This window comes from Cervus elaphus, chromosome 28 (genome assembly GCF_910594005.1).
Source record: "Cervus elaphus chromosome 28, mCerEla1.1, whole genome shotgun sequence".
In the NCBI taxonomy this organism is placed as follows: domain Eukaryota; kingdom Metazoa; phylum Chordata; class Mammalia; order Artiodactyla; family Cervidae; genus Cervus; species Cervus elaphus.
Genome location: NC_057842.1, coordinates 43,773,718 through 44,049,233, shown reverse-complemented (window position 1 = coordinate 44,049,233; position 275,516 = coordinate 43,773,718). Strand labels below are relative to the sequence as shown.

General features: G+C 40.6%; 3 protein-coding genes, 2 long non-coding RNA genes, 2 other non-coding genes and 4 pseudogenes across 8 annotated transcripts; 6 read left to right on the top strand and 5 right to left on the bottom strand.

Annotated features, from left to right (window-relative positions):
- Positions 1-49,269: 49,269 nt before the first annotated feature.
- On the top strand, positions 49,270-55,276 carry LOC122685459 (annotated as a pseudogene).
- On the bottom strand, positions 50,824-93,219 carry OSTM1 (osteoclastogenesis associated transmembrane protein 1). The gene is made up of 6 exons (XM_043890259.1): positions 92,719-93,219; positions 85,662-85,776; positions 68,973-69,070; positions 62,609-62,773; positions 60,101-60,266; positions 50,824-52,894 (listed from the first exon to the last, which is right to left on the bottom strand). Exons 1-6 carry the CDS (start codon positions 93,121-93,123, stop codon positions 52,839-52,841), a joined length of 1,005 nt encoding a protein of 334 aa, XP_043746194.1. The 5' UTR covers positions 93,124-93,219; the 3' UTR covers positions 50,824-52,838.
- A 104-nt stretch (positions 93,220-93,323) lies between these two features.
- NR2E1 (nuclear receptor subfamily 2 group E member 1) lies at positions 93,324-211,454 on the top strand. Of its 2 annotated transcripts, XM_043890455.1 has the most exons (11): positions 93,324-93,595; positions 144,102-144,386; positions 145,631-145,876; positions 195,161-195,306; positions 198,546-198,633; positions 200,347-200,582; positions 201,834-201,980; positions 204,054-204,150; positions 204,538-204,687; positions 205,776-205,881; positions 209,929-211,454. In XM_043890455.1, exons 3-11 carry the CDS (start codon positions 145,702-145,704, stop codon positions 210,089-210,091), a joined length of 1,308 nt encoding a protein of 435 aa, XP_043746390.1. In that variant the 5' UTR covers positions 93,324-93,595; positions 144,102-144,386; positions 145,631-145,701; the 3' UTR covers positions 210,092-211,454. The 2 variants fall into 2 exon arrangements, with proteins under 2 accessions (XP_043746390.1, XP_043746391.1); XM_043890456.1 differs by lacking the exons at positions 93,324-93,595; positions 144,102-144,386; positions 145,631-145,876 and adding an exon at positions 189,709-190,455.
- Positions 98,151-98,805, top strand: LOC122685564 (annotated as a pseudogene).
- On the bottom strand, positions 103,178-138,280 carry LOC122685568. Its single transcript, XR_006338448.1, has 3 exons — positions 137,901-138,280; positions 125,642-125,761; positions 103,178-103,467 (listed from the first exon to the last, which is right to left on the bottom strand). It is a non-coding gene; the product is annotated as an uncharacterized LOC122685568 (long non-coding RNA).
- Positions 105,902-105,983, bottom strand: TRNAL-CAA. The gene has a single exon. It is a non-coding gene; the product is annotated as a tRNA-Leu (tRNA).
- On the top strand, positions 131,624-132,753 carry LOC122685563 (annotated as a pseudogene).
- On the top strand, positions 152,940-153,689 carry LOC122685565 (annotated as a pseudogene).
- A 3,429-nt stretch (positions 211,455-214,883) lies between the features above and the next one.
- TRNAE-UUC lies at positions 214,884-214,955 on the top strand. Its single transcript has one exon. It is a non-coding gene; the product is annotated as a tRNA-Glu (tRNA).
- A 15,053-nt stretch (positions 214,956-230,008) lies between these two features.
- Positions 230,009-275,120, bottom strand: SNX3 (sorting nexin 3). The gene is made up of 4 exons (XM_043890458.1): positions 274,728-275,120; positions 242,902-242,997; positions 232,209-232,333; positions 230,009-230,764 (listed from the first exon to the last, which is right to left on the bottom strand). The coding sequence occupies exons 1-4, from the start codon at positions 274,887-274,889 to the stop codon at positions 230,659-230,661; spliced, it is 489 nt and encodes a 162-aa protein (XP_043746393.1). The 5' UTR covers positions 274,890-275,120; the 3' UTR covers positions 230,009-230,658.
- Positions 261,225-268,824, bottom strand: LOC122685567. Its single transcript, XR_006338447.1, has 3 exons — positions 267,207-268,824; positions 263,836-265,729; positions 261,225-262,041 (listed from the first exon to the last, which is right to left on the bottom strand). It is a non-coding gene; the product is annotated as an uncharacterized LOC122685567 (long non-coding RNA).
- Positions 275,121-275,516: the final 396 nt, after the last annotated feature.

Here is a 275,516-nt window from a genome sequence, read left to right as displayed (position 1 = left end):
CAGTTATAGTAAAAATCGGAAAACAATGTGATAAATATGACACTATTTTCAAAACTCACTTTAAGGTTATATAGTCTATTCACTAGGTTCCTTTCAATATACCTTACATTGGTAGAAGAGAAATCTGGTCACGTACCATCTTCTATTTCATGTCCTCAAAGATAGTATTTATCATAATCCGGGATGACTTCCTTCATAACAGACTAAATGCACATGCATTCTCTCTTCCCTTTCAAATGTCCTACCTACCCATTTTGAAATGAAAAATTTCAAAAAATCAATACTCTGTATTCCCATCCTCCCTTTTTTCTGTGTAAAGTTTTCAAAGACTGTATTTGAGGGGAAGAAGTAGAACAGAAGTGAGGGGAAGAGAACTGGACTATGAAGTCAGCACAGTACTGTGACTACCAAACGCTGATAAGCCCAAAGCAATTTGCCTTGCTTCAGAAACAAATTTGTCATAAAATTGGCTCAACTGCAGTGGGTAGGATCCTAAAGTTCCTCTTGTTTGTCTTGAATTTGTAATTAAGTTTTCCCAGGTTTTAATACTGCTGAACTGGTTTGTTTTTTATTACTCTGATTATAGGTTTTACTCAGCATTTGTATAAAGATAATATGTCAGTTTTATCACCTTGTGTCAATATAAATTATTCATGATAGATATTCCTCTTCTGATGTTTTTTTCTGCAGGAGTAATCTTTTCACTGCAGCTTTGGGTCATGCATATGAGTGGTTTGAACAGAACTGAACCATGAAACAAAATTTTGAACAAATCACATTTATTTGCTAAACTCTAGACCAATCTAAAATATGAATTTTTTTACTCAGTTAAAAGATTAAAGATTTGAAAATGTATCTTCTATTTTCAAAGGTATAAATTCACTTTGTCTTAGAACTTAATGTTATTCATCATAGATGAACTCAGGTCACCCAAATATTCTCCAAGGCAAATCTGAATCATACCTTTAATTAATCACAATTTTCTGACTCTAATTTTTTTTTTTTTGACTCTAATTTTTTAAATTGTTTTTAAACAATTATTTCTTTCAAGGTATCTTTTAAATGAAATATATAATAGTGAATATGGTTGAACTAGAGTTACAAATACATTTTCTTTAGTCTATAGGACATGTTAAAAGACATTTTTAAAGTTTTCTCTATATGTAAATTTATTCTGTAAATGAGAATTTTCACCAATTCATTTTAATTGCTAGGTAGATATTTCCTCTCAAATGTAAAAAGCCTGGCTGTTCTTTGGTTCCTCCTAATAATTTGCTTTTTCTTTAGAGTGAATCTTTCACTCATTCATGCTTGTAACTACTGGTGTTGACTCACATTTATACATACCAAAATACATTTGTGTAGCTGTAGTCAACATGATTTCATTTTCTGCTTAATGTAATTAGCCTCAAAGAGACTAGAAAGAACCAAATTAATAAGAAGATACATGCAATTATTTCCAGTCTTTTCCCCCTTCTCCACTCTAGGATAATCTTCATTATCAAAGCTTAGCAAATCTTCTTTAACATTATACCTCATTACTTGGTTTCAGTCAGAATTTTCCCCATTAACAGCTGAATCTCTTCTAATATGAATTGAAAGATGTTATTTGGTCTCACAGAGGTGAAAAGTTATCCCCATCATGATGACAACAGTAACATCAACAAAGTAACATTTGTACAACACTTAAAAAAATATATTTATGTGTTTGGCTGTGCTGGTCTTAGTCGCAGAAGTGGGATCTTTGATCTTCATTGCAGCATGCTGCTGCTGCTGCTGCTGCTAAGTTACTTCAGTCATGTCTGACTCTATGCGACCCCATAGACGGCAGCCCACCAGGCTCCTCCGTCCCTGGGATTCTCCAGGCAAGAACCCTGAAGTGGGTTGCCATTTCCTTCTCCAATGCATGAAAGTGAAAAGTGAAAGTGAAGTCGCTCAGTCGTATCCAACTCTTAGCGACCCCATGGACTGCAGCCTACCAGGCTCCTCCGTTCATGGGATTTTCCAGGCAAGAGTACTGGAGTGGGGTGCCATTGCCTTCTCCGCGTTGCCGCATGAGGGATCGTTAGTTGCCACCTGTCGGATTGAGTTCCCTAACCAGGGATGGAACCTGAGCCCCTGCATTGGGAGCACAGAATCTTAGCCACAGGACCACCGGCGAAGTCCCTGTACACCACATTATTTACAAAAAGCTTCCTCAGCATTATTCCAGTTGAAATTTTAAAGCATGACCCATATACTGGAACTTTGACGAGTTAAAACACACTAACCCACTGCAATCCTTTCATTTCATAGTTCCCCAAGGCCCTTATGGTGCAATGAAACCTCAGTCTTACACTTGGAGAGAATGTGAAGGGAAGTATGAGTTGAAGAGACATTAGAACTGGGTTATGCTCCACTCTTTATTGACTTTATTGACTGCACCACAGCCTTTGACTGTGTGGATCGCAACAAACTGTGGAAAATTCCACAGATGGGAATATCAGACCACCCAACCTGCCTCCTGAGAAATCTGTGTGCAGGTCAGGAAGCAATGATTAGAACTGGACATGGAACAATGGACTGGTTCCAAATTGGGAAAGGAGTACGTCAAGGCTGTATATTGTCACCCTGCTTATTTAACTTATAAGCAGAGTACATCATGGGAAATGCTGGACTGGATGAAGCACAAGCTGGAATCAAGACTGCTGGGAGAAATATCAATAACATCAGATATGCAGATAACACCACCCTTATGGCAGAAAGTGAAGAAGAACTAAAAAGCCTCTTGATGAAAGTGAAAGAGGAGAGTGAAAAAGGTGGCTTAAAACTCAACATTCAGAAAACTAAGATCATGGCATCTGATCCCATCACTTCATGGGAAATAGATGGGGAAACAGTGAGAGACTTTATTTTGGGGGACTCCAAAATCACTGCAGATGGTGACTGCAGCCATGAAATTAAGACGCTTACTCCTTGGAAGAAAAGTTATGACCAACCTAGACAGAATATTAAAAAGCAGAAACATTACTTTGACAACAAAGGTCCATCTAGTCAAGGCTGTGGTTTTTCTAGTAGTCAGGTATGGTGTGAGAGTTGGACTATAAAGAAAGCTGAGCACCAAAGAATTGATGCTTTTGAACTGTGGTGTTGGAGAAGACCCTTGGTAGTCCCTTGAACTGCAAGGAGATCAAACCAGTCCATCCTAAAGGAGATCAGTCCTGAATATTCATTGGAAGGACTGATGCTGAAGCTGAAGCTCCAATATTTTGGCCACCTGATGTGAAGAACTGACTCATTGGAAAGACCCTGATGCTGGGAAAGATTGAAGACAAGAGGAGAAGGGGACAACAGAGGATGAGATGGTTGGATGGCATCACCAACTCAATGGACATGAGCCTGAGTAAACTCCAGGAGTGGGTGATGGACAGGGAGGCCCAGCGTGCTGCAGTCCATGGGGTCACAAAGAGTCAGACACGACTGAGCAACTGAACAGAACTGAACTGATGCTCCACTCTGAAAGCATGAAAACAACGTTAAGAAAGGAATTGAAGGCTGTGGCGTTCTTTAGTGTTGGGAGCAGGTTTGCATTTTGGCTCCTCTCTTTTCATGAGTTTGTTGGACTTGTCAATATTGTTCTTATTCTATCCCTACTACTTTTATGATTACAAAGCTGATAATTTATTGCACTAAAGCCAGTTGTCAATGATGTATCAATAAATTTAGGGTATTCCTTTATGAATTAATTGTATGCATTACCAACATATCTAGATTACTTAATGAAAAAAAAAGGATTGACATCTCACAGTAAGCCTTAAAATAGCACTTAATGAAATTTCCCACCCAGATTGAAATATAATTTGGAAGAGTGGCCAGAAATAAACAGGAGAGATCCCTTCAGGCAATTTCAAGGTTGTATATTTGCATAAGAAGAAAAATTCTCAATAGAGACAGGAACCTAAAAGGAAACATTAATCACCTTGTTGAAAAGCAAATATTTGTGGGTCCTGAAGTTTATAAAATTGGAAAGCCTTAATTAAGAAAATATGTAAAATTATTATTATAAATATGCTAAGTCTCTTCAGTCATGTCTGATTCTTTGCTACCCTATGCTCTGTAGCCTTCCAGGCTTCTCTGTCCTTGGGATTCTCCAGGCAAGAATACTGGAGTGGGTTGCCATTTCCTCCTCCAGGGGATCTTCCTTACACAGGGATCAAACCTGCATCTCTTTCGTCTCCTACATTGGCAGGCGGGTTCTTTACCACTAGCTCAGAAAGTTCGTATTTACTATGGACTTTGATGATGATGATGTGTCAAGGTAGGTTCATTAGGTGTAACAAATGTACTGCTCTAGTGAGGGATGTTGAGGAGGCTTTGCATGAGAGCATGGGGGTGGAGTGGGGAGGAAAGTAGGAAATACATGAGAAATCTCTGTACCTTCCACTTTATTTTGCTGTGAACCTAAATCTGCTCTAAAAAAATAAAGCCTACTAAAAATAGCTATGATTTGTAATAATTATAATTGCTATAGGTTTGTGTTCTACAAATGAATACTGATAAATTCTACTTTTGCATGATTTTCACCAGGATTTTTTTAAATATGACTCATTTTCAATAGTATAAGCTACATATTGTATATATTTCTACTAAGAGAGAAACTGTGGAAAATTCTTAAAGAGTTGGGAATACCAGACCACCTTACCTGCCTCCTGAGAAATCTGTATGCAGGTGAAGAAGCAACCGTTAGAACTGGACATGGAACAATGGACTGGTTCAAAATTGGGAAAGAAGTACATCAAGGCTGTATATTTTCACCTTGTTTATTTAACTTATATGCAGAGTACATCATGAGAAATGCTGGGCTGGATGAAGCACAAGCTGAAATCAAGATGCAGGGAGAAATATCAATAACCTCAGATATGTGGATGACACCAACCTAATGGCAGAAAGCAAAGAGGAGCTAAAGAGCTTCTTGATAAAAGTGAAAGAGAAGAGTGAAAAAACTGGCTTAAAACTCAACATTCAAAAAAGGAAGATCATGGCATCTGGTCCCATCATTTCATGGCAAATAGATGGGGAAACAATGGAAACAGTGACAGACTTTATTTTCTTGGGCTCCAGAATCACTGCAGATGGTGACTGCAGCCATGAAATTAAAAGACGCTTGCTCCTTGGAAGAAAAGCTATGACCAACCTAGAGAGCATATTAAAAAGCAGAGACATCACATTGCCAATAAAGGTCCATCTAGTCAAAGCTATGGTTTTTCTAGTAGTCATGTATGGATGTGAGAGTTGGACCATAAAGAAAGTTGAGCACCAAAGAATTGATGCTTTTGAACCGTGGTGTTGGAGAAGACTCTTGAGAGTCCCTTGGACTGCAAGGAGATCCAAACAGTCCATCCTAAAGGAAATCAGCCCTGACTATTCATTAGAAGGACTGATGCTGAAGTTGAAGCTCCAATATTTGGCCACCTGATGCGAAGGACTGACTCCTTGGAAAAGACTGTGATGGTGGGAAAGATTGAGGGCAGGAGGAGAAGGGGGTGACAGAGGATAAGATGGTTGGATGGCATCACCAACTTGATGGATATGAGCTTGAACAAGCTCCAGGAGTTGGTGATGGACAGGGAAGCCTATTGTGCTGCAGTTCATGGGGTCTCAAAGAATTGGACATAACTGAGGGACTGAACTAAACTGAACTGAAGAGAGATTTTTCCTTTTTGACAGGGCTCCAATGACAGCCAAATCCTCTGTTTACAATTTGAAAATCTCATGAGTGGAAGAATTTTCCACAGAGTGGTCTCTGACTCTGAACATGTCAAACAATATTTCCCCTCCATTACCTACATACTTCAGGTACCAGGCCAAATGGAATATATTCATATCATGAATCAAGATGTATCACTCTTTCATGTTGCAATGCTAAGTAAGTTTGCCCCAGGGGTGGAGGTGGAAGAAGTATTCCTGGAAGTGCTAATAGTTATACACAGAAGTGACTGTAAACTACATGAATACATCACCCAGTGATATCATTCAGTCATTCAACATTTAACATTCATTGAGTGGCTGATTTGGGTTGCTGTATGGCAGAAACTACCACAACATTGTAAAGTAATTTTTCCCCAATTAAAAAAAGTTCATTGAGCTCACATATACCATTAGCCAATGTGGAGAGCACAGGAATGTTGTGTGTTTTTTAACATTTGGTAGGGGCTTCACTGGGCCTTCATTGCTGTGTGTGTGGGCTTCTCTAGTTGGAGCCAACAAGGACTACTCTCTAGCAGCTAGGTGAGACAGGGTCTCTCACCTCTGGAAACTTGTCTACAGTCTAATGAAAAGGACATAGTTTTCCAATAAGTAACAAAAACCAGAGAAAGGAATTGATAAATGCTTTAAGAAATATACAAATAAAATTATTTCCAAGTTCATAGTAAAGAGTTCTTTCTTTTGGCAGAGAGAATCAGAAGGCTTCAAAGAAGAGATGGCAATTGAACTAGGCCTTGAAACTGAAATAGGAATTGGAGGAGAAAATCCAGGTGGAATCAGTTCAGACTACATTTGGAGAATCCCATGAAGTCCAGTCTGGCTGTGAATGGGAATCGCAGAGATGGGAAAATACTTCTAAGTCCAGCTTCCAGGTTACGGGCAACACGTTAGCAATATTACCATTTAATGAGCTTTGTTAAAGGACTTCATAAGTGGGAGACAGTGCAATCTCCATTGGACACCTTAAAAAAAAGAGAGAAATAAATGATTCTAACTAGCATAGTTTAAGTATGGGCCTACAGAATACAAGAGGGTGAACTATGTCACCATTTCTACTATTTTTTCTTTCTTCCTTTACCCACCATATAGTTTTCACTTTTCAATATCAATAGTTATGTCCCCTAAAAGCCTTTAACATACCTCTCTCTGCTGGCTCCTATATTTCACATCCTGTTCACTCCCTACTTCCAGTCCTACTTCCCCACGTCTGTCCTGCCTCACATCTGTTCTCTACACAGCAGCCGGGGATCCTTTTCTTCTTTTAACTTTCTACTTTGAAATGATTACAGATTCACAAGAAGCTACAAAAATAGTAGAGACAAGATACTCAGTCTTCTCCAGTGGTAACATCTTATATAACTATGGTACAATATCAAAATTAAAAAATTGTCTTTGGCATAATCTACAGGTCTTATTCAGATTTCACATTTTACACACAAACACACTCGTGTGTGTGTGTGTGCGTGTGTGTGATTCTTCTAAAGCCTATAAGCTGATATAACTTTGCTCAAAATCCTCCAAAGTCTTCCTACCTCAGAGTAAAAGCCAAGATTTGGGTCCACAGAGGTCATAAGTCCCAACCCCCACCTCTCTGACTCCATTGCTGTCACTGCCCCTTCCTTATTTCACTCCAGTCACACTGGCCTTGTTGCATTCCAGACCTTTACACATTTTCTTCACCCAGTTCTCCCAGTGGAGCCCTTCCCCTCTTCCTTCAGCTCTCTGGTCAAATATTGCTTCTTCAGATAGGCCTTTTCCTGATCTCCTTCATTTTCTATCTCCTCATTTACTTTTACTTTTCTTCAGAGATTTTGTCACCAGATGATATATTCTATATTAATTTGTCTATTTATAAAGTTTATTCCTTCACTAGAATGTAAACTCTACAAAATTAAAATCTGGTTTTGTTTACTTTTGTACTCTAGGTGCCTGGAAAATAATGTCTGGCATATAGAAGGTGCACATTAAATTATTTGTTTGTTGAATGAATGAATACATAGTTTATACTGTCATATTGAAATTTTTGATGCACCATTTTTAATTGTTTTTAAACCTATCACATCCTATGTTCTAGTCTTTTGGTGCTAGGTAAATTCATGTTAATTGTTATAATCTCAGAAACTGGATTTTCTACTTAAACTTGAAAAATCTGGTCAAAAAATCTCCCATTTAAAACAGATCTCACTGACTCTTTCTTCCCTCTTCTTCCTTCCCTTGTTTCTCCTTCATTTTCCTGATGCACACTATTAAATATCAGAAGGCATAATAATGAGAAATAGGGATTTCTTATGGGATTTTTGCATCTGCATAGAGAAGTTTAGGGTTTATATAAGTTTGTCCAGTTGGTGGAGCCCAGGCCACAGCCAGTCCCCTGGTTTTAAGAGAGGCTGGAAAGGGAGTATTTAGTGTTTTTTATCTTCTATGGTGAGATAAAATTTCTGCCTCATAAGCTGGAAGATCCCAAAGTTTGGAAAGGGTGCACATGTCACTAAGAATGTCATTAGTCCATTGTGCAGTTATATGGTGAGATCCTCTAGCCGTTACCTCATGTGCTGCAGTTGGTATCTTGCTGAGATCTTTTTTTTTCCCCCTTGCTGAGATCTTTAGCTGAAAAAGGAGAATATTAGATGTTTGACTTTTTTTGAGTTGCTGTGGTTGTTACAATCCCACCCACAATGGAGATGGGCTGAGTAACTTCAGAAGCAAGTGAAAGTGAAATGGCAGCGCAAATCAGTCAGGGCAGGCAGCTGGACTGGGGACCTGTTTTGTTGCTGGGCTGCAGAGGGGTGAGTGGTTATGGCCGCTGTGGGGTCCCCTAGCTCTTATGGCTCACTTAGGTTAGCACAGACTCAGAGTAGCCATCCTAGAGCTGACTGATAGCCAGTGAGGATGTTTCAGCATCAGTAAGCATTTCCAGCTCACCAAGAAGCTTGGTGTGTGCCGTCCCTGCCAATGTTGACTAATCAGATCAAGGGAGGGAAACTGACCTATAGGCTGACTAGATGCAACCGTCATTTAATCTTTGATTCACTGGGCAGGCTTGCAAGAGACTGTAAGTATTGAATAAATGAATGAACTTGCCCTGCTGGTTCAATAGTTGCCTTGTTTTTTGGATAGTGAGGCAACAGCCAAATGTATCCGACAATAGAACTCTAACCCCTTACAACAAGCAATCCACAAAGCCAAAACACAATGTCTTCAGCAGCTGGCCCAGAACATCAGGAATAGCTTCCCAATGTTTTGCCCCCCATTTGCAAATCAGAATCAACAAGTCAAATGTGCTGCCTTACTAGGAGGCTACCCTACTTCTAGCCAGCCTCCCTTCAGCTTCTCCATCAGAGCACACTGAAGCCTTTCTGTTTTTTAACTCTAAAGCTTCCCCACTCCCCTGCCTGGCTTTGAGCCTCTCCCAGACTCAAGTGATGGTGGCAGAATCTCTTGCTGTATATCAAGGTCTGAATAAATAACCACTGTTCGTTCTCATTTGGATTATCTTCACTTTTTTTCCACATTATGTAAATACTAAATGAATTGCTTTTAATAGTTGTTAGGTATCCATAGTATGACATACATAGTATTAATAGTAGTCTAGCACAGGCATTTTAATAATTTGCTGGGTGCCTTCATCTCATCTCACTAAAACCCAGACACTCAGGAAAAAATAACCAACCAACCAACCTAAGAAATCAAACTCGCTGCTTGAATCTGAGACAGGAGCACAGAAATAAAAAGCATTTTAAAAGTATTTTAAGGAATGTTCTCCCTTAGCAAGGATTACTGATTTGATCCTTAAAATTAACTCTTTCGTGTGTCTGTTTACAGGTCTTTTCCTGTTGCTATGGATGAGATGAACTACCAAACCTTGTGCCATATACAGCCATGCTTTTCACATTGTTTTTGACCATTATTTATAGCAAGAGGTATATTTTACGTTATGGCTCAGTAGAAGTGTCATAAAAGAATACTTAACCCTCATCATGTGCAGTGTGGTGTGATATTTTTCTATTGTACCTTATACATCTATTCATAGTAAATGTATAAGTAGTAATTTATGTGTCAAATGCTTTATTAAAGAAACACAACTACAATCTGGCCATTTGTTAGTCGCTGTGTCATGTCCAACTCTGTGCAACCCCGTGGACTGTAGCCCACCAGGCTCCTCTGTCCATGGAATTCTCCAGGCAGGAATACTGGAGTGGGTTGCCATGCCCTCCTCCAGGGGATCTTCCCAACCCAGGGATCAAATCTGGGTCTCCTGCATTACAGGCAGATTTTTTACCATTTGAGCCACCTGGGAAGCCCCATAGAAAAACTCAATCATAGAATACAAATAAGGTCTCCTTCAACAGTAAGTTTGTTCTTTAACATTCTTTTATCAGGTGGGGAACGTCTCATTTAATCCTCTGGCACAGTAGTTCTCAAATTTCAATCACAGGAGAATCACTTAGAAAGCTTATTAAAATGCAGATTGCTGGGCCCCACCCCCAGAGTTTCTGAATCCGGCAGTAAAGGGCAGCCTGAAAATTTGCATTTCTCACAAATTCCCAGGTGAGGCTGATGCTGCTAGTCTGGAAGCCACACTGTTTTAGAGAATCCTCTTTTTGTACAATGAATAACCACTTCCTAATTTGTCTGTTTGTCATATGTCAAATTTATTGAAACAAAATATGTTGTACTAGTTGGATGTCTGACTCTAATTTGTGTCTGAGCAGGAGGTCAAAAGCCAGGAATAAGGGAAACAGTCTGCTTGCTGGCTCCTTCCTCCAGCCCTCTAGTGCTCCTTTTCAGAATCATTTAACCACTCATTCATTTACTTAAATATGGCTCAGATGATAAAGAATCTGCCTACAATGAGAGAAACCCAGATTCAATGGCTGGGTTGGGAAGATCCCCTGGAGAAGGGAATGGCTCCCCACTCCAGTATTCTTGCCTGGAGAATTCCATGAACAGAGAAGCCTGGCAGGCTACCGTCCATGGAGTCACAAAGAGTTGGTCAGACATTCCCTTGGAGAATCTTAAATTAGTTGAAAGTCCTAATTCAGTAAGTCCAGGGTGTGACCTTTGAGTTCACATTATTAACAAGTCCCAGGTGATGCTTATGCTGCTGCTGCTTATGCTACCGGACCTCAAACTACACTTTGAGTAGCAAAGCAATAGATCGTCCCCCAAATCTAGTGTCAATAAATAAAAGCAGCAGAAACATATACAGCTATACCAAATAAACTAAGACAGATGGGATAGGTGACTGTGGCTCTCATGCAGGCAGGACACAGTAAAGTTTACTAAGCATCATAAAAAATAGTATTTGAGGAAACACAGGTGGAAAAAATTGCAAACCAAATCTGATGAGACAGAATTGAGATAGTCAAAGTTCAACTGAAAAAGATAGCTAGAGTGTAGACGGAGAAAAGCAGGGGAGAACAGAAGGAAAGAGCTTGGGCTTCCAAATCAGCTTAAAATTTAAATCCTGGCTCTACCACTTGCTACCTATGTGACCTTAGGGAAATGGCTTGATTTCATCTGTGAAATGGAAAGAACTTTGTGTGTGTGTGTGTGCTTAGTAAATGAAAGGTGCCCAGCACAACGCCTGGCGACAGTAGGGCTTCAGTAAATGGTTGTTGTGTGCGCATGCGCTCAGTCGTGTTGCACGCTGTGTGACCCTACAGACCATAGTCCGCCAGGCTCCTCTGTCCATGGGATTCTCCAGGCAAGAATACTGGAGTGGGTTGCCATGCCCTTCTCCAGGGGATCTTCTCAACTGAGGGATCAAACCTGTGTCTCCTGCTTTGCAGGCGGATTCTTTACTGCTGAGCCACTGGGGAAGGCAAATCGTTGTTACAACTCTATAAATGTAGCCCAAGTGTGTAGGATTTCACCAGATTTAGGTTCACTCATCTGACCTTTTTTTTTTTTGGAGTTTAGCCAATTCCTTCTGATCCCTAGCATCTAAAATCAAGTACATTTAATCACTTTGAAGAGTGATTTTCAAATGCTATGTGGTCAGCTGAAGACATCCATCTTTCTCCTAGTGACTGCACTCTGACTCTGTCTCAAGAGCTAATGATCTGGTCTCATTCTGTTAAGAGCACGAATGTGTCTTCCCTGTGTTGAGGAATCTGAAGGCTGGATGGCTCTTCCCTAATTCCTGGAGTGGGTAAGTGAAAGTCTATCAGTGTCCAGGAATTAGAGAATAGGGGAAAAATGGGGAGGAGCAGGAAGATACCTATGGAGTGACTGGAATTGAAAATACAGAAGGGATAATTCAAAGATTTATTTATGAACACTAAAATGCTTTTAATTTTAATAATTAATGTAGTTATGAATATACTTGGCAAGAAAAATACTTACAGTATTTATCATCCTAAGAGATAAAATACAAAACTTTAAAAATGTGGGTACTAGTTCTGAATATACTAACTTTGTGAACTTGGCCAAGTCACTTTACTTTGCACTTCACAATTCTGTGTGTTTGTTTTTGTCTACAGAATGATCTAGTATTACACACCTTATCTCTCTTGCTGGAATACCATGGAGGTCAAATCAGATTACATTAAAATAGTTTAATTAGTTTCATTTGCATAGTACTTTATCATCCAGAAAGCACTTCTGCATATATTATTCCATTTGCATGAAAGAGCTTTGAAAAGTTATAAACTGTGATAAAAGGACAATACTTGGGTTTAAATACCAGCTCCATCTCTTGCTCTACTTTAATTTTCTTATCAGTAAAAAAATGGGGATAATAGCAGTTTCTACTTCACAGGTGGTGTGTTAGTCACTCAGTTGTATCCGACTCTTTGCAACCCCGTGGGGTGCAGCCCACCAGGCTCCTCTGGCCATGGGATTTTCCAGGCAAGAATACTGGGGTAGGTTGCCACTTCCTTTCCCTTCATAGGTGGTGGACAGGATTAAAATTGCACCACCTTGAAAAGAAGCCCTGTACCAGTAGCAGTCACTCCTCATTCTCCCTCATTTCCCTCCAGCCTGGGGCAACCACTAATCTACTTTCTCTCTGTGTGAATTTGCCTATTCTGAATATTTCATATAAATAAAATCATGTGGTCTTTTGTGACTGGCTTCTTTCAGTTTGCATAGAATGTTTCCAAATTTCACCCATGCTTAGCCTATACCAGCACTTCATTCCTTTTTGTGGCTGAATAATATTCTAGTATATGGACAGTCCACATTTTATTTATCAGATCAGTTGATGGACAGTTGGGTTGTTTCTACCATTTAGCTGAATAATACTGCTATTAGCAGTCATGTATAGGTTTTTGTGTGGTTGCGTATTTTCAATTCTCCTGGGTGCATACCTAGGAGTGGAATTGTTAGATCACACAGTAATTCTATATTTAACATTTTGAAGAACTGCCAAACTGTTTTCCAAAGTGTCTGCCCATTTATAGTTCTGTAATGGAGAAAAGCAAACCTGCCTCCATATTGGATCTAGTCCTTTAGCTCTAGCCCTTGTGCTCTGTTGCCCATGCTTGGTCATACTGGCCCTGCACTTTCTATAAAGGAATGCTGACTATAGCCTGAAATACACATCATAACCCATTCTCAAGGCGCTGCCTCCCAGGCTTTTAAAGGTATAACACTTTTCATTCATAGAGATAAAAAGTTGTGCAACAGGTTGGATGTATGAGACAAGTGCTCAGGGCTGGTGCACTGGGAAGACCCAGAGGGATGGGATGGGGAGGGAGGGGGGAGGGGGGATCAGGATGGGGAACACATGTAAATCCATGGCTGATTCATGTCAATGTATGGCAAAAACCACTACAATACTGTAAAGTAATTAGCCTCCAACTAATAAAAATAAATGAAAAAAAAATTTTTAAAAACTTGTGGAACAGAGAACATTTATCTTGTTGGAGGTTTTCAGGAACTTTGTTAGCAGACCTACATGGACATAATATGCAAGAACAAAGGATCATCACATTCCCCTCTGGGGTCTGGCCAGCACTAAGACGTTTGCAACAACCAGCCACACGCCTCCTCCCCCTTTAGTATAAAAGAAGTCTGAATTCTAACTCCAGTGAGATGGGTTTTGAGGATACCAATCCACAATCTTCTCAGCCTCCTGGCTTTCCAGATAAGATGAGTATTCCTTGCCCAAACACCTTATCTCTCAGTTTATTGGCCTGTTGTGGGGCAAGCAGTATGAGTTTCGTCTGGAAACAATCCCACAGCAATGTGTAATGGTTACAATTTCTTCACATTGATTGTCATCTTTTTATGCTTTAGTCATCCTAGTGGGCATAAAATGATTATGGTTTTGATTTGCATGTCCCCAGTGGGAGTACATCATGAGAAATGGGCTGGATGAAGCACAAGCTGGAATCAAGATTGCCAGGAGAAATATCAATAACCTCAAATATGCAGATGACATCACCCTTATGGAAGAAAGCGAAGAAGAACTAAAAAGCCTCTTGATGAAAGTGAAAGAGGAGAGTAAAAAGTTGGCTTAAAGCTCAACATTCAGAAAACTAAGATCGTGGCATTCAGCCCCATCCCTTCATGGCAAATAGATGGGGAAACAATGGAAACAGTGACAGACTTTGTTTCCTTGGGCTCCAAAATCACTGCAGATGGTGATTACAGCCATGAAATTAAAAGACACTTACTCCTTGGAAGGAAAGTTATGATCAACCTAGACAACATATTGAAAAGCAGAAACATTACTTTGACAACAAAGGTCCATCTAGGTGAGGCTATGGTTTTTCCAGTAGTCATGTACGGATATGAGAGTTGGACTATAAGGAAAGCTGAGTGCTAAAGAATTGGTGCTTTTGAACTGTGGTGTTGGAGAAGACTCTTGAGAGTCCCTTGGACTGCAAGGAGATCCAACCAGTCCATCCTAAAGGAGATCAGTCTTTGGTGTTCATTGGAAGGACTGATGCTGAAGCTGAAACTCCAATACTTTGGCCACCTGATGGGAAGAAGTAACTCATTGGAAAAGACCTGATGCTGGGAAAGACTGAAGGCAGGAGGAGAAGGGGATGATAGGGGATGAGATGGTTGGATGGCATCACTGACTCAATGGACATGAGTTTGAGTAAACTCCAATAGTTGGTGATGGACAGGGAAGCCTGGCGTTGCTGCCATCCATGGGGTCGCAAAGAGTCAGACACGACTGAGCGACTGAACTGAAATGAACTAATGACTAATGATGTTGATCATCTTGTCATTCGCTTATATGCCATCTGTATGTCGTCTTTAGAGACAAATGTATCCAAATCTTTTGCCCTTTTTAAAATGGAGTTGTCTTATTGTTAAGTTATAAAAGTTCTTTATCTACTCTGGTACAAGTCCCATTTTACATATAGGACTAACAAATATTTTCTCCCATTCTGCGTGTTGTCTTTTCACTTTTTTGATGGTGTCCTTTGAAACACAAAGGTTTATAACTTTAGTGAAGTCTGGTTTATCTATTTCGACCCACTTTTGAAATTTCTTCTCTTTAAGGCCAGAGATGATTGATCTTTGTCCTATTGCCCCAAGAGCTGGCAAGTTATTTTTGCCAGGCGTTGCTGGGATATAGTCAGTATGGCTTAAATTCAGTCTCTTTCTCGTGTTCTGTGTCATGGCAAGCGCTGCTTTCTTACATGGAATTCCATCACTGCTTCCTTCTTCTTAGCCTAGCCAGGTCTTTCTTGCCCTTAAGGCCTTAGTTCAGATGTTTTCTCCTCTTTGGGGATCCCTAGGTCTCCTTCCAGCAGAGGGAGCCAGTTCAGTCTTCCCTCATGGAAGTCATCAAAGGCAGGAATTTTGATTTACTGTCTTCATTATATGGGAATGGAATCTGAATAGTCCTGTATTTGAATTTCAGCCTCATAATTAGCGGTACAAACTTGAGCAATGTCATATTTCTGATCCTTCATGATTTTTATAAACTGAAAATAATTTCTAAACATAGGGTCATTGTAAGACTTGACATGTAGTATAAGTTAAACTTTATTACTTTATTTAAGTAAAGTTTAACTTCTTAATTAGATTCTTAGTAAGTCCAAGATATTGTTTTTAGAATTACTATTATTATTTTCTTTTTAATGTGGAAGCTAACAGTATCAGGAATTTGGCAAACTATCAGTAATGGATGTCTGCTGGCAAAGAGAACCACTATAAGCCTGTCATACCACCTGTGTGGGCCCCTCAACTGTACTCCTTTCAAAGTTTCCAGAGAGCTGTTTCCTGATGCATCTTTGAGCGTCTGAGGAAAACAATGAAACATACCCCCAGAAAATTCACATTACCCTTTAGTTTATGTATTATTTTGGTGGGATTTCTGAATACCTGAAACCCATCATGGGTCTAGGGACTAAAGGTTAAGTAGATTTTAACAAATATTTATGACCAGTACTACCTACATAATCCTTTTAAAAATGAGCAGCCAGAAACCATACCATCCATCAATGGCACTCCTTGGTATTTACCCAAATAAGTTGAACATTTCAGTTCAGTTCAGTTCAGTCACTCAGTTGTATCCAACTCTTTGCAACCCCATGAATCGCAGCATGCCAGGCCTCCCTGTCCATCACCAACTCCTGGAGTTTACTCAAACCCATGTCCATCGAGTCGGTGATGCCATCTAGCCATCTCATCCTCTGTTGCCCCCTTCTCCTCCTGCCCCCAGTCCCTCTCAGCATCAGGGTCTTTTCCAGTGAGTTACTTCTTCCCATCAGGTGGCCAAAGTATTGGAGTTTCAGCTTCAGCATCAGTCCTTCCAATGAACACCAAAGACTGATCTCCTTTAGGATGGACTGGTTGGATCTCCTTGCAGTCCAAGGGACTCTCCAGAGTCTTCTCCAACACCACAGTTCAAAAGCATCAAATCTTCAATGCTCAGCTTTCTTCACAGTCCAACTCTCACATCCATACATGACCACTGGAAAAACCATAGCCTTGACCAGACGGACCTTTGTTGGCAAAGTAATGTCTCTGCTTTTTAATATGCTATCTAGGTTGGTCATAACTTTCCTTCCAAGGAGTAAGCGTCTTTTAATTTCATGGCTGCAATCACCATCTGCAGTAATTTTGGAGCCCCAAAAAATAAAGTCTGTCACTGTTTCCACTGTTTCCCCATCTATTTCCCATGAAGTGATGGGACCAGATGCCATGATCTTAGTCTTCTGAATGTTGAGCTTGAAGCCAACTTTTTCACTCTCCTCTTTCACTTTCATCAAGAGGCTTTTTAGTTCCTCTTCACTTTCTGCCATAAGGGTGGTGTCATCTGCATATCTGAGGTTATTGATATTTCTCCCGGCAATCTTGATTCCAAATGTTTGGAGTAGCTTTATTCATAATTTGTCAAAACTTGGAAGCAACCAAGATTCAATAGCTGCTGCTGCTGCTGCTGCTAAGCCGCTTCAGTCGTGTCCGACTCTGTGCGACCCCATAGACAGCAGCCCACCAGGCTACCCTGTCCCTGGGATTCTCCAGGCAAGAACACTGGAGTGGGTTGCTATTTCCTTCTCCAATGCATGAAAGTGAAAAGTGAAAGTGAAGCCACTCAGTCATGTCCACTCGCAGCAACCCCAGGGACTACAGCCCACCAGGCTCCTCCGTCCATGGGATTTTCCAGGCAAGAGTACTGGAGGGGGGTGCCATTGCCTTCTACAAGATTCAATAGATGAATGGATAAATAAACTGTGCTACATCAACACAATGGATTATTATCTAATGCTCAAAAAGAACTATCAAGCCGTGAAAACACAAGGAGGAAATTCAGTTGCATTACTAAGTGAAAGACGCCAAGCTGGAAAGGCTACCTGCTGTATGATTCCAACTAAGTGACATTCTGGAAAAGGCAAAACTATTGCGTAAAAAGATCCAGCATTTGCCAGGGGTTAGGGAGGGATGAACAGATGGAACACGGGATTTTTAAGGCAGTGAAATGATTCTGTATGATTCTACAATGGTGGATAAGGGTACATGTTATCATACATTTGTCAAAATCCATAGACTGTACAATATGAAGAGTGAGCCCTAATGTGAACTATTTATCACTTCAGAAGATAAAGATGTGTCAGTGTAAGTCCACTAATTGTAATAAATGTGCCACTCTGGTGCCAGATGCTGATAGTGGGGGAAGCTGTGCATGTGTGGGGGCAGGGAGTATGTGGGAATTCTGCATTCTCCACTCAATTTTGCTGAGAACCTAAAACTGCTCTAAACAATAAAGTCTTTTTTTCTTTCTTCTTTCTTTCTTTTAAAGCCACTGGCCCTGCAGAGTGAGTAGCTGAGCAACATCTTCCCAGGAAACAACTACAGACACGATTCCTGAGAGGCACGTTCTCTGGAACCTTCACACCACTCTCTGGTATCACTGTGGGCATTAAAAATACTCTTCTCATTGGGGTTTTGAGAACTACTCAAATCAAGTAATAACCAGGTTGTTGCAATTTCCCAGGAAATTTTTATTTTCTAGTATAGAGGACCACCAGCAGATGGCAATCAAAGAATACAAAACCTGAGTCTATTCAAGATTTTTGATAAATAGGTTGAAGAATGATAAATAAGATGATACATTTAAAGATAAAAGTAATTAGCCTCCAACTAATAAAAATAAATGGAAAAAAATGAAAATAATAATAATCAACATTAATTAGTTATTGAATAAATGACTCATTGGGAGAAAAATAAAATAAAATAAAGATAAACAGACCACTGCTTTCTACCTCTTGAATACCGATTCTCTATGGGGCCACAGTTTCTTCCACTCCAAACAAACAAGTTTTTTTCCACCAGGAACTGAAATAAATGTCTAGCCTCAAAAGAAGCACCAGGGACAAATTCCTAGAGTTTTTAATCAAATGGGAACTCTATGAGAAAGTGAATTAGAAGAGTTTATTGTTTTTATTAGGCATTGTATTTACTGTAGACTTTCTGCTTATATCGTAAGCCAGGGTAAATGTTCTCTGGTATGTAAAAATGAACGTTTGTGTAAATGATTTCACAGTGATGAAAAATATACAACTGTAGTAGATCAGAACTGGAAAATCACCAGAAGGAAGGAATCTGCTCAAAACAATCCAGTGTATGCATGGGAATGGGAGTGAGGAAGGTTGGTGAGGATGTTCTTTCCAAACTTAGGATTTTACAACTGGTTTTACAAAAATAGGAATTTCTTCTTTTGCTTCTGGAGATGTTCTACTAAGTAGATTCTCCATTAAATCTTGCATTCTCAATTATGTGTCTATTAAGCATAAAAGACTGTCCTTGTTGGTAAATTCTGGTATATATGCTTTCCTTTTGCTAAAATCACTATGAGTCCACAAAGAGAGTTGCAGTGTAGTAGAACCTACAGAATATGAATATTGCTAATTTGTCTATTGAGACAAAATTTCAGTTTCTAGTTTACAGTTCAGGCTTATTTGATGGCATAACAAAATCTCTTTATACATGGCATGTGGATCATTATAGAAAATGATGAATCTTTTTGTTTATTGACAATATCTTTATGAAAAAGAGCCTCATAAAGCACTTGAAAAAAATTAGACCTGGAGAGTTTGGGAAATATTCAGTGTTTAAGAGAAGCAATGAACAACAAATAATATTCTTGGGACTCCTACTACATGTTAGGCAATATTATCTCAAGACAGATAAATTATTTAGCCACATATTTACGGATGAGGGAACTAGTGTTCAGAGAGACTCATAACTGCCAAAGTTATGTAGCTAGTAAGTAGCTGAGCTGGCATTTGAACCCAGGCCTGTTTAGGTAAATGTAAGCACATCCCTACATTGTAATTGTTCATTTTATTCTAACAGATGATCCCAGGTGGCCCTAGTGGTAAAGAACCCGCCTGCCAATGCAGGAGACACAGGAGATGTGGTTTGATCCCTGGATCAGGAAGACCCCATGGAGGAGGGCATGGCAATCCACTCCAGTATTCTTGCCTGGAGAATCCCCATGGACAGAGGAGCTTGGTGGGCTACAGTCCATGGGGTCTCAAAGAATAGGACACAACTGAAGTAACTGTTGTTGTTGATGTTAAACATTTAAAACCTAGCTATTTCAGAAGTTTAACCAAAACACCTGGGTAAGTTGTTAAAAAATCAAAGTTCCAGATCATTCCCATAGAGATTCTAATTCAGAAAATGGCAGGTGGGGCCAGAAATCTGAGTTTTTAACGCTCGGTAGCTTCCCCCAGTGATTCTGCTGCAGGTAATCTTCTGACCCCAAACACTTTATGAAAACACAGACCCAATTCAGTGGACCGACTTTTCATGAGCAAAGAACCCTCTGAGGACCTTGTGAAAGCTCTGGGCCGTTTTTTAAGAAAAGGTCCAGTTTATATCCAAAAGTGTACATACAACTTTAGGGGGTTCATAGACACTATGAAGAAATGGACACTTGGTCTACATGTATCAGTTAAAAGTGGCCTAATAAGAAGGCCCTTCCATCTTTCCACCAAAAGATGTCACTCTTCAGCCTCAAAAAGCCATTCCAAAAGATGCCAGTGTTTTAATATTTTTTTCCTTTCTCCTCAACTTAGTTGAGGAAAATGAGTTTGCCCGTTGTAAACAGAGCAGACTCTGGTGCAGTGCTTCAAAAAAGTAGGTTGAAACAAATGATAATGTTATCTCCCATCACAATGAATCTGATATGGAAATTAAGGTGTTGGGATTAAAAAAAAAAGTGGAGACCACAGATGAGTATGGGTACAACCAGAATGAAGGATCCTATTTACTTTCCCCAAAGCTCCTTCTCTAACTTCTTTTCAATCTCTAGGTTTTCTCTTAGGTCTCCACTTTAAAATCAACCTTTACATCACTAAGTAAAAACTTATGCAGCTTATCTTTTGAAATTTTTTTGAGGGAGGGCACACCACGTGACATGCAAGGTCTTCCCCAGACCAGTGATCAAACCTGAGCCCCCTGCAGCAGAAGCATGGTGTCTTAACCACTGGAGCACCAGGGAAGTCCTCCAGGATATATTGAAACATGTATGCAAATGATATTAACACAGAGTCCTCAAACATTTACCATTAATAGATTCTGGATTATGCAAATTAGGAAAGGCATAAGGAAAAAATGTAATTTTCTGTGTGGACCTGGGGTCTTGATAAACATAGGCCAGAAGTAAGAAGTGTCTGCAAACACCCTGATTTGCATATAAATGTCATATGTTTATTATCTTTTGGAGGGAAAGAGTCCATGGCTTTCATCAAATTCTTAAAGAAATCTTTGACTAAAATTTAAAAAGTAATCATTTATAGGAGGAATCTTTTCTCACTAGACCCAGACAAGCAAACAGGGTCACAGAGCCATACAGTGCGGGCTTGGTGAGCGTCTTCTTCATAGGTAAAGCGATAGTGCACGTTGTATAATATATGTTGTATGGACACAGCATTGTCAGAGCACATGTCCTGATTTTGATGCTCTTCTGGGGCATTCTACCAGAAGGTCTACTCTTGCAGAAACATGTCTTCCTTGGTATGAGAACACAAGCATGAATTTTGGATCAGAAAGACTTTTATCAGAGACAACACAGATTTTACACAGCTCTCTGACTCTGAATGTGCTTGTAAGTCAAGAAAAGTCATCCTAACTCAGCCAGTTATTAGGAGGCAAACATAAGACTGCATGTGTAAGGCTCCTAGCACTGTGTCTGGCACAGAATGGGCACTCAGAAATGTTGGTTTTTGTCCCTCATACAACACTAAGATTTCCCCATGACAGGGACCCTGAGCACAGACCACCCGCTGCTCAGCTAGGACTGCATCATCAGCCTGAAGGAAATCAGGTTTCCTTTAGGAGTTCCTACCTTCCACTCTCCCCTTCATCATTACTGCAAAGATAAACAAGGACCTCAGGCACAGAACATGCGTGAGTAAGTCATGAAGGGCGAAAAGACATTGCTGAACCCTAATAGGGCAGACAATATCAAAAATAAGTTAGGGGAAGCCACAGGGCATGGGATGCTAATGACATACATATAAGCACAAATATCCTACATACGTGAAGACAAGTTATAATAGACAGGACAAAGTCACGTGGAGCTGATTTAGGAAACTATCATGAAGAAAATGTTTACTGAGCAATATTTTTAAAGTGGGGAAAGATAATAGGGAAAAAGAAAGAAGGGGGGGGAAAGCTAAGAAAGAAGGAGAGGGTGCCATAGGGGTGGGCTTAGGAGGTAGGTGGATGTGGAGCAGATTTGTGGCCACAGGAGAAGCCATGCTTAAGGGCCTGTGAAAAGATGACAGCAGTTATGTGTGGGGGAAGGGAGGCAGCTAATTGGTAGAGACCCTTGAAACCCATGATTAGGAGTTTTAATTTAATTCAAGAGGCAATTGGAGCTATTGTACATTTCTAAGAAGGGGAGTGATATGATCAAATGATGCTTGAGGACAATGGTTCTTGCCGCTGTGAGCGTGGTGGATTAGATAAAGGAGACCCTCAAAGTGGGAGGCTGATCTGAGGCTATTTTGGGAATGCAGGGTTACAGGGGCATGGCCTAGAGCAGGGCTCTGGAAGGAGCAGAACGGAAATATATTATGGAAGGTAAACTTTCTTTCGTTCTTTTTAGAACCCGATACTGGGTTAGGTGCTGCGCTACTATGGGGAAACAGGCACAGAGGTTGGGATGGAGAGAGACAATTAGGCGATTATAATATGGTGAGATAAGTGCCGTGACTATCGAATCAGAGACATGTAAGAATACATGGCAGCAGCAGCACTTAACAGGGTCATGGGGAGGGATGTAGGTGGTCAGGAAAGCCTTTCCTGAGGAAGTGGTGTTTAACCTGACAATTTAATCAAGGGTCAGAAATTGCTGGAAAAAATGACTGGGGTAAATGTTCTAGGCAGGAAGTCTCAAGATGAAAGGGTAGGAGCAGAGCCATGAGGGAAAGGAAAGAATGTTTTCTAGAAAGGCTCAAAGAAGCAAGAAGGGTGGGACCAGACCAGGAAGGGCCTGGAGTCTGAAGTGTGAACTGTGCACTTCATCATTAGGGCAATGAAAGGCCGGGAGAGAAGTATGGTTCATTTCTTATTTTAGAAAAATCTCTCTGGTTATTATGGGAGAAAAAGATTGGTGATGATTAGGATAGGAGACTTGCCATAATCTAGGCAGAAATGACTGGGAAATAGAGCTGGAAACATGTAGATATTTCAACTACAGAATTTATGGGATGAAAAAGCGATTTGGAGGAAAAGAGTATTAGCAAGGATGTCATTAGCCCAGGGAGGGGAGGTCATTCTCTTGGGTCAAACAACAAACATGTGGAAGCAACAATATTATAATCCAAGTCTCTGGTTCTTTTTATTTTTTTATTTTTTTTATTTTTTTTGTTTTTTTTTTTGTTTTTTTTATTTTTTTTTTCTGGTTCTTTTTAAAATGAGGTCTTTCATATCTCTCCTCATCATGCTTATGTTTTCCTTTATATTGTCAAATATGAGGGACATCCCTGGTGGTCCAGTGGTTAGGATTCTGTGGTTCCATTGCAAGGGACCCAGGTTTGATCTCTGGTCAGGGAACTAAGATCCCACAAGCCACAACAAGGTCAAAAAAACAAACAAAAGCACCTATATGGTTTACAATAGATGTTTTAAGTTCTTTGTCTGCTAATTCCATTACCTCTGTCATTTCTGAATGTCTCTACTGTTGATTTTTCTCTTGGGTGTCAGTCGTATTTTCTTGCTTCTTTGTATGGCTGATAATTTTTAGCAAATGACAGACGTTGTGCATTTTATTTTGTTGGACACTACATTTTGTTGTATTGTTAAAGGGTTTTGGACTTTGTTCTGACATGTAGCTAAGTTATTTGAGTTTGATCCTTTCAATGTTTTCTCTTAAACTTTTTAGGGTAGATCTAGAGTAGCCTTTAGGACTTCTGCTTTCAGCCGTGATGGAGTAATAGGAACTGGATTTACTCTCCCACCTGAAACAATAATGAACCAGATTAAATGTATGAAATATTGGTCATCAGGCAACGAAGGACAGTGATCCCTGAGAGGTAGGAAACAAGTGAGGTGACTCCTGTGATTGCCCCAACTTTCTGCCTTGAAAGGTTCCCAGGGCACAGAACTCTCTAGAGCTCTCTTTCTGTTTACCTCCCTCCATTCTGATCCTGTTCAACACGAATTCCCCAAATTCTGATCTCTTTTAACTTGGCAAGGTTATCAGGTTGCTTAGATTCCTTCTTCTTCTTCATTCTTTGTTTCTTTCCCTTCTCTCAGGGATTACAATTCATGACCCATTTGTCCCATGTCTGGAAACAGTTTCAAATAGTTTGCCTGAAAAAAAAAAAAGAAAACCTCGGTATTCTAGTTGTTTATGGTTGAAGGGAAATTCCTGCAGTATTTAATCCTTCATAGTCTGAAGCAAAAATATTTTGGGTTAATTTTAACTCTTGCAATTGTCACTGTGCTCACTCACTGTGTTTGGAATTCACTCTTGGCCAAGTAAAACTCAACTGCAGTCCGGATTATAGGGGAAACTGGTAGCGGGGGCAGGGTGGGGGGGGTTGTTTACCTAAAGCGGAGCCTGAATGAATGAGGGGCAGAAGGAAAGCAGAGAAAGAAGTCAGGATGATGTCCAGGTTTCTGATTTGGATATTGAGAAGATAGTGGTGCTATTAAAATAACATGAATAGAATTTGTGCATGTTGACATTGAAATATTGATAGAAGATACTTAAATCTTGGGAGGAGAGATCTGGTCTGGGCTGGAAAATTAGATTTTAGTGTTCTCATTGTATAGGTGTACAAGCTTGGTAATAAATATTATTAGAAAGAGAAATATAAGGGAATATAAAGAAAAAAAAAGTAGGTCAAGAGCAGGATCTTGAGTAATGATGACATTTTTGAGGATAACAGATAAAGAAAGAGCTGTACAAAAAAAAGACACTAAGAAAGCTTTGGGAGAATTGGAAGAAAACCTGGAGGAAGAAAGAATGATCTGCTCTGTGAATGAAGCAAAGATGCTGCTGAAAATGAGCTGTTTGCCTTAGCAGTTATAAGTTCAGTGGTCTTTGCAAGAACAATGTCAGTTAGGTGGTCTGGAATGAAGCCAGGCTGGGGCAGGTTTAGAAGTGAAAAGACAGAGCAAGTGAAGACATTGAATAGAGGTGACTCAGAAAACTGGATGGGAAGGGAAGGAGGGAGAGACAGTCACAGCTGCAGGAGATCAAGGACCTTGAAAGGATACTTTTTTTTTTTCTTTTTAGTTAAAGAAAACTAGAGTTGTTCATGGCATCACGGGAAGGACCCAGTAGAAAGGAGAAGTCTGGAACTGAAGAGAAAGAAGATGCATGGAGGAAGTCCTGCCAGAGTTCAAAGGAGAAGGAATCAAGCTTTCAAGGAACCCTGTGATGACTGCTTTCTGTACAGTGAAACAATAAGTTGTAAGGAAAGTTATTATGGACATTCTCTCTTCTCTCCTCTTCCTTCCCCTTTATGAAAGCTCTTTCCTGCTCTCCAAAAAAAAAAAAAAATGCATAATTTATATACTCTGTAAGTTTGATTGTCACACATCAGGTTTCCCTAAGGCAGTATGGCTTCTTTTTTAGGCCGCAGGACCCAACATACCCATTGTTTCCCTCTGAGATGGTTGGCTAGAGCATGGCATAGACATCCAATTATCTGTTGTGAGCTAATGAGTGTTTTGGGTCCTATTCAAATAAAATATACTTTGCCAAGAAAAGTCTCATGGGCACAGTCATTCAGTGATTATCCACTGGGCACTGCACACCGCTGGGGTCATGGAGGGTCATCCTTGCCTTTGAGCCGTCTACTATCCAGTTGTGGAGGAGACAGGTGCAGACAAGAGACACTAAACTGATGATGCTAGCCGTGTGTGCTGAGTGTGCATGCTGTGGATGTGCCGGAGAGAAGGCAATCTCTGTTGGAGATTTCCAACAGTTTGGGTGGCTTGGGAAAGGCTCCTCAAAGAGGCAGGGTCTGAACTGGTCCCTGGAGAAGGGCTCTCACGGCTGGAACATCACATGGGCAAGTGCACAAAGGTTGTATTGTGTTGCATGTTGAATGTGGTACATTTAAAGGGCAGTCGTGCATCCTGTCTGACTGTGGCTGAGGGTCCAGAAGTGGGAAGAAGTAACTCTGGAAATGTGGTCAGACCATTTCTCAAGATAGAGGCAGAAGGCAAGGCTGACTCCAATTATTAAAACATCTATACTCCTAATTCTCCTCAAAATTGCTCCAGCACCACACAGCCGCCACTCCCAGACATCCTGGAATGCGAAGTCAAGTGGACCTTAGGAAGCATCACTATGAACAAAGCTAGTGGATGTGATGGAATTCCAGTTGAGCTATTTCAAAACCTAAAAGATGATGCTGTGAAAGTCCTGCACTCAATATACCAGCAAATTTGGAAAAGTCAGCAGTGGCCACAGGACTGGAAAAGGTCAGTTTTCATTCCAATCCCAAAGAAAGGCAATACCACAGAATGCTCAAACTGCAGCACAATTGCACTCATCTCACATGCTAGTAAAGTAATGCTCAAAATTCTCCAAGCCAGGCTTCAACAGCATGTGAACCTTGAACTTCCAGATGTTCAAGCTGGATTTAGAAAAGGCAGAGGAACCAGAGATCAAATGGCCAACATCCGTAGGATCATTGAAAAAGCAAGAGAGTTCCAGGAAAACATCTACTTTTGCTTTATTGACTATGCCAAAGCCTTTGACTGTGTGTATCACAACAAACTGTGGAAAATTCTGAAAGGGATGGGAATACCAGACCACCCGACCTGCCTCTTGAGGAATCTGTATGCAGGTCAGGATGCAATGGTTAGCACAGGATATAGAACAACACACTGGTTCCAAATCAGGAAAGGAATACATCAAGGCTGTATATTGTCACCCTGCTTATTTAACTTATATGCAGAGTACATCATGAGAAATGCTGGGCTGGATGAAGCACAAGCTGGAATCAAGATTGCTGGGAGAAATATCAGTAACCTCAGATATGCAGATGACACCACCCTTATGGCAGAAAGTGAGGAAGAACTAAAGAGTCTCTGGATGAAAGTGAAAGAGGAGAGTGAAAAAGTTGGCTTAAAGCTCAACATTCAAAAAACTAAGATCATGGCATCTGGTCCCATCACTTCATGGGAAATAGATGGGGAAACAGTGGAAATAGTGAGAGACTTTATTTTGGGGGACTCCAAAATCACTGCAGATGGTGACTGCAGTCGTGAAATTAAAAGACGCTTTCTCCTTGGAAGAAAAGTTATGACCAACCTAGACATTGTATTAAAAGGCAGAGACATTACTTTGCCAACAAATGTCTGTCTAGTCAAGACTATGGCTTTTCCAGTAGTCATGTATGGATGTGAGAGTTGGACTATAAAGAAAGCTGAGCACCAAAGAAATGATGCTTTTTTTTTTTAATTGATGCTTTTGAACTGTGGTGTTGGAGAAGACTCTTGAGCGTCCCTTGGACTGCAAGGAGATCCAACCAGTCAATCCTAAAGGAAATCAGTCCTGAGCATTCATTGGAAGGACTGATACTGAAGCTGAAACTCCAATACTTTAGCCACCTGATGTGAAGAACTGACTCATTGGAAAAGACCCTGATGCTGGGAAAGATTGAAGACTGGAGGAGAAGGGGATGACAGAGGATGAGATGGTTGAATGGCATCACCAACTCAATGGACATGAGTCTGAGTAAACTCCGGGAGTTGGTGATGAACAGGGAGGCCTGGCGTGCTGCAGTCCATGGGGTTAGAAAGAGTCAGACATGACTGAGCGACTGAACTGAACTGAACTGATACTCCTAGTTGACACCAATAACTAAAAATGTTATGTTAGATAAGCACTGTCTAGCACCTACTGGAAAGAAATTTCTAAGTGATGTTTTACAAAATTATCTGTTTGCCCACAAAGGGAAGAATTAGACTTTTAAAGTGAAATCTCTTAAAAATGGGTAGTTTGGGAACTTCCTTTTTGTGTCAAACTGCTGCTGGGGAAATGAAGAAATTGGGGAGAATGATGGAAATACTCTGTCTTGATTGTGGTGGTGTTTATATAAGTGTAAATATTTGTCAAATGGCACACTTAAAATGGGTGTGTTTTATTGGATGCAAACCATACTTCTCAAAAAAGTTTACTTTTAAAAAGCAATTTGCATAAAAGTTAGTGATTCCAAAATAAGTAAACAAACAAGTAAGGCCCCTGAAATTCCTTTCTTTCAGCTGATCAATACCATTTTGGAAACAGTTTAGAACTTCTTGAGAGTAAGCAGGAAAAGAAAAAAGATTCTGAGTTACTAAGATGACTGGAAACAAAAATTTCCAATGAACTATTATGATTATTAACCAGCCAGCATGGGTTTACATAATTAATGATCCCAGAGGTTTTTATGACTTTCATTTTTCTTTTGCCTTTAAACATGCTCTTCAATAAGCCAATCATGGGAATGCACTGCAGGTGGTGAGAGGCATAAATTGCTGGGTGTAATTACCTCCCTTAGACATCGCATTAGGGCACAGATACACTTAAACTGGTGTTTTAGAATCTCTCTTTTCCAGCCTATAGTGTATGTGCTTGCTGTGTTAATTAAGAATATCCAATTGTACTATAGAAGAAAGAAAAACCCATAGGTGGATAAAACCCATAATAAGGATTCAGCATAGCTAGAAAGTAAATGAGTAAGTTTATGAAAAAGAAAACTCAGGATCTGATAAGTATGCATGAGTGAGCAAATAGCCTATGAAACATAGAATTCATAAGATGTGCTAAGTATTAGGGAGTAATTGGTAACTTGTAAAATACGTTATATATTTTAAAAAGGCAGAACAGAAGGACATGCATTCTGGCTTATACCATCTCTAGGCTGGTAGATATGTCATCCCTAAAGTGCTGATTTTCAGTGACCTCAGTATCATCCTTTATGGCCCCATGTGTGCTCTGCCCCAGAAATGCAGATGAAATTCATAGCTTCAGTAAACTGACTGGCATGCTTTGACTCTGTGCATGTGTACTTGCCCTGTGTCTTTCCAATAAAGCAAGCATGGGGTAGCTCTAGGGTAGCTCTTCGTACTACTAACCCCCACTACCTTGTCCAGACTCAACTCTGGTGCTCCTAAATACAGCACAAGCAGAGAAGAGTGATATTCCTTCCATGCTGCTCGCCCCAATCCTAAGGACTGGGGCCAACACACCCCATCTATGTCCCCCCACTTCCCATTCTGTGTTTTAAGTAGATTCAGTAAACAATATTATTCTGGAAATTTAATTTGGTCCATGAATCTTTCTATTCCATGACCTGTAAGAAAGCTTCCCTGAGTCTGAACTTGGAGGCTGTCATTCCTTACCATACAACCTGACTTGGTGGATAGTTAAAGCAGTCTTAAATTCGTTTGATATTTTATTTTATTTTGGCCATGCCATACAGCTTGCAGGATCTTAGTCCCTCTACGAGGGATTGAACCTGGGTTTTGGCAATGAAAGAGCTGAGTTCTAACCACTGCACATCCATTAAATTCCCTCATTTGAAATTTTAAAACATATATAAGAATGCAAATAAAATTTTATTCCTGAGTTTCCAAGCCAAGTCAGTGTTTATCCAATCAAATTCTTTTGTCACATGCCCTGTGAGGTAGCATAAGTGCTTATGTGGTTACAAAGAGAGGGGATCAAAAAAACCCCAAAACATTTCTGTGGAGGGAAAGGAGAGAAAGAAGGAAGAGGGATTTAGAGGAAGAGGCACACCCCTCCTGGCATGCTCCTTTCAGCCCCAGGCCTTTCCTGACACTGTGTTCCCTCTGCCTCTGGGGAGTGGGGGGCTTTCCCGGCCCCGGTTTCCACTTAGATCACTGCCTCACGTCCCCCAGTGCCTACTCAGTAGCCTTCATACAGAAGCCTTTCCTGACCAAGCCAGGATAGTGCTGGCCTTCCCTCCCCTTGCTGCAGATGCCCCACCCACTTGTTTTCTTTTCCCCGTAGCACTTATCACCATCTGACATACGATATATTAACACTCACTTGTTATATATTGTTTGTGTCCTCCACTAGAATGTCAGCTCTACAAGTGCAGGATTTTGGAGTGTTTTTCTTCACGGCTGAATTCCCGGTCCCAGCACAGTGCATAGCACACAGTTCGAGCTCCTCTGTAAACATTTGGGGGATGAATGAATGAATGAATGAAGAACTGCGGAAGGATTTTAAGCAAAGGAATCTCATGTCCATATTTATATCTTAGAAGATCCCTCTAAAGGTGGCTGAGACTGAAGCAGGAAGATGGACAAGAGGTATTAAAGGTCCTGCCACAGAGGACTAGAATCTATACATAGTTTAAAAAAACCAGAGACCAGAAGAGTGTTTATCGACTGACTTAGATTAGAGCTACAAGAGGAATTTCTATCTGATCTAGCACATATCTAGCCAGTATTGGTTATAGACAAGGGATCTTGGGAGGGAGAATGAGGGTGTAGATGGGACAGATTCTGCCCTGAGGGGTTAGAATCAGATGAGTCATGGGCACAGGAGAGGTTTGGTGCAAATGCTAGGAGAGTGGAAGAGGGAAATATTTGATTTTCATCAGTGAGGGGAGTTAGAGAAGATGTCGTGGAGGAGGAAGTCTTTAAGCTGGTTCTTGAAAATTGGGTAGAATTTTGAAGGCAAATACTGGAAAGGGAAGTAAGATGATAGATTTTCCCTTTCACCATCTCTATCACCACTTACAACTTTTTAAAGAAAAACTTAATTTTATATTGGAGTATAGCCGATTAAGAATGTTATGATAGATCCAGGTGGACAGCAAAGGGACTCAGCCATACATATACATGTATCCATCCTCCCCTAGACTCCCCTCCTATCCAGGCTGCCCACATAACATTGAGCAGAGTTCCCTGTGCTATACAGTCGGACCTTGTGGGTTATTCACTTTCACTTATACAACCTTTGATGGAGTTGCTAATGACTTAAGAAACAGTTCTGTCTATATGAGTAAATGTTTTCAAAAGAGGGTGTGGGGGACTTTCCTGGTGGTCCAGTGGCTAAGACTCTGTGCTTCCAATGCAGGGGGCCCGGGTTCAGTCTCTGGTCAGGGAACTAGATCCCACATGCTGCAACTTAGATCCAAGTCAGCCAAATAAATAAATAAATAAATTTTGGGGGAAAAAAGAGGGTGTGGAACACAGAAAAGCAGAAAGAAAGAGTCAGGATAATTTACCATCTGGATAATCTGGAGAACAAGTGAATCATGCCAATAAGATTTTAAGAAAACAGGGACAAAACCACTCCCTTGTTCACATGTATCACAAAGGGAACGAGAACAAAAACCATCCAAGCGAGTGACTCTGCTGACTCCTGGACTTGGACCTGGGAATTTTCTGTCTCTGTGGTATTGTTTTACAGGCAAGTGAAGATCCTGGGTAAGCAGGATTCCTACGTAAAAGGCTAGCAGTCATGCTGGCTTGCAGAGCTTGCCTACATTTTTAATAAAACTGTCAGATTAAGCAATGCCTGGCTGCAGTATATTATTAATACAAATTCTTAACTGTCAATTAGTTAACTGGCTAGTAAAAAGAACCTGGTTTATAAGATTGCTGCTAATGAATATAATGCTTTGTTCTCAGGCAAAACATCTGCTTTGGATATGTAATTAGAAGAAGGGTGCCCTCCCTCCCTCCCCATAGGGAGAACATGTGCAGCTTTATTCAAAGGAGCTTATTATACCTGTGAGGGGTCAAAGTCTGTGGATCTGTGGCTTATGGTATTATGACAGATTACAAAATCACTCCATTATGCTATTCGATCTGTTTCCAAGCACCTAGCAGGGAGCGAGCTCGGCCCTGGACGCTCAGAAACAAGATTCCCATTGGTTTTCCTCCCAAGGCCTTATGATAAGTCAGCTGTTGTTGACATCACCTGACAGCTCACATGTCAGAGCCTTTCTGTCTGACTTCTTTCTCTGTTACTGCCAAGTTCTCCTCTGAGAGTCAGCCTGTGCCTCAGGCCACCACCAGCTCCCAAGAAGAGCTTAAGTGGATTTGAAATCCACGGGTAGCCCCATCATTTGTGCTAATGAAAGGGAAAAGGAAGCAGAACACTTAAACCCCATGTGTCCTTTGTTTCTGACTCTCCCTCTCTCCTGCCCTTCCCCCATTCCCCCACCACCACCGCCTCTGTTTCTTTTCCATCATTTCTCTAGTTCCTCATCCCACTCCTCCCCCCGCATGAGCATATGCCTTCTTAAAAAACATATTTAGAGAAGAGAGCGACTAGTTCGAAAAGCCTTTGTTTTAAAGTCAGTTGTCAAGTGTACCTATAAACCCATTTCAAACTCAAGAGGTTGAAAGACGTTTGGTATTTGCCTGATACTCCAAAGAAGTAGTTTTAAGGAAAATCAATCTTATTTCCTTAGCACAGTAATAATGACTCTTAAAAGTTTTTCTCCCTCATGGTCTACTTTTCCAGCAGAGCTGTGCCATGGGCTGGACAGCACGTGCAGGAAGGGAGGGGGGCATGTCTTCATTCCTGCCAACTACGCCCTCCCCGCCTAGTCTCTGTGACTGTCCAAACGGCCCAGAGTTTATGAAGGGGAAATTGATTGTGGGATGTGACCTGTCAAATCATAATATTTATAAGGCTTAATGAGCTGGAAAACACCCACAATTTTCAAGTAGTAACATCTGAAAGAAAAAAAAAATTGAAAACCATATCCACAGGGGCTGAGAGGAATGGAATCACTCTCTTGAGATGGAGAAAAAGTTTGGCTCCAGTGGAAAACCAGCACTTACTCTTGCCTTTCCTTGGGGAAGTCACACCCCCTTGGAAGACTCAGCCTCTTGCCATCAATGAATACTTTTTTGGTGACTGTTAGGAACTGAAAATGCCTTGGCTAAGGTGACTGAGGGAAACCTGAACAGACCTAGGGGATAAATGGTGTCACCCAGAAGGGCTCTGGCAGTCACAAAAGTAGTAGCAGAAGCTGAGGCAATTAAGGGTCTTACGTCAGTCAAATCTGTAATTGAGAGTTTAGTGTTGTTTTTGCGCTGGGTCCTCCAGGTATCCTTAGAGCTCTTGCATTATTTAACAGTTCTATTAGTACAGTGTGCCTTTGGACTGCACCCTCTTTGTAAAGGAGACTGCCTGGGTCTACAGGGCCTTTACCTGGTGTCTATAAGATGTTCTCTAACATGTATAGAGAAAGGACGTTAGGAAGAGAGCCATTGTTGGTGAAAAATGGAGAAATTGGGTCCTGGAATATTTGAAACAAGAGCCTGTGGTGTAGTGCAAGGAACATGGGCTCTGGCACTAGAAACACCTGTATTTGATTCATGGCTGCCACTTACTAGACGTATAACCTTGAACTAGTTACTGAATTTTCCCAAGTCTCATCATATGTAAACATGAGTTTAATATAATTGAAACTACCTTGAGGGAAAAACAATGTAAAAAAGGCCCAGGATAGGATCTAGCACATAACAAGAGCTCAGTAATGGGCAGTTGTTTGTTTTTTTTTTTTAATTCAAAATTGATTTTGAAACACTGGGCAATTTCGTGGAGTCCAAAGGATCTTAGGCTTCAAAGGTGAAGGATTCAGGAAATATTTCAAAATCTCATATTGTAGAACAACACTCCTGAGACTACTTCATGTACTAATGAAAATTCTGTGGTCTGGGCAACTTACAAAAGATAAAACTCCTTATGTCTTCAACCCATTAGAGTACAAGATACTGCAGGAAAGGGAGGGAGACTTCCTTACCTATGTGGAACCTCACAATACTGTTTGGACATTCTCTTATTGAGAAATTTAAACTGATATGTGATGGGAAACAGTACAAGAGACAGTCAGAGTGCAGCCCAAGTTTAGGAAAATTCCAATTAGAAGAAATTGCCTTGGGCCAATAAGTCTATGTGTTTTCCTGCCCACATCGATGTTTTTGGAAACTTCATTCCTGGCAGGCAATTCTGAATCCAGTTAACATCATAGTTGCACAGCTCACCACTACTTGAACAATAATACGCAATCCTCCATCTTGTTTTATTTGTTAGTTCATGTATTCAACAAATGTTTGTCAAGCATCTACACTGTGCCAGGTGATATCTGAAATGCTGGGAATATGGAGGTGGACAAGACAACTAAATTCTTACATAACTTACCTTCTAGGGGGAGAAGAGAGGCACAAACAGTTAAAAAAAACTTAATGATTTCCCACAGGTTTATGAGGGAAAGGGCTTCCCTTATGGCTTAGATGGTAAAGAATCCACCTGCAATGCAGGAGACCCAGATTTGATCCCTGGGTTGGAAAGATCCCCTGGAGAAGGAAATGGCTACCCACCCCAGTATTCTTGCCTGGAGAATTCCATGGACAGAGGAGCCTGGAGGGTTACAGACCATGGGGTCACAAGGACTCAGACACACTGAGTGACTAACACTTTCTTTTTCTATGAGGGAAATGAATAAGATGATAGGCTGGAGACTGAGTGAATACAGGTGGTGCCTGCTTCAGGTAAAGTGCCTCAGAAAGGCTTCCCTGGGGATGAGGAGCGACCCTAGAAAGCGAGCGCATTCTCAGTCAAGGTAACACGTGAGGACAGGGGCTGGGCCTGGAAGCGGGGAACAGCGCATGTAATTTGAGGAATAGAATGAAAAACAGCTGGGCTGGAGCAGGGTGAACGAAACAGGAGGGGTCAGTTCATGATGATAATGCAGGCTAAACAAAGTGAGGGGTCTGGCCTGACTGCAAGATTCTCTCATAGATCATTTGGTGAAAGCTTTCCATTTGTGTACACTGGCTCTTCCGCAGGGTACAAAGAGGGAAGTCTGGATCTCTACAAACCCCATTATACTATGAGCCTTTTAAGTCATTCTTTGTCTACCCCTATGAGCCATAGATTCTAATGAATTGGGAGCAACCCTCCCTTGGAACATTTTTATTAAGGGTAATCTATCTGATATTTCATTTTTGTTTCAACTTTAATTTTTTATGGTACATCTGAATAAAGAGACACTTGAATGAGTACCTTTCAAACAGCTGAGAATCTACAAGTAGGGAAGTAGTCAACAAAATTTGTGAAAGGAAAGTAAAGAAACAAGTAAGGCATATGAGAGAGTTCTAAGCCTCTTGCATTAGTCTAAGGCTAAAGGTCCCCATGGCTCCTTAGAGTGTGATTAGAAGGACATTATCAGAGTTTTGAACTTAAGTACCACTGGCAACTAACTAGTGAACTGGAGAAACAAATCGGAGCTCTCATGATAAACTTCTACTTAAAGAAAATATTTTTATTTTCTAATTTAATTGGAATTCTCTTTTATTTTATTACAGAAGTTCAGCTCTTAACTCAGGAAATTTTGAAAGCACAAATGCATGTTGTATCATTTTTTAAAAAATAAAAGAAAAATAAACTTTTTCCTGCCAACACGGGAGCCTTCTTACTATTAGAGAAAGAAGCAAGGCAGCAGTACACAGTAGAAAGACTTAGGGGTTATCAATCAAAACCTGGTCTCCAGCTGCCGTGGGCAAATCATTTCAACTTGCTGAGCCTCAGTTTACCCCTCAGGGGTTATTAAACCAGACACTAGAGAATCTCTTGAGTTCCCCCCAGTTCTAAGAGCTGTGATCCTAGAAGACAAGGAGATGTTTCTGAGGAAGGATGAAGAAAATATAATGAAAGATGAGGGAAGCAAGAAGAAGCAGAATGTAAGAAAAACAAAGGTAGTTTTCCTTCCTCACTTGACAAATTGATCCTGAAGTCCAAAAGGTTAAAAGAGATCTCTAGTTTGCCTGGGCTTTTCCAATAACTTTAATTCAAAAGTTTCCCCCTTTCTTAATTTATCCAGAATGGTTCTTCATCCCTTTGCAATGCACTGCATCGAGGATTTCAACAACATGAGGAAAAAGCCCTGACAATACTTCGATAGGTGAGCCTTAGAAAAGTTTCTCGGTTCTAGCTCATCATATTTTACTGTCTAAACTCATCATGACTCGGTTCAGATCAAGTTCTCCTTTGAAATATATCTGTTGGCCTTTTCTTTAGTGTCAAGAGGTCAAACCTAGAGAAAAAATTTTCTCATTGAGTATGCCAGATAGAATTCCCAACCTCCTGTCTTCAGCAGTGACTTAGAAAATACTGTCACTCAGATTCACTCATTTATTCCATATACCAGGCCCTGAGCTCATTTGAGAGTTGGCAGGTGAGTAAACAGGAATTACAGCTCAAGGCCAGGGGGTGGTACGGGGTGCTGAGAGGCTCAAAGGAGGATATTGCCAACCAGCTGTGAGGGAGGCATGGGCTAGGATGGTGCAGGAGAAAGGGAGTGAAGTAGATAGACTTAATATACATTGGAGGAAAAACAGACAAGAAATGGCAATGGACTGCATAAGGAAAATAAGGAAAGGGTATGGTTTTAATTTAAGCAACTGTGTGGGCATTGGTACTCGTTTACCGAGATGGGAAACCATCTCAGTTTTGGACATGTTATCTGATAAACCATAACTTCTAAATTAAGCTATAACTCCTCCAAGAGGTATATGATTTTAAAAAAGAAAGCTTTCAAGAATCAAAAAGAGTGAAGTTAGTGAGGTAAATGGGGGTGGGGGTGGGGGCAGCTGCATTGTTTGTTGTTTGGTTTGGTTTTATTTGGGGGATTTTTTTAAAATTCAGATATTATTGACATATAACATTATATTATCTTTTAGGTGTATGATAGAATTATTTGAAATTTATATCTATTGCAAAATGATCACCACACATCTATTTAACATCAGTCACCATACATAGTTATGCTTTTTTCTTGTGATAAGCACTTTTGAGATCTATTTTCCTAGCCAGTTTCAAATATGCAATATAGTATTATTAACTATAGTCACAATGCTGTACATTACACCCCCAGGACTTATTTATGGGCTGTCATTTTTGAATCAACGATTACCTATTCTGCCTTTGGGTAAAGCTAGTTGGGTCATAATGACCATATTTTTTGGAAGTGAGCACTTCCTCCTCTATCTCCTCTAGTATAGACATACATCCTCCTTTAAAAAAAAAAAAAAAAAAAGATTCTGCTTTGTTCTGGTGCTAGGAAGCGGAGTTTGGTGGTGAATTTCCCCTGAGTTGCTCCTGACTATGTCTTGACCTAGAAAGCTGGATAAAATCTCTCACCTGAAGTGGTCTGTGAAAGTGACCACTATTCCCCTCCAAGAGCAGCACTCATCTCGCGTCCCTAAGGCCAACACCCATGGAGGGCAGGGCGGTGGCGCGGGAAATAGCTGAAGCTTCCAAAAAGCTGTCAGTCCCTGTGTCTGGAAAAGGAGAAGTGGGGATAGGTAGAATTTCATAATCACAGAGAGCAAGGAAGAGAAAGAGACCATTGCCTGCCTGAAGCCAGGTTTCCTGATCTGATTCCCAGAAACCTCACTCTTCTCCAAATATCCAAGCCAGGGGTTTGCTCCAAACCCATCCTGAGGAGCACCTTTAAAAAAAAAATCACAGTCATCAGTTCAAAAGAATTTGTACCTAAAAATGTTCTTCATAAAAAAAAATTTGTCTGTACATAGGTGAGTACCTACCATTCGCTTCGCATTTAAAAGTTTTAAGTTACAGCACCAGTCCTGAAGAAGCTTTTAACTGGTGTCTACTTGTTTTACTGAAATTAGAATATGCAGCCACAAAGTAAACTTGGTTATGGTTATATTACCTATAAGATAGCTTAATTTAGAGGGAAATCACCATGCTTTTTTAGCCAACTTTGTTTATCATGTAAAATTAAAACAGCCAAAGAAATAAAAACCATTTTATTTTAAAAAGATTTACAATTTTAAGTAAAATATAATTGCTAAGACTAAGTTCCAGTCCCCCTGCTCTTTAATAGTTCATAACACCTGGTTTTCTCACCCAGGACCTGCCTGGTTCCTGACCTGGGCACCTGCCCACCTCATTAGCTTTGTCATTAGATCAAGAAGAGCTCTGTGAGCTCAGGCCCCTGTCTGTCTGGGTCCCTGCAGGAGCCCCAGGGCCTGGCACACTGCCTGCCTCGCCTTACTTCGGGGGCCAGAAATATGTCTTCGATGACTTAGTGAGGAGGCACAATCCAGTGCCAGGGCTTGAGGATAAACTGACTCTGGCTGGATTATTTCTGGAGTGGCTGGAAGGAGATAGGATGTAAGGGGTAGATGTGAATGAGAGCAGGGGACGGGAGCCGACACAGAGGCATATCAAGTGTTCTTTGTTTCATGTCATCCCACCACCCCCACCCCTTCCTGGGGGGTTTTTAATAGGCCAAAAATAAGAGATAAGAGGAAAGTTTGGGCAGAGGACATCAGGAACTTCTCAGGAACTCAGGTGTGAAGAGGGTGAAGAACAGAGCAAGGGTCTCAGATGTTGTTGTTCTTGGTGGTGCTGGACATATGCCACACAGGCCAGTTCTCCCGCTTAGAGTTGAGATTTGGTCCCCATAGAACCTTTCTTGAATCCAGACTCTTGCTGCCATAGCTTAAAAATTCCAAAACAATTTGATAAAAATATCTTTACAGTGTAGTTAGTCTTCATACTGTAGTTAGGGGTTTCCCTGGTGGCTCAGACAGTGAAGAGTCTGCCTACAATACAGGGCTTCGATCCCAGGGTTGGGAAGATCCCCTGGAGAAGGGAATGGCAACCCACTCCAGTATCCTTGCCCGGAGAATTCCATGGACAGAGGCGTCTGGTGAGTTACCCTCCATGGGGCTGCAAAGAGTCAGACATGATTAAGTGATTAACACTCATACACACACACACTGTAGTTAGGGGAACCTCAGCTCAAGATAGCATTCCCCAAAGTATCCTTTTTGGTTTTTCTTAATAAATTCAATGGTTATAGAAATCATAGAACTTTGTAGAAGGAAAAATAATGAGGAGTAAAACAAATGTTAAGCAGTAACTTTCTTGCAGGAATTCTCAGAGCCTTTAATATGTTAATGTACATTATGAATCCCAGAGAGAAAGGGAGTAGCATCTCCGAAGACTATAATTCTGCAGACCCTTTTTCAGGGGGATGACTAATTCTACTTTCCTCTTAAGCACTCTTTACTAAAAGAAATTCCCCATCTACATCACCATTTTTCAGAGAGCTTCATTTTCTTTTTTTGGTGGCATGGCAAAAGCCCAAGTGAAAATATAAGGACCAGAAATATATGTTTTTTCAGCAAGAAAGACATAGTCTTCTCTCTTTAATTTTGGGGTTTTTGCCTACTGAAGCCAGAACTGGAATTATTACTTTATTTATTTATTTATTTTTTTAATGTGGAACATTTTTAAAGTCTTTATCACATTTGTTACAGTGTTGCTTGTTTCATGTTTCAGATTTTTGGCCCCAAGGCATGTGGGATCTTAGCTCCCCAGGCAGGGATCAAACCTGCATCCTCTGCATTGGGAGGCAGTCTTAACCACCAGACCAGAGAAGTCCCTGGAATTATTACTTTATATAAATATAAAAGTCCTTAAATGATCATCACAAACAGAAAAATAGGACAAAATTGCTTTGTGAAAGGACACAAAGTTAGGAAAACAATTTACCAAAATATAATTTTAAAAATACTTTAAAAATTAAACTTAACCACAAAAACAGATATATAATGTGGATTTATCACCATGTATTTGAAAAGTAGAATGACATAATTTTCATAATTCCTAAGGGTACCATTTTATAATTCGCCTAAAGGTTTTTTTCCCTAGTGGCCCCAAAGTGACAATGAAAGTGAAAGTGAAGTCGCTCAGTCGTGTTTGACTTTTGTGACCCCATGGACTGTAGCCTACCAGGCTCCTCTGTCCATGGAATTCGCCAGGAAACAATACTAGAGTGCGTTGCCATTCCCTTCTCCAGGGAAAAGTGGCAATATCTGCTTATAAAAGCCCTGATTTGGACTGTGTGGGCTGCTGGAGTTTTTTCAGACCGTTTCTCATTAAAACAAGATGGTATGGTAGGCTGGCAGTGTCACTCACTCACTCATGCTTCCCAGAGACTTAAGTGACCAGAATTTGCCTTTTCCTTTTTCTTCCTGGCTAATGCCTGCAAAATATCCTCTAAAAAGCTACAAAGTTTAGAATTTTTCCTTCTTCAGAAGTCAAAAGATAATCGATTCTTGAATCCTTCATTTCACACAAAATATTTTCTCACAGGTTCCCTGCACCCCTCTTACTTTCTTTTAACAAAAAAATTGTGAATAATATGAGATACACACAACGGATAGTGGTATGGGCCGTAGCCCATCATTGCTTATCATTTAAGAGGTGTCTACTGCAATTTAAAACAAGTTTTTGGTTCCCATGGATTTTCAGAAAATAAGTAACTAGATTGGGCCCAACTAAGAAACGTCTTAATCATTGAAGCAGCTTTTTGTCTGACCATCATCTACTCACCTCTTTACTCTGCCAGCTGCTTCTCCTCCCGAGGCATGAAGGAATACAGCAGCCCAGGCTGACACTGTTCTAAAGAATCACTAGAGAGGCCATGGGGAGGAAAAGAACCCAGGGACTGCAGGGCTGAACTGCCTACACTGCCCTGTAGACTTCTGAAGCAGGGTCATTTTTGGAAGCAGAGTAAGGAAGTGAGTGGATCCTGAGCGCTGAGAGCTGCTGTCAGTTTTAAGGAATTTTTCCCTCAATGAACTGCCCAAAGAATCCGTTTTCTAGAAAAATCTGAATGATGGCTGGATTACAGAGCTCTTGTAGCTCATAGATGGACTGTGCTGGCTTTAATTCCTCTGCTTGCCTTCTAGACCTATTCAACGTCCTTCCCAGCCCTGCTCTGCGCTCAAGGAGAGGACCTCTTCCAATGAGAAGGCGGGAGGAGGGAGGTGTCAGGCTTTATTCTCCACCCTCCCTCCTGAGGAGCTGTGTCTCTCTTGGTCGCTGTGATGTCCCACCCTTATGGCTCCCCTCAGGGAGCTCCAAATCTGGCCAGACTCCAAGGCCACTTTTTCTTCCCCTTTAGCCGTAAGAGAAATAATAGCTTCCTGCTGGTGCTGGATTCTGAGTGCCTCAATATCCTTCATTCATTTCCTTAACCCCGCCCACTCCCCTGGAGGTAGTGCTTTATTACAATCTCTCCATTGAACTATCTGTGGGCAACCTGACTGACACACCTACTAAAACTCATTTTTCAACATGAAGCTATTAAAAGAGATCTCGATTTGGTAGACTATATTTCTTCACAACTTCAGTCAGAGTATTGCTTAGGAGTATGGGTGTTGGAATCTGCTCTTATTGATTGTATGATTCTGGGTATGCTTTACCTTTCTCTCCAAGTATCAGTTAAGTACCTCTAAGTATCTCATCCAGAAAATGGAGCTAAAGAGTATTTAATTCATTTAACAAATAAAATTATTGTTAGGATTAAGCGAGATAATGTTTGTAAAATACTTAGCATAGCACAGTGCTCAAAAGAGCAGACTGTCAAAAAGTTGGAGCACTTCTTTTTTATTATATCATCTATCTTAAAATATATTTCAGTTTTCAAACTATGTGATAATGCTTTTCTCTCTATTAATTGTTCAGTGTTTCATATTTGTGAAACTAAAAGTCAAACACATTATAGAACACTATTATTATTTTAATATGGATATTGAATGCTCACGGGATTTGCACTGGCTTAAGATTAAGGAGTAATAGAGAAAAAAAGAGAGTTCAAAATCCTTGGCTTCTGTTTCTTTTAGGAAGTAGCATTGCTCCTACAAATCCCATCAAAATGATTATCTCATTTTTCACCCTTTTCACCCCAGCTATCACACGCTCACCCCTTCCTGAGTGACATGACACATGTCTTTGTCCTTTAGTACAAAATAGAATTCTTCTGCTCATCTGCTCCACCTGAAATATACTAAATCAGTTGGTATTGGCTTAATTGTGAATGGTCAAAACCTCAAGACAACAGTAGCTTAAGCAGCATGGAAGTTTGTTCCTCCTTCACATAAAATCTGAATGGTCAGGCCTGAGTTGGTAGGGGTTCCATGGTGTCAAGGACTCGGGCTTGTGGCTATGCTGTGTATGGCCCTTGCCTTTTCTTTCAAGATGGAATCCTACCCATCACAGACATATTCCAAGCAGCAGGATGGAAGAAGGGGAGAAAGATAAATGGCTTTGTAAGATAATAGAAAATATATTTGGGTCTCTGCCTCCCAGTTTCTGGCACAGAGCTCCTAAAACCCTTGGAATTTCCTAAGTGATAAGAGCACTAGGAGCATCTTTTGTTCTAATATTTGGTCTGTGACCGCAGTTCCTGACACAGAGCTCCTAAAGCCCTTGGAATTTTGAGTGATAGGAATTTTGTTGTTCTAATGAGGAAACTCTTGGTAGGCCCTTGAATAGCTTCAGAATTGGCCTGGTAACATGAAGACCAATCTATAATTAGAAGATTGGAGCTTCAAGCCCAATTGCATCCTCTGGGAAAGTCTGGAAAGGGGCTGGAGATCGAGTGAATAATTGATGTTACCAAGCCTTCCTTTTTTTTTTTTTTTTTCCCAAGCCTTCCTTAAAATCCCCAGAATGTGGTGGGGGGCGGGGGGGAGTGTTGAAGAATTTCCAAGTTCAGAGGTGACATTCCCCAACTCCACAGGGATAGAAGCGCCTGCACTCAGGCCCTTCTGGACCTCTCCTAGGTATTTTTCTTCATCTGGCTATTCATTCACATCCTCCACCATATCCTTAATTTTATAATAAACTGGTCGATGTGTTTCCCTGAGTTCTTTGAGCCATTTATGAGAGAGTCATGGGGACTCAATTATAGCCAGTCAATCAGAAGTATAAACAACAACTTGGAACTTGTGATTGACTTCAAAAGTGAGGTTGGGATCTGAGGCTGTCTCCAGGTAGTGTCAGAACAGGGTGCCAGAGAGTCAGTCACTCAACATATGCAAAACCCACACACCTGACATCAGAAGTGAAGTGAAGTATGCTATTAGTATGAGAGTAAAGGAGGAATATGGGAACTTGCCTCCACTAGTTCTCTCTTAAAACAAGGATCCTAGTTGCCATTCGACCCTTCTGTTGAGAGCCCATGGGCCACAACTCAGTCGGGTGGCCCCCCCTTCTATCAGGGAAGACAGGAAATGTTCTCTTATCCTGAGAAGTCATGTGTCACGTGCAAGTTTCAAAAACTAGGAAAGAAATGAAGAGCTACCACAGGGGGCAATGAGCAGCTTCTGTTAAAGACATCTTCCTCTCCATCATTCTCCTTCCTCTCTACAGTTAATAGCAAAAGAGAGGCAAAGAGATTTTTTTTTTTAAACCAATGCCATCCCAACAGTAGAAGACAGCATTTTAAAGTGTTTTCAGCTTCTCAGACATGGTATGGTATAAAAAGAAAACCAGAAAACTGTACTGTCTCATTTTGCCCCACCTTAAACTCTGCTCAAGAGTGTGGTTTCCAAACACAAGCAATCAGTAGACCTTGTCTGAGACTGTTGCACCTGCCCAAACATGCCCAATACTCAGAGCACAAATCCAGATTAAAATAACATTGACTGTAACTGGAATTACAGAATACATGTCATATCTGGGAGATGGAGACAGCTTGGTATAATGGTCTGAGGTTTATCTTTGACTACTGAGTATGGATTCAGCTAATAGCCACGAAAATTGCCTGACAAGTTCATTCTGTTGCCCTGTGGCCATCCATAATTCATAGGACTGGAGTGTCAAAGATTTTTGAGTAGATGAGGAGGTAAGATCAGAATTGCAATAGAAAGATATCAACCCTGGTGAGGTGTTAAGTGGTCAGGAAAGAGAGAAAGTGGAATTCAACCCAGTATGCAGATACTGCAATGGACTTTGTCAGTGGCACTGAAAAGTGAGGTATCCAGTGGGACCGGAAAGGTTACAGATAGAGATCTGCTCTGAAGGACTCAAAAGTAGATTGTTTTCAGGGAGAAGGTGTTTAAAAAAGGAAGCTACCAGTTTTGTCTTCTCAAAAGAGTTTCTTTTTGTAGGGAGTTGCTCCCTTATCGTTCCATGTGATACTGGCTAAGCTGCCAAATTGTAGGACTCTGCTCTTTGAATACACTGATGGGGAGGCAGATGGGGGAGGGCAGGGAAGTAGCGGTAGAAGCAGCCAGTCATAGACCCTTAGGCCCAGCCAGTCACACTACCTCATTCTCTTGGGCACAATGATTGGTCCAGGGAAAGGAATATGCCCCAGCCTGGGTCAATTACAGCCCTTTTCTGAGATTAATTTGGAGCTGGAGGAGAAGGGGTCTTTCTTTTTGGAAGTACTATGTGAATGGGGACTGCCTGCAGCCATATTTTTTCATGAAGGTGTACATGAAGAACACCTCAGTCCAATCAAACCTGAAGCTAGATCAATTCCTGGACTTCCCAGTTATGTAATCCAATAAATCTCCTTTAATGCTTAAACTAGTCTGAGTTGGATTTCTGTCACTTTTACAAGTCTGAACTGAAAAAAAAGAAGGAAGAAAGTTAACAACATGCTCTTTCTATTAGAAATAAACTTAACTTCTAAGAGTCCATTGTAAATTCAAAGAAATGAGTGCTTAAGCAGGTTGGTATCTAAGAAATATTTGTTAGCAAACTATGGACGAATCAAAAGTGTTTAGGAGGATGTTGAGGAAGCCAGTTTTGTTTATTTTTATTGTTTTTCTTTTATACTGGTAGTTTTTGCTTTTGAAATTGTAAGAAGAAAAACAGTGAGTCAGTCAAGAGGGAAGGAATAGATGAGAGGCACTTAAAGGAGATGTGGGAACAGAGTGATGGAGAAGGGAATTGTGAGAGAAGGCACGGCACATCAGAGCTCCCGCCCAGGAGTCAGGGGACCTGGGTCACAGCTCTGGTCCTGCCACTATGGCTCTACCTGCGTGTGTGAACCACTTTGACTAGTTGTAATTTCTACACCTGAGAAATAAGGAGGCCTGGAATAGAGGTGATTAAGATCCCTCTTGATTCTAAATCGATCCTTCTAGTATAACCACATTTCTAGTAGGAAAATGAAGGAAGCAAGGGAGTAGGGTGGATCACTATTGGTCTCAAAGCTGTCAAGGGCATGACCTCAGGTTTCCCAAGAAGTCCAGCTCAGATGGCGGCTGTTCTGATACTCCCCAACCAGCTTCAGATGATTCCCAGGCAATCGAGGCTCTGGTTTTTCCCTGGAAGAGTCAAAACCTGGTCAACAATTATTAGGCTGGGGGTGGAGGTATATCCAAGACAGATTAAGACTTCATCAGAAGCCATGGGCAGAGGGGGCAGAACCCACCTAATCTCCCCCTTCCCTCCCCACCTTCTTCCTGCCCACCGAGGAATCCAGATTCATGTTAAATCCTAGCCAGAGGAGCATGCTGGAACCCATCCAACATAGCAAGTGCAGTCTGCACAACAGAGACCTGAGCAAACCAGTTTCACACAAGAAAATTCAATAGCCGGCTATTGTCACAGCCAGGGAGGCAGTGTAGGAACCCTCCCAACCATCACAACAATTTAAGTAGGAGGAGAGACGAGAACGGGAAGAAGTGGTGAATAAACACGGAAAAGGAAACTCTACTGAAGTGAGCTCCTGCTCAAAAGTTGGGGTTGAAGGGAAGTGTCTAAGAATAGAGAAGTTTTCTTCTAGTTCTTTTAAACTGTTTTCCCCCATTTCATTCAAAATAGTCAGCAAGAAGTTTCTCAGTTCTTAGAGTGCTGGGAAGTAAGACTTAGTACACAGTGGTGATAGTGGTTTTGTCTCAAAGTCGTGTCCGACTCTTGTGACTCCATGGACTGTAGCCTGCCAGAGTTCTCTGTCCATGGGATTTCCCAGGCAAGAATACTAGAGTGGGTTTTTATTTCCTTCTCCAGGGGATCTTCTCTACCAGGGATCAAACCTGCATCTCCTGCCTTGCAGGTAGATTCTTTACCAACTACAGTTTATGCTTTATACCAGGGAAACCCACTAGCACACAATAGGTGCTTAATAAACCTTTACTGAAGGAATAAATCAATGAATGGATGGGAAAATCTGTTGGTCACCATGTTGACTCCCTTTGTTTTTGATGAACCATGAAAACAGAACATACTCCCTAGAGGAGAAGCCATGATGAGAATGGGGTGCCCTGCAGTCTCAGCTGAGGCTGATGGTCCCCACCCTGAACTATCCACGTAGAGTCATAAAGGGTCACATCACACAGGTTATTTCCTTCTGTCAAGGAGCAATTACTGAGCCCTTCTTTGGGGGTCTGGACCATACAAATGTTAGTCCCTGACTTCTGAGAGCCTGCAGTCTAACTGAAGTGATAATCTTAGCCCCTATAGAACAATGATAGGAATTATATAAATCAGTAAATAATCAGCCTTAAGTTATGTAGGGAGAACTATGATTACAATTAGAGCTCAAAGAAATGAGAGATAAGTGGGGCTGGAATCATCTAGAAAAATCTGTTGAAATGGGATTTGACCTTGATACAGAGAACAGCCAAGTGTACAGTCACTTGTGGGACGCTCGGGTTAATTTTCTCAATTCTGATCACACCTGAGTCATCACAGTGCTATTTTCCAGAAGCATGGTCAAGCCCCCTTCCAATTTTCCTTCCACAGTCTGCATGGCAGGCAAGATTTTCATCACTGTGAGAGCAGAGGGGGGCTTCACAAAGAGTGATGCAATTTGAGTGCTGATGAGGCCAACAGGTTTGATTCTGAAGGTTGCTATTGCTGCCAGGCTGTAACCTAGACAGAGAAATGTGCTGCTTCAAATGTTCCATCAGGAGAATTGGCTGGGGAGCACTAACCCTAAGTGAAACCATCTTGATTACAAAAGAAGAAACGACAACACCATATCGTTTAACTGCTGAATCTTACAATGAAACACAAAGCGGCATTAATGTTCTCTGCCTGTAATGCTGTGGTTTAAGCAGTTAATCTTATTTTAGCTGAATGGCATGTTCATTACAGCAAATAAGTAGGTAATGTGTGGGATTACTGAAAGGAAAGATAAATTAAACCAGTTATGGGCATGATGTTGGTTTTATTTTAACTGTCTGATTTAACTTGGTATTTTTCAAGAGTCAGATCTAATATACACTCATTTAGTAGAGATTAAGCAGATGGAACTCTTGCCCAGAAAAGGTATTGTATGCAATTTAAGATGCTAGATTTAATGGCAGCAATCTGTGATCCTTGGCACTGGTTCCAGCCTGGAATCTTCAGTGCTTAAACTGGAGGGTTCCTGAATGGTAAGATAGCACTTTTCTCTTTCCATTAAATAGTTGTGTTTTCACCATTTATATTTTTCAAGGGCAGTTGAAGGACTTTTCTTCAAGGTCTCAAACATCCTTCTGAGTGTATCTGCTACAAAACAGTGTGTAGTTCAGGGAAACAGTGTTTTTCCACTTACTTTCTTCAAAAAAGTGTTACCCTGACTCCAAAAATCATTCATTGACCGGGTACAAGAGGAAATGGAGATATAGTCCTTGAACTGGAAAAGATTAGTCTAGTCAGGAGAGGAGGGATAATAATCCCAAACATAAGAAACCTAGGAAACAATGTGAGAAGGTGTCTAATCAAGTGCCAAATTGTGTACTGCAATTTGTGAGTACTACTGTCAAAAAGAAAAAGACTACTACTTACTAAGCAGTATGAAGTACTACTTAGTACTTAATACCACAGTGGGGTATTGCACACTGCTCTTCATATACCTAATCTCATGTAATTTGCTCAATAATCTCGTGGGGCCAGTATTAGTACCTCCCATTTGTTCAAGAAAGGCGAAAAGCAGGAGTTTAATCCCAGGTCTGATTCTAAAGTCCTTATTTTTTCATTTATGACAAACTGCTTTCTTTAATATGAAGAGTCAAGAGCAGAAGAAAATCATAAAAGATGTCATGAAAGGAATGAAATTGGATCTGAGTCAGAATGCACCTTAAGTCTAATTTAAAGAAAACAAAATTATTTACCAGTACCTACTTGAAATTTTCCAGATAATGCAAATACCTTAAAACATTTTAACTCCAAGAATCTGACCTTGACTTTTATGCCATTGTTGTTTTCATTATGTATATTTTAATCCCACAGGGCATTATTGTTGTATACAGTCAATAATTATTTAGACTTACCTATTTTATCTTTTTAATTAATCTTTTCTTCTTACATCACTGGGTTTCTAAGTTCATTTTGCTTCTGCCTGAAGACCTATCTTTAGCATTTCCTTTAATGCAGGCCTGTTTGTAATAATTCTCTCAGCCTTTATGCCCAGATATGCCTTATTCCCCTTTTAATTTTGAAGAACACTTTTTGCTGGGCATAGAATTCTAGATTGTCAGTTACTTTCTTTTAGCACTTTGAAAATATTCAGTTTGCCTTCTGGCTTTCATTATTTCTCATGAGAAACCAACAATAAGTTTAATTACTGCTCTCTTGAAGGTAAGCCTTTTTTTCACTAGCTGTTTGTATGATTTTCTCCTTAGTTTTAATTTACTATGAATGTGACTAGGTTTGGGGGTTTGTTTTAAATTCTATTTGGACTTCTTAATGTGTGACCATGTTTTTCACCAGTTTTCAGAATATTCTCAGCTATTATCTTTTCAAAAATTGTTTCTGTTCCATTTTTATCTCTTCTTTGCTTCAGGAACTTTAAATTAAATCTTCTCACTGTTTCATCTGTATCTCCTATCCTCCCATTTGTAGTTTCAAAATTTTTTATCTCCATGTTTTCTTCTGGAAACATTATAATTTATTCTTTATCATTATTTACTTCTTTGGCTGTACTGGGTCTTTAGTTATGGCACATGGGATCTTTAGCTGTAGCATGTAGGATCTTTAGTAATACAAATAACATCTATAGTGTCTTGTACCATATGAGACAATATTGATGTAATTACTGACAGACAATTCATCTTGTAAACAGATGACATAAACATATCGACAAATATAGTACAGTACTATATTTGTATTTTCCTTCCTTATGATTTTAATAACATTTTCTTTTCTGCAGCTTACTTTATTGTAGGAATACAGTATATAATGCATATAACATACAAAATATGTGTTAATTGACTATGTTATTAGTAAGGTTTCTGGTCAACAGTGAGCTATTAGAAGTTGAGTTTGGAGAATTATATGTGGATTTTCAACTGCATGAGGAGAGTCAGCTCCCCTAACCCCTACGTTCTGGGAAAACATTTCACTTTATAGGGAGTACACTGCACTAGAAAACAGATCCCATCTGTGAAACATTAGAAAATAGTGTCCCACAGAAGTAACATTTACCAACTAAACTCTGTTATTCATTGATTTAGAGTTGCACTGTGGGAGAGCTGATGTTATTTCTACCTATCAAATCTAAATCATCATCATCTTCATCCAAAAGTACATATTTATTTGCAGCAAAGTTATAAGATAGATGGTACTTTTAAAATTAATTAATTTGGCCACAGAGTATGTTCAGTCTTAGTTCTCTGACCAGGGACTGAACTGTGTCCCCTGCACTGGAAGCACGGAGTCTTAACCACTGCATCACCAGGGAAGTCCCAGTTTGTCCTTTCAAAAGTACATATTGAAACTCAATACCTGGCCCTTTTTTCTTCCTCCCGCCTATAGATGTAGTTCCTCCCGGCAAGTGCGCACCGTCTCTCCTCCCGCTCCCCCCAGGGTCAGCGGCCACCTCGGCGCTTTAGAGGCAGCAGTGCCTTGGCAGCACCGGCCTTTGCAGCGGCGGCAGCAGCACCAGGCTCTGCAGCGGCAACCCCCCAGCGGCTTAAGCCGTGGCGCTTTTCAGGGCATTCAGCAGCAGCCTTGCTGTAATCGACAAAGACACCTTCGAATTAAGCACATTCCTCGAATTAAGCACCAAAAGCTCGCAACATGGCCGAGATGAGCTTCCTGAGCAGCGAGGTGTTCGTGAGGGACTTCGTGTCCCCCCTTCGACCTGTCGGGTTTGGGGGCTGAAGAGAGCTTAGGTCCCCTGGATGACTACCTGGAGGTGGCCAAGCACTTCAAACCTCATGGGTTCTCCTGCGACAAGGCTAAGGCAGGCTCCTCCGAGGGGCTGGCTGTGGGTGGGTTGGTCAGTTTCTCAGACAACAGCAAGGAGGATGGATGCTTTCTCCGGGACAGATTGGATGGTGGAGAAAATGGATTTGAAGGAGTTTGATTTTAATGATACCCTGTTGAGTATGGATGACTTGGAAACCATGCCAGATGAGCTCTTGGCCACGTTGGATGACACCGTGTGATCTCTTTGATCCCCTACTCCAGGCGACTAACAAGGAGCCACCCCCCCGCCCCCCCCCCCCCCCCCCCCCGCCATAGTGAACCCAATTGGCCATCTTCCAGAAAGTTTACCAACAATTGACCAGGGTGCCCCCTTCACTTTCTTGCAACCTCTTCCCCCTTCCCCAGGGCCCTGTCTTCCACTCCAGATCATTCCTTTAGTTTAGAGCTATGCAGTGAAGTGGTTATCTCTGAAGGAGATAGCAAGCCAGACTCCACCACTGGCATTACTGTGATCCCTCAGTGCATAAAGGAGGAGGATGCCCCCTCAGATAATGATCGTGGCCTCTGTATGAGCCCTGACTCCTCTCTGGGCTCTCCCCAGCATAGCCCCTCCACCTCCAGGGGCTCTCCAAATAAGAGCCTGCGATCTCCAGGTGCCCTCGGTGGCTCTTCCCGCCCCAAACCCTACGACCCTCCTGGAGAGAAGATGGTAGCAGCAAAAGTAAAGGGTGAGAAGCTAGACAAGAAGCTGCAGAAAATGGAGCAGAACAAGACAGCAGCCACTAGGCACTGCCAGAGAAGAGGGCAGAACAGGAGGCTCTCACTGGTGAATGTAAAGAGCTAGAAAAGAAGAATGAGGCTCTGAAAGAGAAGGCAGATTCCTTGGCCAAGGAGATCCAGTATCTTAAAGATCTGACAGAAGAGGTTCGCAAGGCAAGGGAGAAGAAAAGGGTCCCCTAGTTAGGGTAGTCAGGAGTATGTGTGCTTGTATAAAGGAGGCTGAAGCTGTGTTTAATAAATAAAATTTATTAATAAATAAAATTTACTAATAAATAAAATTTATTTATTTATAAAATGTATTTATTTATTTATAAAATTAATAAATAAAAATTATTTTGTAGTGAAAAAAAAGAAAAAAGAAAATACTTGAAAATTGAAATGTGATGTTCAGTTATGTGTGAAGTTAAAAAAAATGTATTTAAAAATCAAATACAGCACTTCAATTTCTTTAAGCTATTTCCTTTATTTCAAAGTGTCAAAAAACTAAAGATATTCTGGTACACACACATATACTATGAATCTAAGAATTCAGAACTATGCAAAGAATTTTTCAATATGACTTTACAAATGAAATATTTACACACTTTAGCATAGTGCTTAATACTTATTTTTGAAATCTATTGCTGATGCTACTTCTAAAGAGCAATGACTCAACCAGAAAAATATTAAAGGGATGCCTTTTCTTTTGTAAAGTGCTTATTAGCAGCCATATCCAAAAGCCAGGGTTTTCAGAAATACATAATATTAAAAGATGCTCAAAGAGTCACTTCTTACAGAATCGAAAATGCCATTTTGTTACTTTGCACATGTAAACTGATTTTATCTGCATTAATGAAGGATTGCTTTCAATGGCCCTCAACTATATGCTTCAAATCAAGATAGTGCTATTAGCATTAGCAGCGTGAACAGTAACAGCAGAACAAACAGCAGCACATTTTAAATAGATCACAGCAGACTAGAAAAACTGTAACAGCTTTTGGATATGTTACATATCCAAGAGTGAGCCTTCTCTTTCACTCTGTATATATGGTAAACATTTAAAAAAATAATAAAAAACATTTTCTTGTCTCTCTATAAGAACATTTTACAGTGTATGAAGGGATTCAGATTCTTGTACCAATTAAGCAAATTCTCGTTTCTATATAGAGCAGCCTTTATATTTTCAACATTTAAAACAAAGCCTAAAAAAAAAAAAAAAAGGAAAGAAAGAAAACCTATATCCACCAAGATGGCGAGAAGGAATTAACAAATGAAACACCTAAAATACCTGAGGGAAGAAACCGTGAACAATTTTGAATTTTTTTTTTAAAGGTTTATATAAACATTTCAAAAAGGAATTCATTTTCAACTGTGAGATATCTGACTTCATTTTAATCATGTATCACCTTCATTTGATATTAATAATTTAGAAAAAAATAAGCATCATCTTAGCTGAACTGCTTTCTGTATCAGACTCTACTGACTCATGCCTGCAGTATAAACCATTCAATAGTCTTAGAGTGAGCATCCCCTCAGGTTCCTATTTTCTGAATCTTAAGGGTTTTTTTACTCCTCCTTTTCCTCTCTTCCAAAACTCCTCATATCTTCCAAGAGAAAATCCCTATTTAAAAAAAAAATCACAATTTAAATACAGTGTGACAATGCTACATTTGATTTAAAATAGTAATAAATTATAAATTGCCAAATAACTTAATATTTCACAATGCAAATCCCTGGTATAAAAAGGAATCCATCTTGCCCTGAATATAATAAAGCAGTCCAGTGATTTCAAATTACTTATGAAATAAAGGCAAAAATAAGGTGTAAAATACTATTTATAAAAGTCAAGTAAGAAACCAGTTATCATAAATCTTTTTACAAAGATAAATGTAATGTGCCTTCCCAGTTCTAAAAATTGTTTGGGAGGTTTGTAATCAGTGGTTTCAAAAATGACTTTAAGGAAACTAGAGATGGAATTACATATTAATTGTAATATATGACATATTAAATATATGTGATAATAACACTGCAGTGATGAGAAATTTAATCTTTGGACTTGCTACTTTTTGGCAAGTACATTTTTTTCAAAGTCTTTGCTATAACTGATTAATTTTTAAATGTTAGTTTTCAAAAACTTTGCTATTTGAGATACTATGTTAACCAAGGAGATACGGGAAGTCTCAGTAACAATATGTCTACAAAATAAAACAAAGATTGTTCTTGCATCTTTTGTTATTTTAACAAATACACTTTAAAATAGACAACATTGCTATGCCTGGAAATTAAAAATACCCAAACCCTTAAAAATGGGGTGGAAAAGGAAAGAAAAATGGAAAATTCTTATTTAAAAATAAATCTGAAGTCCTTGCATTTCTTAAGAACTTGACTTGTCAAATCACAGTTTATCTTCTTTTTGACCAAGCTGTGTCTTCCACCATTCACCCATGGAATAAGATGCTGATTCTCCATTCTGTAGGTTTCAATTGGAATTTTCTTGAATGTTTGCAAAGCTTGTACTGGACTTGAGACGTTTCGCTACATAAATCAAAAGTATTATATTTTAACTTAAATTTCATTCTCCAAACATGATAATTCATTATTTTATGTAAACTACAGTGTTCATCTATTAATTCTATGTTTGAACCTGAATCTATTCAATCTTATAAGAATTAAATCTACATCTGTTTTTTTCTACTAAACTCAAAAACATAACTTTGCTAGAAGCACATGACTTTGTTAGAAGCAGTACCAAATAAAACAGACAAGTTATGTCATTCTGAATCTTACAATCTTAAATATGTTATATAAGTGAAAGTACTCTAGTTAAAAAATGGAAGTGCTATAAAGTATAATAAAATTATATATTTAGAAGTCTAATCTAGAAATCCAAATCTAAGTTTCTCTTGAAAGAATTCAGTGAAATAACTCTGCAATGTTTAAAAAAGTTTTAAATGGTTTACAAAGAAAAGTGAGTTGGATATTACACACACTGCACATAAATGGCTGCTAATAAAATATATACAGTCAATTTTGATTATGGTGTTGATAGGACTGAGTCATTAGAGTTAATAAAGAAAATCATGGTTATTGGCTAGGTAATATGTTTTGTTCTTATAGTTAAACACGTTTCTCATGTTCCAGAAATTAAAAACAACCATGCCAAAAAAAAAAAAAAACAACCATGCCATAGCGAAGGTAACTTATACTGGAAAACTAAGGAATCTCTCTACTTCAGAGGTTCTCAACACTAGAACAGAGGTTATGATTTAGTATTCAGGCATCTGATTGTGCTTTTTCTTTTTGTTTTTTGAAAGCTTTGCAGACAACTTTGATGTATGGCCAAGGATGAGAATGACTATTCTAGTTTCTATCAGGGTCTGCCCTGACCACTCTAAAGTGCAAGATGACTACATGACTTCCTCTGACCAGTGTATGGCTTCAGCCTAAACTTAAAAGGAACTTAAACTAAAAAACAACCTAAGATAAAGTCTTCTTAAGCCTTCAGTGGATTTGGGAAGCAAACTTAATCAAAATGTTTTTTTTAAATTATGTTGTTTGATAATTTAAAAATTATTTTAATTTGAAATTAAAATTTTAAATTTTAAATTATTAAATATAATCTAGTTTTTAATTACCAAATTCATTAAACCAATCAGGTAGCAACACCAGTGAGTACATATAACCATTACCCTGTGGCTCAGTGGTAAAGAATCTGCCTACAATGCAGGAGCCACAGGAGATGCACATTTGATCCCTGGGTCGGGAAGATCCCCTGGAGGAGGGCAAGGCAACCCACTCCAGTATTCTTGCCCAGAGAATCCCATGGACAGGAGCATGGCAGGCTACAGTCCATAGCGGTACAGAGTCGGACAGGACTGAATCGATATAGCAGGCACACACCCACATATAACTGTAACTTCTTTGCTTCCTTATTCTCTATCTGATAAATCTTCACAATATCCAAAAACTACCCCAGGGATCATCTAATGGTAAATTCCAACATCCCTAATGCCGAGTGCATCTTCTCTTTCTCTGCAGTCCAACCACACTTTATGTACTTCTACTACATTTGTTGTAATGATTGGATTACGGTCAGTATATTTTTTGAGGGCATCTGTTGTGCCATGCTCCTTTTTAAATCCCTAGTTCCCATAGGACTTGATGAATGGGAATGTATAAAATGGTAGCATAAAGAAAAGCAAATTAAAATTTCCATGAAGTAACAGCACAAGAATTATTTGCTTATGCTAGCATTTCCTTAAATTCATCATTTAATTCATAAACAATGCTTCTGCAAAACATTAATAGGTATTATGCAAAGGTCCTATTGTCAAGTTTGGGGGATATAATTAACGTTCAGGTACACTATGAAGCTCATGTAAAGGAATTTTACAGGACTAGTATTTTGAGGAACACACTCTAGGAACTGCTAACTTTAAGTATAATGTTTTTTTATTCCACAAATATTTTTGAGCATTTATTATGGGCCATGTACTTTCTAGATGCTGGTGATACAGGTGAGCAAGATAAATGAAATCCATTTTCTGATGGAACTTACAGTTGAGTCACGGTAGACAAACAAATAAGGTAGAAAATAAGTGGAAAAGTTAATTTACACAGCAATTATATGCTATTAAAGAAAGATGATATATAAGAACTAAAAGAAGGGTGTATTCTTAGGTTGGGGGGATGGTCATAAAAGGTCTCTTAAGTCTTTGACTTAAGACCTGGACGACAAGAAGCCAGTCAAGGAAAGTAGGGAGGGCAAATATAAGAGCCTTGGAAGGAAAAAAAAAAAGAGCCTTGGAAGGAAGGCAATGTGAATGAACTTGGTGTCTGAGAGGAGAAGAAACCTACATACAGCATCATGAGTATGGAGAGAGGTGCATGCAAGTAGTTTAGGAAGGCAGATAGGAATCAGATCACATGCAGCTTGCAGAATAGACCCTAGAATAAGTTTGTATTTTATTCTAGGTGCAACAGGTACACAGGTACACAGAGGATCATGGTCAAATTTGTGTTTAAAAATTCACTCTAGCTGGTATATGGAAAATGGATTGTATTGGGTCAAGAAATTAATGTACAGGTATCAGTCAAGGGACCCCTGAATTAGTGCTGATAAGGGACAATATATTTAAGATATATTTTTGGAAATAGGGCTGGCAGTATTTGCTGATGAGTTGAAAGGAGTGGGGAAGGGAATATGGGAATGGGCAAATAAAAGAAAAGAAAAAGAATTAAGAAAATAGAAAGACATTAAAAGAAATTCAGAGACAAGATTTGTGACTTGTGTAACCAGATGAACTCTTACTGTTCAGATCAGTTCAGTCACTCAGTCGTGTCCGAATCTTTGTGACACCATGGACTGTAGCACTCCAGGCCTCCCTGTCCATCACCAACTCCTGGAGCCTACTCAAACTCATGTCCATCGAGTTGGTGATGCCATCCAACCGTCTCAGACACTGTCATCCCCTTCTCTTCCCGCCTTCATATTTCCAAGCATCAGGGTCTTTTCCAGTGAGTTAGTCCTTCACATCAGGTGGCCAAAATTGGAGTTTCAGTTTCAGCATCAGTCTTTCCAATGAATATTCAGGACTGATTCCTTTAGGATTGACTAGTTTGATCTCCTTGCAGTCTAAGGGACTCTCAAGAGTCTTCTCCAACACCACAGTTCAAAAGTATTAATTCTTCGGTGTTCAGCTTTCTTTATAGTCTAACTCTCACATCCATACATGACTACAGGAAAAACCATAGCTTTGACTAGATGGACTTTTGTTGGCAAAGTAACGTCTCTGCTTTTTAATATGCTGTCTAGGCTGGTCATAGCTTTTCTTCCAAGGAGCAAGCGTCTTTTAATTTCATGGCTGCAGTCACCAAGTGCAGTGATTTAGTAGCCCCCCAAAATAAAGTCTGTCACTGTTTCCATTGTATCGCCATCTATTTGCCATAAAGTGATGGGACCAGATGCCATGATCTTTGTTTTCTGAATGTTGAGTTTTAAGTCAACTTTTTCACTCTCCTCTTTCACTTTCATTAAGAAGCTCTTTAGTTCCTCTTTGCTTTCTGCCATAAGGGTGGTGTCATCTGTGTATCTTTGGTTACTGATACTTCTCCCAGCAATCTTGATTCCAGTGCTTCATTTAGCCTGGCATTTCACATGATGTACTCTGCATATAAGTTAAATAAGCAGAGTGATAATATACAGCCTTGATGTATTCCTTTCCTGATTTGGAATCAGACTGTTGTTCCATGTTCAGTTCTAACTGTTGTTTTTTGACCTGCCTACAGATTTCTCAGGAGCCAGGTCAGGTGGTCAGTTATTCCCATCTCTTTCAGAATTTTCCAAAGTTTGTTGTGATCCACACAGTCAAAGGCTTTGGCATGGTCAATAAAGCAGAAATAGATGTTTTTCTGGAACTCTCTTGCTTTTTCAATGATCCAACGGATGTTGGCAATTTGATTGATCTCTGGTTCCTCTGCCTTTTCTAAATCCAGCTTGAACATCTGGAAGTTCAAGGTTCACGTACTGTTGAAGCCTGGCTTGAAGAATTTTGAGCATTACTTTGGTAGTGTGTGAGATGAGCACAATTGTGCAGCAGTTTGAACAATTTTTGGCATTACCTTTCTTTGGGATTGGAATGAAAACTGACCTTTTCCAGTCTTGTGGCCACTGCTGAGTTTTCCAAATTTGCTGGCATATTGAGTGTAGCACTTTAACGGCATCATCTTTTAGGATTTGAAATAGCTCAACTGGAATTGCATCACCTCCACTAGCTTTGTTCATAGTGATGTTTCCTAAGGCCCACTTGACTTCACATTCCAGGATGTTTGGCTCTAGGTGAGTGATCACATCATCATGATTATCTGGGTCGTGAAGATCTTTTTTGTATAGTTCTGTATCTTCTTGCCACCTCTTCTTAATATCTTCTGCTTCTGTTAGGTCCATACCATTTCTGTCCTTTATTGAGCCCATCTTTGCATGAAATGTTCCCTTGGTATCTCTAATTTTCTTGAAGAGATCTCTAGTCTTTCCCATTCTGTTGTTTTCCTCTATTTCTTTGCACTGATCACAGAGCAAGGCTTTCTTATCTCTCCTTACTATTCTCTGGAACTCTGCATTCAAATGGGTATATCTTTCCTTTTCTCTTTTGCCTTTAGCTTCTCTCCTTTTCTCAGTTATTTGTAAGGCCTCCTCAATTAGCCATTTTGCCTTTTTGCATTTCTTTTTCTTAGGGATGGTCTTAATCACTGCCTCCTGTACAATGTCACGAACCTCTGATCATAGTTCTTTAGGCACTCTGTCTATCGGATCTAACAGCTTCAGTCTATTTATCACTTCCACTGTATAATTGTAAGGGATTGATTTAGGTCATACCTGAATGGTCTAGTGGTTTTCCCTACTTTCTTCAATTTAAGTCTGAATTTGTCAATAAGGAGTTCATGATCTGAGCCACAGTCAGCTCCCTGTCTTGTTTTTGCTGACTGTATAGAGCTTCTCCATCTTTGGCTGCAAAGAATATAATCAATATGATTTCAGTATTGACCACCTGGTGATGTCCATGTGTAGAGTCTTCTCTTGTGTTGTTGGAAGAGGGTGTTTGCCATGACCAGTGCATGCTCTTGGCAAAACTCTGTTAGCCTTTGCCCTGCTTCATTTTGTACTCCAAGGCCAAATTTGCCTATTACTCCAGGTATCTCTTGACTTCCTACTTTTGCATTCTAGTCCCCTATAATGAAAAGGACATCTTCTTTGGGTGTTAATTCTAGAAGGTCTTGAAGGTCTTCATAGAATCGTTCAAGTTAAGCTTCTTCAGCATTACTGGTTGGGGCAGAGGTTTGGATTTCTGTGATATTGAATGGTTTCCCTTGGAAACGAACAGAGATCATTCTGTTGTTTTTGAGAGTGGATCCAAGTACTGTATTTCAGACTCTTTCGTTGACAATGAGAGCTACTCCATTTCTTCTAAGGGATTCCTGCCCACAGTAGTAGATGTAATGGTCATCTGAGTTAAATTCACCTATTCCAATCCATTTTAGTTCACTGATTCCTAAAATGTAGATGTTCACTCTTGCCATCTCCTGTTTGACCACTTCCAATTTGCCTTGATTCATGGGCCTAACATTCCAGGTTCCTATGCAATATTTTTCTTTACAGCATCGGACTTTACTTCTATCGCCAGTCACATCCACAACTGGGTGTTGTTTTTGCTTTGGTTCTGTCTCTTCATTCTTTCTGGAGTTATTTTTCCACTGTTCTCCAGTAGCATACTGGGCATCTACTGACCTGGGGAGTTCATCCTTCAATATACTGTCTTTTTGCCTTTTCATACTGTTCATGGGGTTCTCAAGGCAAGAATACTGAAGTGGTTTGCCATTCCCTTCTCCAGTGGACAACGTTTTGTCAGAACTCTCCACCGTAACCCGTCTGTCTTGGGTGGCCCTACATAACATGGTTCTTAGTTTCATTGAGTTAGACAAGGCTGTAGTCCATGTGATCAGTTTGATTAGTTTTCTGTGATTGTGGTTTTCATTCTGTCTACCCTCTGATGGATAAGGATAAGAGGCTTATGGAAGCTTCCTGATGGGAGAGTCTGACTGAGAGGGAAACTGGGTCTTGTTCTGGTAGAGGCCATGCTCAGTAAATCTTTAATCCAATCAAACAAAGACACTGATCAGAAGTAGTATGTGTCTCCTGCAGCGTTAAATAGATTTGCAAAACAAATACAATGCTAAACTTTAAAGGTACATGAAGCCCTGAAAAATAGTTTCTCAACAGTGAGGTCCCTGCAGTGTTTTGTTATTATTCTAAATAAGTGCTTTTAAGACTGAGTTATGACTTATTTACAGAATTCTGACAATCTTCAAAATACTTTACTAAATACACCCATGATAAACTCTTTGAATTGTGCAAACTGATCTACAAGTAATCTTTTTTTTTAAAGTCAAATTAGAAGTGAAGTTAGATAAATCATGAAGAAATGCCAGAAAAAGATTTACAGGGAAAGAAATTTTATATCACAGGTTCCTAGACTAGGAATAATATTTGAGAGAAAAAAAGCCTGATGTTTTTCTCCAGAAAATATCCTCTTTTAAAAATACTAAAACTACTCAGGGATAAACCCATATTTTCATTCTGATAATACAGAAGAAACATATGAGACTTGGAAGTCACTTTTCTTTGGCTACTTGAAACCTTCTAGTTAGTGCTTTTTCTGCTCTGCCCTGTTTGATAGGGAGAAAGGAAAGGAATTAATACATACTGAGTATATGCCATATGTCAAATAACTTTCTTGCAACTACAATTCCAATTTGTTCATAAACAAACTGTCTCTGTGCAAACTACAGTTTATCCCTACCTGCTGCTTGTCCGGTGGTTCTGTCATGGGTAGTTCTGCAAATGGGCCTAAAAGTGGTCTCCTATTTATTTACCTATTATGGCAATTTCAGGTTTGCAAAGCCTTTGTTGCTATTGCTGTTGTTGTCAACTTTATTCCAGGGAATCTAGCTTTCTCAATAAGCTTCTGAAAGATATTGTATATTAAAGTTTGATTATAAATTCACTTATAAGCCTACACATCTCTTCCATTAGCGAACAGAGTTGTAAAGTTTGAAGAAGACAGCTGTTTCAAGCTAATATACCTTGAGCTCTCAGAGTATATATCATTTCTAAAGCAGGCTTAGATTTTTTTTTAAATACAGATTTTTATCTAAGTAAAAGAATAATCATAAAAAGAAACTTACGTAGGATGAGTTTGCGCTTCTTTTGCTCTGAGTGAAGAAAACTACTAAGGTAGAAGACAACAGGTAGGAAGAGAATGAACACAGAAACAGCGATTACAGGCACTGTATCACTGCAAGGGACTGAACAGTTGAAAGTTCGACTCCAAAGTTTGCGAGTAATATTCATCTGAAACAATAACAAATACTGTTACTCTGTTTTTCATTTAATTTGTCTTCAAATTCATATAATTATTTTGTTAATAACAAGAACCCAGAATTTAGACTAAAAAATTATTAACAGTTGAGGACAATTTCTTTTTGTGGGGAAATAAGCTGGTTCACAATTAGTCACTGTATAAATTTATACCCATACAAAAATCTCATATTCAGAATTCATAATACTGTCCAAAGAATTTCAACCTTTCACAGACTTCAAACAGAATTTGCATCAATAGAAATATAGTTAGCCTGTGCTTCGTTCATTAAAAAATACTTAATAAGGGTAGCTATGTGAGGTGATAAATGTTAACCTGACTCTGGGAATTCCCTCACAGGGTACATCAAATCATCATGTTGTACACTTTAAATATATAACAATTTTACTTGTCAAATATACCTCAATAAAACTGGGCGGGAAGTGTCACAAAAACAAAATATTTTTTTTCATATGTTATCTATGTAATCTCACTGAGCTTGTTGCAATATTTTTAGAATGGAAATAAAAATATCAACTTTATAAGGCATCTCTTTTTTTTTATAAGGCTTCTCTTCAAGAGATGGTATCTATGAAATGCTTAATCTCTTATCTAATATATTATGAAAGATTCATACTCACGGCAAGTAATTTTTTAAGTATGTAGCATCTAATGAGTCACAGAAACTTTATTAGGACAATGTGTGCATGTGTGCTAAGTCCCTTCAGTCATGTCAGACTCTCTGTGACGCTATAGACTGTGGCCCGCCAGCCTCCTCTGTCCGTGGGGACTCTCCAGGAAAGAATACTGGAGTGGGCTGCCATGCCCTGCTCCAGGGATCTTCCCAACCCAGGAACTGAACCAGTATCTATCCCATTCACTGGCAGCCGGGTTCTCTGCCACTAGTGCCACCTGCGAAGTTCCTATTAGACAATATTAACATCTTATTTAGCAGCATGCTTTAAATATACTTAGGGGCTACTGTACCTCGCATTCATTAAGCTCATGATTTCTGTCAAACAGGCTAAATGATATAAAGGAACTGTCCAATTTAATGTAGAAAACTGTTCCTGCCTCAATTTTGTTTAATTGAGTTTACAAATGGTACCTTATAAGTTTGTTGTAATTTTTGCTTATTGCAAGATGAATGTTCTAAAATAGGTTGGTCATGTTGATTTCTTCTGTAATCCAACTTATGTCATAGAACCAATATTCATTTTTCTTCTTTATTAAAATAATTAAAGACTATTATTCTTTTTTATTGGAAGATAAGTTTTCTTTTAAATTCTTTTAAAGAGAACATAAAAATTCTTTTAAAAATATAAAAATTCTTTTATATTCTTTTAAAAAGATATTTATTATTTACTTGGAACCTACTAGAAAGCCAAGTATTGACTATTCTAAACATCAGGAACAGCAGTAATGAACAAAAATCCCCATGGTACATCCATCTTAAGTGCTTTTTACCATTCTAAATATTACTGATCCACTATGTTCATCTCAAGCTGCTATAATTCACACTCATCATTCTCAAACATTACGTTTACCAATTTTGACCACAAATTATCTGCTTTTTGCCAATAATTTTTCAATTTCTTCTAACACTTCAATAATCAGGCATCACATTCCCATAAAAAGGCATGATCGCCATCTAGTGGTACCCCATGTAAAGGCAGGCTATTCAATGGAGAAGAGTTTTTGTTGACCATTCTTTCAACCCATACATGTTACTAAGGACCTGCTATTTGCCAGGCGCTATTCTAGAAAACTGAACAGTGAACAAAAAAGGACATGAAGTCCTTGTCCTCCTGAGGCTTATATTTTTTAGTCAGGAGAGAAAGACTACAAATAAGGAAACAAAACTTTTCAGATGGTAGTAGATACAAAGAAATAAAGCAAGAGGATAGGAAGTAATTGAGGAATGGCTTCAGAAACATAGTAACAACAAACCTACAGACTTCCTGAATTAGTAACAAGTGCACAAACAAACTAAAATGCAAACATTTAACAATACCCATACCTCTGAAAATGACACTCATCATCAAATTTAAAAAACAAAAAGTATAAATGAAGTATAATTGATTAAAATATTAAATCACTATGTTGTATACTTGAAACTAATATAATATTGTAAATCAACTATAATAAAAAGAACCAAATATACTACATTATCAACTTGCTGATGAAGTATCTGATTAATTTCCATTTTAGCTTTACATATCAGGATATTCTAAAACTTTACTTAGCGACTAGTTATTTCTGGTTGAAGACAGCATATGCAGATTCTAATAATAACACTGAAAAACATACATTGTTTCACAAGCAAAGTACTTACTGCATCCTCCACGTCAATGCATAAATGTGTTCCAAATTCAGCCTTACTTTCACGTTCATTTATTTTTTGCATTTCACTGTACAGACTACTCAGAGTTTTATATGCTTCACGACAGTTTTTGCATACTTCTGAATAATTTCTTAACTGAAGACTGTGTGTGCTCCCCTAAAATGTCAAAGGCACATGTGATACACGTTATGCATGTAATACACACACTAAACATTGAGTTTGAATTAAATTTCCTAGAAGAAAATAGAGTACATTAAAGTGCTGAGCTGTGATGTGGGGAAGGTTGCTAAACCACCGTGAGCCTTGGTTTTATCACCTATAAAGTAGGGATACCCTTACCTGTATTATAGTTCCCAAGGAATAAAGACTGATGTATAACACATAGCAAAATATTTGGCACTTTCTAGTTGCCCCTGAATTTTGAAAATGACAGCACTAGTCACTGTTAACTGAGAACAACACTACCTCATACACCAAATTAATGATACCTATATACCAAAAATTTCCTAAGTTATCTTGTCATTTATACATCTGCCCTTATCTATCCTACTTTCACCAAATAAAGTATGTTCCTGCCTGTACTGAACTTGAACACTGAAGTCTACCTTATTGAGACAAAGAGGACTTTATTAAAATCCCCAGCCCTCTTTACCCCAAGGCTTATAATCCAGGCCTTTCTGGCCAACAAAAAGGGACTAATACCAATGGGTTGTATAACCTGAAATGAAGATAATGAGTATAAGACATAAAGTTAGTGGATCTTAATCTTTTCCACTTCTAGTACTAACACTTATTATTTCAAGAACAAGTTTGCTAAACAGTTCACACTTTTGTTTTCTATTCCATTTATTCTTTACCTTGGAGCCTGAAGAAATAACATTAACTGACTGCTGGAATGAAAGAGAAAAGAAAAAAATTAAAGAAATCAAGCTGATGGAGCCTCTACAACATTACCCTCACCATCTGACAGAGAAACTCAGTCTCTGTTCAGTTCTGCCACAAGAAATAGCCCATCACCTGTTTTTTATAGAACAAACATACATTTAGCTAAATATGTTCAATCAAAAATTGAGCTCAATGCCTTGACAGAGGAGTATAATTTTGTCATTTATATTAAAACTTAAAATGTACATATCCTTTGACATTGCAGTTTCACTTCTAGGAATTTACCAGACAGATAAACATGGACAATACCACCAGCCCTGCCAAGGGCAAGTAGAACCACAACTGACCCCAAAGCCAGCGTGCCCTCCCCTCTGAGGACCTTGTGGCTGTCATGTCCATCTGTCCATGGGTCTTTCTTTGCTCTGAGTAACTCCAAAAGGGGGAACTGCAGCTTATCTGAGCTTGAGTGCTGGGCAGAGGCAGCTGACCACAAGCCAGTCAGGCAGTCCTCCAAAGAAACAGGGGAAGAGGACAGTTTGGACCTCGGAAAGACACATGGGGCCAGGACAGCAGACAGCTGGAGACCTCTGGCTCCAGCCAGTCTGGGGGTCAAGGGCAAAATCTGCATGCAGGTCAAGGAACAACAGTTAGAACTGGACATGGAAATTGGCTCCAAATTGGGAAAGGAGTACGTCAAGGCTGTATATTGTCATCCTGCTTACTTAACCTACATGCAGAGTACATCATGTGAAATGCCGGGCTGGATGAAGCACAAAGCTGCAATTAAGATTGCCAGGAGAAATATCAAGAACCTCAGATACGTAGATGACACCACCCTTATGGCAGAAAGCAAAGAGGAACTAAAGAGCCTCTTGATGAAAGTGAAAAAGCTGACTTAAAACTCAACATTCAAAAAATGAAGACCATGGCATCTGGTCCCATTATTTCATGGCAAATAGATGGGAAACAAAGGCAACAGTATGAGACTTTATTTTTGGGGGCTCCAAAATCACTGCAGATGGTGACTGCAGCCATGAAATTAAAGGACGCTTCCTCCTTGGAAGAAAAGCTATGACCAACCTAGACAGCATATTAAAAAGCAGAGACATTACTCTGCCAACAAAGGTCCATCTAGTTAAGGCTATGGTTTTTCCAGTTGTCATGTATGGATATGAGAGTTGGACTATAAAGAAAGCTGAGCACCAAAGAATTAATGTTTTTGAACTATGGTATTGGAGAAGACTCTTGAGAGTCCCTTGGACTGCAAGGAGATCCAACCAGTTCATCCTAAAGGAAATCAGTCCTGAATATTCATTGGAAGGACTGATGCTGAAGCTGAAAGTCCAAAACTCTGGCCACCTGATGGGAAGAAGTAACTCATTGGAAAAGACGTGATGCTGGGAAAGATTGAAGGCAGGAGAAGGGGACAACAGAGAATGAGATGGTTGGATGGCATCACTGACTCGATGGACATGAGTCTGAGCAAGCTCCAGGAGTTGGTGATGGACACGGAGGCCTGGCATGCTGCTGTCCATGGGGTTGCAAAGAGTCAGACATGCCTGAGTGACTGAACTAAACTGAACTGACACCCCAAAAGGACTGTCCTTGTTTGTAACAGTAAAATACTGAACCAAACAAGAATCTCCATCAATATAAAGACTGACTGACTAAATGGTGGCATGTGTGTGCTGCTGTATTTAGTCACTCAGTCATGTCTAATTCTTTGCGACCCCATGGACTGTTGTCTGCCAGGCTCCTCTGTCCATGAGATTCTCCAGGCAAGAATACTGGAGTGGGTTGCATGCCCTCTTTCAGGGGATCTTCCCAATCCAAATGGTGGCACAGCCAAACAATAAAAAAGCCCTGTGATGTTTGAAACAAATGAGGAAGCAGGATTCTGGGAAGATGATGACATCAGCATGTGCCTGTCTCCTGATTTGTTTTCTGAAGAGACTCAAGAACAGACAGTAAACCCAGGCCCCTGAAGAGCACTGTAAATTATACAGGCATGCCACGCCCATCTCCTCATGGGAAGGCTGTGCAACAGCTATCACACCATTCCCAGGGAAACTAGCTGGCACCACAGTCTTGCATCTAGAGATGCAAGGGGCCGGCAAAACAGCCCCACCATGCCTGCAAGGCCATCCACAACAAGCAGTCTCCACACCCATCAAGACAGTCCAGCCTCCCAGAAAAGCTACCTGTAAACACATACTGACATAAGATGTATCTGGTCTGGAACTTAAACCCACATCCCTGCCTCATCGTTGAGCCAGAAGCCTCCGCCACAGCCAATACCATCAATTTCACTGCTACTACCTATCTCTTTAGCTACTTCCCCTCCCCTCTGTAACACACACAAACACACATGCACACGCACAGACACAGCCCATATAAACTGGCGTTGCCCATACACACACACACCCTATAAAACACTGGCGTTGCCCAGAACTCAGGCCACTTTATCACCTCTACCTACACTCACATCCAAGTCTCCAGGCTTGATGCTATCTGTAACCTGATGACTCAAATCTATAGCTCCAGCTCATACCTCTCCCTGAGAATAAATAAACCAATCAACCATTCAATTTAAGGAATGAGAAAAATGACAAAACCAAAGGAATATAGGAGGAATTAATCAGTGCAAAAGCATAAATTAACACATTATGAAAAATAAAGCAGAAACTGATAAAGACAATTGTGGGTTTTCAGAAAGATCAATACAAACGTACCTTCAACAAGCCTAAATAAAATTCAAGGGAAAAAAGGTCTCATAAGTACAGCATTTAAAGTATGAAAGGAAATGTAGCTACATATATGATAGAAATTTTAAGGAGTAACCATTTACTAAATGGAATGCATTATCCTGGAATGAATCCTGAAACAGAAAAAGGATATTAGTAGGAAAACTGGTGAAATCAGAATGAAGTCTGGTAGTTAAGAGTTATGTACCAATGTTCATTTCTTATTTATGACTAATGCACCATGGTAATATAAGATGAACATTAGAAGAAACTGGGTCAAGGGTATACAGGAATTCTCTGTATTACCTTTGTAACTTTTCTGTAAATCTAAAATCATCCCAAAATAAAATATTTAAAAATAGCCAGTCAAAATCTGTAGTGGGGGAAGAAAAGATACAATTCCCAAGGGCACCAAACACTACATAGTAATACCTTGAAATAGGGACTTTTCCAGTGGTCCAGTGGTTGGGAGTCTGCCTTGCAATGTTGGGGATGCAGGTTTGACCCCTGACCAGGGAGCCAGGATGCCACAGCACAGAACTACTAAGCCTGTGCTCCACAACCACTGAGTCTTCGTGCTCTGGAGCCAGCACCCACAACTAGAGGGCCCGTGTGCCACAGCGAAAGAGCCGGCATGACACAACGAAGACACGCCACAGCCAAGTAAGTATTTCTTAAAAACCACCTTGAAGTAAAGTTAAGAAGCATTATAAGGCCTATATGAAATTTAAATAAATAAATAAAACTGTGCTAGAGAACATTAAAAAATAAAGAATAGTGGTGGCTGCCAGGGGCTGGAGAAGGAGGAAATGGGGAGTTATTGCTTAATATGTAGAGTTTCAGTTTGAGAAGATGAAAACACTCTGGAAATGGATGGTGGTGGAGTTGTACAACAATGTGAGTGTACTTTAATGCCAACTAATTTTACACTTAAAAACTGTAATGTGGTAAATTTTGTATTGTTTATTTTATTTCGATTAAAAATGAGTGAATATACTGTACTCCTAGATAGGAAAGATCAATATCATAACATGTCAATGTTTTCCAAATGATAACTCTAAAATGTAATACAACTCTAATAAAATATCAAAATGATTGATTTTTTTTTAAACTTGGTTCTAAAATTGGTTTCATGGATTTATTTAGTAAGTCCTGTTTTGACAGTCAAGAAGCCATCAGAATAAAAAGTTGGAGCTGAGGCTCACGTGTGTGTGCTCAATCACTAAGTCGTGTCCAGCTCTTTATGACCTCATGGATGTAGCCCACTAGGCTCCTCTGTCCATGGAATTTCCTAGGTAAGAATACTGAAGTGGGTTGCCATTTCCTTCTCCATCCAGGGCATCTTCCCGACCCAGGGATCGAACCCTCATCTCCTGCACTGGCAGGCGGATTCTCTACCATTGAGCCACCAGGGAAGCCCCTAAGCCTCACATCTTACACCAAAATAAATTTCAAATACATAAATGATGCTTAAATATATAAAACAAAAGCCTGAAGATCCTAGAAGAAATCATAGGAGAAAATTTTTAAATAATCTGAAAGTGGGAAAAGGCCTTCTAGTGTGACATAAAATCCTTAACTCATTAATTTTGATAAATCTAATGACATGAAAATTTAAATTTTCTTCACAACAAAAAGAGAAGCATGATAAAAAGACAAACAACAAACCAGGATAAAAATATTTACAACCAAAATCCCAAGAAAAATGCCAGCTTCCCTAAAGTACATGTATCAGAACTAGTGTTGTTTGGTTTCTAAAACCAAAGAGCTCCCAAATAGGTTTGGTAAATGCTGTGTACAATAATTACCATTTGAAGTTTTACATAAGGTACATTTGTCCACTGAAGCTCTGTAGTCCTGTAGTAAAGCATTTCTCACCTTTATTAACACTAAACCTTTTTTTATGGACTATCTATTAAATGCTTGCAGAACGTATTTTGGGAAACATTTATCTACTATATGTTCATCTAATAAATGTTTTTTACTATACTCAGGGAAATTCATAATTCTGTTATCACATTTATTAAAGAGAAAATCATACATACCTATATCTTAAACATGTTTATACCTATTTGTGTGGATTACTTATTTGATTAAAAGCAAGTTTCAAAACTAGGACTTCACCAGAATTCCAGTTTCTCCCTTCACCACCACCAGGAAAGCTCTAATACTAACATTCAAAGGTCAGAGGTGGAGAAAACAAAACCCAATAACTTGGTTTCTTAAAGGCTATCATTTTATATTATAATTCAAAACTCAAAGTTACGTTGCTAAACAGAGTCTTTTAAAGTAGGTAAAATATATTTAAGCAAACATTGAGGCAGAGAATAAGCTTCTTATAGACAATCATACTGAACTGCAAAATACATTATTGCATAAACAAAGTCAAAGTAAATTATTGTCAGACAGAACAACATTGTGTTTCAATTAAACAATCACATGCTTCAGTTAATATGTTCATACTCATTAACTCATTGGATCCTGACTACAAAATACTGGAAGGTAGTCAGCATAGATCTTACTATTCCCACCTTACAAATTAAAAGATTGAAGTTTTGTTGATTTGCCCAAGAGCTAGTAATAGAAGGATTTAGCAGAAATCCAGGGTCTACCTCTACATTGTATGTGTGATAAGTATCAACAAGTAATGCTGTAAAAACTGGAATTATTTATTATTCATTTGGACAAAACAGCATTTTAATTTCAAGTATTATATATAGAAATACCTGAAGGTTATTCTCAAAGCAGGTCAAGGTGTGATTAAATTGGTTGAGGAAGTATACTGTGCTATTTGATAATTCTTCACTTTTGTTCGTTAAACAATCTGTCAAGAAACCAAAAAAGCATATTGATATAACTCAAGCAGTAATTATATATAGTCATTTATCTCTTAAGCTGTTACCTTCCATTTCGCACTGTTGTAAACCTCTGTTCAAACAAGCATGAGGATGTCACATGTTAAGAGAATTTTCCAAATACATGAAACTTACCCCTTTTAGTTTCCGAAATATTTTTGTTAACATCATAACCATTTTCATGAAAATCTTAATCACATACTTTCCTCTCTTTGCAAAAACAATATATCAAATAAAATTGAAATTGATGTTTGACAGTACAAAGTCTTAATCATGAATATCAGTTATCAAATGCTGCCTTAATAGGAGTACTTCATGCATAAGACCATTTATCTGCATTAATTTCAGCTACATGTATTTGCTTTTTGATCCTTTTCTGTGTTAAATTTAGTAGTTCTGGGTCTCTTCCATCTCCACTAGTAGGTCAGTTATTGCATCAAAGAGGGTAATTTTTAAAAATCTGCTCTTTCTAATCTATTGTGAGTTGGGAGACCAGAGAAACAAGCTGGTGATAATTTTGCATAAAATACTGATATAGGGACTTACAAGTAACATCTGGAAATAAATACAATTGTTTCATATCTTTCTAAAAATCTCACATAAATGATATTCCTCTGCAACTTGCTACTCTTAGTATTAGCTCAAATTAAGTCCTTTGAATTATTTTATATGCATGAACACAGCACAATGTATTTATCTATTTCCCCTCCTTGGATGAGCCTATCCCTTATCCTCAGTTTGTGCTCTTATTCCTTATCCTCTTGCTGTGCTCTCAGATTACTCTCTGGGATCTAGGTTCAAGAGCCTGGCATCACATCCCAGAACTCATGGTCAGCCATTTCAATCTCTCTCCTAGAATCCTTGTCCTCTTTACGTTCCACATAACCACAAGTATTAATATTTTAAGCCTTCATTATCTTCCCAGGTGGCACAATGTTAAAGAATCTGCCTACCAATACAGAAGCCTGAGTTGGGAAGATCCCCTGGAGTAGGAAATGACAACCCACTGCAGTATTCTTGCCTGGAAAATTCCATGGACAGAGGAGCCGGTGGGCTACAGTCCACAGGGTCACAAAGAGTCAGACACAACTGAGTGACTGAGCACACACACACAACTTTTCTCTATTCCCAACTGTAGTTGTAGAACACTGCTATAGAAAATTTTGAAGTTATAATGAGGGGACTCAATTCAAACTAATGTCAGAGTCACAAAACAATCCTTGTAGATGCCCTGCCAATTATTCCACAAGAGATATTAAAATATTTTCTATTCTCTAGTACTCAACCATACTCTTGTTCCTCTTAAATTCAACTGACAGCTGTACATTATACCCACTCAGGACCATCTATTATTATCTTTCAACTGGGAGGAGAGAGACAGGATAGAAGGCTGTTGCAACTATCCAGGAGAAAGGTGGCAATGCAAACAAAAAGAAATCAATGGATGAGAGACAGACTGAATAAGTAGTGAAGAGTACCAGAATATGCCAACTCAAAATATGCCTTTTTGGCATATGGATTATCCTGAGCTAAAGGACTTTAAGAACCGATAGATTCAGGAAAAACTATAAACAGGGTTCAAGTTTTTATTTTGTAAATAAATTTACACTTGTAAAGATGTGTAAAAATTGTAAAAATTGGTAAAATTTTGTAAAAAAAAAAAATTTTGTAAAAACTTGTAAAAATTCCATTTGTAAAGATGTCTTCCTCTCCAGAGAAAGGAGAACTCATAACTAACTCTTCCCAATGGAGAAGGCTCTAACTTAAATCTACATAACACATCTTACTAAGCAATCCTGTTTACCATACTTTACTGGTCACTTCCCCATAACTTGCCTCCTACATCCAGAAGGCCAAAATTCCTTTCCTCTGATCAGGTTAAGACGGTATATAAACCCACATTCTAACCATCCCTTTGAGTTCCTCATCATTGGGTGCTCCCACGTGTATACGTGCAATGCACATGTTAATAAACTTCTGTTTGTTTTTTGTTGTTACTCCATCTTTGGCCAGTCTAATTAGAGAGTTCCAATTACAGAACCTAAAATGGGTAAAGGAAAAAAAATTTTTTTCCTCCACTAGAGCAGACATTAGGATAAGACTCACCATGCAATGTATTCACTATTATAAACAACAATCACTACAATGAAAGCTAATGTTAACTGAATAGTTGCTATGTTCCAAGTGCCATGCCTGTACTTTAAACACATTCACTTAATTCTTACAACAATCTTACAAGGAAAGGTGGTGATGGTGGTTTAGTTGCCAAGTCACGTCCAACTCTTGCAACTCCACAGACTATAGCCCGCCAGGCTCCTCTGTCCTTGGGATTTCTCAGGCAAGAGCACTGTAGTGGGTTGCCATTTCCTTTTCCAGAGAACGTTCCCGAGCCAGGGATGGAACTCACATCATTGCAGGCAGTCTCCTGCCTTCCAGGTGGATTCTTTATCACTGAGTCACCACAGAAGCCTCCCACTAGGGAGGCAAGAACTATTATTATTTCCACTTTCTAAATAAGGAACAGAGGCTGAGAGGAATTAAGGAAGTTGCCAAGGTCACAAGACTGATAAGTAAAAACCAGGAATTGCTACTCAGTATGATTCCTAAGCCTGCACTTTCAAACACAGCAAACACAAAATATTCACATCTACACTCTAAACAATTAAAGTTTAATACAGGTAATTAATAAATACACGCCTCCACTCCTCCATCCACGATCCATAGATTTCCCCATAGATTTTACACCATGAAGAGATTCAGGCAGTTGCTACCAACTGCTCAGTGCTGGCAACTGAGATGAAGTCTAAAACTGCTGAACAGGGCAGCAACTAGTACATTAAGACTCCTTTATGCAAACTGGAAAAAGGCATTGCCTTTGGGTAGTTTACAAAAAAGTGCTTCTGCCTCCAGAAGCTGAGTTGGAATCCAGCTCCATACACCGCTCACATGGGCCAATAGTGTAGGACCTGGTCTGTACCCGGGGCCCTGCTGATGAACCTATTCCAAGAGTCTTTCCCTCTGTGAACTCACATACCCTACATTCTCTGCAGCTTTATCTTCTCAAGCATATAAGTCCTGTTCTGATCGTTCACCTTATCATTTAAAAATCTGAGAGATCACTTCACAAATTAGGAAACAGCCAGAGAAATAGATGAGGTACTGAGGATCATACATCAAGTTAGTAAGTCATTAAAATACAAAATATACTTGTCAGGCTCTTAATTAAGTTTATCTCAATTATACCATTTTTTTTTTACTAATTAAAAATGTTACTCTTTCTATTGGCTTTCAAAAAGTTTATATGATAAATTCTTTAAAAAAAAAAAACATAAGCCTCTCTTAATCTTGGTTTAACATGATCACAAAGTAGCCTTTAATCTTTTTACACATGAGGTAGAGTACATATAAATAAAAACAAACCGTTACAAACGTGTATAATATTAGTACATAGGCTAATGAGATTGAAGTGGTTTACAATTTTTGTAGTTGACATTTTGTAGGGAGATAGAGGGAATAAAATTTTACCTACGACAATTGTACATCTGTATATAATGAGCCATGTCATCGCAATGGACATGTATGATATAGGGGGTGGGTATATGCCCCTGTATTGTCATACAAAAGTAGTTTAAAGCATGAATGTGAGAGAGCAACCGCAATTTCTTCTATACAAAATATGTAACTTAAGGAATTTCTTTATAAGAAGGTAATTTATAGAATAATGAAAAATAAAAACAAAAGAAAAAATTAATTAAAAAAAAGAAGCTTCTCTGAACAACAAAGAACTTAATTCCTCTTATTTTACTAACAGCCATTCCTTTTCATTTGAAATAATTTGAAAATTAAACTAAAAGCTAATATAGATTGGTCATCTTATTAAGTACTGCATTAATGCAGCACTATCAAAAATCTTTCAGTGATCATTAGTGATATTATAAAGCACAAAGGAGTTCAGTTACATAATGAGATTAAAAATGTCTTCATTATTAAAGAGCTCTGACTTTCTGATCTAAAACAAAGAAACTCCAGTGAAATTCCTCTTTTATCCTTTTGTAAGAATTGGGAACATAAGGTTACAAGCAGTGAGAAGCTATACAGTTTAGAAATTAGTAAGTTAAGAGATATTAGTAATAATAAAGCTTCCTAAAAGTACTATAAGTGAAGTGGTCATTATGAATTTTCCTCATCTCAGATAATCAATGCAGCCTCATCAAGGACAGATTAGCACAGTTTCTAGCTCAGTGAGGGCTCAGGCATCAGCTCAAGAGGCATTCTTAAAGGTGTTAAGGGTTCAGGTTAAGACCTTACATAGAAACCTACTAAATATCATAACAGGAATTATGTATGCATCTTTAGATAAAAGTATCTGACATCTATTAGGAGTTTGTATAAGGATCTCTGCTGTTTTTCAAAACTAGTTTTATAGAGAAAAACGGAGACAATCACCAATTTCTGAAAAATAGGGTAAGCTTGCAGCGGCTGTGCTTTGCTGGAGCAGCCGTGAAGAGATATTCCACGTCCAAGGTAAGAGAAACCTAAGTAAGATGGTAGGTGTTGTGAGAGGGCATCAGAGGGCAGACACACTGAAACCACAATCACAGAAAACTAGCCAATCTGATCACAGGACCACAGCCTTGTCTAACTCAGTGAAACTAAGCCATGCCATGTGGGGCCACCCAAGATGGTTGGGTCATGGTGGACAGGTCTGACAGAATGTGGTCCACTGGAGAAGGGAATGGCAAACCACTTCAGTATTCCTGCCTTGAGAACCCCATGAATAGTATGAGAAGGCAAAATGATAGGATACTGAAAGAGAAACTCCCCAGGTCGGTAGGTGCCCAGTATGCTACTGGAGATCAATGGAGAAATGACTCCAGAAAGAATGAAGGGATGGAGCCAAAGCAAAAACAATGCCCAGTTGTAGATGTGACTGGTGATAGAAGCAAGGTCTGATGCTGTAAAGAGCAGTATTGCATAGGAACCTGTAACGTTAGGTCCATGAATCAAGGCAAATTGGAAGTGGTCAATCAGGAGATGGCAAGAGTGAATGTCGACATTCTAGGAATCAGCGAACTAAAATGGACTGGAATGGGTGAATTTAACTCAGATGACCATTATATCTACTACTGTGGGCAGGAATCCCTTAGAAGAAATGGAGTAGCCATCATAGTCAACAAGAGTCAGAAATGCAGTACTTGGATGCAATCTCAAAAATGACAGAATGAACTCTGTTCATTTCCAAGGCAAACCATTCAATATCACGGTAATCCAAGCCTATGCCCCAACCAGTAACACTGAAGAAGCCGAAGTTGAATGGTTCTATGAAGACCTACAAGACCTTTTAGAACTAACACCCAAAAAAGATGTCCTTTTCATTATAGGGGACTGGAATGCAAAAGTAGGAAGTCAAGAAACACCTGGAGTAACAGGCAAATTTGGCCTTGGAGTACGGAATGAAGCAGGGCAAAGGCTAATAGAGTTCTGCCAAGAGAACACACTGGTCATAGCAAACACCCTCTTCCAACAACACAAGAGAAGACTCTACACATGGACATCACCAGATGGCCAACACCGAAATTAGACCGATTATATTCTTTGCAGCCAAAGATGGAGAAGCTCTATACAGTCAGCAAAAACAAGACCTGGAGCTGACTGTGGCTCAGATCATGAACTCCTTATTGCCAAATTCAGACTTAAATTGAAGAGAGTAGGGATAACCACTAGACCATTCAGGTATGACCTAAATCAAATCCCTTATGATTATACAGTGGAGTGAGAAATAGATTTAAGGGACTAGATCTGATAGACAGAGAGCCTGATGAACTATGGACGGAGGTTCGTGACATTGTACAGGAGACAGGGATCAAGACCATCCCCATGGAAAAGAAATGCAAAAAAGCAAAATGGTTGTCTGAGGAGGCCTTACAAATAGCTGTGAAAAGAAGAGAAGCAAAAACCAAAGGAGAAAAGGAAAGATATTCCCAACTGAATGCAGAGTTCCAAAGAATAACCAGGAGAGATAAGAAAGCCTTCCTCAGCGATCAATGCAAAGAAATAGAGGAAAACAACAGAATGGGAAAGACTAGAGATCTCTTCAAGAAAATTAGAGATACCAAGGGAACATTTCATGCAAAAATGGGCTCAATAAAGGACAGAAATGGTATGGACCTAACAGAAGTAGAAGATATTAAGAAGAGGTGGCAAGAATACACAGAAGAACTGTATAAAAAAGATCTTCATGAATAAGTGTAAATCTATGGCTGATTCATATCAATGTATGACAAAACCCACTGAAATGTTGTGAAGTAATTAGCCTCCAACTAATAAAAAAATTAAAAAAAAAAAAAAAAGATCTTCATGACCCAGATAATCACAATGGTGTGATCACTCACCTAGAGCCAGACATCCTGGAATGTTAAGTCAACTGGGCCTTAGAAAGCATCACTATGAACAAAGCTAGTGGATGTGATGGAATTCCAGTTGAGCTATTTGAAATCCTGAAAGATGATGCTGTGAAAGTGCTGCACGCAATATGCCAGCAAATTTGGAAAACTCAGCAGTGGCCACAGGACTGGAAAAGGTCTGTTTTCATTCCAATCCCTAAGAAAGGCAATCCCAAAGAATGCTCAAACTACCGCACAATAGCACTCATCTCACACGCTAGTAAAGTAATGCTCAAAATTCTCCAAGCCAGGCTTTAGCAATACGTGAACTGAGAACTTCCACATGTTCAAGCTGGTTTTAGAAAAGGCAGAGGAACCAGAAATCAAATTGCTAATATCCGCTGGATCATCGAAAAAGCAAGAGAGTTCCAGAAAAACATCTACTTCTGCTTTATTGACTACGCCAAAGCCTTTGACTGTGTGAATCACAATAAACAGTGGAAAATTCTGAAGGAGATGGGAATACCAGACCAACTGACCTGCCTCTTGAGAAACCTGTATGCAGGTCAGGAAGCGACAGTTAGAACTGGACATGGAACAAGAGACTGGTTCCAAATAGGAAAAGGAGTACATCAAGGCTGTATATTGTCACCCTGCTTATTTAACTTATATGCAGAGTACTTCATGAGAAATGCTGAGCTGGAAGAAGCACAAGCTGGAATCAAGATTGCTGGGAGAAATATCAATAACCTCAGATATGCAGATGACACCACCCTTATGGCAGAAAGTGAAGAGGAACTAAAAAGCCTCTTGATGAAAGTGAAAGAGGAGAGTGAAAAAGTTGGCTTAAAGCTCAACATTCAGAAAACTAAGATCATGGCATCTGGTCCCATCACCTCATGGGAAATAGATGGGGAGACAGTGGAAACAGTGTCAGACTTTATTTTTGGGGGCTCCAAGATCACTGCAGATGGTGACTGCAGCCATGAAATTAAAAGACGCTTACTCCTTGGAAGGAAAGTTACGACCAACCTAGATAGCATATTAAAAAGCAGAGACATTACTTTGCCAACAGAGGTCCGTCTGGTCAAGGTTATGGTTTTTCCAGTGGTCATGTATGGATGTGAGAGTTGGACTGTGAAGAAAGCTGAGGGCCGAAAAATTGATGCTTTTGAACTGTGGTGTTGGAGAAGACTCTTGAGAGTCCCTTGGACTGCAAGGAGATCCAACCAGTCCATCCTGAAGGAGATCAGCCCTGGGTGTTCATTGGAAGGACTGATGCTGAAGCTGAAACTCCAATACTTTGGCCACCTCATGCGAAGAGTTGACTCTTTGGAAAAGACCCTGATGCTGGGAGGGATCGGGGGCAGGAGGAGAAGGGGACGACAGAGGATGAGATGGCTGGGTGGCATCACCACTCGATGGGCATGAGTATGAGTAAACTCTGGGAGTGTGTGATGGACAGGGAGGCCTGGCGTGCTGCGATTCATGGGGTCGCAAAGAGTCGGACACAATTGAGCGACTGAACTAACTGACTGACTAATGTTGTTTAGGTAAAAAGTTGCCATTCTTTAATGCTATATTTTCTGAGTTCAGTTCAGTTCAGTCGCTCAGTCGTGTCCTACTCTTTGCGACCCCATGAATCGCAGCACGCCAGGCCTCCCTGTCCATCACACACTCCCAGAGTTTACTCATACTCATGCCCATCGAGTGGTGATGCCACCCAGCCATCTCATCCTCTGTCGTCCCCTTCTCCTCCTGCCCCCGATCCCTCCCAGCATCAGGGTCTTTTCCAAAGAGTCAACTCTTCGCATGAGGTGGCCAAAGTATTGGAGTTTCAGCTTCAGCATCAGTCCTTCCAATGAACACCCAGGGCTGATCTCCTTCAGGATGGACTGGTTGGATCTCCTTGCAGTCCAAGGGACTCTCAAGAGTCTTCTCCAACACCACAGTTCAAAAGCATCAATTTTTCGGCCCTCAGCTTTCTTCACAGTCCAACTCTCACATCCATACATGACCACTGGAAAAACCATAACCTTGACCAGACGGACCTCTGTTGGCAAAGTAATGTCTCTGCTTTTTAATATGCTATCTAGGTTGGTCGTAACTTTCCTTCCAAGGAGTAAGCGTCTTTTAATTTCATGGCTGCAGTCACCATCTGCAGTGATCTTGGAGCCCCCAAAAATAAAGTCTGACACTGTTTCCACTGTCTCCCCATCTATTTCCCATGAGGTGATGGGACCAGATGCCATGGCCTAAGCAACATAATTAAGCTTAATAAGTATGAAAATAGGATATCTAAAGTTATATAAATGTGAGTCTAATGCTTAGTATGCTACCATTTGGATAAAATACAGGAAAGATGGGTTCCAATTAATTGACCTTCTTATTCACTTTTTTTTTTTAAGATTCATTCATTTATTTATTTTTGGCTCTGCTCAGTCTTCATTTTGGAGCATGGCCTCTAGGGCACGCAGGCTTCAGGAATTGCGGTGCTCAGGCTTAGTTGCTCCTAAGAATGTGGCATCTTCCTGGACCAGGGATAGAACCCTGGTTAGCTATTAAGTTTTATTATTGATTTTTAAAGAATCAAGACAAGAAGTGAAGAGTGGCAGAATACGCCTTGCTAAAATAGGCTCATCTGCCGTAAGGATTATTTTCAGCTGAAGGCACTTGGAAAATAGCCAATGCAGTGAAAGCTTTCTATGAATTCCCCCTTATTGGCCTGAAGACAGAGCTTCCAAAAGAAACTCGATTGTCATAAATCTCTTCTCCAGGAGTTTCATCAACTAGGGAAGATTTTCTCCTATCAGGGGAAAGGAGACCAATTGAACAGAATGGCGAGTCCAGAAATAAACTCCTGCATATATAGTCAACTATGGGCTTCCCTGGTAGCTCAGAGCTGAAAGGGGCTTCCCTGGTGCCTCAGCAGTCAAGAATCTGTCTGCAATGTTGGAGACCCCTGCAGTGCAGAGACCGGGATTTGATCCCTGGGTTTAGAAGATCCCCTGGAGAAGGAATGGCATCCCACTCCAGTATTCTTGCATGAGCTGAAAGCGTAGAAACAGAGTGGAATGGTGATTATCAAAGGGTGGTGGTTGGGGGCAAAGGGGGTGGTTGGTCAAAGGACGCAACCTCCAGTTGTACGATGAGACAAGTTCTGGGGATCTAATGTACAGAATGGTGATTTTAGTTAGAAATACTGTATTGTATACTTGAAAGTTGCTAAGAGAATAAATTTTAAGTGTTCTCATCACATACACACATACACACACACAATGGTAATCATGTGACATGATGGAGGTGTTTGTTATACAACACTATGGTGGTAATCATTCTGTAGTATGTAATTGTATCAAATCAACACATTGTACAACTTAAATGTAAACAATGTTACATGTCAATTACATCTCAAAAAAGTTGAAGAAGAAAAAAGTGAAAAACAAAGTACCAAAACACTACCATAAAGCAAGTCATGGTCTCATCAAATCTGGCCACTCTACTAATTATCCAACTGTCATATGCATAAGATAACTAAGAAGGAACTCAATAACCAGGCTATCCTTATGTCAACAATACACAGCTTTAAAATTGTGAAGAGAAATCCTTGATATATTTTCTTTACCTCTTAGCAGTCACTCTCCACAAAAATTAATTTTCATGTTATTTGTAATGTGAATTGGAAGAGTTGTATTAACATTTCTTTTGAATTTTAATTTCCCAAAACTCATTCCTAACAAAGACCAATATCATTCAAAGATACAGAAATTCTAAGTATAAAATAGATGGTAGTTGTAATGGATGGCACTCTTTTTAAAATTTTTTTATTTTATATTGGAGTATAGAGATGGTTAGATAGTGTCACTGACTCAATGGACATGAGTTTGAGCAAACTCTGGGAGACAGTGAAGGGCAGGGAAGCGAAGCGTGCTGCAGTTGATGGGGTCGCAAAGAGACGGATGTGACTTAATAATTGAACAACAACAACAATGGTAGATTAACAATGTTGTTTTAGAATGGCACTCTCTTTTACTGAGTTTCTAGCCTTCCCTTCATCAAGTAATAATGGCAAAGACTAGGTACCAACCCAGAGCTAGGTCAAATAGAAGGAAAGGTGATTTTTGGCAATGTATTAATTTTAAAAATATTCTTTTAAACAATATTTTAGCTTTTACACTTTTACATGTTTATATTTTTAATAGTTATTTTTAAAAACCCTAACACCCCCTCAAATTAACTTTAAAAGGTTTTTAAACTATATAATTATAGTTTTACATTTTCTTAGCATAGAAGATGAAAAAGGAATAGTCATTTTATATCAGAAGATACATTCCTACAAAATGGATCACAGATTGGTTTAAGTTTCAGTTAAAAGCAAGCTTTAAAAATATATCAATAATTTTTGTTCTTCCTTTGTAATTTTTTTCCTTCCCATTTTATCTTTTAGGTGCCAGATGGAATAGACTCCATATTAGTTACCACTAAAGGTCTCTATTGCTGGCATCACTTATCAGCTCTATATTTGTAAATTTAATAACTAGATCACCACACCAAGTTAGGGATCATGGTTTGTACTCAACAATTTAATTCAATGTTAATTCAACAGTTAATTCAAATTCAACAATTTAATACAAACTCTGGGAAAATTGACCAGTCTTTTGTGTTTAAATAAAAGGCAAATATCTAGATTTTTGAATATTTATATTGTGCTTTTTATGTATACTGTAGGGGAAGAAAAGTAATTTTCCCCCTACCCTTCTAAGTTCTCAACTGGGACCCCTGTAACAACAGACAGATCAGTAGGAGAAAAACAAACAGAAGTTTGTTAACTTGTATGTCTCATATACACATGGAAGATACAAAAGGAAATTGAGTAACTCAAAGAGGTAGTTTAGAATTTAGGCTTGAATATAATCTTCAGGTAAAAACAAAGAAAGATGGGTGTAGAGGAGATCAGTGGTGAAGTGACTAGGAAAAGTAGGGTAAACAAGTACAAGGTCATGCAGGTTTATGTCCCTGCTTTCTCCATTTACAAGATTTTCTTGTAATTTAAAGTCATCGTTTTCTTCCTGGTGCGGAGATGGAGACATTCTTATTAACAGAGATTTCCTTTATAAATATAAATTTCTAAACAAAATGGTTATTTCTACTCTGTTTTCAGAGCTTCTCCCGTGTCTACTGTTTCTCAAAATAATAAGTTTAAAATAACCCTCACACCAAAGAGGCATATTTTGGGACAGCACATTTTGGTCTCCTACAGTACAAAATGACAACATCCTAGGCAAACTTCTGATCAGACACAAATTTATTTAAAATTATAGTGTGACATGATTGCTTTCTTCCATTTTATTAAAAGAGTAAATATTCTTTGTATTCATTCTTTTACCTATTTCTAAAGGCCAAAGATTTAAAACAAACAATGACCGAATAGGTAACAAATGGATTGTAAGTACAAGGTAAACAGAAGCCTGGGGCTTCCCAGGTGGCACTAGTGGTCAAGAATCTGCCTGCCAATCCCTAAGTCCACAAGATCCCCTGGAGAAGGGAATGGCACCCCGATCTGGTATTCTTGCCTGGAGAATCCCATGGACAGAGCAAGGAGCCTGGTGGGCTATAGTCCATGGGGTCACAAAGAGTCAGATTTGACTGAGTGATTTAGCATGCGCGCGCGCGCGCACACACACACACACAGACGCCTATAGCATCATTTATCAAGTAAATAAAAGAGTGAGGATCTCATGAAATCAGTGGTTTAACAGATCTGGTTGCTAAAGATGTGATTGTCTCAGAACCTGATGCCTGATTCCTGATCATCGCTGAGGATTAACATTAGAAAATGTGCAGCTTTATTAAAGACTTTTTTTTCACATTATCTACTTTTAATTTTACGCAGCACTGATAGAAAAAAAGAATATTTTACATTTATATTTTTAGCAAAAGACTAGGTTTTCTATAATATCAAACATGTATATAGCATAAACATTAAACTTTGTAGGGCTAAAATGTATCTATATTTCTTAAAATGAAGACTGTGCAATGAATTTAGCAAATAGCACTTTAAAAACAAAATTAGGCCTTAACTCATGAATACAGTCTTTTCTTAAAGGCTTTTGATTTTAGTTCCACACTCTTGATCTGTAATTCCTTTACACTTTATGAGCCTTCATTCTACCTCACAAGGCTTATTGTGAAGTTCAAATGAGCTGAGTGTTATGAAATTGAGAAATATTATTTAACTGCTGACTTATTACTCACCTTCTTTACCTCATTTTTCCCTTTCTTCAAATTTCTTTTCTCACTGCTTTGTAAGAAAACACTATGTTGCTCAAGTAACAATGCTTTGTTAAATTTTGGTGAAAATTACAAAGTTTTTTTAACAATTCTTTAAAATTTTCAGAAAATGTTCATAATATCTTTATTAAGCAGATTTCAGAGAACATAATTAGAAGTGTTTCCAGGTAATTTGGTAGAGATTATTCATTTCTAGGTAAGATAATTATTTTAGAATTAATGCCCAAGGGAAAACTGCTGAGGAGTACAAATTTATAAAACTATTTCCATATAAAATACAGAATATAAATTATGATAAATTTTAAAGTGTGAAACAATGAATGGAAGACAATTTTTCTGGATGCATAATCTGGGAAAAGAAAATAGCCAATCTTTCTAATTACATCTAACATACAAATAATCACAGCAGATTTGGATAATCTGTCAAGTTTTTTTTAATTTTATGTATTTTTGACTAGGTATTAAATGCACATGGTATATAATCCAAAGAACACAAATGTAGGTAGAATGAAAACTAAGTCTTTCTTTCTTTCCTGCCCACCTAGCTATATAATTCTCCAAAAGATGTCATACTTTTCTGCATCCTACTTGGCCATACATTTTGGGCAAATTAATTTTAATTAGGGAGTAAACATTTCATTTTTTCTTCAGAAGTTCAATCAAGGAATATTTTCAAAATAGGATGCCTCATAGAAAAACAAAGGCAAACAAAGGCACCCTAAGAATTTATTCTAAAGAGTTTTACACCTGCCATACTGAGTAAATATGCAGCAAAATGTTTTTTTCCCTTTTTAGAAAATAACTAGAGAAGAAAGCTTCTTTGAATTGGTAAATTCATTACAAAATACCTTTTAAAGAAAAGATGCTTTACCTCTCACATATATAAATTAAGTAACATCAGGTCAAATTCTTAAAGAGATGGGAATATTAGACCACCTTACCTGTCTCCTGGGAAGCCTGTATGCAGGACAAGTAGCAACAGTTAGAACTGGACATGGAACAATGGATGGCTTCAAAATTGGGAAAGGAGTACATCGAGGCTGTATATTGTTACCCTGCTTATTTAACTTCTATGCAGAGTACATCATGCAAAATGCTAGGATAACTCACAAGCTGGAATCAAGATTTCTGGGAGAAATATTAACAATCTCAGATATGCAGATGATACCACTTTAATTGCAGAAAGTGAAAAGGAACTAAAGAGTCTCTTGATGAAGGTGAAAGAAGAGAGTGAAAAAGTTGGCTTAAAACTCAACATTCAAAAAGCTAAGATCATGGCATCCAGTCCTATCACTTCATAACAAATAGATGGGGAGAAAGTGGAAATGGTAACAGATTTTATTGTCTTGGGCTCCAAAATTATTACGGACAGTGGCTGTAGCCATGAGATTAAAAGACACTTGCTCCTTGGAAAGAAAGCTATGACAAACCTAGACAGCATATTAAAAAGCAGAGACATCACTTGGCCAACAAAGGTCTGTATAGTCAAAGCTATGGTTTTTCTAGTAGTCATGTACAAATGCTGAGAGCTGGACCAGAAAGAAGGCTGAGGGCCAAAAAATTGATACTTTTGAACTGTGGTGCTAGAGAAGACTTGTGAGTCCCTTGGACAGCAAAGAGATCAAACCAGTCAATCTTAAAGGAAATCAACTCTGAATATTCATTGAAAGGACTGATGCTTAAGCTCCAATACTTTGGCCACCTGACACAAAAAGCTAACTCATTGGAAAAGACCCTGATGCTGGGAAAGATTGAGGGCAAGAGGAGAAGGGGGTGACAGAGGATGAGATGGTTGGATGGCATCAATGACTCAATGAACATGAGTTGAGCAAACTCCGGGAAATGGTAAAGAACAGGGAAGTCTGGCGTGCTTCAGTTTATGGGGTCACAAAGAGTCAAAGATAACTTAGCAACTGAACAACAACATCAGTCAAAAGAAGTGAACCCCAACATACACCCCATTTATTCTAATGAACTGATTTTAAATTATTTGCAATTAACATATTTTTTAGTTCAGTTGGTAAAAAATCTACCTGCAATGCAGGAGACCTGGGTTGGATCCCTGGGTTGAGAAGATCCCCTGAAGAAGTAAAAGCCTACCCATTCCAGTATTCTGGCCTAGAGAATTCCATGGACTATATCGTCCATGGGGTTGCAAAGAGTTGGACATGACTGAGAGACCTTCACTTTACTCACTTCATCTATCAATGGATTTTTGTGACGGGCTTAATAGTACTTAAAAACAGCTCTTCTGTATATGTTAAACAAACTGTTCAATCATATTTATACTAAAAAGTTTTACTCTGAAAAGTAAAGATTTTGCCTTAAAAAAAAAAAGTTAGCTGTCAGTGAACCCTCTGTTCAAATTACTAGAAAATCTGAATTAATAGAAACAAAATTAAAAGAGTTAATATCCAATATCCACGGTATACTACAAAGGAAAAGAAACTTAGCAGGGAGTCTTTTTTCCATCATCATATGAGCTAAACAAAAAGACAAAGTCCTTAGAAAGTTAAACTCCTTAATGACTTACAGGCACACAGATTTTTAATTCACTCTGTCCTTTCTATTTTTACAGCCCACGCCCTACTTCACGTTTTCTTTGCCTCTTGCCTAAACCATTGTAATAATTTCCTCACTGGTCTCTCCCTTCCAGTGGGGTTCCACAGGGAAAAAAAAGGATTTTTACAGTTTAAAAACATTCAGAAAGTGCTAGGTTAAATGATATTCAAAAAGTTTTTTTAACCTATAGTCCTCACTGACTTTAATATTCCATGTGTACTGTTAAGTTCCCAATGCTATAGTATATAACCATTTCATAATACTATGCTGATGTTCTAAGCAGTATGAAAAATGTTGGCATAAGTGATAAACTACTATATAGGTCAAAGCCCTACTTTCCCTTTCCAAGTTCATCTCCCACTGTGCTTCCAGCACCCTGTAATGTCTATTACTGTTTTATATCTCTGTGCCTCTGTTCAGGATGCCTCTCTATCTGCAGTGTCCTTCCTCTTGTCTCTACCTACTGAAATCATGTCCAGTCATAAAGGTGTAGGATTAAAAGGCACCTCCTCCTGGAAGTCACTTCAAATTCTTGTCAATCTGATTTTTTTCAATTTCCCCAAGGACTCTATGATGTTTTTGTAGCATTTATTGTCACCTTAGGTTATATTGTAACACTAACTTTCTTCTTCACTAAATTATAAGGTATGGAAAACAAGAATTTCCTAATACATAGTTGGTTTTCAAAACACTTATGAATTAACAATTTTAATTTTTCCAAAGAATGCTTGAAAATAAATTTCATTTCATTATACAAATACATTTAAGCCCGCAAACCTGCTGGAACTGATGTTACCACCTCCCCCTACCACCATTTGACAGATTATTATAAACATCATAATTATTAAGCAGTTAACATTCCTTGAACAGTAACTATATGCCAGGTACTGAGCTAAGAGCTTTATGCAGTTTATTTCATTTAATCTTCAAAACTATCAGGTAAAGTAGGTTTCAATATTACCACAAATTTACAGGTGAGGAAACTGAAGCTCCAGGAGGCAAAATTATATGCCCAAGGTCTGACAGTAGTAGGTTACATTAGAATAAGTCGCAGAACTTAGAACAAAATTCAGATCTGACTGCAAAGCTCACTGTTAACTGCTACACTTTGCTGCCTTTCAGTATTTGCCCAAGATGTTCTCACTAATAAACCATGATGTTAACTGCAATTCATTTAAACTTAGTAATAAAGAGTATTCAAAATTTTCAGAGTTCAAAATTCACTAAAGTAAAATCTGACATCTATACTATTGAAACACAACTTCAAAAATGAAAGTGAAAAAAAAAAAAAAGAAAAAAAAATGAAAGTGAAAGAGTTACTTACTTGCACAATTTGCCTTCTGCCATGTGGAATTAAAAAACTCAGACAGAATCACAACTATTTGCATTCTATCTGCCATTAAAAGGCTTCTGGCACAACTATGACTCTCTGAAGAATTCTGTAACCAAAGAAAAGAAAAAAATACAATCTGAGTATTCTTAGACTTCCCAAACAACAATCTGAGGCCCAAAAAACCTTATAAAAATAATTCATATTTATTATAAGCTTTTGGGGGCTTCCCAGGTGGCTCAGTGGTAAAGAATTTCCCTGTCAAAGCAGTAGACGCAGGTTTGATCCCTGGGTCAGGAAGATATCCTGGAGGAGGAAATGGCAACCCACTCCAGTATTCTTGCCTGGAAAATTCCATGGACAGAGGAGCCTGGCAGGCTATAGTCCATGGGGTCACAAAGAGTGACACAACTGAGCAATGGAGCACATATGCATTATAAGCATTTAATATTTTGTTTGTTACAATCAAATAATGACATAATTAATAATAACTGTAATAAAACAATAGCAGCTAACATTTATTGGTCCCAGGTTCACTTGCAAGGGAAGAAAATCCTTGCTTCTTAAATAAGTATTTGCTTTTATGGTACCATTTCAACTACTTAGGCCCACATGTAATATTAATATACTTCTTATGAACAAGAAAATATTCTGGAAAGCTGTTCTACAAAATGTAGCAGTAGCTATCTCTGAATAATGGAAATAGAGGGGTTTTCATTTTCTTTTTTTGCCTTTTACACTGTCTAAATTTTTTGACAATGAACATATATTACTTATGCATTTTTAAAAATCTGATGGGTAAATGATGCCAAAGCATTGTTTCATCTTCTGGGCAGTTTTGGCTCAAAATCTTAAAATCCACAAGAATGGATTTAGACTATGTAAATGATAAATTCAAATTCCTGAATTACTGGGTCCTTATCTATTTCCTTTCCTTTTTGCCACAAGCAAAGTTAAGTCTTGCTGACCCTTCATCCTTTCAAAGTTATTTAACTTCTATTATTTACCAGGTATTATAAGTATCCTGGAGTTTTAGGGATAAGTTTTCCCTGGTGGTCCAGAGGTTAAGAATTTGCTTTGCAATGCAGTTCAATCCCTAATCCGGGAACTAAGGACATACATGCCTGTGGGCTGCTACTGAAGCCTGCATGCTCTGGAGCCTACAAGATACAACTAGAGTCCATCTACTGCAACAAAAGATCTCGCATGCTGCAACTAAGACCCAACATAGCCAAATAAATAAATAAAATATTTTTTATAAAAAAGAATCCTGGTGTATTGAGGGTACACAGAGTGATAGAGAATACCATCAACACTGGGCCCTCAAGAACCTCCCCAGAGACATACAGATAAGGAATTAGTGTGATGAGTAATAAATGAGAGTGTGCTAGCATCAGCCATGTGGGGTTAGAAAAGAGGGAAGTGGGGCTTAACAGCAGAACTCTTGCTTTAAAATATCTATGAAGATCATTTTGGGATGATTACCCATTCTGTGGCTTAGTTTTGCTAACTCATTAAAAGATGCAACCAAGTGAATGCTTGCCTTTAAACTAGTGACTCGAACAAAATATGTTAAAAGTCCCTTTCCTGGAATTGCTTTCAGAGCAATATCAGCTATAGAAGAAAATTTCAGGAAAGAAAATGAAATAATATTTTGTGATAATTTACCCACCAAATTAAAATGGAGTGTGGCCTAAAGAGTCAGACAAACCTGAATTACTAGCTGGCAATCTCGGAAAGCTGAGGTAAACTCTATGAGGCCCAGTTTCATAATCTCTGAGTCCTACAGGTACAGTATTAAATGAAATAGGATAGATGAATCACTTACCACACTGGCACCCAGTAAGTAACTCATATTTGCTATTTCACCTAGCTACCCGTTGCCAACAAAAGTGCTCTAGGTGGGTGTAGCTGGCTAAGTGTAACCTGTTACTTAAGAAGGAATTGGATGTAAGTGGATGATTGGCTATTTTAAAAATCAATACAGAATAACCTGTATGAGTGGTCAGTGTGTGGAATAGTTCAGTTGAGGAAGACATCAATGTAGTTGGGAGAAATGAGGAGAGTTCATGGAGGAAGCAGGATTTCAACTAAGCCCAATACTAAGAAAGGGACAATATAGTGGTTAGGACTCCATGCTCAAACCCAGATTCAATCCCGGTTGGGGAACTAAGATTCCACATGACGTATGTGTGCTAAGGCACTTGCTGTGTCCGACTCTGTGCGACCCATGGACTGTAGCTCACCAGGCTACTCTGTCTGTGGGATTCTCCAGGCAAGAATACTGGAGTGGGTTGCCATGCCCTTCCCCAGGGATCTTCCCAACCCAGGAATAGAACCTGCATCTCTTATGTCTCCTGCATTGGCAGGCAGGTTCTTTACCACTAGTGGCACCTGTGAAGCCCAGGGAAAAGGGAAGAAAGGGGAACAGGTTTTAAATAGAGTAAATAAAATGATCAAGGGATGAAAGAAGGAATGACTATGTGGTCTCAGGGAGTATCCAGGAGGCCGATGGAAGGTACCGCTATGACAATAGAGGTAGTAGAGGGAAAAGCCAGGGAAACTTTTTAAGATGTTTGAGGAAGATGGCCTGTAAAACAGAGTTTGGAGAGCATGGGTCTAGGTCACAATATGTATGGTGAGGCAGGAGACTAATTAGACTATTTCCATAGTTCATATATGATGAGAAGATGGTGGCAAATACAAGAATGGAAGGGAAATGATGAATAACCCCAATGATGATGATGTACTTTTGAATACCTAGTGGTTCTAAATGCCCTAAATGTATAGCTCGTTAAATCCTTGTAAAAACGCTATGAAATAAGACAGATCATCCTTCTGGATTCAACCCAGCCACTTTCACTGCATGGGGCTCATGGCCTGGCACCTGCCCACTTCCTCAGGCTCAAATCACTAGTCTCCTCCTGGCTCACAGTGCTTTGAGTTCTTTCTGTCCCTAAACACACCAGACTCTCGGAGTCTTCACACCTGCTACTTCTTTACATGTATATATTCTCCCCATTCTCCCACCCTCTCAAATTTTAGGTGTCTTTAACTATTCACCACTTCTATCTATTCTCAGCCTGAGTCCTGATCAGCACTCTTGTTACATGCTTTGGTGGCATCTGGGATTTTTTTCTTTGCAACACTTATATCACACCTGAACTAAATAATTACAATGATGCTTAATGTCTGTTTCCTCTGTCTATAAGCTCTTCTCATTCACAGCTATATCCCTAGTAAGTACAACTACCCTGCACATCATAAGTATTCAAGAATTTTTCTGAATGAGTAAGAACCAGTGATGGAGAAGGAAATGGCAACCCACTCCAGTATTCTTGCTTGGGAAATCCCATGGACAGAGGAGCCTGGCGGGCTACAGTCTATGGGGTTCCAACAGTTGGACGTAACTTAGCAACTGAACTACAAAGAAACAGTGCATTCTAATCTCTAATGAAAGACATATTATGCCATGTTGTGTTCCAATCTTCTCCTTCTAGTCCTAAGAATTTGTAAATCTACACTAAAATTAAGTTAAACACTTCCAGATACATATCCTCAATTACTAGCACCTTCATAAATATATATACACATCTCTATGTCTATCTGGGCTTCCCAGGTGGCACTAGTGGTAAAGAACCTGCCTGCCAATGCAGTTGACACAGGATATGTGGGTTTGATCTCTGGGTCGAGAAGATTCCCTTGAAGAGGAAATGACAACCTACTGCAGTATTCTTGCCTGGAGAATCCCATGGACAGAGCAGCCTGAAAGACTATAGTCTATAGGGTCACAAAGAGTTGGATACAACTGAAGTGACTTAGTATGCAAACATGTCTATCTATCTGCCTATATAAATTTTAAACGAACCAAGTAGAATAAGATAGAGATTAGCAATTCAGAATGGGGGGAGGAGAGGCAAAGCATCTTGGCAACCACTCTGATGATGGTGAACAGCTCAATGAAACTATATTCCTATCAGTTTAAACTAAAAGAAGAAAGTATGATTCAAGTAAGAAGGAATCCGTTAATTCCATTATTCAGGTTTCACAAATCACTGTATTCTTATCTTGAGATACTAAAACTATATGGAGTCCTTGACCCATTAATTCCAAGAGGAAGTGACTAGAAAATATAATTCTCTTCAGGTAACTCTATTACAGTTAAATGAATCAGCTTGCTGCACCACAGAAATAGTGTGCTAATTTCTACCATTGATTCTTTTTCTCTTTACACTTTCCTCCTCTCTCAATCAATCCATGGACATGGATTCACACTACAGAGTTGAGAAAGAATGTCTTGATAAAATTCTGCTTGTAGGTTTTCTCTGATAAGCACCCCCCTCTCTTGCTCTCTTCCCGCCTTTAATTCAGCATCTTCACTCTTTTGTTCTAAAATCCTATTGTACAATTTGCAACATTCACATGGATGGTTTTTTCCTTTTTAAAATTTTCTCAATATAGATTAATTTTATTTCCCTAACTACACTGATAATTTGAAGTTTGAAGCTTGGACTATCCCCTCCTTTTCCTTCAGTACCCTTTTATCTGTTCAATATTTAAGAATAGCATGTACTTGCTAATTAAACTGATTTAAATGAAAGACTTGAGTCTATGTGAGTCAAAGAAAATACATTACTCTCCAGAAACAACTCCCTGCCACACACACACACACAAAGGACAATTGATCATTTTAAGTTCACTCCTAAGAAATTCATACATATTTTTTCATACGTTCATTACTACACATACTGGCTCAATTCCCACACCCATCTGAAAAAGCCTACTAAATCCATGAAGTACCCCCCAGAACTTCAGAAATCATGCTTTTGAGCTATGACATCCAGTTCTACTGAGGAAAGGGGTGGATGAGTTGGGAGAGGAAATATAGATTGGGGAAAGGGTCATTCTGCCTCCTGTTATCTCTTTCCTCTGATCCTTTCACACAAAAGTGAGGCAAGCAGGGTGCGCAGGTCACTGGCAGTCTGAGACACAAAGCAAAGGACACAGTTCATGCTGCCCCGACATTGCCATGGGCAGTGGGGAATGCATGTGGAAATTCATACACAAATCGGCCCATAATTGGCCCACAGAAGCCCATAACACTGTACCACCAGTTTGGGATAATTTTTTAACTTCATCTTAATTCCACAGAAACTACACAAATGAGAAAAGTATTTGCTGCCTCAAGAGCCAAGCAGTACATCACGATTCACAGTCATTCTGACCACAGAACAACTAACTCACTTACTGCTTAAATCAGATATGATGCCGTACATATCCTGCTATAGTATGATAGCAAGGGACAAGTGTTGGGTGCTTTACTTTAAAACAATGGGGTACACACACACACACACACACACACACATATATCCCTGGCTATACCCAATAGAAGGATGCACAAAAAATATTGCATGTAAGCCTAAAGTTCCTCGAAAACTTACTCTTTACAGAAAAACTGAGCACAGAATTTATTTAATGCAAATAAATTCCCTATTCACATAAAATGCATATTTATGTCAAGTAGTATCAGGCTGACAAAGTAGGGGATGCACCTATATATGCCTATATTCTGTCAAACCAACCATGATTTAGGAAATAATTATAACCACATTTTCATGAGACTTTTTTTTTCTCAGTACAAGAGGAACTTTCCACTCCATAATCCCAATGTCATTCCTCATGTTTTTCCTTTAAATGGCATGTCCAGCCCATAACTCATGACTCCCACCAGCCTTGACACTCTAATCCTTTCCTATGCCAAGCCCTATAAGGTACTTAGGAGCAGGGACATGTCTCTGTGTCTTTCTTTTAATTAAGTGCCTCAGAGCACCTACCACATGACCAGAAGAGCTCTGCGTACCAAGAGAGAGAGCAGCTTTACCATTTTGTAAAATTTTAGTTCCCATTTACTGAAAACTATGACTATGCGCCAGTTTTTTTTTTCTTTTATAAAATATTTATTTCCTTACTAGGCTGTACCAGGTCTTAGTTGTACCATGCAGGATCTTTTAATTTCGGCATGAGGGGTCCTATTCCCTAAGCAGTGATCAAACTTGGGACCTCTGCATTGGAAGCTTGAACTCTTAGCCACTGGACCACCAGGGAAGTCCCTCTGCCAGTTTTCTAAGAGTTCCTTTTATCTCCATCTTACACATGAGAAAACAGGCACAGAGAATATAACTTGCTGAGAAAGTGAAAGTGAAGTCGCTCAGTCGTGTCCGACTCTCTGCGACCCCGTGGACCACCAGGCTCCTCCGTCCATGGGATTCTCCAGGCAGGAATACTGGAGTGGGGTTGCCATGTCCTTCTCCAGGGGATCTTCCCGACCCAGGGATCGAACACAGGTCTCTCGCATTGCGGGAAGACGCTTTACCCTCTGAGCCATCAGGGAAGCCCTGAGAGTACACCCTTAATAAGGGGAGAAGAACTGGTCTCCTGGCCAAACGCCTCCAGACTGTATTAATGACTAAAATGAACTGTCATGCATTATCTCTTTTTATTCTTTTAACAGTCACATCTGGCAGCGGTTTTTCTCCATTTTACAGAGGAGGAACCTAAGACTCCAAGATAATTAATCTGAGGTCAAACTTCTAGAAAGTGGTGAATCTGAAACAGTCTGGCTACAAAGTTCAAGTTCCTCATCACCACCACACCGTAGTTTCTCCACTTCACCTGGGGTTTCAGGAGAGTCCTTCGTGGGAACTGCAAGTGGAGAACGGAAGAAGCTGTGGCAGAGTTGGGGCAAAGAGGTGAAAAAAAGGAAGAAAAGGTAGGGTTGGGGTGCAGAAGCCCCAAGAAAACTAGTCATACCTATCTGCAAATATGTAACGAAAGAGGCCCAAGAGCAGCCATGGAGGCAAAAATCCAAACCCCAAGCCCTATACCACCATTTTCTGATGCCCCTAACTCCACTGTCCCAATCCAACCTCGTTTTCTCACAGATGGGGAAACTGAGGAGCTCCTCCCCGCCCCCATCCGAATTTACTATCATTACATCTCCTCCCTTCCCAACAATCCACGCCAGAGGTCCCGGGTGTGCTCTTCTACCCACCCCCACGGCTCGGCTGATGTTGTCCATCTTGTTGGCGACCTGTTGGAAGAGTGGGTAGCAGGTCTGACAGACGCGCACCGGCCGGGCGCCACGCACTAGACACCCGGTCAGCTCTGCACTGCTGTTGCCGAAGTCCAGCAGCAGCTCCCGGCACTCGGGATCCAGATCCGGCAAATCTGGGGGTAGTGACAGTGGCCCCATCCTTCCGCCCTGCAGCAGGGCCAGAGACAAGTCTTCCACCTCCAGCAACTGCTCCTCCGACAGGAGGTCGCGGAGGACTCTGTGGGGGCTGCTACCCACGGAGAAGGTGCCCAGAGCCAGCCCCGACCACAGTAGCACCACCACCAGCAGCCGCAGCAGCAGCAACGATGACCTTCGCCGCTCGATGGTCCGGTTCGGGTCCATCGCAGGGTTCCACAACCCCCAAGGCGCAGACCTCCGCCTGTTCACTTCCAGTCGGGGCTGCTGGCAGCAGCCGCTTCCGGCTTCTTCAGGCGCAGGCCGCTAGCAGGGTCACGAGGTGCGCACGTCACGGCCCCGCCCCCGGCGCGCGGCTCCCCGCCCCATTGGCCGCCGAGAGCCGCTCGCGCCGCGGCTCGCGCGCGTGCGGGAGCGCGCACACACGGGCGGCGTCGCGCTCCCAGCCGGTGACAAGCGCCTGACTGAGGGTCGCGCAAGACCCGGGCCGCGTCCGGCTGTGGAACACCAAGCCGAGGCTCGCCCGCGCTGTGAATACAGGCGTCGGCCGCTTTGAACAGTTAAATCTTAGGAGTCTTGCCCTCAGTTGCCCACCGCCTTGGGAGTTTGCTGAGTTCTACAAGTCTGAGGAGTTATGTACCACAAAAAGACGGACGGCCTCCGCCGTGGGAATTAACGAGTGAGTTGCTGAGGGAGCCTGCTGGCAGGTGCCTTTGCAGATTTCTTTTTATTTGGTGTCTCTTAGCATATTTTTTCCCCTCAAAATATTTGGAAAGAGTAATAACGTCTCTTGGTTGTTTTTGATTGCGGAGCCTAGTGGCTTACAAGCTTGTTCTTGTTTTTAACTCTAAACTGTGTCAGCGCTGTCCGATAGACTTCCCGAGGTGATGGAAAGATTCTACATCTGCGCTAATACGGTAGCTACTAGCCTGCTTGTGACTGTTGAGCACTCGTAATGTAGCGACCGCGACCTGGGAACTGAATTTTTAACCATACTGAATTTGAATGTGAATAGCCTTGTCTGGTGAGCGGTGCCATGTTGGACAGCGCCCGTCTACGTTTTCTCACCGTGTAGCCTGGTACTGGAGTGGCTACTGTTCGTGTTTCCTGGCGACTGAAGGGGGTCCCTGGGGTGCAGCACAAAACTGTATCCAGTGCAAAAAGCTGGAAAATCCTGACCAAACCGCTCAAGTTCCTCTCCAGTTTCTGGCAAGCCCGAGGCAATCTTTGGGGACACTCTGAAAAGTGTCATGATACCACTACTGGGCTGTGTAAAGAATTTAGCTAATGACCTGGGAAACGGTTTTCTGACAAGTATCTAACAAATGTGGTAGAAAAATTATTTCCTGGGTGTTTTGTGTCATCCCACTTTTGTTTTTGCCTTGTGAATTGCAGAGCTGCTTCATTTTATGGTGCTAATTTCTGTTTCTGAGAGTTGTTAAACTTTTTAGCCAATCTGATTATTGTTCTGTGTTCCTAATGGGAAAGGGTCTATAATTTTTTTAAATGCCCCTTTAATTTATCCTTTAACTATGAAAAACAATATTGCAGGTAATCATATCTATACAAGGTTGGTATACGTTTAAGATAAATTTCTAGCAGTAGACTTGCTGGGCCAGAGAGTATGTGCATTTACAATGTTGTTGATTACGCTATATTTCCTTCCATGGAGGTTTAATAATTTACTCACAATGGTTCCTAAAGAGCTCTTGAGTGGTCATTCTAATATATAGAAAGACCTAAAAGTTAAATGATGACCTTTGAGAAAATTAAGACAGCTTATTTTCCTGGGGTGGCTAATATCCAGGCTTCCTTAGGGCTGAAGGGGTTCCTGGGAATGCAGCACAAACCTGCATTCAATGCAAACACCTGGAGAATCCTGGACAAACCATTCAATTTCAAACTTCCATTCCTGGAACAATACCATCCTCAAGCCATTAGATTAAGTAGAGTAAAGTACACATCTATGGTTTGTGGGGTGGGGATGTCAGAAATCCAGAGAGGGATACTGGAGCACAGGTAAGAAGAGGAAGACATGGTGAGGGTGGGGGAATCTTGATGCAGGGCATTGGATCCTGAGTTGGGTAAGAAAGGTTTCCATGTAAGGGAAGGTACAGCAGTGACCAGGAGTTTGCTTACCTTCAGAAGGATCGATCAAATAGGTAAATATATTAGGAATAACGGGAGTCTGGTTTCTTATTGTCCAAGAAGGGAGTTACAAATAGGAAAAGGGAGAAAACAAATAGGAAGGGAGAATGAACTCTGTAATGTTGGAATGGGTCAGTAGCTTAGTCATGTCTGACTCTTTGCGATCCCATGAACTATAACCCACCAAGTTCCACTGCCCATGGGATTCTCCAAGCAAGAATACTGGAATGGGTTGCCATTTCCTTCTCCAGTGTTGGAATAGAATTAGCAATATCAGTGGCTGCAATTCATAGAGATATAGAAATAGATTGTGGCTTCTAAATGTCATTCTCTACTAAAAGGAATCAAGAATTCTTACAGAAATAGCTGATTCTGCCATTGGGGCAGGAAAAGCGTAAGTTTAGCATGGATCATCTTTTTGTACTAGAAAGTAAGGAAGTGCTGGAAGAATGATGGGAACCTGTCAAGAATACACAGAGGACTTTCCTGGTGGTTCAGTAGCTAAGAATCTGACTTGCAATACAGGAGACGTGAGTTCCATCTGTGGTCAGGGAACTAAGATCCCACATGCCATAGGGCAACCAAGCCTGCATGCTACAACTAGAGAGAGTCCATGTACGAAAGCAAAGACCCCACGTTCCACAACTAAGACCCAACGCAGCCAAATAAAGAAATATATTTTTAAAAAAGAACACATGGGAACCAGCTTAACTAGGCTTCCCACTGGCCATATCTGGGACAATTTGAGGATCAAAATAATGATGGTTAATGCGTCGTAAACCATTGAATAAAGCAGGAAACCATGAGCCTATAGTGATATATTTAAACAAATGAATAAGGTGAATGTTTCATGGGGATTAAAATATTTATATATTTTCAAAATCACCTGCTAAAAAACACATATTGATTATAAATGGGAAAATATGAGTAACTTTACAGTGGAGAAGTCTGTCAGATTCCACATTGATCAAATGATCAACATGAACATCATCATAATGGAACAAATAGAAACTGTAATGCCACCTGATAGAATGCAGTTCGCAGAACATAGCACCAGTTCTATTATACTCCTACCAAAGATGCATAAACTTATTCTAATCATGAGAAAATATCATATGAATCAAGTTAAGGTCCATTCTGCAAAATATCTAGCCTGTAATCTATAGTGTTATGAGTCAAGAAAAGATTGAGGAATTGCACCTGACATAAAAGACATTATCTGGACAACTAGTGAAATTTGAATGTGATCTGAAAAGTAGATGGTGGTAGTGTACAATGTTAATTTCCTGATTTTGATAGCTGTATTGTGATTATGCAAGAAAATGTTTGTATTTGTATAAAATACACAGAAAAGCACTCAGGGGTGATAGGACATCAAGTCAGCAACTTACTTTTTTTTTTTGAGGTTATAGCTGATTTAAAATACTGTGTTAGTTTCAAGTATACAGCAAAGTGATTCAGTCATATATTTATATTTTCAGATTATTTTCCATTATAGGTTATTATAAGATATTAAATATTGTTCCTGTGTTATACAGTAAGTCCTTGTTGCTTATCTATTTTATATACAGTAGTGTGTATCTGTTAATTCCATACTTCTAATTTATTCCTCTCCCCCCTCCCTTTCCCCATTGGTAACCATAAGTTTGTTTTCTATGCCTGTGAGTCTGTTTATGCTTTGTATATACATTCATTTGTATTATTTTTTAGATTCCACATATAAGTGATACCATATAATATTTGTCTTTCTCTCTCTGACTTACTTCACTTAGTATGATGTTGTCTAGGCCTATCCATATTGCTGCAAATGGCAATATTTCATTCTTTTATGGCTAAGTAGAATTCCATTGTATACATCTTCTTTAGCCATTCATCTGTCAATGGACACTTAGGTTGCTTCCATGTCTTTGGCTATTGTAAGTAGTCACTATTGTAAATAGTACTGCTATGAACATTAGGATGCATGTACCTTTTCAAATTAGAGTTTTTCATCTTTTCCAGATATATACCCAGGAGTGAGCTTGCTGGTTCATATAGTAGCTCTGTTTTTAGTTTTTATAAGGAACTTCTAGACTGTTTTTCATAATGGCTGTACCAGTTTAAATTCCCACCAACAGTGTAGGAGGGTTCTCTTTTCTCTACACCCTTTCCAGCATTTGTCATTTGTAGATTTTTTTATGATAGCCATTCTGACTGGTGTGAGGTGATATCTCATTGTCATTTTGATTCAGCAACTTACTTTCAGTTGGTTCTGGAAAGAAATGATTTGTACTGTGCTTCCAACTTTTTTGTAGGCTTGAAATTGTTTCAGAATCTAAAAGTACATTGTAAAAAAATTAGGGTACAGCAATGCAATAGAATTCTGTGCATTTGAAACCTTAGGTACCTAATGTGGAATAATTGCCAATATAAATGGAAAAAATGTCAGAAAAAAGAATTTTTAATGCTCATGTGTTCATATACAGAGACTGTCTCCAGAAGAATACACAAAATGTGGTCACTTTGATAGAACAGGAATTGAATTGAACATTATGGGAAGAGGGCTAGAACAGGCTATTCATCATAAAGTTTATTACTTTCAAATTTTTGTTCCATGTAAATATTCTTACTCAAAAAATTAATAAAAATGAAAAGATAGTTTCTTAATTTGTCAGGTATCAGTGGGTTCAGGACATTTGTGAATTCTACCATGTGTGTATATCTTTCTGAGTAGAATGTTACAACTTTCATCATAGTTTTTTTTAAAATAGGGGTCTGTGATCCAAAAGATTAATAACCATAGATTTGAAATAGACCCAAGGGACTTACCTCGTGGTCCAGTGGTCAAAAATCCACTTTCCAATGCAGGGGATGTGGGTTCAACCCCTGGTGGAGGAACTAAGATCTCACATGCCACAGGGTAAGTAAGCCCATGTGCCACAACTACTGAGCCCAAGTGCCACAACTAGAGAGAAGCTCACATGCCACAACAAAGAGCCAGTGCACCACAACTAAGACCCAGCACAGCCAAAAATAAATATTTTTTAGAAAACAAATTCATACTCACGCTGTGGCCCCCGCCTCAAGTGCACAACTCTCCGACCCACCTGAACCCCTTTGGAATGGCCAACAGGGGACCTGCCTACGGCCTGAGCCAGGAGGTGCAGCAGAAGACTGAGAAACAATACGATGTGGACCTGGAGCAAATCCTGATCCAGTGGATCACCACCCAGTGCGCAAGCATGTGGGCTGGCCCCAGCATCGGCGCGAGAACTTCCAGAACTGGCTCAAGGATGGCACGGTGCTGTGTGAGCTCATTAATAGGCTGTACCCTGAGGGGCAGGCCCCAGTGAAGAAGATCCAGGCCTCCACCATGGCCTTCAAGCAGGTGGAGCAGATCTCCCAGTTCCTGCAAGTAGCCGAGCACTACGGCATCAACACCACTGACATCTTCCAAGCTGTGGACCTCTGGGAAGGAAAGAACGTGGCCTGTGTGCAGCAGACACTGATGAATCTGGGCAGGCTGGCTGTAGCCCAGGACAATGGGCTCTTCTCTGGGGATCCTAACTGGTTTCCCAAGAAATCCAGGGAGAACCCTTGGTACTTCTCGGACAACCAACTGCAGGAGGGCAAGAATGTTATTGGCTTACAGATGGGGACCATCCACGGGGGTTCTCAGGCAGGCATGACCGGCTATGCGATGCCATGCCAGATCCTTTGATCTGCTCTGCAGCCCTGCCCCTGCCCTCCGTGAATGGTTAATATATGTTTGTTTTGTTTGTTTGTTTGTTTTTTAGCATTGACATTTCCTGAGAGCCCCTGGGAGCTCTTGCGCTCCCTTCTGCCAGGGTGGGGGCCTGGCTTGTCTCCTCCAGGGGTGCCCGATGGCCTCCCCCTTGTGCTTACTAATACATTCCCTTCTCCAAACCCACAAAACTGGACCAACTGGCCTCTTTTCCTCTGGGACCAAAATTGGGGGGCCTCACCCCCTCTCCGCACCATACCTCTTCTCTTTCCTCTGGCCTCTTCACTCTGAGCCCTGTGCCCTAATCCATTCCTTAGCTGGGAATCAAGGATGCTGTCTGATGGCCTTCTCCCCCAACATGTATGCCTTGCCCACAACTGTGGCTGCAGGGAATTAATTTATAGGGAGGGGCCTATGGCAGCCACCACCCCAGCCCCAGCTGGAGTGCACTCACCACACTTCGGAGGCAGCCTGCCCTGGCAGAGGCCCCCAAGCTTCTCATTTTCCATTCCTTTCTGTGGTTAACAGGTTGGGGTGAGGGGGCCTGGGAGGGAAGGCTGCTCACCATGGGCTGAAGACTCTGAGTTTGCTGATTTAAATAAAGAATCTCTGTCTTTTAAAAAAATAAATGCAAATGAGATTCCTTCCTACAAGTTTAAGAATTACATTAATTTTGCTTTTTATCTCACATGTCTTAGAATATGTGACACAGACAATAAAGCAAAACAAAAAATGTTTATTGTGGTAGGCGCTAGAATAAACAAAGATCACTAGAACACTACTGTGCTCTCAAAAAATAGAACATAAAACCAAATTGTGTATAGTAAAGTTAAATATTAAAGGAGGTAATGTGGAGATGTTTTAGGAGCATTAAATACTCAACTAACTGTGCCTAGGGATCTGGAGAAGAGTCAGAAACCTTTCAAAGAGGAGGCAGTTTTTGAGTGGGGCTTTTTAGAATGAGTAGGAATTCACCCAGTGGCAGCTCTAGAATGTCTCTGTTGGATGAGTGAGTGGCAGCCATCTAGACAGAAGGAAAAATTGGACAACTTGTCTTAAAGTTGTATTTGCATGGCAAGCACACTATTTTTACTTAGAACTCATGTTTATTAGGGTTACTGATGAAGATTATGAGGATAGTGCTAAAAGCAATCTGCCTACTTGCTAAAAAGCTCAAGTTTTATCCTTGTAGGCAATGGGGAACCTTTAAAAGATTTAATCAGGACAATCATATAGGCATTTTATGAAAAGAACACTCATAGCAGTGGATTTTTTTTTTTTTTTGCAGTACCAAGACTAAAGCATAATTAAAGTAACTACAGTAAAGACCTAAAGGAGGTTGAGGTGGAAGTGGAAAAGAAGAGGGGTTAGATTAAATAGATATGATAGAGAAGAACAAGAATTGATGGTTATGTAGATAGATATGGCATGTGAAACAGTGATGACTCTAAGGTTACAAATTTAGTTAATTGGGCAAATGGTGGTACCATGGACAGGATGGAATAGAAATACTGGAGGAATGGAATACATTTGGACTGGAATAGAAACAATGAAATCAGCTTGAATTGCCAGCTCAGGATACTTCTGATAGAGATACTCAGTGTGTGTGCCTGCTTAGCCACTTAGTTGTGTCTGACTCTTTGTAACCCTTTGGACTGTGGCCTGTCAGGCTCCTCAGTCCATGGGATTTTCAGGCAAGAATACTGGACTGGGTTGCCGTTTCCTTCTCTAGGAAATCCTCCTGACCCAGATATTGAACCTTTATCTCCTGTGTCTCCTGCATTGCAGGTGGATTCTTTACCCACTGAGCCTTTGGGGAAGCCCTTAGAGATAGCCAGGGAGCATTTTAAATTACAGATCTGGTGTGTAGTACAGTGGCCAGGGTTAGAGATTTAGAATTGGGAATCATTGTGGTAGTTGAGTCCCTGGAAATAAAATAAGTCAGTCAGAGACTGAAACACTGATTAATTAATGATTGTTGAAGAAGATTATTTTCATAGATTATATACATAGTAGCCCTTGAATATCAGAATAATGTCAAGAAAAGTTCTTGGTTCTGAGTGTAAACTTAAAAGACTGAAGCAATGCAATGCCCTAAATATAGGTCCTTTGCATCTTTCACCTATATTAGTGCAATGGCAAAGGACAGAGATCAAATAAAAAAGGCAAGAAACCCAGAGAAGAAGAGAAATTGACCTTCGCACCATTCCAGATTCCTCTAGTAAGTTAAAAATGTGAATCAAAACTATCTATGAGACATTTCAAAAAATTGTTTTCATGGAAATTTTTTAAGAAAATTTACCCGAAATTTGGAAGTAAAGCAAAATAGTCAGTACTCTGGGGCATTGTTCAACAGGCCCAAGCAAGGATTACTTAATTTTTAAGTCTAGGAGAATGAACCTGTCTTTGTCTCTTTAATTAAAGCTCAGACACTGTTAAGTTACACATTAATGTGTAGATTTCTCTCTGCTAGAAAAGATAATCCCAAAGATTATGATCTGATTACCCTGAGGGACGTTAGCACTTTGTGCATCTAACCTGGCAACCTAATTCTAATATTCTTTCTTTTTATTATTGCCTTTATTCATTTTAAGAAACATTAATGAGCTAATAAAGGTTTGATACGTTATTCTATATTTTCATGAGAGTGATGTTTTTCTGTTTTTGAAAATTGTATTTTGATAGTTCTTTCCTTCAAAACATGTGGAATGGGGGGAGGTGGGGGGTTGGGGAACTAAAGATATAAACCAAGAAGGTATTCAAATAACCAGTCTCCCTGCTAACACTCTTTCTTCCCTATGGTCTCCTCTCACTATAACAGGCAAAGTGATCCTTTCAAAGCTTATGTTGGGTTATGTCATCCTTTATACTTTGATCCCACCAGTGGCTACACATCTCACTCAGAGTTAAAGGCAAAGTCTTTACTGTGTCCCAGAAAAATCTACATGATCTGCCACTCCCAATAGCATGCTCTTTCCCCAACTGTCTTTATTCTTCTCCATAGCACTTAATACTATACAAAATCCTATATATTTATTTCCTATCTCCTTTCATTGGACTTTTTAAAATTGGAGAATAATTACTTTACAAAATTGGGTTGGTTTCTGCTGTTCAGTCCAGTTCAGTCGCTCAGTCATGTCCTACTCTTTGCAGCCCCATGAATCGTAGCACACCAGGCCTCCCTGTCCATCACCAACTCCTGGAGTTTACTCAAACCCATGTCCATCGAGCCAGTGATGCCATCCAGCCATCTCATCCTCTGTCGTCCCTTCTCCTCCTGCCCCCAATCCCTCCCAGTATCAGGGTCTTTTCCAAAGAGTCAACTCTTCGCATGATGTGGCCAAAGTATTGGAGTTTCAGCTTCAGCATCAGTCCTTCCAATGAACACCCAGGACTGATCTCCTTTAGGATGGACTGGTTGGATCTCCTTGAAGTCCAAGGGACTCTCAAGAGTCTTCTCCAACACCCCAGTTCAAAAGCATCAATTTTTTCAGCACTCAGCTTTCTTCACAGTCCAACTCTCACATCCATACATGACCACTGGAAAAACCATAGCCTTGACTAGATGGACCTTTGTTGGCAAAGTAATGTCTCTGCTTTTTAATATGTTATCTAAGTTGGTCATAACTTTCCTTCCCTGGAGTAAGTGTCTTTTAATTTCATGGCTGCAGTCACCATCTGCAGTAATTTTGGAGCCCAAAAAAATAAAGTCTGCCACTGTTTCCACTGTCTCCCCATCTATTTCCCATGAAGTGATGAGACCAGATTACAACTGCAACACTACAACAATGCAAATCAGCCATGTGCTGAGCTGTCGCACAGCTGTACCTATGAGCTATAGCCTGCAAAGCTCCTCTGTCCATGGGATTATCCAGGCAAGAATACTGGAGTGAGTTGCCATGCCCTCCTTCAGGGGATCTTCCTGACCCAGGACTTGAACCTGCATCTCCTGCGTCTCCTGCACTGCAGGTAGATTCTTTACCCACTGAGCCACCTGGGAAGCCATAAATATGTATGCATGTATGTGTGTGTGTGTGTGTGTGTGTGTATTTCCTCCCTCTTGAGCCTCCCTCCCACCCCCCATCCCACCCCACTAAGTCATCATAGAGTGTTGGGGTCCTTTAATGGACTGGAACCTGGTGGTCTGGAGTCGACGATAAGGAAGTGAAAGAGAAAGAAGCTAATATTCCTTGAGTTATGCAGAGAACCAATAAAGCCCTAGGACAGGGCTTGTACAGCTCACGGAGGCACAGGGCACCCTCTTGAAGAGGTCTTGAAAGCCCGGGCAGGAGAGTGAGCTTGGCAGGTTTCCACGCTCCAGAGAATTAGCCAGAGGGAAAGAGAGAGAGAGAAAGAAAGACACGGGGACCCAAGTCTCTGGTGGAGCAAGGGTGCTTTAATGATCTTTCTGTGAGTATATACAGGCTGTTGTACAAGGAATTTCTTTCGACAGTGATAAAGATCAGAAAACCAGATGTACAGAAACCATTATCAAGGGAACAAGGAATTAACAATGGTCATAAAGTCAGAAGACAATCCATATCTCAAGAAAGAGGGTCGTGACTAAGCAGTTTTGTCATAAGGAGAATGTTTACTGAAGAAAATCCATGCATGTGTCTCATCCTATGACTTCAGTCCTGGAAGCAGCATGCCGTTCTACTCGTTCGTGTTACCAGGAGCTGATAAGGAACAGAGGATTTATGAGAGACAGAAAACATTACACAGGAATCCTCCTGTTAAATGTTCTCTGACAATAGGGCACTTGGGTGGGCTCCCTGATCCACTGAATTTTTGTTGTTCCACTGCTCTATCTCTAGTACTTAGAAGAATGCTTGACAATTAATAGATGTTCAATAAATATTTATTGAAAGATGATTTTGTTTGGAGAGGGTGGAGTATCAGAAGCTCAAGGCTTAAAAAGAAGGTTAAATAATTGCTTTAGATAGTGAGAATGTGAACATATTAAGTAAGTGTGACAAAATTACCAGGCAATATTGGATGCCAATTTGATATTGTGTGGACACAATTTTGAGGTCTGACCAGTTGGCCTAATTATATGTTCTCTTCAGCAATGGTCAGCTGTTCAGGTGAAAGCATAGAGCAGCATAAAGGTTGAGTTTATGCTGGAACATTGCTTAAGCCAGTATGATGAAAGGAGAGAACATACCACATTATACATCCCCTTACCTGACCCAGTTTCCCATGGCTTCTCACCTTCCCAGATCATTCCACTGAGTTATTTGGAAGTTGCAGTCTATTGTCCATAATCTCCCTTTCCCTTGATATTTTCTCTTCCTCTTTGCCCTAAAAAATCCTGGCTATCCTTTGATGACTTCATTTCCACTATGTTTCATGACCTCAAAGGTTTCATGATGCTTCTACAAGAGTAGCCCTAGGCTGAGGGTAAGTGGAGGTCAGGCAGCATTCCAATCTCCAAGCAGAGCAATTTACTTTGATCTACTTTATACATCTGAGTTCCACATAACATTTTAAAAAAATCTTCTCTGGGGGGGGAAAAATAGTTTGGAAACTACCATTTTATTACATTTTTTGCAGTGGCCTACTGTCCGCTATGTGTCTCCATCCTTCCTCTTTCTAAATTTATACTTAACCTGTTTCACCACCATGTATTGGTAGATGAAGGAAGATAAGTTAGCTTTTTAGTTCATACATCCCTGGACACAGAAGAGCCACATTTACACCTGCTTTAGAGACTACCATGTTATCACCCAAAGAAATGAGTCTAGACTCAAGCAAAGAGTCTAGACTTTGAGCTTTATACAGTGACAAGATGGGCCTCTTTAGTTGTTTCCCTTGTGGGGGTAATGAGTGTTTTTTGCCTGCAAGGAGAGTCAACCAATTATTTACGTGAGCTGTGGTAGTCATTAATATCATTCACTAAATATTTTCAGTTTTTCCCCTGTGCACATAAAATTGAACTTTGCTATGCCCTTGAAGTTTGCCCTGACTTGAAGTTAGGTTAGCTATTTGACTTAATTTAGCCAGCAAAGTGACAGCAAGAATAACAAGTGGAAGCTTTAGAGATGAGTATATGATTCACCAGGGGCCCCACCCACCTGCCATCACAATGACTAACACTTTCCTAAATGATGGAAAATTCTGTTAGTCTAAGTAAGAAAGCATAGAACAGAAGCCCTAGCTGACTGACTTGTGATGGACATGCAACTTAAACAAGAAATAAACCTTTGTTTTTATAAGCTACTAAGATTTAAGGATTGTTTGTAATCCCAGCAAAACCTGGTCACTTTAATACATATTTATTTGCTGATTTCCTCCCTGCTCTTTTTCTTTGGTTCTGTCTCTTTGGATGTCCTTTTGTTTGGATGTTAGACCTTATCATGGAAATTGCTCAACTTCCTTCAATATCCATTTTCTTCTTCCTTTTAATAACTGTCTCCTGAGTTTTGACCACAGAGGCAGAACTACATTCCCCCAGCCTGTCTCATAACTAGGTGTGAACAAAAGCGATACTTGAACATTACGAGTTATATTTTTAATTTGTGACTTTCATTGACCTCCTTCCTGCTAGTTAGAGAATGTTAACAACTGAAACAGCAGCCCTGGATACAGGGATGGATATGGATGCAACATGTTTAGTATGACAGAGCCAGCTGGTCATAAAGCAGAGGCATCTACCTACCCTAGGTTACAGAGAAATAAATTTAGCCACTAAATTTTGGAGTCTCTCTGTTATAGCAACTTAAGCTGCTTCCTAATATAATCCCCTTAGGCTTTTACTTAAATTTTCTTATCTTCTGTGTCCTCTCCTATTTTTAAATTTCTGTGTCTTTTTACCCTATTTCCAGAGATTTCATTAAGTTTGTTCTCCAGTGCTTCTACTAAGTTTTTAATTTATGCTACTACATTTTTAATTTCCAGTAGTTCTTTTTTTGTAGATGCTATATGCTCTTTTTAAAGTTTTCTTCTTTCTCGTAGCCTGTTGCCTCTAAGCTGCTAGTTTCTTCATTTTTCATTGGATTTCTGGTGAACTCTGGCTCTCTCTGCTTATATGTAAGAGAAAGGCACTACAAAGCTAAATGAAAGTTCATGGATAGGGCTATGTAACTGTGGCTATCACTATATGAACAGAGATGCTGTAAGCAGGATTTGAACCTGCATGGGGAGACCCCACTGGATTTTGAGTCTAATGTCTTAACCACTCAGTCATCACAGCTCCAGTGGTTTTCAACTCAGGGCAGTTTATCCTCCTCTACTGGGGAAATTGGCAATGTCTAGAGACATTTTTGGTTGTCACAACAGTAGTAGAAATGCTGCTGGTATCTAGTGTGTAGAGACCAGGAATGCTACTACACATAATGTGCAAATGGTCACCCAAAACAAAGAACCAAAAACATAAATATTTTAGATCTTTTCTCTTGGGCAGATCATACTATTCAAAAAGACTCTGCCAATATGCTATCTGGCTGCCAGCATTCTGAGATCCCAACAGTGGAAAAAGACTGTCAGTCTTTACATTCTGTTAGTAAACCTTTATTTAATTACCCTATTTTTAGCAAAATGCTCCTTCCCTCAAATATGCTTGTGCTTCTTGTGCCTCCCTCTGTTTCACTTTTTCCAGAGATCAGAACTTTAGGGGTATTCTGCTGAAATCAGGGCAAGACAGAGTTGTAGGGAGGGTGGAAAGAAGAGAAGAGAAAGGCAAGGGAGAAAAGGAAAGGTATTCCAACTGAATGCAGAGTTCCAGAGAACAGCAGGAAGACAAGCCTTTCTTAAATGAACAATTCAAAGAAATAGAGGAAAACAATATAACGGGAAAGACTAGAGATCTCTTTAAGAAAACTGGAGATATCAAGGGAACATTTCATGCAAGGAGGCACACAATAAAGGCTCATAAGTAAGGACCTAACAGAAGCAGAAGAGATTAAGAAGAAGTGGCAAGAATATACAGAACTATACAAAAAGGGTTGTAATGACTGGGATAGTCACAATGGTGTGGTCACTCAGCTAGAGCCAGACAACTGGAGTGTGAGGTCAAGTGGGCCTTAGGAAGCATTACTATAAACAAAGCTAGTAGAGGTAATGGAATTCCAGCTGAGCTATTTAAAATTCTAAAAGATGATGCCATTAAAGTGCTGCACTCAGTATGTCAGCAAATTTGGAAAACTCAGCTGTGGCCACAGGACTGGAAAAGGTCAGTTTTCATTTCATTCCCAAAAAGGCAGTGTCAAAGAATGTTCAGATTACTGTACATTTGCACTCATTTCACATGCTAGCAGGGTTATGCTCAAAATCCTTCAAGCTAAGCTTTAGCAGTATGTGAATCGAACACTTCCAGACATTCAAGCTGGATTTCAAAGAGGCAGAGGAACCAAAGATCAAATTGCCAACCTATTTTGGATCATGGAGAAAGCAAGGGAGTTCCAGAAAAACATTTGTTTCTGCTTCATTGTCAATGCTAAAACCTTTGACTGTGTGGATAAAAACAAACTGTGGAAAATTCTTGAAGAGATGGAAATACCAGACCACCCTACCTGTCTCCTGAGAAACTTATGTGCAGGTCAAGAAGAAACAGTTAAAACCGGATATGGAACAATAGATTGGTTCAAAATTGGGAAAGGAGTACATCAAGGCTGTATATTGTCTTTCTGCTTATTTAACTTCTATGCAGAGTACATCCTGTGAAATGCTAGGCTGGATGAATCCCAATCTGGAATCAAGACTGCCAGGAGAAATATCAACAACCTCAGATATGCAAATGGTACCACTCTAATGGTGGAAAGTGAAGAGGAACTAAAGAGCCTCTTGATGAAGGTGAAAGAGTAGAGTGAAAAAGCTGGCTTGAAACTCAAAGGTCAAAAAACTAAGTTCATGGCATCTGGTCCCATCACTTCATAGAAAATAGATGTGGGAAAAGTGGAAACAGTGACAGATTTTATTTTCCTGGGCTCCAAGATCACTGTGGACCAGTGACTGCAGCCATGAAATTTTTAAAAAAGACTCACTCCTTGGAAGGAAAACCATAACAAATCTAGACAGCGTATTAAAAAGCAGAGACATCGCTTTGCCGACAAAGGTTCAAATAGCCAAAGCTGTAGTTTTTCCAGTAGTCATGTACAGAAGTGAGTGTCAGAATAACAAAGACTGAGCACCGAAGAATTGATGCTTTCAAATTCTGTATTGGAGAAGACTCTTGAGAGTCCCTTGGATAGCAGGAAGATCAAACCAGTCAATCCTAAAGGAAATCAACCCTGAATATTCATTGGAAAGATTGATGCTGAAGTGAAGCTCCAATCCTTTGGCCACCTGATGCAAAGAGCTGACTCACTGGAAAAAACCTTGATCCTAGGAAAGATGTAAGGCAAAAAGAGAAGGGGGCAGCAGAGGATGAGATAATTAGATAGCATCACTGACTCAGTGGACATGAATTTGAGCAAACTTTGGGAGATAGTGAAGGACAGAGGAGCCTGGTGTACTACATATAGTCCATGGGGTCACAAAGTGTTAGACACAACTTAGCAAGTGAACAACAACAGCATTGTAAACAAACTTAGGTAATCATCTTCTTTTTAGCTCCTCCACCTACATTTTTAGAGGTACCTGAGGTCCCCCATTTCCTGGGTTGTTTGAGAGTTCTAAAATGTAATTTTCTTGCTTTTTCTCCCCTACTGCAGGCTTAGGATTCAGTTTTCCTGGTTCTGCTATCGGTTATCATTAGTCCATCTGCTTTCCAGCTTCCGATATTCTTACTCTGTTTTCTTCCCTCCCGTTCTCTATGTCTTTATGTGTCTTTAAAAAAGGGAGGGTGGGGGGACGTCCCTGAGGCTCAGTGGTCAACAGTCTGCCTGCAAATGCAAAAGGCACAGGTAGATCCCTGGCTGGGAAGACCCCACTTGCTCTGGGGCAGCTAAACCCATGCACTGGCGACTTCCCGCAAAGTGTTTGCTTTTTGTCCATGACGCTCCATGCTCTGCTAGCCTAGAGTTTTAGTTCTAAAAGGTGGAATGTTTCCACCCAGTGACACAACAGGCAACAACACAATGATCCCACTGAACTGGAAGTTAAGACTGCCGCCTGGCCAAATCTCATGCATCTTAATCAGTAAGCACAGAAGAAAATTTCTGTGTTGACTGGGGTGATTGATCCTGACTACCAGGGGAAAATTGGACTACTGCTTCACGTGAAGGTAAGGAAGAGTATGTCTGAAATACAGGAGGCCCCTTAGTATCACCATACCCTGTTATTAAGGCCAGTGGAAAACTACAACAACCCAATCCATTCAGGACTACTAATAAACCCCAGACCCTTCAGGAATAAAGATTTGGGTCACTCCACCAGGTAAAGAACCATAATCAGCTGCAGTGCTTGCTGAAGACAAAAGGAATACAGAATTGGCAGTGGAAGTAGGCAGTTATAAATACCAGCTATGATCAAAAAGCTAGTTATAGAAATAAGGATGTAATTGTCATGAGTATTCTTCCTTATTTTGTTATGAGTATGTGTTTATGAATTTTGAATATCTTTGTTTTCTTCCCTTTCTTATTCCTTTATCATATAAAATATTTGGTTTTATATCATAATATTTAAGTATTGTTAATTTTACATCATACAGTTTAAGTTATGTGATATCAAAGAACAGAGTAAAACCATTCCAGGATATTACCTCCTCTTCTGCAGATGTGGTTAGTATGTTTCTGTACATGTACAGGATAGTTGTATCATCGTAGGTAGAATTATGACATTATTGTCTTTATTTAGAAGATTAAACTTGTCTTAAGGAGAGGCACATGGGTGCCAAGTTTACAAGGGGTGGATTTGTGATGGTTAATTTTATATGTCAGCTTAACTGGGACATTGGGTGTTCAGCATTTAGTCAAATTATTCAGGGTGGTCTGTGAGGATGTTTTGGGGTAAGCCAACATTTGAATGAGTACCCTGAGTAAAGCAGATTGCTCTGCCTAGTGTGGGTAACCTTATCCAATCAAGCAGAGACCTAAATAGAATAAAAAAGTTGAGTAAGAGGGAACTCCTCCTACCTGACTGCTTTGAGCTGACATCGACTTTTTTCCCTGTTTTTGGACTTGAACTGAAACATTAGCATTTTTTGGGTCTTGAGTCTGCCAGCTTTTAGACTGGAACTTCTACCATTGGCTCTCCTGGTTCTTAGCCCTTCAGACTCAGACTGTACCTATACATCAGTTCTAGATCTCCAGCTTGCCCACTGCAGATCTTAGAAACTCTCAGCCTCCAAAATCATGTGAGGCAATTCCTCATAATAAATACCCCTCCCTCTCCATGTATATCTGTATCTACATATCTATATTGTATCTCCTATTGGTTCATTTCTCTGGAGAATCCTAACTAGATACCTTAATTATAAATAGAAAGGTGATTGTACCATTTAAAAAAAAATCTTATTAATTATTCAATTCTTATTAATAACCATACACTATAGGTTTTATGTATCTCTTAACAGTTTCAAAGTATGTTTTATTATTTATTGTTTACTATCCATTAAGTTTCCTGGGATAAGTAGATTGCTAGAGAAATCAGTAAGATATATTTCTATACAATATGCCTTTTTAAATATGAAAATTTAAATATTCTTTGTAAGTTAAGTCATATTCACCATGTACGTGACAATAGAAGCAGGAGGAAGCAAAGGTTACAAACAGGGTAAAATTATGAATATGTGTGTCTCAGAGAAGTGGATGTTGTTCAGTTTACATATGGCCTCATTTGGAGCTAGTACCACTTGTTATTATCCCTTACTTGAAGACCTGGCCAATGTTAAGTGGTTTGCTTTCCCTCTTTTGTAAACTATCTTATTTTCCTTCCAGTTCTAATTCCGCCCAATTGCTCTATTGAAGTAAAGTCATTTAATCTCCCCTGTTCTGATTGATATTTTAATTATTCAGTTATTTCCAGCTGCGTCCACCTCAACTTTGTTTGAAGAACAGAGACCTATGCTTTCTGTATTTGAATAATAAAACTAGGGACTGGGTCATTTTTTTTCTCCCAAAAATTAGAGAAAGAAATTACCCACCAAGAAAAACTGTCCCATTTTTTCTGAGCACCATGAAGGAGATAGTTGCCTATCTGTTACCTTTTGTTAGTCTGCTAACATTTTAAAGAGTATAACAATTATTTAAAACAGTTACTTGGTTTTACAGCAAATCAATCAATCAATCAATCTTGGACTTGTCACATGTGAACTAAGATCTCATTTTGACTCTCCTGGATACCTAGATTGTATTCCTAGGTCTTCAAAGACAGAGATTCTCTGCGCATTTGAGAATAACTACTGGCTGATATGACAGAGGCAATAATGTGACTGTGGGACTTGCCAGTAGGCTTCCATCAAAACAGCCTGTCTGTTGGATCTCTTGATTTCAACAAACAAAAACCAACTCAATCAACTTAAGCAAAAAGTAGAAAATATAAGGATGAAACCAAGGCCATGTCTCAGGATGGGACTGAAACTGTGCACCAGACACTCTCTTTGTTCTACTTTATGTCTCTTTACCCCAGTGTTCATGGTAGAAAAAATGGCTGAACAAACTCCAGTTTTTATATCTCATGATTTAAAGATTTCAACCTAGACAAAGACCAGATCTTCTACTCCCAATTTCAAGTTTTCTAAGGATGAATCTGTTCAGCCCAAACTTACAGCCAGGACAAAAATTGGGGGTCATAATTCTTACCCATGGCTGCCTGGAGGCTATCCTGTAACCATGTAGATGAGAGCAACTTCCCTAAAAGTCTGCAGAGAAGGGAGGCTGGATGACAGACTTAACAGGTATCTACTGCAAGGCCCTCCTCATGGAAGACTGATCTTAAACAGTAGCCTGCTGGAGTCCATGCTGTGGAAAAGGAAGTGGATAGAATTAAGATAGATTAGGTAAAAGGAATTTTGAGGCAATTGGGCATTTGGGGATCACTTTAATATTTATCATAAGTATGTTTTAAAAAATATATAGCTCACTATTTGAACAATTCTTATACAAAGAGATTTAATTAACTGTAGCAAATTTGATCCTGGATTTTGAGCCATCTTCAAATTCAAATGTATGTTAATTATCCAGGTCAGCTTTGCAGAGGTTCAACTCAGTTGTCATAGAGCCTGAAATGACCATAATGTACAAGCAGTGACTCAACTGTTTTTATCCTGTAAACCAGTGGGTTTCAGTCTAAGCTCCCTGGATATCTAGGAGTCCATAAGGGAAGAATTGAAGGTCCATAAGCTTTTTGCAGTATTTCATACAGTTGAAAGGAAATCATATACTTACCTGACTTAAATTTCTGGGACTTCCCTGATGGTCCAGTGGTAAAGAATCCATTTTCCAATGCAGGGGACGTGAGTTTGATCGCTGGCAAGGGAACGAACATTCTACATGCCAGGGGCAACTAAGCCCATGCACCATAACTACTGAGTCCGAATGCCACAACTACAGAAGCCTGCACACCACAACGAAGACCCAGGGGGGTAGAAAAAAAAATTGAATCTCTCGGTTTTATAATGGAATTGTATCAAGTCAGGGCAGCAAGTCTGTTTTTCATTGCTGATCTTAAGCTCTGGTTTAATGCACAGATACCGAAATCCACATTGATATATACACCTACAGTGATTGGTTAAATAAATTCTGGGTCCACTTCCCATGGACTATCAGGGAAGTCCCAGAAATTTGAGTCAGGTAAGTATATGATTTCCTTTCAACTTTATGAAATCCTGCAAAAAGCTTGTGAATCTTCAATTCTTCTCTTATGGACTCCTAGATGTCCAGGGATCTCAGGCTGGAACCCACCGGTTTATAGGATAAAAACGATCGAGTCCCTGCTTGTCCATTATGGTCATTTCAGGCACTATGATAATTGGAGAGATGTGATTTTAATACATGTTTGTATGGCTGCTATTATTCTATTTATACAGGCTTCCTTAGTAGCTCAGACAGTAAAACATCTGCCTGCAGTGCAGGAGACCCAGGTTCGATCCCTGGTTCGGGAAGACCCCCTGGAGAAGGAAATGGCAACCCACTCCAGGATTCTTACCTGGAGAATTTCACGGACAGAGGAGCCTGGTGGGCTGCAGTTCGTGGGGTCACAAAGAGTCAGACACAACTGAGTGACTAACACACACACACACACACACACACACACATTCTGTTTATAGAGGGCTTCCCTGGTGGCTCAGTGGTAAAGCATTCGCCTGCCAAAGCAGGAGTCTTGGGTTCAATCCTTGAGTTGGGAAAATCCCCTGGAGAAGAAAATGGCAGCCCTCTCTAGTATTCTTGCCTGCAAATCCCATGGACAGAGGAGCCTGGCAGGCTACATTCCAAGAGGTTGCAAAAGAGTTGGACACGACTGAGTGACTAAACAACAACATTCTATTTATATTCTAAAGACTGTTGAAAGAGAAATTTAAAGCTCAAGATTACTAAAGTCATCTTTCCTGGAGATCTATAAACATGAAATAATTAGCCAGCTCTCTAAAATAATGATCTCTTGGAAATCGTTTTACTTTCCTCTTAAAATATATTAAAATATCATCTACCCCATTATTATAAAATATATTGACTAGGTGAGTATAATGCCTTCATGACAGAGACCTGTGGGTAATAAGCTGTTTCCAGAAATTATGTGCCTTTACAAAATGGAGTTTAGGTCATCCTGTGAATGACAAGACCTTGATGTTTAGGATTTTCAGCAAGTCCTCATCTCCATAATGATAGTAAGCACTTGGTTATTTCTCTGCTTTATCCATGATTAGGCTCTCTGGATCCATATGTAAGGACAAAATGGACAAGAAGAATCTAAGATATTAACTCTCTATTTATAGTCCAAGTTGTCAGAAACCCTTTAAGCCCTAGGCAGTTGTACATGTAATTGCCTAAAATCTACTTTGGAACAAAGCTATTCCTCTTCCTAAAGCCAAGACATGTCAGTAGGTCATTTTCAGCAGCCTTGAATTCATTTCTCTCACCTCACCAAGGTTCAAACTTCTACACTAAGTTGCTGTTCCACTTTACCCTTCAGAATAGTAATTAATCTTAATTCAGATGAGAAAACCCATAATTGCAACGTCATCTTTAAATATACCCTCTACTTCAGTCTTAGAAATGATACATCTAAGTTTGAAAAGAAGTTGATGGGATTAGAAGCAGTATTGAAGACATAAATTCTAACAGGAAACAGTTTTTTTTTTAAAGCATTGTTTTAAATATAAACCTACAAAAAATAAATATAACGCTACATATTTATTGAAAATTGATTCATATGTGATGGACAAATCACTTCCCAAATGTGCTTCTTTGTAAAGCTATGAAAAGCAAGGAGAAGTAGGTAGGACATGCATTATTGAATGTAAGGTCTGCTCACCCGTAAATGCTTGTACAGGATATTCTTTTTAAAACAAATGTAGTGAAAATTCCCCTTTTCTTCCTTGAAGCATCTGTGAGTCTTTCTTTAGATAAAATGAGCTTTTTTGGTGAGCACATGACAAGGAAGAGGTTCAGTGTAACAAGCAATCATGTTATTTTAAAAATCTCCATCTCAAATTAAGTTTACATATGGCAGCTTTTTAGAGAGGCTGGGTTGCAACATGTGAGCAATTTAAAAGTGTAACATTTCATTTACAGGTTCAGAGTAGCTTTCAATTCCATACTAGTGTGCTTCTAATTAAATCTTAATTGTACCATTCATTATGAATTGAAAGAAACACTGATATACTGGATTTTCTACAAGAGGAACACAAGATGGCCCTCATAAAATGGCTGGCTAATCCAAAGAAAAGGAGTAAAATGTAGAAATAATCCTTAAAATTAAAACCTAACATTTGAAGTTGCATGATTATTAAATTATCACAATATCTTTTTCATAGACCCAAATGATTTAAATATATATGATTAGTTATGGTAAATCACCATAACTAATGGAGGAACATAACTAACATGAGGAACTGTGAGTAGGTAGCAAATGTAATGAAAATGACACATCCTATCATTTAAGTTGCTACTTTATCATATATCAATTTAATATATCCTTGTGAAATAAACATTTTTAAGTTGGTTTATCTTAAGGTCAGAAGAAGAAAGGACCAAAAATGTAAGTGAAGCCAATGCTGCTTTCTCATGGGACAGGAGTTTTTCTGAATTGTAGGATAACTACATCTGTCTCATTATACCTCTTTGGCATGTGCTTGGAATCTGAATTTTCAACATAGCATGAAATAATTTTCAAAAATAAATCAATGCCCCTTCCATTTTTAATTCCTCCTGTTTATAGTCATCATTCCTGAAATCTGGTGACTTCAAATTTAAAATTTAAATGAGCTCATTCTCTTGCAAACAGCTCTATAGAAAATAAATGAAACAATAACTTTAAAAAAATACACTAAGAAAGTTTCCAGCAACCTTGTGGAACTAAAGTTGAAAACAAAAGGTGTATTTCTGATATCCAGAGAGCTGGAAGATAGCATCTCAGCCCTAGGTTTTTCGATAGTCTGGAACTGACCATTTATCCTTTTTTAGATATAAGGAAAATACATAATAATGTACCAAATACCTGTGTATTCACAAACCAGATCTTAACAATTAACATTCTGTTGTGTTGTTTAAAGTCATCTTTATAAAAGTATTTTAAAAAATTCTCCTTCAGTTTTCCTCTAATGTCATTCTCTCCTATTCCTTTCTCCCAATTCAGGCTATAACCTTCCTAATTTGGTGTGAGTATTAGTATCTATGATAGTGTTAGTTGCTCAGTTGTGTCCAACTCTTTGCAACTCCATGGACTGTAACCTGCCAGGCAACTCTCTTCATGGAATTCCCCAGGCAAGAATACTGGAGTGGGTAGCTATTCCCTTCTCCAAGCGATCTTCCCAACCCAGGGATTGAACTCAGGTCTCCTGCATTGCAGGCAGATTCTTTATTGTCTGAGCCACCAGGTAAGCCCATTAGTATCTACTGCTTCATAACAAATTAACCCAAAACTTGGTGGCTTAAAACCATACCATGTATTACCTCACAGTTTCTGTATATCAGGAATATGTGTGGTGTAGCTGGATCATCAGGCTCAGGATCTTTCACAAGGCCTCTGATAGAGTGTCAGCTGGAGCTGCAGTCATCCCTAGGTTCACTGGGGGCAGAATCGACTTCCAGGTTCACTCACTGGTTGTTGGCAGGATTTAGTTCCTTGAGAGTTGTTGTACTGAGGATTACAGTTCCTTCCTGGGTCTTGGCTAGAGGCTGCCCTCAGTTCTTTGCCCCAAGAGCAGCTCACAACATGAAACTTACTTCATCAAAGCTAGAAGAGCCAGAGTCAACAAAGGAGAAGTCGCAGTTTTTTATACTTCATCTTGAAAGTGACTCTGTTCATTACAAGCAAGTCACTAAACCTAGGCCAAACTTAAGGGGAGGAAATTATACCAGAGCATGAAGTCTAGGAGGCAGGATTCATTGAAAGCCATCTTGGGGGCTAACTAATGTATATCACTTCATGGCAAATAGATGGAGAAACAATGGAAACAGTGGCTGACTTTATTTTTCTGGGCTCCAAAATCACTGTGGATGGTAATTGCAGCCATGAAATTAAAATATGCTTACTCCTTGGAAGGAAAGTTATGACCAACCTAGACAGCATATTATAAAGCAGAGACATTACTTTGTCAACAAAGGTCCATCTAGTCAAGGCTATGGTTTTTCCAGTGGTCATGTATGGATGTGAGAGTTGGACTACAAAGAAAGCTGAACATTGAAGATTTGATGCTTTTGAACTGTGGTGTTGGAGAAGACTCTTGAGAGTCCCTTGGACTGCAAGGAGATCCAACCAGTCCATCCTAAAGGAGATCAGTCTTGTGTGTTCATTGGAAGGACTGATGTTGAAGCTGAAACTCCAATTCTTTGGCCACCTGATGCAAAGAGCTGACTCATTTGAAAAGACCCTGATGCTGGGAAAGATTGAGGGCAGGAGAAGGGGATGACAGAGGATGAGATAGTTGGATGGTGTCACTGACACAATGAACATGTGTTTGGGTAGACTCCGGGAGTTGGTGATGGACAGGGAGGCCTGGTGTGCTGTGGCTTATGGGGTTGCAAAGAGTCGGACACAACTGAGCAACTGAACTGAACTGAATGTATAACTTTAAAATAGCTGAACTGAATGTATATCTTTAAAATAGCTAATCATTATATACTTTTATATAAATACCTATCAATGAACCTTTTGTATATATAAATATGTACAATGTTTCATGTTTTCAGTTTATAGAAATGGTTTCATAATGTATGAATTATTATGCATCTTGCTCTTTCATCTCAATATTATATTTTTGACATCTATTCATTGATCTATTTAGATCTAGTTAGTACCTTGTATCCACTATTCAGTATTCGTTCTATGGATTAACACATTTTACTGAAAATTCTACTCATTCATTTTCCTATTAATGGACATTTATTTCCTTTTTTGTGTTACGAATGAAGTGACAATTAGCATCTCTGGATATATCTCTTTGAGTACATAAGCAAGAGTTTCTAAAAACCTAGAAGTTATTGAAATATTATTACATATTTGCAAATTGTTCTTCTAAAGTGATTATACCTGTTTATACTTATGCCAGTAGTTTAAGAGATTTACCTTTACCCAGCTTGCATGCCAACCCTTAGCTGGTAATACATGCTATCTCATTGTTATTTTACATTTTTTTTTCCTGATTACCTATAAAGCTGATCATCTTTTCACATGTTGATAAATCATTTGAATTTCTTAGTCTCTTCAGTCTCTGTTGCTCACATACTATGACCATCTTCCTATTGGATTGTTTGTGCTTTTCATTACACTTTGATTATATGCCTTTTGTTTTACAAAAAACAGTTTAACATAGCCAAATATTAGTTCTTGGCCTTTATGATTTATGGTTTTTGTTTCTAGTTCAAGAAATCTTCTGTGATCCAAGATGCTAAAGATACTGTCTATATTTTCTTCAAGCAGTTTACAAGTTTTGGTTTTTTACACTTCGAGTTTTAATCTATTTTAAATTTGCTTTTGTGTTTTGTGTGAAGTAAGGATCTTAATTTTCTGTATGGAAAGTGAGTTACAACTTCATTTATTAACTCATCCGTACTTTTACCCCTGATTTTAAATATCACTTCTGTCATAGATTAGTATCCCTTAAAGGCATGAGTCTGTTTCTGGAATTTCTGTTTCATTCAGCTAATCTCTTTGAACAGTCTTGAATCAATACCAAACTATCTTAATTGCCAAAACTTAATAATTACTAAATACTTTAAAGAACAGGTCCCACTTCCTTGTTCATTTTTTTCAGAATTGTTTGGAATATTTGTAGATATTTGTTCTTCCATTTGCATTTTAATCAGATTCTCAAGTTGCATAAAAATCCAGGTGGGATTTTTATTGGAATTATTTTAAATTTACACATATCCTGAAACTGAGTCTTCCCAAACAAGAACATAGTATTACCTCCATTTTTAACAAGCCTTCCTTATATCCTTCATAATATGCTGTAGTTTTCTTCTGTAAAAAAGTATACATCTTTTGTTAGATTTAGTCCCAGATACCTTATAGTATGTTTAATATAGTGAATGATATCTTTCTTTCCTGTTAGATTTTTAATTTTTTATTGCTGATTTATAGAAATGCTGTTTATTTGTATGTTATAAATTTTGCCATTAATTTTACAAGATTGCCTATAATTTACCTTAAATTTTCCATATAGATTATTGTAGCATCTTCAAATAAGAACAGTTTTTACTTTCTCTTTTGGGGTGTATATTTGTCATTTATTTTGGACATCCAGCATCTCAACTCCTTTCTGTGCTTAAGGAGTTTCCTGCATTATGAGTCTGGTTGTAAGACAAAGACTTCTTCCTCTTTAGGAGCTTAAAATGTTTCAGACTTCCCTCCCAGCCTTCCTTGCAGCTAAGGAATAGGCATTTAATGACACTAGTAGTGACAGCAGTGACAGTAACAATAGTGATGGAGCAGAGGTGGCATTGGTGTTAGGAGTAGCAGTTGCAGTCAACTTGCAGGAGTAGAAGTGACAGTGGTCTAACAGTAATGTCTGAGGCTCAGTGGTGGCAGCAAAGGATTTCTTCTCAGACTGTTTCTACCACATGTTATGGGCTCTTGTGGAAATGCAGCTTAAGCCTGGTTTTTCAACTCTCCCAATGATTCTGTGAGCTGACAAATATTCTTGTAATAAGCTCTTTCTGCCTAATCAGCCAGAGTCAATAGTATCTATTGCTCATAACTAAGAAGAGTAAAGCGTATATTTTGGATCTTTAAACCTCTAAATCTCAGTGGATTTGCAAGGATCTCTGTATAATGTTGAATAATAGGAGTGATAGTATATAGTATTATCTTGTTCCCAACTTTAAAAGGGAATTTTTCTGAAGTTTTAAAATACTTAGCATACTGTTTGTGTATGTTTTTAGTAGATAGCAAATAATCAGGTTGGGGAAATTCTCTTCTATTAATATTTTACTGAGAGATTATTTAAAATCATGAGTGGGGATTGCATTTTATCAAATGATTTTAAATGTATCTTTTGAGATAATCATATATTTATTCTTTGGTATGTTAATATGGTCAATTAAATTAATAGTTACCTAAAGTTATCATTTTTGCACTCAGTTTAGTTTGCATTTGTGCTCATGAGATTAAAGTTTTATTTTCTTCTACTTCACTTTGGGTTTCAAGGTTATCCCAGCTTCATAAAATGAGTTTGGTAGCTTTCCCTCTCTCCTTTTTTCTAGGACAGTTTGCAAAGATACAGTTTTTCTTTGTTCATGGACTGGTATAACTCACTTATGCCTGTATGTTAATCGTGGTTTTTTATTTTTTGTGGGTTTTTTTTTTGGTATTTTATGATGCCTTGACATCTTGTGGCCTTATAGACTTGAGGAGGGACTTCTCCTTCCTGGACTAGACCATTCATAGAGATAACAAACAATTTTGCCTTTGAACATGTCTTTGTTCATGAACTTCCAGATGTACAAACTGGATTTAGAAAAGGCAGAAGAACCAGAGGTCAAATTGTCAACCTTTCTTGGATCATAGAGAAAGCAACGGAGTTCCAGAAAAACATCTACTTCTGCTTTACTGACTACACTAAGGTCTTTGACTATATGGATCGCAACAAACTGTGGGAAATTCTTAGAGATGAGAATACCAGACCACCTTACCTGTCTCCTAAGAAACCTGTATGCAGGTCAAGAAGCAACCATTAGAACTGGACATAGAGCAACTGACTGGTTCAAAACTGGGAAAGGAGTACAAAAAGACTATATTGTCACTCTGCTTACTGAACTTCTCTGCAGAGTACATCAGGTGAAATGCTAGGCTGGATGAATCCCAAGCTGGAATTAAGACTGCCAGAAGAAATATCAGCAACCTCAGATATGCAGTTGATATCACTCTAATGGCAGAAAGTGAAGAGGAACTAAAGAGCCTCTTGATGAACGTGAGAGAGAAGAGTGAAAAAGCTGGCTTAAAACTCAGCATTCAAAAAACTAAGACCATGGGATCCGGTCCCATCACTTCATGGCAAATAGATGGGGGAACAATGAAAACAGTGACAGATTTTATTTTCTTGGGCTCCAGAATCAGTGCAGACGGTGACTGCAACCATGAAATTTAAAGACGCTTGCTCCTTGGAAGGAAAGCTATGACCAACCTAGACAGCATATTAAAAAGAAGAAACATCACTTTATTGACAAAGGTCCATATAGTCAAAGCTATGGTTTTTCCAGTAGTCATGTACAGAGGTGAGAGGTGGACCCTAAAGACAGCTGAGCACTGAAGAATTGATGCTTTCAAATTGTGGTGCTGGAGGACTCTTGATGGTTTGCCTAATGGCTCAGTTGGCAAAGAATCTGCCTTCAATGCAGGAGACTGGCTGCAGTGCAGGAGACCTGGGTTCAATCTCTGGGTCGGGAAGATCCCCTGGAGAAGGAAATGGCAACCCACTCCAGTATTCTTGCCTGGGAAATCCCATGGACAGAGGAACCTGATGGGCTCTAGTCTGTGGGTTCATAAGAGTCAGACATGACTTAGTGACTGCTTGAGAGTCCCTTGGACAGCAAGGAGATCAAACAAGTTAATCCTAAAGGAAACAACCCTGTATATTCATTGGAAGGACTGATGATGAAGCTGTAATACTTTGGCTGCCTGATGCAAACAGCCGACTCATTGGGAAAAAAAAAACCTAATGCTGGGGAAGGTTGAGGGCAGGAGGAGAAAGGGGCAACAGAGAAGGAGATGGTTGGATGGCATCACTGACTCAATGGACAGGAGTTTGAGCAAGCTTTGGGGTATGGTGAAGGACAGGGAAGCCTGGCAGGCTGCAGTCCATGGGTCACAAAGAGTCAAACACGACTTAGTGACTGAACAATGTCTTTGTTGTGAAAACCAAACAACCCTAAGTCTAGATCTTCCTCCTTTTATCCAAGTGCTGTAGTCTGGGACTTTTATCCCCCAGTGATAAATCATCCTAGGGCCAGTACTGAACAACTAGGGACTACCCCCTTATAGCCCAGAGCCTGCCAAAAGTATTCAAACTATCCAGTTCTGAAGGTGCTCACTTTGCCTACCATGCCCCATCCATTCCTTCCCACTAAAAACCACAATCAAGGATCTGGCTATACCTTCCTCCTTGCTCCTTCTGTCTCTTGATCATCCCTGCCTGCTTTCATGTGTGGCCCCTCTGCTTGGCATTTTGTGCCTTCTATTTCTAGAGATCTGAAAGTATAAAAACTTCCTCCTTCATGACAATAACTTTTGTGTCCTAAGGTCTTAATACCTGATTAAGACAAACCCTGAGTATATTTTAAAACAGCCTTATACTTTTCAGAGGGATAGTTTTTTATATCAGTAAAATTTTCCTAACAGTTATTGCTCTATTCAGTTTTTCTGTTTCTTCTTGACTGTTAGGGATTTTTATTTTTCTAGAAAATTGACTATTATATCTTTTTCCCACCATACTGGCAAAATTAATAAAATGTTCCTGATTTTTAAATTATTTACAACTTCTGTAGTTGTGTTGCCCTTTAAAATTTCTAATAATGTTCACTTAATGCCATTATCTTGTTTTCTTGATTATGTTATAAAAGGTATGTATATCTTTTTGGTCTTTTCAAACAAACTGCACTTGGTTTTATTAATCATATTTTTATTTTTCTGCTTGTTTTCATTTTAATTTCTGATTTTATCTTTATTTTTTCTTTCACTCTACTTTCTATGGATTTTTTTTTTCTTTGTAGCTTCTGGTGTTGAATGCCTAATCCCATTTATTTTTAGTTGTTCTTATTTTCAAATACATTCTCCACTCCCTAGTTTTTTTCCATGTTCAAAGAACTCAATTACTGTAATACTCCTGGCCTCTCCATCCCTTTACTTACTTCATTGCAGAGCAAGTAAAGAGACTTATTTGATTGGTGAATTTTAGAAGAGTTCTAAATTTTTCTAAGAACTAAGGACATTTAGCTTAACTCTTCTCCCTTCTTTCTGAAAGTTAATGATCAGCAAAGACCATGAGTTCTCCTCTGCTATTCCATGATATCTCACTTAGACAGGATCCAGTGTGAGGAAACCTGTCCACATCCAGTGTTGTTGTGTATAAACTCCCAGTTCTGGACCTATGTTCCCACCCTTGAGTGTCCTGGTTTGTTACTGTTTCTCCATGATTAAGATTACCATCTTAAGATTACCCTTAAGATTACCATCTTTATTACTTTCCTGTGTTTCTTATAGAATGAAAGCATATTCCTTAGGGTTTGTAAATTGTAGAGGCCATGTCAATGAAGTATACTTAATATTCTTCTGAGTTATAGTTACTGTGAAACTCATATAAAGGTATTAAATGAATATTGGAAAGCGCAGAAAAAGTGGCTAATAATTACTCAACATTATAGAGCAGCCATTATCACTATTCTTTATATATTCTTTTGCCATGATATATATATATATTTTCATACTTGTAATCATGTAACATATCTAGCATATATATTTTTCATGTCTAGAATGTCTTCATACTTATAATATTCAATGACAGCATATTTCATTGAGTAGACATTTCACAATGTAACCACACCATATCACTTTCAATTTTAACACTGTAATAAACATTTTCACATATTTAATATTTCCTATCTTTTAAATTTTCCCTTGGGATTAATATTTATAGTTGTTGAATTAAATAAAGTGATCATTTTTGTGAATCTTAATGTGGGTTCCAGTTATATCCCAAATAACTGTTAGTTTAATAATAATTCATGTAATGCATGAGTACCTCAGTTATACCAAAACCTTGCCAAAATTGGATAATTAAAAACAATTTAATATAGGTGGGTTTTTTGTTATTAACTAGTACATTTGAACATATTTTGCTTTCTATAAAACCAGATTTCCCTCTCTTTTTTTCAGGAATATCTGTGATTTTTCCTACTGATTTTTTGAAGTTTTAATGTTTCCTTTTTCAGTGTGTATGAGTTATTTATATAAGTTATGAATACTTTTGAGACACTTGCAATAAATTTTCCCTGGTACTTAAAAATATTTGAGATAACACACAAAAATATATACACAAGCTTAAAATTAATATAAGGATTTTTTTAAAGCTGAAAAAAAAAAGGACTCTAATATGCTAATCATAGGAACTAGCAAATGACCTACTGTGAAATTTAGCCCTATACTTAGTCTATCAACATGAGGTTCAACTCCTGGTCTGCCACTACTATTTACCTCTAATTTACCTATTTAACCTCATGAAGCCACAGTGTTCCCATCTAGTAGCAACTGTACTTTTATAATAAGGAGTAAAAAAAAAATGTATAGAATTCCTGGCACCTATTATTGGTAGTTATAAAATTCTTATTATCAGAAAAGGACAAACATAATTATCCTTTATAAAAGATGAAACTTCCTGGTACTAAATTCTTAAAATTACCACCTATCATATATATAGTTCCCCTTCTTTCTTCTCAAAGCTGGGGTGGGCTTCGTAAAGCATGTGGTTGAAAAGAACCATGTGACTAATCCTGGCTAATGAATTTTGAGCAGATCTCTTTTGGGCTAGAACATTTGACTGTTTATACTAGACCTTTCAAAGTCCTCTTTCTGTTGGCTGTGGCAACTGGCAGTATTGGAGAAGGCAGTTTGTTCCATTAGACTGGGTCTCAGAGTAGGAAAGCAAGGAGCAGAAGCCTCTAGCCTCACTGCAGTGGCTATGTAGCATGGTTGGTGGTTTCGTTGCTAAGTCATGTCCGACTCTTGTGATCCCATGGACTGTAGCCTGCCAGGCTTCTCTGTCCATGGGATTTTCCAGGCAAGAATACTGGAGTGGGTTGCCATTTCCTTCTCTAGGGGATCTTCCCGACCCAGGAATCGAACCTGGGTCTCCTGCATTGCAGGCAGACTCTTCACCAACTGAGCTATTCATGAGCAATAAATAAATCTTTGTTCTTATAAACCACTAAGATTTGAGGTTGTTACTAAAACATAACCTAAACTCTCCTAACTGAAACAAGAAAAGTAAGTTTCTTCATTCCTACATGTTACTGCTCTAGGGACTTCTATAAATGCATCGGGAAGCTACAAAACTGACTTGTGCTGCATCCCTGTTTGGGCTTCCCAGGTGGCATTAGTGATAAAGAACCTGCTTGCTGATGCAGGGGACATAAGAGACTTAGATTCTATCCCTGGGTCAGAAAGATCCGCTGGAGGAGGGCATGGCAACACACTCCAGTATTCTTGCCTGGAGAATCTCATAAACAGAGGGGCCTGGCAGGCTAAGTTCGTGGGGCTCAGAGAGTTGGACTGACTGAAGCAACTTGTCACACATGCACACACTCCTATTTACAGATGGGCCTACCTACTCTACAGTAGCAACATGCTGGTCAGGTCCTGTCTACTTGAGTACCACACTGTCCACGAAACAGCAGCCCTTCCAGGGAAAGGGATTAATACTACTCACTGCCCTCTATTTACCTTTTATTTTGATGAGTGAAAGAATCCTTTTATGAAACAGCTTATGGACAGTGAGAGAACTGTTAAGTAGCCCAAATATGTAAGATGAAATCCTAAACAGTTTGCTGTTTTCAAATTGTCAACTAGTTATCTCTATGACATTTATTGAATAAACCTTCCCTCTTAATTTTTTTGCTATACCTCCTTATCCTACATTATTTTATATAATTATCTATATCTAGCCTATTCCAAATTTGTATATGTTTTTATATCACTGTGTCAGTGTTTCAACAAGTGTTACTAGTATTTTCATAATTGCCAAAATATTTGAAACAACAAAAAGTGAATGGATAAACTTGTGGTATATCCATATGGTCACATATTATTCAGAGATTTTTTTTTTAAAGATGAAGAAGATACAACAGCAGAGTAGAAAGACCTTGAGCCCACCTGAGGAGTTCATAGACACACCAAATATCACAACTATCCACGGAACAACTATAAGTGCAAACCACTGAAACCTACCAGGAAAGATCTTCTACAACTAAAGAAGGAACCACAAGAAGACAGGTTAGAGGGCTGGACTCATAGTTCAGTCAAGTCCAATACTCCCAGGTGGGTGACCAACGAACTGGAGAATAATTACATTGCAGATTCTCCCAAAGGAGTGAGAAGTCTGAGCCCCACATTGGGCTCCCCAGCCTGGGAGTATTGCACAAGGAAGACAAGCCCCTAGACATTTGGCTTTGAAGGCCAGTCGTCTTTACTTTCAAGAGTCCTAGAGGGCTGGGGTGAATAGACTTCACTCTTAAGGGCACACACTAAATCTCATACACTCTGGGACCTAGGGCAGAAGCAGTGATTTGAGAGAAGCCTGGGTCAGACCTCCTTACTCACCTTGAAGAGTCTTCTGGAGAGGCAGGAAGCAACTGCAGCTCACCCTGGGAATGTAGACACTGGCAGCAGCCATTTGGAGATGCTCCTTCTACCATATGGACACTGGTGCTAGAGACCTACCTGGTAGCAGAAAAATGGAAAAGTAGTGAGGTGGACAAAACATATATAGCAGAGGTCCCAGCATAAGCCTAACAGAGGTAAGCTCTGGGATTCACACATCTGAGTACATTTGATGGGGTTGGAGGTATGAGGGTGTGGGAAGGCAGCTACTAAAGTCTGGAGCTTGAGAAAGCCAAGGGCTTGCTGAGAAATAATGGATTCCTGGGGCCATGGGCTTGACATTTGGTTCAGGGACAAAGGGATAGGTAGAGAAGTGATTTTTTTGAGCATAATAAGAAATCTGGCTTAGACTGGCTCCTCAAGTCCAGCCCCTTAAAATCCTCTTCTTCTAAGCAAAGGATCTGAAAGAACTAAACCAGCAAGAACTAAAAGATATAGTTTTTTAAATTATGCTGTCTGTAAAAAGTTAAGATCTTGAGTCTCCAGAAACATCAACATTAGTGACTCTTCAGGAAGGATCAGGGACTTATCTGTGAGGGGAGAAGAGCCAGGAGTATGTCCTGAGAGTATTTCAGGGCACTCACATGTTCAGACTGGTGCAGAGATAAGCAGTGCCCAAAATGGAGACTTTGTTGGGACAAAATAAGACACCTTACTAGAGCACGTCAGAGGAAAAGGGCTGATGTCCCAGGATGGCCACAGGACTAGTTCTAGGGACAGCATGTAAGACTCCCAGGGAGTTCTCAGAAACAAAGGGTCTGGAATTCCCACAAAGAAATACTAATGCACTTCTTTACTACCTGTTTGGAAAATATGATATATCTTTCAATCCTACAGTTACCCTTTTGCTCATTTCCATGTTGGGTAGTTTCCCCTCACTTCTCGTTCAGATAGTCCTTCTCCACTCAAGAGAAGCTAATATTGGCCCTTGTATGGACACTACATTCCCATTATATACCCCCACCTCCACCAGCCATGATTTTATGTACCCCAGTTGTGTATAAATTTTGGAACTAACTTCTATTCTGATGTGAAGAATATTCCACTGGTGCTTGCCAGGGTCAAGATCAGAACTCAAGTCTTATGAATACACTTCTCACCTGAAGAGGGAGGTCATTTGCAGGGGGTGGGGGCGGGGGTGGCGGCGGGCAGGATGAGGGGCAGGGACGTCAGTCATCTGACTAAGTTTGGAAAGCTCAGACACAAAACTAGAACACTGGTCAGAATCTAAGGAGGGAGAAAGCCTCTCTCAAGTTAGATTCCTGGGAGTTTAAATAGCACTAAGTCCGTGCTTGACTGATGGAGGTCAGAATGGCATCTACCAGGTAGAGGGAAGCTAACCAAAAGCTTTCTTTCCCTGGGTTCTCTGACTAATGGTGTCTTTAATCATGGATCATGCTGTCTTGCAAACTGTTTATTTCTGTCTTATCATCTCTTTTTCTAGTTAGCCTTGAGTAAAATCTTTTTTTAATGTTCTAACCATATCTCTGCTGTACTACCAGGAAACAAGAGGGCTGACTGCCCACTTTTGGCTCCTGGGGTGAAGAATCTGAACTTTATTTGAATTAAATAAGAATGACATTATTTTACTGGAGGCTCTTTAAGTTTTTTTTAAATGTAAGTTAATGTTACCCTTCCAGAACTTTTTGAGTTTTTAACATTGTTACAGGTTTTTCCCACTATTGAAGGAATTTTCAAGCATTTAGAAATCACATGTAGCAGACATTTTTGGACAGAAGTAACTAGAAATCCTTCTATAGTGGAAATCTCCTGTTGTCAAGAGCGCTTTCTGACTTATAGTACCCTGGTTTTTTTAAAATGGAAGTATAATTGATTTTATTATGTTAGTTTCAAGTGTGCAGCACAGTGATTCAGTATTTCTGCAGGTTATACTCCATTATAAGGTATTACTTCAGTTCAGTTCAGTCATTCAGTCGTGTCCAACTCTTTGCAACCCCATGGACTGCAGCACACCAGGATTCCCTGTTCATCACCAACTCCCGGAGCTTGCTCAAACTCATACCCATTGAGTCAGTGATGGCATCCAACCATCTCAATCCCCTGTTGTCCCCTTCTCCTCCTGCCTTCAATTTTTCCCAGCATCAGGGTCTTTTCCAAGGAGTCAGTTCTTTGCATCAGTACTGAAGTTTCAGCTTCAACATCAGTCTTTCCAATGAATATTCAGGACTGATTTCCTTTAGGATTGATTGGTTTGATCTCCTTGAAGTCCAAGGGACTCTCATGAGTCTTCTCCAACACCACAGTTCAAAAGCATCAATTCTTCGGTGCTCAGCTTTCTTTGAGGTCCAACTCTCCCATCCATACATGACAACTGGAAAAACCATAGCTTTGACTAGATGGACCTTTGTTGGCAGAGTAATGTCTCTGCTTTTTAATATGCTGTCTAGGCTGGTCATAGCTTTTCTTCCAAGGAGCAAGCATCTTTCTTATAATTTCATGGCTGCAGTCACCATCTGCAGTGATTTTGGAGCCCCCCAAAATAAAGTCTGGCACTGTTCCCATTTTTCCCCCATCTATTTGCCATGAAGTGATGGGACCAGATGCCATGATCTTAGTTTTCTGAATGTAGAGTTTTAAGCCTACTTTTTCACTCTCCTCTTTGACTTTCATCAAGAGGCTGTTTAGTTCTTCGGTTTCTGCCATAAGGGTTGTGTTATCTGCGTATCTGAGGTTATTGATATTTCTCCCAGCAATCTTGATTCCAGCTTGTGCTTCATCCAGATACAAATTACTCTATATAAAATAAATAGGCAACAAGGATATACTGTGTAGGACAGGGATTACACACATTATAGCCTCTCCCCTTTGGTAACCACAGTTTCCTTCCCATATCTGTGAGTCTGTTTCTGTTTTGCACATACATTCATTTGTATTACCTTTAGATTATTATTATTATTATTAGATTCCACATATAAGTGATATCATATAGTATTTGTCTTTACCTGTCTGACTTATCCCACTAAAGCATAATATTCTCTAGGTCCATCCACATTGCCGCAAATGACAGTATTTCATTTTCTATGACTAATGGTCCATCTTCTCAATTCAGTTGTCTATGTCTTAATTATTATTATATTTTAAATTTCTTGGCTGCACTGTACAGCATGTGGGATCTTATTTCCATGACCAGGGATTGAACCCACGTCCTCTGCCTTGGATGCACAGAGTCTTAATTGCTGGGCCACCAGGGATGCCCCTCAGTCATCTATTGATGGACACTTGGGATGGACACTTGGTACATACATGTCTTGGCTATTATAAACAGTGCTGCTGTGAACACCAGGGTGTATGTATCCTTTCATATTAGTGTTTTCATTTTTCCAGATATATATCCAGGAGTGGAATTGCTGGATCATATGTTAGTTCCATTTTTAGTTTTTTGAGGACACACCATACTGTTTTCCATAGTTGCTGTACCAATTTATATTGCCACCAACAGTGTTCAAGGGTTCCCTTTTCTCCACATCCTCTCCAGCATTTGTTGTTTGTAGACTTTTTGTTGATACCCTGTCTTACATTTTGTGCTTTGCAGATCTTCCAGTATTTCTCACTCTCACTCCAACCCAGTCTGATATCTTTAAAATTCTCTAATAGCCTTAAACAAACCATGGAATTCAAAGACTAGTAAAATTCAACTTCATCTACCTTAGCACTCAAGGTACTCATCGCCTCCTAGAGGTTGGAACCAATTTTTTAAAAAAAAATTTTAATTGGAGGATAATTATTTTATAATGTTGTGTTGGTTTCTGTCCTACAACATGAATCAGTCATAACTCTTCTTTCCCTCCCACCCCCACCCCATCTCACCCCTCTAGGTCATCACAGGGCACCAGGCTAGGCTCCCTGTGTTATACAGCAGCTTTCCACTAGCTGGCTATTTTACATATGGTAGTGTATATATGTCAATGCTATCTTTTCAATTTGTCCCACTTTCTCCTTCCTTCCCTGTATCCATAAGTCCATTCTCTACATCTATATCTCCATTCCTTCCCTGCACATAGGTTCATCAGTACCATTTTTTTCTAGATTCCATATATATGCTTTAATATACTGTATTTGTTTTTCTTTGACTTAACTTCATTCCATATGTGGAGCCAATCTTTGTCTGACTACCATCCCTTGTGGTCAAAGAAGTCAGGAATAAGGGTATTCTTACTTCTTACCATTCTTCAGAATGAATGACTTGGTTTCATGGAAATGTAGGAGATAGTATGTGTTAGAGAACAAAGAGGGTTGGGCTTGATGTAGGTGGATCAGCATTTCATTTATGGCCAATCTCCATCTCTCTCTTGCTGCCTCTACAATAGAGATTTGAATGCCAGATACAGCATTCCCAGCTCTCTAGCAGTTTAGGATGCCACATGATCCAGTTCTGACCCAAAAGAATACTGCTAGAGGGGTTCTGGTGAAGCATATGTTCCCCTAATTGACAGGAATAGATGTGGCTGGCATGGCCTTTTCTTGAGCTCCCGTCTTCTGTCTTGAATGCAGAAATAATGACTGGACATGCAACAGCCACCTTGAGACCCCGCAGAAAAGACTGAGAGACAACAGCTATCCTATAATCGTTAAGTCACTAAAGCAAAGCAGCTGCTGACCTCTGGCCTTCTCATTGTGTAAGGAAAATAAAATCCTGTTTGTTCAAGACCCTGGAATTTGTGTTTCTGATACTTTTAGCTAAACACAAACAACCTTTATTATAAACAGCCCGGTTCTGGGGTCCAGAATATTTCTGAGTGAGAAGAGTATCCCCTTTGGTTTATCTGTCAAAAACTATGCAAACAAAAAGTTCACTCAAACAATGAAGATGGGATTTGGGCTTTCAGATGTTCATTACCAACCAAATCAAATTTCTTGTATCTGGTGTTCCAGACCAGAGTGATCCATGGTGATTAATTCCCAACTAAGATTTTTAAGTCAAAGACTGACTCTTAAAAGTCCAGTTTTTAAATACTCCTTTGATTTCAAGTGGCAGGACACCAGGAAGCATTATTGCCTGTCATGTTTCTTGTCATAGACAAGGATTTGGAGTCAGAAATCAGAAGATTTTAATTTCGGACTTGTGTGTGCCCCAAAGGCACTATGTTACCCCCAAAGTGACTTCTCTGTCACTCCTGTATACAATAAGAAAAATGATATGTATCACTGGTAAAAAGAAATAATTTACTTGAAATATGCTTTGAAAAGGATGATGTGCTTCTCCTAGTGAAATGCCTGATTCAAAGTTATAGAGTAATGGGAACTTTATAATGAGGGAGTGATATCACCTGAACACATTGATCAACCTGAGCGTCACTCAAACCAGAACAAGACATTGCAGGCCTCCTGATTCTGTGCAATGTGAAATTCACCTCTAATATATACTTGCCCAAACAATGGAAGAAAAAAAAGAACCTGAATTTATTCATTTTTAGATCTTATTTCTAGTCTTCAGAAATGCAGAAGATAGAAAATCAAGTTGAACTTCTGCTTCACTGACACATGAAACTTCTGCTAAATGATACCATGAGGAAGCAAGCAGGCAAATTCCATTCCTCAGCACAATTGACCTGGTTTCTTAAAAAATAAAACAGTCAATGTCATGTGAAAAGAGGGGGCAGGAGATAGGAGAGAACTATAGTAAAAGATTTCAAAAGACTAAAAAGCCATAACAAAAACAAACCAAGAATTTTTTTCAATAGATTTAAGAGCTGTACAATCAAAAACAAGTGTATCTCGGCCAGCGTCCTCGCGTCTAGGCTCCAGAAGACAGCTTGGTCGTTTGTCGTCACTGACCCTGCTACGCGCCTCTGGGTTCCTCTACCTCATCATCGATGTGGCCCTAATGGTGCGGCAGGCTGTGAATTCCTAGAGCGCTGGAGTGAATTTAAGAAGATTTTGTCCACGTGTATGGCATAGAAGATGAATTCGTCCGCCTCCACCATGAATGAGGAACCTGATGCTCTCTGTAGTTAACCACCTCCGAGACCTAGCCGCAGATCCTTTAAACCGACGAGCCATTGTCCAGGATCAGGGATGTCTGCCTGGCCTTATTTTATTTATGGACCATCCCAACCCCCCTGTTGTCCACTCAGCTTTGCTCGCTCTTCGATACTTGGCAGAGTGCCGTGCCAACAGAGAAAAGATGAAAGGAGAGCTGGGAATGATGTTAAGCTTGCAAAATGTTATACAGAAGTCTACAACTCCAGGGGAAACAAAACTGCTAGCCTCTGAAATCTATGACATTCTTCAGTCTTCCAATATGGCAGATGGGGATAGTTTCAGTGAAATGATTCACGTCGAAGGAAAGCTCAGTTTTTCCTGGGAACTACAAACAAACGTGCCAAAACAGTGGTTTTGCATATAGATGGTCTTGATGATACGTCCCGGAGAAACCTGTGTGAAGAGGCCTTGTTAAAATTAAAGGTGTTATTAGCTTTACTTTTCAAATGGCCGTTCAGAGATGTGTGGTACGAATCCGTTCAGACCTTAAAGCAGAGGCTTTGGCATCAGCGATAGCATCAACCAAGGTTATGAAGGCTCAGCAAGTTGTGAAGAGCGAAAGTGGAGAAGAGATGCTGGTCCCATTCCAGGACACGCCTGTGGAGGTAGAGCAGAACACGGAGCTGCCTGACTACCTGCCTGAGGATGAGAGTCCCACGAAGGAGCAGGACAAGGTGGTGTCCCGGGTGGGCTCCCACCCGGAGGGTGGAGCTAGCTGGCTGAGCACAGCTGCAAACTTTTTATCCAGGTCATTCTACTGGTGACTTCCCTTTGGGGCTCAAGGACTGTATAAGCGAACAAGGGGCCAGTTTTCCATTGTCGTGGTGAACTGTCAAGTGCAATTTGCAATAAGTTATCATGAAAAGTTTCTAGATCCCATGATTGAGAATGTTGCATTTTACATTCTACCGGACATTTTACCCCACTAAGTGGTAAAAGGGACAGAGGCGACAGGTGGAGTTGCTTTGTTGATGAAGGTATTTTGGTTTTGTTGTCCTTTGTTTAATTGCCTCACTTAAAAAAAAAAAAGGGTCCACTGTTAAACCAAACATGTATTTGTGCAGCTTTACATTTTATTTGACATGAAGCACGTGATTAGGAAAACTCATTTTCTCAAGCTTCAGGACCTAGAAGAGAATTTTTTTTTTTTTTTTTTTTTTTTTTTAGCTCAAGTTGTGCATGACGTACTGAACACTTTTCTCTGCCTTTTCTCGTGAAAGATATTTGCTTTGGTACTCTTCACTGAAAGTGGAAAGCATTTCTCGTTATTCCCCTTTTGTGCCTTTTTTTAATTTTGCCAACCATGTTTATGGACAAGACGTTACCAATGATATTTTGTGAATTAAAACATATTCTTTGGAACATAGCAGCCCCCCTAAGACTACAACTCTATGAAAACTTTGCAGTCTTACTTGTTAGAAGTTTGGTGACATAATTAAAATTGGAAAAAAAAAAAAAAACAAGTGTATCTCATTTGGATTCAAACAGACTATTAAAATTTTTCTTTTAAATGATTAGAGAAATTTCAGTATGGACTGGGTATTATATGATATTAGAGAATTACTATTTTTCTTAAGTGTGATATTGACATTGCAACTATGATATGTCATTTTTTGAGATGTATAGTGAAATGTTTAAGGGTGAAATGGTATGTATTATCTGGCATTCACTTTAAAGTACCCTAAGCAAACCAAGAGGGAGATAGGAAGCAAGAAGGCAAATGTGATGCTTATTGGAGTTGGGTGATGGATTCATGGGGAGTTATTACACCCTTGTGTGTGGTGAAAATTTTTCACAATAAAATCTATGAAAAAAAGTATGACATGCTAGGACTTCCCTGCTGGCCCAATGGTTGAGAATCTGCCTGCCAGTGCAAAGAATGCCAGGTTCAATCCCTGGTTCAAGAAGATTCCACCTGCCACGGGGCACCTGAGCCTCAGTGTCACAACTACTGTGCCTGTGCACCTAGAACTCCACAAGAGAAGCCACTGCAGTGAGAGGCCCATGCACTGCAACAAAGTAGACCCCACTCCCCGCAACTAGAGAAAGCCTGTGTGCAGCAACGAAGACTCAGCACAGCCAATAAATAAATAATTTTTTTAAGTATGACATGCTATTATAATGTGACGTACTATTTAAGTTTTCTGTTTTCTGCTGAATGTTAATTTGGGTTTTTAAAATCTAGATATAGTCTGAGTAGATTTTCAGTTTTCACCAAAGGGATGATGGCATCCCAACACACCATTCAGGGTACTAAGCTCTTCCTTATAGGCCCTGAGAATTCTTCTAAAGAGCAAGCTTGTATCTACAGAGCACAAAGGAAAGCAAAATTATATAATCATCTGGTGATAGAGAGTGGACTACACAATTCAGATAATTGAGTCTTTCAGTGTATGCTCTGACCTGAATTGTGCAGTATGGCTGTCTCAAAACTTGAATTGCTTTAATGCTTATTTATGGAGAAGGCAATGGCAACCACTCAGTACTCTTGCCTGGAAAATCCCATGGATGGAGGAGCCTGGTAGGCTGCAGTCCAGTGGGGTCACAAAGAGTCCGACACGACTGAACGACTTCACTTTCACTTTTCACTTTCATGCATTGGAGAATGAAATGGCAATCCACTCCAGTGTTCTTGCCTGAAGAATCCCAGGGACGGGGGAGCCTGGTGGGCTGCTGTCTATGGGGTCGCACAGAGTCGGACACGACTGAAGCGACTTAGCAGTAGCAATGCTTTTTTAACTTGTATGCAGAGTACATCATGCAAAATGCTGGGCTGGATGAAGCACAAGCTGGAATCAAGATTGCTGGGAGAAATATCAACAACCTCAGATTGGCAGGTGACACCACCCTTATGGCAGAAAGCAAAGAGGAACTAAAGAGCCTCTTGATGAAAGAGGAGAGTGAAAAAAACTGGCTTAACACTCAGCATTCAAAAAACAAAGATCATGGCATCCAGTCCCATCACTTCATGGCAAATAGGTGGGGAAACAATGGAAATAGTGAAATACTTTATTTTCTTGGACTCCAAAATCACTGCAGATGGTGACTGCAGCCATGAATTTAAAAGACGCTTGCTCCTTGGAAGAAAAGCTATGACCAACCTAGACAGCATATTAAAAAGCAGAGACATTACTCTGCCAACAAAGGTCCGTCTGATCAAAGCTATGGTTTTTCCAGTAGTCATGTATGGATATGAGAGTTGGACTATAAAGAAAGCTGAGCACCGACGAATTGATGCTTTTGAACTGTGGTGTTGGAGAACACTCATGAGAGTCCCTTGGACTTCAAGGAGATCAAACCAGTCAATCCTAAAGGAAATCAGTCCTGAATATTCATTGGAAGGACTGATGCTGAAGCTGAAACTCCAATACTTTGGCCACCTGATGTGAAGAACTGACTCCTTGGAAAAGACCCTGATGCTAGGAAGGATTGAAGGTAGGAGGAGAAGGGGACGACAGAGGATGAGATAGTTGGATGGCATCACTGACTCAATGGACATGAGTTTGAACAAGCTCCGGGAGCTGATGATGGACAGGGAAGCCTGGTGTGCTGCAGTCCATGGGGTCACAAAGAGTCAGACATGACTGAGTGACTGAACTGAACTGAATGATTGTACATTCTTCTCTTTGCTTCACCGTGTTCAGACTCAGTCCAAGTAGGAAAAAAAAAATCACCTTTGAAGTTAGCCAGAGAAGCTATGAAACATTCTAGCTGTTTTCAGAACAATAGCTACAATACTAGGACGTACTGAGTGTGTCATGATGCTCTGATGAACAGGAAAAACTGAATAGGATGCATGTGTCAAGAGTTCATGAAAGCTTTAAAGAGACGATACAGCGGCCTGAGGAGAGTGCCCTGTTCCAAAGTGGGGTCACCACAGCTCTGCCTCTTGTTCCAGGGGTGCCCATAGGAATTATAATTCATTTACCAGGGCTCTTGGTTGACTTGGCATCCCTTATCTCAAGCCTAGGTCATTGTTTGGGTCTGATTTGGCCCAAGGCAATGATGGCTCTACCAGTGAGGCGAAGTGGAGAAACTATACAAGAAGCATATGTTGTCACTGACAAAACTCTGTGGGACACAGTGCTGTCTGTTCTCATGGGAACATGTACTTACCTCTTATAATATTTCCTGCAGTCTATTTCTTTGGCAAAAATGTGCTACAACTATTTCATTAATGTTTATCAAGAGAGGCAATTTGCCCCCTGTCCAGGGCACCAAACTGATCCTCCTGACCTGCTTTAATCAAAGCAGATTTCAGAACAGCTGTGCCCTTTGTGTGTCTGCCTGCCCTCATCTCCCTCTCCCCCATGTTTAGCACTTGCATTGGAGAGATAAGCATACCATGCAGATTTGTCTTCCTATAATGCACTAAAACACAGCCACTGACAGCATCTTCATCACACCTCTCGGCAGTGGTTGTTCTCAGTTGCCAGAGAGGATGGAACTTGGTAGGTTGAATTTTTGCCTTAGTTACTATCACTTAGCTAAGACTGAGAGGTTAGGATGGTGGGAGGCAGTGCTTTGTCTAGAGTAAAGGAAGTTTCTGGAACTTGCGTGCCCTCTGAGACAGGCAGGCAGATGCTGCCAGTGTCTAACAGAGACCTCCATCTTCCCTCTGTAATCATAGAACTTCTGACCTTCACTGGAGAGAAAGAGAAGAAATCAGAGTTCCCTGCCTAATCAGTGACACTAGTCAGGACACAAGCACTGAGGATGCATTCTTGACCCAAGGGGCCCAAAGGATTTGGTCTCTCATTCTTCCCAGTTCTCTCGACCTGAATTCCACCTGCTACCATATGATCTCTGCTGTTTTCTGCCTTCTCCTATTTTCCTTTTCCTTATTTACCCTTTCCCACTCTCTCTTCCTTCTCCCTTCCTTCTCCCATGTACAGATGTTTGGGCAGGAGGCCCTCACAAGCCTTCCTTATATTCTCAACTTTCATTTTCTTCCACCAGGGGTCGGCTTTGTTTCTTTTTTCTGAGGCTGATGCAGCTCCCACAGGGTGAGAGATCTTAGTCCAGAAACAACCTTTTTTTGGTAGGCTTGGGAGATCCAGTGGTCAGGCCACAGGCAAGATGTGCCCACCAAGGTAGGGGAAGCTGGAGTCCAATTTGCCATCAAAATGCCAACTCTCTGACCCATTTGAGCCATTTGAGCATTTGAGTTGGATCACGTCTTCCAGGTTGTGCTTACCAGGAAGTGTTGGGGGCCATTGGGGTCAAGACACCAAGACTACAATGCAAATACTTGAGCAGTCCAATATCCTAACTGAAAAGAAAGGGCCTGCAGGTTCAGCCCACTTGCCATTGGGGCTGGGGAGCAGAGGGATTTAATTCCATTGGGTCTGAGCCCAAGGAGGTTTATTACGGTGGGGGAACTGAAGCTGAACACCTCAGCCCCGACAGCCTGGGCCAGGCCCAGGTGCCCAGCTGAGACGAGGTGAGGCCGAGCAGGCATGCTGATGTCAAGTTCTGTGCCTTCTAAGGTTCCTCCAGCTGGCCCTGGTGGCACGCAGGAGCACCTGAAACCCACTATGGGACATTCATCTCCAAAAGCCTTTTCCTCTTCTTGTTCTTCTTCCTGTTTGTTCCTTCTCATTTGTATCTTTCTGTCTGGCTGCAAACCAAGAAAGGCACCCAAATATAAAAGTCTAAGTAGAATTTTAAAAATCGTATGGCTTGTGCAACTTCAGCCCCTCCCCCCTTTATATTGTGTTGCAAAACAATATGGTGACTTTTGGACAAGATTTTTCTATTTTGCGAATACCACAATAGAGATACAATGAATGCGGCTGGTGCAGTGTTTGGTTGTGTCAAATTCAGTCCCACAGGCTGGTTTAGGCCAGCACTGGGGCTCTGCTTTGTGTTATGTTCACGGAGAAGATATTAATTAAAAGAAATACATGATTAAAAAGTAATGAGTTGAATAAAAATTATCTCAGCTCATTTTCTGATTATGTTAATTGTTAAAAACCCTTCAATCACGCCGTTGCAGTCAATGGGCTTTAATGTGAAATTAGTGGGCTCTTGATAACTTACAGTCCAGAATAATCCTGGCGGTTTAGTCATCATTCTAATAACAAGGATGTTGCTAAGAACAGAAATTTTACATGATTTTGATACATTCAGCCCTTCCCCCCACGTGTCATTTAAAAAAAGAAAAAAACAAAAAAAACAAAAACGCTTAGCCTACCCGAGGATTTCCAACTTCTTGCACGGATCGACCGCGGCCTTAGGGGACTTGAGTTTGTGTTCCAGCCGCTTTCGTTTCCCGCGCGCCGCCCCTCCTCGGAGCGTCTGTGATTGCCAGATGACTGAGCGCGCAGTTTCCCCGACTGGCCCGGCACGGGCGCGGCGCAGCGCCTGGGGCGGTGTGCGGGGAATGGGGTTAGAGGGAGAGGACAGATTTCGCAGCTACGCGGCTGGAGGGGCTGGACGGCTGCTTGGGGACCGGTCTGTCTGCGGCGGGCGAGTAGGACTGTGCATAAACGCGTCAGAGATAGCGGTGGTGCGCCCCGAGGGGTTGCTGGGCAGGGGCAGGCCGAGTTTGTGGCGTGTGTGAATTAATGTGTGTGCCTACCGTTTTAGCGTTTGTGGAGCTTTGGATGTCACCGTTCTTAGAACCCATCCAAAGCAAAGAGGGGGCAGAGGGTCAAGCCAACTAGGGAAAGGTTCCTTGTGCCTCAGAACCTGAATCTTGCTCCTGACAAAGTGCCTAGTGCAGAATCGGTTCTTAATGGGTTTAGGGGGTGGGGATTTAAATGAAAGCCAGTAAATTAGTACATGATCTGATAAGTGATGACAGCTGGTGTTTTCAGCAGCCCCTGACCCTCCTAGGACACCCCATCCGGGACCAAACTTAGAGCCAAGATTGGGAGTAAGAGGAGGGTTAATCACTGGTCAAGGGTGAAGAGGGGTGTTTGTAGCCTATAACATAAACTTTCTTTTTTTTTTCACTCTCAACGAGTGGAGGGAGAGAATAAATGCCCTACACTCTCTTTTCGTCTTCTTGGGAAAGAGTGTTGCACAAATGTGGCCTGTGAGGGAGGTGTGACTGGGATAGTTGTGGTGCCCTGGACCTTAGAGGGGTATGGGCAATGGGCTGCCTAAAGTGGGAGAAACATCTCAACCCACCTGATGTTGGACATATAGGAACCTTAAAACTTACCATTAGAGGTGCTTTTGACACCTTGGCCAGCCACCACCTGCCATCTAGCTGGAGTTAAAGATATTGTCTGCAGACAGGAAGATCCAAGACCTGTTTTTCTCCCAAGAGAAAAAGTGGAGGAAATTGCCTTTCTTGAGTCCTGTTTGAAATCATACATACCTAAAGATAAGTCTGTAGATGTTGGTATGCAAAAGTCTGTTGGAGGGAGGAGTCAGCAAGGTGGGGAGTTGGAAGAGAAACAGAGAGATAAAAGATTTGATTCATTTGTAGAGCATGAGTTTCTGTATTTCAAAGTGCCATTTTCAAAGCTTCTACCTTTAAAACTATCTGGCTGGATGAGGTAGGGAATTTGGTGTTTCTTGTTTTCTGTTTCTTTTGTACCTCCAAAAGAGCAATTTTCTTAAAAAAATTTTTTTTTTAATATGCTTCCATCTTCTCAAGCCTAAACAGCAAAGACTCTTCCCTGGGGAGTAGGAGGTGAAGTTGTCAGAAACGACTGGGACTCTTCCCAAGGCTAATTCTTGTTCTCTTCTCTATTTGCATCCGCTGTTAGGCTGAGGATCATTTTAATAAATAACAATGAACGGGAATGGCATCTAGAGGGCTTGTCGGCAACATTTAAAAGCCAATAGAGTTTATAATTCTACTCTATCATTTCTTATTGATTAGAGTAATCAAGATAAAAAGCTAGCCGGCTCGGAGAACTTCAGTGGCATATCATTAAAGATAAGAGTCAGTTAATTCTGGAACTGGGGTAATGTGGCTGAAATGAAGAGTTCATTTGCATGAGATGCTGAGCCCAGTAACAAGGGGACAAAAATCACTAATTAGGATTGCAGAATGTCGGTCGCCCTCTCTGCAAGCACCCTTTCCAGATCTCGGTGGAAGCGGGGATTCCACGTTTATGTAAATCTGGGGCTGGGCAGAACCATCTCACTCTCACTGGCTTTATAGATGGTGATTATCACTACCTGCCACCACCTCCTATGCCATCCTCCCTGGGTGGGATGCCTCACCTGGGTGGGTGCAAGTCAGTCAGGTTGGACAGCCTCTTTCAGTGTCCTTCCCAATCTCTGGCTGCATGACCACAACGGAGGCTAGCTCAGCCACTCCCTTAAGGAGGCTCATGGGCATGTGTCTGGTGCCGTGCTGAAGTGAGTCTCGCTGTCCAGTGCTCACCTCGGACTCTGGCCTGATTGGTGTGGCCACCTGGGGCTGTCCCAGCTCTGGTGCAGCCCATGCCGGGTGAAGGGTGTGAGCACCACACAGGCCCAGTGAGAAGATCGGGGTATCTGCCCTGGCGAGCATCCTGAAGGAGGCCTGGGTCTCAGAGCCAAAGACCATGACCCCCACCTGGATGACTCCCTCTTGTCCCCCCTGCCTGACCTGGCATTTCTGATGGAGCCAGTATCTGGATGCCCAAGGGTATTTCAAGAGTGTGCATGATCCATGTGTGCCTGGGTATGCAGGAATGTGTGCATGTCTGTGTGACTATATATGCGGGTGAGTGCAGGTCTTGTGTAAATATGATTGTGTCCGAAGCTTGTTGCTCCCTGGATGTTACTTTCTGCATGTGTGTACACACGGGTGATAATCTATGTGTTAATGGTATGCAGCGTGTCATGTGTACACATGTAGTGTGTGATGTGCATGTGGTGTGCTGTGGGGAGTGACAATCTGGAGAGGTTCCTCAGAGAGATAACTACAACAGGCTTCACAGGGTGGGTGCCTAGATGTTGGGGACCAGGGTGTGGGATGGGGTGAGGGGGTTGAGGGTGAAGTGGGTGGCTGGGAGGAACAGGAGCTGCTGGCAGGCTGCACCTCTAAGGCCTGAGGAAGGAGGTGATGAAAAAAACCTTCATCCCACATGTGGCCCTTCCTCATTGCCCTAAACAACCAGGAGAACCAGCCTCACCACTTGATCATGGGAGGTCCCCTGAGGACCTGGTCCCCAGGAGGACCTGGCAAGGGAAAATGAAAGTAGCCAAAGGCACCTTAGACTGGCTTTGTAGCATCATGAGAGAAGTGGACTTGGAGAGGTTGCTGGACTGTGTTCTGGCCCTTTCTTTTGGGATTCAGGTCCTCCAAACCCTGTGCTGGCCATCAACTCCGCATCCCTGAGCAAGGGAGCAGCCCCAGCCCTTGGGAGGGAGGGAGGGAGAGAGCGAAGGGAGCCTGCAGGGCCACCCCTCCCCAGACGCTGCAGTAGCGCCAGGAATCCTGCCCTGCATCCCCGCTTTACTTTGCCCCTCACTTGGCTGCGGCATAAAGGAATCAAGGCCTATGTCATATAATTGTAGGTGTCAGCGTGGAAAGTGGCTGTGTATGCACACTCTCACAGGTCTTTCTGTGTCTGCCCCAGCGATTCCCGGGACTCTCACTCCCCACCCCCAGCCCACGGCGCTGTGGGTCCCGGCTCCTGTGGAAGACGAGGCTGCGCGGAGCCCTCGGCCCCTGGCCCCAGCGCAGCGCGCGTCATGCAGCTGCGCCAGGACCCGGCCTCCAAGTCTGCGCACCCACGGAGCTGCAGGAGCTGTGGAGAGAGGGTTGAGGGGGTGTTCCAGGAGGTGGCTGGACCCAGGCAGGAGAGGCCCAACCGCCCAAGCAGGAGGTGCCCCAGAGGAGCGCGTTCCTCTAGCACCGTCACTCCGCCCCACCCCCCATTCCTCTCTCCTGGGACCTTTTTGTATCCATGCACAGCTGGGGGCTCCCTCACCCCCCACCCCTGGGCCTCCCCATACAGAATAAAGTCAGTCTGTATTTAATGGTTATGGCGGATGTGAGAGGGATTTGGCAGAGGCAGAAGAGAGGCCTTTGGCTCTCAAATATCGCTCCTTACGTCGTGTGAGTCTACCAACCCACCACGACCCCATATTCTTGTGTGGGTGTCTGACTCGAATGACAAGCGAGCTGATTTTTTCAGTACATAGCTGGGAAATGTAGTGAGTGATAATAGAGATTTCTCTTTCATTTTTTACGCTTGACTTGGTTATTGTTGCTTTTCTTTTCCCGTGATTCCTTCTGAGGATTAGCTCTGACTTCCCCACTATTGGCGGTCAAAGTGGCCCCGACTCGGGATGACAATTGACGGGGATCAAGGGATTGCCCATTCTGTGCCTGTAAGAACGGATTCGTGCCAGAGAAACTCATCAAGTGGAGGCGGAGAATAAAGACCGTTCGGGGGTAAATGTATTCATTGAGAAGGGTTCTCCCAAATTGCTTCTAAGTTTTTTTAATGAAAAGTAACGATTGCAGCAATCAGCGGCTTTTTGGCGGATTACAAATCTGGAGGGAGCTGTGGCGCTGCATTGAAAAGCGCCCCCCCCTCCCCCGGGCAGCCGGTTCACAGGAGCAGTGCTAGGGTGGGGGTCCAGTCTCCAGACAAAGGTGGGAGCAGATGAGCAGAGGAGGGTGCCTCTGGGGTGCTCGAGCCCAGTAACTGGACGAAGGGTCTTTCACCTTGGTAGCACTTTTGTGGCGGGGATCCCCGGAGGAAGATGAGGGGCAGGGTGCAGGGGAAGTGCCAAGAGAGACCGATCCCACTACCGCCACTGAGTAAATTCCAGGCATCTGGAATGAGGCAGGTGCACTAGAGGAGCAGGTGACCATGGAGGTCGGAGGAACAGAAGATGCGACCTCGTCCCCCACCTCCACCTCAGACCTATGAATGCTAGTTCTTCTTTTTGGGACATGTTATTTTACAAACTGGAACCAAAGCGTGGCTTGGTCTGGGTAGGATCTTACCTAGGTGTTAAACAGACAGAAGGAGGGAAAACTGGTTCCCCTCCTTCTCCAAGGAGGGGGCAGAACCTCCGACTGCAGTACCCTGATCAGCTGGACTCGCACCAGTGCAAATGATGCTTCCATATACTTTGATATGGCTCACACCACTCCCCTCTGCCACTGAGGAACCGGAATGCATGCCCTCACCCTCACGGAATCCTGGTGTACAGTCTCCAGACCTGCAGGCAGGCAGGCCCAGGCGGAGGGGCTCCAAACCCCAGGACTGGGAGAGTTGCCTTAGAAAGTGGGGGGAGGGGGAATGCAGAGAGCAAACACTGTTCCCACAGAGGTTGAAATCAGCAGCAGCAACTTAAGGCTGCTCACATTCATTCTGACTTTTTTATACATTAAAAAAAAAATAGTGTATCTTAGCAGGGGTGTGAGAGGTATGTTTTTTCACATCGACTTCTCTAAGGTTCTCTGAAGTAAATAAGGGGAGTAGAGAGACAAGGGTGGGGAAGAGAAGAAAAAGACTCTCCCCTCTCCCACTCACCCCCCTTCTCAAGTTTAAAAAGAATAAATGCAGCAGGCAAGTCCATAGCCCTGAAGGTTTAACTTTTTTTCTTTGCAGCTTGTCAATGCGACCATTGCTTTGATGGGAGGCTCCTCAAGGTGACACATTTCTGAACTTCACCCCCTTTTCAAACTAACTCCCTACCTCCTTGTTAGTGGCCAGCTCTGAACTTCTGCAGAGTGTTTTTGTGTGAGTCAAGGCTCATTCACGGGCGCTTTTGTGGGCCTCTCCTCCTTTCAGGCCTCAGCGTGTTACACCAATTAAAGGGCGACGTGCTGTAAATGTAATGGGCCGCGCAGCAATTGTTTCTGACAAGCAACAAAACACATAGATCCACCCCTTAGATTAGGCCGTTGAAGGGGAGGTTGAGGCCGGTCAGTTTACTGAATAGTTTGTGAACTGTAATTCTGAGGACTCCAGTGAAAAAAGTCTCTTCCCCTCTCCCTTGCCTTGCTCCCCCTCCCCAAAAGTACCAAAGAAGAAAAGAGAGAAACAAGCGACATCTATGGCGCAAAATCAGGGTCACTAGAGAAAAAAACCTGGGTGAGGGACTTGTCCTTTCATTTGGACTGTCTGGAAAACTTTAGTTCTTTCCCCTCCTCCCTACTCTTTGAACCTGGACATCAGTTTTACTGGCCACAGCAGCCTTCTCTCCTGATGGTGAGCTTGGTCCCGTGACATTAGACATTGGATCAGGGTAAGAATTAGGAATAGTCAGCTTGGTATAGAAAATTCCGTTGATTTCATTGATCTGGTCCTGGTGGGACATCAGTGAGTCACAGGCTACAGCTTCCCCTGGCAGGTCACTCAACTGGCTTCCCTTCCAGCCTCCAGTCCTTCTCCTCAGCCTTGCCTGCTATAAAGGTCTCTAACGCCAGCACTCTGCCTAGGCTCTCTCTGTCCTCCTAAGATTTCCTTCTCTTTTCCAGTGTGTTGGATCTTACCTGGCTTCCGCAACTCTCTGTCACGACCTAAACTGTAAAGAGCATGTTTCACCTGCAAAGGAGATGTTGAGAAATCACCTACTCACCCCATCTTCATCACAAGTTCTGTGGCCAAGAAAAGAGAAGTGACTTGTCCAAGGTCACAAAGCAACTAGCTGAGCCGTGACTGGAGTTCAGATTTCCCATCCCATCAAGCACACTCCCACACCTCGCTGCCCTGCCTTCCCAGCCTGCCTCTTAGATGGTTCCTCTGCCTTGCATCATGCTCAGGTGCTCCCAGCTCCTGAGGCTTTGCTTATTTGGTCTTGCTTTCACTCTCCTGCTCTCCCATCCTACCACACTCTGCCCATCCCTAGCCTTCTCAAACCAATTCTCTTCAACAGATAGTTATTAAATATCAGTTACATACAAAGAACATTTTGCCTTTTCTATGAAACTTTCCCCAGCTACTCTTATCCACTAAGTCCACTCCCCAAACTCCTCTAGCTGGAAAACACCCCATCAGTTTCTGCCTGGAAATCTCCTATCTATTCTTCAAAACCCTGCTCAAAAGATACATCTGTGAAGCCCTCTCATGTGCAGAGACCCTCAAGGAAGGAAGGAGGTTTAACCTGACTGAGGAACTTAATGAAGCCCTGTGTAAGTGGAAAGAAAGGCAAAGGTCAGATCTCCTAGCTTGTGGGTCACATTAAGGATTCGGGATTTTACTTTGGAAGCAATGGGAAGCCGTTGAACAGCTTTGAGCAGTGAAAGTCCCTTGTCTAGACTGAATTTCTTGAGAACAGAGACTGGGTCCTTTCCATCTTTGTGTCCTTCTACTGCTGTCCCAGTGTCTGGTATTTAAGGCTCAAAAACCATTTCCTTAGTGCATAAGTGAACCAATAACTTATTAAATGCACATCACCCAGCCCTTCCTATCTCCTAATTCTGGCTAACCAGGTTGTAAATGCCAGGGTGGTGTGGAACCAAGTCACAGGAACCAAGTGACGATGTCTTTGAATTCTTAACAGAACCTAATTGAACATGTTGCATATTAGGAATAAAGTATACACTTGTCTATTGACTAAAAGTATGTAAGGGAAAGAACCAAGAATAAGAACAAAGATAGAGACTTCTTATTTTTCCCAGTACTAACAGCCTTAACTTGGGGAATGTGTGGCTTAAACTACTCTGAAGCCTTGGTTTCTTCATTAATAAAATGGGGACAATGCTACTTTATTCATGGATTATGAGGACTAAGTACCATTTGTATGATAATAACTTCATTGCAAAGTTAATGAATGAAAATTAGTGCACTCTCCTGGGTCAAGGCAAGACCAGTGGTGAAGGCACCACTTTAAAATGACAAAAGATGTTCCAGGAGCAGTAAGGATCCTGGAAGAACTACTCTGACTCACAGCAGCCTTCCCTTCTCTTGCCGTTGGCTCAGAGCCCAGCTGGTCCCACATTTTCCCCCAGGGCGTGTCACCACTGTGACACCCTTCACATTTGTCTCCCTCTGCTCTTGCTCTCAGAAGCCTGTTTCAAAGAAGCCCGAATTCCCTTGTTGCACGTAGAAGGCTGCACTTGGAGACAGGACAACTAGATGCTGGGACACCATGCAGAAATCACACAGACACTCAACCCTGCTAAACCAGGCCAAAGAACCACTCATGGCAAGAGCAGACGGAGCCCACCAGCCCCCTGGCTGCTCACCAGACTCTACTGCTCAGTGACTGTGGTTCTTGTCCTGGAGGCCTGCATGTCCTCAGGGATGAAATGTGAGTAAAAGAGCAGAGACTGTGGTGTGCTGGGGTGAGCATGCTTGTGTGTCTGTGTGTTCATGTTTCAAAAGCACATGAATTTTAGCCTCTGACAAACATAGTGGAAAAGAATCGTCAAAGCAGAAAGGGAATTTTTTTAAGTTTCTATATCCAAATGAAGTTTCTTTTAAAAAGCTACCTCTTAACTACCATTTAAGAACAGAGAGGAGACAGACATAGGCTTCTTACCTTTCCCTATTGTGCCTTCATCTGAACATTAAAAAAAAAAAAAATCTCAAGAAGCAGAAGTAAAAGCTCATATTCATAAAACTCTGAAGCCAAGTCAGCCAGCCACCCTGCCAGGGAGAACTCCAGGAGCTTGCGGAGGCATCCAGGGGGGTGGTCGGAATCCTTTGACTAGTCACGTCCTCCCCCTCCCCATGGAGATGGCTGGTGAGTCTGAGGAGCTAAGTAGATGCCAAACCAGAGGCCTGCTGTGGGAATGAATATGTCTTTAGAGACTTTCCACTCCAACTGATGTGTGTGTTGCTAAATCCTCTCCCATGGACCTCAGACAGAAACAAGAGCTATCTTACCTCCTCCTACTGATGCATACATCCCTCTGCCCCAAGGAATGCATGTTTCTTCAGCTTAGTGTCACCTCTCTCAACGGTCAGTGATTTCAGTCAAAGATTCTAGACACTTCTTTGTATTTTCCTGCACCAGAAACCTCTCAGAGGATACTTTTCAGATGATGGAGTTGTTCATTTTCATAAGATAACTTTTGGGGCTGGGGAGTGCAAGGTAGTGGAGGGGGCGGGTTGCTGAGCATCACTGGGGGAATGGAGGGTATAGAGGAATTTGCCTGGGGTGTGAGAAGACAGGAGCTTTGGAAGAAGAGACCTAGAGCCTCTAATGCCTGAAGAAGAGATATTCAAACGTGGTTTATGACAGCGCCTGTGCCACATGAAAGCAGAGCAGCATTGCCCTTACCCCTGGGTGGAAGGTGGGGAGGCAGAAACCAAAACAAGTGTATTCAATTATATCTGAAAAAAGAATAGGCTAAATGAGGATTCAGTCCTTGGGCCTGTTCCAGGAAATATTTGTGAAAAGTTTGTTGAAAGAATACCACTATCCAAGCCTAATTTCTCTATTATATAAAGGCCCAAACTTCTTTGCAGTTTCTGATTAGAAAATGTTTCCCCGATTTTGTCTTTGCTACTGGCATGTGACCTCTTAATTTAATTTTGGTCTTTGCTTATACAAACCAATTGCTGTGGAAACTTTTTCCTGTGGTGCAGCAAAGACAGGGGGGAAAGTAGAACATCAGTAATTATATATTGTGTTTCTAATTCACTTAATTAGTAGTTATCAAGCATCCTTAATGGTTCATAGCCACAAACTAGGTTTATATCTGAGGGCATCAGCCTGCTTCAGAAATCTTTCATGTGTGTCTCTGTGATACAGAAAGAGGGAGATTGTTCTTAGTAGACTGAGGTTAGAATCTACCGGTCTGATGCCCCAACACTTTTCTGCTGCCTTCTGCCTATGCCTTGCTCCTAGCTGAGCCACTGAGGTTGCTGCCCGGTCAGTTATGCCACTGCCCAATTTACTCAAATAGTCAGTCAGTCAGAGGGAAGATCTAAAATCTGATTATAAAAAAATTAATTTTTGACTTTTCAGTCACTTGCCTGAGCTGCTAAAGAAAATGTTCTTGGGTTTTCCCAATTCCTCTTCTCAGAGAGTGCTGTTAACTTTTTGAGAGAACTCTCATGTCTATGGGAAATGTTGTGCATTTGAGAAAAAAGACTAAGTTAGTGAGAAAGCAAAGACTTATAATATGTGGTGCATTTTTTATCATGTGCCATTCCACAGCAGATGAAATTCAGAGATGTTACATTCAGTTGTGTAAGTTTCACACTGAACAATTACAGAGGAAAATGTTCCATCAGACTATGAATGGAATTGGGTCTTCTGCTCATGGGGGTGGGAGGTAAGGAAGAAGGGTCCCTCACATGCTAGTGATCTTTGTTTCACCAATTAATGAAACTGTGATAGACATTGAAAATAATGTATTTCATTTGGATGAAATGACAGATTTTAATCTCTGGCCCCAGGCAACTTGGGTCTGACTCTGTCTCTGCCATATATCAGCTGAGTTATCGTGGACAAATTGCTTCATCTTTCTGCGTTTCAATTCCTCATCTACAAAATAATAGATAAAGTTTAATAAAAAGAGTAACTGCTTCATAGCTTTTTGAGGATTGAATAAATTCATACATATAAATAGATTAGGATAGTATCTAGCACATAGTAATTACTCAATATTAGCTGTTGTTATTATCACGTATTATATTGAAAGACATGTATTTTGTGATAAGGGATAGAAACACAGCTTTCTTACTGTTCTGTTTGCATGCGTGCTAAGTTGCTTCAGTTGTGTCCGACACTTTGCGACCCTAGGGACTGCAGCCCACCAGGCTCCTCTGTCCATGGGGTTCTCCAAGCAAGAATACTGGAGTGGGTTGCCATGCCCTCCTCCAGGGTATCTTCCCTACCCAGGGGTTGAACCCATGTCTCTTATGCATCCTGCATTGGCAGGCAGGTTCTTTACCACTAGTGCTACCTGGGATGCCCACTGTTCTGTTCAGAAAATAGTAAAGGCCCTACATGGTCTGGCAGGAAGAAGGTATGTACTCAAGTAGGACAGAACAGGTTTAATTCTGTTATAACCATCTATTGTGACCTTGGCCATGTCCTCTATAGCTGCAGTCTCATAAGCAAACTGAGGGTGATGAAAATATCTATCTTGCAAGGCTGGTGTGAAGATTAAAGACAAAACATGGAAAGTGTTCAGTACAGTGCCTGACCCTGGACAGACTCTCAAATAGTGTTAGCTATTGGAGTAGCTATTGGAATAGTGTTAGTATATTGGAGTAGAGCCAAGACATGACATTTGGATACTGTTATATATAGTCAATGTTCCAGCTTTGGTGAAAAAAATCTTCTCCCCCACCTCAGCCAAGGACAGTGATCTAAAAATTATTGTGTGGGATTTATATCCAGGCCCAAGCCCTCTTCTCAGTTGCTGGACTTTGGTGTTTGTCCTGCTTCCCCCAACTCGTTCTAGGCCCTGGTCAAAACAAACATTTGCAGGAACTCAGAAAATAGACCAGGGGAGATGGAGCATATATCCTTAGTGCCTTTTTGATGTGTGAGTGTTTCAAGTATGAGACTGTCAGCTCCATGAGGACAAGGATCATGTCTATTCAACAACATGTTCCCAATATCCTTGGTGAGTATTTGTTGAATAAGCTTAAAAAAAATGAATACACTATTAATGACTTTCTTGTACAGTAGCAACTTAGTTAAACGTATACTCAGTGAATGAGCCCTCAACTTATATATTTGTTTTCCTACTTTCTTACTTTCACTTTGTGGGGGAAAAAAAAAGTCAACAGAACTAGTTCCTATGAGGAATTTGGTATCAAAAACAAACAAACAAACAAACACTAATATGATCTAGAATATGCACAAATTCTGCCCAATTTCCTATCCTTATATATGGAGATCATTCACACTATAAAAGTCATTCAACAAACATTTATAGTGCAAATCCTATATACCAGAGATAAAAACTGAAGCTTTCAACTTTCAAGTTAATTTCACATATAAATTTAAAGTGATTACCTTCAGATAAAAAGAAAAGTATTCCTACTGTCATTTCCTCTTTCTCATTGGAAGAAAGCAGGGTTCAGAGAGGCTCAGTGACATGCCTGAGGTTCCTTGGATGATACAGCTGGGATGAATGTGGTGTTCTGACTCTCTAAACTCAGTACTGTTTCTACTTTTCCCTGAGATCTCTTCCATGGGAATTGCTATTAAAACTTATGATTCATGTATCACCAAAAGGGAGCAAATATTTTCACTATCTTAAAAAGAGAGGAAAGTAAACATTATAGAAACACTTTACAATAGAGTTTTTTTTAATAAAAGAATTATGTGGTTAACACAAAATTTTTATCAGAAAATGAGTCATAATACTTCACTCAGTATCCCTATTATCCAAACTTAAATCTAATTATTTAGGACTTAAAATAGACAAAATAAGGTATCTTTGGACGTTTCTAACAATCTGAACAGAAATTTTCAGCGTGAATTTCCTCAGTGGATGTTTTATGATTGACAACCCCAGCCAGGCCCATTCCACCTTGAGGTGGCTGAGAGAGCCTGTGTAAGAGAGGGTGGGTAGACCTGCCCAGGTGAACTAACACGAGAAGCCACAGGGCCTGGTGGTAAGGAGCAGAGTGGGGGGAAAGAGGAAGAAATAACTGTAGTTTCCCAAGAAGTCCTGCTAGACTTCCACTGTATCCTTTGAATAATGACCCCTCCCCCAATACATAAGTAAGTTTGAATGGGTCTTTAACCCTTTCAGTCAAATTTGCTTTGATTAGGACAATTGTGACAAAGGCCACCCTCAAGACGAATTGGAGGTGAGGGGTAAAGAATCATCCCAGGGAAAACTTCAGTGCCTTGTGTCCTTCAATCTCCCCACCCTCACCTACTTCTTAGCCACTCCCCTGTAGGTGTCCCACACTCACATTCTGACCTTTGCTTCTGAAAGATCCTAACTGCTGTCCTTTCAAGCCTGTCCTTTTTGGAAAGTGCCTCAAGTTTCAAAATCACTGTTACAATGAGCTTTTCAGGTGGGTGCTAAGATCTGACCAAGTAACTTACCCTAACTTGAGTTATGCCTAGAGAATTAACAATGCAAAAGAAGATCTTATGAGCGTAAACGAAACTGATCTGTGGGGTTTATGCCTGAAATGTTTCAGGGGCCCATGGATAGAGTCTTCTGGGTCAGGTGCTCACCCTGACCAATAAGCTGAGGACACAGGAGCATGTACCCCATGGGGCAGGTGAGGATAGATTATTTTAGAAAGAGATATGTGTGGGGGCAGTGATTGATATCTCCTTTAGATGGTTCTTATATTTGTCTACTCAGGCTACCATAACCAAATACTATAGATTGTGTAACTCAAACAACAGAAGTTTATTTTCTCATAGCTTTGGAAGCTGGGAAGCCCAAGATCAAAGTACTGGTCAATCTGGTTTCTGGTGAGAGCTCTCTTCCTAGCTTACAGATGTGCATCCTCACGCGAGGAAGAGAGGGCTCCAGTGTCTCTTCCTCTCCTTATAAGGATGCCAGCCCGATTGATTTAAGGCCCCACTTTTATGGCCTCATTAAACCCATATCACCCCCCAGTAAGCCCTATCTCCAAATATAGTCACACTGCGGGGTTAGGACTTAAGCATATGAATTGAGGGGGCATATTCAGTCCATAACATTCTGACCCCTGGGCCCCCCAAAATTCATGTCCTCCTCACATGCAAATACATGTACTCCATCCTAACAACCCCTAAGGTTTTAATTTATTCTGGCATCAACTCTAAAGTCCAGAGTCTAATCTAAATAGCATTTAAATCAGAAATGGGTGAGACTCATCCTAAAGAAAAGTTCCTTTCCTAACCAGACAAATTATATGTTCAAAATACAGTGGGGAGGCAGGCATAGTATAGACATTCTTGATCCAAAAGGAAGAGACAAGAAAGAAGGAAAGGGTGACAGGTCCCAGGCAAGTCTAAAACCTAGCAAGAGAAATTCCATTAGATCTTAAAGGCTTGGGAGTAATCCTCTTTGGTTTGATGCATTGCCCTCGGGGGCCACTGAGGCCACTGAGGCGGCAGTGTCACCTCAAGGCTCTGTGGGCAGCCCTACTCCTCCAGCTCTCTGCTGAGAGCCCCCACCATGGCTTGCTTCAAGGGCCCCAAGTTCTGAAACCAGAAAGGAAACAGCCTTGCCCCCTGGGCCTATGTTAGGCAGCCCTCTGAATCACCTTCATATCATTCTCTTTTCTTGAAGGATAGCCCATGTTAGCAACCTTCCTTCATTCTATCCCATTTTCTTGAAGCTGGCAGTGTTTCTGGTGGTATAATCTCTATTTCTGGCATCTGCTGAGATGACTGATTGGATCTATGGTTCACATTCATCTTAATCTCCTTATTAAAAGGTTGTTCAGCCACCCACACCCTTAGAGTTCTCTTCAGAACATCTACCTCATTTTTTTTTGCGATGGATAGTTTGAGAATTTTCCAGTCTTTAAGTTCCAGATCCTTTTTGATTAAAGATTCTTTTTTCAACTCATCTCTTTCCTCTTGTATTTTATTAAAAACAGTAAGGATGACTAAAGCTACATCTTTAATACTTTGCTTTAGAAATCACCTTTGCTAAACACCCAGTTTCATTGCTGGCAAGTTTAATCTTTCACATCATACTAGAGCACAGTTCAGCCAAGTTCTTATCCACTATATAATAAAGAGCACCTTTCCTCTAATTTCCAATAACCTATTCCTCACTTCTACTTGAAATTTCATGAGAATAGTCTTTAACATTCACATTTCTACAAACATTCTGCTAAGTATTTTCTAAGAAGATGCAGGTTTTCTCTCTAGCTCTCTTTTTTTCTTTCTGAGCTCTCACCAGAATCACCTTTAACATCTGTGTTTCTACCACTAGTGCCTTAATGGCAATATAGACTTTTTATTAGCATGCACCTGAAAGCTCCTCCAGCCTCCACCTATTTTCCAGTTCCAAAGCAGCTTCCACATTTTTAGGTATTTGTTACAGCAGAATCCCACTTCATGGTACCAAAATCTATACTTGTCAGGGTTCTCTGGAGAATCAGAACCAATAGGATGAATATCTATATAGAAATAGATTTGTTGTAAGGAATTGTCTCACACAGTTATGGAGGTTGACAAGTCCCAGAATCTGCAGTCAGCAACCTGGACCCACAAAAGTTAATGGTTTAGTTGCAGTCCAAGTTCAAAGACCTGAGAACTAGGAGAGCCAATGATGTACAGTTAACCCTTGAACAACATCAGTTTGAACTTTACAAGTCCATTTATATACAAATTTTTTCACCAAATACTTACTACACCATCCAAGGTTGGTTGATTCTGTAGATGCAGCTTTGCAGATGAAGGACTAACTGTAAAGTTGTGCTTTGGTTTTTTTTTTTACTGACTTGAGGGTCAGCACCCCAACAGTGGCATTGTTCAAGAACCAAGTGTAAGCAAGAAGATGGCAGCTCAGCTGCAGAGACGTTGCTCTCACTTTGCAAAGCAGCTGTGGGGTGACTTTTGTGATGGGGATAAGAAGGTGATTGATGAACCTTCTTTTACAACTTCCATGGAGTGGGACATGCAAGTGGTGAAAGGGTCTTCTCTGCTCAGCCCTGCAGGGCTGGGGCTGGAGGAGATGCCATCCAGCCCACGACTGCTGTGGTGGTTGCAACCAGAGAGGTGCTCCATGGTCCAGTATGCACAGTACCAGGCCGTGCTCACTGACTCTGCACCTCCCCTGGGACCTGTTGAGAGCCCTTGGGGCCAGGAGCTTCTCCAGAGTCACAATAATGTAGTTTAGGAGGCTCCCTTTCTTGTTGGCCTTGAAAGTTCCCTCAAAGGCAACACTTAAAACCTTTTACTCTGTAGTTCTTGTGACATTTCCATTGGTTTCCATCTGTATTCTACCCATGCTGCCCTGACTGCCTTGAGAGGTCACTTCTGCCTTTTCAGTGACAAAATGGTGTGCTCCCTCTTAAAAGCAAAAGCCATAGTAGATGCACTTGAGATGGATATTCACAACACACCTCTAGCAGAAATGGTTGCAGATCTGAAAGAGAAGATGATGTTAATGCATGCTCATTTAAATTTGCTCTTGAAGATTCTGAAGGAAGTGACTCTTGATCAGTTCAAGCCAACAGACTGATCCAGAATCAAAGCTGGAGTATCAGGGTCTGACCTTATTGCTGTCTTCAACAGTAGGTGCTATTTGATCACTTCTCAAGAAAGATCAACTTCAAGAACGGATGGGAGGGGTTTCCCTGGTGGCTCAGTGGTAAAGAGTCTGCCTGCCAATGCAGGAGATATGGGTTCGATCGCTGGTCCAGGAAGACCCTACATGTTGTGGAGCAACTAAGCCTGTGACCACAACTACTGAGCCTGCGCTCTAGAGTCCGGAAGCCGCAACTACTGAATCCACATGCCACAACTCCTAAAGCTCACGCACAAAACAGCCCATGCCGTGCAACAAGAGAAGCCACTGCAATGAGAAGCCCACGCGCCACAACTGAGAGAGTAGCCCCTGCTTACCACAACTAGAGAAAAGCCTGCACAGCAGTGAAGACCCAGCACAGCCAATAAATAAATAAAACTATAAAAAAGAAGAAAAAATCAGCTGTAGCTCCAGTCCAGGGACTGGTGGTCTCAAGATCCAAGAAGAACTGATGTTTCATTTCAAGTCCAAAGGCAAGAAAAAACTGATATCCCAGCTCAAAGGCTGTCAAATAGGAGGTGTTCCCTCTTACTCCTCTTTTTGTTCTATTCAAGTCCTCAACTGATGGATAAGCCCCACTCATGTTAGGAAGGCCAGTCTGCTTTACTCAGCTACTGATTTAAATGTTTACTTCAGTCCAAAACACCTCCACAGACACATCCAGAATGATGTCTGACCAAATATCTGGGCATCGCTTGGCTCATTCAAGTTGATACATAAAATTAAACATCACAGTTCTCAACCTCATAAATCACCTTAGATACATAAGTGCACATTGGAATCCCCTGGGGAGCTTTAAAAACATACCATTCTATAGTCCCACCCTCAGAAATCCTTATGTAATTGGTCTGAGGTCATCTTAGAAATTTAAAAAGGTCCTCTGATGACTCTTAAAATGCAGTTAAGGTGACCAGATAAAATGCTTCAGCAAGCAATCTTTGAAGCGAGAAGTCACACGGGAGCACTTTATGTGTGTGGCTCAGCCACCACCAACTAGCCACTAAGAGACTGTTGATTCAATTAGTTGAGGTCCTTTATACATTGCCAACCATAACAGCAAAGAAATATGAAGCAATTTAACAACATGCTAAGTACTGCTGCTGCTGCTGCTAAGTCACTTCTGACTCTGTGTGACCCCATAGACAGCAGCCCACCAGGCTCCCCCGTCCCTGGGATTCTCCAGGCAAGAACACTAGAGTGGGTTGCCATTTCTTTCTCCGATGTGTGAAAGTGAGAAGTGAAAGTGAAGTTGCTCAGTCATGTCCGACTCTTAGCGACCCCATGGACCGCAGCCTACTAGGCTCCTCCATCCATGGGATTTTCCAGGCAAGAGTACTGGAGTGGGGTGCCATTGCCTTCTCTGATGCTTAGTACACATTACAGTAAAACTGAAATCAAAGGTACAAAGTTTTGGAGGGTGGGAATAGAGATCCTTTGGATGGAGAAGGTAATTGCTTTACAATGTTGTGTTAGTTTCTCTTGTACAACAGTGTGAATCAGCTGTAAGTATACATACATCCCCTCCCTCTTGAGCCTCTCTCCACCCCATCCCCATCCCACCCCTAGGTCATCACAGAGTACCAAGCTGAGCTCTCTGTGCTACACAGCAGCTTCAGTGTTGGGGTTTTTTATTTTAAATTTTCGTGTTGATAACATATAGAGCTATGACATGGGCTTCTCCAGTGGCTCAGTGATAAGAATCCTCCTGCCAATTCAGGAGATACAGGAGATAGGAATTTGATCCCTGGATTGAGAAGATCCCCTGGAGGAGGGAATGGCAACCCACTCCAGTATTCTTGCCTGGAGAATCCCACGGACAGAGGAGCCTGGTGGGCAAAAGTCCATAGGGTTGAAAAGAGTGGGGCACGACTGAAGCAATTGGGCACACAGAGAGAGCTAAGGCGTGTAAAGCTTGTGTTTCATAATTTATGTGTTTTTATTCCATGCGCTTTTAATCATTTAGCTGTTTGACAGTTACTACTATTTCCTCTGTAAAGCTGGGGACACTCGTCCTCCCTCTTTTTCCCCAGCCCTGTGCCTTCAGCCAGGAAGGGAGGGATAACTAAAGGGGCTGCTCACAGGACCTTGGTGGCAGCTGCTGTTCCAGGCCCTGGTCTGAGCCATGAAGTTTAGCCTCCTGTGTGGGAAGGAGCTGGGAGGATGACAGAGGAAAGGAACTCTCCTTGGCTGAGAAAGAGAAGGGCCTCGGTGTGAGTAACTTTGTATGTGTAGAATAGTAGTTTTGGTCCTTTCCATGGTGATGCTAAGAACTGAGAGTGACACTTCCTTCTCTGAGCAACCCTTACCCACTCTGGGGTGTCTGAGCAACCCTTACCCACTCTGGGGTGGTGTAAGGAAGGCAAGCCAAAATGGTAATGTACTGTCTAGGTTTTGTACAGTATTTGCTCAATATCAGTCCAGAGAGACACAGAGGAACATAGAAATGTTTTGCATGATAAACAAGGGCCACATTGTATTGTTCCAACTTTTGCCATTGAAGGATTATGCAAAAACTCCCAAGACTAAAAGATGCTGATTCCTTAAGAACTTACTGATAACTTGGAAAACCATGGAACCAACCCTGTAATGTAGTTTAAAAAATAAGTATCACTGTGTGGACAGTTGGGGAAGATGGATGGTGGTGATAGGTACACAATAAAGTGAATGTACTTAATGCCACTGAATTGTACACTTAAAAATAGTTTAAATGATTTAGAGAAAAAAGTTCTATATTAAAAAATAAAGGCATTTCACATTCAGAATTAACACCACCTTAAATACATAATACCAAAACAGAAGCCCTGAAGGCTCTACTGTCTAAATTACAAATTCTGGGTTCAAATAAGCACGAGAGGAGACAAGAAACGGGATTGGCAGGGAGGTCCTGACTATGCAACCACCACCAAATATGCAGACTTTTCTATTTCCCTTGTGGTTCTCAAGATGGCAAAGAGACTCAAAAGTTTTTCCTTAGTTGAGCTGGTGTTTTGGTTGCAGAGAATCAACAGAAAGGGAGAAATCTAAAAAAGAAAAAGAAAGAAAGGGAGAAATCTTCCTCCTCAGAGCAACCAAGAATCCCGGCGCCCACCAGACCCGGACAGCCGGGCGCAGCCCGAGCTGCCCTAGTGCTCGGGGCTGCTGGAGCCGCGGTGCTGCCGCAGAGCGTCTGGCAGCGCGGCCCACCCCGGGGGAGAGCTCCTAACTCCCAGGGCCTCCTATGGCTTCGAGGCGGGAGCAGAAGCTTCTCCCGCCTCCCTCGCGCTCCCTCGCCTTCCAGGTTCAATAAGGATTACATCATGGAACAAGAATGCGGGGCAGCCTGAGAATCAAAGCCGTCACAATCAGCGGCTGGTTAACTGTACTGTTGCTGAAACACATCCTTCCCACCCCCTCCTCTTTCCCCTCCCCCACCCCAGACCTCTGCTTTTCGTACTATTAAGGATAGCATTATTGGGGAGAGGAAAATCTGATCAAAACTGTCGACCGCCAACAGCAGACTTTCTATGGATTCTATAAAGGCCACCTTAACGATTTCCCTAATTAATGGATGACATCTTTGGCTGAAGGAGAGGCGATGGATTCGACTCTGTCTTCGTCTTTGTTAACCTTCTAATTAACTTTCGTAGGTCACCCAGGTCTCCCAAACCTAAAAAGTGAAGAGGCCCATTGTGTGAGGAGCAGTAAACTTACTTTTTCTGCTGGGGTACTTAAAAGGGAGAACGATTATAGGCTGAGAAAAATAACTCCATTTAAAAGCTTTGTGGCTGCAGAGAATGCATAGGTCCCTCCCTTAGAAAATAATTGAAACACCTTTTATACCAATATTTCTATGCATAATAAAAACAAATTAGCAAAATGCATCTAAATTCAGCAGCACTTTCAAATTACCTTTTTTGGAATGTAAGCCTCTACAAGTCAACAAAGGAGCAGGAGTTTAGAGAGAATATTGCAACTGCAACAGCTCTCAGTCTGTATGCAGAGTGAACGCAGCATTGGGCCAGGCTGGGATATCTGAGTCACCTCCTGGAAGAAATGCTTCTAATTTACTGCCTTTGCCCAGGCTGGGTATGGACTGGGTGTGCCAGGGGGACCCAAAGACTGTTAGCAAGTAAGCAGGTGTTTTTTTTTGGATAGTATTGTCTTTGGAAGTTCAGAATGTTTTAATGGTCTTGGTGAAAAACAGAAACCACCATGGTAGAAAAGCCAGAAAGCAAGTGAAACTCCACCATGATCATTGAAATTGATAAAACATTTAAAAAATATAAGAGGGGTTCTTGTTGGAATTTTCATCTTGGTAACTTTTTCAGACTATGTAGATGTGTTGTGGTTTCTGCCCCAGTTCCTTGGCATCTCTGGCCCAGCAGAGGAGACACTGAGGGAAGAGCAGGTGCTCAGCCTAAAGTGGAACTGAAATGAAGGCTCCTTTAAAGAGGGCTTTGCCTAAAGGGAATGAGATTCCTAATCCAAGGACAACAGTAGTATGACTTTACTATTGTTTTTTCTGATTACAAACAGAACCAGAGTTAATTGTAGAAAAGTATAAAGATTTTAAATACTGTCAATATTTTAATCATGCCTTTCCATTCATTCTCCTATGCATCCTCAAATTTTTACCCATTTCATTGTTATTTTCTTTTTTTAGTTCCTGTAATACCATAACATTTTTTTCTGTACTAAAAGTGAGAACAAGATCCTGTCCTGCCCACACACCCAGATTGAAGGTGCAGGGGGTAACTTTAAGAAATCTCTTTTCTTAGTGTAAATCTATGGCTGACTCATATCAATGTATGACAAAACCCACTGAAATGTTGTGAAGTAATTAGCCTCCAACTAATAAAAAAAAAAAAAAGAAATCTCCTTTCTGGAAAGCTGCCCCTTGTGGAGAAAACAGTGCTCTCATGCATTGCTGTGGGAATTTAAATTGCTATAACCTCTCTGGAATAGAGAGAAATTTGGCTTTATTTGCAATATTACAAAAACATACCTTCTTAGAGGTAGTAATGTCTCTTTAGGAAGCTTCCCTAGAAATATACTAGCGTTAAGTACAAAATGACGTATGTAGAAGTTACTCTTTGCAGCACTATTCATAATATATTAAAAGCTATCTAAATGTCCACTAATAGGGGACTGGTAAAGAAATATAGTATATCCATTGAGTGGAATATTATGCAGCTATAAAAAATAGATGAGTATGCTCATTATATGCCAATTTGGAATAGTCTTCAAAACAGCCTGTTGGGTAAAAAACAAACAGCAACAACAAAATGCAGCAGAACAGTGGTGTAAATTATGCTATTTGTAGGGAAAGGCAAGGTTTAAATATTCATAAACATTTTCTTCTAGTAGCAGTTATCTTTGGAGAAGAGACCTGAGTGGCTGAGGAACAGCTGTGGGAGGGAGAATGCTATATAACGTTTGTATCTTTTGAATTTGTACTGTGAATATATTGCCTATTCAAAAAATTGAAACATAATTTTTAAAATGTCAAAAAGAGAAAGGTTGCCATTTTCTAATCTGCTCTGTGCATAGCTTTGTACAATTCAAGGGTAGCCCAGTCATGAAACGTACTATTCATTTCCATATACTAAATAGGTTATTTTAGATTTCTCAAAGTCTGCCTAGATTAAAAGACCCCTAAAATGGAAGATACACAGTCACTCTCTCTTTGAAATCTTTAAATGTTTCTTAATGAAAACAGAATAATGCATTCTGTGATTTAATTGTCCAAAATTAAAATTCAACAAACTGTTAGGTCTGTATAAATGAAACATTTATGGGCTTCATCAGCACGTGCATCAGGACAAATGCTTGGGCCTCAGAACAGTGGAAATACTTTTGAGATGTGCCAAGAAACATATAAAGAAGTCAAATAAAATCTTTTGTTATTATTCTGTGGTTTATTTTGGCTGCACAGCATGGCTTTCAAGATCTTAGTTCCCTGACCAAGGATTGAACTCAAGGCAGTGAAAGCCTGTATTAAACAAATTCTTTTTGCTCACAATAGTCTGATTTACTTGTATCAATCAATTTAGGTTACTCATGGTTTATGAGCTGTACTATTTTTAGTGATTAAACTAAAACCTGGAACCAATGTTACCGTCTCCTCATTCCTCAGCCCAGTCTGTCAAATGGCATTGGAAATGATTAGGCTGAACCATATGAAATTAGTGTGTGTCAGTAGTACAATAGCAGTAGTTTCAAGTTTCAGCCTAATATTTTTCATCATCATAATGTTGTTGCCTATAGCTATATAACAGAAACATTGTTATAGTTGCCTGCCCACCATCCATTTCTCCTTTCTTCCTTGTTAGCAGAATTCCCATTTAATTCCCATTTAGTAAGGCAATAAATCTCAATTCAACTATATACATGAAATGCTCATTTCTTTTGTTTGTGATTGGTTTAGATTTGGGCATATGATACAGTTCTAGGCCAATGAGATATAAGAAAAGACAACTAAAGGTTTCTGAGATAGATTTCTCTTCCACATGACATTTTCAGGTTCAGATGGATTGCCCAGAGTTCCTGCAGTCATCTTGCTACTGTTAATACAAAGTGTGCAGACATAATGGGCATGCTAGGATGACACAATAGGAGAAAGGAAGTTGGATCTCCATCATAGCACTGAGTGGTTGTAGTAAACAACTCTAATCCTCTGACCTTGTGCTTCTTGTTATATGACATGATAATTTTCTGCACAGTTTAAGCCATTTTGGATTGGTTTTCTATTACACTCCAAATACTAATAGACCATTGTGGTAAATACTTTTACCACTTTATGTGGTGTGAAGCCCAGGTAGTATCCTATAAAAGCTCCTCAAGAAAAAAAAACTCCTCAAGTAGTTCTGTTTTGTAGTCCTCTAGTAAAAATTATCTTAAATAATAAAAATAAATGCCCCCTCAACATCTTTAGTCATTAGTGAAATGCAAATTAAAACCATAATGAGATACTGCTTCACACCCACTAGAATGGCTGTAAGCAAAAAGATGGACAATAACAAATGTTGGCAATGATGTACATTGCTGATGAAAATATAAAATGATGCAGCCACTTTGGAAAATAGTTTGGCAATTTGCCCAAAAAGTTAAACATAGAGTTATTGTATAACTGGGTAATTCTACTCCTAGATATATATTCAAGAATATTAAAAATATAACATTCACATAAAAACATACACAGGAATGTTCATAACAGCATTATTCATAAAAACCAGAAGAGAGAGAAAGCACAAATGTCTTATCAACTGATGAATGGATAAATAAAATGTGGCATATTCATATACAGAATATTATTTGATAATAAAAAGAAATGAAATACTGATGCATACTACAAGATGAATCTTGAAAACATTATGCTAAATGAAAGAAGCCAAACATAAAATACCACACAGTGTATGATTTTACTTATATGAAATGTCCAGAATAGGCAAATTCATAGAAACAGAAAGTTTGAAAATACATATGACCAATTTGTTGAAAGACTATTTTTTATGTAATCAAAGCTGCATTTTTGCAGTCATTTAAGCAAAAATGAATGAAGATTCTATCCTCCAGAAAACTATAAGCTTCATGAAAGCATTGTCCCCCTCCTGTGTCTTGGTGTCAGCACATCCAACTGGACCACACACACTGCAGAATATGTAAGTGAATGGATCTTGGTGCATTTTCTGAACAATTCTGGGCTTAGTTCCTAAAATAGGCCTCTGTTTACTTATCTGCAAAATGGGGCTAGAGCAGTAACTACTTCAGAGGATGAATGTGAGGATTAAATGAGATATGAGAGCTCATTTAAACTTTGCAGAGTTCCTGGGACATAATAAGTATCCATAAGAGGTAGTCATTGCTGTTTTGTTTTATTGTTGTTTTAAACTAATACTAACAGTATTAGTACTGTTAATGTATTTTGGAACCTTATGCCCACTCATCATAAGATGTAGAAATTTCTTATCAGCTGGCATGAGTAATTCTTGAGTGATATTGTTTAAGTATATATTCGTTTTTATAAATTGAAGAAGAAAGGATTAGTAATTTTCAGGATTAGTAATTTCCAACAAAAATAGTTCGAAATTCAGATTTGACAATCATGGGATTTTATAACAGTATATTAGTACATGAAAAAAATTTACAAAAGTATAATAGATTTGCTATTGTTCACTCGTTCAGTCTTGTCCAACTATTTGCAACCCTGTGGACTGCAGCAAGCTAGGCTTCCCTGTCCTTCACTATCTCCCAGAGTTTGCTCAAACTCACGTCCATTGAGTCAGTGATGCCATCCAACCATCCCATCCTCTGTCACCCCTTTCTCCTCCTGCCTTCTGTCTTTCCCAGCATCAGGGTCTTTTCCAGTGAGTCAGCTCTTTGCATCAAGGTGGCCAAAGTATTGTAGCTTCAGCTTCAGCATCAGTCCTTGGAATTCATTCATTGGAATGAATATTTAGGGTTGATTTCCTTTAGAATTGACTGGTTTGATCTCCTTGCTGTCCAAGGCACTGTCAAGAGTCTTCTCCAGCACCACAATTCAAAAGCATCAATTCTTCGGTGTTCAGCCTTCTTTGTGGTTCAATTCTCACATCCATACATGACTACTGGAAAAACGTGTGCTTAGTCGCTTAGTTGTGTCCGACTCTTTGCGACCCCATGGACTGTAGCCCACCGAGCTCCTTTGTCCATGGGCACTCTCCAGGCAGGAACACTGGAGTGGGGTGCCATGCCCTCCTCCAGGGGATCTTCCCAACCCAGGGATCAAACCCAGGTCTCCCACATTGCGGGTGGATTCTTTACTGACTGAGCCACCAGGGAAGCCTAGAAAAACCATAGCTTTTTTGGCAAGGTGATATCTCTGCTTTTTAATATGCTGTCTATGTTTGTCATAGCTTTCCTTCCAAGGAGCAAACGTCTTTTAACTTCATGGTTGCAGTCACCATCCACAGTGATTTTGGAGCCCAAGAAAATAAAGTCTGGCACTGTTCCCATTTTTCCCCCATCTATTTGCCATGAAGTAATGGGACCAGATGCCATGATCTTAGTTTTCTGAATGTTGTGTTTTATTGAATTTCTATAACTGATCCAGTCTGAAACATTATTTTTCTAAACTATTTTTCATATACTCCACTAAACTTAAAATACCAGAGTCCTTAAGTTAACTTTAGGTCATTTTTCAGCCTCTGTTACAAGCTTTTAAATTGTCTCCCTCATCCCCCACCCTTCCCACTTACCAATTTATAACATGTATCTTATTTGAATGAAATATTTTTCACCATACGTGAAATTTAACATATACTCATAGGATACAGATTGAGTCAACAATTGTTTGGGGGTAGGTAGGGGTGTGCTGGAGGCCAAACTTTTCCTCCCATCTCAAGGAAAAAATTTAGGTAAGTGATTTATCTAGTGTCACATAAACTGCTAATGGGACTTTAAAAGGAAATTCAGGACAAAGGTACTCTTCTTTTCTGCTGCTACAGCACACAAACCCTCTCCATCATACAACACATGGGCAAACAATGGACAAGCAGCAAAACATTTTCCTAGCTGTGACATCAAATATTATGAGGACAAGCACAGGGAAAATGAAAAGTGCATAGTTTTTAAGTGCATTCTTCCAGGTTTCAATCCAGATTTTGATCATTTATATGTTCACAAGTTTCCATTAGGTCAATATGCTTCATTAATCTTGTCTGCCCTTGTGAGAAAAATACAATGGCCAGGGGAAAGTGGGGAAAAGATGAGCAAATAAGTGATTTGCTGGAGAGGTTAGAAAATCTGTTAGAATCAATTCTGTGTATTCACACCAACCCTTAACTACCCTCTCTTCACCCCACAAAAATAGAACAGATAGTAGCAAAGAAATAGGAGAATCTTCTGATACCAGGCAGTAATAGAGTTCGCAGTCACCAAACTGGGCCAGAAATAATGGATGGCAACCTCACCCTTGCACACCATTCCTAGTATCAGTTCCTTTCCCTTTCTTCTCATTACCAGTAAGACCCACCTACAAGAGAGAAGATTTCCTCCCAGTGTGAAGAAACTCACATAAGTTGGATATTTTCTCTGCTGAAAGGTTATATCTTGTTTATGGGCAGGGTTCTCCATGGTTCTTAAAAGTCCATGGGGAGAGGAGCCCTGTGGAAATGGATTATTCCTCATTTCCCCCAAATTTAACCCCTTCATTCAATTCCCCTTTTCTGATTCCTCTCTTCCTTTCTCTTCTCTCTTCTTATTTTGTGCCTCCATCTCAACTTTCCTTCCCTTCTCTTTTATCACATCAGTCTTTAGTAGTATATTAATGTTACTCACCAAAGTGATAGTCTTGATTCTGAAATTCTAAGGTCTTGATTCTGAATTTGTTTTTCTAAACAAGATAGGTTTAACATTAAGAACTACAGGTAGCCCAGCATCCCTTTTTATATCCACCCATCCACCAAACAAAGAGGCCATATATTTATCTAGGGATGTATTGTATAACATAATTCAGTATACATGCAATTTATGTATACATGTACCTTAAAGAATCTTCTGGATCTGTGTAAGGGCCTTTGAAGTTTCTTCTGCATGTTAATTTCTCTCCTAATCCAGATGACACTGCTCTTTGTGACATTTCAGAGAGGTCACTGAGCACCATCCTTATAACCCTCTAGAGAAGAACAATGGAATGCAGAACTTTTTTTTATTACCCAACCTTTTAGTATTATTCTTTTTCTTTTCAAGAAAATTCAGTCAAGTCCTAGGAGGTCTTGTCACTAATACTGCTTTCTCTCTAGTTCAGTCAGTATTTACCCTCTGCAGAGAAAATTATGAATGTATCTGTGTTCACAGATTTATACATTTCCAGTTTTATGTGATTACTCCCCAGAAGAGACTACCTTGAGCCTCTGCCTAAACCAGTCTTTCTGGCCTCCCCATGATTATGCAGTTCAAAGAATCACAGCTTTTACAAATGAACTTCCCTCCTGATTTGGAATTCTAAGAGTTCCAACTATAATTAACCTGTATATAAACTGTAGGGATTTGAAAGAGGTAACAAATGTTAGAGACTGCAGCTTTTCAAGCTATATATTTCATAAACAAAATGCAAGCTTAAATTAGAAGCTGGAAAAATATTTTAGTTTTAGCAAAGCAGGTTTTTTAAATCTGCTAATAAAAAATTCATAAATTCTGGAGGAATTAATCTAAAATATTGATACTTCCCACATAAATGCATCAGATGATCTAAATGTGTAACCATTTGGGGAGTTTTACTTTGCTAGCATGAAAACAAGTTTTCTGACACTGGAATATCTTATTTGAATATGGTTTTATACAGTGTAAAAGCTTAGTCTTATATACTATGCATAAGGAAAACCCATTTGTGTTTAAAATAAAAATTCCTCAAGATATTTTAGGTTCTTGCTGTGTGCTATGTATTTAAAGATAAATTACATCCTGAGTATAAAGTTGTTTTTGTTGATGTAGAAGAATATAAAGAAGAAAATAATTGATAATTCCACCATCCAAATAACCACTATTCATATTTTCTTTCAGTCTTTTGCCTATGCATATATTTTGAAATTCCTCATTTAGACTTTCACTGTTCTGTTTTAAGCAATAAAACTTCATGCTGAGGCAAGGCTTGATTTTTAGTGACAGGGAGGAAGAAAAAAAGAGAAAGATCAAGGAAGAGGAGCATGGAGGGCACAGGATTCTCTTGCCTTCCTTCCTACTGACTGTTGACACCACTCTCCCACACCTTCTTCTAGAGGCGCTCCCCAAATCCTCAAATAGAACACACACACACAAAAGAAAACTTTTCCAAACCTGAAAAACATTGTGAACCTACTGATAATCACTGTGAAGAAAACGTCAGCGTTCTCTATGTGGTTCGCTGGGCTTCCCTGGTGGCTCAGATGGTGAAGAATCCACCCGCAATGTGGGAGACTAGGTTTGATCCCTAGGTTGGAAAGAGCCCCTGGAGAAGGGAATGGCAACCCACTCCTGTATTCTTGCCTGGAGAATCCCCATGGACAGAGGAGCATGGCAGGCTACAATCCATGGGCTTGCAAAGAGTCAGACACAACTGAGCAACTAAGCACACAGGTAATTTGTGGATTTTTGCATTTCTATATTTAGCTCTTTCTAGACTTCTAAGAAATCATGAATATCTTTTTTAAAAAAGAATAGACAGTATATTTTTAATCACCTGAAAACACCCTTTAGAATCTAAAATGGGTATGCCCATTATTCTTATCCCCCTGCAGTGTATCAACAGTAGTGACTCTCCTCAGCCTAGTGCACTCTCTATTTTTAGCTTAAGATACTTACTGCATTTTGACAAGGTTGAGTAAATATCATAGCTTTCCAGAATAGCCTGCATCATTATGACGTAGAACTTAAAACAACTGTGTCTTCCTTTTCCTGTAGTTTTATATGAAAAGCACATTTACCACAAGATCCCCTGGAGAAGGAAATGGCTACCGATTCCAGTATTCTTGCCTGAAGAATTCGTGGACAGAGGAGCCTGGCGGGCTATAGGCCATAGGGTCACAAAGAGTCAGATATGACTAATACTTTCACTTTCATAGTACTCATAGTAAGCACTGTAGGCTTATAGTAAGCACTAGACTGTGAAAACAGAGTAGCGTGTCAGCCTCCTAAGAGGATGCTCAATGTCTCCTTAGACCTGTTTTCATTGAAGCCTCCAAGAATGACATTATTGTATTGTGCTCCGTGAGTGTGCTATCATTTCACCACCAGAAATTACAGCATTGGTTTCTGTTTCCAGCACTTTGGTGGATTTGATGCCGCAAAAGTTAGTTTTACATGGCAACTTGGCTAGGCTATGGTGCACAGTGTTTGGTCAAACACTAGTCTATGTATTGCTATAAAGGTATTTCTTAGATGTGGTTAAAGTAGATTTTTGAGTAAAGCACATTACTGTCTATGATGTGGGTAAGCCTCATCCACTCAGTTGATGGCCTTAAGAGAAAAGACAGGTCCCCTGAAGATGAAGGAATTCTGCATCCAGACCTGCCTTTGGACTCAAAACTGTAATATCAACTCTTGCTGGAATTTCCAGCCTACTAGTCTGCCTTGTGGATTTTGGATTTGCCAGTCCCCAGAGTCTCATGGGTCAATTCTTAGATTCTCTCTATAGATATATTGTGTTGGCCAAAAAATTCATTTGGGTTTTTCTGTAACATCTGACAGAAAAACCTGAACAAACATTTTGGGCAACCCAATAAATATATACATATTCTATACTGTGATAAAATATAATCTCTTTCTTTGGAGGACCCTGACTTATACAGATACCCTGAATGATAATCTCAGCTAAGATAACTAAAATGTTTGTTAGAATATTTTTTAAATGACTTTTTACATACATCACTGAGCCTGCACAAAAGGGAAAGCTTTTTCAGATCCCAAAAAGTGAATTAAAGCAGGAATCCTGATAGATTAACAAGTTGCAAAGCCAGCTTTCACCCTGAAACTTTCCATCAGACTCTGGAGACGCTGAACCTCAACTCTGAGATGATGGTCAGGGATTGCCTGAGCTGGGGAACCTGTCGGGAGAATCCTTACATAAAGTGGGAAACACAAAGAACTACATCCTCGGTGTACAGATAAATTTAAAAAATAAACCCTGTCCCAAAGAGGGATGCTATTGCAAGGACATTTGCCTATCTTAATGTTGACACTGGGAGGACAGAAAGAAAGAAAAAACTTCCCTAAGAATTTGGAAGCACAATAAGATCCAGCACAAGAGACCTTTCTACCTAAATCCATACCACCTATATAACCTCCCAAAGTTTGGAACTATAAAATTTGAGTATTTCAATATAAAAGGATTCCACATTAGTAGTACAACCAAGTAACTCAGCCAGAAAGAGCAAGTGCGGATCTCCCCCACACCAGTCTATCTCCAACTTTGGCTTTTAAGAATCCCCAGAGTGGAAAAAAAAAAAAAACAAAACTGTGGACTTGGAAAAAAAAAAAAAACAAAACTGTGGACTTGGGAAAAAAAAACAAACAAACTGTGGACTTGGAAAAAAAAAAAAAAGAATCCCCAGAGATAAATTGTCAAGAAAAATAAGAAGCTCACAGAAGAAAAACTTCATAAAACCTAGGAAGAAATGTGGTACCATGAGGTAATGACCAGAAACAAGCAGCAGAAATCAAAAGTGGTCCCACAAAGACATCAAATATTGACATTAGTGACCAAATACAAATTTTATATGATTAGTGAAATAAAAGAGAAGCTTGAAAATATTAGAAAGGAATAAGACATTGTAGAAAAACATTCAAGCAGATCTGATATGAAGCCAAATAGTACTTCAGGAAATGAAAAATAATTTTTTAAATGGAGGAAAGGGACTTTTAAACAGCTGTTTAGACCCCATGAAAAAGAGAATCAGTGAACTAGAAAATATATTTAAACATTCTGCAGAATACAGTCCAAGAGACAGACAAAAACTATAAAAGATGTATTAAGAGTTTTATAACTCCTTATCAGAATTCAGGATCTAACAGAATAGGGAGAAAGTAATTTCCAAAGAGATAATAATAGAGGAGAATTTCCCAATATTGTTAAAGGCAACAGTGATCAGATTCAGGAAGCCAAGTGCATCCCAAGTATGATAAATAAAATCTATATGGAGAATCCCAATGGGCTTCCATGACCATAAAAATGTAGAACTCCAAAGGGGAGGGAAAACTTTAAAAGCAGACAGAAAGGAAAGATCATCTGTGAATGTGCAGCCTTAGACCCAATACTGACTTTTTAACAAAAAGCAATAGGAGCATGAGTGTGCACACACACACACACACACACACACACACACACACTAGCAGAATCATCATCAATGTGCTGAGAGAAAATAACTATGCATAAACATAGACAGCATATTAAAAAGCAGAGACATCATTTTGCCGACAAAGGTCCATATAGTCAAAGCTATGGTTTTTCCAGTAGTCATGTACAGATGTAAGAGCTGGACCATAAAGAAGGCTGAGCACCGAAGAATTGATGCTTTTGAACTATGGTGCAGAAGAAGACTCTTGAGAGTCCCTTGGACAGCAAGGGGATCAAACCAGTCTATCCTAAAGAAAATCAACCCTGAATATTCATTGGAAGGACTGACACTGAAGCTGAAGCTCCAATACTTTGGCCACCTGATGCAAAGAGCTGACTCACTGAAAAAGATCCTGATGCTGGGAAAGATTGAGGGCGAGAGAAGAGGGTAACAGAGGCTGTGATGGTTGGATGACATCACTGACTCAATGGACATGAGTTTGAGTGAACTCCAAGAGATAGTGAAAGACAGGAAAGCCTGGTGTGCTGCAGTCCATGGGGTCGCAAAGAGTCAGACACGACTGAGCGACTGAACAACAACAAGCATTATATTCCCAGTGAAATATCTTCTAAGAATGAGTGTAAAATATATTTTCAGTCAGCCAAAAATTGAGACTTTAACACCTGGCAGACCCTCACCAAGGAAAAGTTTAAGGAGTATAATCCAGAAAAAAGGAGATACTAATAATCAGAAAAGATACAGCTAAATATGTGGGTAAATCTAAATAAATTTGATTTTATTAATAATTTCTAATCTGTGAGGGGAAAGGAATTAACTAGAACTGGATTCCAAAACTAGAAAAGGATACAATGAAAAGATCTCTAAGGTCCTCATATTGTTTAGGAAGAAGAAAGATACTGATTAACCTTTTTAAGTGAAAACATTAAAATAGCTAGGCAACCACTAAAAGAATCGACACACAGAGACCATCATCACCCTGATACCAAAACCAGACAAAGATACCACAAAAATAGAAAATTACAGGCCAATATCACTAATGAAAAAATCCTCAATTAAATTCTAGCAAACAGAATCCTACAACACATTAAAAGGATCACCAGAGATGCAAGGATTCTTCAATATATGCAAATCAATCAATGTGATACACCGTATTAACAAATTGAAAGATTAAAAACCATATGATCATCTCAACAGATGCAGAGAAAGCTTTCAACAAAATTCAACACCTATTTATAATAAGAACTCTCCAGAAAGTAGGCATGGAAGGAACATTGCTGCTGTTCAGTTGCCCAGTTGTGTCCAGCTCTTTGTGACTCGATGGTCTACAGCACGCCAGGCCTCCCTGTCCCTCACCATCTCCCAAAACTTGTCCAAGTTCAGGTCCATTGCATCATGATGCCATCCAGCCATTTCATCTTCTGACGCCCTCAGAGCTATGTTCCTCAGAAGGAACATACCTCAACGTAATAAAGCCCATATATGACAAACCCACAGCAAACTTTATTCTCAACAGTGAGAAACTGAAAGCATTTCCTCTAAGATCAGTAACAAAACAAGTGTGCCCACTCTCACCACTATTATTCAACATAGTATTGGAAGTCCTAGCCACAGCAGTCAGAGAAGAAATATCATATATTAACACATATTTATGGAATCTAGAAAAATGGTACTTATGAACCTATTTGTAGGGAAGGAATGGAGACTCAGATAAAGAGAATGGACTAGTGGACCCAGTAGGGGAAGGAGAGAGTGGGATGAATGGAGAAAGTAACATCGACATATATATACACTACCATGAGTAAAATAGATATCTGATGAGAAGTTGCTATATAACACAAGGAGCCCAGCCCGGCACTCTGTGACGACTTAAAGGGGCAAGATGGGGAGGGAGGTGGAGGGAGGCTCAGCAGGGAAGGAAGATACACACACACACACACACACACACACACACACACATGGTTATGACTGATTCACGTTTTATGGTAAAAGCCATTGTAATACTGTGAAGCAATTTCCCTCAATTAAAAATAAATTGAAAAAAAAAAACAAAAAAGAATAGACACACAAAGAATATAACTTTCAAACAAAAAATTCTCAATTGATGGCAAGTAAGCAAAAAAAGAAGAAACAAATATAAAGCACCAAAAAGATCGCAGTAATAAATCCAAGTACACATATCAGTATTTATAATAATATAAATGAATGAATACGTAAATGTACAGTTTAATGATAAAGATTATCAGAATGAATTAAAAAATTATAAACTGGTTTAAAAGAGATTCTTAAAACATAAAGTTACAGAAAGGTTACTTAAAACATAAAGTTACAGAAAGGTTAAACGTCAAAGGATGGAAAACCAAATATTAACAGAAGAAAGCTAGTGTGGCAAAATTAATATCAGAGAAAATAAACTATGGCCAAAGCATTACTAGAAATGAAAACAGTTGCCACCAAATTCACCAAGAAGGTGTCAACAGACCCGGGCAGTCCAGTGGTTAAGATTCCATTTCCTGATCAGAGAACTAATATCCTACTTGCCACGCAGCCAAGAAAAAAAAGATAAGTCTATATCTGGGTGCACTCACAATCATATACTTCCTTTTAGTTTCAGCAAAAATGCAAAGTTACTGCCATTACCACTGCTATTCAATATTGTATTCAAAATCCTAACCTGTGTAAGTATGACAAAAACAGAAAATAAGTTAAAGGTTTAGGGATTTTTTAAAAAGATTAAAAAGCTGTTGTTTACTGAGGAAACCAGATCTGAAAGAGACACGTGCACCCCAATGTTCATCGCAGCACTGTTTATAATAGCCAGGACATGGAAGCAACCTAGATGCCCATCAGCAGATGAATGGATAAGGAAGCTGTGGTACATATACACCATGGAATATTACTCAGCCGTTAAAAAGAATTCATTTGAACCAGTCCTAATGAGATGGATGAAACTGGAACCCCTTATACAGAGCGAAGTAAGCCAGAAAGATAAAGAACATTACAGCATACTAACACATATATATGGAATTTAGAAAGATGGTAATGATAACCCTATATGCAAAACGGAAAAAGAGACACAGAAATACAGAACAGACTTTTGAACTCTGTGGGAGAATGTGAGGGTGGGATATTTCAAAAGAACAGCATGTATACTATTTATGGTGAAACAGATCACCAGCCCAGGTGGGATGCATGAGACAAGTGCTCGGGCCTGGTGCACTGGGAAGACCCAGAGGAATCGGGTGGAGAGGGAGGTGGGAGGGGGGATCGGGATGGGGAATACGTGTAAATCTATGGCTGATTCATATCAATGTATGACAAAAAAAATAAATAAATAAATAAAAAGATAAAAAATAAAATAAAAAGCTGTTGTTTACACATAATATTATTAGTCACATAGAAAACTCAAAAGAAACTAAAGGTGAATTATTAGAATTAATAAGAGTTTTTCAGTCAGTATATACTTCCATACAGCAAAACTATCAATAAGAAAATATACTTGTAAAAGAATGCCAATATATAGCAAAAATATAATAAATCTGGATACAATCTAATAGAAGTTGTGCACCTCATTTATACAGAAAAATTATACCTTATTGAAAGAAACATTAAAGAAGACTTAAATAAATACCAGGTTATTAGTAGGAAGCTTCAACACATGAAAATGTCAATTCTCCCCATATTGATTAAATCCAATTCTGATGAAAATCCCTGAAATATTTTTTTTCTGGAACTTGACAAACTAATTCTGAAATTAAAATGTAAAAACAAAGGGTTAAATGTAGCCAAGTATCCCTAAGAAAAAGTACAAGGTAAGGAGAATTGCCCTCCTGATTATTAAGACTTAGCATACAAGCTATAGTAAGTAAGAAAATAGGATGCTGGCAAAGGGCTAGATAAGAGGGGTAAAGGAATTGTGATAGGGAAGCTGGAAATAAGTCAAGGCATATATAGAGACTTGCTTTTACAAGAGAATGGGCACTAGAGATAAACAGAGAAAAGATTAAACTACTAGTACTAAGAAAATTTATTAAACAACTGTTAAAAAAAAAAGAAAAGAAAAACCTAAATTGAACCCTTCAGTGCAGTTCAGTTCAGTTGCTCAGTCATGTCTAACTCTTTGCTACCCCATGGACTGTAGCATGCCAGGCCTCCCTATCTATCACCAACTCCCGGAGTTTTCTCAAACTCTTGTCCATTGAGTCAGTGATGCCATCCAACCATCTCATCTTCTGTTGTCCCCTCTCCTCCTGCCTTCAATCTTTCCCAGCATCTGGGTCTTTTCAAATGAGTTGGTTCTTCACACCAGGTGGCCAAAGTATTGGAGTTTCAGCTTCTACATCAGTCCTTCCAATGAATATTCAGGATTTACTGCCTTTAGGATGGACTGGTTTGGTCTCCTCGCAGTTCAAGGGACTCTCAAGAGTCTTCTCCAACACCACAGTTCAAAAGCATCAATTCTTCGGTGCTCAGCTTCCTTTATTGTCCAACTCTCACATCCATACATGACTACTGGAAAAACCATAGCTTTGACTAGATAGACCTTTGTTGGCAAAGCAATGTCTCTGCTTTTTAATATGCTGTCTAGGTTGGTCATAACTTTTCTTCCAAGTTGTACCATCTTTTAATTTCATGGCTGCAGTCACCATCTGCAGTGATTTTGGAGCCCCCAAAAATAAAGTCTGCCACTGTTGCCCCATCTATTTGCCATGCAGTGATGGGACTGGATGCCATGATCTTAGTTTTCTGAATGTTGAGCATTAAGCCAACTTTTTCACTCTCCTCTTTCACTTTCATCAAGAGGCTCTTTAGTTCCTCTTCACTTTCTGCCATAAGGGTGGTGTCATCTGCATATCTGAGGTTATTGATATTTCTCCTGGAAATCTTGATTCCAGCTTGTCTTCATCTAGTCCAGCATTTCTCATGATGTACTCTACATCTAAGTTAAATAAGCAGAGTGACAATATACAGCCTTGGTGTACTCCTTTCCCAATTTGGAACCAGTCTGTTGTTCCATGTACAGTTCTAACTGTTGCTTCCTGACCTGCATACAGATTTCTCAAGAAGCAGGTCAGGTGGTCTGGTATTCCCATCTCTTAAAGAATTTTCCACAGTTTGTTGTAATACACACAAAGGCTTTGGCATAGTCAATAAAGCAGAAATAGATGTTTTCTGGAACCCTCACCTCACACTGTACACAAAAATTCACTCCAGTTGGATTAAAAACTTAGATGTGGAAAGGTGAAACTATAAAAATTTTTGGAAACAATTCAGAAGCACCATTACAATCTGGCAGTGGTGAAGGCTTTCTAAAATAAGACACAAAAACTTCAACCAATGAAGGGAAATATTGATAAATTCAACCATAAAATTAAAACTTTGGTTCATCAAAAGACATTAGAAGCCAAGTGAAAAGACAGTCACTAAAGGGGAGAGAAGATTTGCCATTCCTATAATTCAGACAATGGATTAGTATCCAAAATATAATCAGAAATCTTCCAGCAAATAAAAGCCCAGGACCAGATGGCTTCACAGTTGAATTCTACCAAAAATTTAGAGAAGAGCTAACACCTATCCTACTCAAACTCTTCGAGAAAATTGCATAGGTAGGCAAACTTCCAAACTCATTCTATGAGGATCACCCTCATACCAAAACCAGACAAAGATGCCACAAAAAAAGAAAACTACAGGCCAATATTACTGATGAACATAGATGCAAAAATCCTTAACAAAATTCTAGCAAACAGAATCCAACAACATATTAAAAAGATCATACATCATGACCAAGTGGGCTTTATCCCAGGGATGCAAGGATTTTTCAGTATTTGCAAATCAATCAATGTGATACACCACATTAACAAGTTGAAAGATAAAAACCATATGATTATCTCAATAGATGCAGAGAAAGCCTTTGACAAAATTTAACATCCATTTATGATAAAAGCCCTCCAGAAAGCAGGCATAGAAGGAACATACCTCAACATAATAAAAGCTATATATAATAAACCCACAACAAACACTATCCTCAATGGTGAAAGATCAAAAGCATTTCCCCTTAAATCAGGAACAAGACAAGAGTGCCCACTCTCACCACTACTATTCAACATAGTTTTGGAAGTTTTAACCACAGCAATCAGAGTAGAAAAAGAAATAAAAGGAATCCAGATTGGAAAAGAAGAAGTAAAACTCTCACTGTTTGCAGATGACATGATCTTCTACAGAGAAAACCCTAAAGACTCCACCAGAAATTACTAGAGCTAATCAATGAATATAGTAAAGTTGCAGGATATAAAATTAACATACAAGGGATTATAAAATCCCTTGCATTCCTATACACTAACAATGAGAAAACAGAAAGAGAAATTAAGGAAACAATTCCATTCACCATTGCAACGAAAAGAATAAAATACTTAAGAATAAATCTACCTAAAGAAACAAAATACCTCTATATAGAAAACTATAAAACATTGATGAAAGAAATCAAAGATGACACAAATAGATGGAGAAACATACCATGTTCATGGATTGGAAGAATCAGTATAGTGAAAATGAGTATACTACCCAAAGCAATCTATAGATTCGCTGCAGTCCCTATCAAGCTACCAACAGTATTTTTCAGAGAACTAAAACAAATAATCTCACAATTTGTATGGAAATACAAAAAACCTTGAATAGCCAAAGCAATCTTGAGAAACAAGAATGTAACTGGAGGAATCAACTTGCCTGACTTCAGATTATACTGCAAAGCTACAGTCATCAAGACAGCATGGTACTGGCACAAAGACAGAAATATAGACCAATGGAACAAAACAGAAAGCCCAGAGATAAATCCATGCAGCTATGGACACCTTATCTTTGACAAAGGAGGCAAGAATATACAATGGAGAAAAGACAGTATCTTTAACAAGTGGTGCTGGGAAAACTGGTCAACCACTTGTAAAAGAATGAAACTAGAACACTTTCTAACACCATACACAAAGATAAACTCAAAATGGATTAAAGATCTAAAAGTAAGAACAGAAACTATAAAATTCCTAGAGGAAAACATAGACAAAACACTCTCTGATATAAATCACAGCAGGATCCTCTATGACCCACCTCCCAGAGTAATGGAAATAAAAGCAAAAATAAGCAAATGGGGCCTAATTAAACTTAAAAGCTTTTGCACAATGGAGGAATCTATAAGAAAGGTGAAAAGATAGCCTTCAGAATGGGAGAAAATAATAGCAAACGGAACAACTGACAAAGAATTAATCTCAAAAATATACAAGCAGCTCCTGCAGCTCAATTCCAGAAAAATAAATGACCCAATCAAAAAATAGGCCAAAGATCTAACTAGACATTTCTCCAAAGAAGACATACAGATGGCTAACAAACACATGAAAAGATGCTCAACATCACTCATTATCAGAGAAATGCAAATCAAAACCTCAGTGAGGTACCATCTTATGCTGGTCAGAATGGCTGCTATCAAAAAGTCTACAAACAATAAATGCTGGAGAAGGTGTGGAGAAAAGGGAACCCTCTTACACTGTTGGTGGGAATGCAAACTAGTACAGCCACCATGGAGAACAGTGTGGAGATTCCTTAAAAAACTGGAAATAGAACTGCCATATGAACCAACAATCCCACTGCTGGGCATACACACAGAAGAAACCAGAATTGAAAGAGACACATGTACCCCAATTTTCATCGCAGCACTGTTTACAATAGCCAGGACACGGAAACAACCTAGAAAGCCATGGTACATATACACAATAGAATATTACTCAGCCATTAAAAAGAATGCATTTGAATCAGTTCTAATGAGGTGGATGAAACTGAAGCCTATTATACAGAGTGAAGTAAGTCAGAAAGAAAAACACCAATACAGTATACTAATGCATATATATGGAATTTAGAAAGATGGTAACGATGACCCTATATGCGAGACATCAAAAGAGACACAGATGTAAAGAACAGTCTTTTGGCCTCTGTGGGAGGGGGCAAGGGTGGGATGATTTGAGAGAATAGCATTGAAACATATATATTATCATACATGAAATAGATCACCAGCCCAGGTTCGATGCATGAGACAGGGTGCTCAGGGCTGGTGCACTGGGATGACCCTGAGGGATGAGATAGGGAGGGAGGTGGGAGGGGGGTTCAGGATGGGGAACACATGTACACCTATGGCTGATTCATGTCAATGTATGGCAAAAACCACTACAATAATGTAAAGTAATTAGCCTCCAATTAAAATAAATAATTAATTATACACACACACACACACACACACACACACACACACACACACACATATACACACTTTCAGGCTCCTGTGAATCAAATGAAAAATAACTCAATGGGAAAATGAGAAACATCATAAACAGGTATTTCACAAAAGAAAATATAAGTGGCTAATAGCACAAGGGCCTACTGTATAGCACAGGGAACTATATTAATATCTTGTAATAACTTGCAATAGAAAAGAATCAGAAATATATATATATGTTAAATCACTTTGCTGTACACTTGAAATTAACATAATATTGTAAATCAACTATACTTCAATTTTTTAAAAAATAGATGACCCACAGACACCTGAAAAATGTTCAGCCTTATTAGTAGTCAGAAAAATACAAATTAAAACTAGAGATAATTATCTGACATGAATAACAAAAATTTTTAAATAACCCAATAATAACTGTTGACCAGGATGGGAAGCAGGATCTTCCCTGGTGGTCCAGTGGTTAAGAATTCACCTGCCACTGCAGGGGACATGGGTTGGATTCCTGGTCCAGGAAGATTCCACATGTCACAGGGCAACTAAGCTGGTGCATCACAGCTACTGATGCCCACATGCCTAGAGCCCATGCTCCACAACAAGAGAAGCCACTGCAGCAAGAAGCCCACACACTGCAACAAAGAGTAGCCCCTGCTCCCCACAACTAGAGGAAGCCTGAGAGCAGCAATGAAGACACAGTGCAGCCATAAATAAATAAATAATTTTAAAAAGGACAGAAGGCAACAATAACTCTTATTACCTCCTGGTGGGAATGTAAATTAATAAAATCATCAAGGGAAACAGTTTGAGTAGGTAATAAGGCTGAATAAGAAAGCAGTTCTACTCCTGGGTTTATATACTAGAGAAATTCTAGCATATGTATATAAGAGGCATGCACAAGAGAGAATCTGAGAGATAAGAGATAGAGAAAGGGAAATGGAAGAAGCCAAACATCCATTCCTAGTAGTGAGGGGCAAGCACCTGTGGCGTGCTCACACAGTGGATTACTACCTAACAGTGAGACTGAAGAAGCCATACTGTGTGAGTGTACAATTCATTTAATACCAAAACTAAACACAGTATTGGGAGAAAAATCACTGAAGACTATGTTATATATCATTATATAACATACATAATTATTTAGAGATACATACATAAGTAGTAAAATTATGAAGAAAGCAAGCAAGTGAGTAAAACACAATTCAAGGTGGTGATTATTTGTGGTGTGTTGGTAGGGAGGAGAGATGCAATCCAAGAAGCGCAAAGGAGTCTCCTTTTAGATACTACTGAGATTGTTTTTTCTAATGTGCTGCTAGGATAGAGCAGTCATTTTATTTCATTCTTTAGTGGCTCAGTCATGTCCAACTCTTTGTGACCCCATGGACTGTAGCCCAGCAGGGTCCTCTGTCCATGGAATTCTCCAGGCAAGTATACTGGAGTGGGTTGGCATTCCCTTCTCCAGGGGATCTTCCCAACGCAGGGATCGAACCTGGGTCTCCTGCACTGCAGGCGGATTCTTTACCATCTGAGTATAGATATATTCGTACAGTATTTTATATGTATGATACAGTCACAATCAAATGTTAGATACATGTTAAGATCTTAGCTTCATTCTCTTATTGATTTAAATCTAGTCCATCCCTGAGTCAAGTGCTCCTTCATTTTGACTTATGACTATCATATTCTAGATCTGGAGCTAACCTTGCACCTGCTCTACCATTATCAGAAGTCAGGTTTCTGTCCTTTTCTGGCAACCTAAGCCTGGGGGTACTAAGATCATCATCCTTTCCAGCAGTATTTGCATAGCCAGTAAATGTGAGAGGAGAAAAAAAGAGTTTAATTATAATCAAATTTCCAGGAGCTTCTTTCCTTTAATGATGTTCACATAAAGTGACTCCAGAATAATTCAAGAGAGTAATGTAGGCCTTGAAAGCTAACCAGAGTGAGTGATGGAAAGACTTGATGCCAGTATGTCACCCCTTTTAAGAGTGGACCTTATCAAAATCATTTAGTGTCCTCCTCTCAGAAGACCTTCGTTGGTAAAATAAAAATGATAAGCAGTTGTGCTGGGTATTCTTAGAAGCTGTGGTCATAAGCTCACTATTAATAGATAGTAGAGCCTGTCATCAGTTCTGTCTAAACCTACACATTGCTGTTAAATGATTCCTTCAATGTGGAAGTTTTATCACTGACTCACACTTGTATTTTCATTTTTCATCCTAATAATGTGTTATCGCAGTCTTTACACACTCACTCAACTTTTGCTGACATGGAAAAAGCAAAAGATCCTGTCATTTGTTTTATTGGAATTTGCAAAGGCATCAATAAACTAAAATCATAGCGAGAATTGGTGGGGATAAATGTTGATTTCCAAATGGGAATTCAGAATATACAGTGTAGTAACAGCTGTTCTAGATTTCCACCAGAGATTAGCAGATAAGGTACTACTGAAATTCAGAGTTGTGACATCTTTAGATAAATATTTGCCCTTAATTTTCACAGCCTCTGATTCAAAAGAAATCTACAATGGCTCAGATTCTGGCCAGAGAAGATCATTTTAAATCTACAGTTTTAAACTGTGGTTGAAAAGGAGCCCAGGTTGGATTCTGTCAGCAGGTGTCTGCTGCTATTCTTTTCTGTCATCAATGTCTAGGTCTTTTTGTCTCCAACCATGGTTAAGCCTATCCTTGAAGGCATTCCTCACCCCTCTTATTGAGCCTGCCACAGATTCAGCACCTGCCATCAGAGCTCCCCTCTCACTGTGCCAGTACCCTAGCCTGATGCCTTTGGAGGGTTAGGTATTTAAGACTTCAGTTAGCCAGACTCAGAGCACAAAAATGCCTGCAGGTTCAAGACAAGAAGCATTCCCCCATAAAATAAAAACACTGGGATATCATCTGTTAGCACATGCCAGCCCTTCACCCAATAAATGGCTTCCCTTACACCAGCACTTAGTGGTGCTTCCTTCCTGTTGATTCACTTGGGAACCTGGTCCTCGAAGAAGAATGCACCAGTCACTTGTATGCAACCACTGCCAACCCAGCTTAGGACTGTGTCAGAGAGGCTTCTGCACTCCTATTTTGAAAGGAAACAAGAAGAGATGAACTCCTAGTTCCTCCATAAGTGCTTTTCATACCAGTGACAATATTAATCCTACAATTTGGTTTTCTTAAATTACTGCCACTTCTTGCACTACTGTGTATCTACAAAGTAATTAGATATCTTTTCCCATATATTACATGGGCAAGTCCACCTCATAACTTCATAGGGATGGTGAAGTCTTCCTTTGGGGCCCCCATCCTGGTATCCTGTCTCCCTCATCTGCTCATTGATTTAGGAATCTGCCTTCCCAACTTGTGTGTAAACAGAGAGCAAACTCGTTTTTGTCTCCCTTCTATCAGGACCACAGTAGTTGTTCAATCTGATGAATGGTCACACGAGGTACCAAGCCGACGTTTCTTTTCCTTCCTCCTAAACCACTTGCCAATACTTCCGCGAACCTAGAGCTTTCAACCCTCACAGGGTCCTTGCCATCACCTCATCCGCATTTTCTGAAGCTACTAGGCCTCGGGCAGGGATCTAGGGTCCTGCCTGGAAGGTGAGTTCGGCCAGGAGGTGGCCGCGGAGGCGGGGACAGGGACGCGGCAGCCACACCCACGTCCCTTCCCACTCCGCGGCTCCCCCACGCCCCTATCCTTCGAGCCTCCCCCCACCCAATCCCCCCACCCTTGCAGCAAGACTGAGGCAAAGGAGCAAGAGGAGAATCTTGGCCGCGGCCCCCTCCCCCGCCTTATAAAAAAGAAATTGACTTTTGTTTGGAGTTTGTGAAAAGTGGGGCTCGGGGCCCAGTCAATGGGGCGCCCCGCGGTGCGGGCTGAGTGGAGCTAGCGCGAATCGCTCAGCCGCGGCCCCAATTAATCCGCCCTTTGTGCGGCCCGCCCGGCCGCCCCCGCCGCAGCAGCACCAGCGGCCCATTGTTCGGCCTCGCCGGGCCGCGGGATTTACCCTTTTCAAACAGCCGGTTTTGTCCACGGCAGTTCGAGCGGAAGTTTCTCACTGACAATTTGCCCCAAATAGATAGATTTGTCAGAAGCGACCTTCGGGAAGGAAGCAAAAAGCCACCGGCCTGAAGGTTGGGCCGAAGACTCGACGTCCCACCCGCGGTCACGCCGCCCTCGGCGCCCCTAGCCCAGCGGCCCGAAGCCCCTCGGGGGTCCCTGATCACCGGCACCGGCTGATAAGACACTTCGAGGACTGATCTCCATTTACCCATCTGTAAAATGGAACAGCTTGGCGCTTGCAAGCCGTAAGTCCAGCGCTTTGGGTCAGTTATCGCGTACAGCGTTCATTTCCTCTCTCCCCTCTCACCTCCTTAAAAAAAAAAACAAAAAAAAACCACTGTAAGAAAATAAAACCTTTCGCGACCTCAGGGACGACTTGAAACAGCCTTGAAGGTGGGTCTTGGTAACAAGTTCCGGATTACGCACGTGTTGTTTCTCTTCTGCCCTCCGGCTCCTCCTTAACAAATATGTCAACCGTGCTAAATCACAGGTGGTGCCTTTGTAAGACCGACTATTGTCCCCTCATAAGTCAAGATATAAAACGCTTTGTACTGAATGGGTCGTGATCTGGAGCTCTCAACTTGGGAGTCAGGCTGTTAAGATTTTTTTTTCCCCACCCACCAGAGCCGCTCTTCCCCCAAATGACCTCTCTTAATAAGCAAAATCTAAAGGTGGGGGGAACCCAACATGCTGTTGATGAATAGTTACTGATTTCTTCACACTTAATGGCAAGTATGAGTCTTTTAAAATACCAAACAGTTCTGTGAATTTTAAGCAGAACTGAATTGTATTAATCAGTTGATGGTTTGATCATTTTCTATCACTAGAGGAGAAATACAAAGGTTGGGACTCTACAGCTTCTATTTTTACTGTACTCAGGCAATCTCTTTCTTTAGAAAATTTCCTGCTAGTTGCACATGAGAGAAAAAATTTTAAAATCTGTTTTTTGTTTATCCATCAGGTGAATACACACTTCAGCATCATACAGAGGAAACCCTAGGTGGTCTTTAACAAGATTTCAGTGGTTAAGAGCTACAATTTAGAGAAGATGACAATACATACACAGTGTCAATAGTATTTAAACAAACATCCCAGACAACAGAATAATGATTATTAACTATGATGCTTTGGGCTTCTGACTAATTTCCCCTGCCTGTCTGCAGCCAAACAGCTGCAGGATTTCCACACACACCCCTTCCTTAAAACTGTTTATGTGCATCATTTTAAAAATTGCATTTAACAACCATATCCTTCAAACAGTCCTTCTGTGTGGAATGGTTTAGTAATAGTGACAAAGCCAGTAGCAAGAATGTCTTTCATGCTAAAAGGACTCTAACAGAAATCAACTCCTTCAAAAGATTTTACATCTCTTGAAATGTGGACCAATGTCTGATGCTATATGTCCTGCAGCATGGGGTTACATGTCTAAATAAGCTCTTTAAGCCTACTCAACATTTGCACAGCATTTTCAAAAGTGATTAATTTTACAACTATCCTGAAGTGTACACCTTCCTAGGATTTGAAAATATTATAGAAATCAAAAGAAAAGTTAATCCAGTTGGCAAAAAAAGAAAAGGTAAGATTATTTTGTGTAATTCCTTTCTCAGACAAATATTAAGTTTTAAAAATTATTTTAGTGATCAGGACATTAAAATGAGTACATTACTTGTACACTCCCAACATACAACTCCAAACGCAGTTGCTAATGCAACTAGAAAACATATATTTAGGGATCCAAATATGTGCTATTATGAATACTTGGGTAATTATACATTATTTTAGCTAATCATAAATGTATGGATTAAAGTTGAATTACCTCCACTGTTCTCATTGTCGTTTAGCCTTTATTAAGCATCTCCTTGTACTAAAAGGTGGTCAAAATAGCCTTCAAAAAAGGCATCTAAATAGTTATATCTTATCTTTAGAGAGATAAATATATGTTGTACATGGTACATGTGGGCATTTCAAATATCTCATTATTCAATATCCTTGTCTGAAAAAAACAGTAGATTTCAAATATTTCATCTATTCCAAAATCATGTCAGTTACACCTGAAATTTTAGAGCCTGGGAGAAATGTCTGCAGCCTACCTCCTGGGTTGTGCAGTGCTATACCTGAAAGGCCAAATCCTCCTCCTCTCAGCAGGCAATCATCTTATGCCCTGAAGCATGAGATCTGATTACCCCTATCATCATCTTAGCTTGCATAGATACAGATGTTATTAACGGCTGTAGTTTATCCAACCCTTTTTAAAAACGCAGCTGCAGCATTTGACTTGGGGACCTCCTGTGAATCCCACTGGTTGACTCCGTCTTGCACAAAACACGTGGGGTTGGGGGGAGGGAGACGAGAGGGGGAGGTTTGTTTTGTTTTGGAGGATTTTTTTTTTTTTTTTTGACTCAGACTTCCCTAAATAGCCACTCGGCATCTTTGTAAGTGATGTGAATTCTGAAATTACTTACTAGAATAGGGGGACAACAGAGTACTGTGTGAACTAGATCATTTAGAAACAAAGCATACTAGAATGTAAGCTTTTCACTGCAATGGCAGAGATGGATATGTGGTCCTGATAAATGTATTGACTGAATAAAGAATTGAATCTCTAGTTTATTCTCAAATACATGAGTGACATTTAACCCAGGCTATCCCATTTTACATAACAATTGTTTCTACTAGTGTAATCTGGATAAAGCAGGTTCTCAACCTGCTGTGGAGGGAATAGAGAGGTGTTTTTAAAATCTGAAAGACCCAGATTGACAGTCCACAGTGATCAAATTCAGTGATTAATTGTTCAGCCTAATCACTGACCTTTTTCTCTGCACCTACAATTAGTGTCTCTAAGTAGTTCCTCTTGTAGCCTACATCATCCCCTCTACAGAATAAAAAGAGACCTCATATGTCTTCTATCCATTTGGACAAGCAAATTTTAAATACTTACAGAGGGAGAGTTTGAAGAAAAATCTGTTAAGTGGAAGAGTCTGAAGTTCCAGAAATACTGAACTATTCCTTCAAGATGCACAAAACACTTTTCTTAATTCTGATTACTTCTCTTGTGAGTGAAATTGCCTTAATTGGAGCTTCTAGAAGCCCTCCTAGGAAATGAGAGGTAGCTCAGTGCAATGGAATTAATATTTCAAAGAGCATAAGACTCAGCAAGAAGAAATCTGGGTTCTGGGATTGGCCTTTGTCTCTAGAAGAGTGACTTAGGACAAGCTTTGTCTCTAAGGGTCTCAGTTTCCTCATCTGTAAAATGATGAAATTGGATGAGTACTGATCTCCAAGGTTGCTTCTAACCTGTATGCTCTATAATTCTGGGCTAAATGGAAGCCAAGTTGAACTGTGCAGTTCACAGGAAATTAAGAGGTTGAAGGAGGCTTGGTGGCCAATGGTTCCCTGCATGTAGTCTGCTTTCTTGTTTCTCTAGTCATAATTTTGTTTTAGAAAATAAAAAATTGCCTCTTCCCAAGGTTTGGGGTCTAGAGGACCTGTCCCTACTCCCTATCCTCCCCATTGCTGGGGCAAAGCAAAAGCAAGTCCCTCACCCAGTCTCAGCTTTCTTTGTGAGTACCATGAACCAGGACCACTATTACAGCCCACATTTATCAAGCAGTGGTATGTGCCAGAGTGTTAGGGCTTCATGGAGCTCCCTGTCTAGTTGGAAAGCTGGGTATCCCTTACATGTCCTCTGAACTTTTTGCTCTGGTGATTAGGAGCAAAGAAACGGACATAAAAAAACAGGCAGCTTTTTCTCTATTGATCTATCTTTCTGGGGAACACCATTTTCTTTTTCTTTTGCTCCTAGTAACATCTCTGGTTGTTTCTGTTTTAAATACATTTCAGGTGTGTCATCTTATAGGGAGGGATACCAGGTCTTAAAGCAGTTTGACATGAGAGCCATAATAAATTCTTCCTGCAACAAGGCAGGATACAAACAACTAAAATATTATATGTAGGAAATAAAAGTAAAATATGGGAGAAAGATGTTTCCATTTGCTTATTCTTGGGGCCAGATGAATATAAAAGCGCAGTGAGACTCTAGAAGCTTCTAATCCTCAGCCTGCCCCTAAACTTGAATTTCTTCTGCTGATGTGACCCTAAGAGAATGTGTGAATAAATATAGAGACACAATGTGTTATTTGTTAAGAAAAAAAATGAGCCCATCACACAGGGCATTGTCTTATTGTTGCTGCTGTTAGCACCAATACTAGATGGTATGAGAGAGGAATGGGTGCAGGGGTGCTATTAGTGAGGAGTAACAGACAATTAACAGAGTTCTAGAAAATGTCAAGGAAAAACTCTACAACTCAGCACCAGTTGAGTTCTAGAGCACATGGGTCTCTTTTCTGGGTTGTTCTCAGTGTTTATGGGTAGAGTTACCTAATAGGAACCAAACAACTTGTAGAGAGATCCACAACAGACTCAGGAGCAAGCCTGACAAGATTCACTTACTGAGCCCTCACTGAGTACCTGCTTTATATTGGACACTCTGCTCCATGACCCACCTTTTCTCTAACTCCCTATCCACGTAGGAAGCAACAACCAACCGTAGGTTGCATTATGACCTGGAGGCAAATGAAAATCAACTCTCTCTTTAGAGTAAACAAATAAAATTTGTGTCAGAGTGTCTTTTGGAAACTGAACATCAAACCTCAGTCAACCTTAACTGGTAGATTTTTGCCAGATGTTTTCTGGGTCTGGGTATTTCTCAACTCTACTTGTCTATGAGGTGAAGGGAATTTTAAAGGAATGGATCTCTAGAGGTAGGATAACCTCTGAGAGGGAGCTGATCACTGGTTGAGGAGGGGAGTCTGTTCCACACCAACTTTAGGTCTGCTTGCAGATGGGAAAGCTTTTCCTTTCTTCTTTACTGTTTTAATTTAGTGTATTGGAAGAGAAAGTTAATGGAGAAAATGGTACCGTTTTTTAGGGAAGCTAAGTGAGTGGAGATCTAGGGGTCAGACCCAGATAATCTGATGCTAGAGGAGTGTCCTGCACCCCTGCACCTCTCATGCAATCTAGTTCACAGGACTCTACTTCCCCCCTTCTTTTGTTGTTCTAGAACGTTTTTAAAACTAAGTATAGTTGATTTATAATATTTCGGGTGTATAGCAAAGTGATTCAGCTGTATATGTAACATTTTTTCAGATTCTTTCCCGTTATAGATTACTATAAGATTATTGAATACAGTTCCCTGTGCTATACAGTAGGTCCTTGTTGACTATCTATTTTATGTATAGCAGCGTGTATCTATTAATCCCAAATTCCTAATGTATCCCCCTCCCTCCATTCCCCTTTGGTAACCGTAAGTTTGTTTCCTATGTCTGTGAGTCTATTTCTGTCTTTCTGCTTCCCTGTTTAAATGAGGAGACAGAGGATTAGTAGGAGAGTGAGCTATGGTAGGAGACAATTTTCAGAGGCAGTAGATTCCCCTAACTCATAACCAGTTTTCCAAGGGGCACTGACAGCCTGCCCAACTCCACACTGATTTAGGGTCCCTTGGATATTTTTCCAAAACGTCCTGTATTTTCGTCCAGTCCAAAGCACTTATAACATTTTATGAATCTGCTCTCCCTGTGATTCCTTGAAAAGGGGGTCATGTCATGAATCTCTGGCACATAGTGGGTGCTCAGTGTTTGATGAATGGGCTGGATTGCTGCATGGCGAGAGAGACCCCTTGATTCCGTCATCCTTCTCACGGTCTTATTTCTTATCTCCTGGACAAAAATGTAATCCTGTAATAAAAGATGTCTTCCCTGTGTTCTTTGCTTCCCTTTTGTTGAGAACCCCATTCTCACAAAAGGATAGAGGAAATTAGAGACTACGTTTGGACCTGGTCAGAAATTCTTCAGAACCTCTGGGGTATGACCACCCCTTTCCAAGCCAACTTTATAAACCTATCCTTAAAGTTAATATCTTGTCTGTGTTAAAAGGTGTTTCTGATACATGGCATTTGCCCTTTACCAATCACTTTTCATTGTGGACTCACAGGGAAAAAAATCTTTGAAAGTTAAGGTTGAACAGGACTTAATCATTTTACAGATAATTACCTGGAGCCCAGAGAGGTCTAGTCACTTGCCCAAGTTTACACAGCTTGTTGGGACAGAGCCTGAACACCCCCTCCACCTCCCCTCCCACCCCCACCCCCCATCGGCCACACTCTCTGGGCTCCCAGTGATTTAGCCTTGCTGTGTCTCCAGCTATTTCTTGGGAAGTCCGCAGGCAACTTCCACCTTCATTCATTCGCCCAATGTTTCCACAGCACATAATAGGAATCAGGCAGCGTACTTGAGTCCATGGACACGAAGATGAAAAGTAACAGTCCCTACCTTGCAGAGTCTTTCTTCTCTGAGGTCCGACCTCAAGAGTTCCAAGTTTCTGCACCTTAGATCTGAAGTCCCCGTGTCCTGCAGCAGCTTCCAGTGAGCAGAAGCCAGTGAACACTCGGGTGCCAGGCTCCTCCTGGACCTGGTGGGCAATTGGGCCCTAGCCCCTCCTGCCTACCCTGGATCTTATAGCTGCCGTTGCCACCAAACCAATCATGCCAGAAAGTCATCATGATGATTTCAGAACTGCATTGTGATTTATGCAAAGCGCGCAGATAATTACAGCCAGGCGCACAGAACACAGGACGGACATGCTGTGGGTGTGTGTGCACGTTGTGTCCTCTGCCAGGGCTGGATGGTGTGTGTGTGTGTTTCTATTTGGTGGAATTCTTGACACCCTGTGAATCGAAACCAGTGGCAGGAGAAAGAGGAGACATTCCCATTTTCACTTTGAGACAATTGGTGAACCTCAGGAGTATTTTCAACAAGTTTAGGTGCCTATAACTCAGCCGGTGGGGCGAGTGTCTGGAGTAGGGAAATCAGCCTTTAGACCCTCTACCACAGTCGGTCCTCCTACCTCCAAGCCACTGCGCCTGCAAAGCCACGTTCAGGTCTCCTGGTCACAGACTCCTAAACTTCTACCTTGAAGACAGGCAAGGCCGAATCTTCCACGCCAGCCTTCATCTTTGCCCGAAATAAATTATTTGGACTCTTTAAAGTTCTCTAGCTTTAACCAAGCTCCCCTCTTTGCATCCACATGGTGGGTGTTTTGGTGGTGACGGCGATTGTGGTAGCGGTGGTCGCAAGTGTATTTCTGAAAGTCATAATCCCAGTGTCCAAAATAGAGCCTGGAATGGTAACTGCGTTTCTGAAACGCCGCGGGGAAATAATTTCGTTTTCTAGGCGCGGAGTTTGAGTTTGTACTACTTCTCGGGCAGGGCCAGCTGAGCACAAGTCTGCCCAACTTGATTGTCAAAAATGTTGACTTACTGCCCTGTCTCCTAAAAAACCCTCAGGATTATGGCTTTGTATCTCATTTCCCTGATCTCCTTCCACTTCGAAAAACAGAGGAGGTACAACTTGGGAGGTAGTCATCTCCTGTCTTGCTCTTTCTGGGTATCCCCAGACCTGGGTCCTGCTTGCTGCGCAGCACTAGCACCTCGAGGCGTGCGCGGGCGGGGGCTCCAGGCCCAGCCCAGGCCTCTGCGGAAAGTTGCGGTCACGTGCTGTGGCAGCGAACGGGGGCGCACAGCCAGCGCCCCTGAGCCTCCGGGGCCGAGGAACTGCTGCTCCCTCCAGAGTCCGGGGGCGGGGCGGGAAAGGGAGGAGAGGACGGGACGCAAACACTCACTTGCACACACATACTCAGACCGAAAGCCTGGAGAAAGTGAGATCCGAAGCGGGCGGATAGAATTGCGGAGTGCTAGTATCTGTTCACCTCCCCCAGAGCGTGCGCCGAGGGCCGGAGAGCAGGAGATGTGACCCTTGACCTTCGGCCAAGCCCACGCCAGGAGGTGAGGCTGGCAAACTCTTGTTCGACAAGTTCAAGCTGCTGGGAGAGCTTAAATAAGAATTAATCTCTTAGAGCTCGGGGATCACTCTCTAGGCGTGCGCTCTCCCGGCGCAGAACAGAAACCAGGGCACGAGAGAGCACAAGAATCGCGGGAAGGCGGGCAGGAGGAGTAGGAGACTAAGGCGGGGGAGGAAGCTCTCCAGAATCCCCGAACCCTGAGGGGAGGGGCCGGCAAGCGAAGCCCGCTGGGGACGAGCTGCGGGAGGGAAGCAGCTCTACCCTCCCGAGTGCAAATGCAGAAATAATGGAGGCGAAATTGCTTCGCCCCGCTCGGGATGGGCTTTACTTCTGCAAGCCGGCAGCACCCTCCCGGCGGCTGGTGCCCAAATGTACAGCGCGAAGGCCACGGGAACTCGGAACCTCCAGCAAACCCCATCCCAGGCCCCAAGTCTGCACACAGCGTCCTCGCAGATAACTTTCCGTAGATAGTTGCAAAATGAATAATTACTCACCTCGGACCAGATCCAAGTTTTACCCAACAGAAGGGGCACGGGACCAAGAATGAACCAACTCACATGGCCATATCCGGCGTGCATAATCACACACAAACACACAGCCACCCAGTTCTTCCTTGAATCTGTCTGGCCCTCTGCAGAGGAGGAGGAAAGCGTTTTGAGAAAGCTCCGGCTTCCCTCCCCTTCCCCCTTGCCATGAATATAATAATAATTCATTTTTTTACTACAAGAGCAGCACCGTCCTCACCGAAGCACCCGCACAGAGCCACACTCCCATATTCACACTTAACTCCTCAGCTCCGAGAGCGCCTGCATTTTCTTTGGGAGCCGCTTGGAGGTTCATTAATATCATTAGCATTTAACCCCCTCCCTCTTTCCATCCCCTCCCCGCACATGGCTGACGTCAGACCCCGCCAGGAGTTGGGGGAAAAGCTAAGTGGGCCAGGGACGCCCTATTCCCCTCCCCGCGGCTGCCTGTCAGAGCGCTCCTGGATATTACGGGGGACCCAGTCCGCAGCGACAGGCATAAAGTCACGGGGTAATGAACTTCGGGGACCCTCTGGCGCTGCGTGCTCGGCTCTCCCCGGATACCGGGAGCTGGCCGCCTTTTCCCTCGGAAGACTGCCCAGCAATCTAGTTTTCCCACTCCGCGCTCGGATTTGGGCAGCGCGGAGCCCATCTGCCTGAGACTGCGGTTGTGCGTTTCCCTTCTTTCCGTAAAAGAGCAGCGGTCTGTAGAGATCTGCCCACACTCTGCATATGCCTAACATAGAGGGAGAAATTGAAGACTGAGAGACAGGAACGGTGAAAGAGAGGGGTTTTGCCCTTTTTGCTCCGTAGAAAGACCATTTTCGTGTCTCCATCTCTGTTCTTCAGTACCCCCTCTCTTGCCTGTCCTTCCTTCTCCCTCGATCTGCCTGTCCGTCTATCCATTTGTCCGTACATGCGTGTGTTCATACCAAGCAGCATTCCCAGCGGCTGCGGTTTTGCAAGAGACGGGAAGAAACTTAAGGATGCTTAAATTTCCACTGTGGAACGAATTCTGAGCGCCCAGAGAGCAGCGCAGCGCGCAACCGACACCCACCTGTCCGGCCCCGGAGCCTCCCAGGCTGGAGGGCGGCTGGAGAGCGGCGGCGCCCGGCGGCGAAGCGGGCGTTGCCGGCCGGGACTCGGGCAGCGCCCACCAACCGCTCCGCCCCGGGACCGCCAGCATGAGCAAGCCGGCCGGATCAACAAGTGGGTACCTATCGGGCCGCAGCGGGGCTCCGGCGCGCAGGCTGGGACGGGCGGGCGGGGTGGTCGGGAAAGTCCAGCCCGGCTCTCCGAGGCTCCGAGCCCGGGAGAGGGATTCCAGCGGTGTGTGCGCTTTGGCCCAGCTCCCTCTATACTGAGTCAGTGCCTTTCGTGGTGAGGGATGAACAATTTCGTTACCTCTGCATTGCTTGACACCCCTCTTCTCCACTTCTCTCTGGTATGGTGGGAAGGTTGCGACCCAGGCAGCCCACCAGTCCCTCGCGAGTTGCCTCCACTTAGCCGCCAGGTGGGAAGTGGGGGGGTGGGGAGAGTCGCCGGGGGCGGGAACTAGGCCGCAGCCCCAGGCGGCAGCACAATAACACGCTCGCTCAAAACTCCGAGCTCCAGAGCGCAAAAGCAACTCTGCGCAAAGAGGATTTTGAATGGAATGCTTTGCACCCCGTTTCTAGCTATTTCAAATAATCCTGTAAATTGGGAAGGAGAAACCATTTAAAAGTCACATTTTCCTTAATCCTAAATCCGCGTAGGTCATAACTGGGGAATTTAAAGTATGGCGAACCTCCCTAGCAAGGCGAGGACCAAATCCCTAATCCCAAGGACTTTTCGAGCGGGAGCTCGGCAGAGGCAGGAGAGTGCGGCCTGTTCCCTTCGCGCGCTTCTCTCCTTCCTTAAACTTGCTTAGCTGGAGGCTCTCCCTTGGGACACCAAGTCGCCGCTGATCTCTAACCGCCCCTAGACGCTCAAGTGCAGGGCTGAGTGTATGTACAAGGGTTTTTGCGTGCAACGTGTTTGCGGAACCCAAGAATGCGCAGGACAGAGCAGGCGCTGGGCCGGCGCGGCCGCAATGCTGGATCTCTGGGGAGGCATTTCAGTTCCCGCCATCCGGTGGCCCGGGGCTGCGGTTTCCAGGGTCCCACGGCTGAAGGTGGCCGCCGCCGAAGTCCCCACATCCCGAAGTGCTCCCGCCGCCGTTGTTTTCGCTTATAGCATTTATGGCGCTTGTGATTTCCTCAAACACTCCCTCCCCTCACTCTCCCTTATTGTCCCGTGTCTTTGAAAGTTGGGAGAGTCCGAGATACTTCTGAGGACTGATAATGAAGTCCCACTTGAGTGGGATGCAATTCCTCCCCGCCCTCCCAAGAAGTGAGTTGTGTTTTCACTTTGTCCGTTTGTTTTGGTTTTGGGCGCTGCCATTTTAAAAATTAAAGTGAACGTGAACAAAAAGAAAAAAATGAGAAATGTTTGGAACTAAGGCAGAGAGAGGAGAGAAGGGATCTTAGATGCCGGGGTAATCAGAGCCGACCCCAACGGAGGACTGGCGTTTCCAGTTTGCCTTGGGCCTACCTGACCCTGGCTGTTCGAATCTCTGAGAAAGGAGGCGAACTCGCATATTTTTTTGTGGCCCATGTTCTGGCGTGTGACTGTCCTTCCCAGGAGGCTCAGGAGGAAAGCTTTCCTGGTGCATTCTGAGCCTCCATTGCAAAAACCGAAGCCGACAGTACTAGGCAGGCCTCGGTGTGCTTGCTTGCCCTGTGACAGGCCCTTGCCTCTTTCCCTGGAAGTAAGGCACCTCGCTCACTTAAGGTGCAGGGTCGCCGGGGTTGAGGGGCCTTGAAAAGTAAGGCCTCGAAAGTGAGAGAAGGGGCGGGCGCGAACTGGGTTCGCTGGGTTCCGCGCCTGCGTGCAGCAGATGGCCTAGGACGCAGGCGGACCCTTCGGACTTTTAGGGGAAAAGGCAGAGGGCCACTAGGGAAACTTTGGAGTTTTCCAGCTTCCCAAGAGCCTAAGTTGGGCCTCCTAAACCTCGAGGCCGACACTGGTCCGGACGTCTCCGCAGAGGTTTCTCAGGGCCGCAGGACAGCAGCCCCCGCCCGCGGCGCCGCGGCATGCAGGCCTTCTCCAGACCGGTGGCGGCAGCCGGACCGAGGCTTGCAGCCCTCAAGCCCCGGGAGCGAGGAGGTCGGCGCGCAGCGGGCGAGGTCAGACCCGAGCCGGGCTGCTAGGTCTGCAACCCCAGCCTCGCTCGGATTCGCACAGCTGGAGAGCAGAGCGATGTCACCCGGGAGCCCCGCCTGGGTGGTAACAAGACCCCGGCCAGTCACCCCTGCAGCCCAGACTAACTTCTTTCAACAGCCTCTGATGGTAATTACAGTAATCGAAGCTGCCATATATCTTTAGGCAATTATGACACACAAAAAGCCCCGAGGGGACCCCCTGGCGAGGGAAGTTAAGAACGGTTTTCCAGCCTCAGGAAACTCCCGCCTGCCTCACGTCGGAGCTCGCTCGACTTGCTAAATGAGAGGAGCTTTGCAACGGGGTCAACCAGCTTGTCTCGTGACCCAAGTCACCTTAACGTGGCTGGGTGGCGGAGTCTGAGGCGCACACCCGCTCTGCCTCGGAATTTGCGCGTCCTCCCTCCTGTGCTCCGCCCCAGACTGGTGTGCCGGCTTCTAGTGTGCCCCGGGAGCCGCGGCCCGGAGGTCTGTGCAGGGACCGGGCCGGCCTCGCGCGCCGGCTGGCCCCGGGGGCCGAGGAGCGAGGAGCCCCGCGCCCGGAGGCCGAAGGTATGGCCCACACCTCTGGTCTGTCCCCCACCCCATCGGGCTTCTCCAGAGATGCCTGTCCCTGGCCTCGTTTCTGGATAGGAAGCAGAAAAGAGAACCCTCACCACTGCTCGTCCCTCGCGCTTATCCTGGCATCATCAAAAGTGCCACCAGGAAGAGGAGGATAGAGGGGATGACAAGATGACTGGACCCCCAAATACGGACCCCAGCTCAGCCAGAGGGAGCGTGTTGTGCAGAGGAGTATGGTTGCAAAACATGGAAACCAAGTTTACTGCTTTCCAGAATGAGGGCGGCTGCTGGGCGGCTGTTGAGTTCCCTTGGGCGCAGTGACAGGCCCGAAGGGGTGAAGGATAAGACCCGAGGTGACCTCCCCTGGCTCTCTCCAACTCCCTCCTCGCCCCCGCCCCCAGCACAACCTCTCCTCCCACCATGTGGGAGAGGGGGCGCCGAGGCGGTGGTCGCCGCGCCGCGCGCCTCCCCCGCCGGCCTTTGTCGCCATCCGAATTCCCATGCTACTCTTTTTGACGGGTCACTGGTGGCTCTATAGGCAGGTGCTATGGCGGCGTTGTAATTGCCCGGGCCGAGCCTGGTGGTTACCAAACCCCCCTCCCCAACCCTGCCGCCCGCGTTCTCCCCGCCCCCACCCCCTGCAGCTCCTCCGAGGCCGCGCTCGGAGGTGCTCGCCCACTGGACGCCTGGGAATCCACTAGCATGTTTCCACCCTGAGGCCTCGGGTCTTCCCCGCACTGCACCCACGCTTCCCTTACTCCCCTTGCCCAGTTGTCCTCACCCTCGCCTCCCATCACCCCAGTGGTCCCCAACTCGAGTGCTGCCGGTACCAGCTGCCAGCTTCACCCAGACCAAGCCAGAGGCCTCCCGGGCCCAGGCTAGAGGCTTTTGAAGTGGTGGCAAAGGGAAAATTAAATGTAAAGAAGTTGATTATTAAGTAGTATTGTTGACTGTCACCACCATCATTATCAGAGTATTAATTAAGTTAACCTTTTATTTACTACTTTTGTTTGAGGGAGGAAAGATTTCTAAGGCTCTGTGAACCGCTTCAGTCTTGCTGGACCCTTGAGTCCTATAGAAATATAGTCCCTTTTCTTCTGAGTTTTTGAATTTTACCCTCTCCGAAACAGTTCTCAGGGCTCCGCGGTCACCCCAGGCTTGAGGGGATTCCAAGAAGATTTCCCTTGAGTCAAGCGACTGTCAAGGCCACTGGGGTTGGAGGGCAGTCAAGAGAAACCCGTCAGATGGCTTTTAAAAATCAGACTCAGACAGCGGTGAAAAACTGGGAGTAAGGGACCCCACGCAGGACGTAGTGTGAGGAGATAGGACTTCAAGTAGGAAAACCCTGGGGAGTGGAGGGGGTGCTGTCCCACCCTAACTTGCCAGGAAATCAACATACTTACAACACTCTCCCCCTACTTGCCTAGCTCGGTGCTACTTTGAGGAGAAAAAAAAAAAAATTTTCCTGAAAGAAATTGTCAAAAGCGATCCATCAAGCATTATTTTAAATAGGTAAAGTGAAAGTTGGGCAATTACCACTACCCTTATTATCATTAATAATCCTAGTATTAGCATTACAATAATAATCCTAATAATAACCACCGCCCGGCAGCTCAGTGAAACCTCGATTGCCTTCCAGCTGCCATCCCCGGTTCCAGCCGTGTTTGTTTTTCTTCTTTTCCCTTTTACATTTCAAGTTTGTCTCCTCGCGCACTCACTAACAACTTTCTCTGTTAAATGCAAGAGCAAGGGAGGGAGGCGGCCAAACTTTCCGCGGAGCAGAAAGGCAGCAGCGGGCCGCGCTGCCGCCCCGGCCTGCTGTAATCTTTTATTCCAAAATGGGTCTCGGCGATTAGAGGAGACCCAAATACATGTAGCGGTGCATGAATAATGCTCATTGTAGGAAACTGACACTTGCTCAAGGAAAAAAAGTTTGGCTATAAAATCACTTCATTATTTGCTTTTACCGCAGCTTCGGTGCTAATCCCTTCGGAGGTCAGATTGCTTAGCATCTCTCTCCCTCTCCCCTTTCCTCCTCCTTCTCCGCCCTCCTCTCTCTCTCACCCCTTCCACACACACACCCCACCCCTTCCTTGTCTTTCCTGCGATTTCAGGCCGTATTTTAGATATTCCCTGTAAAGTGTGTGGCGACAGAAGCTCGGGGAAACACTACGGGGTCTACGCCTGCGACGGCTGCTCGGGGTTTTTCAAACGAAGTATCCGAAGGAATAGGACGTATGTCTGCAAATCTGGAAACCAGGTACCTTAGCAGGGCTGCGCTGCCCGGCTCCCCTCCGCCACCTCCCCTTCCTTTGTTTGTGCCAAGGCCTCCTCTGAGTTTCCAAACTGCTAGGGAGAGACCAGGCCCTGACCACTCCTGTCCTCTCCCCTCCTTCCTGCCTCAACTCTCAGTGGCGCTTTTGCTTGGGAAAGGTGTGAAGAGGTAAGGGAAGAGAGCTGAGTTTGAAGGAGGAAAGCTGAAATCCCAGTGCCTCTTTATGTCCTCTCCCAATCCCCCACCCTGCCCTTTTTAAAAAAATCCTCTGATAGGTTTCTACACTGGATAAGGCCCGTACTCTGACTATAAAGCCAACCCAGGGGATCTAAGGAAATTTAGACTCTAAACCACAAGTGCAGGCAGGTGGAAGGGCTGTTTTATGTTGCCTGCCACCCCACCGCCATTTTTAGCAGTGCCCAAGCTCAATGCTGTGACCTGGGTCTCAGGGCAGAAGTGAATTGCACAGGGCATCTCAGTCAGGGTTGAAATGTGAAGTGAGTATTGGCCACTTGGGACAGACAGGATGTGCTGAATGAAGAACTGTGCCCTTTCAGTTTCAGAGAAGCAGGGCTTCTTGGCAGTGGGCAGTGGGCCTTCAACACCCTCGTGAATTTAGTTGAGCCTTGTCAGAAAAGGACAGAGTGAGCAAGAAGAGAAGGTGCCCAAGGAAGGAGTAACTGGCAGCCTTTTCATGGTTCCCATATCTTCTCTTCCTCTCTGCTTAGAAGGGGTGCCCGATTGATTATGTTTTGGTCTTGAGCAGGAACTGTCTCAAAGAGACGTAAAAGTAGGGGCATGGGCTAAGTGTGAGCTAAAACTCCCAGAAAGAGTGAGCAGACCCCTCCCCCGACTCAGTTTCCAGCTCAGAAGATCAGCCCTTTGGTCCCACATTTTTTTGGCCTTCTCCTTGGCCAGGCATACAGATCCTAAGTATAGAATGACCATCTCCACTCCCAGGAAGATCCTGGAGAGTGCAGGGGTCAGAAGTCATCCTTTGGTACCAAAATGGTAAAAACATTTTCACTAATTAGTATATATATTAATGTCTATGATATACTTACACATATATTGCTTGCTGCTAGTGAATTATTTATCTTTTTCTGAATCTATGTCTGCTCATGCCAAGTTCTGATAGATTTGGATTATCAACAGAAACAAGAACAAGAAGATACTGCATTGGGATAAGTTATTTTGAACTCTCCAGCCCTATTACCTGTTTAATTGAGTTCATAACTCTGTATCAGTTTCTGTGTCACCATTTGAATATCATGTTATATATACCCAGGACTGTAGCCCAGTAGCTCCACAGGAATATGGGATTACTGTGGGTCATCAGATTTGAGCAGGCCTCTACTTTATCTTTTATGCAACGCACAGAATCGGGGAATCAAAATCTCAGATGTTATGCTTGATATTTTCAAAGGGGTTGGCTGTCAACTCAAACATATTGATGTCAGTCCAAGTGCTTGTAAAGGAGTGATAATAGACTCATCAGGCATGGTGGTCCTCTTCTTGCACAGAGAATAAATGGCCCAAACCGAGGTATGCATCTTTCTCTCAGGCTCCAGATATTTATATACAGTATATCTGATTTGAAGGCACTCTTAAGAACTAATGTAAGCTTCTACTTTGCATTAGTATGTTTATCAGAATACTAGAAGGATAACATTTGAGGATAGACATATGATGGCATTTAATTACATTGAGCTATTTAAACTTCTTTACATTGAGCTATTACACTAGCCAGCAAAGATGCCCAGAAGAATTCAGTTAGGAAAAAAAAAGTTATTTCTGTTTTTTATTCTAAGATTAGGTAAATAGCATTACAATTCATCATTAACAGTAATGAGAATGTTTAGAAATTGTTATGAACTTCTGCTCTACCTTTATTTTGAATAAATCAACATATTTCAAACCAGAGGGGTATGATCTCATAAAACTGTGGTTTGAGTGTGTAATTTTTTCCTAAGGGGTATTTCAGAAAAATATGCTTACTCCAAATTCAGAGTATATGAATTTTGAGGTTATGGAACAAAATAAAAATATATTTATTTTATTATCTTTCTTCCCACTGTAAATGTAACAGTAGCACATAATAAAAACAGAGAGCACCAAAACTTCTTATGTATTTACTGTGTATAAAATACACGTGTAGATATGACTCTTTATGTATCTATATATATGTTCCCTCAGTAACAACACCTAACACTAAATAAATTTCATTAGAAATTTTCTCTGTACTTTCCTCTTTTAATGGCCAGTATTTTTCCAGAAAATTGCACTGGATAAAACCTTTATTTTCTCATGCGTCTCAGATAAATATTTCTGAGGCAGCAGTTACCTCTATTTTTTCAGTTATCATGCTAATGTTCTCAGTCCATATTATCATTTTTTCAGACAGTCCATCACATTATCTTTCAGGTCATATTTACATTGTGGACGTTTCTAGAATTTGTCCAGGCCTTGGGCTCGTCCCTTCCCACCCTCACATCTGTAAGCCTTGCCCTCCTAACCACTGTGGCTTCTGCCTCACCTTCCAGGAATGGCTGTGTTTCTGTGAATCTGGGCTGAGGGTAGTCCTTAAAACAACTCTCAACCTGCTGGTTATAAGGATGGCTTCGAACACGAAGACAAGAGAGGAAACAGGAGAGTGGAGAATAATGAAATATTTATCTGACAGATAAATGGACTTACCCAGAGAGTGACAGAAAGAGGTAGACTCAAGAGCTGAAAACGGAAAGAATAGTTCACGGGAGGGGGATGTGGCAGGGATCCGGGCAGGCAAGCCGGCTCGGTAACTGAGCTCTGAAGCCTCCCTCCACCCGGGCAGGTCGCTGTCTTCGGTCCTGAAAAGTCTCGCCCCTGCTCCACCACCACTGCGCCTGGCGAAGTTCCCCCTCGTGAGCTCCTCCCCGCTCGGCGGGGTCTGGCAGTCCAGTCGCTCTGACCCTTCACCTGCTTGGAGCAGGACTTTCCTTCTTGTCTGCTTTCATAGGGTCAGGGATTGGTTTTGTTGAAGTAGCTCTGAGAATCCTAGCCCTTTCTCCCCCTGGCCCTGCTGGTGCCCAGGGCCCTCGAGTTTTGCGGACCCAGGCTTGCCACTTTGCGGTCTGTGGTGGAGTTGGTACTCAGCCTCCATGCGTTTTCCTCCACCCAGCGCCGGCTTCTAGTCCCCACTCTAAAGGCCTTGGGGGCCGCTGACCACCTGCACTCTGTTCCAGGGAGGCTGCCCAGTGGACAAGACTCACAGAAACCAGTGCAGGGCGTGTCGGCTGAAGAAGTGTTTGGAAGTCAACATGAACAAAGATGGTAATCTACTTATTCTTAGTTCATCTTATGTTGATTGAGTAGTAAGTAAATTATGTGTACAGAAAATAATGGCACTCCAATGCATGTAAATCATCTGAGCATTTCTTTCCAGACTCTGGGAATTGGCCTCGGGCTTTAGTCATCTCCCGGCTTGAGTCCCAGCCCCACCCCACTGAACTCTCCAGGGTAAGGCCCATGCCTTCGTGGGGCCCTTGCACCTCACAACCATCCCCACGAGGCCAGCGTTCCTGAGGCCCCCACTCTGCTGGGGACACACGTGACGTTTCCGATCTCCCATCCAGATTCCTCTTCTCACCTCTCCTGGCATCCCTTTTGTGGCCAGTCTTAAGCCTGTTAGCCTCCCACAGGGTCTTGCTGTCTGGATGTCTCTGATAGAGAATATCCAGTGGACTAGGAGACTGGTTGAAGGAGGAAGGGCAGAGACATGAACAGGCAGAATGTCTAGCCCTTGTTTGTAGACTCACCAAGATCACAAAATCAGGACGGCTGTTGTGGTGATCTGGGCTTCTCTCAGTCCTGAAGAAAGGGGCAGTAGTGGCAAGGTAACCCTAGTGGGTGCTTCGGACACCCAGCTCCCAGAAGGCTCAGCAAGAACTAGCTCGTCAGGATGCTTCTTGGACTTAGAGAGCAATCCAAGGGCGTGGCCGGCGGTGGCCTGGCCAGGGTGTCCCAGGCCGGGAAGCGGGCGGGAGTCGTGGCCAGGAGGGAGGAATGGAGCCTTAGGACTGGGTGCAGAGTGGGCTTTGCCGGGAAGGAAGCCTGGGTGGGGTGGCATCCGCGTGAGGTACATACAGCTCCCACTGGGGGAAGTTACTTACTCCGCGGCGCAGGAAGCAGGAGGGAGCGTCCAACCTGTTGAACTTGTGTATTGACAAGTTGTCAAGCTCGTGGAGCGGAAGATTGCCCTGAATTAATTTGTTTGTTTAAACTGTTGGTGGTAATTGTCACATCTCCCTTGCCTTCCTCCAGCATATTCTGAGAGGGCTTTCCCTCGTCCCATCCCCCGGCGGGCCGGGCTCGGGTTCTTTTCTCCCGGCCCGACGAGGCCCAGAGGTATTTCCAAGTAGGGCGGGGGATGGAGGTGGGGCGGAGTGGGCTTCCGGCTGATTGAAGAAAGTCTGTGCAGAGACGCTCTGTGTGCAGACGCGCGCTCAGTGGCTCAATCCTGTCTTACTCTTTGCGACGCCATGGATTGACTATAGTCCTGCCAGGCTCCTCTATCCATGGGATCTCCCAGGCAAGAATACTGGAGTGGGTTGCCATTTCCTCCTCCAGGGAATCTTCCCGGCCCAGGGATCTAACGCTAGTCTCCTGCAATGCTCCCTCTGCACTCGATTGCGGTCGAGACCTAGCCACTCCTGTCCAGAGGATCTCTGGTCTCCCTGCAACCCGCCTGGGAGCGGAGGAGCCCTGAACAGACAAAACGCACGTAGTCTTGCCTGAGACTCGGGCATTAGTGTGACACTTTGGGCAGGGATGCTCTTCTCGGCTTCAGCTTCCTTATGCAAACAGTGTAAGGGTTAGACGGTCTCAGAGCGCCCTCCCACCCTCACGTTCCTTCTCCCCGCTTCTCTTCACCTCCTGGGTTCCCTTGCCTGCCTAGACGCGCAGGTTGGCCAGAGAGCGCGGCAGCGTCTGTGTGATGACCACGTCTCTGATCTCGGGCGCGCGCTGGTCTGTGTGTCTCTGCAGCCGTGCAGCACGAGCGGGGCCCTCGGACGTCCACTATCCGCAAGCAGGTGGCCCTCTACTTCCGTGGACACAAGGAAGAGAACGGAGCGGCCGCGCACTTCCCCTCTGCCGCACTGCCCGCGCCTGCATTCTTCACCGCGGTCACGCAGCTGGATCCGCACGGCCTGGAGCTGGCCGCAGTGTCTGCCACCCCGGAGCGCCAGACACTTGTGAGCCTGGCTCAGCCCACGCCCAAGGTCAGTGGCCTTGCTGGGCCCGAGGCCGTTCAGAGTGGAGGGCGGAGAGGGGCACGCCCGTTCTTTCTCAGCTGGGATAGCTCAAGCAACACTTAGGGAGAGAGACCTGGCGGGGCCCTCCGTGCTTGGCCGAGCCCTGCGGGGAGCCCTCTATGGCCCACTCTCCCCTGTTGAGCTGAGGTTCTCAAGCTTCAGTGTGTGGTCAAGCCACTCTCTGAGCTGACTACAACTGTGGACTTCTAGGCCCATCCTCCTTACAGCAAATTTGAGGTGGAGCCCAGGAACCTGCACCTTTAGAAAACACTTCTAGTGTGAAAGCCTGTCTGAACTAAGAGGGCAGCCTAAAGTGTTCCTGAAGGACAGAGGAGCAGAGTTGTTTTTAGAAGAAAGAAGTTGCATGCAGCTGGCAGAAGAGCACCTTGAATTGCAACTGCAGGAATCTAATCTCTTGGACAAAGGTCCTTAATGCAAGAGAGAAATGTGGAGTTCACCCTGTTAGGACAGTATGAAGAACCTGGCTTCATTTCCCACTCCACTTCTGAATCACATGAATATACACAAGGACTGAGCCTCTACTAGCAGGGCCACAGCCAGAACCACCTCAAAAGGTGTCCCTAGGGACTACCTTCCAGCCTTCCAGCTGGTACCTACACAGAGCCCCCACTCCAGGCCAAGAAGGCCTCCAGATCTCCCCCAGACAAGGGCCAGCTGCAGCCCCACACTGCAGGGAAGCCAAACACCTGGGTGCATGCACAATATTTAATATTGCTTTCTTACCCTTGATGTGTATAATAAGCTTGGGAAAGTAGTGTTATGAATATGTTGTCAGTTATGAATGGGAATGCTCTGTGAATGATTAAGATGTCTAATTGAAATATTTCCATAATATACTAATCCTTTCTAAAAATACTCATATGCATATTTGTGTTTGGGATGCCTATTAATTTATACTTTTTTCCCACTTCTATTTTTATTTACTCAAGTGCAAGCTCTTGTCTAAATTGGGAGACAGGCCTGGCACTTGGCTCAGCCTGAGGAAAATTTGCTGCAGAGGATAGAATAGCCACATGCCCCTCTTGATGGAAAAGGCCGCCAAAGAGTGGAATGAGCCTCTCCCAATAATTATTATTTCCCAGACTCTGTAGATGTTCCTGCCTCCTTCCTTGGTTAATTAGAAAACTTTAACAGTGGCTCTTCTTGCAGAGCTGTTGTTTCCTTACTCCCTGATTTTTCTCTTTCTTCCCCACCCAGTATCCCCATGAAGTGAATGGGACCCCAATGTATCTCTATGAAGTGGCCACAGAGTCAGTGTGTGAATCGGCTGCCAGACTTCTATTTATGAGCATCAAGTGGGCTAAGAGTGTGCCAGCTTTCTCCACGCTATCTTTGCAAGACCAGGTAGGACCAAGAGGGCACTGAGCTCTTGGGGGAAGAGGGTTGGGAGAGAAGTAACAGTCGTCAGGCTTATGAAACTAAGTGCTACTTGGATAAATCACCAGAGCCAGTCATCCATTCCTAACAGCAGTGAGAAAATGATTTTTCTTAGCTTTTTGCTATGGCTTCAAAATATCTAGCTATGGAATCCTTACTAAGAAGTGTAATTGTGTTATTTCAGGAAAGTTGGATATGATCTGCAAGAAACAAATATACAAGATCATTTTCTTTTTTAGTTTATTGGAACATCAAATTTAATCACAAATTTTAAAAATCATAAATCTTAATGATTTTTTAAATTGTTAATAAAGCAATGTTTTCTTTAAGAACACTGGAACTGAGAGAAATAGAAGGTGATGAGAGTATTCCCTGGTCAGATTTTGAGATCTAGTCTCATTTTATATTTGCCGCTTTTATTTTTCATTGTGATGCTCACAGTTTTGGCCACTGATGTATCAGCATGAAGGACTAAAAGGTGTGTTGCACAGTTCCCTTGATTCTTTAAATGCTTTTAGACATTTTGTGAATTAATAGGTCTGGTGCATAATCCTGTGATTGTAAATGACAGTAAGACGGAGAAAAAAAAAGTATGTGCTATTAAAATTGTGTCATACCAAAACTCAGAAGTTTTATTGTTAGGAATATCATAAATGGCCTCTGCCATAATTTTTCTATCCTTAAGGGAAAGAAAGAAAATGAAGTATTCACAAAAATTGGCTGTTACCAGTATATTCATGGAAATTAATGACAAATTTCCCAAAAGGCTAATAAGTAGTTCCAAAAGCAAAGGATTTGTTTCTTTAATTCATTTTATACCTAATTAAAGCATAATAGTGCCCCTTAATATGAAGTACGTTTCCTACAGAGAGACCTGGCAATGTGCTCAAAACATTTAATCTTCTAGCATGGGATATTCTTTCTTTTGTGGCCTGGACTTTCAGACATGGTTAGAATTAGACATTGTTTACCTTGCATTTTGAAAGTATTATTTTCTGTACTTAATGCAATAAAGCTGAAAATAAAGCATTTTGAAAATTAAACCCTTTGGTCTAATTGTGATTTTGGTTACAAGCCTTCACAATTCAGCCCTTAGCACTCAGAAGGAAATCCTCTCACATAAATCATCCAGGATTACTGGTTTTTGAGAGATTTTTCAAAAACAGATTTTTCAAGATGGTTAGTTTTTATATTTGTCCAGATTTACTTGTAGACTCTGACCATTTGCTCTGTGTGTGTGTGTGTGTGTGTGTAAGTTGGCTATTTTTTCTCAAAACAAGTATTTGTAGACTCCTTAATCCAAACAAAATTTACTTACTATCTGCCACTTAGCCCTTCAGTGGAAACCCTTCAACAAGCAAACTGCAGTGAAGTGGAATCCAGTATATTAATTTAGAAAAGGAGCCAGATTTTTATTTTAAATATTCAGTAGCACATTTCAATAGAATGAAAATGACAAGCACCTTGATGCTGTCCACTTATGAGTCTCAGAAAAATCAGGCAGTGAGATGAGGTAAACTCAGCAAAACCCAATTAACATAATTACACCCTGATTTCCCTGCATGCCTCTTGGGAATTAGTGATCGCTCTCCCAGCCCAGCCCCCTCAACCCTCCATGAAGATGGGGGCCCACATCAGCACGTTTAGTCTGGAATCCTCAACCCTGATAATATCAACATTTTCTATGAGGGGAATCTGCCTGCTGACCTGTTGTTAGCATTTCACAGGGCCTGGGTCATCCATGAAGCTTCTAGGTAGTCAGGAACAAATGGATGCAAGGACGAGAAGGGTAAACCCTTTTCCAAGGGAAGCAAAATTGAGGGGATTGGAATGACTGATCCTCAAGTGCATGTGCAAGTATAGACACCTTTTAAAAAAGGAAAATATGAGAAAATAAGGGAAAGCTAAAATATTCAGAGGAAAAACTACCAGGACAGGCATTTAAAACACTTTTAAAAATGATAGAAATTTACATATTGAAATTGTTTATAAATTTATAAATTACACACTATATTATATTATACATCTATTGTATGACAGCTGATGCTTTTGGAAGATGCTTGGAGAGAACTGTTTGTTCTAGGAATAGCACAATGGGCCATTCCGGTTGATGCTAACACTCTACTGGCTGTATCTGGTAAGAATTGCACAATTTAATGACTTTGTTGTAGAAATTACCATAAAAATACATTACTGAAAAAAGAACAACATGTAAAGAATAACAAATTCCTGCTGAACAATAGAGTATACCTGTCATTTATAAATCTATATTTAAATGCAAATAATGTTGTTTTGTTGTATTCATGACTGCTTGCATTGTTATTTAAATGCAAATTACTGTGTTTGTTATTATCCAAGAGAAGATTTTATATTAACTTTCATACAATATAGCCAGTTTACATAGAATCAGATATCTTAGAGTGACAATTGAATAGATATTGATATGCAGGATTTTGTCAAAAATCAATATTAAATCATGAAAATGCCTTCATGTTAGAGCATTTATTGCATATTTTTATTCTAGGCATGAATGGTGACAACACAGATTCCCAGAAGCTGAACAAGATCATATCTGAAATACAGGCTTTACAAGAGGTGGTGGCTCGATTTAGACAGCTCCGGTTAGATGCTACTGAATTTGCCTGTCTAAAATGCATCGTCACTTTCAAAGCTGGTAAGCAGATACAAACTGCTGTCTCTTCTTCCAGTTTTGCCATCTCACTAACTCAGTTCAGTTCAGTCACTCAGTTGTGTCCGACCACTTGCGACCCCATGGACTGCAGCACACCAGGCCTCCCTGTCCATCACCAATTCCCAGAGCTCACTGAAACTCATGTCAGTTGAGTCGGTGATGCTATCCAACCATCTTATCCCCTGTCGTCCCTTTCTTCTCCCATCTTCAATCTTTCCCAGCATCAGGGTCTTTTCCAGTGAGTTAGTTCTTCACATCAGGTGGCCAAAGTATTAGAGTTTCAGCTTTAGCATTAGTCCTTCCAATGAATATTCAGGATTGATTTCTTTTAGGATGGACTAGTTGGATCTTCTTGCAGTCCATGAGACTCTCAAGAGTCTTCTCCAACACCACAGTTCAAAAGCATCTTCTTCTGTGCTCAGCTTTCTTTATAGTCCAAGTCTCACATCTATACATGACTGCTGGAAAAACCATTGCTTTGACTAGACAGACCTTTGTTGGCAAAGTAATGTCTCTGCTTTTTAATATGCCATCTAGTTTGGTCATAACTTTTCTTCCAAGTTGTAAGCGTCTTTTAATTTCATGACTGTAGTCACCATCTGCAGTGATTTTGGAGCCCCCCCAAATAAAGTCTGACACTGTTTCCACTGTTTCCCCGTCTATTTGCCATGAAGTGATGGGACCAAATGCCATGATCTTAGTTTTCTGAATGTTGAGTTTTAAGCCAGCTTTTTCACTCTCCTCTTTCACTTTCATCAAGAAGCTCTTTAGTTCTTTGCTTTCTGCCATAAGGGTGGTATCATCTGCATATCTGAGGTTATTGATATTTCTCCTGGCAATCTTGATTCAAGCTTGTGCTTCATCCAGTCCAGGGCTTCTCATGATGTACTCACTCTCAGCCGCCTTCAAGTCCAAAAGAGAGGTGATGGCTTTCAAGAGAGCTAATACTCTTAGTCTGATTCCATTGGACCTGCATGTTCTTCTGCTTGTTGACCATCCACTTCCAGAGAGTGCTTTCCCCATCTGCATTCCTGTGCTGCTTCTCACAATTTCCTCGTCTTCATTTCTAGTTCCTACACACAGTGGTTCTGAACTGAGAAGTTTCCGGAATGCTGCCGCCATCGCAGCTCTTCAAGACGAGGCTCAGCTAACTCTCAACAGCTACATCCATACCAGGTGACCCTTGTTTGCCTTGAACATGTACCTAAGAAAATTGTTTCCATTGTGAATGTGTGAGCAGGCAGTAAAAAGCCAGTTCAAACACTGCGACTAATTATCCTGCTGCAAAACCAGTAAATTTAGTTAGAATCTATGTCCTCATCTATTTCTAAGGGTAGGGGAGAGAAGCAAATCAAATTAGGTTATCAAAGTGAAAGCACTGCTAGATACCTCACTCTTGTCCCAGATGAACAAGTTGATCCATCAGTATAGCTGAATACATCTAGGTGAATGCGTATCACCTATCAACTATCTGTAGAAACTCTCAGTCACTAGGGTTCTGGCAGTGCTCCTCCTGGCCCACCAAACAGGCAAATCCATCACAAGGTCTGTAGACCTTCTGTTTCCATTTTCATATGAAAAAAGCAAGGCTTTTTAAAGAGCAGTGGAACCTTGCTAGCTTCCTAAGTTAGGACTGCTGTAGATCTGAGGTTAGAATACAGTTGCTTTTTTATTCTCTAGATTGATCTTGAAGGGAAGCCCATGGAAACCTGTCTCTATCATCTCAGCATAACCCACAGACACTCTGTTGGGAGTAACTATCTCAAATGGGTAGAGGGCATTAATACTTTCAGTACTAAAGGGGATCAGAGAAACCCTGAGTCACCTGTATTCATTTGGGATGATACCACTTGTGCAAACATCACCTTCTTTCTTTATAAATCCTCTTTTGAATACTAATAAGTAAAACTGTTCCCTGTCCCAGAGTCATTGAAGGTCACGTTCAGAGCTCGTATTCCTGAAAGCTTTAGGGTTCACAGCAGATCTTTAGTAGCTGACAGCAGCCAGTATCTATTGAGTGCTTACCATGTACCTTACAACACAGCATGTTGCGATTTTCCCTGAAAGTAGAGGGAGTATATAAACAAATAAATTTGTAAAATGTGTGTTTAAAAACAACAACAACAACTGTTCCCTGTCCATGGAATATCACTGAAACTGTGATGTGCGATAGTGCATGTATATGTTTTTCCAAACTAAAGTCCCATGGCTTTTAAATTTAAAATCCACATTAAATTTTAGAATGTATATAGTAAGCACTTAAGACTTGCTCAGAATTATAAAATGGAGCAGTACATAATTTGGGCACTTTTCCCCCCAGGTTAAAAACTAACTTGTATAACATAACTGACCTCTGACAGAGTCTTTAAGGTATAAAGAACATCACACTGAAAGAATATGATACTAGGTATTGATCCAGCCCTTGCTGAGTACTCGCTTTGTGTAGGGTGGCTCGTGAGCACTGTGGGACACAAGAAAGGACTGCCCATTATCACTGCAGGAAGTAGGCAGAAGTGTTCATCAGACCAGGGAAGAGAAGAAGCGAAGTGGGGAGTGAGAGAGATGAATTCTAGTTGGGTGGAGTGGGAAAAAAAAAAAATCTGGAAAGTCTGGTGGGTAGAGAAGACATGTGAATGGTCCTTGGATTCCAGCAGGGGAGAAGGTGACCAACAGGAGCCAGAGAAAGGGCTGGTAGAGGTGCCAGGGGAGGTGCCAGAGAGGGAGTAAGGAGAGTCTGAGAGAACCTGACACTTCGAGAGCTGCTTTTAGGACGACTTGAGAGAGTTAAGGGCTTCCCAGATGGTACTAGTGGCAAGGAACCTGCCTGCCAATTCAGGAGATGTAACAGAAGTAGGTTTGATCCCTGGGTTGGGAAGACCCCCTGGTGGAGGGTGTGGCAGTCCGCTCCAGTATACTTGCCTAGAGAATCCCATGACAGAGGAGCCTGGGGGGCTATAGTCAGTCTGTAGAGTTGCACAGAGTCAGAAGCGACTGAGAGCATTAAACCACAAATTAACAGAAGTCTATTTTGGAGAAATGACAAGTATACTACTTCTCCCTTACCCTCAAAACAAAGGAATTATTAAGGGAAGGAACGTATCTACTTTGACATGAGCTTTGTATTTCATGATATCAGCTATAGCTATAATTTAATATTAATGTCTAGAGTCATAAATGTGACAAAACTAACTATACCTTCTTAGCTCCTTCAAGTCAGTGAATATTCTCCTCTAGCACTTTCCTGTCTAGAAGAATCTGAAATCTAAATGAAAAGTTAATGTTACAAACTGAGCTAATTGTGCATTAATTGTTAAACCTGCAAACTGACCTAACTGTTACAGCCCTGTAAGTGATTTCTCTAATTATCTAGGACATAAGGAGAGGGCTAGAAATTGGCATTTCACACAAACTATATATGACTATGTGTAATAATCATATATAGTAATGAACAGTTTAGTTACATGTAATAAACTATATAACTGACAGTCAGATACATGGATCTGTGACAGACACAGAACAGTTACACCTGAAACAAGAAAACTTCCAGTTATGTATGCTGATAGATGGAGTCAGGGGCCTAGATATTCTACAAAATAATTTTGAGCAGCCAGAGAGCCTCTTTCTTTCTTTCTCTCTCTGTCTCTGTCTCTCTCACACACACACATGGTTGTTGTTTCTGGGTAGTACAGTACTCCACATATAATAAACACTTAATTTGTGTTGACTGACTAACCAGCCCCTTCCTAATTAGAGGATAAAAGAAGTGGGTGAGTAGGTGAGTGGATAATCTCCTCACGGAAAATCAAGAGTTAATTGTCTATGACGTCTCCAAAAGCCATCCTTTCTGTCATTATTTCCCAGTGTTTCCCCACTGGGGGACACGTCAGCAGGTTGAGTGGTTGCTGCAGGCACGATGGGGGCTTGTCTAGGCCACCACTACTTCCCACCCACTGCAGGGGCTTCTCTCTGCCTGCCTGGGAAAGGAAACAGAGTTGTTGAAGAGAGTAAGTGGCCAAGGAGAAAGGGGAACATGGGTCTTCCTCTACTTTCCAGGAAACACAGGAGATGCTTTCAGCAAAGAGAGCAAATGCGATATATGTGTTGTTGTTTTTTTTCTCTCCTGTGGGCAGGCTCCACCATGCCCATTCCACATTATTAAATGTGGTCTGGCTGGGCAGTGAAAGAGCCAAATGAGATCCTCAGAGGCCCAGAATGAATTGTCAGCCTAGGATCAGGTTGAAGAGAGGGACTCTCTGGTGCTCAAAACTTAGAGACAAGCATGAAAGTTGTCCCCCTGGTCCCTGCACCGTGGAGTTATTGGGCATTTAAATTCAATGTTCGGTTACCTAACTCCTGTGTAGGATATGCTATCTGTCAGTTTCTAGCACTTGTGGCCATGAGTTGAACCTGGCTGAGTCACAGATAAGTGTCTCTAAAGTTCAGTCTTTTGGGTGGTTTGTGTCAGTGGAGGGAGCCCTCCTATATTGATAACCTGATTCTAAGCTATAGACTGAAGAAGCATCAGAGCTGCAGTGAGGAGGTGGCTTATAGGCATCTAAAAGCAGCAGAAGATTGAACTTGCATATCTGAGTACAGATATATGTTGGACATCAAGAGAGGAAATTGTTCAGCAATTTCTCACATCTTTAATTATATGCCAATTTCATTGACGTGAAAGTTGGGTGTCAATGCCATGCAACAGAGCTTAGTCTTTAATTTGCAGTGTAATAAAGATGGAATTATTCCTGAGAGTGACTAAGTATAGTGCCTGAATAATAATTTGGATAATTGGTTGGAAAAGGAATCCATTTCATTTGAGGGAAATAGCCTGGTGAAGGAGTCTTGAGAATCAGAAAATGTGGGTGTTGTCACTAGTTTTTTCATCAGTACTAGTGGTTGGTGTCTACACTAGCAACCTTAAGTTTATTATTTGGTCTAAATTGAGTACCGTATTTCTTAAAATGATTTTTTTTTCCAAATAAAATGCAACCCCTGTGCTAATGATGAGACTGTCACCACGTGCTTTTGGCAGTGTCATTATGTTCTCTGTGCCTATTATTCCACCTGCCGAATAGGGACAGTACCGCCGGGATAGGACCCTGTAGTATGTCATTAGAGAGGCTCAGTCAGGAAGTTATGCTGAAGATGATGTGTGTTCAAGGACAGATATTAAGCCTGTTCATGATGGATCTTACCTTGCTTTCATGGCTTCTCCTATTCCAGATACCCCACTCAACCTTGTCGCTTTGGAAAACTCCTGTTACTTTTGCCAGCTTTACGTTCTATTAGCCCATCAACCATAGAGGAAGTGTTTTTCAAAAAAACCATCGGCAATGTGCCAATTACAAGACTGCTTTCAGATATGTACAAATCCAGTGATATCTAAGCTCTCCGAGTCCCCAGTTTTCAGGATGGGACAGTATCTGATGAACTTCTACCCATGGAGAACAAACCTCAACTAACAAACCCTTCAGGAAGCATAAACCTGGGAATGTGTAGCCTTCAGAAAAGAAATGTCAATTGACACGAAACGATTCCAGTAGCTCTGACCTGCTGCCTCACCCAGGGTAGGGCAGCCTGGAAGGAACGGGGTGTAGAAGGATCGCCTGAGCAGAGAGGACTCCCTGCTGCCATGCCCTGGGAGGGGGCCGAATTTGGGGTTGCCACAGGCCATGCCATTCTGCCTCTTACCTGGAAGATCAGGCTGAACTACCAATAGCTGAAACATAAGTAGAACTTTCTTTTCCCTTTTAGCATATAAAGTTGGGTAACCAAATATAGCTCTGTGTATAACATCATACAGCAGCCTTCAGAACTATTTTATGTTGAAGAATTTATTTTAAAAATAATGGTTAGGTTTTAAATCAGAAGTTTTATCAGAAGTTTCCCTTCTATTGTACTGCATCATAAAGTGGCCTTCAGAACTGAATTAATATGTGAAGGGTAGCTTATGCTGTGAGATTTGCTTTTTCTCTATCTTTTTCCTTTCTCTTTCTTGCCTCCTCCTCCTTCCCCTTCCCTTCTCTCTCCCCTTCCTTCTCCCCTTCCTCCTCCTCCTCCTCCTCTTTCTCAGTACCTTAGGCCAGGCAACCTTGTCAAAGGAATTGGTGGACGAAAATGAGATTCTTACCACGACTTCAGGTTGGATAACATCTCAAAATTAGAAGAGCTTTACTAAAAGAACCCAAGTCGCGGGAGGAAGAATAAAAACAGCAAAGCCAAATAAAGTGGAGTTGAATGATGGAGTGAGGCAGACTGCTGTCCCATTAACACAGCGCTGAAATCAACGGCAGTGGGGTCCAAACTCATGTTTCAGCGAGTCGCACCAGATAGCAAATGAACAGGGACATGAGACCAGAAGGAATTTCAAGGTGATGGATGCTGAAAGGCTTCTTGATCCATTGCTAACAGCTTGAGACTCTTCAATGCCTTTCAGAAAACTGGTTTCTAGTAAAGCTTTGAATGCCTGCACATGCACACACACACACTTCGTCCTACACTGTAAGCTGCTCCTTTGGTATGAATCTCTACTTATGGAAGTGTAGAAACAAACATTTTAAAATAGCTGCTGTACTTTTCACATTTTGATTTATTAGGTACTAGCACTGAGGAAAAATATTCAGCACTTGGACTATTATAGGATGAGTAAAACTTTCCTTGTACAAAGTGGAATTAACTGATTTGTGAAGTTAAAAGGTTGTACTCATTGTATTTACAAAGAATAAAAAATATATTGAATTTAAATGAACTCTGCCTGGTTTCTTAGCCTCCATCCCTGGCCAGTCCTCATCCACTAGAGGCAAGGTAGCAGTGGCAGCTGGTGTAAAAACTGAAGCTCAGAGCACTGCAGCCTGAAGAACTGAACCACAAAGGCAATTTCCTTTTTACAGTGAATCCCATTTGTAAAACGATGAATAAAGAAATAAAACATAAGATTCCATTCTCTGCCGCTCTCAAATGTAATTGCATCTGTTAGAAAAATTGCTGTGTGAGGAAGAAAGAGGCCGATTAACAAAGTCTTCATTCACTTACTCCTCGGTCTCTAACTCTCTTGCCAACATTTCAGTCCTGACCAGGAACTAAAGAATTATTTAATGATAAAAAAAGATAAAGTGTGAAGAACCATATTGGTGAGTAAGACGTGCAAGGAGCAGTAGAAAGTAAGTTGAGATGTTCCCAGCAAATCTCAGGGCACTGGTCCCACAGCCAGAAGCCAGTGATGGAAATCAGAGGTGCTGAAGACCACAGGCACTTTGGGTTCCTCCTAGGCAACATCTCCACCAAGAGTCCGGAGCAGAGACACTTGCATCTCTTGATTAAACTGGCTTGGTAGATAGCATGTGTGGAAGTTCAGTCAGCCATCCACTCCTATTCCACTGATTCCACTGAGAAAGAGAAGTTCCTCTTAAAGGAAAGCAAGATACTAAAAAACGTGTACAAGAATGTTCTTTTCAATATTGTAGAGAATAGACACATTGCAGTAAATACAGATGATGTTACAATAGATAAAGTGAATGGACTAGAGCTGATGTATAACATGGGCAAATCTGGAATATGATGTTGGGAGTGGTGGTATGTGAATCCCGGAGGATAAAAAGATTGGTTTTTATATAAAGTTTTGCAACCTACAGAACAATACTCCACCATGTTTATAGATATACAAATGTATAGCATATGTTAAAAACAAACATGAGTATGGTAAAAACTAACTATGATAGTGGTTACCTTTGGGAATGGTGGGATTGGTGAAGGGTATCAGGAGGACCCTCCCTCAAATGTTTCTGAAATGGTCTATTTCGTAAGACAAAAGAGACTTGGAAACAAATATAAGATCAATGACAAGATGTGGTAAAGAATAGCAATGGATTCAAGGCTGTCCATCCACGTATTAGTCAATTTTCACTTCAATAATGCTGAATTACTTCCAACAACAAACCTGTGTTTCTTGTTCATGGGACTGCTGGGCTGGGCACCTGGCTACAGTTTGGATGCAAATGGGATCCAGGGTTTCTTCATTCTGGACTAGCATCTTCTCTAGAGCAAGTTATTTGTGTGGCAGAGTGCGAAAGTGCAAGGGGCTGAGCCAAACCATGCAAACACATTTAAAGCTGCTGCTCCCATCACATGCATTCACATTCCACAGGCCAAAGCCAAACACAAACACATGGCCAAACCCAGCCTCACAGGGGCTGGGAATGTATGCTTCCCATGGAAGAGGAGGGACTCACTGGCCTGTAATAAAAGCTATTGCAGTCCTAATCTGCTTTAATTCTATTTGAAATATTCTCAGCAAAGTTAAAAGGGAGTAAGTTTCCTGTAACATGTCACAAAATACTGATTTCTCAATGGAATTGCCTTTTTTGGGGGCATCTCTGCCATTACATAGAAGAATCAAACTTGGCTGTTATAAATCAACTATAGTTTAAAAGCAAAACAAAACCCTCGCTTTCAATATTTGACAAAGCCCAGAATTAAAAATCCAGTAGCAATGTCTTCTGGGATTTTGGAATCTCTGCTGTATGCAGGCTGGATACTTTAAGAACCTCACTGCTTGCTTGGATTTTAAGGCAGACATTCTCTAGGGCTGGTATTGTGGGGGAGGTGCCACAGTTGTCTTGGAATATACAAATTCCAGATATGCAGTTTCAATATATGCAATTTGAATATACAAGCAACAGAAGATGAACCTAGTCAAGTGATGACAGCAGTCAAAGAACAGTCTTCAGTGCTTCTCCTTTGACAAATTTTTTTTCTAAATCTAGGAGGGTCATCTTAAAGTAGTATTTGCTTACAATGACAATTAGATACGGAGTCTCACATTTGTGTTTGAATTACTTTTAGTTGTTTTTTGATTCTGGGAAACAGAGAGAATGGAGGATGTTTAGAAACTGAATTGAGATTCCCAGTTTACCACTTACAGTTCAAGGTTTCAGTACAATTTAGGAGCACAAGAACTGAACCCACTGGCTAGAGACCAGCATGGGGGTTGCTGTCTTTAATCATTTATATAAAAATAGAAAGCTTCTGTGGAGATTGTTTTGTAATGTAAAGAAATATCAAATCACTGTGTTGTGCACCTGTGTCTGACATAGTGTTGCAGCTCGATTATATCTCAGTTTAAAAAAAAAAAGGACATAAAATCACAGTATTCTAATAGGTTGTATAGTGAACACTATTCACATTGTTATAATGATACAAATGCTAATTATTGGTATAATTAAAAGTATGATAAAATTTTGGGGAGAAGATGAGGGAGGAGTGGTGGAGGTACTAAATCTTCATCTCATAATATTTATAAATTTAAAAATTGCTTTTTTCTTTTTATTTATGAGATGATAGATGTTAACTAAACCTACTGTGGTAATCATTTCATAGTACATGTAAATCAAACCATCATGCTGTGCAACTTAAACTTATAAGTGACGTATGTCAGTTATTTCTAAATATAACTTTTCTGCAAGTTTCTTGTGTATGTGTGACTCTCTCTCCTGATGGTACATATGGCTCTACCTCATTCGTGTTACCATCTGCCTAGTATTTCATTGTATGGACTATAGTTTACCCAACAAATTCCTTACTGGTAGACTTGGGTTGCTTGCAGTTTTTTTTTACTGTCATAAATTAAACTACAAAGTGCCATCCTTCTATGTACACTTCCGTGAACTTGTGGGGTTTTTCTGTAGGATAAATTCTTAGAAGTGGTATTTCTGGGTCAAAAAGATTGTATGCATTTTTAATTTTGATACATACAACCAAATGGCTCTCCAAAAGGGTTGCATCAATTTGCACTCCTGCCAAGAGGGTGTGAGAGAGCCCATTGCATTGCTCAGAATTTAAAAGTGCTTAATCAGACACAGGCTTGATGAACACTTCAGAAGCTGTTAGAAAAATACAGAGAATACATATGTTTCAATTATGAATATGCCTCTGCTAGTGGACTGATGAAGTAGGTTTCACTTTGCACCCGTGGTTAGAGCTTGGTTCCCTAAATTTTGCAGTCCAGGCCACTTATATGATCTTTTGACAGTACCCATATCATGATGAAGGCTGAGAGACATTGGATAAATGAAAATATAGAAAGAACTTGACAGACACTTTCTGGTGCTAAGAAGCTTCTCTAAGACTTTCAAATCATTCATTTTACAATAACATTTTCTATAATTGCTTACAGAGGGAGATCCCTGATGGTCTAGTGGTTAGGATTCTGGGTTTTCACTACAGTGGCCTGGGTTCAATCCCTGGTCAGGGAACTAAGATTGTGCAAAAAAGAGAAAAAGAAAAAAAAAAATCATTTATGGAAACTGAAGAATAATAATAACTCTCTTTGAGTAGTTCCAGAACCTTTATGACACATGGCTTAATTTTTTTTTAATGTAGTCTGTATTTTAAATCACAATTTTAGATTTTTGAAGCTCATTTTGGAACATGAAGTGATTTTTTTTTCCCCCTCTGAATACTTCTGACTTGCATATAAACCATCAGGGAGGGTGGTCAGCGTTTTCTACCACTGCTGAGCTGGACTTGTCAGCAATGTGCAGAGGACATTCTCTCCAGCGGTGAAACCAGGATGTTGCCACATAGCCTAGGCATCTTTCTGACGTACCAAAGTGTTGCAATATTCTGCTGGGAAATTGTGAGTAGGGTCAAGTACCGAGGAAGCCAAACTCATAGGTTTGATCCTCAAGGAGTCAGCCTAAGTCTGTCTGTGGCCCTAGTATCTCTAAAATCCTTCAATGGTTATGTTTCAGGATGCTGAGCAAGTGGCGGTGGAGGCCTGGGGTCCTCCACTGTGAAGGCTGGAGAACAGCTCCCAGCTCTTGTCCCACAAGTGTTATCCAGGGCATCTTCGCACTAACCCAGCCATGAGCCTGGAAGAAGGAGTGCTGGCCAGGGTGAGGAGACCTGGGTTCTAGTTATGACCAGTGTGATCTCAGGCAAGTCAGTTAACCTCTCTGCACATCAGTGTTTTCATCTGTGCAAAGGAGCACTAGGCTTAATGATGCCTAATTTCCCTTCCTCTTTGGGGGCACCAACTAATGAGATGGATTAGGAAAACCTTTGGATTTCCAAAGGTGCTCAACCTTGACTACTTGCTCACCAAATCCTTTCATTTGGACAAGGAGTTTTCAAACTTGGCTCCACATAGAATCACTTTGGTAGCTTTTGAAATGCTCAGTGCCTAGGCTGCATTCACACCAGAGCAAGTACACCGGAATCTCTGAGGCAGGGCCCAGGTATTTGAAAATTCCCCAATGATTCCAGTGTGCAGCAAAGGATGAGAAGCCCTGATGTGGCCTTTGGTTGGGAGACCTGGGGCTGGAGTCATGTTCAGGCTCCCAGATCATCTGTGTCCCTCGTTCCTCATGCCTGGTTGCGCTCCCCCTACGCAATGGTGACCTTTAAAAAAGTTAATTCTTTCCCCTTTATGCCTGCCCTGGCCTGTCATTGAACTCACCCAGCTGATTGTGGTGCTTATGATTGAGAACCTCTTCTGACCGCTTCCCTTTCCCCAGAAATTAACGTGATCATTAAGGCTTATAATTTCACTCACCAGTGCTATCAATCAAGGGGCTGTGAAACAGAGTTAAGAGTGCTTTTGTAATTGGCAGCAGCCTGTGATTCGAAGCAGGGCATCCAGGGGCGGTGAGCAGGCTGGAGGAGGGGAGAGCTGGTGTGCAGGGAGGGCTGTGCCTCCTTGAACTGACTCCTTCAGCTCTTTGTGACCAGCTCCCCAGGGGTCAGTAAGCTCCCAGCAGTCATCTGTGCTGAATATCAAAGGGAGGAAACCAGTTCTTTGCTAGCAGTGCTTCAGGCTACCCTTTGCCTACCCCAAGCTCTCTGAAGTTGAAAGGAAGGTCCCCTCAGATTCTGAAGAGAGCAATAGGAAAGATCAGTGGATTCTTTATCCACTGGGCAACTTCAGTCTTGTCAGGGAGGAGCAGTCGGTCAGGATTATCTGTAGTTCAGAAGTGAGGTTAAAGGCTGTCAAGCCTGAGGGAATGACACATTCCTCCTCCGTGAAACCCTTGCTTAGAGATACCTTGTGTGTGTGCTTGGTCACTCAGTCGTATCCAACTCTTTGCAACCCTATGGACTGTAGCCCACCAAGCTCCTCTGTCCATGGGATTCTCCAGGCAAGAATACTAGAGTGGGTTGCCATGCCCTCCTCCAGAGGATCTTCCCGATCCAGGGATTGAACCCAGGTCTCCTGCTCTGGGTCTCTGGGTAAAGGTGGATTCTTTACCACTGTGCCACCTGGGAAGCCTTAGAGACCTTGGAACCCCATAAACAGCAGCTGAGCATGGAGCAATCATATACTCTGTGCCCCATCACCCCGCCCAGATTGCCTCCAGGCTTCCTCCTGCATCCTGGGAGCTGGTGATCAGGGTGGCCCTGAGACTCTTTTCCCTCTTGGGAGGATTAGGGTGCTCATTCAGTTTCTGCTACACACAGTGCCTAGTGGCATACCTCATACATACATGTAGGTGGGCCAGAGGTGAAGGAGTAGTAATTTTTTAAATAAATAAAACATAGCATTAAAAGTGACTTTTATTTGACAGTAACGTTGCAGGAAGGGGGACCCCTTCCAGGGCCCGAAACTGGGCTCTTGTCTAACACTCGGAAATGAATTGTCCGAGGAGACACATGCTGACAAAGCAAGAGATTTTATTGGGAAAGGGCACCCGGGCAGAGAGCAGTAGGTAAGGGAACCCAGGAGAACTGCTCTGCTGTGTGGCTCGCAGTCTTGGGTTTTATGGTGATGGGATTAGTTTCTGGGTAGTCTTTGGCCAATCAATCTAATTCAGAGTGTTTCCTGGTGGCACATGCATCGCTCAGCCAAGATGGATGCTAGTGAGAGGGATTCTGGAAAGTGGACAGACACGCGGTGTCTCCTCTTGACCTTTCCCAAACTCTTCTGGTTGGTGGTGGCTTATTAGTTCCGTATTCCTTATCAGGATCTCCTGTCATAAAACAACTCAGGCAAATGGTTACTATGGTGCCTGGCCAGGGTGGGCGGTTTAATCAGTGTGCTTCCCCTAACAGTAATACAAGAAATTTGGAGGGGAAAATTATCTATAATTCCACCTCCCTTACACTATTTTTATTTTTACCTTTTTTTTCTGGTTCTTACATGTATACCTATATATTTTAACATAATCAGTGAACATATTTTCCATTCTGACACTACTCTTAACATTCTATCACTCGCATTTTTATAGTATCTGTGAAACTTCAGAATTCTTTTTGGTGCTGGCATAATAATTCTGATACTTGGCGTATGCCATAGTTTTCCTCTTTCACTGTTTTGCATAATTATTAACCCAAATGTTTAATAAAATAAGTTTATATTATATGGAACAACATGGAAATATTGTTAAAATGTTTAACATTACCCATGAAAAATGTTAAAATGTAGTTTCCTGGTTCCCACTTCTTGAGATTGGGATTCAGCAAGTGTGAGGTGGGGCCTGGGCACCTGCGTTTTGACAATCCTGATGCAGGTGGTCCCAGCACCATAGGCTTAGGCAGGTGCTGTATCTGCCTAAGATAATCAGATCACACCGCTGCTCTGAACCCAGAAGCTCCCCAGCTTCTACATCTGAATTTTGCAGTCCACATGAAAGACCAGTCCCCTGCTTTTTAATATGGAATGTGTCTACTGAGTTAGTGTGTTTATCAGGAGCTTACTTTTCTTCTCACTCATCTCCTAGGGCTCCTTCCAAGTGCCGCCCCCTCAGCAATACTGGGACCCCAGGACTCAATGCACTTGCATGCTCCCAGGAAGGGAAAAAAGTCTGGCCAGTGGTGTCATATTTCTGCATAAGAACTAGAGCTCTAGTTTGCTGGTTGCCTAGTGGTTAGGATTCTGGGCTGTCACTGCCATGGCCCAGGTTCAGAACCTGATTAGGGAACTGTCATCCTATAAGCTGCATAGTGTGGTCAAAGCAAAACAAACTGCAAAACAGAGATCAAGGATGGAAAACACATTTTCTTTTAAAAAAAAAAATTATTTATTTGGCTGCATTGAGTCTTAGTTGCGGCACCTTGGTTGGCCCAAAACACATGGGAACTTAGTTCACTGAGCAGGGATTGAACCCGCATCCCATTGGAAGGTGGATTCTTAACCAGTGGACCACCAGGGAAGTCCCAACACATTTTCTCAACAAATTCTTAGAAATCATGACTGCTCCCTTAAAGAATTGTTTTTTCCTTTGTTTGGTCTTTTAAGCAAATTACTGACAAATGCACAACATGATTGAATTTTAAAACGTTATGTTGAACAAAAGAATCCAGACAAAAGAGAGCGCTGGCCCAAGGATACAGAGCTGGGATTTGAGGCCAAGTCTGAGTGACTTTAAAGCTTACCCCCTTTCTACTAGTCCTCAGCTCACCTCTTGGTTTTTAGCCTGGGCTCTGGGTCTGCTGTTAAGTGAGGCCTTGGCCAAGTCCCTTCCTGCATCTGAGAAACAAGAGGCTTAGATGGAATTGCTTCTAAGATTCCTTACAGTTCTAATGTTGTATGAGTTTATAAGTCTAGTTCATTTAAAACTTTACTTATTCTTGAATAGTTAACAGTCATATGATACAGATCCAAAAAATTCTACAGGGTATGTGTACATGCCACAGAGCAGAAGAGATTAGAGAGACATGACAAATAAATGTACTGGGTGTTCTGGGTGGGATCCTGGGACAGAACGCATGTTAGTAGAAAAGCTGGTGAAAGTCAGTTTGGAGTTTAGTTAATAGTATAATGTACCAAGGCTGGCTTCTTAATTTTGACAAAATATTTTGGTCATATAAGATAAGGGGAAACTGAGTGAGGGGGTACATGGGAACTCTTTGTATTACCTTTGCAGCTTTTCTGTAGATCTGAAATTATTCCAAAATAAAAAAGCTTTTTCCTCTCGCCTCCTCATCCTTGGGGCACCTACCCAGTGCCCCCAACCAGGCAACCAATGTTGCTTGTTTTGAGATATTCAATTAATAAACAGAGAAAATATCTATATTGTATAAATATCATTCCTCAAAACAGAAAGTATGTCTGTGAGATAAATTCCTGGAAGTGAAATTCCTGGGCATATAGTTTTGATACTTATTGCCAAATTGCCTTCTGTGAAGGGTGTGCCAATTTAGCCTCCTGCCAGACACTGCGTACGAGGGCCTGTCATTTCACCAACACAGACTGTTGTCTGAGAGACCGGTTTACTTCAGTTTAAGTCAGACTGTCAACTTCCAAAATATTCATGAACAAACTTCTCTAGAATGCTGCCAACAGAATGTGGGTCCATCCTGAAGGGTACAGACAAGGCCCATGGGGTGGCTGCTATCGGCAGAAGCAGCAAGGCTCTGAAGAAGTGATAGCAAATGAATAACATTCCCAACTTCAGTTACTACTGTCCTCAGGAGACGATATTCACAGAAGGCCATTGTCTCTGCTCCCCAGCACACAAAGGGTCAAGCCTCACAAATTTGCTCATGGTGGGGAAAAAAAAAAACAACCAGCAGGTCAAAGTGTTCAGATTACAGGTCCAGGAAAATCCCTTTGCAGAAAGAAGACAGCAAATCCCCAGTGCGGTTGAAAAGACAAAACTTTCTTCACCTCAGAGACTCTTCACATGAATAAACCGGTTAAACATGGTTTGGATTTACTGAACATGAAAACAACTGGATTAAAGTATAATCTAGCCAGAAAGGAAAGGAAATGTACCGAGAAAGCTAAGTAACAAAGCTGCAGTGTCTCCATGTGCCAAGAAGGGATGACCATTCCAGTTTTATAACCAAATTTTCTTAAAATGTTTAGCTTTCTTTTAGATCACAATAATGAGTCTCTGCCTGCACTGGCCTCTTTGATAACAACACTGGTATCAAGGCAACTGTGTGAACACAAGGGACAGTGCTGCCCAGGAGGCCGGAGGCCCCGGCTGTCAGGGAGGATGTCCTGGTGTGGGCCCTGGCCTGACTGCCAACAGTCTGTGCAATCCGTATGGGAGACAGCATTGCACAGGCACAAGCTTTAGAATCAGAAAGACCCAGATATGTATCCCAGTGTTACTTTTTTCTGGCTCTGTGACCTTGGACAAATTACTTATATTGTCTCAGCTCTTCTTTTGGTAAGATGAGGATAGCATTTTGAGGTTTAAGTGAGGTGATAGATGTGAAGAGCCCAGGCTGAAACCTAAGTTCTCAACTGATGGTTGGTTGGTTGTTTCCCAGTCTCCCTCTTACATGTGAACATCAAGTGAACCCATCCCATGCCATGCAGTCTTAAGCACATCCAAATCATGTTCTGTGACAGGAGGGTTCCAAATTTTTTATACCGAGGGTTCCTAACCTTTTTGTGCCAAAGATCCCTACTCAGATGTTGATAAAAGCATGAAACACATAGGAATACAAAAAGAAACCCATTTGTTGAAATACATTTATTCTAGTATTTTTTTTAACCTGTAGAAAATATGTGCCTTTCTTTAACATATTAAATAAGATCTTGGGATGGGTCTAATCACTACAGTAGTTTTCAAACAAGAGTATTTCAAGATCTGCAGCATTATATGTGATATAACCTATCTGCATTTCACAAGTTCTGCTTAACTGCTACTCTGGTTTGCTCCTATTTTCATAATGAAAAAATACTACATTTCAGTTAGAGAAAACTAAATATAAAGATGCAACTTTTTTTCCTATCCACATTCAGACATCAGGTTAAGAACTCTGGTATGATCAAATATCACCACCTCTAGCCTCAAGATGACTGATAAAAGGCATTTTATCAGTCAAAAGCTGTCAAACCAGCACTCCTTTACCTTACTCTTTCCCTCTGGCTTCATTCAAGATTTTCTGTTGGTCTTTGGTTTTCTGTGGGCTTCCCTGATAGCTCAGTTGGTAAAGAATCCACCTGTAATACAAGAGACCCTGGTTCAATTCCTGGGTCGGGAAGATCCCCTGGAGAAGGGATAAGCTACCCACTGCAGTGTTTTGGGGCTTCCCTTGTGGCTCAGCTGGTAAAGAATCCACCTGCAATGCAGGAGACCTGGGCTTGATTCCTGGGTTGGGAAGATCTCCTGGAGAAGGGACCAGCTACCCATTCCAGTACTATACAGTCCACGGGGTCCCAAAGTGTCAGACATGACTGAGCAACTTGCACTTTCACTTTGATTTTCTGCAGTTAGAATATGATATGCCTGTGCTGTTTTGTTTTGAATTTACCTTGGTGTTTTCTCAGCTTTTTGGATCTGTGGTTTGTTGTCTTTAAGTTTGGAAAGTTCTCAGCCATTTAGAACTTAAAATATTTATTTTGCTCTGTCCTTTCTGGTTGGAGAAGGAAATGGCAACCTACTCCAGTATTCTTGCCTGGAGAATCTCAGGGACAGAGGAGCCTGGTGGGCTGCCATCTGTGGGGTCACACAGAGTCAGACACGACTGAAGTGACGTAGAAGCAGCAGCAGCAGTCCTTTCTGGTATTCCAGTTACACATGTGTTACCCCTTTTGCAATGATCTCACAATTTTTGGAAATTTTGTTGTTTTTCTGTTGTTTACTTTTTGCATTTCAGTTTGGGCAGTTTCTACTGATATATCTTGAGATGCACTTATTTTATGTGGAGTCTACTGATGAGCCCATTAAAAGGCATTCTTCATTTTTATGACAGTGATTTTGATCTCTAGTATTTCCTTTGAGTCTTAAAGTTTCTACTTCTCTAATTACATTACCCTTCTGTTCTTGATTTTTTTTTCCCATTAAAACTTTTAACATATTAATCAGTTATTTCAAATTCTCTGATAATTCCAACATCATATCTGATTCTGGTATCATATGTGACTCTGGTTCTGGTGATTCTTTTCTTTCTTCTGAATGTTTTTTCTTGTTTTTTGGCATACCTTGGAATTTTTTGTTGAAAGCCACATATGTTGCCCTGGATAATAGAAACTAAAATAAATGGGCCTTCTCTGTTTAAGATTTATGATTATCTGGCTAGGGAGTGGACTTGTTTAATGTTTGCTCTGATTTAGGTACCAGAGGCTTCAAATTACTTGTTTCTATGTTTTTCTCTTTCTTAACTCTAGGTTTCCCTCCACCTCAGAGTCTGTCCTGCAGCTTTCAGCTATAATCCACTATTATACTGGAGTCCTGGTGTGGTGTGGTGCTAAAGTGGGAGGCAAGAGCACATTCTATAGTTTCTAGATTAAGTCCCAGTGTCCAGAGGGCCTGTGACCTTCACAGGTGTCTCCAGTGGCATAGCTTCCCCCTTTGCCCCTTCCTCCCTTCTCTGGCTGCAGCATTTCCTTGAAGTCTTGACCTCTGTTGACTATGTTTTACTTTTCCTTTAGGTGAGACAAGAAGGCTAGAGGGGCTGGTGTAGGAGGAATGCCCTCCCCTCATCAGGGATAAACTCTAGCAAAGGCTTATCCTGGAGGATAGGCCTTTGTAATGGGCTTTCCTGGTGGCTCAGTGGTAATGCCTGCAATGCAGGAGACACAGGTTCAATCCCTGGGTCGGGAAGATCCTTGGAGGAAGGCATGGCAACCCACTGCAATATTCTTGCCTAGAGAATCTCATGGACAGAGGAGCCTTGCGGGCTGCAAAGACTTGGACACAACTGAAGCGACTGAGCACACACACATGCATGGGCCTTTGTAACAAAGCAGACTCTGGTATTTCACACTGATTATTCAACTTCTCTTCCTGTCAGAGACATAAGGGATCTTTCTCGATCTTCACTGTGGAAATCTGGTGGGGTTCCTGGAGGTACAGCCTAGGTACACGTGGGGGCCCCTCTAAGACTGTGGTCTCCAGGAGTTACTCTCGGGCTAGACCACACTTGTGTGCGCATGTTCAGTCACTGCAGTTGTGTCCGACTCTTTGCGACCTTATGGACTATAGCCCGCCAGGCTCCTCTGACCATGGGATTCTCCAGGCAAGAGTACAGGAGTTCAGTTCAGTTCAGTCGCGTCTGATTCTTTGTGACCCCGTGAACCGCAGCACTCCAGGCTTCCCTGTCCATCACCAACTCCCACAGTTCACCCAAACCCATGTCCATTGAGTCGGTGATGCCATCCAACCATCTCATCCTCTGTCATCCCCTTCTCCTCCTGCCCTCAATCTTTCCCAGCATCAGGGTCTTTTCAAGTGAGTCAGCTCTTCGCATCAGGTGGCCAAAGAATTGGAGTTTCAGCTTCAACATCAGTCCTTCCAGTGAACACCCAGGACTGATCTCCTTTAGGATGGACTGGTTGGATCTCCTTGCAGTCCAAGGGGCTCTCAAGAGTCTTCTCCAACACCACAGTTCAAAAGCATTGATCTTTGCTGCTCAGCTTTCTTTATAGTCCAACTCTCACATCCATACAGGACTACTGGAAAAACCATAGCCTTGACGAGATGGACCTTTGTTGACAAAGGAATGTCTCTGCTTTTTAATATGCTCTCTAGGTTGGTCATAACTTCCCTTCCAAGGAGTAAGTGTCTTTTAATTTCATGGCTGCAGTCACCATCTGCAGAGTAAAATAAAGTCAGCCACTGTTTCCACTGTTTCCCCATCTATTTGCCATGAAGTGATGGGGCCGGATGCCATGATCTTAGTTTTCTGAATGTTGACCTTTAAGCCAACTTTTTCACTCTCCTTTTTCACTTTCATCAAGAGGCTTTTTAGTTCCTCTTCACTTTCTGCCATAAGGGTGGTGTCATCTGCCTATCTGAGGTTACTGATATTTCTCCCGGCAATCTTGAGTCCAACTTGTGCTTTCTCCAGCCTAGCATTTATCATGATGTACTCTGCATATAAGTTAAATAAGCAGGGTGACAATATACAGCCTTGACGTACTCCTTTCCTGATTTGGAACCAGTCTTGTTGTTCCATGTCCAGTTCTAACTGTTGCTTTGTGACCTGCATACAGGTTTCTCAAGAGGCAGGTGACGTGGTCTGGTATTCCCATCTCTTGAAGAATTTTCCACAGTTTATTGTGATCCACACAGTCAAAGGCTTTGGCATAGTCAATAGAGGAGAAATAGATGTTTTTCTGGAACTCTCTTGCTTTTTCAATGATCCAGTGGATGTTGGCCATTTGATCTCTGGTTCCTCTGCCTTTTCTAAAACCAGCTTGAACATCTGGAAGTTCACAGTTCATGTATGGCTGAAGCCTGGCTTGGAGAATTTTAAGCATCCCTTTACTAGCGTGTGAGATGAGTGCAATTGTGCAGTAGTTTGAGCATTCTTTGGCATTGCCTTTCTTTGGGATTGGAATGAAAACTGACTGTTTCTAGTCCTGTGGCCACTGCTGAGTTTTTCAAATTGGCTGGCATATTGAGTGTAGCACTTTCACAACATCATCTTTCAGGATTTGAAATAGCTCAACTGGAATTCCATCACCTCCACTAGCTTTGTTTGTAGTGATGCTTCCTAAGGCCCACTTGACTTCACATTCCAGGATGTTTGGCTCTAGGTGAGTGATCACATCATCATGATTATCTGGGTCGTGAAGATCTTTTTTGTATAGTTCTTCTGTGTATTCTTGCCACCTCTTCTTAATATCTTCTGCTTCTGTTAGGTCCCTACCATTTCTGTCCTTTATTGTGCCCATCTTTGCATGAAATATTCCCTTGGTATCTCTAATTTTCTTGAAAAGATCTCTAGTCTTTCCCATTCTGTTGTTTTCCTCTATTTCTTTGCACTGATCACTGAGGAAGGCTTTCTTATCTCTCCTTGCTATTCTTTGGAAGTCTGCATTCAAATGGGTATATCTTTCCTTCTCTCCTTTGCTTTTCGCTTCCCTTCTTTTCACAGCTATTTGTAAGGCCTCCTCAGACAGCCATTTTGCTTTTTTGCATTTCTTTTTCTTGGGGATGGTCTTGATCCCTGTCTCCTGTACAATGTCACAAACCTCCATCCATAGTTCATCAGGCTTTCTGTCTATCAGACCTAGTCCCTTAAATCTATTTCTCACTTCAACTGTATTATCATAAGGGATTTGATTTACGTTATACCCAAATGGTCTAATGGTTTTCCCTACTTTCTTGAATTTCAGTCTGAATTTGGCAATAAGGAGTTCGTGATCTGAGCCACAGTCAGCTCCCTGTCTTGTTTTTGCTGACTGTATAGAGCTTCTCCATCTTTGGCTGCAAGGAATATAATCAGTCTGATTTTGGTGTTGACCATCTGGTGATGTCCATGTGTAGAGTCTTCTCTTGTATTGTTGGAAGAGGGTGTTTGCTATGACCAGTGCATTCTCTTGGCAAAACTCTACTAGCCTTTGCCCTGCTTCATTCCATACTCCAAGGCCAAATTTGCCTGTTACTCCAGGTGTTTCTTGACTTCCTACTTTTGCATTCCAGTCCCCTATAATGAAAAGGACATCTTTTTTGAGTGTTAGTTCTAGAGTTGGTTGCCATTTAATTCTCCAGGGGATCTTTCCAACCCGGGGATCAAATCCATGTCTCTCAGGCCTCCTGCATTGGTAGGTGGGTTCTTTACCACTAGTGCCACCTGGGAAGATCACACTCAACCTCCACAAATTCAGTGTCACTGTATGTGTGATCCTACCAGTTTATGACTAGCAGTTCCTGCTTAGAGGTAAACAGATTTTGACCATGTCTGTCTAGATACGCATGTCTTTCCAGATCTGAGGGTGGAGGTTTCCTCTGCAACCTCAATTCTCTGATGGGTGGGCCTAAGATAAAATAAGGTGGGTCCTTGATTTTTTCACTTTGTCGAGCTTCTCCTTGTTGTGAACCCAAGGATGCCAACTTTCAAGCTTTTTACACTTTGGGGCTGAAACTCAAGTGCCATTTATTTTAAATGACCATTCCCCTCCCTCCACTTGAACTCACGTGTCCCTTCCATCCTCACATTTGCCATGTCTTCTCTCTGTGGCCATGTGAGTTTTTTCATGACAGTGTCCTAACAAGACTGAGTTTCTTGAGAAAAGGGCCTTTGTTAACCTCTTGTGAATGTTTACACTTTGCTCATGTAAAATGCTTAGTGTTGCTGTTTGATTTTGTTGAGTCACTTCCATTTATGGCACTCATTCTAAAAGGCATCTGTGGTGAGGTATCACCTAGCACCCTGGAAACTTCCTTTTGGGCTTTTAAACAAATATTCCTGGTCTCCAAAATCAAGGTCTTATTTCTTAGCAAGGTCAGAATAAGGTAACCTTCATTTACTATAAATCAATATTTACAAAAGTAATTTCTCAAGATACGTCCTGACTTTTTCTTAAGTTCCTGATTTCTTTTCATAATGATCTAGTCATGTTAAGATCAAAATGAACCAAATTCCAGGAAATCAAAGGGCCTTCTACCTAAGTGCCCAAACATGGCTATTCCAGAATTACCTGTGAAGCTTTAAAAAAGAAAACCTGGACAGTCTTAGGCAGTAATTGTGGTACACAACTAAGTTTAGGAACATAAGATACATCTGATCAGTTACCTCTGCATGCCCCAAAGCACTTTTTATACCTACACTTAAAATCACACTAAAAAACAAAACCAATTCACATTCACTCATGCTCATCCTAGAGGACCCTGGAAATGTTACTGGAAATTCACCCTTTCACTCAATCAATACATTTATTGAGCATTAAGGGCTGGGTAGGTACCAAGTCACAGGCCTGGTCCTAAGAAAGAAGTGCACCAAGGCATGGCTTTTAGAGGCAGACATCTTTCCAGTGTTAATCTAGAGCCATAACATCCTGGGTAACCTTGGGCTTATTACTTAAGCTTGCAGAGCCTCAGTCTTCTCATCTGTAAAGGAAAATATTATTTACCTTATAAGGAGTTGTATGATTGATCACAAAGGAACTATCAAGGAAGACATACGCTATCCTCCTAAAATAGTTTCTAACTTGTTTCCCAGTCCAAACACTTGTATATTCTAATAATCACAGCTAGCACTCACAGAGCAGTTAACCTATAAACCAGGCAGTGTGCTAAGCTCTCTGTCCATCCACACCTTAAACAAATTTTATCTGTAAAGACTTGCAGGCGAGGAGCCTTCTCCTTTCATTGGCTATATTCACCCAAAACAGGCAAAGCAAGCTGAAGCACGGGAATGGCCCTTAATGAGAGGGCTGAGTTAAAAAGAAGCAGGATGTAATAAAAAGAAGATGCTCTCCAGCATCCAGCCCAGAGGTCATCATCACTACTGAGGGTCATGACAGCAGAACCGCCCAGCAGGAAACCAAATACCAGATAAACCTATTCAGATACTGCCAGGGGCTTAGTGGTACCATTTGCTGTGGCTAATGCTTCATCTGTGATTCCCACTGCCATCAGAAAACTATCATTAAGCCTTTATATGTCTCAGGTCGTGTTCTGTGGATTTTACATTTGGTCTTCAACAATTGTTAAGTTACCAATAGTACCCCTGCTGTTGAAACTTTACATCTGGCAGAAGTTGGGACAAGGTGATAACTTACTGAGAGGACATGGAGCTGGAGACGCTTGCTGCATAACTCACTGCCAATTCAACTTCTTTTAGGAAGACTCTTTAAGGGTTTCTAGAAACTCCTGTGTCACTTGAGTTGACGGCACCTGCATTTTTAGTTCATAGGGTTAAAGGTGTTGCAGTTGTTTTCAGAGCTTTTTTTTTTTAAAAAAAATTTACCTTTGGCTGTGCTGGGTCTTAATTGCTGTTGAGTGGGCTTTCTCTAGTTGTGGTGAGTGGGGGCTACTCTTGGTTGCAGTGTGTGGGCTTGTTGTTGTGGTGGCTTCTCTTGTTGTGGAGCAGTCTGTAGGCACACAAGCTTCAATACTTTTGGTTCACAGGCTTAGTTGCTCTGTGACATGTGGGATCTTCTGGGAACAGGGATTGAACCCATGTCTTCTGCACCGGCAGGTGGATTCCTACCACTGTACCACCATAGAAGTTCAAAGGTATTGTTTTAATGCAGATCGTGGTTTCAGTTCTCTAAGAAACAACACTGAGATGTATCCTCCTACATGAGGTAAAAACATGTTACCTAGAATAAACCACCTTTCATCTAACTTTAAACCTTCAACTTTCTAAAAGCATGCCTGCCCTAAGGCAATTGTAGAGATTAAAAGGAAGCAAGGCTAGTACAACCAATCCTAAATCACACTATTCCCTTGTCTATAAATGATCAAAAGAATTCCACACTGAGTAGAAATGTCAGCACTGTTGACATCTGTTGTGGGAAGCAGTGCTCTGTACATTGTATGGAGTTTAGTAGCATCTTTAACCTTCTGCCTCCTAGATTCCAGTAGCATTTCCCAGTTGTGACAGCCAAAAATGTCTTGCTGTATTGCCAAATGTTCCCCAGGAGGGAAAATCACCCATGCTTTGGAGGAATTACCGAGTTTAGCAAAGCTACTGTTAACTCTGTTCTGCATGCCAGAAACTTTCAATTTTACTGCATACCAACACCTTTTGATGTTCCTGACCACCTTTTTCTGCTCTCAGTGAAACATAATTCACATGCTGTTTACTCTGTACCTTTATTTACAGTAATTGAAATGTCCAGTATTATGCAACTGTGACGTATATAAGCAACAAGACATACTAGGGCAGTTCTGACTTCTTCCTATGACATCCATCTGCTTGGGGGGGACATCCTGGGTATTAGGCCAAGGCCTAAGCTGGTTTTCTCTCAAATGGACTGATCTGTCTCTACAGGAGACACATCTGGAGTGCAAGGGAAAACCTTCCTTACCTTGGAGTTTAACTCTAGGTCACAATGGGGCTCCAAACCACCAGATGTAGTACAGATTCAAATTAGAGACCACATTCTGGCCGCAACACAAGTTAAGCAGCAAGGAGTCCTTCCTGCATTTTCTGGTTATACAAGTCAGGCTAGAACACTATTCGAGGCCCTCTCCGTTGGTTAGAGGAGAAGAGGAGAAAAGATGCAACTTCCTAAACCAAATTAGAAAGCATGAATCTGCTAAGAAAAGGTTATTACACTCTTACTAAGTTTGTTTAAACAGGTCACTCAGATGAGCTAGGAAGAAAATTCTTCTAAAAAATAGGAGGCATGCTATTGACTTATCTTAAAAGGATTTTTGAATAGAATGACTTGAGATTATAGAGCATTTTCCAAATACACAAAGTGCTTCATAATGATTCAATAAGCTTTAAGGAATGCTTTTTCTAGTACATCACATTTTTGTTGTTGTTGTATAAAAGAAAATGCCTCCATTCAAAGGGTAGTAGCATATTTGATATCACCACTGTTTAAAGAGGAATGGAGTTACAGGAATGAGAAGTATATAATTAGTAAATAATCCCTCTCAGCAAGTGAGTTAAGCAGGAAAGCCTTCTGAAGAGAGGAAAGAAAACCCAGAGGCAACACAATCAGTGCATATCAGAAATGCATTTTTATTTGAAAACAACTTAAATTTTTAGACAAATGATTTTAGTATATAAATTTGATTTTGTTTTTATACAGAATATAAAGATTTCCTTGTTGATCTTCCATGTGAAGGGTATTACAAGCCTGAAGGGAGATACTTTCTGCATACAAGTGTGTATCTTACGTGTAGGGTGTTGGAAACCAATGTGTAGTGCCTCCACACATAAATTAGGTCAAGTGACACCACATATTAAAAGGGGGTAAGAGAAATATTCTATTAATTGGATTCAAGAAGCAAACATGACACAAAAAATTGCAGGTGAGACCAAGTGAGTAAGTTTAGTTAGGACACTGCAGGTTACACTGGAGTAACAGGTTTGTGAAGCTAGAGTGTATACCACATTAAAACAGCAAGAAAGAGCTATTTATATAGAAAGGTTGGAATGAGGGATTTTTCACTAAAGCAAATTAACTTCTTGTCAACTGCCAAAACAAAACAAAACAAAATTGAGCATTTGAGTGTTAGTATACTGAAGGCATATTATACCAGTTTTTTATGCAGCATGCTAAAGTTAGTTAGAACTTCTTCACTGGTGCATATGAATCATTAAGTCATGGAAAGTTTTTTTTTTTTCCCCACCCCTTCTTGTGAAATTTCAGGCATGTCTTATTTTAGATGGAGTATAGCTTTTATCTATAATTTCATCCTGTAAAAACATGTGAAGACAACGTTCATTCTGTGCCAGAGGGTGACCAGCGACCCTAGAAATAAAAAATACAAGTTCAGTCCAATTTTTACAAAAGCAGGAGGGGGACCAAACATACACATTTTAAGATTAGGAAACATGAACAATTCAGTAACAATGTTACTCTGGACAGCCTACAGAGCTACAGTCTATCTAGTAACTAACTGTATATTTGCTTTCCTTCTGTCTATAAGGGTAATTTAGATAACATTTAAGCACTAGCTTTACACTGTCTCTGGCATATGTACCCAGTTAGCTTCTTTACATATTAGTTGATGAATTCGTAAGAAAACTAAATGAATTTTAATGTTAAAAGTGAAATAACGTCATTGATTCAAAGAATACATTTTAAAGAAGAAAAAGATATAGGATCACAAGTTCAATAAAATCCCTGAATACTAAGAAACAGGCACAAATGTCCAAGGTTTTGGGGTTCTTTTTCTTTTTTGCTTGCTTTTCAAGGTTTCTATCAGACCAAATAGATCAGACTGGGCAACCAGGCTTTATTTCAGAATTTAAAAACATCCAAGCTAGCACTGCCTTTTCCAAAAAGAAAGTAGACAATGAAGGTCGTGTGCTGTATCAGATAACTAAAAGTTAAGGGCTTTGTGTAACTTTCCCTCTGTTTACCACTCACAGATCTTCAAATTACTAGATAAAAAAGTACTGCTAATAAATAAGCTCACACAACAGTATTCTCTAGGATTTGACTTTATGTGGCCAAACTTAAGGCCAAATGCACAATTATAGTGAGCCCTTTGCAGGCATAACTCTTCCTATAATTTTGGCTTTTAAAAAATGGCTATATTTAGAGAACTGTCTGGGGGCCAGTGGTTAGGACTCTGTGCTTTCACTGCTGAGGACCCAGGTTCAATCCCTGACTGGGGAACTAAGATTGAGAAGTGCAGTCAAAACAAAACAAAACAAAATACTATATCTTAAATAGGAATAAAATTAAAAGCTAGAGGCTGATTTTATTAAAAGTAAAAGATAAACGATACATTCTTACATTTTCAAAAGTATATATTTTGCCATGAAAATCTAAAATGTGCAGCTTTTACACAAGACATGCTGATAATACCTTCCATGTGCAATCAAACAAAATGATTCCAAGTGTATTGTTCATGCTAGAACATACCTTAAATCAAAAAGAATCGTAAGTAAAACTAAATTTTTTAAATGCTGTAATTTTAAATGTAATTGGCATAAATTAACCAAGAAAAACATACAAAACTCAGGTCAACAAAAAGGTACTCCTATCACTCACTTAAGTTTATGAATATTTAGCACATGATATTCAATTTGTTATGTATTTTTACTTTGTTTAAATGATACAAAAAAGTTAGAAAATGACCAAAAGGAAAAAGTAGCATTAGTTTGATATCTAAATTACTAGCAGTCACCTAAAGAATCTCAGAACACTATTCACTCTTAGACCTTGAGGAAGAGAAAGCACTTACTTGTTTATAAACTGCTCCAGCCCTTGCTTCCTTTCTTCAATGAAATTGTCATCAAATATTCCATCATCTCCTCTAAAAGGAAGTTGACGCAAAAATGCTTTCCCAGGGAGTGGGGGGACTACAACCTAAAACATGGTAAGAAAGTTCTTGAACAACATGCTGGCTGAGTTGGGAAAATTTATAGAGCATAACAAGAAGACAAAGTATATCTTCACTATGAGAGCCATCCCACTGTCAAACTAGTTTAGATATACAGTAAAAGGGACTCAATAAAAATACACTGAAAAATGATTTAGTGTTTTGGAGGCATGATAAACAAAATGGCCAGAAAAGTCCATCAGACCGAAGCTCCTCAATGGCTTAATTTTCATTTTTCCTGGACTTATCAAAGCACAAGTATACAAAGGGAATAAGCAATACTGAAATAAAGGCTGCCATGCCCCTCAGACAGTTTTGATGTCACTTGGTGAGAACATTGCTTTATTACAATGGTTATTGTAGAGATCAATCTGAACTCCCAATTAAATGAGGAAGTAAAATATTAACAATGTTCTTTCTGGCATGGGCAGATAAGAATTCTGTGGTCAACTCCTTCCACTTCATACCATTTGCATATAATCTTTCCTACTTGCATTTGAGGTGATGACAAAATAATCAATAATTACTACTTGTTGCCACTCTTCTATTACTAGGCTAAGAAACACATCAACTTTCTCCTAAACCCACTATCCTCCCTTTCCCCAAAGACCTGTCATTTCTTCCTTCTACAATAAAGGAACATCCCATATTTTCCCTGTCAAAGTCTAGCTTTTCTTTAGGAACCCTCTTCTGGGCATTATCTGGAGCTCAAATATTTGTTTAAATGCTGCTGCTGCTGCTTTAGTCACTAAGTTGTGTCTGACACTTTGCGACTCCATGGATGGTGACCCACTAGCCTCCTCGTCTGTGAGATTTCCCAGGTAAGAATAATGGAGTGGGTTACCATTTCCTTCTCTGGGGGATCTTCCCAACCCAAGGATTGAACCCGTGTGTCCTGCTTGACAGGCAGATTCTTTACCACTGAGTCACCTGGGATGCCCTTGAACTAAATAGTACCTCGCTATTTATTTCACAGGTTCGTCAGGTTCTCTATCCCAGTATTTCTCAACCATGGCACTATTAACATTTTGAACTAGATTATGTACTGGGGGAAGGGTTTCTTGTACACTGTAGAATACCTATTCAGCAGCATCCCGGACCTCTACCCACTCAATAGTCACCAGTAGGCACTCCACACAGACAGGTGTGACAATCACAATGGTCTCCAGACACTGTCAAATGTCTCCTGGGGGACAAAGCTACCCCTCCTGGAGAACCACCAATCTATCCTATTAATGCCTTCAAATCACGGACCCTTGTCTCAGGCTTATGGTTATTTTAAGGAAAGCTGGGCATACAAGAGAAGTTCAATATCTGTTAAATGACTAACCACTTAGGTGAATCCTTATCTTACATTTAAACAGAGAAAAGGTGTAGGCAAATAATTCACGCAATAAGAAATATAAACAGTAAACACCAGTAATAAAATTATATATATTCTAAAAGGTAAAATCTAAAACCCTTGATGAAGAGTTTCTATCCTACAACAATAATTCAACAAGGTAAAAAAGAGAAAGATTACACAACTTCTTACAGATGCGCAAAAAACAAAGTAAAAAAGAAACACAAAACCAATGCCCTACATAAACTTTGTAATTCCTTCCTAGATCTACTCTTCCCAGATGCCAATGATTAAGAAATCTAAAGATCTGTCATCGTAAGTTTGCTTTAGCAATCTTAAGTCTCTCCCTTATATTATAAAAGCATTTGTCAAGTTGAAGATTTGAAACCTGCAGGTAACTAGAACTGAAAAGCAGGGATTATGACCACTAGCTGTGCTCCAACAGAATAGCTATATGATGAGCAGGGAAAAACATCTGTTATCTGTAAAGCTATTATTAAAAAAAGGAATCTAGAACTACTGCATTAAAGAAATGACCACTGTTAATTCAGGGAAGAATTTAGCATGGAATTTAAAGATTACTATGTATTATCATCAATAGAGATATACTTTTACTCATACTCAAAATACTCATTGAATTGGATGGTGACATTGTAGGCAACAGGATTAATCACCTACAAAAATCATGAATGGTTTCAGTTAACAAAGATCTTCAACATCAAATTATTTCTGCTTAAGCAGTCTGAAAAGATCTACTTAGAATTCTCACACCAATTTAAAAAATCATGTGTCTGATGATACGTGTGTGTATGTGGGCAAGATGAGGACAGGAGGATATCTGGCCAGCATAATATAGTGAAAGCATACTGAAATAAAAGCTAAAAAATTAAACCATAATGACTAATAAACACAATAAATTTCACCAACTTTCTCATCTAGTATAACAGATCTTAAGTAGAAATAGTAATATATAAATAAAACAACTTGATTAACCGTTCTTAGCAATTTTGTTGTTGTTCAGTTGCTCAGTCGTGTCCAACTCTTTGCGACACCATGGACTGCAGCAAGCCAGGCCTCCCTGTCCTTCACTATCTCCTGGAGCTTGCTCAAACCCATTGAGTCCAATGACTCAATGAGTCCATTGAGTCGGTGATGTGATTCAACCATCTCATCCTCTGTCATCCCCTTTTCCTCCTGCCTTCAATCTTCCCCAGCATCAGGGTCTTTTCTAATGAGTCAGCTCTTCACATCAGGTGGCCAAAGTATTGGAGCTTCAGCTTCAGCATCAGTCCTTCTAATGAATATTCACGGTTGATTTCCCTTAGGATTGACTGGATTGATCTCCTTGCAGTCCAAGGACTTTCAAGAATCAGTTCAGTTCAGTCGCTCAGTCATGTCTAACTCCTTGCGACCCCATGAATCGCAGCATGCTAGGCCTCCCTGTCCATCACCAACTCCCGGAGTTTACTCAAACTCAAACTTTCAAGAATACCCTAATGTAAATACAACTTTCACACAGGTTAAATGCCCAAAATAATAAACTGATCTAATGTTAAAAGTGAAGTATTATGCTTCAAAGGACATCATCAAGTGAAAACAATCCACAGGATGAGATAAGATTTTTGCAAACTGTAAATCTGATAAGAGACTTATAAGAGTTTCTTTTTAATATATTCTACATACAACTCAATAATAAAACAAACTCAATTAAATGGGCAAAGGATCTGAAAAAAAAAAAAAAATTACTCCACCAAAATAATGGCTGATACACAAGTACCTAAAAAGATGATCATCATTAGCCATCAGTAAAATGAAAACCACAATGAGAAACCATTTCGTACATGCTAAGAAAGCAATAATAAAGAAATTAGATTAAAAAAAAAAGAAATTAGATAATACTAAGTGTTGGTGAGGATGTGGAGAAAAGTGGAACCTTCATACACTGTTGGGGAAAATGTAGTTGCTTTGGAAAACAGTCTGGGAATGCCTCAAAAAGTTAAACAGTTATCATATGGCCATAAATCCACTCCTAGGTTTATCAGTTCAGTCGCTCAAGCGTGTCTGACTCTTTGCAATCCCATGGACTGCAGCACACCAGGTTTCCCTATCCATCACCAACTCCTGGAGCTCACTCAAACTCATGTCCATTGAGTCAGTGATGCCATCCAACCATCTCATCCTCTGACGTCCCCTTCTTCTCCACCTTCAATCTTTCCCAGCATCAGGATCTTTTCAAATGAGTCAGTTCTTCGCATCAGGTGGCCAAAGTACTGGAGCTTCAGCTTCAGCATCAGTCCTTCCAATGAATATTCAGGACTGATTTCTTTTAGGGCTGATTGGCTGGATCTCCTTGCAGTCCAAGAGACTCTTAAGAGTCTTCTCCAACACCATGGTTCAAAACCATCAGTTTTTCGGTGCTCAGCTTTCTTTATAGTCCAAGTCTCACATCCATACATGACTACCGGAAAAACCATAGCTTTGACTAGACAGACCTGTGTTGGTAAACTAATGTCTCTGCTTTTTAATACGCTATCTAGGTTGGTCATAGCTTTTCTTCCAAGGAGCAAGCGTCTTTTAATTTTATGGCTGCAGTCACCATCTGCAGTGATTTTGGAGCCCCCCAAAATAAAGTCCCTCACTGTTTCCACACCTATTTGCCATGAAGTGATGGGACCAGATGCCATGATCTTCGTGTTTTGAATGTTGCGTTTTAAGCCAGCTTTTTTAGTCTTCTCTTTAACTTTTATCAAGAGGCTCCTTAATTCTTCTTTGCTTTCTGCCATAAGGGTGGTGTCATCTGCATATCTGAGGTTACTGATATTTCTCCCGCAATCCTGATTCCAGCTTGCGCTTCATCCAGCCGCTTTTCTCATGGTGTACTCTGCATAGAAGTTAAATAAGCAGGGTGACAATATACAGCCTTGATGTACTCCTTTCCTAATTTGGAACCAGTCTGTTGTTCCATGTCCAGTTCTAACTGTTGCTTCTTGACCGGCCTACAGATTTCTCAGAAGGCAGGTCAGGTGGTCTGGTATTCCCATCTCTTGAAGAATTTTCCACAGTTTGCTGTGATCCACACAGTCAAAGGCTTTGGCATAGTCAATAAAGCAGAAGTAGATGTTTTTCTGGAACTCTTTTGCTTTTTCGATGATCCAACAGATGTTGGCAATTTGATCTTTGGTTCCTCTGCCTTTTCTAAATCTAGCTTGAATATCTGGAAGTTCACGGTTCACATACTGCTGAAGCCTGGCTTGGAGAATTTTGAGCATACCCAAGAGATATAAGAGATATATACCCAAGAAATACAAACACATGTCCATGCAAAAACTTGTACATGAATGTTCACAGCAGCATTATTCACAATAGTCAGCAGGAAAAACTCAAATGTCTGCCAATGATAAATGTGTAAATAAAAACTGATATATCCATACAAAAGAATAAAGAAATGAAGCAGTGATTAACAGTACAACAGGATGAACCCTGAAAATACACTCAGTGAAAAAAGCCAGACAGAAAAGACTACATATTCTATGCTTCTATTTATACAAAATGCCCAGAACAGGAAAATCCACAAAGAAAGAAAATCAGTGGTTGTGAGGGCTGGGTGAGGAGAAATAGGTAATGATTACAAATGGGAATGGGGTTTCTCTTAGAAAGAGATTACAATGTCCTAAAACTGACTATAGTAATGGTTGCACATACTAAGAACCAGTGAATTAATACACTTTAAATTGGTGAGTTGTGGACTTCCTTTGTGGCACAGTGGACAGGAATCTGTCTGCCAGTGTGGGGGACACGGGTTTGATCCCTGGGCTGGGGAAGATTTCACATGCTGGAGAGCGACTAAGGCTGTGCACAACAACTAAGCCCGCCTTCTGCAGACTGAGAGCTGCGACCACTGCAGCCCGTGTGCCTAACGCCTGTGCTCCACAACAAGAAGCCACCTCAGTGAGAAGCCCACACAGGGCTACAGGCAGCGGCCCCCGCTCACGCAATTAGAGAAAGCCCATGCACTGAAATGAAGACCCAGGGCCAAAAATAAACAAACGTAAAAACTGGTGAATTGTATGGCATTTGAGTTATGTCAATAAAGCTGTCATGAAAAAAAGTGATGTATACATTTATGAAATGCTTATTAAACACTCCAGTAGGCCAGGTACTATGTTAAGCAAAGTCAAAAGCCCATCAAGACACTTCTTGTTTTGCAAGTTTTGGCCATAGCAATCAGAGCAGAAAAAGAAATAAAAGGAATCCAGATAGGAAAAGAAGTACAGCTCTCACTGTTTGCAGATGACATGATCCTCTACATAGAAAACCCTAAAGACTCTACCAGAAAATTACTAGAGCTAATCAATTAATATAGTAAAGTTGCAGGCTATAGAATCAACACAGAAATCCCTTGCATTCCTATACACTAACAATGAAAAAACAGAGAGAAATTAATGAAACAATTCCATTCACCATTGCAACGAAAAGAATAAAATACTTAGGAATATATCTACCTAAAGAAACAAAAGACCTATATATAGAAAAGAAAAATATAAAACACTGATGAAAGAAATCAAAGAGGACACAAATAGATGGAGAAATATACCGTGTTCATGGATTGGAAGAATCAATATTGTGAAAATGAGTATACCACCCAAAGCAATCTATAGATTCAACACAATTCCTATCAAGCTACTAATGGTATTTTTCACAGAACTGGAACAAATAATTTCACAATTTGTATGGAAATACAAAAAACCTCGAATAGCCAAAGCAATCTTGAGAAAGAAGAATGGAACTAAGGAATCAACCTGCCTGACTTCAGGCTCTACTACAAAGCCAGTCATCAAGACAGTATGGTACTGGCACAAAGACAGAAATATAGATGAATGGAACAAAATAGAAAGTCCAGAGATTAATCCACGTACCTAAGGACACCTTATCTTCAACAAAGGAGGCAAGAATATACAATGGAGAAAAGACAACCTCTTTAACAAGTGGTGCTGGGAAAACTGGTCAACCACTTGTAAAAGAATGAAACTAGAACACTTTCTAACACCACACACAAAAATAAACTCAAAATGGATTAAAGATCTAAATGTAAGACCAGAAACTATAAAACTCCTAGAGGAGAACACAGGCAAAACACTCTGAGATAAACCACAGCAAGATCCTCTATGACCCACCTCCCAGAATATTGGAAATAAAAGCAAAAAGCAAAAATAAACAAATAGGACCTAATTAAACTTAAAAGCCTTTGCACAACAAAGGAAACTATAAGCAAGGTGAAAAGACAGCCCTCAGAATGGGGGAAAATAATAGCAAACAAAGCAACAGACAAAGAAATAATCTCAAAAATATACAAGCAGGTCCTCCAGCTCAATTCCAGAAAAATAAACAACCCAATCAAAAAATGGGCCAAAGAACTAAACAGACATTTCTCCAAAGAAGACATACAGATGGCTAACACATGAAAAGATGCTCAACATCACTCATTATTAGAGAAATGCAAATCAAAGCCACAATGAGGTACCATTTCAAGCCAGTCAGAATGGCTGCTATCCAAAAGTCTACAAGCCATAAATGCTGGAGAGGGTATGGAGAAAAGGGAACCCTCTTACACTGTTGGTGGGAATGCAAACTAATACAGCCACTATGGAGAACAGTGTGGAGATTCCTTAAAAAAACTGGAAATAGAACTGCTGTATGACCCAGCAATCCCACTCCTGGGCATACACAATGAGGAAACCAGAACTGAAAAAGACATGGGTACCCCAATGTTCACTGCAGCACTGTTTATAACAGCCAGGACATGGAAGCAACCTAGATGCCCATCAGCAGATGAATGGATAAGAAAGCTGTGGTACATATATGCAATGGAATATTACTCAGCCATTAAAAAGAATACATTTGAATCCGTTCTAATGAGATGGATAAAACTGGACTTATTATACAGAGTGAAGTAAGCCAGAAAGAAAAACACCAACACAGTATACTAACGCATATATATGGAATTTAGAAAGATGGTAACGATAACCCTATATGCAAGATAGAAAAAGAGTCACAGATGTATAGAACAGACTTTTGTACTCCATGGGAGAAGGCGAGGGTGGGATGATTTGAGAGAATAGCATTGAAACATGTATATTATCAATTGTGAAACAGATCGCCAGTCCAGGTTGGATGCATGAGATAAGTGCTCAGGGCTGGTGCACTGGGAAGACCCAGAGAGATGGGATGGGGAGGGAGGTGGGAGGGGGGGTTCAGGATGGGGAACACATGTAAATCCATGGCTGATTCCTATCAATGTATGGCAAAAACCACTACAATACTGTAAAGTAGTTAGCCTCCAACTAATATAAATAAAAGAAGAAAAAAAAAGCAAACAGGAAGGTAAATACAAAACAACAACAAAAAGATACTTCTTGTCCTAAATCAGACAGAAAAAGACAAATACTGTATGATCCCACCTTTGTGTGGAATCTAGAAGAGCTGAACTCATAGAAACAGAGAGTAGTATTAATAGATTAGTGGTTTTCAGGGGTGGGGGGTAGGGGAAATAGGGAGATATTGGTTGAATGGTACAAACTTTCAGTTAAAGAATGAGTAAGTTCTGGAGATCTGCGTGCGGTGCTGTGCTAAGTCGTTTCAGTCACGTCCAACTCTGTGACCCCATGGACTGTAGCCCACAAGGTTCCTCTGTCCATGGGATTCTCCAGGCAAGAATACTGGAGTGGGCTGTCATGCCTTTCTCCAGGGGGTCTTCTGGAGCGTTAATGTATAGCATTGTAACTACAGTTAACAAGATTGTATTATAGTCTTAAAAGTTGCTAACAGAAACAGAGTTTGAATGTTACCGCCACCACCAACAAAACAAAGGCTTCTATGTGACGTGATAGATGTATTAACTAACCTTACTATGGTAATCATTTCATAAGATATACATATATCAAATCATCATGTTATACAACTTAAACTTATACAATGTTATTTGTCAGTTATATCTCAAATAAAGGTGGGGGGAGAAAAGACACTTCTCCCTATGGTCATAAAAAATTTCTTCTTTGTAACTTAAAACTTTCCTAACTTGTTTTGTACATTTAGATCTTCAAACCATCTGTAATTTATATACAGCAAATTATAAATCTTTATTCCCAAATAACCACATGTTTCAACCCCATTTGCTGAATATAAATTCCTTTCTATACTAGTTGACAAAGTTATTTTTGTTATGAACTAAATTTCCAATAAACACATGGTCAGCTTCTAAATTCTCTGACATTCTGCAAGTCTATTTGCTCATCCCTAAAGCAATACTTTGCCAACAAAGGTCTGTATAGTCAAAGCTATGGTTTTTCCAGTAGTCATGTATGGATGTGAGAGCTGGACTATAAAGAAGGCTGAATGCTGAAGAATTGATGCTTTCAAATCGTGGTGCTGGAGAAGACTCTTGAGAGTCCCCTGGACAGCAAGGAGATCCAACCAGTCAATTCTAAAGGAAATCAACCCTGAATATTCACTGGAAGGACTGATATCAAAGCTGAAGCTCCAATACTTTGGCTACCTGATGCGAAGAGCCAACTCATTGGAAAAGACCCTGATGCTGGGAAAGACAGGGCCAAGAGAAGAAAGCGACAGAGGATGAGATGGTTGGATGGCATCACTGACTCAATGGACATGAGTCTGGGCAAATTTAGGGAGATAGTGAAGGACAGGGAAGTCTGGCGTGCTGCAGTTTGTGGGGCTGCAGAGAGTCAGACATGACTTGGTGACTGAACAACAACAACAAAGCAATACTATACTGCTTTAATTACTATAGCTTTAACATATGCTGATATCTGCAGGTGCTAAATCACTGGTAAAAATAATTTTTGGCTATTCTTGCACTTTCTTTGATTCTAAAACTCTTATCTGCAGGCTTATAAAGAACTCCATTAAGATTTCTATTGGAATTTCGCAAATTTATAAGTAAGTTAGGAGAGAGTGCCTTATTTCTGTTGGGCCTACTGCTAAAATGCCAGCTCTAAGTGAGCCTTTCCCTTGGCCATTCTATATGAGACTAGCACTCTCTATTTTCCTTAGATTTTTTTTAGAGCATATTACCATCTGACATATTATATAATCTTACTATTTTTTGCTGGTTTCCTTTTCACCACCACCCTGACTTACCCTTTAACAAAGTGCCAGAAAATGGGGACCTTCATTTGTTCACAGCTCTATCTGCAACTCACATAACATATAGAATGAACTTTCAAATATTTATAAATGAATCTTCAGAAGTGAATATTCCAAACCAGGAATGTAGTATTTGTTTGTAAGGTCTTCTTTTTGCCTTTCAACGAAGTTTTAAGGTTTTCTTTACATGGGCCTTATACTTTCAGTTTTACTTGGAAATATTTTATACTTGGATATTCTTTAGAGTAAAACTATTTTTCCATTTTTGATGTAATGCTATGACTTGTATATGTTGCTCTTGCCACATTTATAAATCCAGCCACATTTATCTGGTTAAGAAAGATTTCCTTCTTTTTCTATCTTAGTATGCTTCAGAAGGAAGCACAAGCTAGTCTTTGAGTGTACTTTTCATCATTCTGAGGGTACTTTGCAAGACTCCATGCTATGTATGTCATTCTGACATAGGGCTGAAATAAGAGACATTGGAATGAGACTTTGTTTTCTCTATTTTGCAGCCAAAGCCACCAAATTTTCTTCTAAGAGAAGACAGTTCTTACCAGGATATGTAACAGTGTTCTAAAACCGCAGGTAGCAACCTAAAGGTAGATCATGGCCGTCATTTAAAAAGTGAATCTGACGATTACTAGCACCTATCATACACATTAAGGTAAGTACTGGTTTATGATATTAAACCTGCAAATACAATGCAATAGGAGATGTACCGAGAAGAGAAACTTAGCAAGGGTGGGAGGAGAAAGTAAACAGGAAGACGAGAAAAAGGACGGAAGCAATAGCAAGAAAGTTCTAAGAAGTGTCATGTACGTGTGAGTCAGCAAAGGCCTCCGTGGGCCACTGAAGAAGACAAGAGAAGGAAGAGTTCTAAGGAAAAGCTACACACTTCCCCTTCTCCTAGGAAATAAAATGAAACTGAACTATTTGGGGAAAAAAAATTGCTTTTACTCATTTTATTCAAGATTATTTTCCTGAGAGGTCTTAAACATTAAAATTTGGAATGTTTTGCTTTAAAGTAACATTACAAATAATTCTTACCTTGCTCTCTCTTTCTAGTTCACTTCGCAGCCATTCAAAGTCACTGTATCTTCTTCTAACGGTAGATTCCTTCAGCTTGAAAATAGGCAGATTTGTCTGAAACAAAAAAAAAAAATCACTCCTAAACTGAAGCATGTTACAGGGATTTCAAACAGGTGGGGGTAGGGCAGAATCTATTGTCAAAGTGATAAAATGACAAGCCCAGTTACCTTAAGAAAATCATAAAAGTTATTAAGATGACATTTTACCTTTAATAAAGCTTAGCTGTTAAAAAGTATGTTACATATACCAGAATACAATTTTTTAAATGCACATTTGTACATACGCTTTTGGATGTCATTCTTCCTGAGGTCAGTTACATAAATACAGGTCATTTTTTCTATTTTCAGTAAGTGGCAAAAATGTCACAGGAGTGAGATGAAGCCAGCTCTGATTGCTATACAGTTTAGTATACAATGCTTATGGGGGAAACAGAGCTTTACTAGCTTGAAATGAAATACAAAATATTTCGTTATTATGACTAGAAGTTTCATAATGAAAGGAAAGAATAAAGGACGATTACTCTTAATGGTCTTCTTAAAAAAGCCAAAAAACAGCAGGGCAAGAGTGCAATGTGCTCTTACTGTCAACAGGAAATCAGGAGTCATACACATAAGGTCCAGAGCTTTCAGACTGAGGGCAACTTTAGGAACTGAAAACATAATGCCCAGTACTTTAGGGTACATCAGAATGGAAGACTGTTCTTTACAAGAAAGACCACTTCTGTCAAATTCTAAACTTAAAGAATCAAGAATAGATTTTAATTGCACATATCACAAAAGTTGGTGCAAATAACCTAACATAATTAATGCCATAATATACTGAAAATGTTATTTAATACTATATACTCTCAGATTATATTTTGTTCTTTAAGCGGTCTTTGCACTTGTAGAACCGCAAACTCTATTAAAGCTGAAAAGAAAAAGTGCCACCGGAAGGAAAGATTGACTTCTTTACAGAGACATCATCATCATCATGTAAAATTCCCCTTAAGAAAATTCCAATCACTTGTTAAACTTAATGCCCTAGTAAGTGTCATTTAGTAAAAGAAAAGCTTTTTATTCAGGACCTTAAACCTGTTTTGTAGTGGTTTCAATTTTTTCCAACATGTATTAACTTCTCTATGTTGTACACCTTATAGCTTGGAATCTTCTACAGATGCTATTGGGCCTAACACTGTATAGATTTCAAGCATGAAACCAAATCTCACAAGAGGTTTAAAAGCACTTGAATTTTCTTTCCCAGGTAACCACAACATTTGTTCATTGTATTAATGACTAAGAGCAAAATTGCACCTAACAAGACTCTTATTATACTAAAAGTCAAGCTTATATTTAGAGATGCTGGCTTGCTGTACAAGAGGGGTATTTTTATTACCCACAGGGAATAAAATTAGGTCCCCTGGAGAGCACGATGGTAATTCCCAGAAAGAAAGCACTGGATTATTTCTCTCTAATTTCACCCATTGGCTTTTTAACCAAGTTCACCCTTCCACACTAAAATATTAAGTCTTTGTAAGTGTCTAAAGATAGAAAGGCCTTTACAGAATAGAGTGTTTTCTGCAGGTGAGATTTTACATTTTGAATTCCCTCCTCTCAAATTACCTTACAAAAGGGATTAGCTGCTCTCTTTATTCAGTATGTTAAGATCAAGCTTGTGAAAAGAGTTCCCTATGAATTTTCATACTTCTGGGTACGGAAGTCTATAAAGTTAATCTCTGAAACAACATATCAAGCTTACAGGTACAATGTTGAGGGAAGAATGCCAATTCAGCTCATTTTACCTCCATTTTCCCTTTTGAACTTTTGACACAATCATGATTATATCTGATTCACTTTAATAGATGGGTAGTAGGAAGAAGAAAAAGTCCACTCCTTTCTATGACTAGGTAATAGATTGAAGATTATATATTAAAAAAGGATCATGGTTAGTTTAAGAAAATGTCACAGTTTTCTCAGCTGGCTATTTTTCTTTATATGAAGACTGCTTTAGAGTTTTGACAAAGTCATATCAAGTAATTTTGTTATTTGCCTACTACATTTAGAGTGTGCCTGTTAACTTCTCCTTGATCATCACAAGGACTTTCAATTCAAATTGATCAGCATACAAATAAAAGATGCCGAGGTTTTTTTGTTTAAGCCACTGAACTATCACTTTTAATTACAAACACTCATGATTGGTAACTTTCAACTTATTTAACCCTTATAAAATATTGTATTTTGGTTTTCTAAAGAGAAAAGAGTAAGAGTAATGTTTTTCTCCTACAGTTTTGGAAGGATTCAACTATTATTACAGTTTAAGAACATCTACAAAAGGGCATAGTGCTAGATAAGATGGGGAATATAATGATGAGTAAGATGCAGTCTTGGTCCTTATGGAGCTTATATTTGATTATAAGCAAATAGTATAAAAATACTGTACATCATCAACAAAAACAAAGTTGAAAGACCACAAACTGTAGACAAATATGTGCAATATAAAACAAAGAGATAATCTCATTAAAATGTAAAGAACTTAAAAACTAGTAAAAGATAAAGATGAGTAAATTGACAGAGAAACTATGTCAATAATGTTCAGCTTCACTCACACAAGAAATGACAGTCAAAACAGTAAGATCCCATTTTCATTTATCAGACAGGCAGGTATTCAATTTTAATATCCAGTGATGGTGAAGATAGATAGGCATCTAAAAAACTTACTGCTAACAGTGAAAACAACCTTAAAGAAGGGCGTTTTGGTGACATCCATCACTCTTTTAAATGCATATTATCTTTTGAGCCAACGATTCAACCAAGAATTATCCTATGAATATTTCCACATATGCAAAAAGGTATCAGTGCATAGAAATTCACTTGAACATCATGTATATAATAGCAAAAAAAAAAAAAAAAAAAAAAAATCCCAGAAACTGAAAATCTTATTAAACTGCTACAAATATAAAATGAAATATTATACACTTTTACAAAATGTAACTCGGCCAAAGACTGACCAGGAAGCTTCCCTGAGATGTGTTAAGTATAGGAAGTTTCAGAACAGCATCTGTATGATACCATTTGTATAATTTTTTTTTAAAAGCATAAAGGAACTGATAATTGATTTGGTCAGTATTCTTTTAATGTATGGAGTCAGTCATACTACAGGAAGACAGTTGAGAATGATGAAAATACCATGAACTACATGCAGAGAAGAAAACAGTGTATTCAGGAAGTAATTCTTGAACATGCTAAACCATAGGAGATGGTGGGAAATAAAACTGAAAGCCCGAATATCTGGCTAACGTATCTCCCTGTGGCACCAGGAGTTAATAGACATCTCTGAACAGGAATATATCTTTAAAAAAAAAAAACAGAGAAGTTATTATGAACTCAACAGATTAGCCACATACACACCAAAGAGCAGCATGGAAAGCTGGCTCATCCTTGTTACACACAAGAGCATTATTTATTCATTTTTAGTAACCATGTATGATGCTAGATATTAACTAGACTTACTTTTACAATGTATACAAATATAAAATCATTATGGTGTACACCTGAAACTAATATGTCAATTATCCCTTAGAAAGAAAAAGGGCTGGTTCTTGTTAGTTTTATCTGCTTGAAGAGTATGGGAAAGAGACAGGCTGAGGCAAATTACAGCAAAAATTCTTTAAAGTTTTTCTTTTGGATATCATTTAAAATGCTTCTGATTTATCCAGAGAGAAATAAGGCTGAATTCTGAAATTAAACGTAAATCAGACTTAACAATGTGAAGATGACTAAAACTTTTGAAACTTAAAAGGCAAGATTTAGTATTTTCTCATCCTTACATTCAAATCTTATTTTTAAAAAAGTTGCTCTAGTTTCTCAAGCTGAGCATAAACTAGAAACTACTATTCTCCTCCATCTATAGGTCATTTTACCTAACAGGTGAAAGTGTCAAACTCAGACATTTGTATGAAATAACAGCATTTAAGGAACACTGACCTCAGACAGGCAAAACTAAAGCCAATCATTAGGCAAAAACCATAAACTAAGCCACACCTGGCAGCTATTTGTGTAGGTATGTGATATTAGTGAACGCTCAAAGTGAGTTTGAGTAACCTTGGTCTATTTTAGACTTTTCAATTCCACTCATGGAGTTATGAATGTCTGGCAAAGCAAAGACAGAGGTACCTATAAACATTTACATTAACCATTGTCATATATATAAGAAATTGCAAATTAAAAATAATTTAAACCTATGTCAGGGCTGTGGCCCAAACTAACATTTAAAAAGCAGAGAATTATAATCATTTGCCCCCCAAAAAGTTAAATTGGCTGCTTGGAATCTATAAAGTCTATAAAAACTATTTTATTCTACATTCAAAATACGTTTCTGTTAAACATTATAAGCCAAATCCTAGTTAAATGTCACCACTATTTAATAATACTTTTGGGGAAAACTGTAACACAGTTTTAACTGTGTTTTAACTGTAACTATGTGTGTGTGCTCAATCACTAAGTCGTGTCCAACTCATATGTGTGTGCTCAATCACTAAGTCGTGTCCAACTCATTCGCAACGCCAGGGAATATAGCACACCAGGTTGCTCTGTCCATGGGATTCCCCAGGCAAGAATACTAAACAAGGTTGCCATTTCCTTCTCCAGGGGATCTTCCCAACCCAGGGATCGAACCTACATCTCCTGTGTCTCCTGCATTGCAGGTGGATTCTTTACCACTGAGCCACCTGGAAAGCCCTAACTGTAACAGTTTTAACTATAACTATGTACAACATAGTGATTCAAGATTTTTTAGATATTATACCCCATTTAAAGTCATTATAAAATACTGGCTATATTCCTTGTGCTATACAATATATCCCTGTAGCTTATTTATACTATATATGCCTTGTTATCTCTTTAAGTCTTCTTCAATCTAGAGCAATCCTCCTGCCCTTTCGCCATTTAAGACAGTGACAATTTAAAAGAGTGCAGGCCAGATATTTGAGAGATATTATATCCCTGAGTTTGTCCTTTTCCTCATGACCAGTTCCATGTCGTTCATCCTTGTCAGGAATGTTCCTATTGGCAGGAATACTGAAGCCTTCTCAGTACCCCACATCAGAAAGAACATGATGTCAGCTTGTCCTGCTGTTCGCTCATTTGGTGAAGGGGAGGTCAGTTAGATCTCTCTCATGTAAAGTTACTTTTTTTCCTCTTATATTGAGGGTTTTTTTTTTTTTTCCTTGCACTTACCTTTCATAATAAAATTTAGTGCCATTTGGAATTTACCCAGCTAAATTTAAAACCTATGGAATTGGCAAAGCACAGAATGAATTCTTAAGAGAATTCACTTTTAGGGGAAGTTATCTGCCTGACTTTAACCATTAGGACAGAGAGTGGCTTACTGCAGGAAAACCCCATTCTGCCAAATAGAGTGTGGTGTGAACACACAGATGTGTAAGCACATGTTTGCAATTTGTTCATTCAGAAAAATTAAGATTTATAGTCTACTTGGCTAGAATGAAGTCATAGATGTTTGTTACTTATCCTATGCAAAATTCAGGGCAATTCTAAAGCTTCTGTGTAGCTTATGAAAAGGTGATGGACTAGTCATTATATAAGAAACCTGGGACGTTTGGAAAACTAGAAAAGAACAAGAGTAACCCTATTCAGGGCTTCCCTGGTGGCTCAGAAGGTAAAGAATCCACCTGCAATGCAGGAGACCTGGGTTCAATCCCTCAGTCAGGAAGATCCCCTGGAGAAGGGAATGACTACCCACTCCAGTATTCTTGTCTGGAGAATTCCACAGAGGAGTCTGGCGGGCTACAGTCCGTGGAGTCACAGAGTCAGACACGACTGAGTGACTAACACATACTAACACACATAACCCTGTTCAAAATTATTCTGTTGCTCTTTACTTTTCCTAATAACATACCAAAAAACAAAACTCCAAAGGGATAAAATGTTATGAGAGATGCCTATATACCTGATACTCTTAAACTGCTACTTATATAAAAGAGAAACTACTAGTCATTTCCCACAAGGTATTACTAACTACATAAGGTAAAACTATCAGGAATTCAAATGGACATTATACACTACAGAACAGATTTCAAAACCATGGTACAGAGCTCTAAAACAAGTGCTCCCTTCACGTTCAAACAGAGGAAATGGCCACATTACTGGTCTCCAAAAAGCTAGGTCTTACACACTTACACAGGCTGACCTATCAAAGTCAGCAGCTCACAGATACCCGATATGTAACCTGATTATCACTGATAGCCAAGCAGAAAACCAAGCCTCAAAATGTGGTCACCTGAATATAGCTTAACAATAGATATTCGAAAAATGTTTACTAGGTGTTTCTAGCATTTCTTCAGATAGTGTCATGTGTACATTTGAAAAAAGAGACTGGCAACGACATCAAAAGTATACTCAATAGGCCATACTCTATTCAACCAATCCTAAGAGATGTAAATGGATGCCTCACTTCAGTTCTCATTAAAAGGCTGTATTTCTTCAAATATCTACATCTAGAGATAAAGGATAAGCTGAGAAGTGCTTAAGCTATTACCTCGTCCTTCAGTACTTTTGATACTTGTTTTACCCAATCTGGAACAGCATGAATAACTGGAGATATGGTTTATAACCTAGATGAACTCTAAATATGGCTTGGGAGAAGTCATTTAAGCAAAGAATAAGCTTTTAGTCTGGAGAACCTTTGAAATGTAGATTGTCATTAAGCCAAGGTATTGTGTTTAGTTTCTTTTTTTTAAATAAGGACGTGGCCTTCCAGTGATACAGTTTCCTGTTATTTTAGAAGAAGTATCCTTTATGGTATAACTTCTGAAACAGTCCGAGAAGACATTATCGAGACTAGCTTAATGTATAAACCAAGTAATTTTATGTATGTCTTCTACTTTGTCCATATTCTTCATTTGTGAATGACAAGATTTATTTGTGAGCTCAAGCAAGATCTTCAATGAGCAACCTTTAATGACTGTGCAGTAATAATTCTACTGTAAAGGAAAATTTGTTCTTAATAGTTCTTGAACACTTACATAATCCTACAAGCTTCTGCTGAAAGAAAACTACCTATTAATAGCATAAGACCTATTCTGAACAATTTTTAAAGTGCAAAACTATTTTCCATCTCTTTCCAACTTGCCTAATTGTAAGAATCACTTCAAGAGGTTTTAAACACACTCCCATCCCCACACTCTTAAGTGTCCTCATCTAGAGAATCTCATTCAAATTAGTATGGGTTGAACTCCAAACATCAGTATTTTTAGGTGATTCTAAGATACAACCATGGTCAAGAAGCACTGCCCTAGACTTATTAAAGGTGAAACAGAATACTGGGTCCTTAGGAATCTGTATGATCCCCAGTGATTCTAGTTTAGTCAGGACAGATACGGGCAATATTTTACATCCTCAAGGATTTGGAACTGACACTATGAGAACAATGGAAATGGGATGCAAAGTCACCAAAAATAAAACCACAATGTAGAAATCAGTGAAAGAATACTAGTTAAGAAGCTCTGGACTTCCCTGGTCGTCTGGTGGTTGAGAATCCACCTGGCAATGCAAGGGATAAGGGTTTGATCCCTTATCCAGGAAGACTGCACGTGCCACAAGGCAAGTAAGCCCTTGCACCACGACTACTGAAGCCTGGGCACCCTGAAGCCCATGCTCCACAGTAAGAGAAGCCACAGCAATGAGGAGCCCATGCACCAAAACGAAGCCCCTGCTCACTGCAACTAGAGAAAACCTGCACAACTATGAAGACCTAGCATAGCCAAAAGTAAACATAATAAATATAAATAAAAGAAGCCCTTTTCAGTAAGTGTATTCTAAACTCCTAGGTATGCATTATCAGGCACATATGGATTACAGAGATCTGAAAAAAAAAATCCTCCTTAAGAGATATTTGCAGCATAAAACTGGGGGGTTGGATAGAAGAGAGCAAAGTAGTCTTCCAAGACTTAAAACCTTTATCAATTATAATTCATTGTAGACTTATTACTGTTTAGATGAAAGAGTGGAAACCCACACTAAAGTAATCAGGATAGAAACGAAACAGACATAAAAACATACAAAGATGAATGTATTAAGTGTGCATGGCAGGCTCATAGGAAGTATCCATACCGTATCCATACCAAAAAAAAGAAAAAGAACAGTGGTACATGCTCATTTGCAGATATGTCATTCTAATACATGATTGACCCTTGAACGATGCTGTAGGTTAGGGACACCGACCCTCCTGAGAGTTGAAAATCCAAGTATAATTTATAGCTGGTCCTCTATATACATGGTTCCTCCATATTTGCAGTTCTGCATCCACAGATTCAACTGACCACGGATTGTGTAGTCCTGTAGTATTTACTACTAAAAAAAGTCCATAAATAAGAGGACCCATGCAGTTCAAACCCATGTTGTTTAAGGGCCAAGTACTGTGCAAGGAGCTAAGTAATACCTGGTTAAGAGGCTTTTAAAAATATTTAAGCATTGCAAAAAAGTGCTTCATTTCACATGCTAGCAAAGTAATGCTCAAAATTCTCCAAGCTAGGCTTCAACAGTATGTGAACTGAGAACTTCCAGATGTTCAAGGTGGATTTAGAAAAGGCAAAGGAACCAGAGATCAAATTGCCAACATCTGCTGGATCACAGAAAAAGCAAGAGAATTCCAGAAAAACATCTACTTCTGCTTCACTGACTATGCCAAAGCCTAGCAGTCCGTTGTGTGGATCACAACAAACTGTGGAAAGTTCTTCAAGAGATGGGAATGCCAGACCACCTTGCCTGCCTCCTGTGAAACCTGTATGCAGGTCAAGAAGCAACAGTTAGAACTGGACATAGAACAACGGACTGCTATATTGTCACCCTGCTTATTTAACTTCTATGCAGAGTATATCATATGAAATGCTGGGCTGGAAGAAGCACAAGCTGGAATCAAGATTGCTGGGAGAAATATCAATAACCTCACACATGCAGATAACACCACCCTTATGCCAGAAAGCGAAGAGGAACTAAAGAGCCTCCTGATGAAGGTGAAAGAGGAGAGTGAAAGCTGGCTTAAAATTCAACATGCAAAAAACAAAGATCACGGCATTTGAACCCATCACTTCCTGGAAAATAGATGGTGAAACAATGCAAACCGTGACAGACTTTATTTTCTTGGGCTCCAGAATCACTGCAGATGGTGACTGCAGCCATGAAATTAAAAAATGCTTGCTCCTTGGAAGAAAAGCTATGATAAACCTAGACAGCATATTAAAAAGCAGAAACATTACTTTGCCAACAAAGGTCTGTCTAGTCAAAGCTATGATGTTTTGCAGTCATGTATGGGTGGGAGAACTGGACCATAAAGAAGGCTGAATGCTGAAGAATTGATGCTTTTGAACTGTGGTGTTAGAGAAGACTCTTGAGAGTGCCTTGGACTGTAACAGGATCAAACCAGTCAACCCAAAAGGAAATCAATCCTGAATATTCACTGGAAGGACTGATACTGAGGCTGAAGCTCCAATATTTTGGCTACCTGATGCAAAGAACTGACTCATTGGAAAAGACCCTAATGCTGAACTATTTACAATAGTTCATAGTTCAACAGATAAAAGGATAAAGAAATTGTGGTACATAGACACAATGGAATATTACTCAGCCATAAAAAGGAACACATCTGAGTCAGTTCTAATGAACTGGATGAACCTAGAGCCTATTATACAGAGTGAAGTAAGTCAGAAAAAGAAAGATAAATATCGTATACTAACACATACGTATGGCACCTAGAAAGATGGTACCAAAGAATTTATTTGCAGGGCAGCAATGGAGAAACAGACATAGAGAACAGACTTATGGACATGGGGAGAGGGGAGGAGAGGGTGAGATGGATGGAGAGAGTAATATGGAAACTTACATTACCGTATGTAAAACAGATAGACAATGAGAATTTGGTGTATGGCTCAGGAAACTCAATCAGGGGATCTGTATCAACCTAGAGGGGTGGGATAGGGAGGGAGACGGGAGGGAGGTTCAAAAGGGAGGGGATATACATATACCTGTGGCTGATTCATGCTGAGGTTTGACAGAAAAGAACAAAATTCTGTAAAGCAATTATCCTTCAATTAAAAAATAAATAAATTCAAAAAAGAAAAGACAAGACCCTGATGCTGGGAAAGATTGATGGCAGGAGGATAAGGGGACAACAGAGGATGAGATGGTTGGATGGCATCACCAACTCACTGGACATGAGTTTGAGCAAGCTCCAGGAGCTGGTGGACAGGGAAGCCTGTCGTGCTGCAGTCCCTGGGGTCGCAAAGAGTCGGACACGACTGAGTGACTGAACAACAACAAAAAGTGCTTCTGAGCACCCATAGATTAACATTGAAACATAATGTGAACTAATACAACACTGTAAATCAACTATATTACAATAAAAAATAAAAATTAAAATGCCAAACTAAGGGGGAAAAACCTGTAATAATGAGTGGGGACTAAAAATGTCTCCTGCCGTATCAGAAACAAAGGACACTGAGTCCTTCAAGCCATTAGTCACTGAAGCTGCCCCCTCCCCACTGTGCACCCTGAGGGTGTTCAGGACAGAACAGGATACTGGTCCTAGACAGTTAAGGTGCATATCAAAGACATGATTTCATTGAGCCCAGACTCTTGCAACTTCCCATCATAGAAAGCACTAAATTCATTAATTTGATGTCTGTTTTTCTTTAATTAACAGTAATCTTTTGATGTTTCAAGCACCTGGTATTTGTTGCAGAAACTCCTATGTATTTCCCTTGCTGCTTTAGAACAGTACCTCAGAGCTATCCGAGTTTGCCTCCCAGGCTTATGTCTTCAGCAGGTCTGCTGAATAAAACATGATTCTCAACTTTCAGGTTGTGCTTTTTATTTTTCAGCCAAAAAATGTAAAAAGATAAGGGTGGAACTGCTGAAATGGTACGGCGATGAGCTTGGTAAACCATTTACCCCCAAAATCAAATATAAAACTAGACAAACATGTCAAACTAACCCTCTCAGGAAAACAAACAAACAAACAAACAAACATGCCTATCAGAACTCTGGAAATTGGCTGAAGACATGTAACAAATCAAAAAGCATTTACTGAAGAAAAACTACTGAATGTCAAGTAAGAACACTGGAAATCTGTGGTGTTTTAGGCCACCAGCTCTATAATGGTAGTTCTACTGGTGTGAGGCAAGCTGTGCAAGCCAGCAGCACTGCTGCTACAGGAAGATGACTGACTAAAAGCAGAATGTAGAAAGCAGAAAAGTTCCACATTCAGGAGTGATGCTGCGGACAACAGTGACTCTGGCGAAGAACAATACTGCAGTAGCCCAAGGTTCTAACACTGATTGGGGCAAGAAACAAATCAGCAGACTTGCCAGAAATTTAGGAGAGACATCCTGCGAATGGCATAGTAACAACAGGCCTTGATAGTTCTCTTATCCCTGGAGGTCTGAAAGGCTGTTTGCTTGCACAAAGCTGTATGCAGGCTCAGAAAAACCTGGTGAGGATCCACAGTTATCTATGTATCTGTGACCCAATATGAAATCTTTCAGAGATATAGGACAGATATGGACATGAGAAGACTTGGCACAAAGTGAAACCTGAAACAAACCTGTTACTTGCCTAAACAAATGTTCAATTCATTCCCCAACCCAACCTACATACAAATTCACTAACAAAGGGCAGAAGCCTTACTAGCTCAGAGTGTTTATGTAGAACCTCTGACCAGTCACTGGCTGACCACTAAAGCTGTCCTGATCCAAGAGTGACCCCCTAGGAAGCCAGGCTAAAAAAAAATGCACATACAAGAAAAATATCAATGACAGCAAAGACTAGAGACTTAGCGCAGGCAAGTCCTTAAAAAAAAAAAAAAAAAAAAAGATACTGCAACAAAGCTCCCCTGGGAAAAAAGATAAGAGGTGATCTAACTCAATAGTCTTAAAAATACATTATCTGAAATGCTTGGTTTAACAAAAAATGATAAAACATGCAAAGAAATACATGCAAAGAAAGTATAACTCACATGGGGTTAAAAACAGTCAATAGAAACTGTCTCTGAGGGAATTCAGTTGTTGGACTAGGCCGACAAGGATTTCAAAGCAGCTATCACAAACACGTTTAAAGAACCAAAGGAAAACCATACTTACAGAATTTGAAGTATGATGACAATGACTCAATGAAATAGAGAACTCAACAAAAAGAGATTACAAAGAAGAATCAAATTGGAATTCTGGAACTGAAAAGTACAATAACTGAAATGAAAAATTCACTGAAGGGGCTCAACAGCAGATCTGAGCTGGCAGACAAAAGAATAACAAATTTGAAGACAGATCTACCAGATTTTCTATTGTGAGACTCCATCAAGCATATCAACACAGGTGAAATAGGAATCTCACAAAAAGACAAAGGAAGAATAAATAATGGCTGAAGACTCCCCAGATTAGACTAAAATCTTTAATCTGACATCCAAGAAGCTCAATGAATTCCAAGTAGCAGAAACAAGAGACCTTACAGATGTACTGGTCAAAATGCTGAAAGACAAGACTGCCTAGTGGTCTAGTGGTTAAGAATCCGCCTGCCAGTGCAGGGGCCATGGGTTCGAACCCTGGTTCAGGAAGATTCCCACAAGCCTCGGAGGAGCAACTAAGCCTTTGTGGCACAACTACTGAGCCCATGTGCAACAATTACTGAAGCCCACAGGGCTAGAGCCCATGCGCTACAACAAGAAAAGCCACCGCAATGAGAAGCCTGAGAACCACAACCAGAGAGCAGCCCCGACTCTGCAACTAGAAAAAGCCTGAGTGCAGCAACGAAGACCCAGCACAGCCCTAAGTAAATAAAACGCTGGAGGACAAAAACGAGCAGCGAATTTTGAAAGTAACAAAAGAAAAATGACTCATCATATCCCCCCAACCTCCCCTAATAAAGATTAACAGCTGACTTTTCCCCTGGAACAAGGAGGACCAGGAAGCAGTGGAACATTCAGAATGCTGGAAGCAAACACAGAACAAATAATTCTGTACTTAGTGTGGTGGAAAGAATTCTGACATGGCCCCCAACATTTCCACTCCCTGGTATACACACCTCCTCTTTAGTGTGAGTGAGTCCTATGGCTGTCAGTCCGATGATTAAATTACATTTTATGACAAAGGAGAAGGAATTCTGTGGATGGAATTAAATTCCCTAATCATTGTGACTTTGAGTTCATCAAAAGGGAGATTTTTTGGGGTGGGTTTGACTGAAATCAGGTGAATCCCTTAAAAGAGGGCTTTAGCCCCTCTAAGATCAAAGAGACAGTCTGATTAGGCTTGAAGAGGAAGGCTGCTATAAATTCTACAACCTGCAAGAAAATGAATTCTGTCAACAACTGTGAGCCTGGAAAGAATCCCAAGCCTCAGATGAGACCAAAACCTTGGCCAATCCCTGACTATAGGCCTTCTAAAACCTGAACAAAGGGCCTAGCTAAGCCATGCCCAGATCTCTGATTTACAGAAACTAGTAAGGTAGTATTTTAAGGTAGTAAATTTATGATAATTTTTAATGCAGGAATGGAAAACTAATACATCCAGCAAAACTATCCTTCAAATATAAAAATTAAGTAAGACATTCCCAGATGAACAAAGACTAAGAATTCATAGTAAGCATATCTACCTTACAAGAAATACTAAAGAAAGCCTTTCAGGCAGAAAAGAAATGATATCACTTGGTAACTAGGATCTACATGAAGAAATAAAGAGCAGCAGGAAAGGCACTCGGGCTTCCCTGGTGGCTCAGACAGTAAAGAATCTGCCTGCAACACAGGAAACCCAGGTTCAATCCCTGGGAAGAATACACAGAAGAACTATACAAAAAAGGTCTCAAAGACACAAATAAACCAAGATGATGTGGTCACTCAAGTAGAGCCAGACATCCTGGAGTGTGAAGTCAAGTGGGCCTTAGGACGCATTATTACAAACAAAGCTAGTGGAGGTGATGGAATTCTAGCTGAGCTAGTTAAAATTCCAAAACATGATGCTGTTAAAGTGTTGTACTCAATGTCAGCCAATTTGGAAAATTCAGCAGTGGCCACAGGACTGGAAAAGGTCAGTTTTCATTTCAATATCAAAGAAGGGCAATGCCAAAGAATGTTCAAACTACAGTATGGTTGCGCTCATTTAGCATGCAAGTAAGGTTATGCTCAAAATCTTTCAAGCTAGGCTTCAGCAATACATGAACCGAGAATTTCCAGATGTACAAGATGGATTTAGAAAAGGCAGAGAGGAACCAGAGATCAAACCACCAACATTTGTTGGATCATAGAGAAAACAAGGGGATTTCAGAAAAACATTTATTTCACTGACTATGCTAAAGTCATCACAACAAACTGTGGAAAATTCTTAAAGAGATGAGAATAACAGACCACCTGTCTCCTGAGAAATCTGTATGCAGGACAAGAAGCAACAGTTAGAACCTTACATGGAACAACAGACTGATTCAAAATTGGGAAAGGAGTACATCAAGGCTGTATATTGTCATCTTGTTAACTTATATGCAGAGTACGTCATGTGAAATGCCAGGCTGGATGAATCACAAGTTGGAATCAAGATTGCCAGGAGAAGTACCAATAACCTCACATATGCAGATGACACCACCCTAATGGCAGAAAGCAAAGGGGAACTAAAGATCCTCTTGATGAAGATGAAAGAGGAGAGTGAAAAGGCTGGGTTAAAACTCAACATTCAAAAAACAAAGATCATGGCATCTGGTCCTATCACTTAATGGCAAATAGAAGAAGAAAATGTGGAAGCAGTAACAGACTTTATTTTCTTGGGCTCCAAAATCACTGTGGATGCTAACTGCAGCCATGAAATTAAAGGACACTTGCTCCTTGGAAGGAAACCTATGACAAACCCAGACAGCATAGTAAAAAGCAGAGACATCGCTTTGCCAACAAAGGTCCATATGGTCAAAGCTATGGTTTTTCCAGGAGTCATGTACAGATGTGAGAGTTGGACCATAAAGAAAGCTGAGCCCCAAAGAATTGATGCTTTTGAACTGTGGTGTTGGAGAAGACTCTTGAGAGTCCCCTGGACAGCAAGGAGATCAAACCAGTCAATCCTAAAGGACATCAATCCTGAATCTTCATTGGAAGGATGCTCAAGCTAAAGCTCTAATACTCTGGCTACCTGAGGCAAAGAGCCAACTCACTGGAAAAGACCCTGGTGCTGGGAAAGATCAAAGGCAAAAGGAGAGAGCTGCAGAGGATGAGATGGTTATTAGATAGTATCACTGACTCAATGGACGTGAATTTGAGCAAACTCCAGGAGATGGTGAAGGACAGGGAAGCCTGTCGTGCTGCAGTCCATGGGGTCACAAAGAGCTGGACATGACTTAGTCCAAACAACAACAATAAATAAAGCTGGACATGACTTAGACCAAACAACAACAATAAATAAAGCTGGACATGACTTAGACCAAACAACAACAATAAATAAAGGCAACTACATATGTAAACATGTAAGACAGTAAAAATTAAATTTTTCTCTTCTCTTAGCTGATTAAAAAAACAATTGCCTAAAACAATTATAAAATTGTACTATTCTAACACATACAAATGTAATATATATGACAATAATAGCACAAGGGAAGGAGAAGGTGTATTGGACCAAGATTCCTATTTCACTGGAATTAAGTTGGTATTAATCTGAAGTACATTGTGAAAAGCTGAGGCATACTGTAATTTCAATATCAAACACTAACAATAATTTTTAAGAAGTAAAAAGAATCTCAGGCATTTAAACAGTACAACAGAAAATATCTAACACAGAAAGCACTAAAGGAGGAACAGAGAAAAACATGAGACATATAGAAAGCAAGTATCAAAATGGCAGAAATAAACCCATCATACTGGTAATTTCATTAAAAATAAATGGAGGGACTTCCCTACTGGTCTAGTGGCTAAGACTCAACACTCCTAAGGCAGGAGCCCCAGGTTCGATCCCTGGTGAGGGAACTAGATCCCATATGCAACAACTAAGAGTTGCTAAACTAAAAGTACTCCTGTACTGCAAGGAAGATAGAAGGTCCCGCTTACTGCAACTAACACCTGGCACAGCCAAATAAATAATGGTGTTTTTTTTTTTTTAATGAATGGATTAAGGGAGAAAATATTTGCAAATGAAATGACCAATAAGAGGTTAATCTCAAAAACACATAAAAAGCTCACACAACTTGACAGCAAAAAAGCAAACAAGCTGATTAAAAAATGAGAAAAACTAATCAGACATTTTCCCAAGGACATACACACAGGAGGCCAATAGGCACAGGAAAAGATGCCCAACACTGTTAATTATCAGAGTAATACAAATTAAAACCACAATGATATCACCTCACACCTGTTAAGAGTGGCTATTGTCAAAAAGACCACGAATAACAAATGTTGGGAAGGATGTGAAGAAAAGGGAACCCTTGTACACTGTTGGTGAGGATATAAATTGGTACAGCTGCTGTGGAAAACAGTATGGAGGTTTCTCGAAAAACTAAAAATAGAACTACCATAAGACCCAGCAATTCCACTCCTGGGTAAACATCAGATAAAAAAGAAAACACTAATTTGAAAATTACCCCAATGTTCATGTGGGTGAGTGGGTCAATTGTATCTGATTCATTGAGACCCCATGGACTGTAGCCTGCCAGGCTCCTCTGTCCATGGAATTTACCAGGCAAGAATACTGCAGTGGGCTGCCATTTCCTACTCTGGGGATCTTCCCCACCCAGGGAACAAACCTGCATTTCTTGAGTCTCTTGCATTGGTAGGTGGATTCTTTACCCTGAGCCACCTGGGAAGCCCTCCAATGTTCATAGCAGCATTATTTTCAATTCCCATATTATGGAAGCAATTATGGAAGTGTCCATCAATAGATGAATGTATAAAGAAGATGTGGTTTTTAGTATGTATGTATGTGTGTTAAGTGTTTATTACAATGGAATAAAATTTAAAAATAATCAAAGTTTGCCATTTTCGACAACAATGGACTTGGAAGGTATTAAGTCAGTCAGACACACAAAGACAAATACTGTATGATACCATTTATATGTACAATATAAAAAATAAAACTAATGAACAGACTCACAGAGAACAAACTAGCAGTTACCAGTGGGAAGAGAAAAGAAGGGAAGGGCAAAATAGGAACAGGGGATTAAGAGGTACAAACTACTGTGCATAAAGTAAATAGGCTACAAGGGTATATCGTACAAAACAGGGAATGCAGCCAGTGTTTTTTAATAACTATAAGTGGAATACGGCCTTTAAAAATTGTAAATCACTATGCTGTACCCTTGAAACTTATATAATATTATACATGAACTGTACCTCAATTAAAAAATTTTTTTAACAATTGTAAAACAAAATGGATTACATACGCCAATCAAAAAGCAGAGGTTATCAAAGTGAATAAAAAACTTATATCCTGTCTACAAAAGACACACTTAAGATTCAAAAACAAAAACAGGTTAAAAGTGGAAGGATGGGAAATGATATACAGCTTACAACTAACCATAAGAAAGCTGGAGTCGCTGTGTAAGTATCAGATGAAACAGACTTTAAGATAAAAGAACTGAAATTCTTGGCAAAAAGTCTTAAAGAAATGTTTTCCTCCTCGGCTTTGGTAACTTGAAAGGAAAGAAGACACAAACTTAATAACTGTCCCTCCCCCACAGGAGAAGGAAATGGCAACCCACTCCAGTATTCTTAGCCGGGAAATTCCATGGACAGAGGAGTCTGACGGGCTACTGTCTATGGAGTCACAAAGAGTCAGACATGACTTAGCAACTAAACCACCACCACCTCCTCTATTATCCATTTCTATGCTTTTTTACTGTGGTAAAATGTACATAACATAAAAATTACCATTTTACGTGTACAGAGTTCTGCACCTTTAAGTACATTCATTGTTGTGCAACCCTCACTACCATCCGCTGACAAAACTCCCGTGTTTAAAATAATACATTCTATAAGAATATGAGTACCTGGCATTCTCTGATGGTCTAGTGGTTAAAAATAAACCTGCCAGTGCAGGGGACACAGGTTCAATCCCTGATCAGGGAAGATCCCACATGATGTGGAGCAACAAAGCCCTCGAGCTGCAACTACTGAGTCCACATGCCGCAACTGCTGAGGTCCATGTGGTTAGAGCCCACGCTCCACAAGTGTAGCCACTGCAATAAGAAGCCCATGCGCCGCAACGAAGAGCAGCCCCCGCTCACTCCAACTAGAGAAAGCCTGCGTGTACCAACAAAGACCCAGCACAGCTGGGGGGAAGAAAAGTAAATAAATTTCAAAGAAAAAAAATAATAATAATAATATGAGTAACCAGATTCTTAAAAGAGTTCTGACCTTTCCTAAGCACACTCCAAGGGTAAATCAGAGTGCTTGGGGGCCGGGGGGAGGGAAATGCAGAACCAGTAATACATATGTTACAAAACTAATCTTTTACTGAAATCAGCACTCTTTTCTTTTTCCTGATAGTGCAATAAAAACCTAAAGCCAATTCTCAGATAATGACAGCAGCAGCTAGTATTAAATAAACAAGACAGTACTTAAAATCCATAACACACATCATTTAATTTTAGGAAGATCCTAACACTTTCATCTTAGGATGGACAAAAGGTTCAGAGAGGTTAACTGCCCAAAGGCACTCAATTAGTAGGTAGTGTAAAACCAGGCATGAATTCTTGTTCATAGTTCAAGTGTTCTCAGAGTACATTAATACATTAAACATTATCTCCCCCAAAATTAGTAGAAGCTCTAAAAAAAAATGAAAGTCCATGGTACATAAGTAGTACCATGTAGTACATGGTACTATATGTAGTACCTCAGTACTTACGTAGTACCTCAGTAGTATGTTGTTTTGTTCTGCCACAATGTCCTCTGCTCCAGTCTGCCTCCAGTTCCCTTCTACCAACACTAGGCTGGGAAAGACTGTCCCAGATGTTTAGATCAAATGGGAGAGAAGTCTAGCTTGAGAGGAATACTTAAAACACTATGCCAGACCTATTAGCTAAAGCTCAAAAAGAAAATGAGATATGGGTCAGGTCTTCGGCTGGTGGATTAGCAGTAGCGAGCCCTATACAGAGACTGATGGAGAGAGAGAAACAAAATGTAATGTCAGGGCAAGGGTAGGAGATAACAATAGTAAATAACAGCAACTATGAATTAAAACAACAAAATGTCTCTGCGGACTCTGGCAGAGAATACAGAATTTCTAGCAATACTGATATCAAAAAACTGCTAAGATATCTCTGAAACCAGACGATACTCAGTTTCCTAAAATAATAAAAAGGTCCTATCAAGAAAATAAGGACTCTGGTTGGTTGGATTGAGAAAATCTATCTACTCTTAATGAAGAATGGGATGTGTATGAAGTCAGTTACACCTAGAGTTTGGCACAGGGGTAACAGTGACCAGATTATGAGTGACCACTAACCAGAAACAGTGACATAGGACCAAAAGGTAAAAAGCAAAACAAAATCTCAGGTCAAAAAGCGCTGAGTGCACTGGTCATGCATTCATATATGAGCCATCCTGTATATTTGAGGCCAGTATCAGCTATAGTCAACTAGACAAATCATACAAGTCAATGTCAATGCCAAGGAAACTGGACACAGAGATGTCTGATAATTCCAATCTTAAACTTTAAATAGCCCAATATAGTGAATGGCTATTGTATTAAAGTTGTTTTGGACAAAAATATCAGAAGTTCTACAGGAAAGTAAATCAAAGAACATACACATTCTAAATAGTCCACTGAAGTATATTCATAACTGATGTCCTACTTCAACCTATAAAGTTTTTCTTAATTTTATTCATTTGATCAGATTCTATATAATTATAATCCTTCTAAAATACTCTGTTAGCTTTGACATTCTTGAAGCTCTGGCTACCATATGTTTGATACATATTTTTATGGGCTTCATAATCGGATTTTTAAAAATCTGTCACAATCAATGTAGGAGTTTTCAAGATTGTTTTTGTTCATTTTGAATGAATGCCTTGTTAAGGTTCAGGTTTCTTCTCAAAACAGAAACAAAACAATATCATGTGACATTAGAAGAAACTGTATAGTTACACATTCACTGCTTGAAATCCTTAAATATATTTTAGACTTTGAGGCCTAGAATCACAAGTTGCAAAGGTCAAAACACTTTTCTCTTAAGGTGTGCAGTGAATGGAAGATACTAATGTTTTTAAGACTAAGCTTGAAATTATGGAGGGTCAAAGACCTTACAACAGAGTAGGAAATTTTTTCTAAGTTAAATTTTAATCGAGAGCTAATAAGCTAAGATATTCATCACCCAAAACATTACTTGTCTAGTCTCAGAAGTTAGCACTCTCTTATACAAAGGCACTAGATCACAACAGCAAGGGCAAACAACTGAATCAAAGATTATGTGGTTATTTCTCTTATACTCAATATTTTTAAAAAATACACTAGTCATGCAGCATTAATTTTGACTTACACATGAACAGCCAAAGCAACAGTCTTTTAGTAATTTTCTCTATAATTTGGAAAAATAATCCTCTACAGGTGATTAAAGTAACACATTCAACTTTTTCCATGAGAAAAAGTATTTTTCTATGCCTTTGGTAAAACATCTTGGCAGCATAGAAGGCAAGGGATAATGAGAGCTGATGGTGCTAGATTCTGATGGAGACAAGAAAGATAAGGCTGTGTGGCCTATAGCCAAGGCTCAGAATCAGGCTGAGCCCAGTCCCCACTGACTCTTTCTCTTGGAGTGAGTCTATTGTGTTTCCTTCTGTTGGAAATTATCTTTAAGACAGGGCCATGTCATTGTTATTAGTTTCCCATTGCTGCTTTAACAAATTACCACAAGCTTAGTAGCTTAAAACAACACTTATTTATTAGCTTACAGTTTTGGAGGTCAGAAGTTTGAAATGAGTCTCACTGGGACAAATCAAGATGTCACTAGGGCTGCATTCCTTCTGGAGGGTCTAGGGGATGTGCATCCTTGTCTTACCTAGCCTCTGGAGGCTACTCGCATTCTTCAGCCCACGGTCCTTTCTTCCGTCTTCAAAGTCAGCGATTAGATCACTCCAAACTCTGCTTCCACTGTCACATCTGCTGTGACTAACTCTCCCACCTGTTTCACTTATAAGGGCCCTTGTGATTATACTGGACCCACCCAGATAATCCAGGACAACCTCTCCATCTCATGATCCTTAATTTGATCATATCTCCAAAGGTAACATTCTCATATGTTAACACATTCAGATTCTAGTTATTAGGAAGCAGAAATCTTTGGGGAGTTATTATTTCTGCACCCACAATAACCCAAGCCACAGGTGCCACCAATTATGACATTTGGAGATTCCTAACAAGTAATGTATGGTAGATAATGTTGCCACAAATTCTTTGAAGCTACTTTCATCTGAGAGGTGGAGTTTATTTCCCCACCTCTGAATCCAGACTAGCCTATGACTTGCTTTGAGCAAGAGAATGTGGTAGAAGTGACAAGCAATTTTCTAAGCCTAAAACTCAAGAGGTCTTGCAACTTTCTATCTTCATTCTCTTGGAATGCTATTCTAAGACTGCCATGTAAGAAAGTCAGTAGAGCCTACTGGAGAATGAGGGGCCATGTGGAAGAGAATGAGGTGCCCCAGGAGATAGGCAGCCAGACATGCCAGCTCTCCAGCTCAAAACAGTTGCACAAATGAGCACACAGCAACTGCCCAGCCAGACCACAGAATGGTAGGAAGTAAATCACTGTTGTATGCCATTAAGTTGGGGTAGTTAGTTATGCAACTGGCATAATATTGGTTACTGGGAAAAACCAGTCTACAATGTTTACATATGTGGATGAGCTTTTGGCAGGAGGAATAAAGAAGGTCATTTGACTTAGATGGGAGAGGAGAACAGCAGGTAGACTTTCATGGCTGTATCACAAAGCATGATCAGGCTGATACAGGAAATGACTGTTAAATAAGAATGACCCTGGCTATTTCTATGATCTGTTCTAACTGGAAATAAGAGCCCTTATAGTTTCTAAGAAGAGGCAGATAACTAAAACTATATCAAAGAAAACATAGAAGAAAGTGCCTACCATACCAGCTGAGACACAGCAACTGTCCAAGACATGCTTAAAATAAAACAAACCATAAATAAAGAGGTAAGGAAAGACGTTTGACCCAGACAGTAACAACAGGTCCCAGGGCATAAAGTGGTCAAAATCCAGTGTTAATACTGTGTGACTTTGGCAGGTCATTGACAATGGAAAAGACAGCTGTTCTCTCTGCCCTTACACCCCGGGTCCCTCATGCAGGCTTGGGTTCCTACTGCACATTATGACTATTTTCACCAAGTAGTATCATTAAATTGAACTGAATGGATTCAAACTGACCTACCTTCCTACCTCCAGTCTATAAGCTTCCTGCCTTTAAGGGCAAGCCATACATTAGCATGGCGACTGGCATGTACTAGGTGATTCATAAATGTTCATTTATTGGACAGTTTTAGGGAAAACTGATCAAAGAAAACATCCAGTCCTGTTTCAGGTTGGTGTGAACTTCTAAATGCAGCAACCACATCTTTTTAAACTTAGCATTCCAGTTCAGTTCAGTCGCTCAGTCAGGTCCGACTCTTTGTGACCCCATGAACCGCAGCACGCCAGGCCTCCCTGTCCATCACCAACTCCTGGAGTTCACTCAAACCCATGTCCATTGAGTCGGTAATGCCATCCAACCATAGCATTCCAAGTGCTCAATAAAACAACTGGCCCACAGCAGCCACTCAAATGTTAAGTTGAATCTAAAAAGAAATGTAGTTAGGAAAAAACTGATTAGAGTCTTAAGAGAATAAAACTGGGCAAATACACAGATTACAGATAAGAACCATATCTAACATCTAAGTGAAAATCTCTACAATTTATTTCAGCTTAAGTATATCAACATCATCTGCTGTTTTAAACTAAGATAAAAATTCTATCAATTTACTATATTGTTCCATTTTGAGAACGAATATCACAGTTCCTCAATTTTCAACTTAACCCTTTTCTACAATTCACACATTAAACTTACCCACATCTGTAGTTCAACTAATACCAATTTAATCATTTAATAATGGCATACTGCTATAACATGTAGAGAATGACCATGTAAGAACACAAAACATTAAACGATGATATGGTATGAAAAAATGAATTCTGAGCTAGAAAATATCTAAGCCCCAATCCTGGATAGAACAGACTATAGTTTTGTCAGGCACCACCTTCAGTTCTGTCACTAGTTTATCAACTGAAATTAAACCACCATGAACTAGCTACCTAACAGTTTTTATCAGCCCCAACTCTCTTTAGATATTCAAAGTTTACAAAAGGCTTCAAGCCTTCAAGCGAGAAAACTAGTTTTACAAACTGAAACTCTTTGTGGTTGACCTTAATATGAATAGTAGATGTAATGACTCACAAGGTCAGATTGTGTCTTTGCAAAAACTCGACCTTTAGAAGGAAAAAATGGCGTCTACTATTTCATTCAGCACCTAAGAATAGGACCACACTTTACAATCAAATAAGATTCTCCAAGTGCTTTGCTTTCCACTACTCCAAAGCTACATAAAATACAGACCAGTGATTGGCCAACTTTGTCTCAAATGGCAGGACAGTATATATTTTAGGCTGTTGAAACTACTCAACACTGTCCTTTCAGTACAAAAGTGGTCGTAAATACTATGTAAACAAAATATTAAAAGATATGCTGTTCTAATAAAACATTAAATAGGGAAGCCCATAGCTGCCGATCCCTGTTCTATAGTGATCAGTGTTTTAAGACTGTTCTCCATTATATAATATGGGGGAAATCTTGAGTGTAAATTTAAACAAAGGTCTGGTGATACACAGAAGTACGCCTAGCCAACAAGACTTTTATCTTCGTTTCCACATGAAAATGATCCGTAATGTCATGGCAAAAGAGGAGATACTGAGAACTAGACATAAGAAAAGGAACTTTGAGGCTCCTTTGTTCCTCTAAATGAATTAAAATTTCCAAATTTACTATAGAACAGAGAAGCTCATCCCACAAGGACAGGAAGGGGAAAAACGGAAAGTAAACAAGCTATAGGTGGCAGGTGTGGAATCATTTTAGGAAAGCCAAGGAAACAGAGATGCGACATCATTTATAAAAGTCTAGAGAGCAAAGAATTAGTGATCATTCTAGTATTGTTAGGCACTAAGTCTAATTTTATTCAAGTTATTTTGTCTTCCTATGATTCCCTGGTAAGAGACACTGACCTCACTCATTTAGGTGGCTCAAACAACATACTCCATTATTCAATGTCATCAACTAAAACGCTGGTCCTAAGAAAAACCTCCTACATAGTTCTAAACAGTCGCTGAAGGCAAATAAAAAAAAAAAAAGTTAATCATGTATTTTCCATACTTCTAACCCAAACTCGACCCCATGATATACTTCTATCGAACATGCTATGTCTTCATGCCTGCCTCCTTTTTCTACTCACCAAAATGTTCTCTGGAAGGGATCAAACTTATTTATATCAAAAAAAAAATAAAAAAACAAAAACCCAACTTACTAAATTCAAGGATATCAAAACTAACAGGAACTCAAATTTTATTTCTTACAAATCAAATAAACCTTCTCTAAATTTTGAAATCTCAGTCATCAGCAAACAAAGAAAAAAAAAAAAAAGACAAGATGAGAATGTTGCCAGTGCCACACCCTGGAAGAGGGACCCCAATCACTTCTTTGCCACTGTGTGGAAGCAGAGAACAGTGTCTGTTCCTCCTTTCTTCACACGGCTGCCCAGCTAAACTAAATTCCGCAGCTTCCTTTGTAGCCAAATGTGGCAATGGAGCAGAAATGTGCCTTCGCCTCGCCTAGAATGTGGATGTGATACCGGGAAGCTCATAGTCAAGTCACAATGCCAGCCCTGGACTGCTCAAGACTTCTTCACACGAAAAAATAAACTCAGTTTTTGAGGTCTCTGTGAGAACAGTCCAAACTATACCTTAACTGACCATATGTCATATTTTACCATGCTGTCCAATTTCACAGGTTCTAAGTTAAATATTTCTTTAAAAGAACACTTTATTTGGCTGAAAGCTTTAAATCATTTAACTAAGCAATCCATAAACAGCAGTACCAGGATTACAGTATTGATCTTCTTGGACACCATCTTTCTTATCTGATAGTCAAAAAACTGCTGGCTCTGCTTACATGGAAGCAGCATAGTATGGTACAAACATAAAAGTATCTAAAAATAACATTTCAATCCTTTTTTTTTGGTACGTATGATTCTGAAGGTGAGATGAAAAATCTCATAGAATCACTAAAATACCTGAAAATTAAGCACTAGTAGATTTTCCACTTTAAAGGTATAGAGTGGCAATATTACTAAAATACAAAGATTTCTTAAATGGATATAAATTTTGTCTCTTCCTGATTTCTGGTTTACTTTCATGATTATTACACAGGGATACAGACACGGATGGTATAAGACAGGGGTGAAAAGATCTGGCTTGGTTGAATGTAGTAAATGCTCCCCCTTCTTCCCCCAAAGCTAAGTTGTTGGCATGCTTTGATATAGTATCTAAACTGTCTCCCCTTTAAAAATAGTTCTCATCTTTGGCCAATATCACTGGTTTTCCTCTCTGCTACATGTAAGGATCTGCTTCTTTTTCTCCCTTCCCTCTATTCACCACCCTAGAATTTGCCTTCCCCCACCACCCTAGAATTTGCCTTTTTAAAAATCCCATCGAGGCTACCAACCACTGTGCTCCATTTTTTTTCATACTTCTCTGTTGCCTGTCATATCTGAAGAGACAGAGAGCCTGGTGCCACCAGGTATAATCCTTGCTGCACATCAGTAAGGTGCCCTTGCTGGGGTGCTTTTTAAATTACCACTTCCCAAGTCCCACCCTAACCCCATTAAAAAAGAATCTAAAGGATTTCAAAAACTCCCCAGGTGATAACGAATGTTCAGTGAGGGTTAAAGAAAAAATATGGCCTCTCAAGATCAGAAAATCTATATTCAAATCCCAGTTTTGCCATTTAATAGCTGTGATTTTGGACAAGTTATTTAACCTTCCTAAACTTCATTTATTCCTAAGTGTCCACTACATGTCAAGCACAATGTCAGATGTTGAGTTACGGTGATCATGACAGTCCCCATCCTCTAGAAGGTTATAGAAGAAACAGGAATTAAAGGGAAAGAAGTGAAAGTTGCTCAGCCATGTCCAATTCTTTGCAACCCCCATGGGCTGGAGCCCACCACACTCCTTTGTCCATGGAATTCTCCAAGCAAGAATACTGGAGTGGGTAGCCATTCCTTTCCCCAGGGCATCTTCCTGACCCAGGGATTGAACCCAAGTCTCCTGCATTGCAGGGTTACCATCTGAGCCATCAGGAAAGCCCATACAAGCAAACAAACATAATCCTAAGAGGGCTACAAGGACACACAGGGAACAAATCCAGTCTAGATTCCAGGGATCAGCAAAATCTCTAAAAAGGTAAAATCAAGGCTGAGTTCTGCAGGACAAGTAATGACAACCAGATAAGGCTGCTAAAGCAAGACTGTTCTTAACAGAGGAGGAAGTGTATGCAAAGGCCTGGATGGAAGTCAGCTTATTTGAGAGATATAAGTAGTTCAGGAGGACTAAAATAAGAATAAGGGAGGAACAAGAGATGAGGATCAACAATAACTTCAGCTTCCACATTTGCAAAACAAAGATATTATTTGCTCTGCTTGGTTACTCAAAGATCAAATTATATATATATAGCAAACTGTCTTGAATACAACAGGTACTCAGGTTATAAATCCCCTCACTTTTCAGCTTATGCATGAGAAGAAGCTTGCCTTTTAAAAGCATTTCGAGCCAGTCAACAACACACTTTTTCTTCAGGTGATTTCATCATAGCACAGAATCCAACAGTAAGTTCTTTTCAGCTGTTTGTTTTTGTGGGGTGCATCTTATCTACTGTGGATTAATGAAGAGTCAACTCTTAGGTCTCAAGGATGCTAACATTGAGACTTCCTTCTAAAGGTTCAGACACTTGAGGGTTCCCCAACACCAGGCTGTGGATAAAAAAGGTTTTAATGTATTGTTTAAATGAACTGAAGCTGTGAAGCAATACAGAATGAGGACCACAATACATCAAATCCAACCCTGACTATGATACTCACATGAGCTTCGTGCTTACTCGCTCAGTGGTGTCTGACTCTTTGCAACCCCATGGACTGTAGCCCACCAGGCTCCTCTGTCCATGGGATTCTCCAGGCAAGAATACTGGAGTGGGTAGCCCTTTTCTTTTCCAGGGGATCTTTCAGACCCAGGGATCAAATCCAGGTCTCCTTCATTGCAGGTGGATTCTTTACTGTCTTGAGCCATCAGGGGAGCCCTGACTCTGACTCGAGTTAGATATCAATGATTTACTTTGGGTAAGAGATGTCTTTCTGTGTCTTGGTTCCCTTATCTGCCAAAATGAACAATATAAAACAGGATCCCTTAACACAATATAACAGCTACTTTTTAACTGCCACTGCCTCACTCCCCCCACATTAAGGGATGGGTTAGGTAAGAACAGACTCTTCAAAGCTGCCTTTCCCTGATAGAGATCCTGGAGGTCAGCCATAGCTGGCAGCAAAGATATATATCAGACTTTTCATGGTCAACTGATAAACCTACCTAGATTCTGCATATGTCCTTAGGTTCCAAAATGCTTTGATTCTTTTAAATACTATTTTGGCCCTTTAAGAACTCATTCACATAAACCCTAAAAACACGTCTAAAAATTAATTTCTGATGAGAATATTAATGACTCAATTTAAAATGAGAGGACTCATCCAGAGAAGAATCACCAATACAAGTTTAGAATGGCAAATACTATCAAGATGCTACTTTCATTATCTTTCCTGGTACAAAGTTTATTAGTAAACTTTACTATTCAGTTTTATGTTTCAATATGTCTCAACTTAAAAAAGCTACTTTTAGAAGCATGTGAGGTGATAATGTTAACTAAAATTGCTGTGGTAATCATTTATATATATGTATATAGCAATCATTATGCTGTATACCTTAAATACATTTTTATATGTCAATTAGATCTCAAACTGGAAAAAAAATATCAATACTAGCACAATCATAGGAAACATACTACCTTAAAATATGTCTGTGTGTGCTTAAGTGCTTACTTGCTCAGTTGTGTCTGACTCTTTGTGACCCCATGGACTGTAGCCCACCAGACTCCTCTGCTCATGGAATTTCCAGGCAAGAATACTGGACTCGGGTGCCATTTCCTATTCCAAGGGATCTTCCCGACCCAGGAATTGAACCTGAGTCTCTTGGGTCTCCTACACTGGCAGGCAGATTCTTTACCACTAGCACCATGTGGGAAGCCCTCACCTTAAAATATGGAGACTTCTATTAAATATTTTTGGTCTTAAGTGTGAAATTTACTACATTCTGAATGGCATCACAACTTCCCACATGGAATGACACAAAATATATTAGATTTTTTGATAAGAAAATCCAATGATTTTAGTAGCTCACCTGCACATTAACATAAGAGAATGTAGTCAGCTGATCAATGACTTTTAATTTAGAAGTAGCTGTATGTAGAAAGAAGTAACTTTTGAGTGCCTATTATAGCACTCCATCACTTTAGCACCAATTACTGTGCTAAAGAGATTTATGTGCATTATGTCATTTAGTCCTCTGAGGTAGGTAGTCATCTCTCAGTATCCATGGGAGATCTGGTTCCAGGACACACACACCTCCATATTAAAATCTGCAGATGCTCAAGTTCCTTATATAAAACGGTTTAGTATTTGCATATAACCTACGCAAATCCTCTCTTTCACTTTAAACCATCTCTAGGTTACTTATAATACCTAACACACAATGCATATGTTATATATAGAGAGCTGCTGGTGTGCAGCAAATTCAAGTTTTGCTTTTTGGGACTTTCTGGAATTTTTTTCCAACTACTTTAGATCTGTGGTTGGTTGAGTACTCATATGCAGAACCAGCATCCTCAAATACAAAGAACCAACTGTACTATTATTAGCACACCTTACAGAAGGGAAGTGGACCTTAGATTTTGCACCTTACTCAGTTATTCTTTGAATTCAGAGCTCAAGAAAGATCCTTAAACTCATTCTGGTTCAAAGCAGTTTTCTTTAGGTACAATACACCTTAATTAACTTAAAATCTTCAGAAAATTAAAGCCACATTATAGCACAAACTTCATGAACAGTGACTGAATTTCCCCTTCAGCTTTCTCTTTAATATGCCAAAATAATTCTAGAACCTGAACTTTCCAAATCCTTTAATCATTTATGGTGCTCTCTGCTATGCCTACCATTAGAATGATTTTAAAAAACATTAATACTGTATCAGTTATTTTCAAAAGCACAGAGATAATCAAGAGATCCTAATAGTCTTAAACACTACCTTTAAACCAAAAGATAAATGGAGATTGGGAAACTTGCATTCTAAAGTGCCACCATCCAGATAAAATTACTCTGTGAATTAGAGTAATTTCAATCAGATCCTATAAAATGGAACATTTTTCTTAAGACTAAAATTAGAGTATAACCATAGGATAGTTTAAGGGCCCAAACTTTGGAACATAAAATGGTCTGCCACGTGTCAAATTCAACAGCAGAAGGCAAGCAGCAGGGGCTAGGGAGAGAAGGAACAGTTTAGAAAAGTAGTAATAAATGACAAAATGACTCACCTATTCATCTCACTGGCAGTGGTACCTTAATTACTCTCAAAAATCACATGCTGCTAAAATAAGTCCTAATATCTTACTATATGGTGTCCTGCATTTCAAGTTAACACATTACATTATTAAGAGAATCCCCAATGGCATTTCATAAGCATTAGAAACTCAATTATATTTTTTTAGAAGGCACAAGCACTTATGACTTAACAGTTATTAACACACAACAAACTGGTGTACATAATCTAACAAACCAGTATAGGTGTGTATACTCTCTCATTACTCACTCTTAAAAAGGATTACTTTCTTCAAAATACAAATAACAATACCATAAGCACAATTTAAAGTGTCACATAAGCTATTTGGTAATAAAAATCAAATGAATTTTTAAAAAAAAATTGTTATTATACTTAAAGTCCATTTACTATGTAAGAACTCAGCATGACAAACACAAAGTTATTAAATGAGGAAATGTAGGCAGGAGATTCCACTTCAGTTGTGTGACAGGAAGTACTAGCTCTGGAAGTTTAGAAACAGGAATACCAACCTCTGCTGTAGCACAAGAAATAAAGGAAAATATGCTGGTGGATGAGAGTAAAAGAAGTTCTTTTCAGTTAACAACCTGCGATATATTAAAGACAATCCAAAACCATTCCAAAAGTTAAGGGGAAAAAAATGCCTCATTTTTTTTCACTAGGCTTACGTGACAATATGCTTCCTTAGGTACACTGGAATTCAGATTCTGCAGTTTCGCTGTAACAAGATTGCTTGTGACACGTTTTACACATCCTTAGAGAGACAAGGGTGACTTGTAACATTTAACAGGTTAGTTTCATATATTAAGTTGGATGATTATTACATTTTTTATAGCAACACATAAGTAAATAATTTTTAAGTATCTAAGTTTCACAACAGTGAATAAACTGAACGTTACTAAACCGTACAGTTAAAAATGGTTAAGACGGTATATTCTGTTATATCTTACCACACAAAAATTGAGAAAGTTAATGAGAAATTACTCCACTTAAATGTTAATAGTAACTTGTTACATAAAATTTGATTACTCGAAAACCAAATTCTTAGGCTTAATTTTTAGTAATTTGTTACTGTCATTAGCAGCTGGATTCGTTTCACTGTAACTAATTTTTAAAGATACTTCCATACATGAGGAAATTCTTTAATTCTGAAGTAGAGTGAAAGTGAAGCACTATTCTCAATTAGCATCTTTCAAATCATCTGAATTACTTACTGCCAACAAATACCGGTTATGAAATTATAAATGTGGTTCTACTTCAGCTGATTCTTTCCTTCAGTGCAGTGCAAATCTTGAAATTGGGAGAGCAAGATCCCTAAATGAACAGGCTTTTCTTAAAGCAGTGGTAGTCTTGATTGTGAGGCAGGCAACACTTCCCACTCATCAGCCTTTAGCACGATGGTGGCCCAAAATACTACGGTAATCGTTTTCCATCACCGTTTTCTCACCTGGCTCGGCCCTACCAAATCTGACAGGCTTTTGTAAACTTTCTTGAGGTTCTGTTCAGAAAAGCGTACAATCTAGGTGAGTTTGGTAGCACGGAAGGGCCTGAAAGGAATCAGCTTGGCTTGGCCAACTCGGGGGTGGGGGGTAGGGGGAATAGTCTCCAGGAAAAGAAAACCGGATTGGCTTCAACTTTGCGCAAACCCTCTTTCTCAGTCACAGATAGCTCCGTTCCCGATAAAGGGCTGTGTTCTCGAAAGATCTACCCCTTTCCAACTCAAATGTCATTCCCAGATCAGCTGCTTGAAGGGCCAGCGGCGCTCAACCCACGCCCTCTTCTCCGAGTGCCTTCTTCAAGTGCCAGTGCTGGCCTCAGCTCACCCTACAAGCCCCCATCCAAGCTCTGCTCGGAAGCCCTACACGAAGACGGGCCCTGGCCCGGACCCCGCCCGTGGACAAGTCTGCCCCACCGTGTCAGCAGGGGGCCCCGCCTGGGCGGCCGTGGCCGTCTGAGGGTCTGCGCTCCAGGGTCCGCGGCGGACAGCCGGGACCACAGAAGGAGTCTCTCCGTAGGGGGAAAAGACGGCCTCACCTTGACCCTGATCTCGTAGGTGGTGAAGCGGCCCCGGCCGACCCCCACTGTCTGCGGGTTGCTCACATCGATCTCGAGGAAGTTGCTGGGAGGCCCGTAGGCGTCATTCAGGTTCTGCGGCTTGGTGATCAGCCGCCGGGTGTCCGCCACGGTCTCCGCCATTTCGCTGCTGCAGCCGCCGCCGCCGCCGCCGCCGCGGACTCCCTCCGCCCCCTCCGCGTTCTACCGACACCTCCGCCGCCGCTACTGCTGCCCGCCGCGGGGACACCGGGCTCGCGCGCAGCGGTCGCAAGGCGAACGAGCACGTAGAGCGGGCGTTCACCCTCACGCGCGTAGCTCCTCCCCGCGCCCCTCCGGCTTCCGCCTCCAGTACCCTGGAGGGAAACAGCCGACCTGTCGGAACTTCGCGCTCGGGACCCGGGAAACCCAGCGGAAGCCGCGGAAGGGGACTGGGTCTAGGCAGAGGAGGGGAAGCGCACTCCTGGAACTTGTAGGTGAGGACAGTTCCGGCCGGACTACAGAGCCCACAATGCACCGGGCGAGCGCGCCCCCGCCGGGCCGAGGCCGAGGTGCTGCGGGATCAGGTTCCGTGTCGGCCTCGGCCTGGAGCAGTAGAAAGAGCACTAGACGAGATCTTCGCGGCCTTGGGAGAGGAGGGGACAAAAGTTAAATGGCGAGCTAGGGAAGGTTTGCCCACAGTCAGAGCAAAATTGCCTACGCTAATTCAATGCCAACCTATCCACCGTCTTGCTGTGAACCACTGAAAAGGCCTTTCCAGATAACTTTGAA

What these genes read in the sequence shown, in the direction of transcription:
- OSTM1 (XM_043890259.1), bottom strand. Translation starts at nt 93,123, where the DNA reads ATGGACCCGAACCGGACCATCGAGCGGCGAAGGTCATCGTTGCTGCTG. An exon ending in ACATCAGCCGAGCCGTGGGG is followed by an intron (nt 85,777 to 92,718) that starts GTGGGTAGAAGA and finishes CTTTGGTTACAG; the next exon opens with AATTCTTCAGAGAGTCATAG. An exon ending in GCAGAAGGCAAATTGTGCAA is followed by an intron (nt 69,071 to 85,661) that starts GTAAGTAACTCT and finishes GTTTCTTGACAG; the next exon opens with ATTGTTTAACGAACAAAAGT.
- NR2E1 (XM_043890455.1), top strand. Translation starts at nt 145,702, where the DNA reads ATGCTGGGACACCATGCAGAAATCACACAGACACTCAACCCTGCTAAA. An exon ending in TGGCTCAGCCCACGCCCAAG is followed by an intron (nt 200,583 to 201,833) that starts GTCAGTGGCCTT and finishes TTCCCCACCCAG; the next exon opens with TATCCCCATGAAGTGAATGG. An exon ending in AACAGCTACATCCATACCAG is followed by an intron (nt 205,882 to 209,928) that starts GTGACCCTTGTT and finishes CTCCTATTCCAG; the next exon opens with ATACCCCACTCAACCTTGTC.
- SNX3 (XM_043890458.1), bottom strand. Translation starts at nt 274,889, where the DNA reads ATGGCGGAGACCGTGGCGGACACCCGGCGGCTGATCACCAAGCCGCAG. An exon ending in CCTACGAGATCAGGGTCAAG is followed by an intron (nt 242,998 to 274,727) that starts GTGAGGCCGTCT and finishes TTTTTGTTTCAG; the next exon opens with ACAAATCTGCCTATTTTCAA. An exon ending in AACTAGAAAGAGAGAGCAAG is followed by an intron (nt 232,334 to 242,901) that starts GTAAGAATTATT and finishes ACCATGTTTTAG; the next exon opens with GTTGTAGTCCCCCCACTCCC.